The 258,549-nt window shown below is 34.6% G+C and overlaps 11 protein-coding genes and 3 long non-coding RNA genes across 29 annotated transcripts; 7 read left to right on the plus strand and 7 right to left on the minus strand.

The window, feature by feature from the left end:
- Window positions 1–11,190: 11,190 nt before the first annotated feature.
- LOC119070014 lies at window positions 11,191–34,866 on the minus strand. Its single transcript, XR_005086446.1, has 3 exons — window positions 34,754–34,866; window positions 23,108–23,118; window positions 11,191–11,202 (listed from the first exon to the last, which is right to left on the minus strand). It is a non-coding gene; the product is annotated as an uncharacterized LOC119070014 (long non-coding RNA).
- Window positions 25,618–32,879, plus strand: LOC119070013 (LIM domain only protein 3-like). The gene is made up of 3 exons (XM_037174292.1): window positions 25,618–26,248; window positions 26,349–26,474; window positions 32,049–32,879. The coding sequence occupies exons 1-3, from the start codon at window positions 26,034–26,036 to the stop codon at window positions 32,341–32,343; spliced, it is 636 nt and encodes a 211-aa protein (XP_037030187.1). The 5' UTR covers window positions 25,618–26,033; the 3' UTR covers window positions 32,344–32,879.
- A 7,578-nt stretch (window positions 34,867–42,444) lies between the features above and the next one.
- LOC119070016 (bile salt-activated lipase-like) lies at window positions 42,445–46,667 on the minus strand. The gene is made up of 2 exons (XM_037174296.1): window positions 46,119–46,667; window positions 42,445–42,781 (listed from the first exon to the last, which is right to left on the minus strand). Exons 1-2 carry the CDS (start codon window positions 46,623–46,625, stop codon window positions 42,536–42,538), a joined length of 753 nt encoding a protein of 250 aa, XP_037030191.1. The 5' UTR covers window positions 46,626–46,667; the 3' UTR covers window positions 42,445–42,535.
- A 2,682-nt stretch (window positions 46,668–49,349) lies between these two features.
- On the minus strand, window positions 49,350–50,081 carry LOC119070019 (guanine nucleotide-binding protein G(s) subunit alpha isoforms XLas-like). Its single transcript, XM_037174300.1, has one exon. The coding sequence runs from the start codon at window positions 50,079–50,081 to the stop codon at window positions 49,350–49,352; it is 732 nt and encodes a 243-aa protein (XP_037030195.1).
- Window positions 50,082–51,890: 1,809 nt separating this feature from the next.
- Window positions 51,891–53,361, minus strand: LOC119070020. The gene is made up of 3 exons (XM_037174301.1): window positions 53,102–53,361; window positions 52,490–52,912; window positions 51,891–52,428 (listed from the first exon to the last, which is right to left on the minus strand). The coding sequence occupies exons 1-3, from the start codon at window positions 53,359–53,361 to the stop codon at window positions 51,891–51,893; spliced, it is 1,221 nt and encodes a 406-aa protein (XP_037030196.1).
- A 2,134-nt stretch (window positions 53,362–55,495) lies between these two features.
- On the plus strand, window positions 55,496–55,882 carry LOC119070033. The gene is made up of 2 exons (XR_005086449.1): window positions 55,496–55,579; window positions 55,760–55,882. It is a non-coding gene; the product is annotated as an uncharacterized LOC119070033 (long non-coding RNA).
- Window positions 55,883–63,167: 7,285 nt separating this feature from the next.
- On the minus strand, window positions 63,168–67,192 carry LOC119070015. 3 transcript variants are annotated; one of them, XM_037174295.1, is made up of 5 exons: window positions 66,392–67,192; window positions 66,292–66,333; window positions 65,778–65,780; window positions 63,741–65,410; window positions 63,168–63,431 (listed from the first exon to the last, which is right to left on the minus strand). In XM_037174295.1, exons 1-5 carry the CDS (start codon window positions 67,076–67,078, stop codon window positions 63,344–63,346), a joined length of 2,490 nt encoding a protein of 829 aa, XP_037030190.1. In that variant the 5' UTR covers window positions 67,079–67,192; the 3' UTR covers window positions 63,168–63,343. The 3 variants fall into 3 exon arrangements, with proteins under 3 accessions (XP_037030190.1, XP_037030188.1, XP_037030189.1); XM_037174293.1 differs by having other exon boundaries at window positions 63,168–65,410; window positions 66,392–67,191; XM_037174294.1 differs by lacking the exon at window positions 65,778–65,780 and having other exon boundaries at window positions 63,168–65,410; window positions 66,392–67,191.
- Window positions 67,193–68,840: 1,648 nt separating this feature from the next.
- Window positions 68,841–70,102, plus strand: LOC119070017 (DNA excision repair protein ERCC-1). The gene is made up of 3 exons (XM_037174298.1): window positions 68,841–69,356; window positions 69,501–69,674; window positions 69,736–70,102. Exons 1-3 carry the CDS (start codon window positions 68,943–68,945, stop codon window positions 69,922–69,924), a joined length of 777 nt encoding a protein of 258 aa, XP_037030193.1. The 5' UTR covers window positions 68,841–68,942; the 3' UTR covers window positions 69,925–70,102.
- Window positions 70,103–96,730: 26,628 nt separating this feature from the next.
- LOC119069991 lies at window positions 96,731–175,531 on the plus strand. 5 transcript variants are annotated; one of them, XM_037174232.1, is made up of 8 exons: window positions 96,731–97,166; window positions 117,496–117,696; window positions 147,561–147,653; window positions 159,926–160,219; window positions 166,633–166,761; window positions 170,401–170,706; window positions 170,769–174,349; window positions 174,422–175,531. In XM_037174232.1, exons 2-8 carry the CDS (start codon window positions 117,532–117,534, stop codon window positions 174,978–174,980), a joined length of 5,127 nt encoding a protein of 1,708 aa, XP_037030127.1. In that variant the 5' UTR covers window positions 96,731–97,166; window positions 117,496–117,531; the 3' UTR covers window positions 174,981–175,531. The 5 variants fall into 5 exon arrangements, with proteins under 5 accessions (XP_037030127.1, XP_037030126.1, XP_037030130.1 ...); XM_037174231.1 differs by having other exon boundaries at window positions 96,732–97,166; window positions 170,769–175,531; XM_037174235.1 differs by lacking the exons at window positions 96,731–97,166; window positions 117,496–117,696 and adding an exon at window positions 141,483–142,713 and having other exon boundaries at window positions 170,769–175,531.
- A 2,625-nt stretch (window positions 175,532–178,156) lies between these two features.
- LOC119069994 (2-haloalkanoic acid dehalogenase-like) lies at window positions 178,157–179,210 on the plus strand. Of its 2 annotated transcripts, none has more exons than XM_037174239.1 (2): window positions 178,157–178,359; window positions 178,458–179,210. In XM_037174239.1, the coding sequence occupies exons 1-2, from the start codon at window positions 178,307–178,309 to the stop codon at window positions 179,164–179,166; spliced, it is 762 nt and encodes a 253-aa protein (XP_037030134.1). In that variant the 5' UTR covers window positions 178,157–178,306; the 3' UTR covers window positions 179,167–179,210. The 2 variants fall into 2 exon arrangements, with proteins under 2 accessions (XP_037030134.1, XP_037030133.1); XM_037174238.1 differs by having other exon boundaries at window positions 178,162–178,393.
- Window positions 179,211–179,346: 136 nt separating this feature from the next.
- Window positions 179,347–180,722, minus strand: LOC119069992. Its single transcript, XM_037174236.1, has 2 exons — window positions 179,546–180,722; window positions 179,347–179,481 (listed from the first exon to the last, which is right to left on the minus strand). Exons 1-2 carry the CDS (start codon window positions 180,590–180,592, stop codon window positions 179,404–179,406), a joined length of 1,125 nt encoding a protein of 374 aa, XP_037030131.1. The 5' UTR covers window positions 180,593–180,722; the 3' UTR covers window positions 179,347–179,403.
- Window positions 180,723–183,391: 2,669 nt separating this feature from the next.
- LOC119069993 (40S ribosomal protein SA) lies at window positions 183,392–184,966 on the plus strand. Its single transcript, XM_037174237.1, has 3 exons — window positions 183,392–183,479; window positions 183,837–184,088; window positions 184,296–184,966. The coding sequence occupies exons 2-3, from the start codon at window positions 183,870–183,872 to the stop codon at window positions 184,914–184,916; spliced, it is 840 nt and encodes a 279-aa protein (XP_037030132.1). The 5' UTR covers window positions 183,392–183,479; window positions 183,837–183,869; the 3' UTR covers window positions 184,917–184,966.
- An 8,581-nt stretch (window positions 184,967–193,547) lies between these two features.
- Window positions 193,548–203,260, plus strand: LOC119069996 (serine protease persephone-like). Of its 9 annotated transcripts, XM_037174245.1 has the most exons (15): window positions 193,549–193,764; window positions 196,014–196,325; window positions 200,499–200,629; window positions 200,692–200,792; window positions 200,925–201,020; window positions 201,081–201,186; window positions 201,256–201,647; window positions 201,744–201,862; window positions 201,930–202,021; window positions 202,084–202,161; window positions 202,222–202,290; window positions 202,352–202,405; window positions 202,473–202,656; window positions 202,715–202,894; window positions 202,960–203,260. In XM_037174245.1, exons 2-15 carry the CDS (start codon window positions 196,199–196,201, stop codon window positions 203,112–203,114), a joined length of 1,884 nt encoding a protein of 627 aa, XP_037030140.1. In that variant the 5' UTR covers window positions 193,549–193,764; window positions 196,014–196,198; the 3' UTR covers window positions 203,115–203,260. The 9 variants fall into 9 exon arrangements, with proteins under 9 accessions (XP_037030136.1, XP_037030139.1, XP_037030137.1 ...); XM_037174241.1 differs by having other exon boundaries at window positions 193,548–193,858; window positions 201,081–201,647; XM_037174244.1 differs by having other exon boundaries at window positions 193,548–193,852; window positions 201,081–201,647.
- Window positions 194,701–198,194, minus strand: LOC119069997. Its single transcript, XR_005086443.1, has 3 exons — window positions 198,073–198,194; window positions 197,904–197,908; window positions 194,701–194,716 (listed from the first exon to the last, which is right to left on the minus strand). It is a non-coding gene; the product is annotated as an uncharacterized LOC119069997 (long non-coding RNA).
- Window positions 203,261–258,549: the final 55,289 nt, after the last annotated feature.

The following is a 258,549-nucleotide window of genomic DNA, read 5'->3' on the forward strand; positions in this document are numbered from 1 at the left end:
ATTTATACCAACTTCAAGTTGCGGAATTTGTCTTAATGTCAAAACGATCACATAATGGCTAGCGTTATTCAGGATCTACGGATAATAACCGAAAATTTTACAATGACCGGTGAAGAGACTATAATGTCATATACCAATGACCAGCTGTACGAGATTTATTATAAAATGAAAAATAGATTCGCGGGTTAGTGGCAAGTATTTCTTTTTAAGAAAAATGTTATTCGCTCGCGTACTCGTATTTCGTAGGACGATCGCTTACGCAAAGATTCATTGGAGAAGTCGGAAGTATGGAAACCAAATTATTGCATAGTTTCGTATCGAGAAACAGTATAACTAATCCTGAGTTCCGAGCAAAACTTATCCGTCTATTGTAGGTGGTGAATGTGAGTAATATTGCTGAGGAAATGACAAAAAAAAATCTGGAATGAATTCCCCGCCAGTATATTTACAAGAAGTGGAAGTCCAAATCAGCTGCGGGTACCACTGGTACCAGCATCTGTTATTCACATTAACAGCAGCTAGGCTGTACAAAGCCTGACATCGGATTTAGCTCTGGCTAATTCTAAAATACAATTGATGCGTGAGCAGATTGAGAAAAACGAGGTCGAGGTCAGTCTCGAAAAAAATACAAAAAGAACAATCGGACCAAAAATTGCACATTCAACAAGTCGAGCTCAACGTATCTAAAATGGATCTGGTCAATACTCAAAAGGAATTAGCTAAATCAAAGGACGAATAAAAATTGTAGCACGACATTTTGGTCATGAAGACAAAGACTGCCGACAAAGGCACGCAAACCGATATTAACATTCGGCCAGCACCGATCGGGAAGATCGTATTTTCATTTTTGTAAACCAATTGGATCTGCGTGTTGTGGTGAAATTTCGTTGATTTTTTTTTTTTGATATCTCATAAGGTAAGCGTAAAATATTTCTTTATAGTTCGTAGTTATTCGGATCATGTTCCATTGTTTAAAAATTTTAATTTGCTGTGTAGTTGAAGAATTGCTGTGGTGGAGGGTTTTTTTATAACGTTTTGAAAATAAAATTTATCGATTTTTGAGTAATTCTTGGTTGTTAGTCTTGGTGGAATCAGGAAGAGCTCAGTTCACGATGATAGGACCATCTCAGTTCACTATTCTCTAATTCAAACCGGAAAGTTAGTACCTGAACCTCTGAACCTTGGACGAATTATATAAATAATTCGTCTAAGACCTGAACAATATTGTGGTATGAGATCTATCAAAAGCGAAAATACTGGACATGGCGTTAAAATACTTCTGGGTAGGGCAGAGGGCTAATTTTCGAAAAAAAACCTCTGCCCAGTATAGGTTACGAGCATTTTTGACAAAGAACTTTTATACCAGATTCCCTCAAAACGTGAGCTGAGCTTACACGATTACTGGTCAAGAATCGCTAAACAAAAATTGTCGGCTGTTCGAATTTACCGTTATCGCTATTCAAATTCAATATACACAGAGTCATGTACGTATACAAGACTAGCATTGCACATCTGAAGTTCATAATCGTTTAAGACTTCTCAATGAAAACAACATAACGGCAAACGTCTCAATGCGGTTTCATTTTCAGCAAATGGACTGTAATAATATGAATACTCGCGTACGTTCCTTGAGCGAAGAAGAAGAAGAAAACAAGAATAGACCGGCTATAAGCCTAGTAAGGTCTTTTTTCTTTCTCTCAATTTTCTCAATTCTGGAGCTACCAACTACCAAATAAGTGAGTTGTAAATAGGCAAGCAGGAAGAATAGTTTCATCAGTCGATATTTAGCTGTTGAACAGTAAACATCTCCACCAACATTCTATCAGTTTCGTAGTGAACTACTAATTTAGTATTCAACTACCAATTTGGTATTAAACTACCAATTTGGTATTAAACTACCAGTTTGGTAGTCAACTACCAAATTATTGAATTATAAATAGGCAGGCGGGCTAAATAATTTCATCAGTCGGTGTGCAGCTCCAAACAGTTAACAACACTACCACCTCTCTATCAGCATGGTAGTCAACTACCAGTTTGGAAGTCAACTACCAAAAATTCAAGCTCTAAATAGGCAAGCAGGCAGAATAATTTCGTCAGTCAGTGCGCAGTTCTCGAATAGTAAACATCTCTGCCGAAAATTACGGATGGTAGTCAATTATAATATTGGTAGTTAGCTCTTAGCTACCTAATTTTCGGATTGCAATGCCAACTATGAGCGATAGGTTATCAGTTAACAAATAATTATTATTAGCCTGGTGTTGATTTGCTCATAGTAGCATTGCAATTTTGAATCAAGGCTGTTGTCGTCTCATTTTTGATTTGTGACACAGTGGACGGACAGATGAAGTGTCCACAATAGGGTTTTTTTAAAGAAAAAAGACCTAAAAATCACATTACTGACCAAAGGCATTTGACTTAGTTGATATTATCAGTGTGTTTTTTGTATTGAGTCAAAAGCACTAATATTTGAAACGACACTGCGAACAATAGTGAGTTACACAAAGAAGCTATATAGAAGATGGGTTGTCTATATAACTTCTTTGGAGTTACATATCGTTGAACATATATCGTAATGTTTCTATCATTAGATGATGTTCGAAAAATCTGCGGATTTCACTCTTAATTTCGGTTTTTTATTAATTACTTCTACCTAACTCATCTACGGTATAAATTTAACTTTTTCCTAAGCCCACAATTAACGATATTTTAGCAGACGCGAACTCTTTTTTTTTAATTTAATTGAAACTCTACCAGAAGCTGTATAACTTATTCATCTGCTTGCCTTAATATTACTTGAAGAAAAAAAAATCCGAAATTAATTTCAATTCACCAAATGTACCGATAAAACGCATAAACTAAAACCATTTTTAATTAAATTATTGACGACGACAACCCAGGTATATATTTTCTATTTAACTTTTCTCCGAAGAAAGGAACACTTGACGTCGTTGTCTTTGCCAGCTAGCATTTTCGACAATGAAAATTGATTAATTCATTATCAATATCTAATCCCCTTTTCTTTCGAAAACGAATATGTGTTCCATTTCCCAGCGATTCAAGGTAAGTAAACTCTTGGAATAAAACTTTTCGATTACTTTAAGTGACAAGTCATGTTTGTTTTAATTATTTATGATCCCCAAAGTTAAGAACGTCTTGTGACATATTAAGTCAAATTTTGTATTTTATATGTAGTAGATAGATACAGATAGAGAGCGAGAGGATGGATATTATATTAAGATATATCTTACACTTAACTTGTATCTAATTTATACCCACTACCTTTATCACGAAAATTGAATGCTAAGTGTGAGTAGAAGATATTAATAGTGAATGACATGCAGTGTTTTGTTGAATAAAAGTTTGCCAGGTTTTCGGAGCAAACTTTGAGATTTTCTGTTTGAATTTGTAATTTAATTCTTGGTTTTGACTTAAGTGTATTGCAAATATTAATGTCGCATAAGTGAATCGAATAGACTATGCCTTTTAATACCACCGAAAATATATATTACCAGTCTGTCTTTACACACCTTGTGCAGCTGAACGGTAGAAGCGGATAAAACTTAAACCGAATATTTAACATATTATAAATAGCTTTTGTGAAAAAAATGTCCTACTTGGATTATAGTTGTTGCCTGTGATGGGACTACTCGCACCCATGGATGATAATGAAAATTTCCGCAAATGTCATCACTGAATTATGTCGCGACGCGGCGGTGTAAAAGGATTACCTTTATTTGTTGGTTCGAAGTGGTTCTACAGGTTTTGATAGGAACTTGTGTTTGTCTTGTGATAATCGATTCATTTATCCCAATATTGTTCGAGTTCTAATGAACCTCTAAGTCTACATGGACTGTTCAAAAATGTCGTCACATGGTTTGGGGAAAGGGTACACTTACAGATTTGGACTAATTAAACCCTTTTTTTGTGAAGAAGGAACATCTAAAAAAACCGAAAAATAGTGAGACGTTATTTGTTCAACCCCATACCCATACAATTTTCAGAGAATTTGTCAGTCTGATTAAATTTCACATTTTTAAAATTGTATCAGAAAATCGTAGCTACAAGGTCGTGCAGTCCGTATGGGTTTCCTTAGACACTTCCACGGAAAGGTTTAACTTTTCCCCACAAAGGTTGTTTAGTAAGGCAAACACTATGTCACACTTATAAGCGTTCATTTTGTCGCTCTCGAAGCAATCCAACCGATTCGACACCTTCGGCGCGTAACGTATAATTTGTGTCCGTACCAATATTTCCATATTCACATGAAAAACTGCTCCATACTAATTAAAATATTGTTTAACATGAGCCGAAAAAAAACGACGATGAACAAAAAAAATGCCACCAAAGTCACAACCCTTAAATACATACGTTCCATAAAAATGTAAATTTATAAATACCCAAGGTGGTCAAAAACAAATTATCCATTCACATTTTACCAGAGTCATGGCTGTGTACTATGTGTATAAATATTAATCCATGAATTTTATATGAAAATTTTATAAAATAACGAGGTTTTCCACAAAGAAAATTAAATTATAAGCTTAACGCTCTCTCTTTTAATTAATATCATCGTAAATCGTTTAACCGAATTACCTCTGGTCATTTTAATTTTTGCATTGGGTTACACGGATGATCATTTATTACATATATATCTACACAAACAGTGTCTCTAATATGTAACTGGATACATTGTATACATATATAGTATAGGTATGCATGCATCCTACGACCGTTACGTGTTTCTACTCGTACAAATATTGCTATATAATGTGGTGAAGCCAATGTAAAATTTTGGTAAACTTGTATTTAATGAATTTATTGATTTTCGGTATAAGAGGAAGATTATGCCAATTCGTTATGATGCAATTCATGGGAAATGGGCTCTCTGCAGAACGAATGAGATGTCGTTGTGTGGCATGTGTTAATATTAGTACAAAATTGGCTTAATTAATGTTCGACATTAGCATTATACTGGAGCAGAATAAGGAGTTGGAGTTTCTCGCAATTATTTTACTCAGATTGTGATTGTCACAATGGGAACGCAGATACTAATTCTTAATGTCCTTACGAAGGATAGTGTGCAACAGAGGTCGACAATGTCTCGATTTGACAGTATTTTTTAAGCGGGTCGTTCCTGCATTTGAGATACATGTGCTAACTACAAACATGTCAGCATGTTATGATTAAATTCTGTTACTACTTTTGCTTTCAGATAGCATTCGATTCGAAAATCAACTCATACATTACAACTCATGAAGTAATGTATGAGTTTCTATATAAGATCACATTAGCCAGAGCGCATCGTTCATTTTGTTATCATTATCGACGAACACTCTTACCGATTAGTTGTATCTTGAGTTTCAAGCAATGTTTCTCCACAATCCAGAATTCCTACTAAGTTTTACAGATTAAATTCTGGAATACGTGAAGACAGCAACCATTAGTAAAAGAATGCGATTGACCAACAAAATTCGATTTCAATTACACCTCTTGTAGGGTTCTTGAATTTTGTTTAGAAATATTTTCTGAATCGGTTTTCTTCATCGATTCATTATTTCAATCAGGGTCTTTCAATTCTGTGTAAATTTCAGTTTCCCTTCTGCAACAATTAAAAATTTCAATTGATACCAGTAAATAATTCACCTTAACGATTCTTACAACGCAACATGGAATACAATTTTTTTTTTAACGAACGTACACACATTACTGAAGTTACAGCATAGAGTGAGTACAATATTGTACGTATACTAACGTTCCAAATGTATTAATAATAATGGAAACATAAGGTTTTCCAACTTCCCTCAAATTTATTAGTTTATAACTTCCTAAATCACAAACCAAGACATAAAAAGGCTTAGTTTATGAACATAAAAATAATAAATGGCACAGTCGTTTGTCATGTTAACAGCTGTATTGGATGCAATTTGTTTATTAAGTAAATATAAATGTGAAATTGTGAATTATTCGTACATATACGTAACGCAAGGTGGGTGAGAGATGTTTTCAAAACAACACCAACAACAACAACAACAACAAAAAAACGAGAAAAAACACTCTGCAAATCTGTTAATTTTAACGACCAGCCGGGCGAGCATGTGAAAATGTTGGCTTTTAGTGTTTGATGGTCATTTTTTATGCGAAAATTATTGTATGTCGGAGCATTTGTGAACACCATGTGAGGTAAGTTGCACATGCTATAAAAATCGCATGTGTTAAACACACACAAAAACTTACGACACCTTCAACAAGTTTAAGTGTTAGCTAAATATCCTTTAGCGTCAATTCCATACAACGACGATGACATATTCTGTAATATCAGACGAAATGACGACTGCTGATCATCCTTAAATTTCTTCAAAGTATACCACGAAAAAAATGGCGAGAAAGGTGATTGCATATTTTTTACAAAACGTTCCACTTCTCCATCTGCGCCCACAATAATTGCATGAAAGTCACACGTAGCATCATATTTTCATTTATCTTCCCCTATCTTTTTATGTTAATGCAATCAGATGGACGCAAAACATTTTTTTTTTGTTCCTCTTACTGTATCCACTAACCCGAAACTGTGAACACTATCAAATCAGATCAATCACCAAAAACCCGTAATAAAATTTTATCAACTACGAACTTCACAATAAACCATTATGAACATCTTTTGGCAACCGAAATATATTAAGCAAGATTCCGTTCAAGATGTTTTAACATGAAGGGGAGAAAATTCATCCACACACCAGAACACACAGTCGATCGGTATGTACATGTATATTGTATATGTAGACACCGACTTGGTTAACGGAGAGAAAATGTTTTTATTTCCAAACAAAAATAACCGCATCATAAGCTTTATGTTGACTAAGATTTTGGGTTATTTCGATGTTTTTGTAACGATACGCAAACATCTCGTTAGAGTTTTATGGGAGACATAATACATAAAGTAACTCCAGTTTTCCGAACGTAATCTTTTTATTAAAAAGAACAAAACAGCTCATTTTACGGTCGTTATAGCGGTTGTTGTGATAATCTTTTAGTGATGCGTACTTAATGAAACATCATGGTCTAAATGAGCGTGCAGGGTGCAGGGAGTGAAAGTGTAATTCCAATACGAATTTCTCCATCGTGATTCGATAGAATTTTTTTTTCGGACACTTCAACACAAAGAGACGTTTGAAGTTTGATAGAATTCGGTAATGTTGTGACTAGGTCAAACATGTACAGCGGAACAGTACGAAAATTATTCGAAGAATTCGAGCTTTGCATTGACTTGCGAGCAGTGCCTGTTTTCAAAAATTAATATTTTTGAAAATTCGTGAAAATCTATGAAATGTGAGGGAAAGTTTAATATTTCATTTAGAAGTAGCCACTAAAACCGATTTCTAACATTGACCTTGAGTAAGTTGAGTACAGAAATAATATTTTACTTTACTAGTGAGGTAATGTGGCCTTTCCCTCACTAGTGAAGACCCTTTCCCTCGCTCGTAAAGTAAAACGCCATACTTTACACGTGAAATAATTTGATATCTCGTATCACGACGAGTAAAAGAATCCGAGGGCTTCATCTGGATACGGGATATAAAATTACATCACTAGTATAGTAATGTACTATTATTCAAAAACTTGAGGTAAAGTTTCGGCTCCGTGAAGTAAAATTAACTTTACCTCACGTTCTTGAATAGAAAGTCTATTTCACATCTTACAATAAAGAAGTGTAGGAAAGTTACACCCCTCAACTTGCCTTAAGTGTTTCTCATATAGGTCCATTTTTGAATTAATGAACAACATTATTCCGCATTAAAATTTTGTTTGCACAATCAGAGCTAGCCGTCTAATCTATAAGGACATAACCAATTCATGCATAAATAATTCAATGCTTTTAACTGACTAACGAACTAATTGACTTGACTATTTTATTCAAAATATAAACTTTAAGTCATCCAAAGATTTTCGTAAAGTTTATTTTCTCTACCGTCTATGTCGATTTATACACGTATATACATACGGGGTGTAATGTAAATGGTAGTTTGTGTCTCAAAGATTTTGTCAATTTAATCTTTCTTTAAGAGGATTTGGTTTAGATTTCATTTAAAAGGTAAATATGGCTTAGTCGACACTTTCGAAGGAAACAGAAAACTTACAGAAGGGGTTGGATGTGTGAAATTAAACTACAGAAATTCATTCGTTTTCTAAGATTGGAATTTGCTTCTGTGTTTGATATAATATACTCCTCATTACTGACTAGATACAACCGACACATCAAAGTAGATTGTCATTGTTGAAAATCCCTTAAAAATCATGGAAAAACGAGGAAATTTTTGCATTACATTGTGTCAGACTATAGTAGGAAGATTCACTAGCCGACAATCGTAAGCTAATTTTACTCAGTTCCACTGACTCAACCTCATTAAAACATATATGTAGCCAGATCAATTCAGAAGATCAATTTTCTTTGGATTTGGAAGAGTTTTATCCACATTTATATTTGTGTGGCAATAGTGTATGAGTACAACAATTAGAAATACTACTTTGAATAGCAATCGCAAATATTTCATGGTCCATATCAGTTTATTATACCAAGTCACAAGTCATTAGCGGCTTCAATATTTACAATAACCAGAAAAGATTTCAGCTTTTTTTTACATATTTTCTATATAAACGAACGGAAGCATATTCATATCACAGTCATTCGATAGGAAATTAACTGTTGGCTTTTAAACACGTCGTACATTAAATCGCATATAAATGTGAAAGTGAAAATGAAATTTTGCACGAGTAAATAGCAAAATGAAAAGGTGAAAGCATTAAAGCAAGGAAGTCATAAAAAATGCGATATAAAGTAAAATTTAATAGTCGAAGTGTTATCAATTTTTATAATATAAACGATGATGTTTCGTTGTGTTGTACTTGTAGGCATACACCGTACCACGTTTTAAAGGTTACGTTTTTCAGGAAAGTTTATTTTCCCGATGGTTTTTCTGTGTCTGTTTTTTGTGCTTTAATTTCGATTGAATTTTGTGAAGAACTTTTGTATTTTACAATGATTTATTCATTCCAATTACCTGGTGAATGATTAGTGCTTTAGGTTGGTTTTTTTATTAAGTAAAGGCAGGAAATCACAAGAACCGACAATGTCAATACCATTCGGGTGTAATGAACAGATAGTATTGCATTAAAACTGTCGGGCCTTATAATTCTGTTATTAGTTGCAACTTAATTTAAGCCGAATATTAAAAAATGTAAAAACGTTGCAGACGCCTTAAGAGTGATATCGCCAAAACTTGAACCAATTTGAAAACAAGGGTTCGGCGATCCGGGCGAGCTATAGCGCGTTGGATTCGTCTTTCAATTCTAGACAATACGTATCTTTTCCTTTTTGCTATTAATTGTGTACTTTTGGTGTAAATTGGTAAAATGCAGGCACATGTCATAGGGTAGGGAAAACACTTTTTTAGTATTAACTCGAGGTAGACGATTTTTTAAAAGTTGAAATGTTGTGCGAATGTGCGCCTCTAAAAGACCTATCATTAGAGTATAGGCACGAGTCGGTGCCACTGTACGTTCGGGAGTAAACAATGAAAGTATGGTCGATTTTCGCACAGTACTGCTGGCCTGCAACAGAACATTTCCGTGAAACCGACTATGGGGTGTTGTAGCTGGACACACTCACTATCATCCCACGTAAACTAAACCTCAGAAAAATTGTGTTGCATTCCAGGAAGTTGCACGAAGTAAAGAGTTGCCCAAACTTAACCAATTTTTTCATAGTTTCGAGTTCAACGAACGGCGTTAAAGTCTGATTGTGATCAAAAATTATCCTTAAGTTATGCTATTTGCATTTAGTGATCATATCATGAGGCCAGGAACGAACAATGCCATTATTCTTTGTCTATACATACCAGAGTGGTTTTTTTTCGTATGTCTGAAAATTTCAATTTCAAACCGCCTCAAAATATGGTATTAATTAGCTGATTCCAAAAATATGTTTTTTCTAATTTTTGGAATCATTTTAGTGATCCGGAAAAATCGTCAAAGTTTGTATGGAAATATATGAAATTGAAATTTTCAGACATACGAAAAAAAACATTTCAACTTTTAAAAAATCGTCTACCTCGAGTTAATACTAAAAAAGTGTTTTCCCTACCCTATGACATGTGCCTGCATTTTACCAATTTACACCAAAAGTACACAATTAATAGCAAAAAGGAAAAGATACGTATTGTCTAGAATTGAAAGACGAATCCAACGCGCTATAGCTCGCCCGGATCGCCGAACCTAAGTATTGATTTTCCCCAAAATTGGTTCAAGTTTTGGCGATATCACTCTTAAAGTACAAAGTTCAAACGAATTTTTATTGACCCAGAATCAGTTTCAAAGGAAGCCTTACCTATAAAGGATGCCTACGGAAGAGTAGAAAGTCCTTGCAGCTTTTAAACTGTCGCTGAAGTTAATTCATCATTCAAGGTCAAAAAATAATAGAAAGTGCAAATCTAATGCCATCGACAACAACGCGTCGTTGCAACGACAAGAATAAACCATGAGATCAGTGTAGGGTTATGTTATATAGCAAACATGTATGAAGATTAAGATGAAGTAACAGATTCAACTCAAAAAAACGTAATGTAAAATTGATTTTGCTTGTCGTAGGCGAAACTTTACATCAAGTGTTGAGGAAATACTGTTATGTGAGTTGGGACCAATGGTTAAAATTCTTTTTGTCGTTGTCGATATTAGATGACAATACCAAACGAAACAACTGCGACAAGTCTTAAAAAACTTGAAATAATTCCTCTACCAAAAATCACCGACCATAGATATTATGAACCTTATTCAACACGAACCGCTGCTATCACAACATTTCATATGCATTTGCCAACATAATAATAACTCGTGTGAGATACATATAATAAACGAATATAAAGCTAAAGCACTGACTGGCGACGGCGGTTTAAATCTAATAGACATAAAACACAAAATAAACTTCACCTTCAAACAAAAACTCCATTAAATAAAGTTATCAAAAATTATATTATTACAACAACGTCTCACTCTCGTTGTGTTTAACACTTTGAATGATAAATAATAATAATATAAAATATTGTATACACCATGCTACTTTCTCTGATTGTTCAGAAAGCTTATCTTTCGGTGTGAATTATCTTAATTACCTCAATTAAGCGAAATCCCTTTTACAAAAACACACAATTTCTATTGCGGCTTTTGTTATGCGCGCCAACGTTATATTTGATGCAAGGCACTAGGTATATCGCATTGTTCAGCACTGTATCTATAATAGCTGAGGGAAACGAAGATAATGGAAGAAGAAACATAAAAATCCTTGTTTTGTGTAATTTGAGAAGTTTTTTTTTTGTTTCAAGTAATTAAGCTTTTTTTTAAAGTCAAGTAACTGGTATCAGCAGGTTGTAAAGAATCGATTTTCTTTTTTATTGCAAGTGATATCAGTTGTGGAAGGATTTAAGGCGGCTAATAATTAATGTCGCTGCATGTTGCAGATTCGATGATGCTGCAAACTCGGTGTCCGTGGAGTTAATTCTATTTTGTAAAATTAATCAAAACGGTAATCGTACAAAATCCGGAGAGTTAAAATCCGGAATTACAAAATCCAGACAAAAAAATCCGGAAACCTCAAAATCCGGAAGCCTCATAATCTGGAAACTTCAAAATCAGGAAGCTTCAAAATCCTGATCGATGTTAAACTTTACGGATTTCGTCCGGATTTTTTCCGGATAACTTTGACGAAGATGTTAGCTTGGCGAAGATGTTGGAACTTTGTAAAATTCTGAAAACTGCTATTAGTGATAGTATTAAAACTGCAGTGTCACATAATTGGCACAGTGGCAGTGTAAATTCAAAAGTCGTCGGAGGCAAATAATACACACTTTCCATAGGTTTGTTCCATCCTATAGTATAGTAAAAAAAGAGTTTTAAAAAGACGAAAACGAACGAGAGTCAAACGTAAATGCGAGGTTGTGTTGTTTCTCTGTGGATGACGATTGACATTTTCAACGACCTTGTTCCTATTGTTGCAATTATTGCAATTTTTTAGAATCACATTTGTCAATGTACATAGGGATTTAATTCGGTGTATACTCTAGACTTACGGATACCATTCAACAATCTTTTACAGAACTTTCACTCTTCCATCTTCACGTAGAGATCATTTTGATAGTATAACTGTTGAGCAAAGAGAGAGCTATTTCGACCTCGGAAATTTTGCGAAAAAGTTCTAAAAAATGGCGTCCAAAACTGTAAATCCTCATCCACCTGAGTAGGACCCGTCATTTCTAGATATTTCTTTGATAAAAATTATAGATTGTTTTTGCTGAGATATGGTTTTCGCTGCAGGAAAAGAAAACGTAATGAAACGTGAAATGCTGTCAAAAGTTGACAGAAGGGATAAGCAAAATAAATACAGAAAAGACATAAAATATGGACGCTACCAACTGTAATTGACACAGTTGCATTGACAATTAAATATTGTAATTTCAAGTGTGAAAATATAAAAGGTTGCTTCTGGTTATTCTTGAAATATATTCTTTAATTGCTAGGTTTGGTTTAGTAGTTAATGGATGAAATCAGCGCCGCAGGCCCTGAAATAAATGGAAAAATAAAAAAGCGGGGTCGAGGGGCGGCAGCCCCGCTGAGGGGGGTCAAGGGGGGAGAATCCCCCTTGAAGGTTCAATGACACTTTGTCCGGGTGTTTTTGATGTGTCTGAAAAGTTAGCTTAGTACAGATTTTTTATGATGAATTAGGTACAACTTTTATACTTGTCACAACTATATGGACTTATTGTATTTCTATAAAGAAAAGAGTTGTACCTTCTAGATACAGCTTTTTCCTTCCATCCTGATTGTTGTACCTAGTTGGTACAGCTTTTATTTCTCTAAAGAAAGGAGTTGTACCACACGGTACAGCTTTTTCCTTCCATCTTGATTGTTGTCTAGTCGTTACAGTTGCCATTTCTTTTAAGAAAGGAGTATTACCTACTCGGTACAGCTTTTTCCTTCCATCCCGATCTTTGTACCGAGTCGGTGCAGGCACATGTGCTTTTGCACCAAATTTAACCTGGATTTTGTAATTCGGTATTTTGAAGCATCTAGATTTTGAGGTTTCCGGATGCTGAGGCTTCCGGATTCTGAGGCTTCCGGATTTTGAAGCCTTCGGATTTTTTTGTCTGGATTTTGTAATTCCGGATTTTAGTTCTCCGGATTTTGTAGGGGAGCCATTGTGCGTCGTACGCAAAAGTTTTATCAACAAAAAATTGACTCACAAAATTTGTGAAAGAAAATTTTACAACAAGAAATTTGCGTCACAAGTGGCAGTTGATTCGGTTTTCTTTCGTTTAAATTCTTTTAATACATTTTTCAACCATTTTCATAACAATACGTTCCTCAACATCAATAACTAACAAACTAACGTAGGCGATTTGCGTTATCTAAAAAAACGACATTTTGCTTATTTTCATACCAACATCAGAAGTTCAATATCTCGGCCAATTTTGAAGCTGCAGTAACGTGTGATAGCTCGTTGAACTCGAATGGACTCCTAGATTCCAGATATTGTAGTTTCAGGGTCATTGGAGTTAAGGGAAAGAAGTCAAAAAGTTGCTGTAAATATGCTCCGCCGTCCTCAAAAATTTTTTGTTAAAACATTTTTGGTAGTGGACTTGCGTCACGCCCGCTTACTAACGTGCGGGCATGATAGAATTGATGAAAAATTGTGACTAATTTGCATATCTATTTTCGATTGACGTTTAAAACGCCACTTTGACAGGTGGAATAGACCGCCTTTCAAATTCCAACAATGGTCACAACTGAAAAATTTCGCAACATTCTGGTCCAAGGTTTCGATAAAAGAAGACTTACGCAATCATAACGCTACCGTGTAAAAGAGTATACCTTTAATTTTACCCAAAGGCATTACATCGACATACTTATAACCTACAAATAAGAGACATACAAGTATCTTCAACATAGTGTCATTTCCATCCAAAAAATCGTATTATTTAAATATTTGTAACAGCCTAGAGATGCTATCATTTAAATTAGAATATTTTGTCGCTTTGCGGCTGTGCCATGTTGAATATCAAATTTTACGTGTAATTGACAAACACTTGGCGTTTGGCAACAATAATATACAGAGGAGAAAGCACATAAGAATACATTATTAGATCGGTGGGGGTGGCGGTGGTAGGACGAGCAGAAAATGTTATTTTTGAACACTTAATAATGTGAAAAGGGACGCTATCGTTGATGATTTCAGGAGACATTTAACATTTCACAATTTCACTTTTTTGCGGGTTGTTGTTTGAAAGGAAATTCAAAATATTACTAAGGATTTATTGCTTGGAAAAAGTTCTCTTATTTTTACAACAGATAAGAAATTGGTAATATTTCAACAACCAAACAGATTCCTCATCATGTATATACCAAAGAATGAAAGAAAAAAGACGAAAAAAAAACCGATGATATAAAAGGAAAGAATATAATATCGTTTAATATGATGATTGATTGCCATGCATTCAAATATCTCTTTTTGTATATCAAAATGGGAACAATTCAATTCACCACACCACATGAAATCCTATAATTTTTATTTATTTCCATTTTTATTCTATTTTCATCTCTATGCCGATTTTTCCCGTATAAATGCCTATATTTCGTACTGGCATTTTTATGGTACAAAAAAAAGCTTTTCTTATGGTGATGTTTTAACATAGATAGCATATCTATGTGCTCAAAAGGGATTTGAAAAGCCGACAAACTATTTATTATGTGACCAGAGGGTGTTAGAATTGATATAAATTGTTAATGGAATATAACATAAACGTAAATGAATTTCATTGCGTTTTTCTTCTCTCGCATCGGACTACATAAGGTTGGTTTTTTACAAAAAGAGCGAGCGGTGTAAACCGAAATTTCTCGTATAGGTGTATCGAATTTCGCATTTCTGCTGAACCAACTGAAATATCCTTGAAAGCGTTACAAATGTTCTCCGCTAGGACCTTTAGACATCTGTATAAGTCTGTCGACGGCGATCTACGAAATGGATTCGCCTTAGAGATTTTTTTTATTTCCTAAAATATTTTAAGGAGGTCGTATAAAGTCGTATACTCAGTGTTTTTGTATGAGAGGACCAACTGAGGGAAAGACCTGATATAAACTTAGAATCAAATTTGTTTGACTACATACACTAATACAAACAAAATGGTATTATATCCAGCTGCTGACAACTGTTAGCTACCTACAATTCTAAGGCGAAATAAGTCAACCGAGGATGGACATTGAGTTGTCAGTTAGAAGATTCGAATATAAGCTGCCACCCAAATAATGTAATCATTTATCAGATTTGTTCACAATAATAACAAACAACATCAGGTCATTTCCGTCTGCGATAGTATCTACGATCGACCATCGTCGTTCTTCCTTCATAACTATCCATTTTTTCAACCCGTGTTATACAATTTCTATTTACAACTAACCTATAGCTGTGAATCATCGTAAATTTTATTGGCAAAAGGTTTCTTTAAAAAGCTAGCCGTCAGAACAGTCGGAGCGTTTGCTGTGACTGAGCCCTGTACGAACCCGAACATCTATTGCGTACGTGACCCTAGTTCGTCGGTCGCCCTACTCTTACCGTAAGCCTACTGCGCCCGTAAACATCGTTAAAGTAAAATTCTTATGAAATGTGTACGTCTTAAAAATGGCGCGTAGCGAGGCGCATAGCGCAATTACGAAGACCCGTACGATGTTCCTTTCAAATGTTACACAAATTTCAAACTGACATAAAATTTTATCGAGTACATAGAAATTGCCGGAGGCAGTACAGACAGCACCGTGCTATGTCAAATGTAATAAATTCCTATTCAAACAGCTACATACCGCTATATTAACTTATATTTGACTATAAATAAACAATTTGCTGTTGAATATGCTCAAAACAGCTGTATATACCGTTATATAGCTCAATGTAGCTGTATATATTTATACAAATATGGGATGCTTAAAACACCCCAAACACATAACCAATCACTTCCACTTTGCAGGACCTTTCTATGTACCAATTTAACAAAGTTACATCACTTTTACTAAAATCCAAGATGGCGGCCGGTGGTTATTTTGTTTATCTCCTGCAAGCTGATATTTCATACATTACGCGTTTCTGCATATAAACACAAACACATACATAACCACAGCCTATACGATTGGATAATTCACACATAACCCACCTAGGGTAAATTTACTTTCCATCTATATATTTGAAAAAAAAAAAAATCGCCGAACGGCGGAAGCGTACACGGGACCAGCAACATATCAACCAAACACGTTGACCACTACGCCAACAAATCACATAACGCGATGCAATTGGTGTCGGTAGTGGTTCGTTAGTCACTTCTACATCGATCAAATAATCAGAGTAGTAGGAATGATGTGATTTGAACGAAATGTTGAGGTGGATAGTATATGTGTGTGAGTAAGTAAATAAAGGATTCTCTGTATGAAGTTTTTTTTGTTGTGAATGCGTTTTAAAACAACATGCTTAATTAATTAATTTTAAATCCAAATTTTTGTGGTTATTTCGCTAATGTATGAAATATCAGCTTGCAGGAGATAAAACATTGTTCTACCTTGGTGTATATTTCTCGAATCTCTTCTTATGTACAATTGTATATACACTCGCTGGCGCTCGTTATATACAATTGTACATACGAAGTTATTCTCGAAATATACACCAAGGTAGAAAATGTACTATAGGAGGTGGAAAGTACAACGGCCACTTAACATTCGTCAATACCTTTCAATTAAAAAACGAGCCATCAGAACAGTCGGAGCGTTTGCTGCGACTGAGCCCCGTACAAACCCGTATATCTATTGCGTACGTGACCCTAGTGCGTCTGTCACCCTACTTTGACCGTAAGCCTATTGCGCCGGTTAATGTAGTTAAAGTAAAATTATTATGTAATGTGTACATCTTATAAATAAATGATGGAATTTGTTTATGTACTGTCCGTTTGACAAGAGGATCGCCACGGTTCAGCAGGGGGTTTTGAACATTTGTTTTTTACACGTTGGCACACGTGCTCTTGTCAGATTCAAGATTCTTTTTACGAAGGTTACGCTGATTATACTTTGTGAAAAAGGCCAATACCTTGCAAATATGTCACATCTTGGACAGAATTTGACACTGCAATATCTGCAACATGAAAAAACTAAATGTTCGAAACCCCCTGAAACCCCGTCACGGTTGGTTTGAAACGAGATTAAATAGGGACCGCCGACCACCAATAATTTTTTTTCATATTTATAATGAGTGATGGACAAGAACATCACACAGGAAAAAATTAGCCCGAACCCCTGAGCCCTTTCTGAGAACCAGTGGATGCGCTACCACGAGCAGTCAGACACAGCCTGATCACAAATTTTAATGGGGATCGGTAGAGGGAAAAATTCTAAGATATACTGTGTAAAAATTATTGCTTTCGGTCATTTGCTCTCGGAGCAATAACTGTTGAAAGTCAAAATTTCACCATTTTCGAAGAGTAATATACCCCTGACAAAGTGACCGACCCAGCCAGTTAAGATTGATTCTAGACGCGGTTAGTAAGCTCTTTCGAATGACGAAAAAAAAATTTGAAAAAGTTCTTTTATGGTACATTTTTAGAGAAGTTACTTTTTCCGCTACCCATTAAAATTTGTGATCAGGCTGTGTCTGACTGCTCGTGGTAGCGCATCCACTGGTTCTCAGAAACGGCTCAGGGGTTCGGGCTAATTTTTTCCTGTGTGATGTTCTTGTCCATCACTCATTATAAATATGAAAAAAAATTATTGGTGGTCGGCGGTCCCTATTTAATCTCGTTTCAAACCAACCGTGCCGTGCTTCCACCTACGTAATATACACAAACTAGGTGAGCCAATCTTAATTTATTGCGCATAGCGCAATTACGAAGCCCCGTACGACGTTCCTTTCAAATGAAACAAAAATTTCAAATCGCCCTAAAAATTTTATTTTTTTGAAGGGCCTAGTATCGGCCTCAGTCCGAGGACCCAAATTTAAAATTTTTTTCAACTACATTCTATTCGGCCTTTGATTACCTTCCAAATGAAACAAAAATTACGAAAAACGGATGAAATTTGCTCGAGTTATATGTAAAATACACATAGGGCCCTAGTAGTGGCCTTAGTCCAGGGACCCAAATTTAATTTTTTTTCAACAACATTCTATTCGGCCTTTGATTACCTTCCAAGTGAAACAAAAATTACGAAAAACGGATGAAATTTACTCGAGTTATATGTGAAATACACATAGGGCCCTAGTAGCGGCCTTAGGCCGAGGACCTAATTTTTTTTTTTTCAACAACATTCTATTCGGCCTTCGATTACCTTCCAAATCAAACAAAAATTACGAAAAACGAATGAAACTTACTCGAGTTCTATGTAAAATACACATAGGGCCCTAGTAGAATTTCACTTCTAAGGCCCTAACTCACGGTCCACTCACCCGATTTTTTTTCCTGGGATGGTATTGACAATACCTATCATTTGCCGTGTCATTTACATTTCCATCGTTTATTTTGCCATAAATATCACCAAAAGACCTTAAATCACTTAGGGGGCCCTAACTCACGAAGGGCAGACCCGAATATGCCCATCTTCGAACTTAGCCTCACTATTTCGACTATCTTTCAGGAAAAAAAAAATTTTGAAATTGGATTTGATTTACTCAAGATATCGACGTGACGGACAGACGGACAGACAAAATTTTTATTGCAGATTCGTCATCTATGAACATAGGCAAACACTTTGCCCTTACCGTCTGCTTCGAATTCCATCAATTACACACGGCATCGTAATCCTATAAGCCCCTTTGTACTTCGTACGGGGCTAAAAATTATGAAATTCTGTCAAATTTTACTCGAGATATTGACAAAAAAACACCACCTTCACTGTACGGCCGAGTAGCCACATATAAGCTCTCTCCAAGAGACCTAGCTCATGCTCCGGTGAACAGAATTTCATAAACTTTTTTTCCCCTCATTGGACCGGTCAATACCTATCTAATAAAGCAAAATCCATCTAAATACGTTAAAATTTGGCCAACCTACAAGCAAAAACGGCTTGCCGCCCTGTACCTAGTTCACACCAAGAGGTCTAACTCACGAGTCGGTCATCCAATTTCCATAAACTTTTTTTCGTCGATCGGTATTGTAAATACCCTTCATTTGACGTATCACTTACAAGTGTAGCCTTTAAATGGCCAGAGATATCTTATGGGGCCCCAGCTCGGGAGGAGTCGACCCAAAATCGCTCATCTTCGAAATTAGCCTCACTATTTTGACTATCTTTCAGGGAGATTTCTTTTTTTGAAATCGGATTTGATTTACTTAAGATATCGACGTGACGGACATACAGACAGACAAAATGTTTATTGCGGATTCGTCATCTGTGAACATAGGCAAATACTTTGTCCTTGCCGTCTGCTTCGAATTCCATCAATTACACACGGCATTGTAATCCTATAAGCCCCTTCGTACTTCGTACGGGGCAAAAAATCATCTGCTGCTGTTCACAGGATAGCCACAAAGCAGAATTTCTAAGATTTTTAGTCGAATTTCAGTATATTTTTATGGGATTTTCAAACGATTTTTATTGAGTGGCTAAGACTTCATTCGCTCCTCGCAGGTAACAAAACTACATTAGAAATTAGAAGAGAAAGAAATATTCATTCTGAAATTCAAGGTCACATTACCCTGTCAGGCCAGCTATCGTGTCTCAAGCTAGAGACATCAATATATTCCCACTAATAATCTAGTCAGAATGATATAACATTTTCGCTGCACGAAATGTGAAAAAGTTTTTATCGTCAGCGCAAACTTGTAGCAACAGTCGCGACACATTGTAACCTGATAATGACATCAAACAACAACTTAAAACATAAGTTAAAACACCCTTGCACATTATAGCTGTGTCAATTCACTTCATACCATCCCATTATTGAATTGTACGTTGTATACTTAGTTGTCTCATTTTCCTTTCGCTTATTTATAATTTCAGTTAACCTGTCAAAAAATAGACTTTGTCTCTATATAGACAAACGCTTACACGCTCCACTATATGATAAATGTCTCGCTTTTATTCATGTTTACAAATGAAATATGTAATGTAGAAATAGAGAATATTATTTTCCAGAGATTAGCATCGTGATATGAATATGAAAATAATATCCAAACATACAATGTGTGGTTGAAGTAAAAGATGAGTTATAGGGAGGGTCGATATATTATATGTATGTAATGTGTTTCGTCTTTGGGTTTTTTTTACAGTCGAATGGATGATATATTATCCTTTTGTGGTTGATTTGATTAACTGATTTCATTGATATGATTCCTTCTCTCTGTTCTCTCTGCAACAATACAACAACAACGTTAATAACAAATATCGACGAGCGCGTGCTTGAGATCTCGTGATTTAAAATGAAAGATGTTGAAAAATTGATTAAGAGGCCAATTGAAAAAGTCATTTTCGGGTAATAAAAGTTGAAATCCGCACCAACAAGCAATATGATACGAATTGAATAATAATCTGACTTGATTCGAAAAAGAAAAGTGAAGTCGGGTGTTTCCCGAAGGACTTTTTACCATTTTTCAAATAATTAAAAGCTTAATAAATTAAAGGTTCATATTGAGACGACGAGAGTGTCACAACACTTTCATGTATTTGCTCTATTTTTTCTGTACATTTATCTGTCAATTTAGACTCGTTTAATACCTATGCTCCTTTACTGGAGTCGTTTAGTCGTCAGCAGACTCTATACCGTTCTTTAGTTTTGATACAGAACAGACTCATATAAATTTACCGAAACTTCACGAAATTAAAATTGGTGAAACTTAGCGAGGTTAGAGAAACTATTTTTAGAAGAGACTCGGGCCGAATCCTATAAATTATTTCTAGATCCACTTTGGACGGTAAAAAATAACGTATGATTATACTACTTGCGTCTTCTAATGCAATGATCACAAAAGAATTTAAAAAAAGAAAAGATTATTCGTGTGCATCCACAGTTTGCGTCATCAGACAAAACTAATAGTCATCTGTATAAATATTTTCCATTAAACGAAAGTCGTCCCATTTAATATACCAAAAATATTTCATGGTGAGAGTCTGTCCCTCGAGAACAATAAATACTGAAAAACTCGTAGCAAACGGAAGGGAAACGGAAATGTTCAAACAAACTTGGACAGCTTGTAATTTTTTATTGATAAAAGTTAGATTGTTTCACTGTTTCTATCTACATCAAAATGTATACATTTCCTCTTTCGCAAATACTTTTTTTCCGTCTCATCTTGTTTGACTTTTCGTTGGAGAAGATTTGATTTTTGGTATTTAACAGAAAAAAAAGAACACAACACGATAATGGCCATGGGGCAATGTTTGTGGTGCAATTAAATTAAAATGAGAATATCATATCTGATCGGGCAGCAAATTTTAAATTGTTATGTCGCTGATACGTGTGCATAAATAACGAGTTCCATGTAATTAATTTTCTCACGGGCTGTTACGACAATAAAGCTACACCACAATAAAGCAAGTATGATGTATGCAATTCCATGCTTTTATTAAATGCAATGAAAATTATCATAAAATTTAATGTTCAACAGCCCAGTATCAATAATTACATTAATTTTATTTGAATAAAAAATAAAAACGAACCATAAATGGGCAACCAATGACCACACAACACATTATCATAATAAACATTTTAATTTCATGCACCCCCAGATAGTCATAATTTTGAGATAATAGTCACAGTAAAATCGATTTAAAAATTAATTATCGACAACATTTTACCAAATTATTATTTGAATTAATATCGAATTCGAAAATCATCATTTTTCAGTAATTTAATGTCCAATTATTTATGAAGTGGAATACAATTGCTTTTTTTTTGCTGATTAAATGCCGGGATTATCGTTGCCTTTTTCTTCAAATTTACTAAGGAATAAATATCGATGAAATTAATTGCTTGTCGATGAAAAGCCAATCTTCATTTACATCAGGTGAGATAAGATATAGAATAGAACCTTGTCATCTTTCTACTGTTTCTGAGGAAATTCCGGCTATAGAAAATCTTTTAGAAACGGCAATCATTAAATCTGTTACTTCATTTGTTTACAATGAAAGAGGCAGATCTAATTAACAAGGGGATTGTTTTGTTACTAGGCGTAGAGGTAATGCGAAATTTCGAAGTCGAATGCGGTAACCCCCCAAAGTCACTTTCGAGACGAACAAGTGGAACATATAAAGTACAAAAATCTATGTTTGGGGACATTTCGAAACCCTCATAGAACTGAAAATATTTTTGTCGTGAGTAGCTTTCAAAGGACACCGATCGTGAAAAATTTGGGAATGGTGAGAGGCGCAACTCCTTAATGACAACATGTGTTCTACGAAAATCTGTCACTTTTATTTACTTATTGTAATGAATCGAAATCCCCCAAGCTGGATTCTTTTGAAAAACAGCCTACGAAAATCGGTCGCATTAATTTGTTAGGCTTTTTTGGTACGTGCTGGTACGGAGTTTGCTGCGACTGAGCCCCGTACGAACCCGTATATCTACTTTGACCGTAAGCCTATTGCGCCCGTTAACGTAGTTAAAGTAAAATTATTATGAAATGTGTACAACACAAATTCAGAGTGCCTAGTAGCGGCCTCAACCTAAGGATCCAGATTTAAAATTTTGTCAACAACATTCTATTCGGCCTTCGATTACCTTACAAATAAAACAAAAATTAGCAAAATCGGATGAAATTTACTCGAGCGGCCTCAGTCCAAGGACCCAAATTTAAAATATTCTTTGTTCGATTACCTTCCAAATGAAACAAAAAGTATCAGCCTTTGAGCATATTAATGAAATGTAATAATTTACCTATTCTGTTGTCAAAACCCTTTTTTTTGTACATTTGACATCATCGACACAAAAACGCATCTCGGCTCGACTCTACATACCAAAGCTTTCCAACGAACCCATGGTCGATTATGTTCCTCAACTGGTGTGGCTGTAATTTTTGTAAAAAAAAACTTTTTTTTCCTTGACTGCATTTCAATCTCTGACAAATTTTCAGTTAATTAGACAATACATTAGAGTTACTTACGTTGGTTACGTACACTACGATTTTCGATTAGTGAAAAACAGTCGAAATATATGCATAAAACGTTCGAAATTTTAAGTCCTAGTGTACGTAACTAACGTGGATACATCGAGGAACTCTTTATTTTAGTTGACTTCACTTTAAATAACAATTTTTTTGAAAATAAATATTGAATAGCCTCAAAAAAAGTCCAAAAATGCTTCATATCCCACTTTTATATAGAAAATAGTTCAAATAGATCGAAATTTGGGTTCCAAACATCGAAAAATTCTTTATTTTAGTTGATCTCACTCTTATCAACAATAAGTAATGAAGAGCCGCACAAAAAACCTCATAAAAGCGAAAAACAAACGAAATGCAGGCATAAAATTTCATCGACTTGGGGTGGACTTCCACTAATGTCGCTCCAACCCTTTGCAGTGAAACTTATCCAAGTTTTTTTTTACGATGACTTTTCTGTTTATTCATTTTTATAAACCTAAATTTCTATCAGAATATGAAACAAATTCCACCCATGGAGTGGCTTCTATTCTTAACAAAAATTACCCTAATCTATTTATCCAGAACCATGGAAACTGGCCTGATTCAGGAGAAACGGGAGAAAGATAACTTAGCTTAGCGAATTTAAACTAAATTAATCTCACACAAACACAAATGAAAAATTATAGAATATAATAGATGTCATCTAAGGATGTTTTTGCATGGTACTACAGAGGCTAGGCTCTCTCATCATACATGCCATGTCTCGAACTTGTGTCACTACAGCCGCTCAAAAAACCACTTCGGAAAACCACCTATTTTTTCATCTAAAGTCATTAATATCACCGTCAGGTGAACATGGACCTGGTGGTAAGTATATTCAAATTTTGCGTCTCTTCAAGGCCTTCAAACGTAGCTAAAAAGGATTTACCCGAAATTGTTTCACTCGAGTAAAAAAAAACGATTTGGGCTTCTTTTGGTAGACCCTTACTTCACTACCTCAATTGTCGACAACAAAATAAATTTCACCAAACGTAGTACTACGCTTTACTCGCATCAGTTCAACGAATCGAATGAGCTATAACTCAATAATATCCGTGACCCCTTGTCCCAAGGTTGTTCGAAGATTTGGCGATATCACTCTTAATTGATCGAATAAATTCAATTATTTGTTTGTATACATCTGGCGTTCGTTTTAATTTTTGAGCTGCGACAAGTCACAAGAATACAAAGGGGACGTCCATAAAGGACGTCCGCGCCTATGGGGGGAGGGGGTGTTTCAGAAAAGCGGACAAAGTGTGACCAAATTACCCGGGGGGGAGGGGGTAAAATCAAATTAGGACGTCCACTTATTACATATTGAATTTTTTTATTCATTTTCATGTATAGACTGAAATTAAAAATTGCCTAATTCAAGGCATTTTTAGAAAACATTCTCAGAATTTAATCCGCGTTAAACATTCGAAAATGCGTCGTTGATTTTATTAAAAAATTAAATTCTGCGTAACAACCGATCATAGATTTATATCCAAAAGTTGTACGTACGGCCAGTTGAATTTACCCGTAAAATCTCAAAAATTTGTGATGAGATCGAAAATTGTGTGATTTTTGCGATGGCAGCATCCAAAAATACTGTTTTGAAATATTAGGTTACATTTTCTTTGCATATATGGTGTGACGGGCATGCTTGTGCTTTATAAGAGTCTTCCGGAATGCATACGCGTACAGAAACTCGTCCTACAATTGAATGATTCGAGGATTTATAATTTTTGACTTTTATGAATAAATTCAATTTTTTAATAAATTTTTGTTGAAAAGTGGACGTCCACTTGGGGGGGAGGGGGTGTGTAAAAGCGGACAAAGTGTGACAGGGGGGAGGGGGGGTGTCGAAAAAACCACCAAAATCGCGGACGTCCTTTATGGACGTTCCCATACATCTGATTTAGGGTAGGTGAATCGAAGTTTTCCTCCTTCTTGTACATTTGTAAGATGAAATAAAATTTTGCAAAAAAAAACTAGGACGATAACTCCCCGATTTTATGAATATAAATTTTATATTTTTCCGAGTGTGTAGTAAATAGTTAAACGTAGTAAAAAAAGTGAACCTGTGAGTTCCTCCCATCTTCTACTTAATGGGTTATAACCATTTTAATCTTCCGACAAAGAGACAAAATTTTATAAACAAAAAGATAAAAAATGAACATTTTTTTTATCAGATTGCTCCACCCAGCTTGCTCCACAAGTAAACTGTAATCATTCGTGTCGCATTTATGTCGTGTGTCCTCACTCACTATCCATACTGATAACACACCAGAATATTTCTTTTTACAAAAAAAAAGAGCTCTCTCAATTTTCTCCGGATTCCACAGATACAATATCCAATGTTCCGCGACGGCGCATGTCCTTTCCGACACACTCATTTCATTATCATTTTATTTTCATCATTTTGTCTAACATCACACAAGCTTCCTGAATTTTCACCACAAAACAGTCATCTCTGTACGTTACCCCAATCGGTAACACGAACAAAGGGAACTATATAATTTTCACCGACCGAATAATATTCGAAAGCATTTCACCGTTTCTGTTTCGTTGTTTTGTGTGATTTAAATTTCGAGGTTTTTGCGGGTTTCCTTCCTTTTACGAATCGTAAATTTTATGTCAACAATTTTATGGGCTATTTGTAACTCGTATATATTTGCCATAAACACGTTAAAGGAAGGTTGCTTTTAAGTGAGCGTGAATAAATATCAACATCGAACGTGTGATTTGATAAACAGTTTGTTTTTCTTTTTATTAATTGAATTGTTAATAATAATCGTTGGACCATTTATATATATTATTACAATTAAGAGACCATTTAATTAGCCACCACTAATACACCCCATCGAAATGAATGTGATTAAGTCTGAACTATCCGATGAGAAGCCTCATTTTTGTGCAAAGTGTGATAAACAAATATGTGACCGGTATTTCTTGAAAGCGTTAAATCTGTTCTGGCATGAAGACTGTTTGAAATGCGGTTGTTGTGATTGTCGTTTGGTTGATGTAGGCTCATCACTGTATACGAGAGAAAATTTTTTATTATGCAAGAGTGACTACATGAGGTGATTATTAACCATATACTGTCTGGCTAGAAAGTCAATAAATAATTTATGAATAAAAATCCATTTTCCCTTTATTTTTACTTATTTACCACTCATTTAGGCTGTACGGCAACACCGGTCTATGTTCGGCTTGTAATAAGTTAATTCCAGCTTTTGAAATGGTTATGCGAGCGAAACGAAACGTTTATCATCTGGAGTGTTTTGCATGTCAACAGTGTTCACACAGGTACGTTCTGAGTTTTGATTTGGTAAGGATGATAGGGTGGTTTATACATTTATTATTTATGTGTATAGGCAAGCTCCGCTCACGATAACGTGTGGTTTATTATTTGTAAGCGCAACAGGACGATTTAAATTTGTAATTGAATTTCTGGTGTTGACTTTTGCAATTGATGGCTCCGCAATCCTTTGCCTTAAAATTTTCGCTGAAAATATTAATCTTTTTATTGAAGGTCTTCAGAAACTGAAATTATTGAAGAAGGCCCTTTTTCCCTTCTTTTAATTTCTTTATTTGTTGACCTGTCGTCTGGTAACAAGGCAAGCATAACGCTAGTATAAATATTGGGCATGTTGTTTGGTACTTCCCTTGATCTACAACATTTTGAATAGATTGATGATATAGTACATTTCTTGTCAATCAACAGGACATATGATGGAAATGATACTTTGTGAATTTTACCGAGGTCAGTAAATACACCGTAGCAATCTCCATCACTAGTCCCATTGTCATTTGTCATTTTTGAGGGGTTTTGAGATTCCAGCACTTGTGTAGAATAATTACTAGGGTGGATCCATTTTACTACTTTAAAAGTGACATCATCTCACAAACTGTTACAAAACTATATTTCTACATTTTACTAGAGACAGACACGCATGTCGTCGAAAATTCAAAATGGTTATTAACAAAGAGGACTTTTAGCTCCACGAAAGAGCGCGGCGAAAGTATAGATTTTTCGCCCCGCTGAAGAACATAAATCAACTTTCGCTAATCTCAGCATGAACATTTTTTCGCCTGACTCCTCTAGGAGGTGCCTGAAGGCAAAAAGTTTCTTTTTTTTTGATTATGCACGCAACCTTTGCCTTCGACTCGGGTCGCAACACTGCGTACTTCGCCAAAAAAATCGCTTTCCTTTATATAACTATTTACAGCTGTTTGCCGGGAAGGTTATATTCTGTTTGACTAATAACAAAAATACAATCCACCAGATGCTACCAACACAACGCTAATTTCTTAATTTATTTTTATACTCTTCAAACGTACAATTCTATTATGAATGCATGTGGTGTATCTTTGATAAAGGGAAGTGCGACTAGTACATTATATCTTTCACTAAGTTTAGATGGTTTGTCGGAGTAGCAGCACCCTTCAAAGTTCATGATAATCCAAAAAGTCGTTTAAACCGCTGCAAAAGTAGTTAGATTAGCCTCAGCTTTTTGAATTTATATTTTCAAGTTGTTAATGCTCAAAACAAACGAGACATTGAAAACGTGTTTTGGTCCTAGTTTTCATTGACAGATGCAGCAGTCGCGATTTTGAATAGAAAAAGTTCTAACTTCATTTGACAGTTTCGAAAATTTCGTCATGAAAAATAGGACCAAAACACGTTTTCAATGCCTCGTTTGTTTTGAGCATAAAAGATTTACCTTGAATTTGAGCGAAGTCCATTGTCTCCGTGGAAGACACTGTCTATTTTCATACTCTAAAATTGTCTTCATTGTCTGATTTCTAGAAAATAACTCTTGATGGTAGATAGAGTCCATATCTGCTGTCTTTGATTAAGTTTCATTCATTTTTTTTTCTTCAACCAGGCGGCAGTGTTATTATCTGATCTCTTACATCTTTTGATCTACGGAGTCTCAGGAGACTGTGGCAAAATCCTTTACGGCATTTGTACGGCATCTCTAAGATTTTAAGCTCTGGAAAAAAAATTCAAAATAAAGAATATTTTTGAAAAGAGCAAGATAAAAGCGGTGGAGTTTTCTTATTATGTGAATATATTACTAACTTTGATGTTGATATAACTACAGCCGCACTTTCCATACAAGATGACCAAAAATTTACATGCAAGAATAAATTGTCCTGAAATTTCGACGACATGAGTATCGGTGACTTCCTGAAGAAACGGTGATTTCCTGAAGAAACGACGAGAAGAAACGGTGACTTCCTGAAGAAACGACGAGAAGTAACGGCCACTAAAGTCGCCGTTTCTTCTCGTCGTTTCTCCAGGAAGTCACCGTTTCTTCAGAAAGTCACCGTTTCTTCAGGAAGTCACCGTTTCTTCTGGAAGTCGTTGTTTCTTCTCGTCGTTTCTTCAGAAAATCTGGAGAGGCGTCAGTACATGTCGCCGTTTGTTCAGAAAGTCGCTGTTTCTTCGAAACCTGAAGAAACGACGAGAAGAAACAACGACTTCCAGAAGAAACAGTGAGATGAAACAACCTCTGATTGCAACCAACTAAAGCAAATAAAATAAACAGTTTCATATTTTAATTTAAATGAATTAAATCTACGTATAGAGGCTTATTTTTGAGTTGAGCTGAAATTTCGATTTCGATTCCTAATTTTCTTCTCGCCGTAAAGGCGTTTTGTTGGTTCTTATAGAATACATCCTTTTACGAATTGTAACGTAAAGGAGTTTGGTTCGTCCTTACAGAATGCATCTTTTTACGAAATGAATTTTCATTTTACATAAAAAGCGTTTTAACACGCCGAGCGATCCGGCCCATTGCCCCGGAGCGAAGCGGAGGGCCGCAATGCGAGCCGGGGCGCCGGAACGGTGTCGGTAACTTGGGAGTTAATTTTTTTTTTCTCGCATCGTCTAATAATTAGCCGCATAAAAAGCGTTTTTAACACGCCGAGCGATCCGGCCCATTGCCCCTGAGCGAAGCGGAGGGCCGCAATGCGAGCCGGGCGCCGGAACGGTGTCGGTAACTTAGGAGTTAATTTGTTTTCTCTCGCATCGTCTAATAATTAGCCGCATAAAAAGCGTTTTAACACGCCGAGCGATCCGGCCCATTGCCCCGGAGCGAAGCGGAGGGCCGCAATGCGAGCCGGGCGCCGGAACGGTGTCGGTAACTTAGGAGTTAATTTGTTTTCTCTCGCATCGTCTAATAATTAGCCGCATAAAAAGCGTTTTAACACGCCGAGCGATCCGGCCCATTGCCCCGGAGCGAAGCGGAGGGCCGCAATGCGAGCCGGGCGCCGGAACGGTGTCGGTAACTTGGGAGTTAATTTTTTTTCTCTCGCATCGTCTAATAATTAGCCGCATAAAAAGCGTTTTAACACGCCGAGCGATCCGGCCCATTGCCCCTGAGCGAAGCGGAGGGCCGCAATGCGAGCCGGGCGCCGGAACGGTGTCGGTAACTTAGGAGTTAATTTGTTTTCTCTCGCATCGTCTAATAATTAGCCGCATAAAAGCGTTTTAACACGCCGAGCGATCCGGCCATTGCCCCGGAGCGAAGCGGAGGGCCGCAATGCGAGCCGGGCGCCGGAACGGTGTCGGTAACTTAGGAGTTAATTTGTTTTCTCTCGCATCGTCTAATAATTAGCCGCATAAAAAGCGTTTTAACACGCCGAGCGATCCGGCCCATTGCCCCGGAGCGAAGCGGAGGGCCGCAATGCGAGCCGGGCGCCGGAACGGTGTCGGTAACTTGGGAGTTATTTTTTTTTCTCTCGCATCGTCTAATAATTAGCCGCATAAAAAGCGTTTTAACACGCCGAGCGATCCGGCCCATTGCCCCGGAGCGAAGCGGAGGGCCGCAATGCGAGCCGGGCGCCGGAACGGTGTCGGTAACTTGGGAGTTAATTTTTTTTCTCTCGCATCGTCTAATAATTAGCCGCATAAAAAGCGTTTTAACACGCCGAGCGATCCGGCCCATTGCCCCGGAGCGAAGCGGAGGGCCGCAATGCGAGCCGGGCGCCGGAACGGTGTCGGTAACTTGGGAGTTAATTTTTTTTCTCGCATCGTCTAATAATTAGCCGCATAAAAAGCGTTTTAACACGCCGAGCGATCCGGCCCATTGCCCCTGAGCGAAGCGGAGGGCCGCAATGCGAGCCGGGCGCCGGAACGGTGTCGGTAACTTAGGAGTTAATTTGTTTTCTCTCGCATCGTCTAATAATTAGCCGCATAAAAAGCGTTTTAACACGCCGAGCGATCCGGCCCATTGCCCCGGAGCGAAGCGGAGGGCCGCAATGCGAGCCGGGCGCCGGAACGGTGTCGGTAACTTAGGAGTTAATTTGTTTTCTCTCGCATCGTCTAATAATTAGCCGCATAAAAAGCGTTTTAACACGCCGAGCGATCCGGCCCATTGCCCCGGAGCGAAGCGGAGGGCCGCAATGCGAGCCGGGCGCCGGAACGGTGTCGGTAACTTGGGAGTTTATTTTTTTTTCTCTCGCATCGTCTAATAATTAGCCGCATAAAAAGCGTTTTAACACGCCGAGCGATCCGGCCCATTGCCCCGGAGCGAAGCGGAGGGCCGCAATGCGAGCCGGGCGCCGGAACGGTGTCGGTAACTTGGGAGTTAATTTTTTTTCTCTCGCATCGTCTAATAATTAGCCGCATAAAAAGCGTTTTAACACGCCGAGCGATCCGGCCATTGCCCCGGAGCGAAGCGGAGGGCCGCAATGCGAGCCGGGCGCCGGAACGGTGTCGGTAACTTGGGAGTTAATTTGTTTTCTCTCGCATCGTCTAATAATTAGCCGCATAAAAAGCGTTTTAACACGCCGAGCGATCCGGCCCATTTCCCCGGAGCGAAGCGGAGGGCCGCAATGCGAGCCGGGCGCCGGAACGGTGTCGGTAACTTAGGAGTTAATTTTTTTTCTCTCGCATCGTCTAATAATTAGCCGCATAAAAAGCGTTTTAACACGCCGAGCCGGGCGCCGGCCAAAGTACCTGACAACTGGTTTTTGATACATTTTGTAAAAGGATGAGTTCCATATGGTTGAATAAATCGCGTTTTCGATGTATTTCGTAAAAGGGTAAATTGCCTATGGTTAGCAAATTTCTTTTAGTCACATAAGGATAAAATACAGCTATTTGTTCAGCCATAGGGAATTCATCCTTTTACGAAATGTATCAAAAAGCAGTTGTCAGGTAATTTGTCTGTAACTTCAGTATACATGCTGAATTTATGGACAACTTTCTTGCCAAACTTTCGCCTGGCTCCACTTCAGCAGCTCGTCGATTTGTGTGGCCTGTGTTATAGGGAAATGTTCTAATTGTTTTTTTGTGGTTCTTCGGTCTCACTTCTTCAGAAAGTCACAGTTTTTTAGAATGTCACCACTTCTTCGAAATCGTTCACTTCCTGAAGAAACGACAAGAAGAAACTGCGACTTCCTGAAGAAACGATGAAAAGAAACGGTGAGTTCCTGAAAAAACGACAAGAAACTTCCGTCTCCGTTTCTTCAGGAACTTGTCATTTCTAATAAATTCACCGTTTCTTCCCGTCGTTTCTTCAGGAAGTCATCGTTTCTACAGAAAGTCGCCACTTTTTACCAAAAACGGCGACATCCTGAAGAAACTGTGACTTCCTGAAGAAACGACGAGAAGAAACGACGACTTCCTGAAGAAACGGTGACTTCCTGAAGAAACAGTGACTTCCTGAAGAAACGGCGACTACTCGCCGTTTCTTCATGAAGTCGCCGATACTCATGTCGTCGAAATTTCAGGACAATCAAGAATAACGCCAAATTCTAACTAGTGTAGTTCTAGTAATTAGTACAATAACAAAATTCAAAAATTCTCATTGCGTCCTACAATACATTCCAAAATGTACGAATAAAAATTTCTTCCCTCCCTAATAGATTTTGCGTTGGCGACCGATTCTATCTGTGTGAAAATAAGATTCTCTGCGAAAATGACTACGAAGAACGACTACAGTATTTCGCTGCAACCAATACCAATCAATCGACCAACAATGCCAGCAACAACGAAACGAAAAACAAATTCAATGACTGTTCACCTACTACCAATTTAAATAATTTAAAATCATTGAACGATGGCAACAGCAAAAATGCAAGAGAATTCAATGGATTCGGCAAGGAGTTTACTGGCTTCGCAATCCGACGACAAGCGGAAGTTCCAATCATTGTTAGATAATTTAAAAGTTAATGTGAAACATATTTTTCTATGTAGATCAAATTAACGCAAATTTAGGGCATAATTATTGGCATCTTTTTCATTTATATATATTTTGTTTACATTCTACTGTTGGTTTTGTTACGGTTGTATCGCTTTGACGGCATTTACGTAGGTATTCTTTTATCAAAATCATTTCTGAACAAATAAATAATCTTTGATAAAAATTAAACCGATAATTGTATCCATTGGAAGCATTTGCTAAGTGACAAACATTGGAGAATCAGAGTCCATTGTTTATCCACTGTTCTACAGCCTTGAACGTCCTTTTTGACATATTTAACATTCTTCTCTGCTTCATATACATACCTCTATCTTATACCGAATTTTACAAAACATCTTCGAACATTTTGGGGTGGCATATTATATACATATATACCCTATATAGCGTCGCTCTTGTGTTGTGCTATGTTAACAACGTACAAAATATCCAAAACTCCGTAAGATGAAAATTTGTATAATCATAATTGCTGGGGAGCGTTTAATGTTAAAAAGGGTAGACATGCTTATCGACATTGCATAATATTATTATAATGGGGGAGTTTTTGGAACGGAAATACCATCGAATAACAACAGTCTGTCTTGTTTGGTAATAACACATCGTTTTCGTAAACCTTAAATGTCTCAATATAACGTGTCATGGAACATAAATGTGAAGATAATTAAGGAAAATAAAGTGAGAATTTATTTGGTGTGTTGGAACATGGTGTATAGTGTAAGGCTAAGGACATATCATTTAGTTGTGGTATAATCGGTCGACTAGTTGATTTTTTTTCTTGAAAATATGGACAGCTAAATATGGAAAGCTAATCAGAAAAAATAAAACATACAAACTGTGCCTACCACAGAGAACAGGAGTATGCTCAAGTTAAGTAAGATCAATATTGAAAACTGTAAGCTAAATACAGACTGAAAGATATTTAAATCTTCGTTTAAATGCGTTTAATGTGCTTGTAAATAACTGATGGAACTCAAAGCAGAGCGTATTATTATGTGCCAGAGTAAAACAAAGGGTTGTTAAGAGCCTATAGATAACAATAGAAAATGTCTGCCTTACGCTCAGAGATGGGCACATTTAAGGCATTACTGAGCTTACGACGCTTAGAGTTTTTTTTGACGTATGAACTCTACCTACTCTCTGACTTAAAGTAAGACAGATAGTGAAATGTATAGATGACAACATAGGGCCTTGATATTCTAAGCATTAGCGGCTAATGCTAATTAGCTCTTTTAAAATATACATTATTTAGTTGCTCATGGAATCACAGTAAACTATTCGTTTCTCTTGTAGTGAGAAAATGCTCTGGAAAATGACCTGGAAAATGCTCTGATATATTCTGTAACATTTTGAATCTAGAACAAACGTTAATGTCCCCAATTGATGAACATCTCCAGTACAGACACGTTCAATCTATCTATTACTTTTATCTTTCATAACAGGTTCATTTCAAGAATGTAAAATCTTTTACTTCATTTGCGTCAACGTACATTTTGCATGAGGAAGTACTGGTTGCAGTGGAATTTTCAGTTCTTTCTCTTCTCACTAAATGATTAAACTTTCAACATTATTTCAGTATTGAGTGAAAGGTATGATCACGATTAAATTACCAACCTTTTAAAGTTGCTGCATTCAGTATAGACAGGAAATACTCGAGTAGTAACCATGTTTTTGTGAATCAATTCTCAAAAGATAAAGCCTGTCGAGCCGGACTGAGTGCTAAATAAAAAAATGCAAAATTTTAAACTAGAATGTGAGTCATTTTCGTATTACACGCTACAAATGCAGTGCCAAAACAATACTATCTCGGGTATCAATTGAGATAAATCAACCGCAATAAAATCGATGGTAAACGGTTCGAATGCTGTAAAACTTTTATGTGTTTCTGATATCTCTCCCATATCTGAATAATAAAACTGATGACTTTTCAACTTTAGTGCCATATCTGAACATCATGGAGCATAACAAAACAAACGATAAATGACAAATTTTTCCCTTCAAAATAAAAGAAAACAAATAAAATCTATTTTATAGCGTGTGGTAACCGCATCACCAAACCCTTAATGGTGTATATTTTGTCCCAAATAGAATTTCTCAAAAACAATTTTTTTCCTCCTTTTTTTTTAAAGGAAAAACTTCTTTTTCGAACTCTGATTTGTAAGGAGCTGAGAAAAACATAATATTCGATCAAAAGTAACGATTGTTTTTTTACAATCAATTGAGTTTAAACACAGAGAAAAATAATTGATTTAAGCTATTCAGCGAAATATATATTTCCTGTTTTGGTACGAAAAATACTATTTTTTGACAAGCAGTACAACAAAAATAAAGATAGATTTTGAGATAAAATGTGTATAGTATAATAGAAATCACCGAATCACCTAGCAGGGTAGTAGAAGTTTTACCACGTCAAACAGAGTAGTTTTTTGATACCAATAATACCATTAGCAGCCTTAATGGTAATCTTGCAATGACATTATGAAAAAGTTCTTCTTCGCCTAACTGTATCAGTTCCGTAGTTTGTCTAAGTCTTCGTCACGCAATTTATCTACGGCTTCTCCACAAAGTTGAGCACACAAAACCATTTTCCTATCTCCAACTCTTGTACATGCAGGCGTGAAATAAATTGCACTTTACATCACTGTTTGTGCAACCCTTCTGCAACAATCTATCGAAATGCGACATACCGACAATTAAATTTTTTGTAATTTTTCGCGACTACAATATGACGTCGATAAGAGAGATTTTCTCAAACAGTTTTCGCCTATGTCTAAACCTAGGATAACATCAGTTATTTCAGCGTTCGTTTGTAAATCGAAAACGGAATTTTGAAAACCGGCACATTTTCGGTTTTGTGGCTTCTTGAGAATTTTGCATGTATTTTTATATGGAGAAATCGAATACTCAAGTCAAACACAAAAACAGAAAATGTGTCGGTTTTCAAAATTCCGTGTGTGTCAAACAAGTTGTTTTTTGTGGAACCCTTAGAACTTAGTGCTACAAAAATCGACTTTGTGCAACACTGTTCACAATATACTATTATCGTGTACACATCATTTGAAACTATCAAACAAATCGTTCCCCTATGTATGTGATCACGTTTTTACCTATAAAATATAAATAATAAAGCAGGTAGTACGCGTAAGACTCGATACCCTACCAATCTACGATTTTGTGGTTTTTTGACCTCGTCTTTGCCTTGGATCAATAATACCTCTGTCGTCGGTGAGAGGTCAAGTTGCAAGTTTGATTTATCTTCTCTACCGTCAAAGAAAGGAAACAGCAAAAAAAACTATCGCAAACCGCACAATTCAATTTCGTACTTTTCTGTGTGCACAAATGTGATACTGAAATTCTTATAAGTATTTTCAACAAGCCCATTCAACTATCTCCTCTGCATTATTCTAAAACCCATTCGTATTCTGTTAGATTGGTTATAAATTTCATGGCCGGTTTGCATTGGGATTTTGGAGTTAAAATATGGACATTAAATCTGAAATAGTACATTGTGTGTTGTTGTACGGTTGAGAGTGTATGGGGCCATTTAAAACGGTCAGTAAATAATGATAGTAATTAGTGAAATAAATTGGTCCTCACTTTTGCATGCAACCAGGGCACTCTGGAAAACGAGTTTCGAAACGATTTTCGTTAATCGTAGTTTGTTGTTTGATTTTGATAAGGACTAATTACTGCAATCTGTTAGGATTGGAATTTAGGGAATGGAACAGTGTAACGCAATACGTATTTCGTTCGCCCCATTTATATTGTGGAGCAATAAATAAATCGGTGTTTTCATATTCGAACTCAAGTAAATCAAATATGTCGATTTTTTATTTAATTCGCCTGTAGCAATTTACTCCAAACAGATATACGCGGCAGCAAAATATTTTATAAAAGTGATAGCACGTTAAATTTTGCCTTAAAAAAAACTGACCTGCACGGATGGATGCAAACAAAGCACCTAGCAGGGTAATAGAGGTTTTTACACGTCAAATAGAGTAGTTTTTTGATACCAATAATACCATTAGCAGCCTTAATGGTAATTTTGCAATGAAAAAAAGGTATGGAAAGATTCGCATACTTCGATTAAAGTACTACTTTATTTTTTTTTCTATTACCCTGCTAGGTGCTTTGATGCAAATCAATACAATTTTTCATTTGTTTTGCTCTTTACCAGTCTAATATGTACAATTTTTATCCGTCTCTCAGTTTTAGCTACTCAATCACATTGGGGTAAAAATCACTGAGAGTAATGTTAAGAATGTCATCGGTGTTCGGCCGCGGCAAACAATAAGCGACTCGTTTTTTGTCAGCTACACTATTGGTTGACTCATAGACACTATCTCATATTTAATTAATATTAAAACATCAACCAAAATTTAAATTATTTTCTGTTTTATTTTAACCAAAAAAACAAATAAATTACTTCTGTATTACAACAACAACATAAAATTAGTTTAACGAATTCTAAGCGGCAGGAACTGGCACTTCCTCAACTTCAGGAATTGGAGCTTCACTGGCGTCAGGAATCGGTGCGTCACCAGTATCCGGAATCGGTGCGTCACCAGTATCTGTTATCGGTGCGTCACCAGTGTCTGGTATCGGTGCGTCACCAGTGTCTGGTATCGGTGCGTCACCAGTATCTGGTATCGGTGCGTCACCAGTGTCAGGAATTGGAGCGCCACCAATGTCAGGAATTGGAGCTTTGCCGAGGAGTAATTTTAATAATGCATTCAATAATCCTTTTGGGACTGGAATATCATCAATAGCTGGAACGGCGTCAGTTTCTGGAATGGCGTCAGTTGCTGGAACAGCGTCAGTTGCTGGAACAGCGTCAGCTGCTGGAACAGCGTCAGCTGCTGGAACAGCGTCAGCTGCTGGAACAGCGTCAGCTGCTGGAACAGCGTCAGCTGCTGGAACAGCGTCAGCTGCTGGAACAGCGTCAGTTGCTGGAACGGCATCAGTTGCTGGAATGGCGTCAGTCGCTGGTGGATCCACACTCAAAACTGCGTCGAGAGCAGCGACACAGAAAAATAGACAGATGAGAAACTTCATTTTTTCGGTTTTTGGTAAGCGATTCTTTTTAGTTTGAAAATAAATTGGATTGTGATACATTCAGTTGTTAATCCACGGCTTTTATACCGGTAATATTACCATTACAAATAAACGAATAAGAATTGAAATATTATTTTGCTTTTTTCACTGAAGCAGCAACTGAATAAATATTTTGAAACCCAATTTTGGAATTGAAATATTTTAATGAATTAGTTATCAAACTAACAGACAAAACTGATTCATGAAAATATTTTGATTTTGATGACACAAAAACAAGAAACATTTCCATCATCTGTTCATTAATTCAATCTTACGTAAGCGTAATGAACCAGATGGTTAACTCAACAGAAATTTTGTCATTTATAAATGAACAATCATTGTTACTGTATAATGAAGGAATGTGACTGAAGGGAGATTTGTGACAAGTTGTTATGATATAGGAAAAATCCAGCTAATATTTATATTATTACCTGGACTGTAAGTCATGGATCTTACACCAGCAAATCTCTAATCTTTCCAAAAAGTTTCTAACGATAGTACCTTACATCCGTGGTTGCATTGTTTTATTTTGACGAGTGGGACGATTTTTAGACCCGTACGAAGTACTGGGGTCTTATAGGTTTACGCATACGTTTGTAACACGTCGAATTGGACTCCCTGAGTAAGGGGAAACCTATTGTGGTTGTCTAGAGATGCCAAATCCGCGAAAAAAAAATGTCCGTCTGTCCGTCTGTCCGTCTGTCTGTCTGCACGATAACTTGAGTAAAACGCATCCGATTTTGAAAATTCTTTTTTTTCCCGTTTGGTAATGTCAAAAGACAGGCTAAGTTCGAAGATGAGTGATTTTGGATCGACCCCTCCCGAGCTGTGGCCCAATAAGTGCTTTACGGTTTTTCAAAGATATCTCCGGACATTTAAACGTTAAACTTGTAAGTGATACGTCAAATAAAAGGTATTTACAATACCGATCGACAAAAAAAAAGTTTATGGAAATCGGATGACCGAGTCGTGAGTTAGACCCCTTGGTGTGGAACAGGCACAGGGCGGCAAGCAGTTTTTGCTTGTAGGTCGGCCACATTTGAACATATTTCGTTCGTTTTAGCTTTATTAGATAGGTATTGACCGTACCAATCAGGGAAAAAAAAGTTTATGAAATTATGTTCTCCAGAGCGTGAGCTAGGTCTCTTGGAGTGAGCTCTTATCTGGCTACTCGGCCGTACAGTGAACGTGAAGTATTTTGTCAATATCTCGAGTAAATTTTGACCGAATTTCATGAATTTTTTTTTGTTTGAAAGGTATTAACGAATGTAAAGCGTCGGTACTATTTCCGGTCTCCTAACAAAATGGCTGCCGGCGGCCATATTGGATTTTATTAAAAGTGATATAAAGTGGGAAAAATGATGCTTAGAGAGTTTCTGTTAACATGGAAATAATGTGTTAAGTGTGAGGGGTTTCAGGAATTCCATATATGGACATCTATATATACCTATATACAGCTATATTGAGCTATATACAGGCATATAGAGCTATATAATAGCATATTCCTCTGTGAAATGTTTATTTATAGTGAAATATAGTTAAATATAGCGGTATATAGCTGTTTAAATAGGAATTTATGAAATTTGTCTTCGTACGGGGCTGTCTATATTGCCTCCGGCAATTTAGTTGTATATGATAACAAGGCAAAGAGTGGATAATGTAAGTGATTTTAAAGGGAGAATAGTTTTTCAGCAGAGGAGAAAATGAAGTAAGAGAAATGAAGAGTTTCACATTAAAGGCTTTTGATACGAATAGGTGTTTCGTACGGGTCGGCGTTAGCTATGTTTTTTATATACATATTTATTTTATTCACTCAAGTTTATTTATCAGTTTTCACAAATAATTCAGCTTACAATAAATGCAATAAATTTACAGCCATTTGGGCTTTTTCAAATTTAAACATGGGATTTCAATATAATTTGCTTATGGGCTTGACAGTTCGGAAAAGTGAGTTTAATTTTTTTAATAAATTGAATTTCAATATGGTAAACCCTTTTAGATTGAAAAAAGACGTGAGAAACAATCAATATTATAGTTTTTTTAATGCCAAAACTTTACTTAACCTAAGGAGACAACTAAAGCTGTTGTTATCAAATCACAATTGAGTCAGAAAAAGGCTCGTTTTCTTTGTTTTTTTTTTGTTTTTTTTTTTTTTTTTTTAATATCATTATTAGCATCAGATAATATTTTAGTATGTGAATGAGTCTATAATGACAATAGTTTGGAATCGAGACCCCTCAACAACGAGTGCGGGGCTTTGTAACAACAATTGACAATGACATATGAAAAGTTACAAAATTTACAAATAACAGAGTTATCATGTAAATAGGTCTTGCGAAGCGCTCCTACAGATAAGCCGTGAAGGTGCACGTTAAGCCTCGGGACTTTCGTAACTTCGCGCAATTTCTCAGTAGAGATGAATTTGTAATTCTCTCTTGACCTTCTAAAATTTATTGCCATACGGAGACATTTATTTTCAAAAAGTTTCAACCTCTTAACCAAGTACCACATCGTTTCTGAACATTTTGGTATCTGGTCTAATTTGTTTCAATCTATTCATGAAAATCCAAACTACTTATTTCCAATTTCAGCCAAGGATCCTTGAGATTACTTCGAAAGTATGCCCTTCTCAACCGCTTCTTCTTGGCAATGCAATCCCTCAGGTATGGTCAAAAATGATTCACATTGGTGAAGCATTTCTTATAGGAATAGATTCCTCCATTCCCAAACTAATCACTCTCGTCAAATGTTCAACACAAGAATCTTCGTCATTGGCATCATTGAGTGGTCCCATACGCACCCACGACCTCTTTAAATCTATCCCAATTCGCGCTCTTGAACATGAAATGCCGAACTGGGACCAATGATCCTACAAACTTTTAACTTATTTGGTTACGTTTTTGTTACAATTATAAAAATCTATTGAGAAAATATCAGTCACCCAAAAGGTGCATTAGACAAAAAAAAATAGTTGAAGATATGAAAATTTGTGTCCACACATCAAATAATTTAACTTGGTGCTAAATCGCTTAGTTCTCTTCTTTCAATCAATTGTATTCAATTTGACCATAATTAGTGATCTTTAATTAGTAATCATCCGTCCATAATTCCTTTCGCCTTCTCGCACGTCCGTCGCCATGTAAATAAATAACTAACACACTAACGCTAAATTAAGTTGGAAAGCCGTCCTTAGGCTAAACACTTGCTGCAAGTGAAATATTATTATTATATTCGTAATTTGTAATTTTTTTAATAATAAAGTTCGTTAAGTTAAGTTAAGTCATCCGTCCACAATATTTAAATGATTAAAAGTTATTTGTAAACTAAATTTTGGTAAAATAAAATGTAAAGAAAAAAAAAAGAATAAATAATTTTCATAATTTATAAAATTGTCCTTTCCTCCCGGACCTACTCTTACTTCACGTATTGTTAGTTAAAAATGTTATTTTAGAACAAAAGAAATGGTTAAGTTTAAAGATTTCATACATATTGTTTTCTAATGGATTTTTAATTTAACCAAAAATTTGTCCCTTCTAAGTACATTCGACAAAGTATTTTTTTCCTCAAATTATTCATTTCAGACGCAGAATGCGTCACCACAAGAGATATCAGTTACTTTGTAAGTTAAAACACAAAGAGGTGCGTCACCCTGATTTTATATAATATTGACAATTATGACGATTTTTTTTATGTGATAAATATTTCATTAAAAATATTGTCCACAGTTGAGCGCACTTGGAAACTGCCCCCAAGGCCCTGCCTGTGCCCTCTTTTCTTCCCGTAGGAATCGGCGAGGATGAGTTGGGTCCGAAATGTGTCAATTTTAAGGAGAGTTTGCTTATAACTGATACACATACACAATGATCCCGTAAAAACGGTTTCTCATCGCCTTACAAGAAGTTAGGTTAATTGATCACCTATCACATGATCGCTAATCCGAAAGAAATTCAAAACTAATGCGAACTATGTACTACAACGTATACCGGCGGCAATGAGTGGTAAAACAAGACACATTCGCCACACATGTGTGTGCTATGCAAATGGATCAAGTAAAGACACCTATCTTACCAGTGGAGAGTTCACATTAGATTCGAATTTCTTTGCAAAGTTAGCTGTTACACACTTTCCTATGGCGTCGCATCCATACCAAACATAATGTGGCAATTTCAAGGAGAGTTTGCTAATAACGGATACACAATGACCTCGTATAAACGGTTTCTCATCGCCTTACAAGGAGTTAGGTTAATTGATCACCTATCACATGATCGCTAATCCGAAAGAAATTCAAAACTAATGCGAACTATGTACTACAACGTATACCGGCGGCAATGAGTGGTAAAACAAGACACATTCGCCACACATGTGTGTGATATGCAAATGGATCAAGTAAAGACATCTATCTTACCAGTGGAGAGTTCACATTAGATTCGAATTTCTTTGCAAAGTTAGCTGTTACACACTTTCCTATGGCGTCGCATCCATACCAAACATAATGTGGCAATTTCAAGGAGAGTTTGCTAATAACGGATACACAATGACCTCGTATAAACGGTTTCTCATCGCCTTACAAGGAGTTAGGTTAATTGTTTGTGTGCCACACATAGTGTGGCGCGGCGTGTGAACATAAATATCATCATTTGACCAAACCTTAAACCACCAATTCTTTGAATCTCAACATCGTTCCCAACTATCCAACCCTAATCGAAATTTCCCGTGAAGGCGAGGCGTGGCTGGGTTTTAAGATTTAAGAGTCAATTCGCCAAAACTTCGAACAGTTGGGATTCAAGCTGACGGCGATCCAATCGAGCAATGGCTCAAAGGAATCGTCGTTCAATTCTGAGAATATCGTGGAACAACTTTGTTCCCGAAAAAATTTTCTTGGGCTGTCATATGGCCCTTAAGATTTTTAGCGTGTGTTCTGAGGGCTAATGGGAAGGGGATATTAATTTTAAAACATCAACCAAAATTTGAATTATTTTTTGTTTTATTTTAACGAAGAAGACGAATAAATTACTTATAATCTGCATTACTACGACAAACATAAAGTTAGTCTAACTAATTTTAAGCTGCAGGAACTGGCGTCTCATCAACCTCAGGAATTGGAACTTCACTGGCGTCAGGAATTGGTGCGTCACCAGTATCTGGAATCGGTGCGTCACCAGTATCTGGAATCGGTGCGTCACCAGCATCTGGAATCGGTGCGTCACCAGTATCCGCAATTGGAGCGTTACCAATGTCAGGAATCGGAGCGTCACCAATGTCAGGAATTGGAGCGTCACCAATGTCAGGAATTGGAGCGTCACCAATGTCAGGAATTTGAGCGTCACCAATATCAGGAATTAGAGCTTTGCCAAAGAGTGCTGTTAATAATGCATTCAATAATCCTTTTGGAACTGGAATGTCGTCAGTTGCTGGAATATCATCAATAGCTGGAACGGCGTCAGTTGCTGGAATAGCGTCAGTTGATGGTGCAGCGTCAGTTGCTGGTACAGCATCGGTTTTTGGTACTGCATTAGTTGCTGGTAGAGCATCGGTTGCTGGTGCAGCGTCAGTTGCTGGTGCAGCGTCAGTTGCTGGTGCAACGTCAGTTGCCGGTGGATCCACACTCAAAACTGCATCGAAAGCGGCGACACAGAAAAACAGACAAATAAGAAACTTCATATTTGGTTTCGGATTTTGGTAAGCGATTCTTTTTAGTTTGAAACGATATTGGATTGTGATACATTCCACTGCCTTTCTGCGGCTTTTATACCTTTAACATTACCATCAGAAGTAAACGAAAAAGAATTGAAAAATTTGCTTGCTTTTTTCACTTAATAGAAGCGACAACTGAATAAATATTTTGGAATTGAAATATTTTAATTAGTTATCAAACTGGCAAAACTGATTCATGAAAATATTTTGATTTTCATGACACGAAAACAAGAAATATTTCCATCATCTGTTTATTAGTTCAATTAACATACTATTAAGCGTCGAAGGAAAAATTCTACGTCATTATTCATGTGAAATTGTGGAATAAAAGCAAAGAAAATGAACCAGACGGTTTATTTAATAGCAAAATTTTATTGAAAAAAAGATGACATTTTAATGTGAGTCATTTTTCTGTAATTTATGAAAATGCATAGTTTATCAGTCGAGAAGAGTTATTCCGCAACGCATCACATATTTCTTTCGATAATGCATGTAACGAAGTAGAAAAAGATTCTAATTATGCTACATTTTTATGAACTTTTGAGCATTCATTCCTAAATTCTTCGCTCTCTAAAGAGCCAATTTAAAAAAAATGGTAAACATGATTCAACCGGCTTAGTATCTAAAAAACGAAATAGCAAATTGTATGAGTTCGAAACTATTGATATGCTGACCTTCTACGCAAGCATTTGTGAATTCAATCTATTGTTTTAAAAAAATTGCAAGCGACAAACCTCTCAGTTTAATTCCTAAAGTTGGTTTATACACTACTACCACAAAAGCTACATTCATTACAACAAGTGCCAGTACCTTCATCATTTTGATGTAAGCATGTAAAGGAAAATGTTTTTTTACAGTGTTTTACATTTGTATGATACACTGTCCAGTTTCAGCACTCTATTTAGAGTACCACTCATGCTTGAAGTGTGCTGTATTGTCTTAAAGCCTAACTTCATTTTCCCGTAGTATTTCACAAAAACGAAAATTTCCTTAAATTAATATAAATATTTTCTTGCTCCATTTTTTCTTTTTGTTTTAATATGTTTACGGTTATGATTCAGTAGTCCTTTTAATGATCGTTATATTATTCACTAGTTCTCTGAGCTTAGCACATTTATAGAATTGGAGTTGCGTTAGTTGTCGTTGTTGTTTTTCTTAAAATAATTGTATGATCTCACTCAACAACCAACAACAAAAACCAAACGCATGAAAAATCCTTCATTTTGCACTAGACAAGCAACAGGTGACTAAAACAATTTACGGTAAAAACCAACCGGTAAAAGTGTAAAACGTCAGTGCCAACAAAACGACCGAAAGTTTTGTCATCCGTTGTACCCATTGAATCGTCGCCATCATCATCCATGTACCGATGAAGTATAAGGACATTGATAAAAGTTTCACATCCGTTGTCGATGTAGTTGATTTTACGCTATTTTCCGCTGTCGAAGTCAAATCACCAATGCTCAGCGGCCACCCAACGAAGCAGACGACCAAAGCTGTTGCTTCAAATTTAAATAGTCTTTGCTGTTTGCCGTGATACACTCTAACGTCACGTATACCTATGACCAGTGCTAAGACAATGTTGGTACCAGTCGGCGTAAAGAACTCGAATAAAAGTGGCAGTTTTGCTGGTATGTCGTCAACATCGGCAAATGTAAAGAAAAGATCGTCGAAGACGATCGAAGTTTTCCAATGACAGTTTACTGAAACTGCTGAAACATGGAAAGAAAATGTTGAACCAATTTACTGTTAAAAAAGAAGAAAGTCGTACATCAATTTGAAAAGTCGGAAGTATCCGCTTCGAATCGAATATTTTAAAAACAGGTATGGCACAGATGATTTGCAAATTTTCAGATGAAATGTGTATTGCCTGTGAAGAATATTTTATCTTAAAGACTACCCATTTAAATTAGAAAATGTTTTGTATTTATGCTATTTGGAGTATAGTTCCTAAAATTCCAGATGCATTTCCTCTTTGAATTGTCAAACTCATTTTGCTTACAAGAAATGATTTTGCGTATTTATTTCTGTTTTTAGAATGTCAAACTAGTCCTAATCTTGTTGTGATTTCAATTCGATGCAAAATTGAAATCGTTATTTGTTTAACGAGTGAAGAAAAGTTGGAAATTGCAAGTCGAGGTTGTTCTTTGTAGCGCAGCGAAGGCCACAAATCATTCGAAGAAAACGCAATTTCCATTTTTTTACGATATAAGCACAAAGTTTTTCACAACAAAGGCTTCCGCAGTTTCAGCCTAGGGTAGAAAATAACTATTTATTCCCCTGCATTGCGAAAAATATTATTTCTTTTTTAAATATTTGAATTTGCCATATTGCTGTCATGCTCATGAGTTTTTGAGTTTGATTACTTAGTTTTACCGTTTTACAGACAAAAAATGTTAGTCTCATCCTCGGCTGATCACTATGTACCGTCTTCATTTTACCTACTAACCTTTCGAGTTAGTTTTTTGTTAGCTGCACTTTTGATTAGGGACTCTTTTTTACATTAGATCTGATTTTAATATTTTTATTTACTACGCTACATACAGCTTCTTTTCGATCACAGTTACTTCTTATTTCTTACATAATATTCAATATATTGAAACTTTGGTACACTCGACACGTAAAAAATAGACTTGTAGAGTGTATTCTAAGGGCTTAAAACCAAATCGAGAACCAAAATTTGAATTAATTTTTTTTTGTTTTATTTTAACCAAAAAACGAATAAATTACTTCTAATCTGCATTACAACGATAACATAAAATTTATTTAACAAATTCTAAGCGGCAGGAACTGGCGCCTCATCAATCTCAGGAATTGCAGCTCCACTGGCGTCAGGAATTGGTGCGTCACCAGTGTCTGGAATCGGTGCGTCACCAGTATCTGGAATCGGTGCGTCACCAGTATCTGGAATCGGTGCGTCACCAGTATCTGGAATCGGTGCGTCACTAATGTCAGGAATTGGAGCATCACCTACATCAGGAATTGGAGCTTTGCCGAGAAGTAGTTTTAATAATGCATTCAATAATCCTTTTGGGACTGGAATAGCGTCAGTTGCTGGAATAGCGTCAGTTGTTGGAATAGCGTCAGTTGCTTGAATAGCATCAGTTGCTGGAATAGCGTCAGTTGCTGGAATAGCGTCAGTTGCTGGAATAGCGTCAGTTGATGGTACAGCGTCAGTTGATGGTACAGCGTCAGTTGATGGTACAGCGTCAGTTGATGGTACAGCGTCAGTTGAAGGTACAGCGTCAGTTGATGGTACAGCGTCAGTTGATGGTACAGCGTCAGTTGCTGGGACAGCGTCAGTTGCTGGTACGGCATCGGTTGCCGGTGGATCCACACTCAATACTGCATCGAAAGCGGCGACAAAGAAAAACAGACAAATGATAAACTTCATTTTTGTTTCGGATATTGGTAAGCGATTCTTTTTAGTTTGAAACGAAATTGGATTGTGATACATTCAACTGCCGTTCTACGGCTTTTATACCTTTAACAGTACCATTAAATTTGCTTGCTTTTTTCACTTAATAGAAGCGACAACTGAATAAATATTTTGGAATTGAAATATTTTAATTAGTTATCAAACTGGCAAAACTGATTCATGAAAATATTTTGATTTTCATGACACGAAAACAAGAAATATTTCCATCATCTGTTTATTAGTTCAATTAACATACTATTAAGCGTCGAAGGAAAAATTCTACGTCATTATTCATGTGAAATTGTGGAATAAAAGCAAAGAAAATGAACCAGACGGTTTATTTAATAGCAAAATTTTATTGAAAAAAAGATGACATTTTAATGTGAGTCATTTTTCTGTAATTTATGAAAATGCATAGTTTATCAGTCGAGAAGAGTTATTCCGCAACGCATCACATATTTCTTTCGATAATGCATGTAACGAAGTAGAAAAAGATTCTAATTATGCTACATTTTTATGAACTTTTGAGCATTCATTCCTAAATTCTTCGCTCTCTAAAGAGCCAATTTAAAAAAAATGGTAAACATGATTCAACCGGCTTAGTATCTAAAAAACGAAATAGCAAATTGTATGAGTTCGAAACTATTGATATGCTGACCTTCTACGCAAGCATTTGTGAATTCAATCTATTGTTTTAAAAAAATTGCAAGCGACAAACCTCTCAGTTTAATTCCTAAAGTTGGTTTATACACTACTACCACAAAAGCTACATTCATTACAACAAGTGCCAGTACCTTCATCATTTTGATGTAAGCATGTAAATGAAAATGTTTTTTACAGTGTTTTACATTTGTATGATACACTGTCCAGTTTCAGCACTCTATTTAGAGTACCACTCATGCTTGAAGTGTGCTGTATTGTCTTAAAGCCTAACTTCATTTTCCCGTAGTATTTCACAAAAACGAAAATTTCCTTAAATTAATATAAATATTTTCTTGCTCCATTTTTTCTTTTTGTTTTAATATGTTTACGGTTATGATTCAGTAGTCCTTTTAATGATCGTTATATTATTCACTAGTTCTCTGAGCTTAGCACATTTATAGAATTGGAGTTGCGTTAGTTGTCGTTGTTGTTTTTCTTAAAATAATTGTATGATCTCACTCAACAACCAACAACAAAAACCAAACGCATGAAAAATCCTTCATTTTGCACTAGACAAGCAACAGGTGACTAAAACAATTTACGGTAAAAACCAACCGGTAAAAGGGTAAAACGTCAGTGCCAACAAAACGACCGAAAGTTTTGTCATCCGTTGTACCCATTGAATCGTCGCCATCATCATCCATGTACCAATGAAGTATAAGGACATTGATAAAAGTTTCACATCCGTTGTCGATGTAGTTGATTTTACGCTATTTTCCGCTGTCGAAGTCAAATCACCAATGCTCAGCGGCCACCCAACGAAGCAGACGACCAAAGCTGTTGCTTCAAATTTAAATAGTCTTTGCTGTTTGCCGTGATACACTCTAACGTCACGTATACCTATGACCAGTGCTAAGACAATGTTGGTACCAGTCGGCGTAAAGAACTCGAATAAAAGTGGCAGTTTTGCTGGTATGTCGTCAACATCGGCAAATGTAAAGAAAACATCGTCGAAGACGATCGAAGTTTTCCAATGACAGTTTACTGAAACTGCTGAAACATGGAAAGAAAATGTTGAACCAATTTACTGTTAAAAAAGAAGAAAGTCGTACATCAATTTGAAAAGTCGGAAGTATCCGCTTCGAATCGAATATTTTAAAAACAGGTATGGCACAGATGATTTACAAATTTTCAGATGAAATGTGTATTGCCTGTGAAGAATATTTTATCTTAAAGACTACCCATTTAAATTAGAAAATGTTTTGTATTTATGCTATTTGGGGTATAGTTCCTAAAATTCCAGATGCATTTCCTCTTTGAATTGTCAAACTCATTTTGCTTACAAGAAATGATTTTGCGTATTTATTTCTGTTTTTAGAATGTCAAACTAGTCCTAATCTTGTTGTGATTTCAATTCGATGCAAAATTGAAATCGTTATTTGTTTAACGAGTGAAGAAAAGTTGGAAATTGCAAGTCGAGGTTGTTCTTTGTAGCGCAGCAAAGGCCACAAATCATTCGAAGAAAACGCAATTTCCATTTTTTTACGATATAAGCACAAAGTTTTTCACAACAAAGGCTTCCGCAGTTTCAGCCTAGGGTAGAAAATAACTATTTATTCCCCTGCATTGCGAAAAATATTATTTCTTTTTTAAATATTTGAATTTTCCATATTGCTGTCATGCTCATGAGTTTTTGAGTTTGATTACTTAGTTTTACCGTTTTACAGACAAAAAATGTTAGTCTCATCCTCGGCTGATCACTATGTACCGTCTTCATTTTACCTACTAACCTTTCGAGTTAGTTTTTTGTTAGCTGCACTTTTGATTAGGGACTCTTTTTTACATTAGATCTGATTTTAATATTTTTATTTACTACGCTACATACAGCTTCTTTTCGATCACAGTTACTTCTTATTTCTTCAATAATATGCAATATATTGAAACTTTGTTACACTCGACACGTAAAAAAGAGACTTGTAGAGTGTATTCTAAGGGCTTAAAACCAAATAGAGAACCAAAATTTGAATTATTTTGTTGTTGTTTTATTTTAACCAAAAAACGAATAAATTACTTCTAATCTGTCTGCATTACAACGATAACATCAAATTTATTTAACAAATTCTAAGCGGCAGGAACTGGCGCCTCATCAATCGCAGGAATTGCAGCTCCACTGGCGTCAGGAATTGGTGCGTCACCAGTGTCTGGAATCGGTGCGTCACCAGTATCTGGAATCGGTGCGTCACTAATGTCAGGAATTGGAGCATCACCTACATCAGGAATTGGAGCTTTGCCGAGGAGTAGTTTTAATAATGCATTCAATAATCCTTTTGGGACTGGAATAGCGTCAGTTGCTGGAATAGCGTCAGTTGCTGGAATAGCGTCAGTTGCTGGAATAGCGTCAGTTGCTGGAATAGCGTCAGTTGCTGGAATAGCGTCAGTTGCTGGAATAGCGTCAGTTGCTGGAATAGCGTCAGTTGCTGGAATAGCGTCAGTTGCTGGAATAGCGTCAGTTGCTGGAATAGCGTCAGTTGCTGGAATAGCGTCAGTTGCTGGAATAGCGTCAGTTGCTGGAATAGCGTCAGTTGCTGGAATAGCGTCAGTTGATGGTACAGCGTCAGTTGATGGTACAGCGTCAGTTGATGGTACAGCGTCAGTTGATGGTACAGCGTCAGTTGATGGTACAGCGTCAGTTGATGGTACAGCGTCAGTTGATGGTACAGCGTCAGTTGATGGTACAGCGTCAGTTGATTGTACAGCGTCAGTTGCTGGGACGGCATCGGTTGCCGGTGGATCCACACTCAATACTGCATCGAGAGCGGCGACAAAGAAAAACAGACAAATGATAAATTTCATTTTTGTTTCGGATATTGGTGAGCGATTCTTTTTTGTTTGAAACGAAATTGGATTGTGATACATTTAACTGCTGTTCTACGGCTTTTATACCTTTAACAGTAGCATTACAAGTAAAAGAAAAAGAATTGAAAATTTTGTTTGCTTTTTTCACTTAATAGAAGCGACAACTGAATAAATATTTTGGAATTGAAATGTTTTAATAGTTATCAAACTGGCAAAACTGATTCATGAAAATATTTTGATTTTGATGACAAAAAAACAAGAAATATTTCCATCATCTGTTTATTAGTTCAATTAACATACTGTAAGCGTCGAAGGAAAAATTCTACGTCATTATTCATGTAAAATTGTGGAATAATAAGCAGTGAAATGAACCAGACGGTTTATTTAATAGCAAAATTTTATTGAAAAAAAGATGAAATTTTAATGTGAGTCATTTTTCTGTAATTTATGAAAATGCATAGTTTATCAGTCGAGAAGAGTTATTCCGCAACGCATCACATATTTCTTTCGATAATGCATGTAACGAAGTAGAAGAAAATTCTAATTATGCTACAATTTTATGAACCTTTGAGCATTCATTCCTAAATGCTTCGCTCTCCAAAGAGCCAATTTAAAAAAAATGGTAAACATGATTCAACCTGAGTTCGAAACTATTGATATGCCGACCTTCTACGCAAGCATTTGTGAATTCAATCTATTGTTTTAAAAAAATTGTCAGCGACAAACCTCTTAGTTTAATTCCTAAAGTTGGTTTATACACTACTATCACAAAAGCTACATTCATTACAACAAGTGCCAGTAACTTCATCATTTTGATGTAAGCATGTATATGAAAATGTTTTTTTTACAGTGTTTTAAATTTGTATGATACACTGTCCAGTTTCAGCACTCTATTTAGAGTACCACTCATGCTTGAAGTGTGCTGTCTTGTCTATAGATAGATAGATTTTATTTCACCTCCAAAAACTGGCTGAATAAATTTACATTTTTAAATTACAACAATTTTACAACTTACATACTAACGTCAATCTGTAAAACACTCTTAAACTTACTAAACAACAACATCACATTTAGCATCACCGTTAGTCATTCATTTTAAGTACTTCCATAATTTTCCTTCTGAACACAACTCTACTACCACTGCTTTGCACGACATTTTTAAATTCATTAACGAGCCTAACTAATCGCGCCACGGGCTGTTCGTACAAATAGTTAGAGTTGTACCGCGGTTCCTTCAACAACTTTAAGGTCGAACTACGGAAGTCATACTCACTGTCATTGCGAAGAAACTTCGACGAAATCAAACTGTCCACAACATCACCTTTGAAAATATCATACGCCATCATCGAATCTGTAAGAATTTGCATTCCGTCGACTATTTAAGTAAGTAAATAACAAACTGTTTTTGTATAGATTCGATGTCGTCCCTATATACGTCCGATGATGGATTCCATATTGTTGATGCAAACTCCAATCTGGATCTAACGTAAGCCTTGTACAGTATTTGTTGCGGCAACCAACAATTTGACGACATTTTCAAGTTGTTAGCTCGATGTAAAGTCCTAGATGAAACCATCTGTTCATCCAAGGTCGCTAATTTCCTCTTTTCTTCTTTTCTCTCAAGAACATGATCACCTATTGTATATTCTGTTTCGATGAATGAAGCATTGTCCCGATAGATGCTGAATACGTAACATTAATTGATTGAAATATAACCGATTTTCGTCACACCATTTTCTTACGTTGATGTCTTGAATAATTGCCGCCAATTTGACATCATCAGCAAATAGCGATGTTTTCACATGTTTAACGACCTTGATATTCGATGAATACGGTGAAGGCCAATAGACCAAGTGAACTTTTCGGTGGCACTCCAGATGGTGACTCGAAGATTCTAGACTTTTCTATCTCAATTTGTACGTAATTTGTCCTTCCAACTAAATATTGCCAAATCCATCTCGTTGTTTTTTTGCCAACACCAAATGAAGCGAACTTGATTATCAATTTCCGTATCCAGACCTTGTCAAATGCTGCCTTAAAGTCACCATAAAATAAGTCCACTTGACAACGTCGCTCGATTGCATCATACGCCAGTACTGACAAATTCAATAAATTTGTTACAATAAATCTTTTGTAACGAAAACCATGCTGCACATCTGATAGTCGCGGTTGAACCACTAGTCCAGTTTTGCACTTGACGGCCATTTCTTGCACTTTCATTGCTATCGGTTGAATCGCCACGACTCTATAATTTTTAACTTCCGCCCTATCACCTTTCCTCTTGGTACCGGTATACAATTCTCGATATCTTAATTGCAGCCGGTATTTTGCCCTCGTGGAACGTCTTTTGATATAATAACCAAATAGGCCATACGAACGCAGTTGAACACTTTTTCACTACCAACGGTTTAATTTCATCTGGCCCAGCTCCACTGCTCAACTTCAACGATTTTATTGCATTCTCTACATCAAACAAATATACTTCAATATCAACCGAATCGCTTGAAGCTACAAAAGCGTCGTCGAATTCCCAAGGTTCTTCATCATTGACATAAATAGATTCGAAATACTCCGCAAACAAATCCACAATTTCGTTCGTCGTTCTACCCACTCTGTCACCATAACTCATCTGATTCGGATATGCGTCGATGCCTCCATTGATTCTGGCAAATTTCCAAAATGCGGCTGGATCATTCTTGATGTTTTCCTGAATTCTGATGAGGTGGTCGTGCTGCAATCGATCGTTTAGTTTATTGAAATCCTTAAGCGCTATTTCATACTCCAAGGTCAATGCACCATTACATTTACGTTTGAACAATTTGTCGCGCCTATGTTTCAAATGTTGAAGTTCGGATGTCCACCATTTCGGTTAGTTACTGTATTTTTTCACTCTAATCGTTGGTACTTTCTGGTCAATAACGTGTTTCACTGTTCGGGCGAAAAATGCATACGCTGAATCGAGATCTCGCCAACTAAATTCATGCTAAAAATTTATAGCTTCCAGTTGTGCACTCAACCGATCATAATGTCCATTATTGTAGCAGTAAATCGTTTTCACCTCCACATTACACGAATAGTCAACATTGATTTCGTACGGCTTGTGACTCGGATCCTGCTGTTCTTTCTCAATGATCGTATTTCTGTCCTCGCAAATACTGAAATCATTCGGCTCGTTCACAAACACCAAATCTAAAACATTCGACGACCTGTTGCTTATGTTTGAAATTTGTGATAGTGTCATGCTCATCATTTTGTCCAGAAATTCCAATGCACTCATTTGATACCTGGACCTATTGTTGCTGTTTGTGTCATGGGATGTATTCGGAAAATGCGGCAGATACACATTTTCGTATTCGTCGTCAGCCGTTCAGTTCAATTGATGTCATATATATTGAAATCATCAAGAACAACTATCTTGTGAGATCGATACTTTTCCACAATTATTTTGACTCGCTGATAATTCCTTGTTGCTGTTTCGCTGTTGAATACACTCATATAACAGAGGTAGATGACCAATGGCTGCGGTTTGATACACACTTCAACATCCAAATATTCACTCATTGTATCGATGTCTGCAGTACAAAAGGTGATCGGCTTGCTTTTCAGAGTGAGATGTACCGAAATTGCTACTCCTCCGGCACGCCTTGCAACTTGTAGTTTACGGTCACGTCGATATACTTCAAACGTGCTGGGGAAATATACGCTACTGGAGATTCCGTTGTCAAAGATAGTCTCCGTAAAATAGAGAAACTTGTACGGCGACAATTCAATCTTCATGCAAAAGTTTCGCTTATTCGCTATGCTACGAACATTGTTATAGAAAATCGGAAGCTTTGATACGTGGCACGGTTGGTCAGTTGAATTTCCAGATTTCGGCACTTGTGATTGAGTTGAGAAAAATGCTGTGATGAGCGGCTGACTCCTTGAATTACGACCATTGCATACGTTTTTAGAACAGGGAATTTAGGCTATTTTGTGTAGTGTCTGACTAAAACAATTTACGGTAAAAACCAACCGGAAAAAGGGTAAAAGGTTTGTGTGATGTATTGACATCAACGTCAGTGCCAACAAAACGACCGAAAGTTTTGTCATCCGTTGTACTTATTGAATCGTCGCCATTATCATCCATGTACCGAAGAAGTATAAGGACATTGATAAAAGTTTCACATCCGTTGTCGATGTAGTTGATTTGACGCTATTTTCCGCTGTCGAAGTCAAATCACCAATGCTCAGCGGCCACCCAACGAAGCAGACGACCAAAGCTGTTGCTTCAAAATTAAATAGTCTTTGCTGTTTGCTGTGACACACTACACCTATGACCAGTGCTAGTGCAATGTTGGTACCAGTCGGCGTACAGAACTCGAATAAAAGTGGCAGTTTTGCTGGTATGTCGTCGACATCGTCAAATGTAAAGTAAACGTCGTCATCAAGACGGTCGAAGTTTTCTGCAGAGACATGGAAAGAAAATTTTGAACCAATTTGAGGTTAAAAAAGAATACATCAATTTGAAAAATCGGAAGTATCCGTCTCGAATTGAATATTTTAAAAAGAGGTATGGAGAAATAGTTATTTGTTCAACGAGGGAAGAAACGTTGAAAATTGCAAGTCGATGTTGTTCTTTAGCGAAGGCCACAAATCACCTGAAGAAAAAGCAATTTCCTTTTTTTACGACATATGCACAAAGTTTTTCACAACAAAGGCTTCCGCAGTTTAAGCCTAGGGTAGAAAATGACTATTTATTCTCCTGCATTGCGAAAAATATTATTTCTTTTTTATAAATAAGGTTGAAAAATGTTACTCTCATCCTCGGCTGATCACTGTGTACTGACTTCATTTTACCTACTAATATATTGACCTATCGAGTTAATTTTACAGATTTTTGTTAGCTGCTCTTTTGATTAGGGACTCTTTTTTACATAGGATTGATTTTGATATTTTTATTTACTACATCTTTTCGATCACAGTAAGTTCTTATTTCTTCAATAATATGCAATATATTGAAACTTTGTTACACTCGACAGGCATACATGTAAAAAATAGACTTGTAGAGTGTATTCTAAGGGCTTAAAACCAAATCGAGAACCAAAATTTGAATTAACTATTTTTGTTTTATTTTAACCAAAAAACGAATAAATTACTTCTAATCTGCATTACAACGATAACATCAAATTTATTTAACAAATTCTAAGCGGCAGGAACTGGCGCCTCATCAATCGCAGGAATTGCAGCTCCACTGGCGTCAGGAATTGGTGCGTCACCAGTATCCGGAATCAGTGCGTCACCAGTATCTGGAATCGGTGCGTCACTAATGTCAGGAATTGGAGCATCACCTACATCAGGAATTGGAGCGTCATCAATATCAGGAATTGGAGCTTTGCCGAGGAGTAGTTTTAATAGTGCGTTCAATAATCCTTTTGGGACTGGAATAGCGTCAGTTGCTGAAATAGCGTCAGTTGCTGGAATAGCGTCAGTTGCTGGAATAGCGTCAGTTGCTGGTACAGCGTCAGTTGCGGGTACAGCATCAGTTGCGGGTACAGCATCAGTTGCGGGTACAGCATCAGTTGCGGGTACAGCATCAGTTGCGGGTACAGCATCAGTTGCGGGTACAGCATCAGTTGCGGGTACAGCATCAGTTGCGGGTACAGCATCAGTTGCGGGTACAGCATCAGTTGCAGGTACAGCATCAGTTGCCGGTGGATCCACACTCAAAACTGCATTGAAAGTAGCGACACAGAAAAACAGACAAATGAGAAACTTCATTTTTGTTTCGGATTTTGGTAAGCGACTCTTTTTTATTTGAAACGAAATTGGATTGTGATAGATTCAACTGCTGTTATACAGCTTTTATACCTTTAGCAGTACTATTACAAGTAAACGAAAAAGAATTGAAAAATTTGTTTGCTTTGTTTGTTTTGACAACTGAATAAATATTTTGAATTCCAATATTGAAATTGAAATGTTTAAATTTGTTATCAGTTTTGTGATTCATGAAAACATTTTGATTTTGAGGACAGGAAAACAAGAAACATTTCCATCATCTGTTTATTAAATCAATTTTACTTAAGCGAAAAAGAAAAGTTTTAAGACAATATTTTTGTAGAATTATGGAAGAATTGTGTAATGAGATAAAAATAAAAATAATCTGGCTTCGCTTGCTCCTCCGTTTTCTTTTTCTTCACTCGTATCTTTATCAAACAAACTTAGTCTGCATTCTCAAAAATTTGAAGGACTTTTCTCGAGAGGTCAATAGTTTCAAAGCAAAACAAATCGTAAGGAACTATTAATTAAAGTTCTAGATTTGACCTGTTTCAAATTTGAATAGTTGTCGACTGAAAGAAATAGCTGAGAGTACGAATGGCGAACATCAAATTTTGAAATGCTACCGAATCACAATAAATAGCTGTATTTATCTTGATCCTTCTTCATTTCATGAGCGTTACACACCACAGCAACTTCGTTTAAAATTCCATGAAATTCGGTTCCACCTGAATCAGGTGACCTGATCCGAAATTGGATCTCAAAATATTGATTCAGCTACCACTTCTATGAACATATCAAGCGGGAAGCCTTATAGGAGCTGCATCGACACCATACTTTAACCTATCCTTCATGATTACGAAACTTGTCGGAAAAAATGCAACATTTAAATCAAAACATCAATACGTTATCACCCCTTCAACATATCGTTCGTTACACTGGAGTATTAGATCAATTTAAATTCTCAACACGAAAATAAATCCAAATCCTATCAATGTTCTTTTTGTGCATGTAACCAGCCTCTCTGACACAATAACAGCAATTTCTCTTTTTTTATTTTTCCTTGATATTATACGCCAAGTGGCAAACGATTTGCAAAGCTATTTTAAAGTTTTATGTTTATTTATTGGATTGGGACGCGTATATGTGTTTTTTCTTCCTTCCTGAACCGGGTTGCTGATATAACATGCGTCTGGTAGCATTCATTCATTCCGCGCACATATCATGAAAACCGCAAGTGCTCTTTGTAAGGTGTAATGTTTTGGTGGTGAAGAGAAAAAGAATATGAAGAACAATTGGATGTTTTATTAAGTTTATGAATATCGCATTCAACAACTACGTTTACTGAATTTTGATTTGTCTTTCATTCTATGCGGAGCGGTTTCGTTCTATCAATTGTTGTACTAGTAAGTAATTCTACATTAAAATGGTTTTCGAATCCGAACCAGAAGTCGTTTTTATCTAAAGAGAAGAAAATTTTCCAGATTCTTAATTTACAGCAACTGTACCGGTTAGATTGAGTATTTTAATAATTTCGCAGATAGACAAAAACTTTCTGTCATTTTTGTGTCAGTTGAGCAAAAAACTTGGTATACGTTTACATGCTGCCGGTTTCATGTGCGGATTAATCGAATGTAAATCCTCGAATATCTCCAGAATACTCACATTTTGTTTATGCGGTCTTACTACTACCACAAGCGCACGTGGCACGTGACGACTATTTACATCTCTTTCCTCACATTTTTCTGCATATCTTGCATCACTTTCGCGTGCGTGACATATCTTATGAACGATCACGTATAGTCATACAATCTAGTACTACTTTCGTTTAAGGAACAAACGGACTATTGTTTGTTTTTAAGGGTATTCGATTGGTTGGGGCAACTATATCAAACATACAATTTTTCCATCTTCAAATCGACAATTCGTGATGGGTAAATGCAGTCAAATGGTGTATGGTGTATTATACTCGCGTCCTTAAAGTAAATCAAATAATCGAATTTTCAAACCGTTTGGTTGGAGCGAAACGAGTTGCACATAAATCAAATATGAAAATTTTGTTTGGAGGTGTTCTAAAATAATGGTAGAACATTCAAATTGACACAATAAACTCTCAGCTCCTATTCCGAATGAGAAATGATGGTTAAAACAGCCGTTGTGTTGCTGTTTCACCAGTTGTTATTTCGACACCAAATTCTGTGTAGATGTGTTAACCATCGACAAAAGAGCAAATTATTTTTGTTCTAATAATTTGGTGCAGCATAGATGAGAGCAGGTCGTTTTGTACACATTATTTTCTATCGAACATTTTGCCAAATTAATCTACTAAACAGTCTCCAAAACCAACCGTTTTTGAGTGGGAGCATATGATATGATATGACATTTAAAGGAACAATGTATGTACGAGATTTGTATGAGAGTGTCGGTTCAACTGACCACAGAAAATTTACGGCAATTAGCAGCAGCAGATGGTTATGACAGGATGGGTTATGGAACATGTTCTGCAACTGAACATTAAACCATTTTATGTATGATATGGTTTGGCTTACGATGATATTGTTAAGTAATTTTACAAATTGGCTGGGCGATTATAATATAATTAGTTTTCTCTCTTGGCAAAACCAGATTTATGAAATTTAACAGACAAAATTCAAATTTAATCCAAATTTAAGAGGCGCGCAATTGTGTTGTTGTATATTACTCGGATATAAATGCCCAAAATGGTTTATAATTAAGTTAATCGCTTTCTATTTGTTTTTCTCGTACACCGTTTATATTACGGCAAGGAAGGAAAATCTCTAACAGTCGGTTTGCATTCGCGACTTGTTCACCCTTCGCGTTCGAAAGCGTATTATATGTCTCAGGACTATTTACATTTTACATTTTAAATGGCAGAGCACGAGTTTTTACCACTCTGTTTCACATTTTCTGTATTATACTTTGTTGCGGTGAGAGAAAAAATGGGGGAAGGTTAGTGAGTGGATGGTTTACTTCCAGCAAATATAGATGAACAGCATTGGAAAGTATGAAAATTTATCAAATATTTAAATAAGCCTGTAACGTAATCTCCGGTACAAGTCTCAGTAAGAGATTTAAAAAAGAATTTTCTGTGCAAATAATTTTAAATTTGTATTTTCACAGCGGAAAACAATGTTTTGATGTGTGTTTTATTATCTGTTTGGTGATAAGATGTTTATTCGATAATTGGGTGCGGGATTTCTGCTTTGCTAATGTAGACAGTAGACGATTTGCTAAAATATTCGTACGACACATCGGAGAAGGTCTAAGTCACTAGTCAGAAAGTCATTATTATTTGTAGCTAAAGTGGCGCACAATCACTTTTGGCCAAGAAGTACATTTTTCAGCAAAAGTTTCGCTTTCCATGGCAAGTATGGCAAGTATACAATCAGCCGGTGAAATGAATTTCTGACACGATGTGGAGAAATGTATGAGAGTTGCATTTCATCGACTGGTTGTGTACTTGACTTTAGACGAGAGCTTATTTGTCATTTCGAGCAAATGCGTAATGTCTTGGGGACAACTAAAGATACACCGTTGGATTTGCATAAATCAGGAATATATCGAATTCAATGTTCCCATTGTGTTAAATTGCAAAGTGGAAAAATAAAACGGCGGTGGGCCGACATATCTTCGTTGCAAATCATGAAGTACACATGAACTAAAACTGATCCAACCTATCAGACAGCAATGGAAAATCGAATATTTTGAGGCGATTCACATACATAAGCACAAGCACGAAAACCTTCTGAATGTTGATAATGGAAACATTGTTTCACCTTTACTTGAACTTTTTGTTATAGAGTAGATGAAGACATAATTGATTTGACTGACGACACATATGATTTGAGTACAGATGACGAGTTCTATGAATGTGAATGATTTGATTTTGTTCAATTTCAATTTTTTTTATTTAGTCGATAATGAGCCTTATTGGTACAATTTAAAAGAAAAATAAGCGTGTTTTTTAATCGGCTCATCCAAAATTCGTTTTTGTTTTCTTTGTAAGTGTTTGTAAATTGTACCGTGTTCTGCGTCCTCATTTTACGTGATTAAACTCAAGTAGTCGCTATGCGTAAAGTCAATGAAATCATTTTAGATGATTGTTGATCATGACAAAGCTAGGATAGCTGTGTCCAGTGATCTGCTTAACACCCTCATACAGAACCTTCGTAGATATGCTAAGCACTTGCATCCGTTCTGCGTTCTGCTACACACCTCTCGCATGTATATAAATGTAAACACCCGAAATCAAATTCACCTCACCATCTTTTCGCAAATAGATTTATTAACTGTCGAGTAAACATTATCTTACCCATATACCCAGACATCAAAACACGATATAAAACACATTTGAGAATCATTCACCAAAAATAATACAAAAACCGAAAGGAAAGCTCGAAATAAAATCTAATTTACTATAAAAACTCATTCAAGGTAATGATGTGGCTTTTTCCGGTTCATTGTAATGTGCTTATTACCTCGGTTTTTCTTTTCTTTTATTTTTCCACCGACACTAACGACCCTTTCGGGATAATATCTTGACGATGTTAATTCCATCTGATATGCTACTTGGGAAACATTTGATTGTGTATTTTTGTGCGTATGTAAGCATGGAATGAATATAATGTAAGTTGGTAACTGCTACGCTTGGTGCTCTAGACATTCCGTAGGTAAAATAGATGCTATTACAACATGTTGAACAAGCAGTCGTATATATATAAATACGTTCAGTTCATATATGTTTTTATGCGAGTACTATGTGCCCAAATAATATTTGGGATAATCCAAAATGCTATAAAATGTTGTCCTCTTATAATCCTCTCATTTCTAAGTATTTAATCAAATTTTATTATCTTTTGCTGTCACATCCGTCTATGATTTATAGTTGCTCCATTTGTACAATTGAATTTGTTTGGATAATTTTGCAAACAAGAAATTTTAGTTGAATCAATTGAAAACTGGAAACCGACAACCACATTGAACCGATGCATGTTTCCATAAGATAAAACGTTTCAATTATACTTTAGTGGTGCGCTCGTACCGCACATATTTAATTTTCCCAAACATTTGCTCATTGAATTAAATGATGGTAATTAGTTTAATAGAAAACTATACGACGAGCTTTTGTTGGAATTCTCTCTCTTCACAGAATTATGGTTTTATGACTTAAAAATAATCGAATTCGAACAGTTCTCGCTTGCATGGAAATTTGATTGGACAAATAATCTCTACTTTAACATAGAATTTCTGAAACTGATTTAGTCAATTTGTTTTTGCGATAACACTCAGTCAGTATGCAGTCTGGCGGCTCAATACGGTTTGGGAAAAAATTGATGCTGAATCAATCCACTAGTTTAGTGGTATGGTATATCGCGCTGCATAAAAAAGCCGTCGAATCCGATATTTTGAACTTTTGTATGGGAATCGGCATTCAAACGTTAATATCTCGGATGTTTTTAAAGCCTGATTTTGCTAGGATTGCATCTTTTAATGAGTTTTATAGATTGGAATTATAGATTAGAATTTTGAGTAATAACTTTCTTCTAAGTATTTCACCCAAATCGATAAAACTCAATAAAAGATGCAAGCCTAGCAAATTCTGGCTCTTGTTCTTTAAAGACAACGGAGATTCTACATTCAAACACAGAAAAGTAAAGATTAACATTAACAAACGCCCATGTCACGGAACCTGTTGAATTTTTGAAGCTGTTGAGGATGGTCTTCGCCTAAAGTCCAGACAAAGTCGCCAAAGTAAGTTGGCTTTAGTGACCCTTATATGACACACGACAGTGTCAAAAGTTCGAAAATCATAGTCTCTAATCTACTGTCTTTTGAGACGTAAGTTACCACGTTGTTCGAACTCCTTAGACGTCTTAACCCCTTGTCTGTTACTATCGACGCTGTTTCATTATCTATCAGAGTTAATTTTAATCTCTGAGCTAACACACACGTTAGAATGCATGAGTACGATGGCTTGAAAGGTGTGGTAATCGACATGTGCGCCATCTGAAAATAGCCGAAGGTGGCTAACAAAAAAAAAACATTCGGTTTAATTCGTAAAGTTTTCCACATACGATTTTTAAACACATTGACGCTGACGCTGGCCTGTAAATATGTTGGCACTCAAACCTGTAATCGATTTTGAATCATGGTTTATCAACATTATTCAGTGGTGCAAATTTCTTTTATTCGAAGAACTATTTTTATTAATTGAACTGTTGAGAGCCTTAACTTTTTAGCTTTTCCTACGTCGTTGATAGACAATCATTTATAGTACCGTTACAGTGTAACTAAAATGGATCCCACCAAAATCAAGTTTTATTTATTTATTTATTCATTCATTCCAAACGTCGCGCCTTCGGCTTAGGATCACAATCAGCAACTCGTCAAAATAAACATCTGGACATAGATGCTTTATATTTATAAGACATGTGTGATGATATCTATTAGTCCATTCATTTCACATTGTGCATTTGTTCAGTTGTCGACTATAATAGTTCACAGCATCTTCTTGCGAAAGAAAGAATTTTTTATTATATCGTTAAATATTCCAATTAGTCTCAATTGTAAGAACATTTCACCAATTACAACATTAAAAATCGAGTTTAACACTGACGCAATGTTAAGCTTAAATTTTTCATTTCAACGGTGAGTTAGAGTCAAACGTAGCAAATAAAATCAAGAAATACGAACACACTAGCACCATCTATGGGGAAGAGAATACGAAAGTTGTTTTGGAAAACGAAAAGCTTTCTCTTGGCACACCCAACATTTGAACCGTCTAGTTGTGTAGAAGAACCTTTCGAACTTAAAGGATTGACTATTCACTAAACCTTATCGTTCTTGTCGTTCAACTGTTAGAGGAATGTCATTGAATGGCAGGGTTTCATTTACGTGGTAGGTGATAGAATGCACTATGCAAAAAATATTTAGGACACGGCTTAATGCCTGTGTATGTTGAAATGGTAACTCATCACATATTTCGCAGCGGATTTGTACCTTTGTTTGAATGATTACGTATCATCTGTTATCGACAGCGACGACAAACGTTAGCAATGGACTGAGGTGATCCTTATGCGAATCTAATGAAGTAAAATGATTTTATATGAATCTCTCTATTCTCGTCTTTCTCTTTCTATAAATGTCTTAATGGAATAGAATTATACGATGCGACGTTTACGAACGAGTTTCAACATGCAAATCGAACATGGGTGCCATCTACTTTCATTTTCATGATAGAACTTATTTCTCGAAATGACGAAGGATGTCGTTCATTCGTTGAAATTTAAATGAAACTTTCGTACGTAAATTAACATAATTTATTCTTTTCTCTTTCTTAAAACTATGTTTAAACCTCTGTACTTGCAAGGTGATATTTATTTTATCCAGAACATTCGTTCAACGCTTTCTACTGCCATCAAGGGGTATAAGCGTAATACTTTACTTTGAGAATGTTGTTGGCTCTTTCTTCTCACTCCAATCTAATTGCCTGCAACAACTTGTTGTGCGCCTTCGATCGATGGTTGGGTCGAAGAATCTATAGTGTAGTTCGTTGTTGTTCGATGAGCACATTCAATTGGCATATTTGCTGGAACTTGTGCTGGTCCAGAGAGATTGTTTGATGCCTCAGTCGAGTCACTTGTGACCGTTTCATGAGCACCTTCAACACAAATATTGACCGGAACTTGAGCCGGTCCATCACTGCTGTTCGATGCTGCAGTCGAGTCACTTGTGACAGTTTGATGAGCACTTTCAATCGGTATATTCACCGGTACTTGAGCTGGTCCATAGATTTTGTTCGATGCTTCAGTCGAGTCACTTGTGGCCGTTTGATGAGTACCTTCAATCGGTATATTCACCGGAACTTGAGCTGGTCCATCACTGCTGTTCAATGCTTCAGTCGAGTCACTTGTGACCGCTTGATGAGCACCTTCAATCGGAATATTCGCCGGAACTTGAGCTGGTCCATCACTGCTGTTCGATGCTTCAGTCGAGTCACTTGTGACAGTTTGATGAGCACTTTCAATCGGCATATTCACCGGTACTTGAGCTGGTCCATAGATTTTGTTCGATGCTTCAGTCGAGTCACTTGTGGCCGTTTGATGAGTACCTTCAATCGGTATATTCACCGGAACTTGAGCTGGTCCATCACTGCTGTTCAATGCTTCAGTCGAGTCACTTGTGACCGCTTGATGAGCACCTTCAATCGGAATATTCGCCGGAACTTGAGCTGGTCCATCACTGCTGTTCGATGCTTCAGTCGAGTCACTTGTGGCCGTTTGATGAGCACCTTCATTCGGCATATTCGCCGGAACTTGAGCTGGTCCATCACTGCTGTTCGATGCTTCCGTCGGGCCATTTGTGGAAAAATTTGTTTTCAGCGACTTCTTGTATTCTGCTATGAGCGCAGGATAGTTGTCGTGTTGGTATGATGAAAATATGTAGTTGAAATGCAGTGTGATTGTGGCAATGAATGCCTTGTTTATGACATCCCCATCAATATTCTTCAAAGTCTTCAACAATCGTTTTATTTCAGCCAGATGCTTTGGTCCATCTCGAAGGCCAGCTTGTCCCATCAAAATAATGTTCAAGTCTTTTCGTGAACGATTGGCTTGCTTCATTGAGATCTTCGTTTGTTTGTTTTCGTTGGTCGTAATATCAACGAATAGAGCTTCAGCATTGCCCAGATAAGTTTGCAGCAAATCCAAGTTATGTTCGATCTTTTTGATCAGTCTGTCTTTAGATCGTGGCAAGTTCGGATCGAATCTATTGAATGCTAGAGATTGCAGATCGGAGCCATTACTAGCAGATGCCGACAATTCGATGCCATTATTTACAACTTCATTATCGATAAACATGGCTAAATCATCTCGGAATCTAGTCCGTTGAAGTTTGGTGCCCCGAATATGCAATGTGATGTTTTGCGACCAAGTCAGGTTCATTTTAATACCATAAGTACCGTAAACGTTATTTAAAAAGTTGAAACCCTTTAAAGTTGATGTTAACGGTCGGCATCTGTCTTTTGTTAATGAAATTGATTCCCAGTGGATATTATCACGTGTGCGAGGAGATCGTTGAATTTCCGATGCTCCAGAATATTTGTTCATTCGAGTGGCATTGTTGCTATTGGTGTTACTTGGGCTCAGATGCAATACGTTTTGGGAACTACTTCTTTTGTCCTCACTAGAATATCGCGAACGATATCCTTTTGAGGTTTTTCCATTTTCCACAGTGTCTCGCTGGTGAATGGGGGAGCGTGAGCGAAAACGGGAGCGACGTGAGTTATCAGAAGTATGAAAATGGTCGTCGACTGATGAGCGAGACGATCGCTGATTCTCCGATAATTGAGAATGTTTGCTCTTTTGACTGGCAGCGTTGTTATCTTCGTCTGTCCACGCATTGGTCTTTGATTTAGCTGAAGACGACATCTGGCTAGAGTGAGAATCTTCCTCACATGTCTTTGCGTGTAGATGCGTCGAAGTAGAGCTAGTGTTTCCTGGATACACTAGAGATGAGTGATTGCGGGAGTGATGAGAATTTTCGTAAGTCTGCAAATTAAAAGAAAAAAAACTTGTCGTTAGAGCATTTCATTATCTAGTAAAAATTATTTCAATTGACTGGTGACAAGATCTGTTTGTAAGGAAAAATTCTGATCTGATTCAAAATTGAACTTTTCGTCACGTAAGTTTTAGCCTAAAGACAAACAGTCGAGAAAAGTTGTTCAAGGACGTGTGCAAAACTCTTTCTACTTTTTTGTTTGAAGAGGCAGCGGGACATAGCCGAGAAGTATCGCCAGATTTAATTTTTTTGGCGATTCTTCACACTTTAGTCAAAAAAAGAAAAAGAAAAATCGCCAGAATGTCAGGCACGCCAAGAAAAAGGGGAAAAATACGTTTTTGATTGCTTGAAAAAGACATCCTACAGTTTGACTATGGGGTCGAACAAAATGCATTTACGCTGTGCGCAATTTTAAAAATGAACACTATCAGTAAACTTGACTAGTATTTTGGTAACAGACACATTAGAGGCTTGTAGACGTATTAGGGTTCCAGGCGTATTACGGCTACGGACGTATTATGGTTACGGACGAAATATGATTACGGGTCGTACGGGGCTAAGTCGCAGCAAACGCTCCGACTGTTCTGATGCCTTGTTTTTTACAATTTTTTTTGTCAAATATTGAGAACTGGCTGCACATCCATTTGATTAGGTTATTCACTGAAGTCGCAATTTTCATTTTGTAAATTGAAAGGCATTCCTCTGGATTGTACCAGAAATACGGGGCTGGGAAAGTGTAATAATTAAAATCTAATATCTCTGACAGCGCCCTCATCTCGAATTTTTTAAATTTTTTGATTGAATTGCTGCCCTTACAAAATTGGCGAGTACCCCTAGATCACTCAACGATTAATCTTCTTGTAATACTTACAAAACGACTACGACGACGGCTACGAGTACCTTGCTGGTTTCTCTGAAAACAGAAAGAATTAACCGATCGAATTAAGTCAAGCCGTCCATCTCACACTTACCTCTGAATTAAACGAATCTGATTTTGGATTGATTGATTTCGCGGATATTCGACGATCATCATATTTTTTCTTAGGATTGTCTCTCAAAGCAGTGGCATCATAGAATCGATCGCACGATTTCAATCTAATTTTCTTGCTATGATTCTCGCCGTCGATACGTTCAGACGAAATCGACATTGAACGTTTTTTGATTGCAAGACGAGTATCATCTTTCGGCTCAGATTGTGAAGTAGCAGTCCCATCACCAGACGAAGTGGCACTATTGACCGGCGATGTACCAGTTGAGCGAAGTGGAGCAGCATGAGATTTCAGAAGATCTTGATTAAGCGATTCAACAGTACGAACACGCAAAGAGCATGACGTCGAAGTAGCCATGTTAATAAAGTCCTGTAGCAAAGTAGACGCGTTCACCGAATCTTGAAGAGAACAACTTCCAAGGTTACCCACATCGTTGTCGATCTTAATTTCAATGACTTTCGGATCAGTTGCATTACTTTCCATTTCTACCACTTCGGCATGACTACAATCCAGTGTGTTTTCGTCATAACTACAGGTAAGATCAATGACGACTGGCTTTTCAACCCACATTTGAATCTCATCATCACTATCTGATATCAAAAGTTCTTCCTTTTTCTCCTGACAAATCGTGGGCATTTCATCATCCATCGGTTTCAAATTGCTCTCCATCGTTTTTTTGTTAAAGAAAAAAACGTATACAATAACTCAAATGAACATTTAGACAAAAAAAATCGAATGAAGGAACGCTCAGGGTTGTCGTTGAATGAAGAATATCCATAATAATTCTACTATTAACTCTCAATCGTTCATTATGTTAGGAGGTTTACAACTCGATTTGATCAAGTTTAAATAAATATTTTTACGTGTTTCATTTTCATTTACATTGCCTAATCACGTAAAGCATTGTACTTACGAGGTTCCAAGTTGTTATTTGACAAGTAAGGTAACACCCCTCTTATCAAATAAACAACTTGGAACATCGGAAGTAATATACTATTACATGCTTATGCACGGTAAAGTGCACTTTACATCACTGTTTGCGACAGGGACAATGCACTTACCGTTCACAAACATGTAAAATGTGTTACGTCACTGCTTGTAAATGCTTGTTTAGGCAAGTGTGAGGTTTGCGGAACGAGCCGAAGGCGAGTGGAGTAATGACACGTATTTACTAACAGTGACGTAACATACTATGATCGTATCCAACGGGTGTCACTTAAAATTTTACTGTACAGTGAACGAATATATTTTACACATTCTACACATTCACTTGGTTTACTATATCAGCTGTTTTTCTATGGTTATAACAATCTGTGGGTTATATGGTTATAACAATGGCAAAACTGCTGAAAGTGATGAAACGTGTGAACGTGAAGAATGTGTAAAATATCAATTCGTTCGCTCTTGGCTTAGAACTTTCTTATTAAATTTACTCAATTCAATTCATGCAGACAGATAGTACAGAGCCTAGATATGTTAGACCTAGACATACCAGGATAGATCAATATATATCTCACAATTTGAAAACTGCCGGTTTTTTTTTGAATTACAGGATAATGGTGTTAAGTGTCGAGATAGAGGCGCCATGAAACCTTTGTTACATTGGGAAAGCACTGTTGTGTGGACTAGACTACACTTGCTCATTGTATTTGGAATCTGCTGAAGATTATCTTCAGCTTGCAGAGGAAAATGAGCGGAGAAGACATAACCATTTTGTGATAGTTGAAGAGGGGCTTTTTCTTCACTTCAGTTTCTTTTGATACTTTTAGAGAATCAATGGATTCCGATTCGAAAAAATAATCAGTAAATACCCATCAAAAAACAATTCATGATAAAAGAGCGTAAGTTTTTTTACAAAGGAAAGTCAGCAAGGTAACGCTGAGGCTGTAAACGTAATTTCAGTGGCATGTAATTTTTTAAAATTTATTTGTTGAAAAGCCAATAACTTTCACGCTACGCAAGGTGAGCTTGAAAATAAGAAGAATATAATATATTCAAATGTAAGATTAAATTAACCGAAAACATATTTTCTGGAATACCCAGCATTGTAAACGCCAATTTATTATATTTAACGAATATCGAATACCACTGTGCCATCTGGCAGTGAACGATATAAATCCAGATTACGTAAGCATTATACGTACATACCATACGTACAAACAAAAATTCATATTTTTATCTGAACAGAAGACCACGGCCTATTATAAAAGACCATACCTAAGCGGTCTAAGTGGGATAAACAAAATAAATCCGACTTGACAGAAGGAAAATTTCAAAAATTCACTAAGGTCGAATCGTTGAATTAAATGCAACATTCATCCATTAGCAAAATGATTGCGTTATATAGTCAGTTCCTGTTAACAGAAACCTTGCAATAACGTGTCCTTTGTACAAAACACAAATGCACACCGAAGCTCTGATAGCCCCCAATTATTTAGATGATTGAATATGTCACCGATAACCAAAACAAAAACAAAATTATTTCATTTCGTTGGATAACATCCTAAATAAATGGAAGTGTAACGATCAAAAAATGGATTCATTCCCGAACGATTCCTTCGACGAGGCATTGCAAGATTTCGACATTCCATCTGAAGCAAAAATTGCAAAATTGTCTCAAACATCTAAAACGAACGAGCAATCAACCGCCAGCACCACCGGATCCGTGACCAGTGAATCACCAAGCAAAAAGAAAGTAGTCAGCACAGCTAGCCATGCCATCTTAGTGAATCCGAAGCAAAGAGGTAATCCTCTCCTGAAATCGATTACAAATGCGGTCTGGGAATTTGAAGACATCGTGCCGGATTATGTGGTCGGTAGAACAGCATGCATTTTGTTTCTTTCGCTGAAATATCATAATTTGAATCCGGATTACATTCACAATCGACTGAAGTCGCTGGGAAAAATGTTTGAATTGAGAGTACTTCTCGTCCAAGTCGATACCAAGGTAATAGCGAATTGTTCATTTCATTTCATTTCATTTATTTCATCTTAAAAAAAGTTCTGTTTACATGACCTGCGTAACTCTAGTTCGTTTCTTATGTTTCCTACTCAACAACTATCTCAAGGATTCGGTTACTTAAAATTTTAGGATCCTCACAATGCACTTAAACATTTGACAAGAATATGCTTTCTGGCTGACCTGACCCTGATGCTAGCTTGGAACGCCGAAGAGGCAGGGAAAATGGTTGAAACTTATAAACTGTTCGAAAATCGGCCACCCGATTTGATTATGGAACGAACGGAACAATATCCACACCAAAAGGTAGGCTATACACGATTCGTTGTGTGACGGTAAATTGAATTCAAAGAAATTTATCGAACAGCTTGTTGGCGCATTGAGCAACATCAAACCGGTGAATAAGAGCGACGCAATGACATTATTGCAGACATACGGGAGTTTAGCGAATTTAATAAACAGCTCCGAAGATCGCTTGTCGCAATGTTCGGGTTTGGGACCACGAAAGGCGAAAAAGCTGTACGCAGCCTTCAACGAACCGTTTTTGAAGAAATGAGTTAGATGTTTAAAACGTTAATGGATGTGAATGAGTTTTCGATTTTTTTTTTTTGTTAATTTCGTCCGGTGATCTCATCGATCTCAGCGAATATCGGAAAAATATATTTGTTAAGGCCTTGAGTAGTTTAAGTGGAATAATTCATTGTGAATGGAATTGTTGAGTAAATATTTTCTGCTAAGCAAATAAATTTAAGCGAATAACTGAGCGACTCATTTATTCAATTATACAATCATGGAGGCAACATCAATCTATAAGAGGTCTACAACAGTGGACTATCGGGATTATTATCGACGTATTCTAAAAGCGAGAATTCCATTAGTTTTTCAGGAGTAAAATTCTTGAATAATTATGAAATTTTAGCTATATTTCGAAAGACAAAAGGGTTAGTTTGGTTTTTTTTAATAAGTTATTTATTATCATTCTAATTATAGTAATTGCGGTGTAGTTATTGCGGAATACAATATAGGAATAAGTTACTGTTTTAAGTTTGACTTTTAGGATTGTATTATATTATACTTTGATTATATTCTTTCGTCCGTTTGTCTTGTCGTTTAAATTTGTGTTAGTTTTGATCTTAAGAGTCAATTCGCCAAAACTTCGAACAACTTAAAAACAAGCCATCAGCGATTTTCGGCGGGTACACAGTAATCGATTCAGGTGATCCTCCTGAGTCATTTGCAACAAAAAAAATCCTCGAAATAATTATGTTTTCACGCCAGAAATCATGAAAAAATGTACTGCGCGAGGGTGACCAAAATAGTTTTTGTTGCATATCACCAAGAATACGTAACGCATTTATCTGAAATTATGGTCATTGGTAGATGTGTTGACGCCGCATAAGCTGGCCTTTAAAACATTTCGAAATTTTTCGTGTATGTGGTGCAGTAGCTATTTTAGGGGAAAAAATTCCAACTTTTGCAGAGTGTTTTCAAAAAGTTACAACGATAGACTTCGAAGATATGGGTGTCGTTGGGTAGGTAGTGACCTCTACTATCCATGACACCATGAACCTACCGCGGCACGACTTTCGTTGAGCTTCAATTTTGATTGAAGTATACTAACACAAAAATTCTCTATAATTCCACTTTTCTTCGCGTCTATTTCAATTTTTCTGACTTATGTGACAATTTTAAATCAGGGCTGCAGTTACTGGCACCTTACGCTTCGGGAAATTTCGTTTAGGGCCTATAAAATTTGAAACAAAACCAACTGATTCAATTGTGTCATATGTTCCTCCACTGTATCAAGTGTTTACTAGCATATTAGAATCATATTTTGTACTTTAGCCACTTACCGGAAGGATTTGGAAAATTTTCACAAATGTACGAATACGAGAAATTCGACATATTTCCAAATCCTTCCGGTAAGTGGCTAAAGTACAAAATATGATTCTAATATGCTAGTAAACACTTGATACAGTGCCGCACTGGCCATACTAGGAAGTCTGGAGATACCCGAGGAACATATGACACAATTGAATCAGTTGGTTTTGTTTCAAATTTTATAGGCCCTAAACGAAATTTCCCGAAGCGTAAGGTGCCAGTAACTGCAGCCCTGATTTAAAATTGTCACATACGTCAGAAAAATTGAAATAGACGCGAAGAAAAGTGGAATTATAGAGAATTTTTGTGTTAGTATACTTCAATCAAAATTGAAGCTCAACGAAAGTCGTGCCGCGGTAGGTTCATGGTGTCATGGATAGTAGAGGTCACTACCTACCCAATGACACCCATATCTTCGAAGTCTATCGTTGTAACTTTTTGAAAACACTCTGCAAAAGTTGGAATTTTTTTCCCCTAAAATAGCTACTGCACCACATACACGAAAAATTTCGAAATGTTTTAAAGGCCAGCTTATGCGGCGTCAACACCTCTACCAATGACCATAATTTCAGATAAATGCGTTACGTATTCTAGGTGATATGCAACAAAAACTATTTTGGTCACCCTCGCGCAGTACATTTTTTCATGATTTCTGGCGTGAAAACATAATTATTTCGAGGATTTTTTTTTGTTGCAAATGACTCAGGAGGATCACCTGAATCGATTACTGTGTACCCGCCGAAAATCGCTGATGGCTTGTTTTCATGTTTCATACAACTTGGTTGAAGTTTTGGCGAATTGACTCTTAATTTTTGTATTATTTTTTAATGGTTAGTGTCAGATTGCTTTTTGTCGATAACAGATGACAGCCGTCTGTAACTTTTGTCAAACATAAGTCATTCGATCGATTCGATTCGAGAGAAAAACTTGCTCCGAATCATCAATAGAGCAGGTTTATCATGGATTAGGAAGCAGAAAACAATCTTCCTTACGAACTGTTCTCAGTTCTTTTGTTGGTTTGTAAACGTCCAAAAGGCACGACCTAATATTGATAACACATTTTCGTTAAGAGGTTCCGAGCGTACGCTGAAATTGTAGCATACATTTCTGCGTTTCGAAATTTTTGATCGTTGATATCTTTTTACGAGAGCCCCTTTTAAAAAATATACGACCACATTTTCGAGTAAAAATATGTCAGCTTTGAATAAAAAATAAAATTGTCTGTGAAAGTTTCATGTGCGTTGAGAAAACTGTACCGATGCCCCAAATTTGCATCAAAGGTACACTTTTCTCAAAGCACATGGAACTTTCACAGACAATTTTATTTTTTATTCAAAGCTGACATATTTTTACTCGAAAATGTGGTCGTACATTTTTTAAAAGGGGCTCTCGTAAAAAGATATCAACGATCAAAAATTTCGAAATGCAGAAATGTAGGCTACAATTTCAGCCTACGCTCGGAAGCTCTTAAAAATGCTTCGATTCATAAGAACAAAGCCGAACTTACACCATGCAGAACGTAAAGTAAATATAGTTTTGAGTTGTTTTTTGTGGTTGGTTTTGTGGTATGATAAGCATAAATTGATATATACTTCTTTCCCTAGTTCTGGAAATAAAAATCGGCTTATAAAATGTTGTATGGCAACGCGATAAAAGAAATTTTTGTTTGGACTGTCCAAGACAACACTATTCTATTAAATTATTATTAGTAAGACACCGATTTGCTTCTTTTTGCATTATCGTTCCTAAGAATAAAGAATAAAAACAGTAAAAAACTTACACGAGAAATGTGAGTACTATAACTGTTGAAGTGTATAGAAGTAATACCAGTTTGAGTTTCACTTCCAATTTTCAGCAAACACGAAATATTTTTGTTCTAAAAATTTCGGGTCAATATAGAATTCACGATGAAACAACCCTCATTTTTTGTTGTTCTTATGATCGGTAAGTTATGAAGAAAATAGTATTTTGTGCATCCGACAATTGAAATACGACCTATTTTGCCATGATTTTTCATTAAGAAATGTCAGTTTTTCCCGAACAAAATCTATTTATTTATTCAAAGCGAAAAAAAAGACTGCTCGCATACGGCGCAGTCAATAAAAAAACGATCTTTTCAATCAACAAATATTACAATAAATAAAAATCATCCGCTCTATTACTTCCTAAAGTTCCAAGAATACATGCCGCATTGCCTCTTTGTATAGCAATAGAAATTTTCTGCAACAGATAATCTTTGGAACGTGGCTCCCCTGATGCTCTCTTCATCAACGATCCCAACTTGTCAATAAATTTCCTTGTTTCTGGACCCATGCAACCTAATGATTCAAAGGCAAGGGGGGTAAATAAATAGTTTTCTTTAAGACGTATATAATGATTATGCTTAAATCTCTCCGCTTTATCTGCAATAGACCCTGCTTTCTTAGAGGATTCACTGATGTATGAAGGAGCCAAAGTATCACGTATTGTTACATCCCATAAAAGTGATTTTCCATGACTCCACGGAACTACTGTCATACCATCAGGTCTTTTACCGTCGTCTCTAGAAATACCAGGTGGTTGCAAAATATTGGGAAATCCTGCAGAGGAAAATGCATGACCAAAAACATTATTGACAGAATCGTGTTTAGCAATAATCCCTATCTTTAATTTGCACGATAAACCATGCAAACCGTCCTTCTTAACCACAGCACCACAATTACACTTGTACTCTTCACACAACTGGGATCCTAAACGAAGACCAACAGCAATTCTCGCTGCATTGTTATCTAATAGTAAACCTAGTTGACTCGATGGGACAACCTGCAGCCACTTTGAAGATTCTTTTGTAGATGACGCAAGTAGTCTAGCACGAGTAACAGGTTCACTAGAATCTAACATCTCGCTAAAACTGCTCCTAATCACCGGCAGGTCCCAGTTTCGTTGCACCTTTCTCATTTCATCATTATCTGGAATAAAATCGTTAGGAATGGTATCTACTATGCTTGAAATGTCATCATCAATTATTCGCAAATTAAATTTACTCAAAATTTCATTCGACAAATCAGATGATGAATACACAGATGACAGATAGGCAGGCATTGCCAAGTCTTCAACTTTCCGAATCCCCAATCCACCAAAAACTATATATCGTGCGGGAAAAAACTTCATTTCTTTACGATTTATAGTGCGAGAAAAGAATTACATGAATTTTTCTATGACTATACGATTGATTAAATTTAATATGGTGAATGTGAAGTGTGTATGTTTTCAAGTAAATTGATGTGTTTTGTCTATTTCAGTTGTCCGATGCACAAAACGTTCGTACCAAGACAGGAAATGACGATTTTTTCAGCACACGTCCTAATTTTCCGTACTCGCTTCGCTGGTGCTGAAAAAATCGTCATTTACTGTCTTGGTACGAAAAATGCTATTTCCTAACTTTTTGTATGCATTTATTAAAAATGATTTTCTAACATTCTAGGAATATTTCCATGTTACGTTGCAATCGATGATCCAACATCACCGGGAAATCTGTACTATCATGCAGCAGTGCTTCAATCGATGTGTGAATTTGCTGAAAACTGTAGAAATCAAAATACAGTGGTGAAAATGGGTGTACAAAAAGCCTGGTTTGGCGCAAATAACATACTTACTATCGAATATAACAACACAAGAGCTATATATTGGTAGTGATGTTAAATAATCGATTAATTAAACATTGAAAGACGAGAATTAAAAAAAATATATAAAACCAAACAGCAGAAATATTTGAGCTCATAAAAACTTTTTAGCTCTGTAGTCTGCACTCTGGATAAATATGATGAAATACGTAACCCGTTTCATTGACTATCTATCACTGATATAGTTTATTACCATAGGAATTCATAGGAATGAAAACAATGCAACATGGATCATCTTCCAAATAAATCCAAATAAAATTGGACATGAGCGATTACGCTTGACGAGCGATGAAAAAACGTATTTCGAGTAAATTAGAAAATCCTTCCAAAGAAACCGTTTCTCCTACTTCCCAGATGCTCAAGTTTCATTTATATTTCAAATTTTAAACTGAAAAAACTTAACTGCTGGGTACCAATGTTGACTTGTGGGCACCGAATAGGGTACCCAGAGTATGTACGGAAATGTATCTGACAATTAATTAAATAGAAAGAATAATAGTTCTTAGCCCCGCATGGAATATCAGCGACCAATATTTTTATCATGCCGCTTACAACACTTAGCATTCTGAGCCAGTGCCGCCTTTTCCATATGGGCAAAATGGGCAAATGATGGCGCCAAAGAAGAAAATTGCAATGAAAATCGTTTGGATGAACCTGAACCATTAGAATGATTTTAGTACATTTTTACAAATTTTCAACGCACTTCAAGCATGATTGGTGCTCTAAATAGAGTACTGAAACTGGACAGTGTATCGAACAAATTTTGGCACTGTTAAAAAACCTGGAAGCCTTGGTTCAATAATGATGTGCGGCGTGCTTTATTGGAAAGAGATATTGCTGAGTTTGAGTATCGTAGGGGGCGAGCTACCTTGGTTCACTATCGTCGGCTACGAAATCGTGCCACTAATCTCATTAAGCGAGTCAAATTTGATTTTTTGAGTCCTAAGCTGGACGCTAAGCTCGGTTCGAAAGCGCTATGGCGTAACCTTCGCGAAATTGGAGCAGTTTCTTCGCGTGATGTTAAGCCGACCTTCACTGCTGGTGATTTTAATGCCTACTTGACCTCGTCAGTTGACAGTGATTCTGCTGCTAGTGCCACTGATTTCCGTGCTAGCAATTTCGTCTCCGGTTCTACTTTTAGCTTCACGAACGTTACTAGCTTAGATGTCGTGAGGGCAGTTAAGTCGATACGGTCGAATTCTTTGGGCTTAGACAACGTTCCTTTGGTGTTTGTTAGGATGACTTTGCCCTTTTTTTTGCCCGTCTTGACTCACATTGTTAACCACTGCTTTACGTCGTCGAGTGTTCCGCGGGCGTGGAAGTTATCGAAGGTTATACCTGTTCACAAGAAGTGTAGAAATCGTGGCCTTGAAGATTTTCGTCCAATCAGCATTTTGCCTTGTCTCTCCAAGGTTTTCGAGATACTGGCTAAGGAACAGATCACTTCTTATCTGGAAATGAAACGTTTGCAGGATGATTACCAATCCGGCTTTCGAACATTCCATAGTACGAACGCTGCCTTACTGCGTGTTTCAGATGAGATTAGAAAGTCGTTTGAGAAGAAACTCTTGACCTTTATGGTTTTGCTTGATTTCTCCAAGGCGTTTGATACGCTGAATCACGGTAAGCTTCTGTATAAGCTGGCGTCTAACTTCGGTTTTTCGACATCTGCCGTTGCTCTTATCCGTGACTATTTGTCCGAGCGTTTCCAGAGTGTGTGTATTGATGGTCATTTTTCGGATTTTAGCGAGATCAGGGTCGGTGTTCCTCAAGGATCCGTCCTGGGCCACTGTGTTGTTCTCGATGTACATAAATGATTTGCCTGGTTGTCTTAAGGCTTCCTTGCACCACATGTTTGCAGATGATGTGCAGCTCTTTCATTCGTGTGCTGCAGAGAGGATTAACGAGGGTGTATTTAAGATAAACCAGGATTTGTGCGCTGTTAGTCGTTGGGCTAAGGTAAATGGTCTTAAGCTGAATCCGAAGAAATCTCAAGCCATCGTTTTCTCTGAGTCGAGTGGACGATTTCTCTCGTCTGAGGTTCTTCCGTGGATTCTGCTAAACGGTGTAGTTGTTCCGTATGTCGAGAAAGTGCAGAATCTTGGGCTGTTGATGGACAAGAAGTTAACATTCGCGGATCAGGTCAGCGATATATGCTCGAAAGTTTTCGGAAGGCTTCGGAGTCTTTGGCAGAGCAGCCATCTTTTCTCGATTAAGACTCGTATTCTCTTGGTGAAGTCTCTGATCTTGCCAGCCTTCACTTATGGTGAATCTGTTTATTCTACCAACCTGTCTGCCTCGGCTGTTCGATCGCTTGAGAGAGCGTTCTCTGCTTGCGTGCGGTTTGTCTATCGGTTGAGACGTTATGACAGTGCTAGCGGATACGGTAATCAGATTCTTGGGTGTCCGCTAATGACGTATCTCAGGGTAAGGCGCTGTGCTGTTATATACAATTTGACCAGGAGGCGTGAACCTGGTTTTCTTTTCGAGAGACTAAGTGCTGGCAACTCTGTTCGCAGTCGTAGTTTTGTCTTGCCTAGACATTCGTCGGTTCAGTATAATCGCTCATTTTTCGTTCGGACCGTGGCCGACTATAACTCAATACCGGTTCGCATTAGAGAACTTCCTTCGGTGTCAAGGTTTAAAGATGCCAGTGTGATGTTTTTCCAGTCGTTGTAGTCTCGTTTGGGCCCTGTTTCGTGTGCTGCCACCCACGTGCTTGGCGTTTTCTGTAACTTTTTGTGTTTTTTCCTTTTTTCGGTTCTGTCCTATTTTTAGCTTAGCGGGTGTGTGATGTGATCGACCGGTGCACGGTGATGTGAGTAAGTCATAATTTATCTTAAGTTCTTCCTTTCTTAGTTCTATATTGCTCTGCGTGCAGTTTTTCTTTTTTTTATGTCATCTTTCAAACTAATGTGAAGGTTTTTAGTATTTGTTTATTTATTTTAATTATTTTTTTTTTGTTTTCGTTTTCTGTTGCGGGCTGACTTTTGTGAGTTATGTTTCGCTATGAACATTAATATAAGGTGTTTCCTTTTGTTCAGTTGAGTCAATAAATTTGAATTTGAATTAAAAATTAAATGTTCATACAAAATAATACTATATTTGGTTAAATTGAGGGAAAATGAGCAAAATCGGTAAATATCTACAAAAGTATATCAACCCTGTCGTAGAATGATTGATATAACCATTTTTACAATGCAATAATCACGGACTTACTATAATTTGTGGTTAAAGCTTCACTGATAAAATAGTATTTTTCGTAGCTCGATTCCAGAACTCGCCTCCGGCTCATGCTGGAAACCTCTCGATCACTAAAAATCCTCTTAGCATGCGTTAGGAAAAATACTATTTTTATATTACCTTACTTCTCGAGAATCTGATATTTTCTTTTGAGAGAGATGCAATAGGTTTGTAGTGTAAGGTCTAGAGTCAAAGTTTAAGCTCTGTTTTTCAAAATGCTGGGTACATACTTGTACATATGACCTTAGACTAAATAGTGATACTATTTAGTCAACGTGTTTATGAACCTGTCTTTGATGTTAATACAAGAGTAATGCATTCAGTAATCCCATTCCGAATAACCATTCAACATCTTACATCATACGTATGATTGGATCTTTTGCTGTTAGAAAATCGGAATTTTTGTTTTATATGAAACCGATTTTCTTGTCTCTTATTTAATGAAATTCAATTTATTTTGCAACATGCACTCAAAAACGTTTATTACAAAAAGTGGTATATCGATCTGTTCATGCCTCTCTGACAGCCAACAATCTTGCATTATAAATGCGACAGGTGCAGTGAATAGAATATTTTTGAATGCAAGTGCTTTGGTCGTTTTTTTTGTAATTTATTTCCAATTGATCATGTATTATTCGTACACTTTTCTTAGATGCCAGTCAACCATCGGAGAAACAAAAAAATTAAATTATTTATTTGCGACGATCAATCGAATGTGTTGTATAATGTAATATAACTACAAAAAAATCTATCCAATTGATTTCTTGAAATCGGCACGCGGCCTGCGTATGCCACTAATAAATTCACAAATAAATAAATTAATAAAACCAACTGGCTGTCCTCACTCTCGTACTCATTTACAACATAAAAACCTCTATCTATGACGCCAGCGATGGGTTTGTTAAAAGGTTTGAGTAAGTCAAATGTTCTGAGAACAAAACAAAAAAACAACATCAATCACTTAACGCTTTTTTATATGTATAACCGTTAAGAAATTATGGATTGTCATCATCCTTTTAGCTATTCAATATTGAATTCATCAAGCGATACATGTCCGCTTTTATTTAAGTGTAGAATGGATATATGTATGCCCGCTTTATGATGCTTTTAAAACTAATAGACGTAATTTAGACAATCAGACTCAGAGCTAGAATTTTGACGATGAGTGAGCATACCTTATTTCTTTGCCCAAGGCCCGAAACTGTAGAATGATTTTGCCCATCACCGATGTGCATTATTTTAAATGCCCTCAAGAAAAATCACAATCTTGGAAAAGCCCGAACCCGAACCTTTGACCCACAAGTTTATAATGCCAAATTCGGTATCGACAATTGTGCTGAATTTTTCGTTGTAATCAGATACCCAGCACAGGCTAAATAATGGAAAATGCAGCATAATTGTCTCTCCCATAAACCAAGACTATTTATACTTGCCCGTTCACAAGACATTTTGTCAGTTATTTAACTTTGCTGCTCGTCAGATGTTTGGTTTGCAAGGACAAATATTTTCAGCCTCTCCAATGCTCGCCAATGGGCAGAAGGGTTGATGCAGATTTTCTTTGAAAAAGAAGTAATGCAGAAAATTTATGTTTTTTAATGGGAATCTCTCTCAATTGCTTGATTAGAGGAAGCCTTTTCACAATCAATCACACTAAAAAAGTTAATCGAACTGAACATGGCACTCTGTCTCTTAACAATCTGTTCGAATACGGTAAATAATTTATTTCCTGAGCAAACACGACATAGCTACTGATGGCTTTAAATTAATAAGTTTAAAAATCGTCTCTTCTCATATATTTTAATTGAAGGGCTTGTGCTCTGTTGGAAGAACATATACTATTCTTTCATCCGTAATAAATTGTCGTTTTAATCATTGGGTCATATACGGCGCATGACGTAGTAAAATCCAGATTGCACAAAGTATATTTTAAATACACGTGCCTAATAAGAATTATTAGTTGGAAACACGCAATGTTTGTCTCTCATTTATTTCTGCAGATGTCTTTACTTGGGTAATAACAATTTATTCTGTCTGTCTATAATTTACACTGTAAAAAATGTGCTATTATCTTACGTCTCAACTTTTGTGTCTTTATTCCTCAATTAATCTGAACATTGCCGACTTTACCCAATGCATAACGATCTGATTGAAAATAAATCTATGAATTATGGCTGGCTTTTCCTTGGTGAATTTTTTTTTTCATTGAACATTAAAACGTAGTACTACAATCAATTTTGTTCAATACGTTTATGACACAAATGGCCGTCCAGAAAACCATTTATTAATAATAATAAATTGGTTTTGTCCATTAATTTCTGTTTCTTTTTTTGTGGGCAAAATAAACTGCATTTTGAGACGCAATTTGAAATGGCGTTTGTGTTACGATTTTTCGTTTTAGTTATACATGAAAATCACGGTCTCCAATCAAGATTTAATCGTTATTATTACGTATATTATAACACAGTCAATTTATCCACGGGTCTTGATGCATATAACATCGAACTGTATTTACTATTATAATGTTTACAAATCTGCGGACTGTAATGGATTGTTTAAAGTACCAGTTTGCGATGTGTAAATAGCCCTTTATAGTTTATCCCACAAACACCTCAAAACAGGAAAAGGTGACGCTAGGCTAGTAAAAATTAGACTTCCAAAACATTTGATATCAGTTTTGGTGACGCATTCTGCGCCTCAACGTAATCAATTTTCACCAAGAAAATTTTAACAAGAAAATATGTCGACTAGAAGTTTACCGATGAGATTTTACAACGAAAGTTTTACAAAAAAATGCGTCACAAAGTGGCAGATGATTATTGTCGTATGAGGGGTTTCCTCAGCATCTGCCACTTGTGACGCATTTTTTTTGTAAAACTTTCGTTGTAAAATCTCATCGGTAAACTTCTAGTCGACATATTTTCTTGTTAAAATTTTCTTGGTGGAAATTGATTACGTTGAGGCGCAGAATGCGTCACCAAAACTGATATAAAATGTTTCGGAAGTCTAATTTTTACTAGCCTAGCGTCACCTTTTCCTATTTTGAGGTTTTAGTGTGATATCAGTTGTTTTGGAAGTTTTGGGTAATGCTTAGAGTTAAGCAAGCTCTATAAGTGACACTTTATCCCAAGTCTACATACCGTACAGTTACAGTGGGCACTTTTTTAGTTAAGAACATTTTGAGACATTTTCGAGTCTTAACATTCATCGATGTTCCCAGTCAGTTAAGTTGTTTCCACTTATGATATTTTGCGCCAAGTTATCATACACTGGGAATCACTTAATGCACTGGACGAACTCATTGTACATTAAAAACTCTGATAAATGATCTAAAATTGTGTTTTCTTATGGTAAACATGCCATATAGCCGAAAATATCTCAAAAATGCGAAATTACAAGATGGCCGCCGTGATCTTGAAATAACGAAAAAAGTTTTCCGCCAACGAAACTGTACAAGCGACACTTTATCTCAACTCTCTACATGGCGTATAGCCGGAAATATCTCAAAAATACGAAATTTCAAGATGGCCGCCATTTTCTTGAAATGTTGAAAAACGTTTTCCGTCAAGGAAACTATATGATTAGCAATTTACGTCAACTATGTTTGTGCCGTGCCGTATAGGCCTAAATTAAATTAATACAAAAAATTAATACAATTTCCAAGATGGTGTATGTCCGCCAATTTGTTGGACATTTTAACCCTTAAAACACACATTCCCCATTGAAACCAACACATCAAATATAAAATTCCAAAATGTTCCAAAAATTTTGTGAAGAAACAAATTTTTCAATCTCATAATCTTCGCGCACATTTTATTTTCATGCTTCGGGGCAATTTTTCGAATTTTCTCGGGTTTCCGGCCCTCTGCATGAAAACTTACATGTGCACCTGTTTGGGACGGTTGATTTAAGGCACTTTCGCTTGTAAGCCTCACTTCGTTCGGCCTACAATCCGCGAAATTGCCTAAAATCAATCGTCCAAAACAGGTACACAAATAACCAATGAAGCATGGCAACACTGATCTACTACATACATCTGCTTCGAATTCCACATGTTACAAACGGCATGGTGTTCTTACAAGCCCCCATAACTTCGTACGGGGCTAAAAAATTTAGAAGAAGACCGACCCCATGAGATTTGCAATTTATTAGGTCATGTGAGTTGACCAATACATACATAAAATATATCAAACAGCGCTAGCAATAAAATTAGTGAGCAAAATTATAGAGGTAGGCTGCATGAAATGTTCTCCAATTGTAGAGTCCCATTAAAAGTATGTGTAGAAAACTGTAGAATACGTCAAGAGCCTCAGTTCATTTAATTTTATCGGTAGAAAAGTGTCGAGCTGCCCCTAAACGCTTTACATATTACATTAAAATGCTCTTGATACATAAATAACTGTTATTATTTAACTACAGATATAATTTTAAATGGTCATTATTTTCAACCGCTTGCGTTTGATTACCAAGATGCTGTGCAACAGCTAAAATCAATACCCCAGAGAGATAAAATTTCAAAATTTTACCTACACTTTATGTGGAGTTCACCATAAAGCATTAAAAGACCGTATAACATGCAACAAGAGGTTTGGTGCTGGTTTTAGTTTTTTGTTGTTATTTTCAGTTCTGCTGTTTTTTAAAACTGGAGTATACACAGTGAAGTGACTATCTGATTGGCTACTCGTGCGAGCACCATTTGTGTGTTTCATTTCATGAAAAAGTAAATGTACACGTAATAAAAGCTGATCTATATAATGTTCGCGATATAAGTATTCGAAAAAAAAGTCCAATAGACCAAGAGTCCGTGACGTTTCAGTTACACAGCGGTACACAACTTTAAGGTTGTCGTACTATCAGGATAAGACATTGTAATGTTGCACGTTTTGTTTCTCCTTGCTGCTTATGTCAATAATTGAAAGTTGAATTGGAGCTGGTGGTTTAACAGGATATTATTGAAATTGATGAGACAGGAGTATCAAAAGCTGATTGAAGAACAACTCCTGGCAAGTTTTGTGAAAATTGTTGTGAATCGAAAAATTGAATAATTTTCAGACTAATTTGTTCTGGCGCGACATTCTCCCAAATGTCAGTTATATGTTATATGACCTTAGGTAGGCTTTAGTTACATTTGACAATACATTCATGTTGGTTGGACAGGCGGTTTTGTAGATATTAATATCGAATTGAAAAATCGAACAATTTATGTGAATACTAACCAAAGCATCATCTACCATCATCTGTGTCTCGTTGAAGGAGTGAATAGGTTGCGTTGCTCTCGTTCAATAAATAAATTTCGTTGTATACACTCTGTTGTATTAGATATACACAGGATTGTCTCTTTTTTTTGTTTGTTATAAGACTTGCCACAGTTCGAAGCAATGAACTGAAAATTGAAATTGATTTTAACTCAGAAAATTACGAACAGTCATGTACAATGATTAGTGAAGTGTTCGTAATATAAAGCGAGTTGGCAATTTCGATGATATTTGTCAGGCGATGTTTATTCTAGAGGAAACAATGAGAAATCAAGACTACAATTTTGGTTTGCTCGAGGCTTACAATGTTAGACCTCCACCGAGCTATACAATTGCATTCCGTATGAATAGATGCAAATTCATCTTTATGTTCACTTAGCACACAAAGCAACTATTAGATGATTGTGATTGGACAGAGTTGCCGTTTGTTACAATTCAATCGCATTACATACATAGAAAGACATCAATTTAAACGAACCTTTTGATTTCAAAGAAGTATTCTCTTTTAACGGTAACCTGAACCGATAATTGTCCTCGAAGGTACGAGATTATTTTGGCGGTTTTTAGGAATTAAAAATAGTTCCAGTTCGAATTTCAGCAAGGCGGGACTGATTTGACGTATACTAGAACCGTCTCAGATATGCGTTTTTACAGGAAATTAGTTGATTAAAATTGCAATATGAAAATACGTGTGTACATGGTAAGACTGCACATATTAAGCCTTTATTAAAGTCTACATTTTAAGATGTTCGAAGCTATCCAGTTAATCAGAGAAAAACGGTCAATTTGGATCCAGTTATTACACACCCAATAATCGAGAATAACATAAAATATGGATCGGAACCAATTTTGTTTGCATGTAGGTACCCAGCAAACAAAAATAAAACATTAACTCACACCTTCTATCGAACGAATTGACTACTTATTACTTCTCTCGTTTCATACAAAGTTTATAAGCTTCGATCGATCGATTAAATTAACCAAAAAGTTAAACGACGTCAATATCTTTATCTAAATTACAGACATTATCGTAAACGTCTCTACGAAATAGTCAAATCGAACCATATGTTATACCATATTTGGTGAGTTCCGATTTTTTTTTTCATCTTCATTTTGTCGAAAATGTCATACGCACAAATTATACTAAAAAATCGAAAATTAAATTCTAGAAGTGGTATTGGTAATTACCCATTCATTTAAAGTTAAATTTGTTTGTAATAAATTTTAAAGGTAATTCTTTGTCACCATTTAAAAGATTTTTTTGATTTTCAATGTAAAAAAAATTAATGGAGTAGGCAGTCCAGCCGATACCTACGTGGTCCATTTCTTTTTTGGTAGGTATGTACATACTCAACCTCGAACACAACTTATTATATGTAAAATGTAAAAGATGAAAGGGAAATAAAATGATTATGACTGAGTCATGTGAGTAGCGCTGCTACATATCATCTTCACCCTATTTTACCTTTGTAGTTACCGTCTGCCGTCATCTGTTACCGCAAAGAAGACCTCTGCCTCGTTTTCTCTCAATTAGTACTGATTCAGTACTACTGAACTAACTTTAAACAATATACGTAACACATTTAATCATATTTCCCAAATTCTGGGATGTCAATGCCGGTTATGAAAGATTCCAGACATAGTTTTTGTTCACTACATTTTGTCTCATGTAAGGCAAATGGTATTGATTGATTCGATTGCTTATTCTCTTTTGCTCTCTGCACTTACCATGTTGATCTAAGGTTTCAACACAAAATCTAATTATATCTAATCGACTAAAAGTAGAAGCACCCAGAAACTGTTGGGGTCAATTTTATCGATGTCAGCTAATTCGAAGGAAAGGCAAAAAAAATCAGTGTCGCACATCTCTGACATTTTAAATGTCCGGTCAATCGTCTTTTAACATGCGCTACGCATACAAATGTTAAATGTATATTATGTGCTTTGTAAAAGACAAACAATTCGCAAATATGAAAGCTTTACAATTCTATTTTGAAGAAATATGTGAAAATCTTTTAAAAAGCAAATATCAATTTAAAAATAAGCGAACAATGTGGAGCCTTATAAAAAAAGTAATATTTTTTGTCTTTTGCCTTTCGTTATTTGCATAATTAAATAAATATAATTTTGAGGTGTATACAATACATTTGCCGTCACTTATCTTTTTGAAAAAAAGCACGTTTGACCGGTTTAATATGTATTCATTCGCCGTTTGCTTTTTTGAGTGGAAAAAAACATTTTCGTAAAACTGAGTTTACGTGCGGCTTGTTTCTTTGCTAGTTCATTTGTTTTGCTCAAATGACAAACTTGAATATAACGTTCGCAAAATAAATATTATACAGCTTGGACGCACACCTCATCTATAATTCATTCTGATACCCCTTCAGTTTATTTCAATCGTTTCTATTTGAGAAAACTTTATTTCTTTAAAAGCAGAGAGTATAATGATTTGTGTAGATATAATAATACCATAGGAGTACATAAACCGTATACCATGTTCATACAAGAGGTGCATCTATAGATATATAGATACAATATACGTCTTTATCGTTTAGTTATAAATTTGTGCGTTGAATAATATTTCTTTTGTGGTGTGCTTACAATATTTATATTAAGTACATACATGCAATATAAAGACAACAAAATATAGCACTTTGAGCACGTTTTTCGCAGATTAAGTGTTTATTTTCTTACGAATAATATAACTAAATCAACATCAAGGATACATATAACAGCATTACGACGCAGTACAGTGCTCATATCTTCTTTTTTATATATATTATTGAGAGGGCATGAAACTTATGGACACTTACAGCTTTTGTAAATTAAGAACTCCTTAAGAACGTAACATTTAGAATTATATAAAATGTTGTTTTTAATTGGGCTGTGAAGGAGGTTTTTATTTTCGGTTCAGTACAATTAATTTAGGTGTTTTGTGTAACAAAGAGAATGTAATTTGAGGCCGAATTGACATTTGAAAAATTCGAGATAAATCTAATTTTTTATGTCACCCTCCTGTTAATGTTTAATGACAATTGTTTAATCTACTACGTCAGTTCTTCGAATAAATTTCTTAAGTTCTATACAAAATCTTTTACTTCCATAGTTTTGATATAATTGCCTATAAAAATGGTATTAACAGAACATCCACTCTCTTCTGTAGTCGCACAGATGTGTGTTTATATTTTATATTATATTGCAGTTGATCGACGTTTAGGACCACGGCAGAGTAAAATAAACCAGGTAGGAGCGGAGTTTATTTGCATACAGTGTAAGGGACCTATTATTTGACTTTTCAAAACTGAGCCGCTCCTGACTGACTGGTTTATTTTACTCTGCCGTTTAGGACTTGTTCTACGGAAAACTTTCGATGCAACGATTGCGAATCATTCCTTTTCATTCCGAGTTACAAATATTGAGTAGTGTTGAATTTTCGCGAACTACGATTCGTTAAGTCAATGGTCTCGTCAAGAGCTACAAGTTCTCGAATGTGTTAGAGTGCTTAGAATACTAAAAATATCCAGAATCCACGATTGTGAAAATTAGGAATCAAAGATAGTTGCCAATCTCTTGGAGTTAATACACTCCGAGTGCTTTAGTATAACAACACTAATATAATATTGTACAACATTCCTTTCTTCCTGAGTAATGAAATGAAAGGCAAGTAGTACCGCTACGTTTTCATATACCATTGTGAATTGTGATTGGTAATTCAAATTTTATCTGCATACTTATTTGTAGATCATCGAAAGCTACATGCATCCATCAGAATTACACGATTATTGTATGCATTTTATTTAGGTTGATCAGACAGTCTGTTATGTCAGTGTAATTTAATTTATGAAAAATCGTTTTTAATATGAGGTGTGTGACGCGTAAAATGATTTATTTTCACGGTAAAAGTTTGAGGGTTGGGTTGAACAATACAGTTATTGCAATATAATTTCAACGAAATTCCATTCCAAATTTGTTGAGCATTTGGTCCTTATAAAATATAGATAATGCTGTATGCCGTAAAGAATCTCGTTTTCGTTTTTTTTTTTAATAATTAGGCTGTAGGTTCGTCGGAACGTGCTAATGTTAGCGCTCATAACCAAAACCAATTTAAAATGTATGAATTGTTGATCAAAATGTTTTCGCATTTAGTATCGCCTGTAAATGAATACACATTTTCTGCTTTACATTCCAAATTCGTTTTTTTTTTTGAATAATTTTCTGAAGCTCAAATTTGTCCACTCTATAAAACAACACTCTGTTAAATTGCTAGAACGCCCCGAAAAATAAACAATTCAAACATTTTAATTTGATTTCTTATTTATCCGAACGTAAAGTGGTTCCTTTGTGATGAGATTTACCTGGCCCATTTCATAAATACAAATGGAATATCTGGTAGAACTTAATCGTAAAATTTAATAGCTTCTCGTCATATTCAAATCAAAGCACTTAATTGCCGTTTATAATATTTTGTTTTTGTGTCGCATATGACTAAAATTTACATTTGAGTTTGCGCTGGATAACAACGAAGAATTCGGATGTCTTAATGAAACATAAAATCAATGTTTTCTCTCTCTCTCTCTCTGAGAGAAACTCATCGAATATCACTTGAAGTGACTTTGAAATTAAGAATCGCTTTAGTGACCTCTTACATCCCCCTAGGTAAGTACAGGCTACGACGGTATCTCAGTATAGATTCGTCTTTCTGCTGATTGGATTATTTTTCTGCACTACCCACATGAATAAACTTTGAAGTTTAAGATTAAAGTAATGGTGATTTATCTGGTTTCACCTGCACTTATTCAATGAGTCTCACCTACCGTTTAATCTAACTAATTCTCAATTGAACTATATGACCGTGCGGGTATTACTGCTGATGATACAAGCAACCTTATTTATGTAACAAATTATTAAAATATTTAAGAGGAAAAATTTATCAACATTTTCAAACTTGTGCCTTACAATATCACAGAGTTAATATTTTAAATTTGATTTTCTTTCAGACAGAATTGGACTATTTTGTTATTGATATTGAAAATTGTAATTGGATTGTTTATGTTGTTAATAACGTCGAACAATGTTTTGTACCATGATTGATACAGATAGGAGGAGAATGCTGAAGTAAATTACACTAAATGCTGATCGATGATAAGATACTCTTTTCAAATTAAAATTCCTTTATACGCTTCAGTATTAGAAAATTATAATCATTTTTACATCTTATTCTGTTTCTTATTATAACTTCAGATTCAAATTGATCTGCAATAGGTCGATTAGAGTAAATAAATGGAACGTTTGATGCTTTGAATGTTGTTCGCTTCATAAGATTAATGATTGCGCGATGGATCGAGTGGCGCGTCGTATTTGTTTTACATTGCATTTTAATATACCTAATAATCTGTTATTCCTTCAGATAGTTTACAAACATATTAATATGTTCAATAAAAATATCTCGACATTATGACTATTTATTGCCTACGCGCGTTGATTTCCCCTCAATAATATAATTATTCTAGGAAGCGAATCACTACTTTCTCGGTTGGGAAGGTTCGAAGAAATCGTGCATTTCATATCAATTGGACAAAAACGAAAAATAAGTTTTGGTTGATCCAAGGCGAAGCCGAGATTTTTTAAATACACATAAGAAGCCATTTCCATAATTTGTTTCTCATATTTCCCCTCGAATGGAGATATTCTGCTTGATCGTGCAAGCGAAAGCAACCAAGTACAGAAATGATCATTTGTTATTACAAAGTTGTTAAATGTATGACTTAAATCTCTGGACATAATCTGGATTTGCTGAAGAGGGTCTCAGTTAAAAAGGACCTGGGAATAATTCTGGACGATAAGCTGTCGTTTTGTGATCATGTTGACGATATAACCAGAAAAGCGTACAGAATGTTGGGTTTTATTTTTCGTTGTGGAAAATACTTTTCAAGTCAATCCAGTATCCGTTTGCTATACTCATCACTAGTAAGAAATCGTCTTGAATACTGTTCATCCGTATGGAATCCGTGTTACGCAAATGCCATCGAACAAATTGAGAGGGTGCAAAAGAAGTTCACCAGAATGTTCTATTACAAGTTTAGAATCGCTGATCCGCGCCCCCCGTATGGTGAACGTCTACAACATTTAAAACTACATTCTCTGGAAACCCGACGGCTTGAAAGTGACGAGATAATCCTATTTAAACTGATCCACAACTACATCGACTCTTCACTCGGTCAAAAAATTGCATTTCATCAACCAACAAGGGCTACCAGACAAACCTCAACCTTTTACCTACCAGCGATGACCACAAACTACCAGGAAAATTCTTCAATCTATAGGTTGCAGCGAAATCATGACTCACATTTTCATAGCTTAGATATTAGAAGGACAAACGTAAGTTTGAACACGTTTAAAAGGCTGGTGAGAAAAACGTTCACTTGGTGAAAGATACCGTAGGGTACGGACCCCAGTATTCGGCATAGTTTAGAATATCGGCCATCTATTGTTTAGAACAATGAAACCCAATGAAACCCATTGTTGTGGCCGATATTCTAAACTATGCCGAATACTGGGGTCCGTACCCTATAAGGTCTTCTATTTTTGTATTTCTTTCTTTTTTCTAATTGTTAAGATTTGTAGGGTACGGACCCCAGTATTCGGCATAGTTTAGAATATCGGCCATCTATTGTTTAGAACAATGAAACCCAATGAAACCCATTGTTGTGGCCGATATTCTAAACTATGCCGAATACTGGGGTCCGTACCCTATAAGACTGATTTATTATTGGGCTTCGGCCTGTTAATTGGTCTATAAACGATGAAAAATAAAAAATAATAACAGTGTCGTCACAAAATGCAGCGAACACGATACAGCAAATGGCACAGATAAATAATGACCGACACATTCGTCCGGTTATTGCGTATTACTCGTTTTGCAAACAAATGTCTTATATTTCGGTCCGTATTGTAAGATAACCCCTTAAATGAGCTTAATCACAGGTTCTCTGTCTCCAACTTCACAATTTCATTCTCATTCCAAAGGTCCTACTGCTTCAACTATTATAAATTTATTTGTTAAAAAAAATCCTAAATTCTTCCGTAAATAATTCCGATCAACTTCAGTATTCGATTTGGTTGTTTGTCTTTTTTGAAGAATTTGCGCTGAACCTTCAATAAGTATTACTATTAAGAAGAATAAGTGTTGTTGCCTTTCTGTTAGTGACTTTCCTTTTGATTTTTGGTTTAATTTCGTTACTTGAACTTTTGGTTTGTGACTGTTGTGAAGCTGTGCATCCTTGGCCTGGTTGTGAATTGAAGTGCGACTTGGATATTTGATTTTAATGTCCTAAAATTGCATGAAAGCTGTTCGTTTGCAAGATTATTCTTTTTCAAATCTAAAGTCACGCCGCCTAAAGTCATTTGGTACATTGTCTACCTGTCAACATATGACAACGTATCATAATATCTTGACCAGACTTTCTGGGGCCACAACGACTTTTTGTAGACACTCATTACGTGTTGAAGGTGAACTCTGAAGTTCGGTGAAAGTCTGTGTATGGGCATCCCACAGCTTCGGATTTGAACTTCAGAGTGAATGAGTGTCCTGCAATTTGTCTCCCCGGTTAGAATTCTACCATCAAGCCGCCCGTTTACTATTAGCGGTTGTTATGGCCACACGTAGATCAGCAATTGGACTGAGGGAACGATCTAAACCATTACACATCAAAGACACATCCAGTAAATCAAAACCAACGATTACTAAGAAATCGGTTGATCCAACTGTTAAAAATTCGAGGATTTCGACTGGATCGACGAGTGGCACAACTGGCAGAACTTCTACCCCGACTACATTCACTGCGACACCCCCATCACACCAATCACTGGTTGATAAAGTAAATTCCATCGACTTGCGCATCAAGACTTTCGAGGAGAATTCATCACATGAACTGAGACTAAGTGCGATTGAATCAAAGTTCGAGAAGCTGAAGCTTGAAAACTCAAATTTACAGCAAACGATCTCGCTGCTGAAATCTGACATCGAATCAGTTCAATTTGTGTTGGCGCAGCTCTGTAGTCTTGAATCTGATCTGGACGAGTCGAATAGAACCATCAACAGCCTGACTACTGAGAACGAATCACTAAAGTCCACTGTAGCTGAATTAAAATCAGAAACAGCAAGCTTGAATTCTGCAGTCAATCAGTTATCTGAGCGAGTGATACAGACTGTTAACGCCTCCGTTTCAACTGAGCCAGGTGTTTCTCACGAGCAAGAGGAAATCAACTCGAATTTTGTGGTGAGAGGTGTGAATTTACCAGAAAATTCCTGTGAAGTTGATCTGTCGGACGTATACTCACGCATCAGAGGCCATCTTGGTATCAGCGACGTTGCAGAATTTGACCCAGTTAGTGTAAAACTGCTATCATCCTCTAATAATAAGTCTGCAACGATACAAGTTCGCCTACAGTCATCGACTGCCAAGAAACATTTCTTGCAAATCAAACGCACCAAGAAGAACATTTCACCAGCAGACATTGGACTAAGCAATCAGCAGCGTGATTTATTGCTTATAACTGAACAGCTTACAAGACCAAATCAAGAGTTATTATACAGAGCAAGATCGCTGCGTGGATCTGGCGGTTACAAATTCGTTTGGTCAAGCAACGGGCAAATTTTAGCTAGAAAAACACAGAACTGTCGAGTCATTAGAATTATCGACGAGCAACACGTCAACCAACTGAGAAATAATTTACAATCATTGCCTGCAGCATCAAATAATGGATCACATTACTCCACACACTCTGTCTGCAATGATGAACGTAACTCACAAACTTGATGGCACAATTTTTGCGACTGCACCTGACGACTTCAATACGATGCATTGGAATATTAACCGACTGACCAATAAGTTATATCATGTTGAGCTTTACATTGCCAGCTTCCCTGGAACGCTACATTTTATTGCAATAACCGAGAGCTGGTTAACACCGGACAATCTATCAATGTTTAATCTTCCCAACTACTCATCGTATCATCTCGTTCGTCACGGCTGTGAAGGTGGTGGTATTACGATTTTCATTCACAAAAGCATTGCCCAGAATCCACCGAAATTGATTTCCGAGATAACTACACCCGACCTGAATCATTTTATGGTAATCGAAATTCCTTCAGTACGTGCCACTGTTGCTATTGTTTACAGGAGACCCATTAACAATGGAATCGAAAAGTTCTTGGAAGAATTGGATCTCTATTGTCTTGGTATTCCGCGTTGTCTGATCATGGGTGATTTCAATATGAACCAACTGAACTGCAGTTTAAACGACAAGTTATTGAGTGTTTTGGAGTTGAATGGTTGCGGACTATTGAACGAAATTAGCAATTTAGCTGTCACAAGAATCAAGAGCCGCACCATACTGGACCTGGCTGCAACAAATATCCTTACCGCACGCTGTAAAATGTCCATAATCCACTGCCCAGCATCCGATCACGGTATTATTTTCGTGTCTATTGGTCTTAATTTGAAAATTGAACGGACTCGCGTCGCTAAAACGAGACTCAACTTACCTAATGCCGTCTTGAAGGTTGAACATCTATGTGATAACAATACCATCGTCGATGCCAACGAACTAAATTTGGCGCTAGAAAACATAGTTCGCGAATCTACAACTACGATTCACATAAAATCTGATCACAGAATTGTTAAGCCATACATTGACCGTGAGCTAATCCTTGCTATCAGGGAACGTGATTTTCTACGGACATTGATGATTCACCATCCTGACAACGTTACAATTTCCAACAAGCACGCCGCTCTCAATAATTACATCAAGCATGAACGGCTTAAACGCAAAACCTCGTATGAATGCGGTAGAATCGAAGACGCTATTGGTGATGACAAAAAAGTATGGCGAATATACAAGGAAGTCCTATTCAACCAACACAACAAAGTCGACTCGAAGATCACGATCAACGGAAATGCCATCTCTGATTCGGTGAGTGATTGTAACTTAATTAACGAACGCTTCTGTACTGCAGGTGATAAATTGGCTACTTCGATCATTGCGGTACATGGGTACGTGACTGACGACATCAACGATCTGTATAATGAACATGCCGGCAACAATTTCTCTTTTGAGAATGTGACTGCTGACGATGCAGTGGCAGCCGTAAACGCATTGCCCAATAAGAAATCGACCGGTTCGGACAAAGTTCCAATTCAATTATTGAAGGCCACTGTCAACAAAATCGCTCCGATAATTGCTTTGTGTTTCAACCTGATGATTTCCACTGCCATTTTTCCACATGAGCTGCTCAAAGGAAAGTTGAAACTAATTCATAAATCAGGCAGTCTGGATCTCGATAACTTCAGGGGACTTACTCTGCTTCCTGCACTATCAAAGGTGTTTGAGTATCTGCTCTCCAATCAACTGACGCGATACCTTCAGCAAATCAACTTGTTCAGCGGATTACAATTCGGATTTCTAAAGAAATCCAGCTGCCTTGGAGCCGCCCTTCAATTGGTCGCGCTGGTCAAATCCAATTACAGAAGGAAGTATGTTGCTTGCTTATTTGTCGATTTAAAGAAGGCTTTCGATACGGTCGATCCGGTGCGATTAACATGCAAATTGAAACGTCTTGGTCTATCCGACAATGCCTCCATGCTTATGCTCAGCTATTTGCAAAATCGACAAACGGCAACTACCATTGGAAATAATTCGAGCGGTTTCAAAAGGATCTCAGTGGGTGTCGCTCAAGGCTCAATAATGGGCCCGCTGCACTTCATCACTTATATCAACGACCTGCTGCAACTTGACTTCATGGGCCGATTACTCCTATACGCTGACGATGCAGTTTTAACATTTGTGGCTGACTCAGCCGATGAATTACAACATCAAATGCAACGTGACATTAACATCTTGCATAAATGGCTCTGTCGCAATGTTCTTACTCTCAATGCGAAGAAGACGTGCTACATGACTTTTGGGAAAGCTCGCTCAATTACCGATTTGAATTTGACTGCTGATGGTGAAAGCATTGAAAGAGTAAAGTCATTCAAATATCTCGGTCTCGTTTTGGATGAGAGCCTGAACTTCATCAAACATGTTGATCACGTAAAAAAATTGGTTCGTCCTTTCATCTCTCTGATGTGGCGTAGTGGTCGGTTCATCCCAGCACATAAGCGTAAACAAATCTATATGGCCTATGTCCATTGCCATCTGAACTACATGCTGCCTATATACAGCGACTGTCCAGCGTACAAAATGAACGAGTTACAGATTATACAGAACAAATGCCTCAAAGCGATGTATCGTCTGCCAAGGGAAGCGCACACCACCTACCTATACAGCAGCCGACTGTTACCTATTTCGAAGATGGGTTTCGTTGAGAGAGTAGTAAACATGCACCGGATGGTGAATTCGATGACTTAACATAAGTTTAGCTTCGTTACTAACTTCGCAGTTCACGGGCGTCCGACTAGAAACGGTGATCTTATCCACGTTATATCTCGTAACGCCAATGATAATGACGTTTGTGCGATGACTTCTGTGATTAAAGAATATAATGATCTGCCTGTTGACTTGAAGAGGATAGAGTGTCTGAAAACTTTTAAGAGGAATGTTGAACTAGCTGTGATGACCTGTGATGACTATCATGTGATTTCTCCGTTTTTGTTTGTGAACTAGTTTGTATGGATTTTATCCTTAATTAACCTTGACCCAATTTCTTTCTTTGATCTTAAGTTTGTTCCAGTTCTGCTTGTTATTACTTTTAGACAAAATTCTTGTTGTTTCTATTTTAGTCCACTTGTAAAATATTAGACGCCAGCAAATAGTGTTCCACACGTGTCAAACACTCGGAATGATAATAAAGTTATTATTTAAAAAAAAAACTCTCTACACTCTGGTAAATCTATTTACAGACTTGATTTTAATTTAAAAGAAAAAATTGGTCCATTGATCATGATAAGCCTACGAGAAAAAATTTAAACCTTTTTTCAATTGTAAATTCTGTTTCCTCATCGTTCAGTCCATTTATATTATCGCCTTTTCTACGTTTGCTCCCCTAGAAGCTGTTCAATCATAAATTGAAAAGAAATAGAGTTCAAGTTCAGGAACAATAAAATGTTGCATTACCAATCTCATCTAAATTCTATTATATAAACACCCACCATAATAATCTTACCAATCTTGTTGTAAACAGTGTTGTGCGCGGCACATCACATCAAAGTTAGCCGTTTAAGTGTATTTGAGAAACAGGATCGTCGAAAAGACTAACTGATGATGAGTATACACTAAAGCTATATCAACAACCATATACATACATACCATCTATATAACGTATAGAGCCGCGTCTATAACAAAACTACCTACGAAAGCTATTCAACCTGAATGTAAAAATGCATTATGCTGTTGAATGCATTTCATTATGTCAGTAATAATACCCGCAACTAACTACATATAATAGGAGAATGATGTTTAGAAACTATAAGAAGAAATTCATATTTTAGTACATTCTGTCACAAAATTACTGCTGTTACTGCGTTTATTTTCATGTGAACCAACTTCATATGGTGACATTTGTTTATATACTTTGGCAAAGATTGAAATACTATGCAAAAAATGTGGCGCCTCTACACAAGGTTCCGAAAGAACAGGTTAAGACACTTACGAAGGCAGATGAAACACAAATCTTGACAATTTAGACATGCGTATTGTTCGAAAAGTCAACTTAAAAACAATTTTTTTTTGTTAAGTTGAAATCGTCATATAAAATTTTCCACACCTAGTTGGCGCTACAGGAAAATTTTGATTTCACCGACTTCGTGATCAACTCGAAAGTGTCTTAACCTGTTCTTTCAGAACCTTGCCTCTACAGGCCAACCCACTTGTCTCATAGGTTCACAACAAAAGAGTGCACAGGCATTAGTAATTTTATTACTAAATTCTAGTACATTCTACCTTTAATTTCCAAACAACACTCTCCTATTTTACAATGACAATTGTACAAGTGCATCTACAAACTTACCAAAACCTTGTATTTTAACCTTTAGTTATTAAAAAAACCATTGAGTTCTTGAAGACCAGCCTGTTGCTTTGCTCTTGTGTGCCCACTGTGTATATTCTTTTTGTGCAGAGTGGAAGATTCAGTGTAAACAATATTATACCAACGCGTGCATGTGTATGTGTATAAATAAATAATCAAAGTTGTGTTACAAGGCTTGCTGTAAATCTTATAAGCAGACACACTACCACGGTAAAAGAAGTGAATATTATAATTTAAAATCGGAAAAAATCCGAACGTCTTTTTTTTGAAAGCCGATTCTTCTGTATATATCGTAGTAATCGTGAAACGCATGCGCGGGCTTCGTATGGCTGAAATGCAACGTAAGATTTCAGGTTTAGTTCTTCGATTAACGTATGAATACGTGTTTTTAGAAAGCGGCAAAAATTATTATTGTGTGTAAGACGCGAAGACAAAATATTTACGTTTTTCTTAGTGGCTTGTGACAATTTTTAATGCAATCAATTGGTGAAAATTTCGTGCAGTTCAGTTGATTTTATGTTAATAATTTGAACGGATTTTCGTGGAAAAATGTGCCATTGACGTTTCATATTGTTGTGTTTTCCTTTAAGATATCTGACAAACGAAGTGTATTGTTGTGATCAGTTCAACAGTGTTGTGTTTTGTACCCAAATGGATTATTGAGAAACGGATAACCAACCACCTGTTTAGAATATCGTCCGACAAAAAAGGATTTAAGTACAAGCAAATTGAGGTAAGTTGTTGTTGTTCTATTTTGTTGTGTCTGTCGATTGAGTCATAAAAGACTAACAAGTGAATTCGTCCGTACCTTGACCCAATTGAGATACATTGGAATTGTCGTCTAATAAGAAAACTTGAACTTGATAAACAATGCTAATAGAATTTCGTATTCGAATTCCTAATTGGAACCTGTTACCAAATACCGGATTGATCTAAATGTAAATTGAATTCTGTAGACGTTTTCAGTGTCGGTCTTATCTTTAAAGTTAGATTGTCCGTATCAGCCATGAATACATTGGTAATACCAATTTGGTATGTTCGTAGTTTAACGCTCACTGTAAAGACCAGAGCAGTAAAAGCTGATGGGCTCTAGGACAGAATAACTGCGGAAAAATAACCCAGACATTTTCTCGCGTTACTGCTAACAGATGCAATACAACCGCCATACATAGATTATCCCATCAGTTTCATAGATCTATTTGTTCCTAAGGCGATCAGTCAAGGAAATTGTGTGTATATGTGAGTCTCACATTGTGAGAACCTGAACAAGTTCCATTGAGACGATTTTCATTCTGTTTACTCTCTAATGGTAAGGACCCTGGGACCCAAAATTCATGTCACTTCACCCCCCCGAGTATAGGTGAAAGCTCAAAGAAACCTTAATCGGTTGACAATCTCTGTTACAATCTCTTCAAATAACGAAGTGTAATTTTGACCAATGTTGATATAAATTTTTCTTGTTTTTCTTCCAATTTTTACAGACTGCTGGATGTAGGCTACCCCTAACTCTTTCCATTTTCCTATCTGATGCTAAAATCTGTTGTCATGATCATCCTGCGATTAACATTATTGGTCCATCGTTCAGGTGGCTCATCCTCTGACGTTCACTACAAAATGCAAAATTGCTTCTGTCCAACAGTCATCCCATACACTACACTATCTCATTTTTTGCAGACCAAAGTTGTGTTATCACCTATGGATCGTTGAGCCTCTAAAACTTTTTTTTTAACATAAGCACTCTACGCTTACGTCGCCTCTATTATTCGAATATCGCACATGAAGAAACTGTAAATGAAAGTAATAAATTCGTTCATGAAAACAGATTCTTTCCAGCTACAATCAAGCATGTTAATAAATAATTTGGCGTTTAGCCAAATAGTACTGCAACTTTAAATATATATGTCTGCATCTGTACAAAATAATTACATCCAGTGAACTGAATTCTCGCTATATAAACTTATAGTTGATAATATAATGAAAATTTCCAATCATTTCCGCATAGAATTTATTATTATATATACAGTTACTACCACACGTTTTCAAGTCATTGGATAAATAAACGTTTTGGTGCAACACAAAATAAATGTTATTTTATGCTAATAATGCCGACGATTTTACAGTATATATATACATTGTGTGTAGTATTATTGTATTAAATTTACTAAAATAACACGAAGCGAATCGAGACTGAGCAGCTCTACACATTATACACATTCGATATGAGTGAGATATACCAAACGCCGATTGTTAATTGAAAATCGACAATTAATTTTCTTTAGCTAAACCATTCTAAGATATTTAAGTTTTTCTTAGACTGTTCTGATGTATGCTAGACCTAAATCGTTTACAAAAAACCCTCAGACCTCTTTCAGATTAATGAACTTTCCCTTCGTACTTTTTATTTTGAATCCTTTCTGTGAGTGTGTCATCGGAATAATATAGTAAGATGGATAGACTATAAAGGCGATCATCGACATGGTCGGCATTTTACTCATGTCATTGTGATATAACTTTGAAGTACTACTGGCGCGGATAGCTAAAATCTCTTCTCTCAAAACAGACGTTCATTTCCAGTCCCAAAATAATTGCTTGGCGAGAATAACAAAGTTGAAAAATTGGCCCAATAAGTCTGAAGAATCTAAATTTAGTGACATCTTTCCTACAGATCTGTTCAAATGTCTCTTATGACAACCCCCAAACAAAATTAAAATGTTTTTGGACACCAACCATACCGACCTTTAACTGAGTTTGTTACCGACATGGTCATATCTTTTAAAAATAAACGAGTCACCGCAATCGCAATGGTCGACACTATAAACATTTTGTTGATTGTCGAAATAACACTTACATTAACAGGTCATTGTAGCTATCTGGTGTAGGCGTCACATTTTATATATGCGTGTGTCCAAGGACTTATGTTATATCCAAAAACTGATTCATATGTGAGGTACCAGCTTCATGACCTCTTTGGAACAGAAATTCTTCTGCGTACTCATTTTACAATTGAACATTTGATTGATTACTTTCTGTATGAAAGTCGACGAAAATAAGTTTCTGATTGTCGTTAATTGTCGTTTCAAACCGTCGAGTCAATGAGCATTTTTCTAATTATTGATTGACCACAGATAGGGTTCTGTTTAATAAAGTTAAAAATAGAAGAAAGAAAAAAACAAACAAGAAAAATGATCAGTGTCCACTCCATAATTATATTAATGCTCGTACCGCTTTCTTATTGTTCTTAAGCTCTTGTCCACCGATCGTGAAATTGAAAAAAAATGGTTAATTAACAACTGATTCTGCCCACTTAGATTGTAGATATTAATGTTATGTGTAGGAATAGATTTTATGTGGTGCGTGGCAACAATTAAAATCGAAAGACATAAGTCAGAAGAAATAGACCCATTCACGTCAATGTGCGGCCATTGTTTTTGTCTATTATTTCGTTAATAAGTTCCGATTGATTGTAGGCAAGTATGAGATAATCAAAAGTCTAAAGTCGGAATTCATCATCTTAAAAGTGAAATGAGGCAATTATTTAAAAGACGAAACTGAGTTCGTATTTTACGATAAGTACACATTTGGTGCGTTCTAGGCCGTGATCTTGTAATATTGATTGTAACATAAACGTTTATTTACTAATCTTGTAACAATATGAAACCATGAACTTTCGCCACAGTTCAGTCGCCTACATTTTTTATTTTTGTTTAAAAAACCACCGGTCAATGGACAATCAACCTAGAATTGATTTGAAATTTCTCTTAGTATGGCAAACTTATGACGAAAATTTCTTTCATAATTCTTTAATTTTACGCGAAAATGTTCATTTCAGCCGCCAGTTTCTCACGTTTGGTGTTGTATAAGCTTCTGGAATATTAAAATAAATTTTTATCGTCCAAGACTACAATGATGAATGAGCCTCTTCTGCGCTCATATATACGAAGATTGATATATGTGAACTCATTTATTATTTATAATTAGCAACTTTTTTTTCCGTTCAACTGAACAGTTACAGTTCAAAGTTTCATACACAGAATCGTTTTTTGCACACACGAAAAAACCAACCATAATTTTACCAATCAGCATAATCTTTATGCCAAACACTTCTGTGGCGTTCTTTTTTTTGTGAAAATAATGAGTCACCTAGACAGAATTCAAATTCAAAATTAATAAAAGGTGAAATAAATGGCTGTATAATGTCGCTTTTAAACGTAACGTAGAGATAGTGTTATAAATGATTTGACGAGCTGAAGAATGCGACAGTAACAACATATAAATACTTAGTTGTATACATGCAAACAAATATTGAAAAAAATCTTTTCAGTTTTTTATTTGAAAGAAATTTTTTTTCGTATCGGACTACACATATGAACTTACACAAGTTGAAAAGGAAGGTACCTATAAAAATGCTGATATCCTCCACATTCATTCATTGTCAAAAAAATTATGTTTTTTTTACATTTAGATATGACCTCAATACATCTACTGTAAGTGGTAGTTCAGAATTTTTATTATTATTCACGCATGTTACCTGCTGTGATTTGCGTGTAATTCTTCACAACTAAACGAATAAAATAACTCATTATTGACACAAAGGTCAGATAATTTTGTTGGAAGAACAACAACTGACTAAAACATACCTAAAATGTTTTTTTTTTTTAAACATTTTTTGATTACTTCGGATGGATTGAAATTTTAAAGAAATTAATTTAAACGATTGGTAGCACAATATTATACACCTTAAAAAGATGTATTAACTCAGTGGCAAATCATGTGTCAGCAAATAGTTTTGCTTTGTATTACAAACATTACAAACTTTCATAAAGTTTCGATACATACATCACTGTCCAATATGTAATTGTTTTTTTTTTCGAATATCTCGAGAAAATTAGGTGTGCATTTCGATAGTTTTGTACTCTAAGTAGTCAATCTCATAGTCTTTGGACGATGTATTATCATATGGTTCCATCCTCTTATTGCTCGAAGTAAGTAGTTGTTCCAAACAACTTACAACTTCTCCTTTCAAACAACATGACCATGCCTTTGTTCGTTCAGTTCAAAGTTCATGGACAATTTTTTTCTTCGTCAACTCCTCAGATATCTATCCACTCGTTTTATCGTTATAACATTTTGTTAATGTGTGCAGCATATTTTTATGAGTAACATTTAAACAAAAACATAAAAAACCATTTATCATCAAATATTTCCAAAACCTTAATTCCAAAATATTTTCGAAAGGCAAAGGCTAACACACATGTAAAAAAAATAAACAACAAAATTCGAACCACTTCAAAATCAACAAACATAATCGCACTCATAAAAATTACTATGTCTGCCAGTCACCAGTATTTTTATGTTTAAAAAAAAATTGAAATTGGATATGTTTTTGCATTTTTATCTTCTCGGATTTTTTTTCCTTTCTGTTCTCGTTTAATATTATAGCTGTTAGATGTGTATACGCACTGGATGCTCTAGAATTGATCCGAAATATTTGAATAGTTGTACATGAGCAACGAAAGAAACGATGACGAATATCAGATCGAAAATTGTGACAATGGATCAATCTCTCGGACTTTTAGGTTTTTTTTTTGCGCCCATGAACTGTCGTAAATAGTAGAAACGACATGAACGTAATCTGTCTAAATATTCAATTCGGCCGGTTCGAAATATTTGTTAAAGCCTTTTAGGTGCTTAGATCTTAATAAGGGATAAAAAGATGAAAAGTAGAGTTTTCTTGTGAGTTCTGTTGATCTGAGTTGCTGATGTGAACAAATACACGAAAACTCTTCTTTTCATCTTTTTATCCCTAGTTATGTAATTGATTTTTCATACCTAGGACCCGAAAAGTGCGACTTCGTCGCACTTTTTCTCCGTCCAATATGAAAAATACTATTCGTACCACGGACTAAAAGTCTTATTTAGCGTATTCGATTCCAGACCTCGCCTTCGGCTCTGTCTGGAAACTTCTCACACGCTAAAAAAGACTTTTAGTCCTAGGTACTTTTCATCTTTTTATCCTTAGTCATGTAAAATACTATTAGATGCTGAAGGCGTCATAAGTAGTGCTTGAAACATGAAAAGTACAGTGTTCGACACATGCAGCATGTAAATGACTATTAGATCAAACGAAAATCGTTGTAAAAAAATCTAAGAGTCTCTCCTTCGCCTCGGGCATCAAGTGGACAAATATGTTGTTTCTAGTTTGTTGATTGAATTATTTGAATCTTTTCGATTCAATTAATTTACCCAATGGAAAATGTGACAATAATATTGTTCACGAGAATAATGCAAATTTTAAATAAATGCGTTTTCAACTAACAACTCATTAGAACCGAAGCAAGCAGGTCGCAGGTGATGGAATTTTAGTGTTATAATTGAATTATTACTGGTGGCAAACTTTCGAACGCTTCGTCCGAATGGAAATTACTTCTAATTTACATTCACCATTATCGCTTTTAATCTTTCTAAATACCAAAATAATGGCATGCATAAAACGCAAAAGTAGCCATCACTTTGATGAAGTTAAACACACATTAATTGTTGAAAATATATCGTTTCTTTCGTAAGTGCGTGGTCATTAGTCAAATATACAGAAAATTATGTGTAACGACCTTACGAGATATCCCCATCAGATAAGCCAAACGAAGTATTACAATTTTCATCGTGACTATTTCGATCGTATATCACTAATATTACATTATATTACCTGCTACACCTTCCATCAATAATATCATCATCATCATTGCAACACATGCATAAAGAGTGGAAGAAGAAGAAGAAGAAGAAAATATAATAATAAAGAAATTCCAATGCATCCATAAAATATATTATACGTATAATGAAATGACCATTTTAATATGCCTCAAGTTCAAATTATCACTTTTATTAATTCAATCGAACATTGAGTGTATTAACTGAATGGTGAAAAAACGAAACACTAAAATGAATTATAAGGAGTATGTGATATTAATTGTAAATTAGATCTTTTTGTAAACCGCCATTAATTACACTAATATCCCAAGTAAAAATTATATGTTACATTGATCAGTGCACACATAAAATGTATATACTCAAATATAATAACGTAGAGACATCAATTTGGAATAATACTTATTTTTCGGTTCGGTTTGAAGATTCCTAATAAATGAATTTGTTGCATTCATATGCTACACTCAAATTCAATTACAAAACATGAATACAATTTCTGTGCCTACCTGCATTCATTATATGAACAGAATTTATTTAATATATTTATTGGATTGGTGGGTTACAAACACGGATTTTTTTTAGTAAAACCAAAATTAATAATTGTAGAAATGGAGAAATACATTGTTGAACAAGTGGCTTGAAAATAAAATAATTCGTCGGATTTTACTTTCCATACATAACAATTAAGATAAATGTCGTAAACTTCTGTCAACATTTTTATTTCATTGTCGGACACACGGTTTTTTGTTGTTGTTGTTAAATAATTGAATTGTTTAAAAATAAAGAGTAAGTGGGCTCATTGTGGAGAAGTGAAGTAGGAAAAAAATGTTTGTTTGTTAAGCGATGTCTAAAATTGCCATAGGTTATGTAAACATTTCAAAGACACGGGGGACAGAGATTACTTATCGAAATGAGTTCACCTTTTTTACGAGGCAAAATCAATTTAGTGGATATTTTTTCACAGTGGCAGAGTAGGCGCTTATGCAATTTCTAATCTTCTAAAATATAATCCGTTTTAATCGAAACAATATTTTAAAAATAACCAGGGAATTTCAGTTGTTAAAAGTAATGAGCTTTCTTTGCGATTACTACAACGAATATAGGTGATCAGACTAAAAAGAGATTTTCAAAAAAAACTTTATTGCAAATCATTCTATATAACCAATGAACCATACATAAGAAACGATAAAAAAAAATTAAAAGGAAAAGCAACAACTATTGAAGTAAATGAACTTCGTCCAGCTTGGTACTCTTAGGGATGCTAGAAATGACACACATAGCATTGCCGCGCTGAATGGATAAAGAAAACCTCTGAAACAGATAATGCCTAGCCTTAGGTTCTCCCGTCTTTCGGATCAAGTTCGCACCAATTTTGTTCAGAAGGGTCACAGCTTCTTCGGACCACGGGCCCAATGACTCTACTGCCACCGCGACGAAGTGATAGCTGGTCTTTAATTTTGAGTATTTTGAATGTTTTCGAGCCGAAGCTTTTACCGACGCCATGCCCGGACGTTTTGTCCCAATCATGTTGAAAGGTGCCAGAGAATCTACACAGGTCACATCCCAAACAAGCGCTCTTCCTCTCTCCCACGCTGTATACCATCCGGCCGTTTATTTCCGTCATCGCGGAAAAGAGATTCAAATCGGTCTACTTTTTCGTAATGTTCATGTGACGTTCATCTAGGCATCTAGACTGGCCATAAAGGATGATGGTCCCGATGGTCCGTTTGCTTTTTTATATGCAGCCCGTACCGGCAGAAATATTTTGACTGACGCTTCAGAGATTGACAATTGGCCGTCAGGTAGCCAATTTGGCACTACGTATCATCCCTCATTAATACACTTATTTGCGTAGCCAGCATCGATATAATATACTGTAGATAATGAGACAAGAAGAACGAAATTTCGGAAATATAGCACACATACAAGTGCAAAAAATACGAATCACAACCCAAAACGAAGCGAGAAATGCAGAGTTTCAATTATTTTCAAATATTTATTTGTATGAGATTATTTCGCGCGCTTTCTTAAAACTTAAGTTACGTTACACATACATCCATGTGATCTTTCCACATAAAGTTGCTTTGACATTACTTATCTACCCTATATTATATCGATGGTAGCCACTAGCCAGTTAGAGTGTGTGTGAAATTTTTATAGAGCATGTGTGATGTTACAGCAGGAGTTATTTTGTGGCATGTGTTCGATACTCTCTTCGTACCATCGTATTTAATTTAACATGCAGTCGGCAATTTCACCTGTTATTCACAAAAGACATTTGTGGTCCATTGGTTGTTCTGACTATTTGGGTAGTTATATATATTCACCGTACCTCGAATTTCATCTCATCAAAAGTTTGCGAGTGCGTGAGTACTAAAATGATTGACTTTGTTAAAATGGTTACGTGTAATATGAGTAAAGTATTATAAAGCATACGTTAAGCATTCATTAAAATTGCTTGCCGTGGCTAATTATCATAATTTCTAAATCTTAATTAGATTCAACGCCATAAAGATATCGTTATGGACTTTAAAATGTTTTCTAATCTTTCGTCCGAAAAGAACATTTTTCCGATATGACCATTTAGTCGCATTGAAACATGCAGTTTTTTTACGTATATGTAATTTAACCGCGTCGTTCCAATTAGTATATGCAATGCATGTAAGCGTAACAAGGTACCGTATATTGATATTCGGGAAAATTTACCTTGCAGGTATTGGTTATGTGATTTTCTTTCTAAAAAAATCTTCTGTATAAATCCGACCGATTAATAAAGATTGGTAGACATTTTTTTTAATAAACTTGGTACCAGTTCAACTTGTAAATATCATCCGGAATAACATACAAAATGTGACAACATAAGCGTACATACAGTACACATATACGTACAAAAATATATGTGGCTTGGCAAAACCACGGCTGTAAAAAATCTATAACAAAAAATTAATCTGGAGCATGTTTCTCAGTCGACTGTTTTTTTTTTCTTATTTGAAATTCCTGATATTCATTAAATAGGTACACCTAAATGAAGTAGATTATTATTGATTTCGTAAAATACAATCAATATAAATGCAATGATCGCTGAAGTCTTACACACAAATGTGGTTTCAAAATGCATTTATAATTCAGATATTGATATATATTTGTTGCTTCACCATTGGAAGTGGTATAACGATTAATAATCAATATTTATTTATATATGTATCTGATCTGGCTGTAAGGTATGGACTGTAATTGAGGTTGAATGAAATTAAAGATGACATGTAATGAAGGAAACGAGGAAGTCGTCGCTTTCTTTGTGGATGTGTGAACTGATTGAAAAGAAATATTATTGACGCACCTTGATTCGTGTTAAAGTATGGGCTAATACGGTCAATTAGCGTTCGTTTAGAATTTGGGATTGAGGAGTAACATTGAAGATCGTTTTCTCCGCGTGATGTTTTACGAAGACGACTAATTTTATTAAACATCAATCGTCTGTACCCACATCGTTAGACTCAAACTTAGGTTTATATCTTTTTCACAACTCACTGACGAAACGTACAGTAAGGATGCTAACTTTTTAAACGACTTTGTTGTGAAATGGTATATGAAACTGGTGATACTGGTGATATTAGGAACTAGATGCGGAGATTACGGTGAAAAAGCATTCATCACCGAGTTGATTACAGCGTTTTTCTCAAACATGGCGACGAAAGTTTTACTTTTCGTCATTGCGTTGAGCAAATTACTATTGCGTAACCGGGTTATACATGTTTTTTTAGGCACTCGAAGCCGTAGGCCGATCAGAGATCACATTAATACCAATATGCTAGACAAATACATATTTTTCAGTGAATTGACTAGTGTAGTTACTATGCTAACATAACCATAGCCTGCAAAGATTATTTTACTGACTTACTGCTATAATTTGTTTACGTATTTGTCTAGACGATTGATCTTAGGCAATTTTGGATCGTTGGATGGGCTAAGTTTTAACTTTTCTTCGAACGTAAGAAACGAAAATATTCTTAGATTTAAATAATTCAAAACCATCCAATTTCCGTCGTCACTGCTTGCTTTCGGCACGAGCAGCAAACTTTGTCCACGGTTCAATTTGTTGTGATCCAAATATATTACTTAACATACATAGGCACTCGACGAAGTTATGTCATTTTATTTGATCGCTTCATTGAAAGAAACCGACATTGTTGTGTATCATGATAGTCTAGTCTTTGAGAAGCATCTCCATTCCTTTTTGTTAATCACGTTTCATTCTGTAATCGTGATTATAAAATAAAATATTTCAATGATTCACTTCTTGAAAATCATGCGTTTCATCGAGAAAAAACCACAATTCAATTTTCGATAGACAAATGAGAGAAGAAGAAATATCGAATTCGATTGTCCAATCAAAAATATAAATCCGATTTCCATTTGAATGAAATTATCAAATAAAAAGTGGTATCGGATCGCATCACTTCTCTACATATACAAGTCAAATCGAATGATTTTTAATCTGCATCATTCTAATTAAACTTTAAAATATCAATTAACATATAAAATGTATACACTCCGGCAGTCTCTAGCACACATTTAAATGTTTCTGTTTATGCAGGTATGCATAAATTTTTTGAAAAATATTTCTGATTTCAATAAATATCTTCTCATCATCAATAATCAATGAGTTGGGATCGTGGTGTTTCTTTTTTTAAATATTATTTCTCGAAAGATACATGTGTGGTTTATACATTGACATACTTCGATCTCTCTTGACTTGATACAAGTTATTTTTTTGCCGTTTTATGGTTTGATGCTTTCACATGCACAGAATTTACATAAAGATTATTAAAATTACTTGATTTAATCGTGAAAATTTAAATATCTGCTGGAATTGAAATTTTAACCTGTTTGTTTGATACATAGAATTGTAAAGTTTGCGTTAAGCATTCACTCAGAATATTTGCGTCCTTTCCGAGATGACAGCCTATCTTCATCTTCAATTCTTCATTATTTTCGTATATTTCTGCAAATCAGAATTTTGCTGTGTCTAACGTAGGTCGTAACGTCGTTTTCGATTTTTCAAAGTTTTTCAATTCCCGGTATCGTTGAATTTAATTGGACTCACATCCTTATTTAGGACCGACACAAATTTTATTTACGTAAAACATTTCGTCTGATTCCTCAAGATTTTCGGCGATTTGTGACGTACCTGTATTTTAATATATGATTTGATCTTTATAGGAGATGAGGATCGTTGCTTATTTCTTGACTTTCCAAAACTTCAATGAATCGCATAATATTCGGGTGAATTCGAGGGCATAGCGTTTACAATTTTCCATTTGTCTTCAAATAATAATAGATTACATTGGATTAGCAAATAGTGGCAGCATGTATACCTCATAGATCGACTTATAAATGTCATACTGAGCAATAGAACGTTTATTGATGGCTAGAGATAGTACTTATAGTACACTATATTTCACATCGATTCTATGGTCAGAAACACTAAAGTACACAGACCCGTTGAACAATACTTTCTGATTATCTTCGAATACTGTTGTGTCAATACGATATCGACCGGCTGGCATCATATCAAGATAGGCAAATTCATCAATGGATACGTTATCCGCTTTCGCATAAATGTAACTATCGTACGGACATGTATGGTTAAAGTTAGTATATTTAGTGAATTTGCTGAAAAACCATTGAATAGCGGGAATTCGTTTTTCTTTTACCACCAGTAAATCACAAATATCCATATTGATGTCTCCACCCATTCGTTGATATGTGTTGTATTTGTAGTAGAATCTTGAACGGGTCTTTATGGATGATATTGGTTTGGTTAAGTGTCCATATACGTCGATTTTTAAATGGTTGCGATCTATGTACTTCACTAGGCATAGATGTTTGTCAATTTTAGTGCCAGGCTGAGTTTTGCAGATGACTTTTTCAAATGAAACTTTGTTATTCTAAAAAAAAAATCTCGTCAAGTAAAGAAGTAACAATGTCAATGTCTCTTACTAAAACAGGACGTAGATTGCCAAAATCAAAATTCATGTCAGACTTTGCAAAAATCGAAAACAAAATTATGGTCGTTATAGCCTTCATTTAAAGGAAGTTTCTTTCACTACTCAAATGTGACAACTGAATCCTTGATCGTAACTTCATTCCGTTTTATTCAGTCGATTTCTTTGTTCTGATGTGTTTTCCTAATAGTTTTAGCTAAAAGTTCATGACTTCATCATTATTTCGTAGCGGTTCAATTACAGAATTATGATTGTATGGATGACTGAATATGTCTTTTTAATTCCATATTAATTGTGGTATATTCATATTCATAAATGCTTATTTATTGTAAATAGTGGGCAATTCCAAATAATAGGGACTACGTCCGGCACATACGCTATATCGGTCACACGCCGAAAATTGTGTTGATAAATCAACACAAAAATGTCGTAGGTAAGTAAATTTGAAAATAAATTCGATTTTGCCAACAAAATAAAAACCACTCGTTAGTACTTTTTATCAATTTATCATGTATTTACCGTAGAAATCATAACAGATGACGTCGCGATAGCTAGGCGAACGAAGCGAATCTATCATCATTTCTCTGATATTTACCTGAGCTGAGCACTATGTCAGTCATAAATGTTAACTAATTTTAATAATTACAAGATAAATAAAGAAGTTACCTCAGTAATTAACTCGTCCAATTTCCACTACTACCAGTGAGCTACCAGTGTTAGAGTTCAAAGCTAGACCACAGACAGATTTGAGATGATTGTCAGAGTTGTAAACAAAACAAAGCTGATTGATTCAGTCCAAGGTATTTGAAGTAGAGTGTAGATTTTGCGCACGGCTTACCGGTGGAAGCATTGCTGGGAGGACCGATATTCGACTCCAAAAGAGAGGTGGTGAATAATATTTTCTCCTATTACCTTCAAACACGTTGTTTCGACTCGATAACCACCATAGTAATTCACGTGGTAATGCATATGGCTACAAAACAATTTTGACGAAATTGACAAATTTTCCTTCAAACAATAAAACTATCAGATCGATAAAAAAAAGTTTACTTTTAAATTCACACAAGAGTTTGATTACACAAAAATTGCTCAGAGTTTGAGTGTTTTAACATCGGTTCTGTGATCAGAAATGCTAAAGTAAACATGGTAGGAGAATAATATGTTCTCATTGTCTTCAAACACTGTAATATCAAAGCGATATTGACCTGACGGCATCAAGTCTGGGTAATTAAATTCGTCAATGGATACATTGTCCGCTTTGAAATACATGTAGCCAACGTATGGACATTTATGGTTGAGATTTGAAAATTTAGAAATTCTGGCGAAAACCCAGTCCATTATAGGAGTTCGATCTCCTTTTGCCAGCAAATCACAAACATAAACGTTCAAATCTCCGCCGACTTGTTGGTAGGTGTTGTATTTGTAGTAAAACTTTGTACGGCTTCTTATGTACGAAATTGGTTTGGTTAAGTTTCCCGACACATCAATTTTCAAATGGTTTCGGTCGATGTATTTCACTAGGCATTTATATTTTTTGTCAAATTTACTTCCGGGATGATATTTACAGATGAATTTTTCAATTGTAACTTTGTTCCTCTGCAAACAAAATTTTGATGCCAAAATAAGTGAAAACAATAGTTATTTGTTGAACGAGGGAAGAAAAGTTGGAAATTCTTCTTCCGAGAAAATGCAATTTCCAACTTTCTTTCCCGAGTTAAACATAATGTTTTTAGCAACAAAGGCTTCCGAAAGTTTCAGCAGTTTACATAACAAGGGGAAAGTGATGCATGCAACCCTTGCCTTCGAGTTACGTACAAAACCATTCATGCCGAGGTTGGTGAAAGTTTATTTATATTTTTAGCGGGTCCGTAGTAGCTATATTCGTTCAAAGGCATGAAAATGTTTGAACTGATCTTTTTACCTCGACAGGGCGTAGGTGGTCAAATTCAAAGTTAATCACGAATTTTGCCAAAACGCATATCAAAACGATTTTCGTCAGAAGTCTCATTTGTTAAGAGAAAAAGTGACTTTATCCATCGAGTAAAATACGTAACTAAACTGAAAACATAACCATCCATCACTTGAAAATCGTACCATGCAGATAATTATTTTCGAACAAATTGCAGTGAAATGTTTTAGATAATAACGGCCGTCATTATATTTTGTAGCAGCGTAATTTCAAAACTGCTATTTTTCATGGATGATATTTTAAATGTTTCACGTGTTTCTATATTTAATTTATTGTTTGTCGAGGCACTTCTTAGTCCCCATACGAAGTCCTGGGGGCTAATAAGTTTGATGCTTCATTTGTAATTGATGGAATTTTTATCAGAGATTAAGAGAAAAGCGTGTTCTACTTGGCAACTAATAAGCTGTTCAATAAAAAAAGAGACCAACTCAATATGTAAAGACTTCATTATTTCAATAGTACGGAGATAGTAGATTACAGCAGAGACCATGTAAATGGTCGATTAGATAAGAAGCGCAAAGTTTGTGGGTCAGAGCGAGGCGAGTACTGAAGGTATTTATATATTTTCCCTCTAAGAATGTAATGTTCTGTCAATTTTTTGAAGGCAGAAAAATCTCTATGCAAGAGCTTTTTCGAGATCAGTTCGTTTTTAATCCACAAGTTTAAAAATTAATGAGTAAAAAATTTGGGGGAGGACACAAGAAGACGCGCAGTTTCTAAAGACTTTTTTCATCTTCGTCTTATTAGTAAGTAAAGAATTTTTTCAGATATCTTCATTACTTCTTTGGCATTATATTTAAACATAGCTAACGCCGACCCGTACGAAACACCTATTCGTATCAAAAGCCTTTAATGTGAAACTCTTCATTTCTCTTACTTCATTTTCTTCTCTGCTGAAAAACTTTTCTCCCTTTAAAATCACTTACATTATCCACTCTTTGCCTTGTTATCATATACAACTAAATTGCCGGAGGCAATATAGACAGCCCCGTACATTTCATAAATTCCTATTTAAACAGCTATATACCGCTATATTTAACTATATTTCACTATAAATAAACATTTCACAGATAAATATATGCTATTATATAGCTCTATATGCCTGTATATAGCTCAATATAGCTGTATATATGTATATATAGATGTCCGTATATGGAATCCCTGAAACCCCACACACATAACAAATTATTTCCATGTTAACAGAAACTCTCTAAGTATCATTTTTCCCAAGATATTTCTATTTTACTAAAATCCAATATGGCCGCCGGCAGCCATTTTGTTAGGAGACCGGAAATAGTACCGACGCTTTACATTCGTTAATACCTTTCAAACAAAAAAAAAATCATGAAATTCGGTCAAAATTTACTCGAGATATTGTCAAAATACACCACGTTCACTGTACTTCCGAGTAGCCAGATAAGAGCTCACTCCAAGAGACCTAGCTCACGCTCCGGAGAACATAATTTCATAAATTTTTTTTTCCCTGATTGGGAATACCTACCTATGTCAATACCTATCTAATAAAGCTAAAACAGACGAAATATGTTCAAATGTGGCCGACCTACAAGCAAAAACTGCTTGCCGCCCTGTGCCTGTTCCACACCAAGGGGTCTAACTCACGAGTCGGTCATCCGATTTCCATAAACTTTTTTTTTGTCGATCGGTATTGTAAATACCTTTTATTTGACGTATCACTTACAAGTTTAACGTTTAAATGTCCGGAGATATCTTCGAAAAACCGTAAAGCACTTATTGGGCCACAGCTCGGGAGGGGTCGATCCAAAATCACTCATCTTCGAACTTAGCCTGTCTTTTGACATTACCAAACGGAAAAAAAAAGAATTTTCAAAATCGGATGCGTTTTACTCAAGTTATCGTGCAGACAGACGGACAGACGGACAGACGGACATTTTTTTTTTCGCGGATTTGGCATCTCTAGACAACCACAATAGGTTTCCCCTTACTCAGGGAGTCCAATTCGACGTGTTACAAACGTATGCGTAAACCCATAAGACCCCAGTACTTCGTACGGGTCTAAAAATCATTGTGTACAATCGTCTACAGCACGGTAAACATCATTAGCGCTGTCTACTAGATAGGAAGAAAAAGAAAATTAAAAAATCCATCGTGTATATGTTCAATCATATGAATATGCCGCTTTTTGTTTAGCAGCTAAGAACGAACGAAATAGAGTTTTGAAACATACTCTTAGAACAACATTTTTGTAATGACCTATCAGGTGACTTGCGATTCAAAGCGTTACAAAGAACGAAAAGAAGAACAAAAAAAAACGAATTTCTATGATTAATGATTTTTGACTCGATGCATCTGAAAGATTTAGTTAAGATAATGTGTAGAGAACACATTTCTTAATCTACTCGGACGAATATATTCATAAAATAATTAACTTTCAACATTATTTTGATAACACTGCCTACATAATACTGTAATAGGTTTCATTATTCTTAGTTAATTTCCTCGTTATTTCCACGATTTTTGGTCGACACTTGATCAAAGTCAAGTACTTTACTACGAGCAAACTACTCAGACTTACTTTGATTGATGTTGCACACCCCAGGCAAGTCTGCTAGACTTCAACCAGTTTGTTTCCATGATACAGGGCAGGGTTTAATTGTGTTCCACACTTAGAAAAAGGGAGGGAGGTTTTTAATACAAATGTTTCGAGTGTTCGACCCCCGGTATGTAAAGGACGATCAATTAAGCGAAAATGCCTAAAATCAATTGTCGAAGACATATACGTTATTAACTATTGATAAATGGTACATTACTCATTTCTCCCCAATTTCGTTTGCATTTTTGTATCGACAACAATTAATGGAATAAGGTTCTTTAAAAGTACAACGACCTGTACACCAATTAGCCGCTGACTCCTCGTCTACATTCATAATTTGGTTATAATTACAATCCAAAAATAAATATTCTTGTTTCTACAATGAAAATTCAGCTTAAACCAATTAAATTTGGAGAACAGAGAACACCCACTTGTTCTGTAAATTATTAAAAATCTATAATAGACGGTGGTTCTGGTAGTGATATTTTAAAAAAATGAAAAGAAATGAATTCGAATGCGCCCTAGTGATCAACATATAGTGTGGATGAAGTCAATTATATTCAATTACATTTACCAAATACCATCCGAAATATCTATTTGTAATTATTTTTCTATTATGATCACAGAAGAAAATACATATCCTTCTACAAAATATCAAGTTTCTTTTTATTGATCAGTTGGATCGAACGTGATAAGAATCATAATATGGATTGAATAAAGATCTATCCATAAATCACCCATATAAAGAGAATATGTTTCCTATATGCGTAAAACATCTTCTTAGGCCGATGGAAGATTAATTTCTGTAAGTTGATTCAATGATTTTTATCGTATAAGGAATCGACATTACGAGTCTGATTCTGTTTTTAGATAAATAAATATAGTTATGATAAATAACGTTACTTATGGGGTCATGTGGAGGAACGTTTCTCTCTTTTTTTTGTAATCGTTTCAAAAAACGTTTTCTAAAACAATAAGTAGCCAATTGCGAATTTAGAAAGACATAAGTGACTTGGCAATCTTCTGAGCATACGTAATCAGACCATGATGTTTTTATTATATTCTGTGGACGAAAGAATAAACGAAGTCTGAATGTATAACGAAGGTTTTTTAATACAATTATAGATATCAGTGATCGTTGAATTCAGCCAGAAGGCAACAAATTGTTATGTATAATTGTCTCGTTTTATATAGATATAGATATTGCGTCCTAGATATATCATTTTGTGATAACTTTCGAGTAGTTTAGGTTTAGTCGCGGTTCAAAATAAACCAAAATACTACGATAGGTTGTTACGCGTTCGATATAAAGCAGACACAAATATTTTTGATTAGGTTGGGTGGTAATCTTCCCTCGTTTGGTTTTTTACGTCAAACTTTCACAATTGTTGAGAACCAGAAACAATTTTACTTTTAAGTGAGGGGCAAATATTCATAGACTGACAAAGGAAGTCAAAAAAAATCCTTAGAAAATCTTCAAGAAAATCAAAATAAGAGGAGAAAATACTTCAAAACTAAAAAAAAATCTGTTGAAAATCCATCCAAAATCAGCAAAACATCTTTGAAAAACGACAGAAAATCCTTGAAAATCCTCAGAGGATTGTCCTTTTGCAAATACTTTGTCAACGAAATTTACAAAATTCTGTCCCTCGCCTTTAATCGTGTGAAATTTTGAATCGAAATTCTACTAGTCCAATCTGCCTTTTCAATTGTTTTTCAATCTTTTCTATTGCTTTCATAAAAACGACTTTTGTTTTTGAATGCAATAAAAAATGGTTTGAATATCTGTCGTGCGTGACAGGTCCAGTTTTCGAATTATCCACCTGGCCTCAACGGCTTCCTCGACACTTTTCGTTTGAATGTATCGCTTTGACACCAATTTGGATTTTATAAGATATGTGAAGGCCGAGATTAATACAATTATACTCGGGCTATCATGTTTGGGACACCCTTTTAGCACTTAAAAACAAAACTCGTAAAACAATTGTGTTTCAATTTACGAAATCGAACAATGTTACATCAATATCCATCCGCGAGTGACGATAAAACGTGGCTTCTGAGACTATCATACAATCTCTTCCCAAATTATCAGATGCCTGTCTTCATCAAGCTTATATCATCTCTAATTATTGGAGAAAAAAAATCATTTTTCGATCGTACATTACTCTCGTAATTTGCATTACTTCCAGCGACCCACAGTTAAAATATATTGCGATCAATAAATCGCAGTATTAAGAATTCTCAAGAGCAATTGAACAATAAATAAAAATCAATTGATTTACGTACATTTTATAGACTTTTCCACAAGAGTCAAGTCTACATAATTTCAGATAAATATGCGTGTTCCATATGGCTATTAAACTTTTAAGTTCAACAACAACAAATACTGTCTATTGTAATTCTGTAAATTCATTCCATGTTACATATATTATTATTGTAATCATTCTTCTACCTTGATTTTTATTTAAAAAAAAAAAAATCCGTCACATCACACGAATACTAAATTGCGCGCTATATAAGTTCTTTTATACGTTGATAAATGCCTAAATATTAACTTAAACATCATCCAATATTGTACATGCCTTAAACACAACACGCTATATGATGAAGAATTTTTAACAATTGAAATAATGTAGGTGTGGAGGTGATAGTTTTTTATTTATATTTTTTATTTTAATGACAACAAATGTACTGTGTTTTATTGTACTTTTATGGCACACATATATTTGTTTCAATAAATGATAATGAAAAAAAGAACTTATGTTTGAATAAGAAATAACTTATGCTCAATAGACTTATTGAATAGTTAATTAGCCCGCTAAACGATTACTGGAATATACATATATTTCGCAGCTGGGTATATTACGGACGCTTCGGTTGTTGTTGTTTTTTTTTTCACTACACGTTTGATTTGTATAATATCGCCTCAAATATTACGGAAAAATTTCATAGAAATCATTTTAATGCATTGGAATTTGCGATGGTACGGACGCACCTTTGTTGAGAGCGTATGTATAACTACATGATTTTCTGATTGTAATAATAATATTCGTGAATTATTATTCCGACGACAATGACAATTATTTATTCAGTATAATATGAAATGAGTACATGATGCGCCTTTTCACATAAGTGTAAATTGTCCCGTCATTATACTAAACGTTTTAGTATGCGTCTTTGATTAAAACTATCATTCTTTTTTTTTATTTGCTTAAGTTTAAGAAATGTAATCAATACAAATGCCTAATGGTCAATGGAAAAAAACCTAAGTGTAATTAGCTTCAAAAAGTCAGAAACTTATTTGATCCCTAGGTCCCTATGATCCCCATGATCAATGTATTATTGTGGATGCTCAGCTCATATATTTTCCCATGTTTAAGAGACCGTTGCTGGTTGCGGGACTTATATGTTAGAGAATTTTTCAGAATTAAAATTAGCCCCGTCTGATTGACCATAATGGATTTTCCTTTGATGATACATTCGCCTACAGCTAATCCCTTTGGCGAAAGGCATCTACGTTTATAATTGCAGAATGGGTTTGAGAAGACCGATCCAGTGGTTTCTCCCTTGGACTGAAGTATCAGCCTCGCTATTAGACATCAGACAGTTTGGGCAAATGACGTATAATTTATAAGTCAACTTGTAAGTCACATCTTCCTACAACAAGTTCTGGAAGGTTACTTATAATTTCCCACTTATAGGTTGACTTATAAATTATATGTCATTTGCGAAAATTGTCTATTAAAATCATTAACATTAAGTTCGTTGCGACAGCCAAAATCATAAGATTTTCTTTTTCAATTTTCAGAAATGGACAAAAGCTAAAACATATCATAAAACCAACATGCCTGTGCAAATTGGCACAGCGATAATAAGTGGTGGGATGGGTTACAATCGATTGCAAGTGCAAAGTCCGATCCTATCGCCGGGTACACCGGTTGCATCGACAACGAAAGGTCTGCTAAATGGACCTGGACAAAATAATTGTTTTCTCAACTGTGCTGTTCAGGTAAGTTCTATAAACAAAAATAATTTCTTTACGTTGTGTTCAACTGACGTATCTATTTAGTATTTCGTTGATAAATAACACAGCAGCATGTCTGAACCACCGAAAATATTCTGTCGATTTGAATTATAAACGAAAATTTGACTGATATTTGTGTGTTGTGGATATATGTGGAAGCGGAATAGGTGAACTGCTATTATTCAAATAACAAATCTAAATCACGTCCGAAACGAAACCATAATCACAACTAAGACCATAAATTATTTCCAATTTATTAACAATTTAATTAAAATTCTGAGAAACAACAGCCAGTAACGCCATTACGAAAATGAGCTCTTCCAGATGTACGAATGCGACCATTAATATCTGTAATCTTGATTGCTACTTGTGTTGTTCTTTTTTTATTCTATTGGTACAACAAACGCGAGAGTTGAACGTGTTATATATTTTTGGTTGGTTTGCTTTACCGATAAATTGTTTTAAATAACTTACTGAAAATGTAATACCCGCACGCTTTAAAAGGATTTTTCGTTCTATGTTTTATGATCACAACGAAAATTCAGTGTCTTAGTGAAATGATGAGGGATACAATCTATTCATATACACTACCCATAACCCATGTGGTGATATTTTAGGTAAAACATCCGTTAAATGTGATCAAACTTTACAAACGTTTTTACAAATGTATGACAATTCCTCACTATTTTAACGCAATGCCGCAAAGCAAATATAATTAAAAATTTGAAGTCCATGTTCAACCTTTTAATAGATCTATTGACTTTTTTTTGCTACAGCAGTGGTTTTTTAAATGTGAACTGATGTTATCCCTGCCTCACGTTCGTTGGGTATACTTAAAATCTATCTAAAGTAAAAAAAATGGAAGAAAATCAAATTATTTTCGGCTGCATTTATTGGTCGGATTTATTCGGTGTAAAAAAATGAACATTAATGCGCTGAGCATGATGATTAATTATTAAACGCTTTCAGATGAGGAACTGGTCAGTTTGCGCAATACTGCGCCCTGTGACCACACGCGTTTTTTTTGAATTATACATGAGAATTTATATAAACATTTTAAACGAAAAGGTTCATTTGTTGTTGTTGTTGTTGCTGATCTTATCATTATTTGTTGAATCTTTGGGACATTGTCATACTGGGGTCATAAATAATTGCTGGACATGAGACATAACTCTGATTTTTCCTAGAATGCATTTCGATGCAAGTATACGTCAATAATCTGTCGACACAATTTTGTTTTGTAATTGGCAAATTTATAAGTCAATATTCTTGCACTTACCCTTTGCCTAACTGCCATAATATTGCTCCCTACTGCTTTGCTAGTGAAAACGAATGAATTTGTTGGCGCTGTTCCTTCCTCCTATTTTACGGTAATGGTGAAAACGGGTTATACACACGCAAAAGACTGTTTGTAATTGTAAATATAAACCGTTTATAAAAGCATCAAAACGTCCACCGGTTTATCAGAACACTGTGCTTCTTCATTCTGCGCGAAAAAGTCATCTAGTTCTGAGCATAAAGTGAGTGTGTATTAAGAACAATTTACGCTAAATTTAAATCAAGAATTGCAATTCATTTGACTAAATATTTCTGAAGAAATTTAACTAAATTTTGCATCTGAATGGAAATCAATGAGATTTTTATTTCACAAAGATTAATCGGCACAGTTGCTACGTCTTCTTGAAATTAAATTTAAATTTAGTGGATGATTTGAAATTAAACTCTGAGTAGCGTTCAACCCTGATATCGACCTATTTCCAATGACTTTTTATGAAATCGTTTTCTTGAATTTTCACATATTTTTCTAGATTTTCTCATATTTTCTCAAAAATTTCTTTCACGAAATTTGGAAAAATGTAAGAAAATTCAATAAAATTTTGGAAATGGTTCCCAAAATTAGTCGCTGTTTATTTCATATAATTGAAATGATATTGTAGGAAAAAATGGCAACCAAAAGTGTGTCTCTACTGATAATGATAACGCTGATGACAACAGGTATCGAATCAAGGAGACCATCACTTTTTGAAAACAAAGGCTGTCTCAAAGGCTATTGTTGGGTATGGTGTCACGCATTCGGAAGTTTGGGTGAACAGTGGTGCTACTCAACCGAATTATTTCCGCAAAGTTATCAATATGTAGAATGCGAGACTGATTCCGAGTGTGAACTCGATTGGTATTGTGCTGGACCATGTTGGTGATCAACCAACGGTAAATGAAATAACGCTCTATAGAATATGATCAATTTTAATTGACCGATTCAAATGTTGACTGATTAAAAGTATTAAGTCGAGACTGTATCACAATAAAGCAAACAATATTAACAAAAAAAAAAGAAATGTTTTCTTTGATAACGACTCCATTTATTATAAAACCTGCCAAAAATTCAATACCAACACTGCGTACAGAACATTTGGGTCATTCTAAAAAAAATCGCTCCAAAATGTTTAAGACTTGGAAGCACTTAATTGACTGGGAACTTTGATGACTTGTAAAACTATGATAAATCTAAAATTGGGCTTTTTAAAGGTGAATATCTCTAATATTATAATGAATTTTAAATAAGTGACGAAACGGTATCCTTAAGCATTTACAAATGTCGGTCAAATTATCTGAATGGCTAAAAATTACAGCAATGCGATGTATAGTTGCATGCAGTAAAATGAATATTCATTTATTGATGAATAGTGCAGGGTCCAATTCACAATGTCAATACAATTTTTTCATGTTAATGTGAGCTGTACCAACTGTACCAACAACACATTGTTCAGGCAACGTGAAATTATGCATCAATCATATTAACATCATTAAAACATTGTTGCTGCAAATTGATATAAAATCGTTGCCATGCACAAGGACATCACTGATTTAAACAAATAACTTTGTGTTGATAAAGTTGTTTACGTTATTTGCATGGAATGTGTGTTAACCTTCGTGTATTTATTGGAAACGTGTAACTAAACTACTAATAAAGTAACACAGAAATATTTGACATTTAAATCATATCATAGAACCGTGTTTAAATCGGGTGTGATGATAACATACATTTTTATTAATTTTTTTTTATTGAATTTGTTTAGAGAAAATAATTAAAAAATATTTTTACTGCTTCTCATATACAGCCAAAGTCGATTAATAATTTAATCATACAGATATGTATTGTGGTACACTACCAAAGCGGCAATTACCACCGGATTTATACTTGCAAAAAATATATTAAGATATACGAAAAGTTACTGCAGCTGTCTGAAATAAAGCACGCTTTTGTAATACGAATATGCTCGATATGAATTTTCCGTCTTATGTAAATAATAATTTTAATTCAAATTTTACATGCCATTATTACATTTAATAACCATTCGCTCTAATTTCTTTCGAACAACCATTGATTTTCAATACGTATTTACTTTACACTGGCTTTAGTACACAACATTCATTCAGCGTATAATATTAATTGAATTATCGGAACAATAACTTTTTTTGTGTGTACGAACAATGTGTACACAGAGAAACGTGCTGTGTATACCGGTACTCACTATTAATATGAAGAAATAAATTTTTGAAAAATGAAAAAAAAAATTGTTCGTGCACCACGTTTTAAATTTAAATTTAAAGCCAAAAGCTGATTTGCCTGTAGATGCAGTGTGCGGAGGTTAATGCTAATTTTATTCGTTTCCCGTGTCTCTTACATTATTAATTGTTATTAATTAAGAGAAATTGATTGCAGAACTATTTGACATGCTTCTGCACTGAAAACCGCTCATTTTATCAATCAAGCATTTTTTTCGGTGCCCAGCATGTAAAATATTGTAATTGTACGTAACTCGGACGAAAAATGAAAAGACTCGTTTTCGTGTGTTTATTGACCTCGGATTCTCAACAAACGTCACGCGAAAAATCTACTTTTCAACTCTTCCGTCCTTCTGACGTAAATATCTATGGCTTTACTGCAAAAATTAAAGAGCAATAATTAATGGATCCAATCAAAATGCTTAATCATTTTACCATTTAAACTTATAGTGACAGCCATTTACAATTGTAAGAATCTTTCAGTAGCAAATTTCTTTCATTTGAATTTAATTATTAATTACAAATCGGTCAAATGACGGCGACACGTTCGTTGTTGGTCATAAATTGACTTTTTTATTATTTGTACCTAAGCCTTACTGCGGTATCATAAAACTTGAAAATATAATCTTATGGGCCATTAATATTAAGTTAAATGTTGAAATAGAATTTTTAATTTGAATTTACAAAATTAACGGAAATTATTTTCGTTTATCTTTAATCTAACGTTGATACTCTGTCCTCGATAATGTCACCCATGAAAGTGAACGTAGACTTGATGTCTCTTGCAAGCGTTTATAATATAATGATATCAACTAATTAAAGATTTTTAATATTTTTGACCGAAAAAAAGTGTAGTAGAAAAGGTATGTTCTCACGATATGCATGCATAGGCTTATATACACATTCACGGATTCGAGGAGACTCATTCTATGTCTTTTTCTCTCCTTTTTTTTAATTTCTCACAGACAATCTTTTGTCTATTCTGAAGTAATTATAGTTTTCGTTGAAATACTTTAAAATTATCGCATGTTTAGGAGATGTGGAAAAAAAATATTGTTATGCTGACTGACCTATAGTTTATCTTATAGACACCGTTGTCGGTCCTAATGCAGTTGTATGTTGTTCCAAAGTCAAGACACTTGGAATTTGAAGTGTTTGATGATACTGAGATACAATGAACGAATTAATTGAAGTTTTTCTTAAATGAAAAACCAAATGATGCCGCATTCTCTTAATGCTTGAATGATACCATGAACCGAACGAATTTCATGCAAACTAATTACGATGGCATTTTACGACTGCTCCATTATCTTATAACATTGTCATCGTAACGAATTTATGTGAAGATAATTTTTAAATATTTAGAGTATGGCTGAGCACGACGACGACGGATCTAAGCATAAAAGTGAAACTTTAAAAATTTTTGTTTTTGTTTAGTTATCTGTCTATGATTCCTCTGCGTAGTTAAAATGCTTACGCATCATTTCAGCAATGTCAAAATCCTATATAAGTGTTAAGACAAAGTCGTTACATTCCGGTAACTTTTAACAAGTCTCGAGTATCAGTGAAACATAAATGCATGCTTGAAGAGTTTCTTTTTCTGCGTTGCACACGGTGTAGCGTTAAATAGTTTATTTTTTTCTTTCTTTAAACGAAAAAAAAACATTGTTGATTGCATTTTGCATGAGAAACAAATGAATTTACATGCACTTGATCGTTGATCGTGAATACAATAAAAGAAAAATAAATAGAGTAGATCATGACCAAGAAAAAACGAACTGTTCCACCAATCGTATATTCGTGTCATCAAGTTATTAAACCTTCTGAGGCTGGGTATACCGTCTTGAACGAAATTCTCAGAAATGCAGTTAATTATTATTGGCATATGTAATTGTAATAATTGAATGCAAGGACAGGTGAACGCATTGTCAAACCTGCCAAAACGATTCGTTGTTTTTATTTATTCTGAAACTCATTTGTACATACCCCAATCAGGTAATTCAGGATTGATGAACTAATTCATCCGTTCAATTTTGTATGTCACTGCATTCAACAAGAGATTCCACGGTTGACTGATTAAAAAATTAATTTATTTTTGTGGTACCTACGAAAGCAGGGTGTCGCTTTAAATGACCAAACGATAATTTGATTTGGTTGAAAAGAATTTTTCTTGCAGTTGTACAGAAAAGTAAGACATTAAATGTGGTTAATATCCGTGGCTAAGTTTTTAATTGTTTTCCATGACACGATTATATTTTTTCAGAAATGGGTCATAAATGGGTTTCATTCTTTGGAATTTTTAAATTTATGTTTGGTATATGTACGTACGCATTATACATAGTTGGTTTCATTTAGGATTTACATTTAATATCTTAAGCCCCTTACTGTATACGACGTTTACGTTTTAAAACATTTAATACATAATGTTATTAGCAGTTCAAAAAATAAATAATTAAAATAGAACCAGAGTTCTCCGTCACGACATTTCGTGATGTACCAGAAGTCTCACCCACAAAAAAAAAACATTTTCGTTAATGGTTAAATAAATTTGAGAAACAAAAACTTCATTGTTCGAAAGCTATATGAGAACTGTTGTTGATCACTAATATAACAAAAATTGGTTGAACTTAAGTGAGTTAAGGTCATGTTGAAAAGTGAGGTTTCCTTGTTACCATCATCGTTTAACTATTAGTCTTATTCCTATGTCATTTAATAAAAAAAAATGGTTTGTAGAAATTGTTCAATGTTTGAATATTATAAGAATCTTATTTTCAAGTTGAGTTTTAGATTCATTCGTCATTGATATTTTACAGTAAACCTACATATATATATGTTCCAACATTTCACTATACCTGTTTTACAACCGTTCAATACTCAATAGCGTAGAGAATCACACGCTCTCGGTTATAGTTTGGCAACGACGTAATCAGTTAATTGACTTCTTCGATCTACTGTCGACTAACTCAAACCAATCATTAGTGAACGTGGGAGGAAAACCGAGAGCAGTTGATTGTAAAACAGTTGTATTTTACACATTTCAAAAACGTCAAGCTTGTGGGATTAAATCTGCTACTTCTTTTGCTTAAAATATCGTAGTTGGAAAATCTATTACTTCTTTATTTTATCAAACGAAGCGAGAAATAGTGTTGCTGCTAGATATTGGACGCTATTTAACTTTTATTCATCTATTGATCGTTATTCATACAGTGCACTCCACTCAAAAATCCAGAAATTCTCATTAATAAAATAAAAGAAATAAAAAAGTTTTCTGTAATTGGTTAGGTGTGGTATATAACCATAAAACCCGGAAAAGACAATTTAAAGAATGTGTTTATGAAAAATGGGTTACCACAGAAATGTTATTTCTTTCATTAAATTTCACGGCCAGGTTTCGACCATCCTATAATATCAACGAACGGATTTTTTTTTAGTTTTAAAATATTATCAAATGATATCGTGTCCAACAGAACCATTTTCTTTCTATAATTTTATGTAATAATTTTGTGAACGTAATTGATGCTTTAAATTAACCATAAATAACACAAATATTTCTAGTTGTAGCTGTTGTTGTTGAACAACGACCATTTAAAGCGTGAAAAATTATTATTTTTTATTGTTTTTAGTGAACAATTTAAATTCAATTTTCAAGATTTTTTTTATTATTCTTTCATTCTTGTTAATCGACTAACTATCGCAGCGGGATGATGTAAGGTGTTCTGTTGATGCGTTTCGAAGACGATCTCATTCTATGTAATATTCGTTTCAGAATTTCTTTTTTTTATATTTAATGATAATTGGATGGAAGTCGAAATGGAACACATATTCGTGCTTACTATATCCAGCATGCACCATAAATTATTGCAGTTGAGTCTAAATGAAAGTCAATTATGTTGATTGTTCCATTTTAGGTAATATTACAATATCTCGCGGATATAAAGTTTGAAACAGATTTTTTTTTTCATCTAAATTAATTTTAAATGCTTCTAATCGCTTCGCTCCTATGTAAATACTATACAGCCGAGAACGTGCATCATTATCTTGAACTGTAGAAAATTTGTAATATATTCCCTTCGACTTTTTAACATATAAAAGCCAAAACGAACAGGCAGTGCATAAAAATCTTACTTGATCCACCTGCTCTATAATGTTTCGCATTCAATTTCATATCAGAGATGAACATCTGCACACGTTTTTGATTCGAATTTATCTTATTTTCATTACAACTTTTACGTTACCTTTTTTTATATTATGTTTATACTCGTCTCCACTTTGCTAATAAACAAAAAAAATCGTATTAAATGGCGGTTATAACATATATACGTATAGATATAATTTAGCCGAACACGAGTCACTGTGTATATTACGAAACGCTTTATATAATATATTATACATGTCCGTCGATGGTTTTGTTATCATCTGCTGCATTTTTTGTTATAATCATCAATACTCTTGTCGAATCGACTACTACAAAAAACAATAAAAAATAAAAATACAAAAAACTTACAGAAAACAGGTGCGGCAATTCTGATAAGTACAGGAAAAGTGTGTACAGTCAGAATGCGATTAGAAAAAAATCGTTTTATTATATTTCCAATATTATGGGATGATATTAAATTATTAAAGAGGATTAGACATTTGTATTCAATGGTATTTTTTGAGTTAAATTCTATTAATGACAAAGGGCTATAAAATGTGACGATATTATCATTAGGCTCGTCTCTTTGAATTCATGATGACAGAAATATAATTTTTTATTTAAATAAATATTTTAAGATCACAATATATACGAACGTCTGAATAAGTGCATCAACAACAGAAGACATTGTGAACAGCTCTCGCTTGAAGCTCGGAATATAATTTTTTGTTCTTGATCACAATGAGATGCTAGACTTATATATATTACCTGAAGTCCATTTAATGTGAAACCATGAAATTGATGGAATTATTTATTATCCACGAAAGATAATGCATTTATGGATCAGAAACTAGAGAGTCTATTTATATAGGGAAAACATTCAGATCAAAGGCAGAACTCATGGAATTTTGTTATTGAAAGAAAAAAATCACACCTTTGTTTAATTTTCAAATCGAGCGATGTTCGTTCATATCCATGAATCATTCCGAAGTCGAGTTACAATTTGAAAATTTTTCGTTCTTTTTTTTTTCGTTCGCATTAAATTATTATTTTCCTTACAAATTTCGTTTTTGAAATAATTTACGACATTAATTTGATCGTTTAACATTCATTGTCTTGATAAAATTTCGATCACAAATGGAGCTTGTTATGATTTATGAGCATGAAAATAGATTTTTCTTGGAAAAAAACATTCTTCAAACAGTTCCCTTGAATTATACCACGAAATTACTTGAGGCGGTCCCCTGTAAAAACATTCCATCAAAGACAAAGATTTTGTAAATAATAATTGAAATGCCGTAAAAGTATGGACATTAGTTCAACTGATCGTACAATATAAGTGGTACATATTCGTAGACTGATAACTTTTTAAGTTATTTGTGCTCAACGGGCGAACCTGAATTCGATTTGCATTTCTTCCGAATATCAATGACAATAAAAATTCCTCACATAACAGATTTCCGCGATTTTTAAAAAATTATCGGAAAAACTCCATCAGCGGTGTAGTCGGCGGAAATGGTGTACCTTCAAAGGTTGTACAACGTACAATCTAACGCCCAGATTGGCATAATTAACACAATGTTAAGGGCAAATTGAATTATCATTGTTCACTCGCACCGAAGAGTTCTTTTTTTCTCATTTTGGTATGTGTAGACTCTTGGCGTAATAACTCAAAACGGAAAAGGAAAGCGAAACCAACAACTTGTTGGTAATCAATAATAATTGTTATGTATGGGGGCACTCATCACACCATTTCTATATTTTATCCTCGATTTTATGATACAGAATCTCTACTTGCCGTAGCAAGATCATGATTCTCAGTCAATGAAACCGTATGTTGAGCCAGCATGAAGGTTTTGTATTTTGCATCACCATTTGTGCTGGAATTTATGAAGAAGAAAAAAATATTTGCAAACGTTCAATAATTTAATGGCTATAGGTAGTCCTGCTTGGAGGCTTGTTGCTCATGTTGAATTTAATATTTATTCGTTACGCAAAATGTTTTCGAAACTCGTAAAGTTCATTAATTTAATTCAAATATTTGATTGTAATAATGGTAATGAATGAAAACAAAAAATATTTCGATTACACTAACATTGCTGTATGAATGGAGAAACTGAATATTTCGTTTCATAAACAATGTTTCGCGAATACGTGCTATGACTTATGTATATTAGGTCAACATTATAAAAATAATTTCTTTATTGATGTCATAGTCGCAGGGGTATTCGTTTAATCAAACACCGATTACCGACACGCATTTTTTATGCATACCTTCTAGATGTGGCCTGAGATACTATTAAGCTGTATCAAGTTGATAATATCAACATAATTTCGATTTATGAATGAAAATCGTTGCTGTTGAAAGTGTATCAATACAAAGATGAAGGAAATTGTTTCGTAATTAATGCAAATTTCTATGTAACATTCCACGTAGTATACGACCGATTCACTATCGATATTAATCTATTATGCATTGAAATAATTATACCAATTATTATTTATCCATCGTGGAAAGGATGTTGGCACGATGCTCGAACTGGAAATACAAATTAAATAGCTTTTTCCCTCGGTATGCTTCCGATCATTTGTTGTGTTGATTGTTTGTAAAGAGAAAAATTGAATAATAAAAATTTGCCAGTTTAATTACTTTTCGAAATGATTGCAAGAAAAAAAAGAAAACTCCATTTTGCTTTGTGTGGACGTATTATACATACTGTAAGCTGTATAAGCTGCGATTATTCAACTATTTTAATAATGAGAAATTTCATTAAACAATAAGCATAAATTTTAATTGGTACTTATTTCCGATGATATGCTATACCTCTTTATCGTCGATTTTAATTTCAGATTGCTGAACAAAAAGAGAAGTTCATTTGAGATTGTCAATTCATTTTGTGTTTGTCGAATTTGTGTAAATTTTAGGTAAATTATCTGACTAAATTACACAGGTAATTTGCTTATTAAATTCGTTGACGGAATTTTCCATCCTGGTCCATGCTAACAGTGTGACTCGACCGTTGCTCGCTCATGCTATAAAATTTCCATTTTTAGCCAGTGTTGTTACGAGCTTGCATGTTGTTTCCGCATGAAATCATCCATTTTGAAAAAATCAATTATATTTTGATGCTGTTTTAGAAAATGTAAAAGGAAACTGTGGACTGTCTATCCTAGAAAGGTTCTTAAGGAGACAAAACGATAAAGTGAGTAGTATAGAGTAGATTACAAGACATGTAATTTGAAGCTGCTGTAATCTGTGGGGCGTTCAATACAAAACTCTAGTTGATTTTTAACAATTGAGTTACAAACAATTTTTTTTTTATCATATGCCAAAAAAGTTAAAACTTTTTTTATAAATCATTTTGAAAGTCACTAAAAACACGAAAATTCGAATAGAAATACAGTATGTCATCAAAAATTTTTGTATTTCGATTCGAATTTTCGTGTTTTCAGTGACTTTCAAAATGATTTATAAAAAAAGTTTTAAAGGCCTCATCAAAGGTATTGTAATTTCTCAAGATTGGCCAACTAATATTTTATACCACATAAGCGAAAACGAGACAACAACATAGACCTGAAGTGTAATTTTTGAATTAAACTTCTAGCGAAGTAATTTTGACATCCGAACACCGCGCGTATGTGATAAATGACGCAAACAATCCACGTAGTGGTACATAATGCTTCACAAAAAAGCGGTCGAATCCGATATTTTGAATTTTTATATGGAAATTGACATTCAAACGTTGATATCTCCGGTTTTTGAAGAATAAAAGTCAGATTTTGCTAGGATTGCATCTTTTATTGGGATTTATCGATTGGCATTCCCATTCGTGTAAAATACTTAGAAGAAAACTTTTACCGAACATTTTACACAAGTGAGTATGCCAATCGATAAAACTCAATAGCAAAATCTGGCTCTTATTCTTTAAAAGAGTTTTAAGTTTTGCTTGAACATTAAAAGTAATTTTATTTCATCAAGTTCAAATCAAAAAGAAAAATTCAAGTGGTCATCCCAGGCAAAAAAATCCCTTAGGCATAATTTCCTTGATCTGTGGCGACAATGAAGCATTTTTAATCAATAGCGCACCAACACTGGCGTATACGGACCTTTAACCATAGCAAATTCACTGAGTGTTCTGGTGCTGATATCGAAAAAACTAATTCACCGTCTGTATAAGCGTGACTCCTTCAACCTTTTTCGGCTTAGTCCATTTGCAATTTTTTTTTTAAATTTATATTCTCAATTTAATATAAAAAAAACGAAAGTATTTTGAGTGAATGCAATGGGTTATGAATTTCATCTGAACTTAAAGCAAATATTATAATCTTTATTCTGTTGTAAGTTAAAACGACGTTTAAAATAACAAATGAAAAAAAAATAAAAAGATCAAAGTTACTCAACGGTGAGAAATTGAAAATTATATCAAAAAAGCGTTGCTATACCAACATGTATTGTCAGACGCTTCTTTTTATTAAATAAAATTGGTAATACCATTAGCCAGCAGACATACCGTGACTATTTTGTTATATTTATATGTGGGTTTTACTCAAAACTTTTCAGAGACGCTTCTTCCATCCGATATTATGAATTTGAATTTCATAAAAGGACCGCTCAACTGAATCGATTATCCACCAAAAATTACGAATATAATGAAAACGAATGTAAACAATGAAAACATTTTAAATTCAAGAAACAAATAACGAATTTTCTGGAACGAATTGGTATAAGAAAACATTTTCGGATTTTTTTTTAAAGTGATTTTATAAGTGCACACTACATGACGGTACAAAGCATACATTAGAATGTGAAACTCATCTACACGCGGATTATCATCTTAAAATTTAATTCATTAAAATGACATGTTAGTTGTACATGGGATGTGTACGCTTACATCGCATTTTTAATTCACAAACGAATTAACATAATTGAATAATTTTCACTTAAGGAAGACAAAGTCAATGTTTAATTAAATGGATTGTCTTTGCCGTGGCATAAATATATTTAGGTGTGTCAATTTATCATGATGTCTAGCCAGGACTGAGGCTTATGATGTTATACAAACCGTTTACAAACAAAATTAGAAACATTGGATTAAAAATAAATTGTTGTAATGCTGGTGGTAACATATAAAACTAGCCCTCAAGTCATTTAAGACTTCGTACAGCTAATTGCTTCGCTAAAAAATCGGCATCGGAAGGAATGTTTATTCGTCGAAACAGATGTATTGTACAATGAACTTGACGGCCCGATAAGATTCAGTGACTCAGTGTACTAGCATAACAAATTGTTAAAATGATTCTGTTGTTTCAATTGAAACGGTCAAACATTTCGCACCCCTAATTTTATAAGGTCGTAAGAGCGAAGTATGAAACAAGACTAATGTTAATCATATCTATCTACAAGTACCAAAAACGGTGGTCACTTAAATTCAAAATCGCATTTTAAATGAACATAATGTAAGATTTCTACAACGAATCCTTTTTTTTATTAGGTTCAATTAAAACTTGTACATGAAACGCAGATTTTTCCATTTAATTATGTACATTGTATACATCCATATCCAACTCTCATTAATAAATGTATAGGCTTTGCTACAGTCAGTACCCCAAAACGACTCTAATTCCCATGACGATGAATTACAAGTTTTTAAGACCGAACCAAAAATTAAAATGCACAGATCCGATAGAAAAACAGACTATGAGAACCTCTTGACTTAAATAATGTTAAAGGCGCACCATACGGGAGTACACTCCAACAGTGAAGTCCATTGTTATGAAAAGTAGAGTTTATGAAGAAGAAGAAGAAGAAGAAAAATAATTTAAATATAAATTTCTTATTATTTTTTTTTTCTTCATTTCGTACGTTGTATAATTAATTTATTTACTTTGGTGCATAAATAAAATGGGTTGCACGAGTACATACATCTGTATATCAAAATTCATATTTACATATACAAAGTGTATGAGCTGTGTGCAGTGGTAATAACTTAAAGATCCTATGTATATTTATTTACAATTTTTTTTCTTCATTATTATATTTTGAATTCGTGGAAATTATTTTTATAGTAAACAATCACGCAATTTTTGAATTATTATGTGATTACATGGGATGAGTTATTTATTGCTTGGATAAAGGAGTGCATTAAACATAACATTTATTTCCAGTCATTCAAATCTTTGATGGAATTATTCTTCAGTTTTAGCGTTCTTAACAAGACTTAATTTCAATTACACGACTTGTTGATTTTAATTTATAATTAAAATGTAACTTTTGCTTTTCGTACGGATTTCCCATGGAAATACTTAGGTTTTTTTTCGACTTTTTTCTATTTGTTTGTCCGTGTAGATGATTTAATTTGATCGTTTACAATTACTTTTTAATTATTGTTCATTTTATTACTTATTTATAGTTAAACAAACATTGAACATAACATAGTTTTATAGAAATTGAAATCATAGGAGAAGTGAATTGAGCTACAGATATTTTATGCAAGTTTCACTCGAATCGACAGTGGAGTTTAATTCTTGTGAAGCAAAGTTAAAGGATTTAAACACAGGTAGTGCATAAATTGCAGATAATACTTCTCGGTGAATAATGAATGAAGTTCCATTATTTCTTACGGTGTTGTAAATATCGGAATGTGGTGAATTTGGAAACTGATATAGAAATCGTCAGAGTGCTTTTAGAAAGCACTCGAAAGTAGGGTTTATTTTTGTTATGCTCTAGGTTTGCATAACTTTAAACAAAATGTACGAGAATGTAGATTACAATTGATTTAAAATATATCAAAGAATGAGTCTGCATCCGTTAAGGGTGACAAAAAATTAGACCTTTTAATAAGGAAATGCTAGTGCGCACGGAGTCAAAAATCGACCGTACACCACTTGCAAAATTTATGAATCGCTGCTAAAGGAAATGAAATTTTAGCACAAGTTCTTAGAATTAAACTGATCTCATCATAAGAATACAATTTTGGTGTGTTTCGTTTGTTTCTTTCGTTTAAATTGTTCTACACCACATAGACGTAGCGTTTGTCTTTATGTTTCTTCAATTCCACACGTACGTGTGAAACGACACTCTTTACGCTTCTTTTGTTGACCACATGTAGAACGATGTGGAACAATTAAAACTGTAGGATACTAACCAATTGCAAACTTAAATTGAGTTGAGTTCAACTGGAAGAAACTAGAAGATTTGTGAAGTTCACAATTTGTGCTATTTCTACATTTCTAGGACTCTAGGAAAAAATCATGACTGGAGAGATTTTCTTCTTTTTACTTTCGGTATCTCTTTAGATTGACCATCTGGTGGAAGCCCTTGCCAATCAATTTTAATTTTTTTATTGAAGTAAATTTGACTTTAGATTTGTGATACCGATGTCCATTGAATTGATAGATAACATCTGTGCAGTTTAAGCAACTTATATATGAGCAAAACCCTTTATAAAAATTATTTATTCTCTCACAGACCCGACAGGAGTTCATTACTCATATTTCTATCGTCGATGTCGGTAACATATAAAATTGCCGCCTTATCAATGTATTTAATCCGCATGCGATGAACGACCGTAATTAAAAAAAATTTTAAAGCGTGACGACGCGACTCTGGCTATTAAAAACGTTACATGCTTCCTTACAGTGAACGACATCTCAAATGTCTCACTATCAAATTTTTCTGAGAATTTTATTGTGTCATTGCAAATTCACAATGACATTCTCTGAAAAAAATGACAGTGAGAAATTTGAGAAATAAATTTGATAAAAAGAATAAGAAATGTGCAGCTTTTTATTTTGACCAATAGGTTCTGGCTCTGTTGTATAATAATCTTTGTAAATTTATCATGAGTTTTATCATGTCCCTGACTGTTGTCATATTTTTTCCCAGATTTTCACAATCCCATCAATCTGACCATCAATATACTTTGTGGTTTTGTTGTCTTAATACATTGTTTCACATGAAATGTAATATTGAAATGAGTAAAAAGCATTTCAGTGTGGTGCATAGAAAAACGTACACCACTAAATTAAAGTTGGACTTTTTTTCAACTGAATTTCTTGTGGCAATGATTTTTATAGTGCAACACGTACCACAATACGAAATTAACTTGCAAAAACGCATTAACACAGCCCCAGTCATATAATTAATTTAATAGCCGGAAAACCATTGGTACAACTATCTCTATACACACAACATTTAATATTGAAAATGGTATTCAATGGATTTGCTTTTGATGCGGTTATTTCCATACTCGTTTTTTACTTTAGGCATCGGTCGTCGCACTTTATGCGACAGGCAAAATAACACACTTGAATTATGTGTACACATTGCACATTCAATTATTACCGACCGCATTATGAATGAATTAAACTCATTCACAGATTTATACACTTTCTATCAATTCAAAAAAAAAAATGAACCCAACGGCTATACGCACGTTTGAATACAGTGGACAATTACTCCAATCACAGTGTTTTGTCGGTCTTTCCTCTATAGTCTATAGCTTTATCGGGGGTTGCTCTTACAGTTTGAAAATCTGGATTGCAATGTCTTCAATGAAGATATGACAGCATTGGCAATATTATGTGTGGTCGGATGGTCGTTTAATTTTCGTTTTTGCAAGAAACTCTGTCTTTTATATGCATAGCATATAGAATTGTAGATGGTACCTGGTAAATATTTGATTTGAAGCAATCATTTTGATGTTCGGTATCCATAACTAATTGTCATTCGAAATTAAGCCTTCACACGTACAGCGAATGTATACAATAAATAAAAAAAAAATCCGAAGATAATTTATGCATTTTTTACGACTCCTAATGAAATGTCGAGTGAAATATTTATGAATTTCAATTTTATTATGTTTGTGATCAACCAAATCCTATTGGTATTCAAGCATTCAAGTTATCAGCAAAAATTTATCAAAATAAAATTCCAAACAAACAATTTGTATGATAATAACACACGTAACCATTATAACCATATCGTTAATATGTAAGAAGTCAGTTGTGAGATATTTTTTATTTTAAAGTAAAGGGGGACCATAATTCAAATTTTATATTTCAATTTTTTAAGAATGTTTAGCGTAATAGACTCTGATTGATGGTGGTACTTCGTTAAAATTTATCCAAACTTTTCCAATTCCAAGGGCAAGCTACTCAATTTTTGTCATAGCCAAAAATGGACATATAAGCAGAGAAAATACCAACTAAAAATGGGTTTCATCTAGAGTGATCTTAGTGCTTCAAATGGCATAGTGGAAGTAATACCTACTAATTCCCAATAATTAATTAATTATTCCCAATTCCCAATATACTTTCCAACTTGAACTTGGAATCGGGTTGCTTCCAGCTGTTGTAAATCAGCGGAATTCTCGCGTCAAAAATCTGATAATTTATATGAATATAAAAAAAAACTTACAAATAAATATCCGGTAGGCTGTTATTCGCGATTTTTGCGTTCAACAGATGACACTACTTTGTATTTTGGAAAAATTTGAATATCGGACAAAAGTGTGCCACACGTTGCAAATCGCCAAAACATAATACTAAATCCAAATTGCCGAATTTTTGACCACCATGCTCCCATCTATGTTCAAAATTTTAGAATCCAAGTTATGTTGGGAATTGATGCATCTACCCAGTCATGCCCAAATGACTTTAGGATCATTAGTTGTGACGGTATTGTGGTTTCCTTTTCTATTCTTTTTTAAGGTTAGCCCACCATTAAAGGTACATATCTAGGTGGGGCCTATTGAAAATGCATCCTAATCAACTATTTATAAAACTAATGATGCCAGTCGACCCAATGTATTTACTCTGCATATATAAATTAGAAACATTGTAAAGCGGAATGAATAAAAACCGATCGCATTTAAATCTGATCTGATTTCCATAATTGGACAATGAATTCCCATTAATTTAGTACCTGTTTTAATTTATGCGTATAAAAGTCCACTATATTACGGGATGGACTCTATATTCATACAGATTCACAAAAGGTAATTGATACATAATTTGTTTTTATGGATGCTATTAAAAAAAAACGAGCGGGAAGGATTCCAATCGAATATTATTTTATTACAAAAATGAGAACGTGTTTCGGAACCGGTTACTTCCTGAAGTATTTACAACGACCGAACACATTTATATATGTATACGATCCAATTGTTCGTGGACAAAATTCTGTTTTATTTTTACGTTAACAACCTTAAGTGTAATAATAAAAAAAAAAAAAAACATCAAATCGGATTCCAAAGACAACACGAGCGAATATATTCAGTGTTTTGAATTTGTTTTAAATATTTGGTCCCCTCTTTTCGGGTCGACTTTCTTTTCTTCTTCAAGATTTAAACTGGTGTTTTTGTAAGATGTTGTTCAATAATTTTGATTTAAAAGGCCCGAATTCAATATTTTGACCAGTTTAGTTAAGCCTAATAACTACTGTCTGCAGAGATATGCGTACATGATAAACGATGTCGTTTGCGTCGAATCCGCTTAAAGATTAAGGGAATTACAAACTTAAAGGTGATTTTTCGCTCATATTTTTTATCGTTTTTTTGTTTAATATTTTGATCATCATTGGCATCCAAATTACAACTAACATCTTGAAATTGTTCGAATTAATTGATGCTTAACTTTTAAGGAACGGCGAGCGTACCTTTACATTACATTAATCATTAAATCTGTTCCTTCTTATGTTAAACACTAACGTTTTGCTCAGATAGGTTCTAAAACACTATCCCGCTGGTAACTACGCTCTAAGCTAGTGATCGCAGGACACGCAGAAATGCACTGGACAGAGTTCGTGTAATTCCAGGGGCGAACAACATAAAGCTTTTATACTCACCAACCCGCAATAGCAAGCGTTATAATGCTAAAAAAAAAACAAATCAAACCACAACGAAAACATAACTGTGTCGTTCTTAAAATCTATCACTTCATTAGTTTTAACATTCCATTTTTTGTCGATAACAAATGACTAGAATTGACACAAATTCGCATCCATCGATAAAACTGAACAGTGATACTCGCTAATATCTATTCAAATGCACAATTGTTTAACAAAAAATGGTTAAGTTATTCTCTGCTAAAAAAAATGAAACGATGTTTTAAGTACGTTGATTGACATTACCATTGAAATTCCTCCGATATGTATAACTCTCTTTTTTTGTTAATCCATTCAGTTGTCAGATTGAGACCATTTTTTTGTTATTGTTTTCGATTTTTTTTTTTTGGTTTTGTTCATGTTCTTGTCGTCTTGTGATTTTTTTTTTTAAATACAAATGAATCTTAACGAAACACATAATATTCCGATACTGGGGGCACACACCTTAGTTTGTGTACAATTAATTTATATTATTGAAATTGAATCGTAAAGAATAGATCTTTAAATCATTGAAAAATGGTCCAATTATTTAAACTCGTGCGCTGCGAAAAAATTGTATGGACAACAAAGGCAGAGACAGTTTATAGTTGGAAAATGTTGAGAGGAGAGAGAAAAAAAAATTGGCATTGAATTTAATCTAATTAAAGATGACATTTTTGACGTGGTACAATCTGTTTTGTGTATTGTATTCATTATGCTAACAACATTATTGAATTGAAGAAAATTATTCGGTCTGTCGAAAAAAAGAAAAAAGCAACATTACAACGAATTGCGTATTACTATTACACGCACGTAATTAATGGGATTTAAAACAGATTCTTTTTTTTTTGTTAATGAAACGATGATTGTTCAGATTATAATTGTAAATTAGAGGCAGGTCATAAAGACAATGCATAAAGATAAAGATATATTTCTTTCCAATTAATTGTCTTAAAGTAACCAGATTTTAGGCAAAACTCTTAGTTAAGTATTAGCTAAGAGCGATTCATTAAGACCGACTGTTGTAGATTCGAATACTTCAAAATTAACTTGACGCAGGGCAGGATTTGTATTTGCACTGGGGCAATGATCCTTCGTTAAAAAAATAACAAGATTTTTACAGTCATTTTAAAAAATGTTTATTGTCCTACTTTTTCAGCGCCCTGGCCCCTTTTTTCCTTTTCCATAGGCTAATTCATCCCTGACATTACAAACGTGTCTTTCTTTTTACTCAGTCGTGTGGTTTCACAAAAGCTAATTATTGAGACTGATTTTTGGGTTTCGTATTGCTGTGGTTACAAATTTTTCCATAAGATCAGAAACATGGGCTTGAAGACTAGATGTACTGTACTTAGATTCACCCGTTTCTCTAAAAATTCTACATGTTTATGTAAGTGTGCAAAAATTGACAATTTTAACTAAACTCTAGAAAAATAATTAACTTTTGCTGCGTGTTGTTTGTTACATTAATTTTATTCTTTCTATATGTAGTTCATCACATTTCTTCCATTACACGCGTATAATAACGTGCATGTGAAATGATTCTTTTTATGTTTCCTTTTTTATGTGGCACGATGTGGAACAAATCAGACTACAAAACGTTCAGATCACCCCATGAACAGTTGATTTGAGTTTAGTTTATTGGCACTTCCGATACACTGTAGATGGCGTCAATTTTCTATGAAAAGACAAAGGTCAGGAGATTTCATCTCATTTTTCTCTCTAATTTTTTCAAATATATTTTTGATCTTTGATCTTTGTAAATGAGATTTTTATAAAAAAGTGACGCCTCGACAGTGCAGCTCAAATGCCAGTAAATATTAATTGTTTTTAATGTTGTTAACTAAAGTTCTGCAGAAATGACAGATGTACGAATGTTTACGAAAACATTTCAGGCATTCAACATTTTATTCGTATATCTCTGTAAGATTCCCTGCGTTTAGATCTGGGAACTGAACCATTTGTTTTAAAGGGAAGAAATGTAATACAAGTTGTTGTGTGATTACTTGAGGGGTTTCTAAGATAATTCGAGTGATCCACAATCCTGAGTGTATTGAAAATTCTTGGTTTAATTAATCGAAAGTTAAAAAAGGAAAACCTCAGAGGAATTCCAATCAACGAATTATTTTTTTTAGAGACCAGCTACGAAAAAGGTCTACGTTTTTTTGACTAAAACTAATAGCTGAGCTGGTTTAATTTTTTAAGAATTAGTAGGATTAGAATCTCTGATTTAAAAAAAAACGGTTTAACAAAACAGAAGCACGTTAAGACCTCAATATCACATAAGATGATGTAATAAAGCGAACCAGAACTCATCTACGGATCAAAGGATTAGAATATAAGTACATAAATGGGGTAAGGGTTAAACCAATAAAAAAATTATGTTTCGACCAAAAAAAAGCATTAAAAATTATCCATCAAGTGTAAAAGTTGGTAAATATATTTGTAACCCAAAACTTTTCCCGAAATAAAAAAAAAGTTATCCGATTTAATCTTCTAACACGAAAACAGAATGTTTAAAAGTTTTATACAAAAACACAATCTCCGATAACAGATTGACCATACAAAAAGAAATAAAAAATGTTTAGAAGGGAGGAAAAAATTGAAATAATTAAAATTCCTTTGCATTTTGGGATTAGAAACCTTTTTTTTTCGAGTGTATAAACGCAACAATACGCACCAAACCAGCATACCTAGCAATCATAACACGCATAAAATGTCTCTTAACAAATAAAATTCCTCGTGGTTGGGTCATATATGGAGATATAAGATTACGCTGCTTTACTATAATGCTGCATGCATCTTACAAACACTTTTTGTTGTTGTTGTTGTCTTCGTTGTTGTTGCATTTATACGACGACATAGCGTTAGCATACATAGCTTCGTATCATGTATATGTATATTGTAAGATATACGTATATCTGTCCTAACCAATGGTATTATACACAGCAATATAAAATCGTATAGCCTTTCCTTCAAAACATTAATTTATTTTGAGGTCCAAACACCACTATACACCTCGGATGCTGTTGTTTTCCTATTCATTTTGACCATTTGGCCAGAGTGTGTTGTGCTTGTATAAAAGGTGAATATTTTACGATGAACTCTTTTAACAACAAGACTGTTTTTGGACGTAAAAGAATTATATAAAAGTTTTCTTGAAAACCGGTTTCTCCTCTACATAATGTTTTGAAGGCTTTTTTATTATTACTTATCCATACTATACGACGATGTTTATTCTTACACAGCATTTATGATATGTTTTGTAAATAATTTTTTTTTCTTTAAAATTGTTGAAAAATGAGTTTTAATTATGATCTCTAGCATCGTTATTGATTGTAATTTCTAATTAATTAATAATTTTTTTACATACGAAAAATACAAAACTTATTCAAAAGGGATTTTCTATGTTAATTTTGATTAGTATTCTGAATAACATTTGGGAGTATATACAATGTGGCTTCGATCGAAAAAATACTGAAAGAAAAAACCGATTTCGTTGTGACCGAAAAGGGTCAAGCAATTAACATTTTTCAGAGATTTTTTTTAGCGCTTCAGTGGTTAGGTATTTTGATTACTAATGGTTTGAAATTTATGACCTTTACCTGAATGATCTTAGCACCAGAAGAATGTGTTCATCAATTACAGGAACACAAGGTCCTAGAATGTTGGTGGAAATTACAGGTTGCACATCCTCGTTAGAAAGCTAAGAATTGAATTAATTCTTCATCAATTTTGTTAGGGTAAGTGCATCGTGCGATTGCAATCAACATAGGACATGTTATATGACTTCTTTGGAATAAGTGCTCATGAAGTAATTCTATTTACCTAAACGCTTCCCTAGGAAGGTAAATAGGGTATTATTTCATCTGTCAAAATTTGCTTTGCTATGCTTTGTTGAATAACATTGTATAGCTATATAGCTCGGTAGCGCAATCTATCACCATTGTAACAATTTTTAATCATTATTCTCAGAGATTCACAATCTATATTATTATTAGAGGAATCATCACAATGTGAGTAAAAGACATTTCCACGTCATGCAACAATATTTACGTCAAAATCCGAAAAACTAAATGATATTTAATGAAAGGTCTACTTTTCAAAAAATTATTGACAAATTGCGAAACATCAATCAATTGTAGCGCCTAAATTTACGATATCTTCAAATCTTTTACTTATAAAAAACAAATTAAAAATCGATAGATACTTTCCCAATTCCAATGGCAGTCTTCAATCATCGGAATGAAGATGTTGCTAATTATTATTGGGCAATGCTTAAAGCATACACCCAAAAAATCAATGTCTCTCGCCCCATTAATATGTATGTTTAACATATTGTGCAACAAAATTTGCTATTCGGCGCTTTAACTCTTAGCATAACTATCGATGTCCATTTAAATTTAGTGGAAATTACTCAGAAAAAAATGTGATCAAAAGTAAGCTAAACACAACAACCTAAATACATTTCGAGCATTTCCGAGACCACGAAACAATGACTCGTAGTAATACTATAGTGATGTCAATAATACATATAAATACATGGTAAAATCGTACTACGGAGTATCAACACAATGTAATGCTATAGCCTCAACATAATCGTAAAAACAAAATAGAAACTTACAATATATCGCTACTCACACTCGCTTAAGATCTTAAAAAATTTAAAAGTCGCGCCATTGTTTTTCAATACCATTATTTGTGAATATATGAGATTGAAAGCATATAAAATTTGTTATAATGGTAATGGTGATATTCCTCAGAGAGGCCTCCAGCACGTTTTAAACCCAAAAAAATGCTTTTATAAAAAACAACAATTTTCTTTCTCAAGTTTTGTTTTTTAAATTGCGAGTACAGAATTACACCTCTAACATAATCCAAAATTCTCTCTTCTCATTTTTATGGAATCGATGAAGAATTTTTTAAAAATCAAAATATTTTTAAAAAAAAAAGAGGCTAACTCAATTCCATTGAAATAAGTGCTTGAAAGAGAGACACACTCAACGAGGTCTTTTCACGTATCACATCCATATTCTTCGTCTTTTCGTTTTACCTTTTATTTCTCTTTTTCGTTTTATATAAAAAAAAGATTGTTAATACCATCAACCTCCCAAGAAACCAAGAAACAAAATGGCTGCTCTCTGTCGTGCTTCTTACTCTGGCGATCACCGTCTAATACCTCTTACCTGTACTCAACTACGTATACCACCTTAGTTACGAAGTCAACAACTCGAAACGTAGACACTTTGTGCAAGTTAAGAGCGATTTTTTGTGAATATCTTAAGTAATTGGATCAAATCTAACTAAATCATTTCATTAAACTGAAGATTTATGTTGTTTGAAGTGAATTTTACCGGAAATGTGAAAAAAATTGCTGAATTTGGATTAACCGTCGACGATATTAGCCAATATCGAACAGCAATAATTCTGTGACCGCGTCATTTTTCTTAAAGTGAATGGATATTTCTTATACAGACGCTGTGTGTATGGTGATCCGAAACACATTTCGAAGCGAATTTGGATTTATTTTTCTTTATTTCTGATATATTCTGTTCGATATAAAAATCAGAATATTTTTATTGTTCCAAAATGTTTGTTGTTCATCAAATATTTATTCATAAATCAGAACAAGTGCAATGGTTAAATAATGATAAAGTTCTCATATGTGCAACAGTAAACAATTACGGTCACCATCCGTGACGTTGTCGTCGTCGCTTCCTGTAATTAGTCTGGCTATTGACTCCTTGTTAACCGTGTGTTGGATCATCAAATTAAAATAATACAAAAAAATTATTAAAATAAAAAGAAAATTTAATAAACAAAATACGGAAAAGAAACAATATTGAAACAAGTGACTAAACAAGTGCGTTTTGGAACCCCTCGTAAAATAAACGTTTTTTTTCGCTTCTTCTTTCGTCTTCATATATTGTTGACGCAACGAAATAGAATATTTTTTTTTAGAAAATGTTTTCAAACACCTTTTGAAACGAGGACTATATTCTTTTGGACATATATTTTACACGGCAGGTGGTTAAATATTTATTCAATTCATTCTACAAAGGGGATTTTTGATATAAATTTTAAATAAAAAAAAGTTTTAAGTTAAATATTGAACATGTGTAGTAAAGGTAGCATCAAACAAGTGACTTATGCAGAGCAGGTAGATATTGTGATCATCGAAGTGTATCAAACATAATCATTGTTTTTGAAAGAAAATAAAGTTTTTTTCTGGTTCTTCTTCAGTTGGTGCATTTGAAACCAATAGAAAAAAAAACTAATTTTTTAATCCGACAAAAAGATGATGAGGTTTTTGTTATAAGTGACTGTGAATACACACAAAATAGAAAGAAAATTTTTTTGCTAATATTTTGCAAATGAAACAATGGATTACATAATGCAGAACAAAAACATTGGTGCATTTTTTCAGACCTGCAAGGTATACTATTTACTAATTTATTTTTCGTTCAATTGATAACTTTTCTGTAATTTTTTCTCAAAAAAAAAAAATTGAATGGAAAACATTATGTTGCTCAAAAATATGTTTCATTACGAAATGTCGAAAACGAAATATCAAAATCTGCAGCTGTACGTACGTATAATAGACACAGTCGCACACACCATTTAAAAAAGTCCACTCAAATCATAATCGTGATCTACTAAAAATTAAATCTAAAGATCTCATATATAAACTGGTTCAGTTTCGAAAGAGATAGTTGATCAATGATCATGAATTATATAACAACTGAACTTATCCAATGAATCATAGGAGACTTTATTAGACGTATTTAAACCGAACCATATGCTATGATCTATGGACAAGAAACATTATTTGCTTTAACTTCAAGCACATGTGTACACATTTGTACAATTCTCACATATTGAATTACAATTCGCATAAATTTCAAAAGTATTATTGTGCTAACGATCGCTAATTTCATTTTAATATTTTGATGTTGTTATTATCTCCTGTAAATATCAAATTAAATTTGAACTTTGTTTTTTATTGTTGTCGTTGTTGTTGTGATTCGGTAAAAGCTATATTTCACACGAGATCTAATATTTCTAATTCACGAGTCGAAAGATACGTTGCATGCACAAGATTTGTTTTTGTGTTCTGTGGTAATGAACTATACGCCTTTGTTGGGAATAACAAAGACAAATGAAATTATTAAGAGTCAAACTCACACAGACTGATGCAAAAAGCCAATGATCGTTTTCGGTCACATTATGGACAATTCATTACATCCCGAATGAACGATTCCCTTTCGATTCTTACATTCTTTGGATACACGAAAAAGTGGAATGGACCACGGCCCAATTGAATATGTTTCATAAATATTTTATTCATATTGGACTTGGATAGGCGTCTTGTTGGGACTGAGTGACTTCAATTAACGTATAGGAAAACTACTGAGCTGTGATACATCTATTTGTAAATATGATACAATACTGGGGCATGACAAACGTAGACGTACCTATTTGAATCACTAATTCAATTAGCCGAAGCTTATTTTTGTCGCTTCTGTAGATCAGATGAGAGATGGTTGATGGATTTGTAAGAACTTTTTTTTTTTGATAAAATGATGGTTTTCACGACCCTTCGAGTTGGTATATCCATAGGTTACATTGGATGTTTCAGAAGTAATGAAGTACGTAGCAACATCAAATACTGGTTTACTATCAGATCCTTGCAAAGGTTGATTCCACCATAGGAAAATGAAATTAATTATCATTTTCGCAGAGGACAAATTCGTTTGTAATGGTCAACTTTCGCATGCATGATAGATAGTAAAATTAGTTACTGGATCGCTAACAGTTAAAGTTGAAACAATTCTCGAATTTAAATCCAAAATGTGAAGTTATTAGAAAATATTTTATGTCGTACCTACTTTATCAAAACATTGGTTATTGGTTCTGTATCGTCTTAAATAATCTTCTAGTCAGAACGAAACAAAGTCAAATTGGATCTTATTAAAAGTTACGATTCATCTTGTTCAAGGAAGATTGAAGCCTACTTGTAACCATACCGATAGACGAAACTAGCTAGTTAATGTTAACGCTTTCTTACAATCTCTGTAACTCGTTTACATTACTACTTTATAAACAACACAATGTTTACACAGAAAGATATGGAAAAAAGCGCCAAAGCGACTGTCTATCGTAAAGAATATAATATTCTAAGAAATCTGAAAACATGGAAAAAGAAACACATTTTTTGTACCAAAGTTTATTGTAAAAGGCGCGAAACAAAGCAGCATAAGGAATATATAGAAAAATCGTTCATGTTTGTTTGATAACATTTCCAGAACAATAATAAAAACGACGATATTATCAAACAAACCACATTTACGTTTACGTTTTACGAATGTAAATAAGTTTCCATACAAAAACGGGTTTTCGTTTTTCGGATCGTGATGTATCAACTATATTATCCTACCAAATATTATAACCACACAATGTAGGTTCTGTCTTATGCCCTTATATATATATAAAGAAGAAGAAAAAAAACTTTAAAAACGGGCGCGCACATCTTCTTCAATACTCTTCTTAATGTTGTTCCATTATAAACCCAAGCTGAACTCGTACAACTGTTTATACAAGATATTATACCTACACTAAAGCATAGAATATAATGTACACACAGGTAACATCAGCGTTACTTACCGGCCATCTTTGTTTTTTGTATCCATTCTTCTCGACTTCTTCTTATACATAAAATTTAAGCATATAAAATACACGCTGACGTTGAAATTCAAATAAGAAAAAGATGCAACAGCCAAATGCACAACTAGTACACGAACCTACGATATACACGGCTTATATATATATGTATATTACAGATTTGTGTTTTCAGTTTCTACTTCTACTTTTCTTCATTGGCGTATTCTGAAGTTAAATGGATTTCTTAACGTGTTTTCTTCAGCGTTTCTTTTTTGTTTTGCTTTTTTTTGTTTAATTATGTCCATGTATAGTTCCGTATACCTTCGATAGTAATACCTTGTATGCACTTAAAATTTAGTTGAAAGATTAACTCTTTTTTTCGGATCTTATCGAAAGATCGCGTTGGTGGTTCACGCGTCAATTAATGTTATATCGCTCCGGTAAATGTGTATACGCAATGCATATGGAGAGAAGTTTGACCGCGTGGTTGTATATTTAAAACGCACGAAAAAAAGTCTAAATTAGTCAATAACTTATTAACTAACATAGTTTTTATGAACGTTTGATTGGAAATACGTAAAAAAAAATTGGAAAAATTTTTATATGAGATTTTGACCTTATTTGATCTGTTTAATTGCTTTGGATGGGCGTGATATGATAGTTTCTACTTTTTAAATGTGGGATCGATACAGAAAATACGAAACGTTTTTTTTTATTATTATTTTCATTCAGACTGTTGGACTGTAATTTCGAAGAATGTATTGCTGTCCATTTGAAGAATTTTTTTTTCTTCTTTAATTAAAACCAAAATACATTTCGATTGCCGTAGAACATTTCGTTAGTATTCGATTACCGGATAAAGTATCAAATTCTTACCGAGTTGTAGGCGAAGCTAATCTCTAAATCAATGCTTTACGGTAATAAATGATTAATGAAACATTAAAAAACGTAACATCGATGCTCATTTTGATTCGTTTGCGCTCGTGCCATTGAAAAAAGCCGGGTCCAATAAAATACATTGAGTGACCATCATCATTCCATAAAGCCGAACAACCACTATAATGGAAATATAGAATTTCCATAACTTGAATTTGTAATTACAAAGACGAGTTATTTATGGACTCGTCTTTCGATCTAAATATGAATTTGATATTGTTCCTTTGTTCTCTCGAATAATATTCCTTTAATGTCGAAATCTGTGAATGTTGGTTGGTATATATAACAAATCAATTTATGAACGAAATCTGAAACTTACACCAACCTATTCGGACCAGCCCACATCACGACTTTGGAATTACTTACGTTTTTCAGTCAAATTACGAAGAGGAAAAAAAACATAATTCCGTGTACCTAATAATTACAAAAGTTTTATTCGATTACAAAAACTGACAATTATAAATTAATTAATCTGTAGCGCCTCGTTTTCTTTTGCCGTTTTAAAATAATTTCGTTTCATTTTTTGTTGCTCCGCAAAAACATGATTGTATATTCTCAAATGCACACAATTCATAATGCTAACAAAGAAATTGAATTCACCATGATCAGATAATTCGTGCACAAGCCGTAAGAAAAATTGCTCAGATTTCCCTCCATAGTTTTATTGTATTGTTTCTTATACTAAAATTATGAGTCATCTCTTAAAGCGTTCATGATGTCAACGGAAATCTTGGCAGAGATGAGAGCTGTGAACAAAAATGTTCGAGCCGGCTCGATGGAAAAATTTGTTAGCCATTCATTGGTTTAGGAATTCTGCCTTCGTGATTTTCCTGGTAGAGTCTCAAAGTTTTAGAGTTTCCTGGTAGATCAATCCTAAGAGTAATTATAATTTGTCTAAGTGCTAATCCTACACAATCAAGCCGACTTTCAAAACACACACTGTCTGGCGGAACGATTTTATCTGTGCTATCAGCACTATCAGTTTAGAAGTATCAACAGTAGAATCATATTATATTGCTATTAAAGTGAGAGTAAAAACTGAATTGCTGTAATAAATCTGTCGTCATGTAACTGTCCATAATAAAATGACGATTTATTGGCATAACTGTGGGTTAATTCAAATTTGATTATCCCGTGTCTTGAAAACTTGAGAGTCTGTCTTTAGAAATAGAGTTTCGTTTGTGTGTCGTCCTAGCAATTTTTTTTTAAAATAAATTTAAATAATTCACTCACTCAAAAATTATAATAATTGGGTCTTAGAACCGTCAGTTCGGCAAACAATGGCTGGAAAAGATCTCATATTCTCAATGTTGTGTAAGTACTTTTGTTAGCGATATCACGATGTGATGATATGTATCATTATAATGGGTTGCTTTAAAGTGTTCAAAACTCGGTTTCATGATAGAAAATCTAGGAACTTAAAATGTATAATTTCTAACAATTTTTTTATTGTTGTTGTTTGAGTAAAATGTGACGTATAGTGGGGCACATAATCATAGGTTTGCCATTTGAATATTATAAAAAAGTGGATCTTCTCAGAATTAAAATGCTGTGTGTTTTGGTACAAATCTTTGTATACATAACGACCATATCTATAACACCGATCGTACATATATATAATTTCGTAACCTTTGATTTTATTACATTTTTTCTAATTCTTTTTCTTTCCTCAATGTTTAATTGTAGGTATTGTGGCATCTGGATGCATTCAGACGATCGTTCAGGCAGCTCAGTAATCATGTTTGTGGCGGACAAGATTGTATATTTTGCGCATTAAAGGTAAGAAAAAAAATTGATTATTACAATTAAGCTTAATTTTTCTCGTTAAAAAACAAATTCTCGACAATCCAAATATTACAAAAAAAAAACGTTCGGTAAGGTCAACACTTAAATTTATTGCTTCCATTCATTGAATCATCTCAATCAATATGCTCGTAATTATCTTTACTATTTTATCGATATTTTGGTCAGGGTCGACAAATGAGTGTCTTAAAGAAGAATCATGTAACTCATCAGTAATAAAATTACAAAATTTGTTAATTCTACCTCCATATTATTCAGCAATTTCATTTAATTAGATTGCATACATTCAGGCGATTTTTTATTTACAAATATATTGTCGTTGACTGTAGTGTATAACGTTTCTCACTGGTAGACTAAACTGGTAAGAAAGTGATCGTAATAATACTCGCCATGTTTATGCTTTAACGTACGATAAATTGGTTTTGAATTATATGTCGTAGATTTTTGAAGAGCGGAATTATCGCACTTTTGATCGACTTGCGGATTGAAAATATGAAGTTTATAAATGAAAATCCATCTAACGTTTATAAAATCACCAATGTTCGAAAACATCATTGCTATGAGAAAACTGAGCAGTTTATGAAAGTTTCGTTAAACTGCTGACTTTTCTCACCACTGGTCAAACGGCCACAACCAAATCTAATTTTTATTTAAAACTAACACATTTGTGGTCGTTATTGCGGTCGTACATTTTTCAAAAAGGATCAAAAGATATCATCAAAATTAAAATAGAGACACGCAAACGTAGGCGACAATTTTAACTTAGCACCGATGCCTCTTAATCTGAATTAAAGACAGCCCTATGAACCCGGGAAGTCAGGGAACAGTTGTTTTTGCCGTTTCTAACAAATAATTCGACCATCACAAAAGGTATTAATAACAAAGGCACTTGCAACATAGAATCTCACAAAAGTACGGGTGCATCAAAATACTACTGCTTTTCAAAATAACGAGAATAAAAATAATAAAAATTGATATTCGATGAGAAACTTTTGCTGTCATAAAATTTAATTTTGTGTGGGAAACATATTCACTAGTTCGCTTATTTTACCTGACGTATAACATAATAATGCTTTGCTTATGTATACCATTGAGCTGCCATAGAAAAGAGAAAAGGAAAAAGAAAATATTACCTTTTGGGTCACTTGAGAGACTCGTACCGTTCAAAGTGACATCATTATTTCTTTAACTACAAATTTAGTCAAACAATTTTTCAACATGACTTCACTAATTTCCTAGGCTAAATATTAAAATTGTTGGCCTGATCTCAAACAGTAGATGTCTGACCTCCTCTTTATACCAAAATTATTTATGTAACAATCCTATTAGACCTTGAAAATTTTGTACGAGTCTAAAACCCACCTTTATTTTCCATGCACTTTGTTATCCTTGAGTCTTATGTTTAGTGATGCGTAAGTTTAGAAAAATAGATGGCAATAAAAAAATGGTTGCACGTGTTAAAGAATAAGGATTAGCCTCCCATTGAAGAACAAATTTTTTTTTGAAACATAAAAAATGATAAATTGCTTTCTCGATCAACCGTGTTATTGAATTTATTTAACGCAGTGGAAAGGTACACTTGCTCGAAAATCAAAAGAAAGAAAAAAAAAGTTCTCACGTTTCTTTCACCATAAACCTGGAGTGAGTATGTGACTTTCCTACAATAATTCGAATAACTAAATTGCATTTTAAATTTGCAAACATTTGCTGGTATTTAAATTTTATTATTTACCAAAAACGAATATCTCTTCCACAAAAAAAAAACAAATAAACATAACACAGTTCAACGAGCAATTCGAAGCATTATAATGTACGTTCAACGCTAGATTTCTGGTGATCTTTCTCAATACATTTTTGTTTCATAAAAGTTATGTGCGGTTGGCATATTTCACAACCGCAAATCTTTCGAATCTTCGTCGAGATGATCAAAGCGAAAAATATGAAACGAAGATGTGTACATTTGAGCTGACGGTTTAGTCACGTTCTCCACATATATCTGGGTAATAAAATAACGAATTTTATTTTGTGTAAAAAGTTGATTCGTAATCAAGTACATGATTATTTACAGTCGATATGCGATTGGTATTAAAAGATCACAAATAAATTACCATAATGCATGGCGGAGACGCGGAGTAAATATGGTTGATTGTGATTTCGTAGGTGCTTATCATATGAGTGTTTTTTGTTGCAATATTTTCTACTTAGCGTAATGGATAAATCTGGAAATAAAATTCCAACCAGGTAGCCTGTTTCGAAGTAAATATTGATGTAGACTGTAGACAACAGAGACAGACAGAAAGAATATTGCAGGGTGCAATAAAAGTCAAACTTTTAACGTTCACTATCAACGGAAAAGACTTTTTCTTCGTTAAATGTTTTTTGAACTATCCCTCTAATTGATGATAATAATAAAAACAAAAATGGCTTGTCCTACCCAATTTCACTCGAAAGATAACAGCAAAATATTTGAAAGATTTACCTATCCGTTTTTAACGTTTAAAATGTTAAATTATATTCAAATAGAACCGTAGTCATTAAGTGTACAAACAGACATTTTACCTTTACAACTTTGTAACCCATTTCCTAATTGATATTTCCGGTAGATTTTTCTTAGATACAATACGCTGAAGTTTCAATTTTTTTAAAACAAAATTTAAATGAAAGATCAACAAAAGGGGCCTATCTAGTTAGGAAGTATTTATTGAACTAAAATCTTTGGAATGGAAATGGAATAAACAAAATTTACCGAGAAAAAAAAATTGTTACACAAAACTGTTGTTGTAATGTCCACGTGTGGATTTGGTGGAGTGTGGCGTTTCTATTTTATATATATTCAATGATCAAAATAATTACTCAAATATTTGAGACGAAAATGCAAATAAAACCTCTGAAAGAAATGGGTCTCTGTTAAAACGTTGTAATTCGATAGTGTTACCTTATCTGGTTTAAGTGATGGATATGAAGCAGATAAAAGGCCATCAAATATTTAGACCGAATTATGTTGTGTCGTTTTTTTTGTTAAAAGTTTAGACGAAGAAAAAGAAACATCCGAAAAGTCAATTTACATATTGCTTTCAACTTGTTACACTAACGTTTTTCTTTAAAGGTTTTGGGTCTGATTTTGTTGTTGTTGAAACATTGTAAATAGAAAGAGCAACGAAATAGAATAGAGTGACACGACACGTTTAAAATAAATTTAATTTACCACATCAAACATAGATTGTGTTAATTTTTATCATATATTCAAAATGTAATCATAAAACGTGGGATATGTTTACCATAACCGATCTGTATGTGTGTAGAGTGGTTGTAACTTTCTGTTTAGTTTTTAACAACAGATAATATAACATTTATACTCGCGCCTTCAAACTTATCGTACAAAGCGTTTTATTAGCGTTAGTTTTCGTACAACTTTATGTATGCATGCCATATACAATTCTACAATTTAAAACCTGGCGTCAATGATATTACTTCTTTCAACTGAAACTTTATTTAACCATTTTTTATTCCTATCTGTACAACAAGCCTCTCATATGACTTTTTACATGCGCTAGTTTATTCTACTTTGTCTTTGTCTTATTCAACATTTATTTTAAAATTATATTTCAGTTCTTATCCCATATACCAAATTAATCTTTTCTCTTTTTTTGTGTGTGCACATTTTATCTTATGCAAAATAAGCATAATATTGAGCTGAGATACATAGACAGATAATAATTGCCATGTTGTACAATTTTCAGGCAATGAGCAATGTAATAGTATAATAATAATGTTGCTTTATAATCTCGCATTTTATTAAATGAATTTTCAATTGCTACTACATTCGTATATGCATTACATCTTAAGTTATTCAACGATAAATTAGTGAAGTTTGTGCACAGAGTAAAGAAAGAAAAAAAAACCGTTTGTTTCACTTTTGTTCTGTCGCTCTTGTTTGTCGGGTTCGGCTGGGTTATAGTAATTTTAAGATTATAAATCTTTTCCAACAAAAACAGTTGCGCGAAAATCAAACTCCCACCCTTTTTTTCGTTTTTTTTTTGCCACAGCTTTGAATGAAAGAAAAAATTTTGTATGTCACACTTACCATCGATGAGAGATTGCTGCACATTGTTTGCTAATACTTATGCGCAGATACCAGCTGCAGATCTGAGCTGCTGTGACCAATCCTTTGATGACCATCTGAATTTGATCTCTTGAGATGTAGGTCGATTGACCTTTTTCTTCGAATGCAACCGTCGAATTAATTCATGTAATCCGTGAATTGAATTGTGGTGAACGCAATAAATTGTCATTTTGGCTAGCGCATTTATGGGATAATAATTCAACTACTTCTTAACTACGTATTGTCAATGAATGTAAAGTACCACGTATGGTCTAATGTCACTACAATGGACGTAACTATTTTGAAAACGGACTCAAACTCATTCATTTTCATATTATTTTGACGTAAATAATGAATGCGTTCGAGATAAATCGACGGATTTTGATGAATCGACCATACCTCGTACTTTACTTCATTGAGAAAGGTTACACTAAATTTAGTGAAACATGTCTCAATATTAGACCCTGTTTTGTATGCATTAAGAATTGTTCCGAGAAAACTTTGCTCTCCTAACGAACGCAGAAAATGAAAACTAAAAAGAAGTGATCTGATAGGCTGAACTCAATCCTTTCTTCTACATATCAAACGCTAAAAACTCCTTCGCAATATGATAGACAATAGGCAAATAGTACTGTCGATTCCTACAGGTACGCGTACATGGATACAAGTTCCCAAGAATATGTTGTGGCACAAAACATTTGTTCAATTCCATATAATTCTTATGTCTACCCATTATACAATGCGAGTTAAACATTTTCTACCTGAGCCCATTTCGATTTTCTAAGAATTTCGTCTTCATGACGCAGACCAAAAAAATGCACCTTCGACCATTATTCAATTTAAAAAAAAAGGTAAAAATGCATCGTCGTTCGTCGACATTGAAATGTTTCCAGTTAGTCGTAAAAAAAACTGAAATTGAGATAAAATTTGTTGCATTAACTCAGTGAGTACACGAAGTCATGAATGAATGTAAATTAGCGCACATAGTAATAGCGTAACCACCACGAATTATAATTGAACAGACGTAATTTAAAGTAACGCCTCTGCAATAACGACAATTCATGGATATCCAACTATTATGAAGCACATAACCAGAAGAATTGATGATGTTCTACCGTAGTTTCAGTTTTGTTTATGACAAATTTACTGTCAACAAAACCAATTTTGCAATACAATGAATGTCTCTACGGTACACGTGAATTTTTTCTTCTTCGTTCTTCGATGCTTGGTCTATCGCACAAAAATCGTTTAATATTTAACATATTGAAATAGCAACGAACTGGGTTCATATATATCCACTCTGATTTATTGTATCCACGTCGTAGGCAAAATAAATATAAATTTTAATTTAGATTGTTTCTCGTTCATAGATACGAGCGTAGATATATACATAAGATAATTAAAGTTTCGTAAGGTAGACAATGTTTTACTGTCGACATATCTGGGACAGTTTATGTTTCCATAATTTAATTAAATTATTTTTTTTTCCTTCCTTCATATTGCATTGCAACCATATCGACAAAAATTACTTACGAAAAATATTGATAATATTTTCCATGAAGTTCATTTTTTTTCTTTTCGTGTTCTTCTTGGTGGTGTACAAAATGCAGCATAGGTATCTTAAAATGATATTTTATGATTGTAAACAACAAATGGTATACGTACACTTTAGCTCAATATGTACGTACCTGTTGAGAACACAAGCAATTACAAGAAAAGAAACAACGAAAAATCGAGCGTCTGAGCAACATACACACATTACATTATATCCACACACAACACACTCCAAAGCTCAGAGTTTCTCGTGTGTTTCATTTTTGTTCTTCGTCTTCTCGTTACCAACAAACAAAATGATCGTTTCCATACAATATCGTTACCTGTTCCATGTATCGTACTATACCCAACCTACCTGTATTTTTCGTCGTTGATTGTATTGCGTATGAATACGAACCATTTACACAGTCTCATGTTCTGCGAAAACAGCTTTTTCTGAATTGTTGACGGATACATTCGTTTAGTGTTAACTGTTGAGTCGATGTGGTTGCGCGCGGTTTTTCTAGAAATGTGTTTCTGTAATTAAATTAGAAGTAGTGTTATGTGTACGGTGTCGTGATTAACGCAACGAATTTATTTTGCACACCAAAAAAAAATTCATTTGCAAACGGACTGTAATTTTATTCTAATCGAACATCGTCAATACCGCCGTGGTCAATACGTTAAGAGCATATAAGTGCATTTGGCGGCTGTGTTGGATTTACCGCGGCATACATTGGATTTATTCGGATTACAGTGAATATATGGAGAAAATGTATTAAAGCGCAACAAGTCTAAGATAATTAGTCTCAGGTTCGATTGAGGCGCAAATTTTTTTCTACTGTTGAACGTTTTGGCTATTTGTCTTTTATGAATTTTGTTATTGTTGTTTGCTTAAATGTTATCCACTTCGCTTCCGTATATAGGATGATTTATACGAAAAAGATGGATATTAATATGCAAATTATATTTCTTACATCATTTACACTGTCTATACACTCCACGTTATGGGATATTCAGATATTCACGGTTTTGTTCGCATCTATCGCGCACAAACTGATCAATTCAAAATGTTCGTTTGGTCTTCAATGGAAATTAAGTTGTAGGTTTGGTGTACAGGTTGTTAAAAAAAACTCGGTGTATATTGTTTACAATATAAATAGGTAAATGACACAATAAATGCAAACAAGACAATAAACAAGACAAAATTAAAGTCGAATATGAATAAAAATTAAAAAAAATAGTTGTTTAGAAGACCATGGCACATTCAACTAATTCTTAGAAGAAATTTTGTTGCATGAAATGGAAGGCTTGTGTGGCTATTGCGCAAAACATAGTTTGAAGAATTGGCAGTGGTTATAACGTCGTTTTTATTCTCATAAAAGCTAATTATGAATATACTAATCGTTGTTGGTGTTGATGATGTTAGGATGGTTTTCTATCGTGTGTATACTCTGTTCATATTAACAAGGAGATGAGAATTTATAAGACATCAGTAATCATTATTGTCATGTGGGTTAACAGATTACTAGCCGCTTTAAGCTATACGCAACAATAAAATTCAATAAAAATTGTTTCTCTCAAAGCATTCATTGAATTCAGGGTACATTTCATTGTTTATTTAAATTTTTATTTTTTGAGATGAGTCAAATGACTGTATGATTGTTAATTCTATTAGTCCTACGGTATTTATTTAACTCCAACTACATTTTGAATAGAATCGCATAAAATTATAGAAGACGTTCACTGTCTCTGCTTATTTTCATGATTTCGGATTTGCAGTTTCAACAATTCTCGAATTGCAAAAAATATTCTTATTCTTTATGGAAATGGCTTATTTATTCGAAACATGGTCTACCATAAAAAAATCAACTCAATCACGACATCATGCTATATAAACTTATAAGTGCTGCTAATATAATTCGTCTTCATGTATCCATAAATTAGATCAAATTTCCCACAATGTAAACCTAGACAGTGACTGCTTGGCATAGTGGATACCCAAGTCTTCTTTTCTTTTCTTTTTTTCTTAATATTTTTGTAGGAAAATTATATCGCTGGGTGTTTTTTTATTCATTCTGTTCTCGTCTATTTATTAATTCATTCATTCTTATTCTTAATCAACTTGTACATTTAGATCACATCTTTTTTTTTCGTTTCAAAACATACACAGATGTGATCATGTGTATTTCTTTAAATTTTCTTGTTCTCACGGATTCACACCTCAGTAATCCTTCGTTTTAGCATGTTACGATAGGTAATATGTTTTATTTTCTTAATCTTATGCATAAAACATTAGTCATTTTTATGGATTGAAAAGTTCATTGATATAAAAAAATGAATTTTTGTTAAATTGCCTGCGTTCCCTTCACATCGAAACGGGGGTGGTTGATTATTTATTGTTTTACGATACTTTTCGGGCTATTTCGAATTATATAACTTTTTAACCAAGATGTTAAGGTCAATTTAACATTAACCAAAACACCACTCCCACAGAACCAAAATGTTTTTTTGGAATTTGTTGCTTATCAAGCTGTAAATTCTACTGCTTTTTTAAACAAAAATTGAATTACGAGTAATGACAAAATGACTTTGACAATGATTGTTAAATCGATTGACATTGAAGGAAGGAGGAAGGAAAGAGTCATTAATAGTATAATATTTAGGTGGAGAGAGAGAGAGGAAGACAGAAAGAATAAACGACCAACGATTTTACATATAGCAAAAACATCATCTGACTTTTATTGAAATTATTCCATCATTAGATTTCATCGAAGAAACGAAAAGCGATTAGCAGAGTATGTGTAGCTTGGAATAATTGATATGTAGGTACCGAATAGTCTTCCCCGTGGCAACAAGCAACGGTACATTGTATGATCAAAACATAATTATGTGAGCTGATGCGATTTTTTTCCTGCACTTACTTTACCGTCCGGTATGTAGAAACCGAATTGATACACTGTTTAAGTTGTGAAATAAGTTCTTTTGTCTCTAAGCTTTGAAGGCAATTACGTCCACGGATTGGTTCGCCAAAATTAGGCAAGCCAGTGGTGTAGAGGATAGGAAATATGTTGCGTGAGGAGAAAGAGAGCGCCAAAAGACCATTACATTGAGTCGATGTTTCACGACTCCTTAACATTTTTACAACATGCGTATAATTTTTATAATCATTAAATCTGTTACTTCGTTTGTTTAATCGCCAGCAAATTGTTTGTTTGTTTTGACATATAATTTGCTGCATAAGATAGTATGAGCTGTTGAGTATGAGCATCGTTGTCGATAACAGATGGTTGGCCGTTTTCTAAAATGTTGATACCAATGTATATGCTTTTCTGGCAATGAGAACGATTTGAATAACAACGACGAACAAGAGATATAGAGAAAGATGCAATTAAAAATTACGAAGAAAATGTACAATTTTGTCGTGTGTCTAACGACTCTAGTTTAACAATATTATGTGGCAATATCTTTTCAAATTATGAACAAAATTGTTGGTCTTAGAGACACATGAAAACTGTTAAAATTAAACATGTTTTTCGTTATAAATCGAACAATGAACCGAGTCTATGAGCGGTGTGTGTGTACAATTACTACGTAGATTTCGGTAACCTGTACTCATTTAATACCTGGTTTTAAGTTTGAATAGGCTTATTTCGTCGACGATTCTGTTTAGTTTATCATCTGTCCAATCTACCCCGATTTCCTAATCCATGTTAAATTGCCAATAAGAACTCATTCGTATACCTTTTAATTACTTGAACAGAGTTGAACACGTACTGCATTTACTGTGTATTATAATATGCGTTTGAAATCGTGGGCAAACGCAAATTACATCACCATCAATTCGAAATGGTATTTTATAATTAAAATAATTAAATCTAATCAAATGCAGTAATTTTATAATTTATCGGACATTTCAAAAATTTCCTTTATTAACAATGCTGATCCGAAAGGAATTTTTCTCTTTACGCTTTACATTTTATCATCGAAAGAAAAACCACTCCGTTAGTCGACTATTTCGAATTCTGTGCTGATATAAATGCAGGGCGCTCAAACTATGTGCACATTTTATGTGGAAACATTAAAGTTACATTAATTGCTGATCGTACAGATCAACTTTTAATGCAAAAGATATTTTTCGAGTATTTATGGTTCACATTGAACGTATATATGTATCTCGTTGATGCATTATATTCTATGCAATGGGTGGTGCATTAACTCGTTTCTGCTTCAATTGAATGATCATTACATATATTATACGCGACACATCTAATTCAGATCGCGAGTGGTTTTTTAAGCATGTAAAAGTAAATATTTCGTTGTGTTGTTTACCATTCACTTTTAAATCTGATTTCAGTTTATATTTTCTCGCTCGCTACAATCTTGTTTTTACGTTTTGCTTGTTTTTGCATAGTTCTTCTTTTGATAAAAAAAATGGGCGCAACTTGAAGCTATAATTAACAATAAACGCATTAGGAGCTTACGCATAAGTTTCACTCTGTTTGCGATTCAAAGTTTATAATGATACTTCGAAACGAGCTGCTGCACAATCGGATGGGAAAAAAATTATTTCTTGACCAGTCGAAAATTCGTTCATCTGCAAAAATATGTTTTTTGTTGTGCGGTTGTGCCTTGTTATATATACGTAATTTGAACATAATCCATAATTGACTACTCATTTCTGTTCGGAACGTTAAATTTGATATACATTTAAAAACTCCTCTCAAAACACTTTTTGTGTTAGCAAAAGAGCTTTACGTGATTAACATTCAAACATTTGTTTTCAGTTTCTTTTTACTGCCTTTTTTATCGCTCAAATTTTTTTTCGAAAAAAAGTATAAATTGGCCATGCGTGATGTTATGGCTGCACTCCATTTATTTTATCGTTCTTATGGATTTGGGGCTATTCAAAAATTCGTCTCTTACTTCTGCACTATGTGTAAACAAAAATGTTTTTTTCGAGACAGCAATTTAGATTTTCTTGAGCATGATTTTATTAACGATCGTGGTAATAGGATCTCAGTAAACATTTTTTTTTATTGTTAATAATAATCGATGGATTTTATTTAAATCATCCAATTTTACTAATAATATTTCTACGAAACAATAGTGTTATAAGTCCTATGACTCATGGCTATGAAGACGTCCAATAAATTAAATAAAAAGAAAATGTAACATAACCAACCACTATACCATTTTAAACATTTAAAACATTTTTATGTTTCATGTGGTTTTCTTCTTACCTTGATACCGATGGGAATTTCTTATAATTTCACTGAAACAAAATAAAAGAACCGAACAGCGAATTGAATGAGTCACCATAAAAGAAACTGAAGACAATGTAACCACACAAGCGATATACATAATTTTTCAACCGGAAATGTTTAAGAAGTTTTGCAGACATTTTTATTTCCATTTTATAAAATGTTGTATGTAGTAAGTTCGGCTTTGTATTATTTTAAATTTATTTCATTTTATCAGAACGCTCTACTCTACACATGTACATCAATTTCTAGCACATCAATTGTATAATGTAATGCAGTAGCCGTAATACATAAAACGTTTTTCTTTTCTTTTCTCTCCATCTCTCTTTAAAATGCTGGTTTTGTCATTTAATTTTGGTGGTTGAAATTGAATTAATTATATTGTTCGCGTACATGCATTTCCTTCACATCTCGTTGTCTTGAAGCATTTCACGTTTTTTTTATGATATTGGTGATAAGACCGGTACAACAAAAAAGCACCATGTCGAATGTATATATTATACCGGAGCAGGTGTCGAAAAATAAATAAATTTATTCGGGTTCTTTAAAGGCAACATATGGCGATGATTACATCGATTATTACAGAATATAACACAGAGTCATATAATTGGTTAATAAACAATCGCTTTTAGATGCTTACATGACCATGTGGTGGCTAGATTCGTATGTTTATATGGTTCATGAAATTCATTTTGCACACACGCGAAACGTTTGATTTCACTTCATAATAGTTTTGCCCATCGAGCAATGTTTTTCAGTTACGCTAACCGACACCGGTATGTGGTGCCACATTATTATATTTGATAGGCCAATTATTGATTACACATAATAATTTTCAAACAGCGGAAAATAAAAATTTTGTAATTGCCAAATAGCCAAAACGAACAATTTTTGTTGCGTTCCAATCGTCAACGTTATAACACTGAAGAAAATGATAATTTAATTCGGTTAAAATTTAGCACAACAATGCAGCAAAGTATCACGAAACAGTAAAATACCAAACCATTAAAAAAAACGATGCGAACAAAAATTAATTAAAATTTTCTAACAAAGACAAAACGACGAAACAAAAAAATGATTAAATTTCGATTTCAACGCAAAGACAAAGAAAATGTTAAAAGTGAAACTAATAAAGTATCGACAAAGAAAGAGTTGACTAGCAACAAAAAAGATGGGAAGCCACCGAAAGGTGTGAAAAAGGAATATTTGGATTGTGTTCGAGCGGTTGTTGTAAGTTTATTTTATTTAAACAAAAAAAATCAAAAATTTAAATGAAGTCTCTTGAGTCTCAATGATTCAACTCTGTAATCGTCAAAATTGCCTAAACCGCATTTCCATCTCTTTCACAGGAATTATTTCAACAATTACAAACGAGCTCAGAGCCAGCACTATGTCCAGAACCGCTTCGGCGAGCTCTGGCCAGTGGTCCACTAGCCGGACGTCGATTTCCACTCGGCTGTCTGGGTGATGCAGCCGAATGCTTTGAACTTTTGCTGCACCGTGTCCACTCGCACCTATCATCCGAAGAAAGTGATTCATGCGAAACGTCACAGTGTGTGGCTCATCGACGTTTTGCAATGCGTGTCGTCGAGCAAAGTGTATGTGAATGTGGTGCCAATTCGGAGCAGCTGCCATTTACGCAGGTTTGTTTTATTGGTTAATTCAATAATTTAACGTGATGATTTGTTGATGGTGTGGTCATGCATCACACGACCATAATGATGTTGCATCACTTATAAGAAAATTATCAATGATTTCGACCGAATTCAGGGTTTGATACTGGTTTTACCTTCTTTCCTTCTTTGTGTAATATATTCTACATCTGCCCGAAGACAATGAACAATGGCTGGTAACATTTGAATTTCTTGTTTTGATATTCGAAAGCATCTGATTGTTCTCTCGACAGCCGATACCATGAAGTATTATAAAATCACTACCTGACCGTAAAACGCTAGGTCTTCCTTCTTCTTTGATGAGTCTAAATAGACACGATTCATTAGGAAATGATTTTAAAAAAATTACATTTCTGATTAAGCACACTCAATGAAGAAATTAATTATGAAAAGAGCGTCTCATATATTAGATAAAGTGCTTCCATCACGCTAGCATAGAGCGAAGTCAGATTTTTTTTGTTCCTTCTTTCACAATGATATATTAGACACAAATATTACACGCATTTGCTGACATAATAGTGATTTATTTGTATTTGATCTAAACTCATTTTAACACGTACGAGGGAATCACGTATATTGCAACGAAGTAAGTGAACTCATAAATACGTTCGTACGTAATAGCTTCATTCATGATCTTTTTATTTTCTATATAAAAAAAAGAAGAAAATTCTTTTTACACAACATCTCTATATAAAATGCCACAAACACCAACTTCACGTCCTCTCTTTTGATTTAATAAAATATGTGCTATGGCTGTTTTATTAAATCGTTAGATTTACCAACGTGCACTGGTACAGAACAGGAAACGTTTAAAATACTTTCAACGCGTTAATGATATTATGGATAGGTTTTGCAAAGCGTCTAAGACGAGTGTATCACTTATAATCATCGATAATTACAAGATTTAGTATACACATCCACCATTATGCTGAGAGCAAATTGTTATGTCAGCAAAGTTGTAACCAGCAACTAGAAAAGAAGAAAAAGAAGCAGGAAAAAATAGCGAAAATAATTAATAATTATCCAATGACTTCATGACATTTGATAGATGGAAATCTGTTACAATCTAACAGTAATAAGGAAAATATTTACTTATTTAATGAAGAAAGATGAAAAAAATTAAAAATAAATAAACAAACAGCGTAACAAGACGAACGTTTGACACTCATTCATTCTTTGCGACGCGACGTAACGATTTTTTTTTGTTATTGTAACTTTCATATAATTCGCCACAAGAAATGAATTTAAATACGAAAAGTATAACTCAAATGACAAAATAAGTTAAGTAATTCCTTTGATATCCGCTTTCGTGATTTCGAGTGAATTATGATCCGATGTGGTTTTTTTTCTTCTCTGCAGATTTTTTTCTTCTTCATCATCGTCATTTGTCTTTACTCGAAAAATTATCATTAATTTAAGTGATTTATCGTAACTTCTGTGCTTGTAATGTTCAAAATGTAAAATGCCATCACGACACGAATTGAATAAATGGTTAATCATTTTGAAATGCATTCGTAAACTTTTGTAACATTTAAATGCGCATTTTGTTCATCGCTAAGTTGTTTTGTTTATTCAAAAGTAGTCGACTGCATTCCATGGATGCGGCATTCTTTAAATCTATCTATTTCGTCTATTTGCTGAATAAACTTCACCACAGAGAGTCTGCGAATGTATTTTGTTAGAAGCATAAGTTATTATCGGCCTCTGAATTGAAATATAAATCTTGAGAGGTCTTAGCCGTTTCATCAGCTCCCAATTTTATAGAGTAGTTAGGACTCATAACGTATAACCGTCATATTAACTATGATTAAATAATAAAACTTAATCGACATCACTGGTCCAGAGTAGATCATAAACAATTTTTATTTACCTACTTACGGGATGAATCTCTACATGTACACATGCTGCCCATCATGAATATTTACCGTCAGATGAACGTTTGTCCATATGTCAACGTAATAATTATTTATGACGAAGATTTGGTCGAAAAATCATTTTTATAAGAAGCTCGTTTTCCCTTTAATCTTCTCGCCTCATAATTCAACAATTTATGGCTTAATGTATGACAACGAAAAATATTTAGTCATGAACGTAAAAAAAACGTTTTAAGAAAAATGAAGTAAGAGAGAGAAAAAAAACGTTTACACATTTATCATAATCCTTTAATGCAGCACTCACATAAATGGAAATAATCGGAAATGATGAACAATGTTGATTTATGAACGTTATTATCCATCAAATGCAAATCCAATTGGATATATTGATGCTCGGGGGCATTAGGTGAACACCTTTTTTTCTTGAATACTATTCCCATAATCAGAACCTGAATTTCCCAACAATGTAAGATGAACACCGATGCACACAGAAAAGATTGAGTTAAACCGAATATTCGGTAATTGTGGTACGAAGCTTTCAGTGTACAAGAACTCTTCGTACTATAATTATGCAAGTTTGCAGAAATTGCTCATCGAAATGTATTACTAATAACGAAATCATCGGTAAGCGGTAATATATTGTGGCTTGTTACATGTTACACTCGATATTTAGGTCACACATTTTCCAAAGAACGTTTGAACGTTTACTCACAAAATCTTTGTGTCCACCTTTAATTGCCATATTGACTCTTCAATCTTAAAATAATTTTTCATTTCATTCTTGGTGCTACCGACAGTGCTTCTATAAAAATAGTTGACTGGAACTTATTACAATTAGTAGATTCTAGGTAAAATACGAGATAAAAACTTGAATTATTACATTCCCTTCGTAGCTATAACAAAATTATCTTAAGTATTCCACCCGACTTTTATGTGCTTAAGCCACACAGTAACGATAATGATAATCCTAAATTGTAGCCGTTCATCTACCCGTATAAAATCCATAAAATAAACAATCTCCACACACATAGGATCGCTTCATTCGACACGATTATTTCGACGATTAAATCGACAAACATTTTTATATTGACCTCAATCCGAAGCTAATAACTTTTGGGATTGAGGCGTACGAGGTGTATATAATAAATTAGATAATTCCAATTAAAATTCCTTTTCCAATTGAACAATAAGCACAATAAGTAAACATCTTGTTATGTTACACATAATGTGTGCATTGCATATAATAAAAATACTCATCATACATGCACTGGCCGTGTGTGTATGTTTAGTGTTCACCTCTGGCAAATTCAGTAAGAAATATATTGTTGATGTACACGATCATTGAAAATGTTGAATCAAATAACCTGTCGTTTTGTTGTAAACAATTTGTTTAATGAGTTCGCGTTAGCGCAATGGTCTGTACAAATTAATAAATGTTTTTTTTTGTTTCTACGAAGTTTAATTAAATCTTTTTCTATAAAGTGCGTACAACCGTTTGATCGATTCAGAAACGATGTAGTTCAAGGTATTTGATGGCTGAAAGTTTGGAAAACTTACCGAAAATATTCCTTCACTTCATAGTTGAACATTTTACCAAAACTAATTACATATTGGTATATGGATAAATATTTAAAGACCAGCAACACTCGGTCTTCATCTGCCTCTTTATTATGAAGACATTCAAGTTTTTTTCTTTCTTTATTCAACTTGTTTGAAATATCAAACTCTTCAATAAAAATGATCCATCAGATTTGATTAAATTTCTCATTTTTCATTAAAATATTTAAACAAAATATTATGTTTATACATGCAGGCAGGTTCCTGTAATATACATACACACAAGCGAGTAAAGTTCATCTAATGTTTATAATTTGAATAATTTTTGACATGACTGGAATGTATCAATATAATAAATACGAGATGCCTTTAACTAACTCGAAAATTACATAATTTATCACTGATTATCCGTATGATGGGTTTCAATAAGTTTGTTTACATTGCAAGTATTCAAAATTAATTTAATTTGATTGTCTGTTACAAAATTGATTCGATGTGGTGCTTATGGGTATTATTCTAATTGTACGAGATTTATGGATGCTCATTATGATTGTTTGTGGAGAAAAGTAAATATTTAATGATAAAAAAACTGTTTTTCTCTATCATTTTCTACGTTGCGCTATTGTTAGATGGAGATAAAGGCGAAAAATAAATGACAAGTTAAAGGTTTAGATTATTCATTTTCTCTATCTATTTAAGTTCTTAAACTTTTTAATTTTATCATAAACAAAGTTCATCGCCTCACACATTTCAATATACAAGCGAACCGAAATTTTGTTCGTAACATTCACGAAAATTTTAATAAGCGCGCGTTTTTGATATCATCGTAAAATTAGAATTAAAATTTTTGACTCCAAACAGACAGAAAATTACGTTGACGGCAAAATGAGTCTCCGAAGAAAGAAAGAAAAAAAGGTTCGTCACATTGTTGATATCTTTCGTTTTTGTGGTTATTATATGATTTTTATGAAGATTATCTCGAAGATGAAAGATCGTACTGTTATGTCGTTTAGGAGAGGTTATTGTCGTCCATTGTTTACGTTTGTTTTTATTTGATGAAAAGATTATACGGAAAACAAATTTTTGAAAGATGAAAAAAACGAAACAATAACGAAAATAGAAAACGTAATTTGTTTGCTTCAATGTTTGTGATTCCGGGAGTGCTTTGTCAACAACTTTTTTTTCACAATTCAGATAAAATGGAAAAGACAAACAGACAAACTGTTAATTTGAATTGATTATAGGAAATGTAAAATTTCAAAAATATGAAGGACAAAATTGTTGTTGCTGCGATTGTATATAGTGTGACCCTTTAAATTAATAGAAGTTTTTATATTACGAGGCCCCTGACTCTGCATGGACTTCGGAACCTGGCCAATGTGAACTTCAACGTAGAAACTTCAGTCTAATGGCTTCATCAATAATTCATAAAAATATTTCCCTTCCAGTATCCTCTTTTGAAACTCTACAATTTTACGAATTCTAATATTTTACCGGCCATGTTTCGTTGTAAATTCCATTCCGGATATTTAGTTACCATAAATGTACGCTCGAATTGATCAGACCAATTTCACTCCTACACGTCAAGAGGTCAGTCTCTCAGATCGGCTGAGGTCAGTCCCTAATTGGAACGATTCTTTGTGTTAGTTTCCGAACAATATAATTAAGTAATTAATGTTTATCCAAGCATCATACAGTAAATTCTGTCCATTACACAATACATTGTGTCCATATGTAACAACAAAATAAAAATTAAAAACAAAAAATTATATTTTCCTTCAACTGTGAATTGGAACTAATAGATTTGTGATCTAGAAACGACCACACACATAACCACCATACACACAGTGTTTCTATGGCTTTATGCTCTGATCTAAGAACAGTTTTCACACAACAAAAGAAACAATAATACAATTTTCAAAGGTTAAAGACATTCTAATTCTGTTAGAATGGCAAGCCATGTAAATGGCCAGTAATAAAGCATTAAATCAAAACTACTTTATGTGCCAAACAATGTGTAATGTTAACGCGCTGTTCAGTTGATCGAAATTTAATTGTAAAGCGCTTATTCGTTTACAATTGTTATTATTTGCTATTTCATTTCGTTTTATTTCAATGACTCATTACACGATTCTTATTTCTTGAATGGTTCCACCCAAAGTCAGACGGAGAAAAAAAATATTTTTTTTCTGTTCGTTTAATTATGACGAAAATTTTTTAATTCTATTGTTTTCGAATTTGAAACAATTTAAATAATTAAAATAATTAAATCTTGAGCGAATAATTAAAATTTTCGGCAGGCGAAATGTGCACATGTATAGAAAACAACGAGAAGTTGTTGCATTGGCTAAGACTGTGACCATCACACAATTGCAGATGTTGCCAAATTAAAGACATTTTATGATTGACTTACAACATTAACATACGATGAAAGAGCATCAGAGCTCATTTTACGAATAGCAAGCGCATCACGGCATATACAAAATCGAAAATCTTTTACTTCATTGTTTTTAACATGCATTGGTAATCACAGATTGTTGTGGTTTTTTCGTCCACTCTAGCAATAAAAAAACTTTATAAAGTGAAACCTATACTGATAGCCGGACATCACGACACAGGGATTTAATTAATTCGTTATTTTTCTGGACAACCAAAATGACCAGAAAAATGTCGAGTAATCTAACGAAAAACCACAACAACCTAAAGCTATTACACAATGGGCTATAACTCAAATTGCTGTCAAATATCGTGAGAAACATATTAAAATTGATAGAATAAATCCAAGCCATAGATATTGTTATACGCACCAAACAAAAAAGGTTGTCATTTAATATCATCATCATCATCTTCTTCGCCTTCTACCATTGGCTGCCTAATTACTACAATTATTTCTCGTTGCTTCTTTTTAATGATATTTCATTAAATAAATTAAATAAATTTTTCACATTTCAGATGGTACATTATGTGTCAGCATCAGCATTAACATCACAAAATATCATCTCAACACAGAACCATCAGCAGCTCACATTTGGTCAATTATTACGAAGCGCCGGTAATATGGGCGACATTAGAGACTGTCCGGTAAGTTTTGATAATATAATTTGATATCTTTTCAATATCATTTCAATAACGTCGAGTGAAAACCATACGCCGCGGACTAATGCAATTTAACAAAAAAAAATAATTAAATTTCAATTAAATTCAAAGGTGTGATCAATGAACTATTACATCATTCTCATTCATTCATATTTTTTTCTATTTGCGGTTTATAAGGTAAATGCATTGCATATACAATATCAAGCTGTATATACATACGCATGAAATTACACAGCAATATCAACCAAGTCTCTTACGGTTAAATTGATATATTCGTTAAGATAGTCTTGTCACACTTTGTGTGATTGATGTTAAACATAATGTTGAACATTTGTACAAGAGGCGTTGTCGTCGTATGGTTCAACCAGAGAATATTAATTTCTTACAATTTTTTTTTTTAATTTTAAATCTCGAAAAATATTACACTTTAATGACCTCTAACCGAAAAAAAAGAAACAAATTTTCTACAACCGTTGTGTTATATTCCAACATTACAATATTTTTGCACACGATTTATTAGCGTAGTTTACATGCCTATATCTACATTATTAAAATGCTGAACAGAAATTCATTTACAAAAAAAAAACCGAATATTACATGGATATAATATCGCAGAGCTTGTGTAATGTGCGTTTTGAATATATTTCTGCTCAATATAATATCTCGAACGCTCAATAACAACTGAAGTGAAAGTTACATAAAATTATAATTGGAATAATAGACACGTATGAACCGAGGGAAACAGCACTGGAAAACATTTTTCAAATTTAATGCGCGGCATTTCCTAATATTAATGTTCCTTTAACCTTTCGTAAAGCGTATCGACTCGATTGAATCTGTTACTTCCTTTGTTCAACTTTTAATTCACCTATCTGTTGAGTTGATGCCAAATCTTTTACTTCTTTAGTTTTGCTATTCGTTTTGCTAAAACAACTGTATGTTGAACTCATCGCTGTTTTTTGTCGGCGTTGTCGATAGCAGACGACCTACGAGTAATTACTAGTCATGTGGGTCTGTGGTATCCCCGCGAAATCTGCACAAGTATTACATCCATTCAATTGAAACATTCCATTTATTTCGTCAAAATTTCGTTTAATATTTCCGAATCGATCAAGCAAATTTTTTTCTCAATATGATCACCGCTTTTCGTATTCGACGTTGATCTGTCGCATATATACAGTGAGAAAACATCGTTATACACTTCTCGTGTACTTTGTGATCGTTTCATCATGGACTGTAACCTAAATTTGGTGTGAGGCTTACAAACCTACTTTTATGCGAATAATTTAATGATAATCGATGATGGCTCTTTTTATGTATATATTCACATACGTATTGAATGTTGTCCATTGAATATGTTGTTGAGATTTATTTCGCTTCATTTATATTGACTTCGAGCATATTTAAATCACCAATCATTGACGTGGTGCGTATATATACAATTTCATTTGCGTCACGTTTAAAAGGCACAATTTTATGTACATATTATTTGCTGTGTAGTCAAAAACTGCAATATAATTTAAAGGTCGAAAAAATTTCTCTTAAAACAGAAACTTTTTTTTTTCGTGCATCGTAAAAAAGACCAGCAGAAAGTTGTTTGGCTAATTATTTATCGGACAATTTTCTTTTTTCGGTGAATCATCTTCGCGGAATTGAATGAAGAATTAAAATAGGAACCACGCGACCTGCTTTACCGTCCAGTAGCTCTTAGTGATATGCACTCTGATATGCGCTTTTTTTGATAATACAAAGGCATTTTGCTAATGCTTTAATATATGACCATCGTCACTGGTTACAAAACTCTAATGAATTTTTATTTTTAAATAAAACGGCGACAATAGCAACGTGTATTCACCTGATTAATAATTTATTCGGTTCCATCAGTGGACACGATTTAACAAATATCATTTGATGATAAAGTTAAAGAAGACTCACGAATTAACTCAGAAATAATATTAGCACAGCAAATATTACCATTTTTATTATATTTTCAAAATTATTCATTCGACTAAGATTTGTATGAATGAAGAATGAAGAAAAAAAAATCATAAATTCTGTGATTTAAACATTTTTTCTTCTTCTCTATAGTCACACACTTAGATTTATGCTAATGAAATATTATTTTTGTGTTGTTATAAAAATTGACCAATGTGTGTTCCATACAATACACGAACGAAAATCAATTCAACACAGAAATTAGCTAAATAAATTTATTAAAATATTCATTGATCATGTCAACCTTGAAGCATATTTTCTGCTAAAATATTTCTTTGGAACAGAATGATAGAGAGGAAAAAATTCAATCAAAAGAATTCAACAAGTAAACCCATTATAATATGTGATATGGAGATTATTTTGACTTTTTCCGTTTGATTGAGATCAAAACCTTCTTGCCAGTATTTATAAACCATTAAACTTGATCCATAGCACGTTAACACGATTTCAAATTTAGAAACAACATGCATGGAAACCGAACACAAGGTTAATTTGATGAATGTGTGTGACTTATTGTAACTTTGAACTATTAATATCAGAAAATTCCTCAAAAAAACAGATTTTATAAGGAAATTCCATAGACCGATAGCCTATGTGGTATTCAGTCCTTGTTTATTTCTTTGCCGTTAGACAAAAAAAATGGTGTCACAATAAAGCCAGTTTTGCCAATTGGAGACTGTAATTTGAAGATAAAGTTTTTATTGGAAGGCCTCTCGTGCCAGGCGAGTCAAATTTTCAACTTGTCTTTCACGAAAGGTCTTTCGATAGAAACGTTATTTCTAAATTTCATTCGCGTGTAATTGACGAGAAACAAATGTTTTTCGTATTACTTCGTAATAGGACTTTTTTTAACAATAAGACAGTGGTCTTATCAAGAAAAGACATGCACTTAGGCTCTCTTCCTGTCATAGAATAAAGTTTCCTTCAACGTTGTTGGTTTTTTCGTACCTGAAAAAATAATCGACTCAAATGTATAATTGTAGGAAACAAGAGTATTTTGAGGTCAAATTATTTAACAAATTTTTGTTTTTACGTTTCACAGGGCTAATAGTTCTATCTTGTAAAATTAGTCTCTTACAGTAGTGAAAGTTAGGAAAGAAATCGGTAACATTGCAGGCTTGTTGTGATAAAAAGCGCAACACAAACTGGTTAAATATATTTTCTTTGATAAGAGGCTAATGTTTGATTGTGTAGGATTAGATTTTACAGTAGAACCTTGATTCAGTGTATAGAACGACAGTAAAATTTCTTGATTGATAGAAGTAAGTAGTGAAAAGAGTTTTTTTTTTCTGGTAATCAGTTAACGAATACGATCCCGCCAACAGGCGGTATCGAACCATTCGTCTATTGACCATAATATTGACACACGAATAAAACAAAATTGAATTAATTTGAATCACAAACCACAGAATTCAATCAATGCATTTACGATTTACATTATGATGAAACTATTCGAACGAAAAACAAGAATAGATTGGAATGTAACTTGTGTACGGGAAAAAATGTAGGTAGTGTACTGTGAATAAAAGACATTAGTCAATAAGCGACGAGAAACACTCAGTAGAATTAATTTTTTTCGAATTGCAAAGGCAAAAAAAATATTTTTTTCTAAATTAAAATTAATTACAGAATGCCTGCGGTGCTAAAATTGGCATATGTCGTGCTTTGCTCAATCGTCCCGATGTGGTGTCCATTGGTATTGTATGGGATTCTGAGCGTCCTGCTGCAGACCAAGTGCATGCAGTACTGAAAGCTATCGGCACATCTTTACGTTTATGTGATGTGTTTCATCACGTCAACGATTCGAGATGGGCTCAATCCGTTGAACACGAATTGGTTGGAATTGTTTCTTACTACGGGAAACATTACACAACGTTTTTCTTTCACACCAAACTGAAGGTTTGGGTGTACTTTGATGATGCCAACGTAAAGGAGGTTTGTTTTTCATTGTTTGCCTTCATTCGATTCAGGAAATTAATTTTTTTTATGTTGATTAGGTTGGCCCTAATTGGGAATCCGTTGTGGACAAGTGCAGCAGAGGACGTTATCAACCATTACTATTGCTGTACGCCACCCCTCAACCGCAAAGCAATCAACAACAACAACCTGCTATTCAATCGGAAATGATAACAAGACGTGCAATCACTCCCAGCCCGGAAAAACCACCAATTGGTTCGACCCGTCGAGCGATAACACCGACACCGAATCGTACACCGTGTGACTATCAAAATCTTAGCGTCATTCAAAACAAAATCTTCCCGAACGATGATATGGACGAATATGTCCGACGAAAGTCACTGACAAATGCCCCCTATCAAAACTTAAATTCTTATCAAGAGAACATCTTCCCCTATCTAAATAATAGTAACAACAATGGTAGCAATAACAATAGCCTGAACGGCGATCCAGCCAAAGATGGATACATAAACCATCAATCACAAATCGCCCGAAAGCAGCCACTAAATTTGCATCGAAGTCTGAGTGCTGAATCGGCAACGGTACATCAGGACGGCCTATCAATTCCTGAACACTTAAATCAACCTCGACGACGTGATTCTGGTAACTGGAGCGGTGATAGAAATAGTGCAAGTTCATCATCGTCGACAACATTGGAGAACCCATATCTTTATCTTGTTGGAAAGCGAAATGGAAGCAGTGGGAGCGGTAGTCATCCGCCGAGCCCGACAAGAAACGGTCACATTTACGATGCCGGCTATGATAGCTATTCACTATCGTCGACCGATTCTTATCCTCCAAAACAGCACAATTCTCAGTTGGCCAAGATACCCGAGTCGGTAGTGGTACTATCCGGTGACTGTGAACGACTGTGCATGGAAGCCGATCAGTTTTTGGAAAAATCCAAGATAACAGAAGACGTACATGATCTTGAAACGGCGCTGGTTCTGTGTAATGCTGCTGCCGGCAAAGCTCGTGCAGCCATGGAAGCTCCGTACAGCAATCCCCACACAATGACATTCGCTAGAATGAAACATAACACATGTGTCATGCGAGCAAGAAGCTTGCATCGTAGAATTTTAGTCGAGAAGGGTGGCGAAATTATCAAGGATCAGCAGTACAATCATTCACGCGAAGGTAGCAACAGTAGTGTGAGACAATTGAGACAAAATCCCATCAACGATAAAAACACAAAATCCAATACGAAATCGATCGAAATCTATGCGACATTGCCGAAGAAAGGAAAGTCGCCGTTGAAATTGATGGAGAGCGAGAGTGTCATCGAGTTTGAAAAACCGAAACCGGAGCGGGAAAGTAGAAGTCTATTCGGAAGAAAAAATAAGGAGGACAAACGAAGCCGAAGCGAAGATCGGAATAAGATTTCGCGAGAATTTTCGATTGCAGAACCGCTACTGGCGAATGCTAAGGACACACTGAAGAAACATAAAGAGGATAAAGAGGAGAAGAAAGACAAAGACAAATCGGGAAAGAAACAACATAAAGTGCGACGAAAACTGTTGATGGGTGGCTTGATGAAACGTAAAAATCGTTCAATGCCTGACCTAACAGAAGCTAATGATGTTGAGCCTCAAAAGGAAGCTATCGTGCAAGTTGCTTCGGTGGATGACAGTTCACTCGGAATAAACAATTCCAATGCTATGAGTGGATATCTAAGCGAAGGTCACTTCGAGTACCAGACAATTTCAAGTACGAATCCAAATTTGGAACGCAGCAAACTCATGCGTAAGAGTTTCCATGGCAGTGGAAGACAATTGACTAATGTTAAGGTAATACCGCCACCGCCACCGATTCGCACGAACAGTACGTTGTCACAGCAACAGCTTCAGATCCATCATCAGAAGCAGATTGAACAAGACAATGTAAAGATTACACCGTTCCACCAAGCAAACGCTTCGGTCATATCGAACATGAGCTCCAATACGAGCATGAGTGAAGATTCTTGTCAAACAATTATAACTTGTGCTGTAGTGCATCAAGAACAGTCACCACTGCGGCCAGCCGATACACAGCAGCTCAAATTCCAACCATATCAACAACAAAACGGTGACTACGACGGAAGTGTCGATGAAGTAGACTGTCACTTCGGATCGAATCTGGAACTTCCACCATATCCCAGCCCACCGGTGTCGGCGATCCATTCAAGACAAGCGAGCGAAGACTTTCCACCTCCACCGCCTAACATGGAAGTTGAATCATTGAACGACAACAACGAAGCTAAAAACATGTCGGAACCGATCGAGGGAACGACTAGTATTCTGGTGCAATTGCAACAACGTCAACAGATTCTCAAAATGAGAATGAACGAACAGAGCAAACAGCAACAGATGCAGAAACAGAATCAACAACAAATCAACGAAATAAAAACCTCGGAGAGTTGGCTAAAAGAAATGCAAACGAAACAGTCGACTTTGAAGAAAAACGAGCAACAAAAAATGAATGCAACCAATGCTTCGATGAACAACAATATCAACAGCGTACGTGACTTAGCATCTCGTTTTGAGCAAATAAAATTGCCCGGAGACGTTCCACCCAATCAACCGCCATTACTGCGATCAGGCTCATCGCAAGAACTGCTGAGCAAACCGCAAATTCGTACTGGTATGAACGGTTTACCGGACTCGCTGTCACGATCGAATTCCACAGATGGATCAATCGATGAAGTTGACTGCGCTCCGATGAGCAACAAAATGAAGCAATCATCCTATTTGACCTTACCAAAGACGAGATTCGATATCAATCAGAGTCAAATAGCAGAGGAAATCCGCGAGGTTGAAATGTTGAACACAATGGTGCAACAGACGCTAAACAATTCGCAGGCGAACAAACAACGAACGAAAAAGAAGAGCGTTTCATTTTGTGATCAAGTGATATTAGTCGCTACCGCAGACAATCAAGAGGACGACGATTTCATCCCGAATCCAATATTGGAGCGAGTGTTGCGAACAGCCAACTACAATGGTGACTGCGATAAATCGTCATTCGTTCAGTCATCGTCGCATCAGCAGAACATAATGAGATTACAAAATGAGCCAGCGATGAGGAATGGTGTCAATGGAACGCAGAATGGTATTCTGAATGCTATGCAAAATGGATCGCAAAACGACACGACCAAGGGTAAAGTCGACCCGCAACGACAAATGGAATTGCAGAAACAAATTATTCAGCAAGACCAACGAGTCGGTTTTGGTTACCCACAAAACGGAAACATGAACGATCAGCAACAGAAGCAAATGATGTATCAGCAAACGAATCCGTCGCCAGTTGGTTTCGGTGAACATATGGCAAGATCACAGCAAGTTTATGTCACAGACTTGTCTAGAATGCAAAGCGTTTCGTCAGATATGCCTATCATGAATGGTCAACAACAGAGACAAGTCATTCCAAACGTTGCTACGACTCTACCCGCACAAATTGGCCAAGATATGCCAAATTATCAAACACACGATATCCGAAGGACAATTTTGAATGAGGCACCCAGGATGCAATTCGATGATACTCAACTGCAGCAATCAAATTACCAACCAGCTCCACAAAACAACGTTCAGTATTATGTTCAGCAGCAAAACCTGCAGCCAATGAATCGAATCATGCCGCAGCAGCAACAACAATCACAACAGTCGGCTCTCCAACCGAATGTCTATCAAAAGCCTCCTCTTCCGATGAATTACATTCCGCAACAACAACAACAACAACAACAACAGCAGCAGCAGCCACCGTATGTAAACGGATACAATAGTCATGATCAGGCGGTGCTGAATAAATTACAACAGCAGAACAGCTTGTACATGTCACCATATCAACGGGTACCGATGCCTCATGGATATCCAACAGATATGAGTAACTTGCCCAATCAACCAGCCAACATCAAACAATCGCCCACATTTCAGTCGCAACAGTCACAATACTTCTCCGCTCCGATAACAAAACCGGCCAATACGAAGAAAGTCAGCTTCGAGCCGGGCACCAAAAGCGGTTCCGACTGTGGACCACTAACGAATCAATCCGCCCATTCGCCCAACAATAATGGTACTGCCGCTATCGATCAACAAATGCTCCAACAGCCGACATTGAATGTGACGGCAATTCCGACAAGGGTGTACAATAACAATGCCATTGTTAAAGCGTCAGCGAAAGCCGTCTGTTGTAACCTTTGCCGTAAGAAGCATGTAATTTCACCAGCCATGTATTGTTCAGACTGTGAATTTTATATGTCACGATTTCAGCCTCGATGAAACCGCCGACAGTTTTTTGATTTAGGGAACTAAGATAATTTATTGTTTTAAGATCGAAAAGCAAAATAATTTCATTTTTGGAGACGAAATTATTCATTTCCGAGCAGATTAAGAAACGGTTTTTGGATTCTAGACAAATTGCAAAATAAATTTATTTTTATTGCAATTTGTGCAGAGGTCCGTACATCGATGACTTTGTGTTGCGTGGAAATGAATAATTTTATTGGTCCGAAAGTTTTATAAATAAATAAAAAGATGAATTTAGACGCAGAAAAAAAACGAAAAATTAATTTGAATTCAAATGGTTGAATTATAAACAAACATAAAGTGCAAATTTTTAGTAAGATCTCTAGGATTACGAAAAGTTTTTAGTGTTTAGACAACGAAACGATTTATATGAAAAATAAATGTTAAAATTTACTCTAAAATAACGGTAAGGTACACACTTAAGCGAATTTTTTTTATAAATATTTTGTCTTACAAAATTCCATTTCTTTTCTATATTTAATCAATTAACCTCTACCGTACACATGCAGACAAAATGCCGAGATTTATCAATAAACAAAAAATAATAATCTTTGTCTGCATGCGAACTGGTTAGTGTGCAAGAATGGTAAGTAAAAAGTATTTAAAATGCATTTCTATCATTAACCGCTTTCTTTATTAAAATGATAAAATAAAAAGAAGAAGAAAAATTGCTGAATTTTGTGATACATTTTTTTAATGCTTGAGGAAATATGTTTTTGATATTTCCGGGTGGTACTGCGGGAATGGGGGGAGAATAAATATTTTTTTTTGACATTTACATGAACAAAACTTACTTTCATTATATTTTTCTAGTATTATGAGTCTTATACAACTACGAATCTCTTGTATAGAATCTATATATAGAACCTATATACTTATATCCCCCTTTTTTATATATATATTGAAGCTATATTATATACATTTTATAATGATTTTTTAAAAAGAGAAAAACAGATGATCTAATAAAAACATTTTTCTTTCATTTCAGTTAAAAAAATTTTGTTTTTTTTTCTTACTCCATTTTTTATCCCTTTTGATATAATCTGATCATTTTCGACGTTACAATAAGTCTCTACGTCACCCAGTGCCTATTATCGAGAATTGCATATTATTTTTCGCAACAAGTGACGCAAAGTAGGACTTTCCTTTGCCTTTATTGCGAAAAACGTTGTATACAACTCGATGATGAATGCTTTTTTAGGCATAGGTAAATAAATAAGATGCCTTTGTGGCATAAAACGTGGTAGGCAACTAGATGCAAAGTATGTGAACTTTGCAGCTCGATTGCATAACAGGTATTTATGTAACTAGTTGCGAAAAGTGGTAGTTTTTGTCACTAGATCGCTTCGCTCGTTTGATAAACACATCGTGTGACAAGAACTACCACTTTCGCAACGTGTTGCATACAACGATTTCTGCAACAAGCTGCGAAAAATGAACTATTGAAGCAGCGCAGTTGTAGAAATAACTATTACACGTTTTATGATACGAAAACACGCCAAATCATGATCATTATTCGTGTAAAATGCTACTTCATGGTTTACCTCGTTTACCTTTAAGTGGTGGAAATATCTATATAGGCGAGTATATAGTCGAGAAAATTTTGGAATCCAATCGAAATCGACTCTATTTATTCCACTCCACATGCATTACCAACGTTACGACATTATAACGTTGAAAATGTAACTTCTTATATTTCTTCCACCGTAAATTGAAATTTTTTCATCTCAGCTGAAACTTTGGGAGCCTTTGTTTGGAAAAACGTTGACCTCGAAATAAAGAGGAAATTTCACTTTCTTAAGTGTCTTGTACCCAAGAAAAAATTTCCAACTTTTTTTCCTCACTCGGTAAGCTAATAAATATAAACATTTCTCTTGTAAACACACGATTTCGAAAATTCTTTTTACATGCTTTTGTTTTCCCAAGGTTCGAAAGTGGCTTATTACACACCTAGGGAAAACAAGAAATTTGGTTTAGGTTTTGAAATCATATGATAGTTATTTTCCTAACACATGCTAAAATGCTTTTTTAGCGAATGAGTGGTTTCCAGCTCTATCCGGAGGCGAGTGCTGGAATCAAATTCACTAAAAAAAGCCTTTTAGCATAAGTTAGGAACAACGTTTTTCCTGAACGACGTGGGAAATAAGCGACAAAGTCGCGATATTTCAACACTAGTTAGGAAGAATCCAAAGTATCGTTTTCGTGTGTTTATTGACAGCGGCCTCGCCTCGGATCAACAAAATTCAGACGAAAACTCTACTTTTCAACTTTTTATAACTTGTTATGTAAATAACTATTTTTGTGATTTGTAGCAGGCGGTGGCCAAATGACCAATTATATTTGAAAATGTATTTCGCACGATTCCCCACCTTCTGAAAATCGTAATTTCTGAACTTCAATGTGTCTCCACCACTTTCCCTTGCATCCATGGATTCGGCTACACCAAACGGTTCGCTTGTCAATTGAAAAAAAAAATTGTGGAACATTGTTCAGTGGTGATTGGTAATATCCAAAAATATCCAAAGTACATACATCCGCATGTTCAATTAATGTACATTGAATTGCACCTTGAAATCGCCGACAATCAGAAATCTTCTGAAAATCGTAGGGAAATCTCCTGAAATTTCAAAGTCGAATTTTAGAGAGTCCTGATTTTTAGTGATTGGCACCGATCATTGGGAAGCCTTCTTTGGTAATTTCAAATTGAGTGACGTGGAGAACACTATCAAAGACTAGGTAAATAAACTAAACGATATTTTAGGGAGTAGACTCTTTGACTAACACCGAGACTAATACATATTTCTTGTATTTTTTAAATCCTTAAAGAAGTGATCACAAAGAAGTAATCACCCGTGTATTTTTTAAGAGATTTCTAAAAGCTTACATGTCCCACATTTTAAATGAAATTTCCCATTCAGACACAATTTCACACAAACCTGTGAAAAGTTGAAATTTTTGAGGAGCGATGATGGTTTTACTTTGTAACGTTAGGTGTACGGTTTTTAAACCACATTAATGTTAGTCAGAGCATGTTTACTTCGAAGGCAACTACACCACATATAACTCCATTGATATTTATTTAAATGACGACCCACTCTACTTTGATAACCAAGTACATGCATTCGTACGAAGCATCTATATAAGTTACAACGTCGAATCGTTTCGCATATAATAGTAAAAAAAACTGTCGCAGTGTTGACTTGATTGCGCTTAATCAGCCAAAATTAGATTAATTTTTTGTTATCATTCGGTCTGACGAAAAGCCAAAAAGTTCAAGTCATAATGTTGAAACGAAATCTATGCAGTGTATTTCGTTCTTCCTCGAAGGCGACAACATTCGTTTGCTTCATCTGTACGTTGTTTTGTTGTCTTCCAGAGAATATGACGTATACAATTCCACTGACAATTTATAAAAAACCGTTGCGTTCTTGAAATTGAATTTAATTTCAGGTGCTCCCAGTATAAGGTCATCTTATTCGATTCATATGGAACACTAATCGACGTTGATGATTTACTGGAAAATACTCAAAATGTAATCAGTTCAACAGACCTTAAACTTCCGACAGAGCTGATAAACTTATGGAGAGCCAAGCAATTAGATTATACATGGTTGAGATCACTAATGAAAAATCCAATGGCTGATTCATATCAAGACTTTTGGGTGGTGACTCGGGACGCATTAAAATTTTCTTTGGCCAAATTGAATATTTCGTCGACACAGTCCCAGCTAGACAATCTGATGAATGGTTGGCTACATCTCCGTCTCTTTCCCGATGTAAAGGAGTCGTTAACGGTACTCAAGAAGAATTACCAACTGGCAATATTGTCGAACGGAACTCCTCACATGTTAAGAGAAGTATCCAAATCGAATGGATTAGGTGATTTCATTAGTCCTGCCAATGAAATTAGCGTTGATGACGTAAAAGTGTTTAAACCACACCCAAGTGTATACGCTTTAGCCGAAAGCAAATTACGTGTTTCCAAGTCCGAAATTCTGTTCGTATCAGGCAATAGCTGGGACGTTATTGGCGCCAAAACTTATGGATTTGAATCGATTTGGATCAATCGAAAAAATGTACCGGAGGATCAGCTGAATACAATGGCTGATATGCAATTTCCGGATTTAATTCAGTTAACGAAACGTTTCGGCTCGTCTTAAGTTTACATCAAGTTTGTGACACAAACAATAAACCAAATTGACTACTCGCCAAAAGGATTTTTTGCCAATTTCGTGTAACAGGTCAGGCCTTAGTATCGGGAATGAGCCATGAGTGTCGATTAACTAGGGTTTGACCACGCTAGTTTAACAGCAGCTGCCCTTAAATAAAAGCATGATTCGTCAAAGATAAATCAAAATTTTATTTAATACAAAAACTTGAAGGATAGTAGTCCCGCATCACTTAAAACTATTTTCAAAATGATGGATTTTTTCCCGAAGTGTACGTTGATCGTTCGACTCGTCATCACCAGGCAACTGTAATTTAGTACCATTTTTCGATCAAAAAAGTTTCTTAATTTAACGCAACGGATGTTCAAACCATATCCGAGTCCGACGTACTCGTTTCAGATCTCTCTTCTGTGCCAGACTGTGCCATTTCCGGATCCGCTTTTTTGGCAACATTAATGTCAGAAGTCTTTAAGCATTCGCTGTTCTTTGATGGGGTCAAAGGAGATTTTGATTTCCTCACATTGTCATTCGGATTCAGCCACTGTCTAGCCTTTTCTCGTTCATTTGGATCAAAAATAATCGTTCGCGAGGATGGTCGCCTATGCTTGAAATTGCCTCGTTGACAGTTAACAAAACTTTCAGCAGGATTTTCGCGTGGTGGCCGAAGCGGCTGCATCAATCGATTGCACAAAATTGGAGATTTTGATTCGAATGGGTTTGGTGGACTGAGAAACTCAACACTAATTTCCGTGGAAGAAGTTGGCTTGGTGGTGGTTTGGTTCGATGAACTCTGAAAATCAACTTCCATTGGTGAACAGTCGTGTTTGCCAACGATTTTATCCTTCACAACGGCCGGCGACATAGAGCGTGATTTTTTCAACGGACTGATAGTGAATGTGGAACCTGCTTCATTTAAACCTCGTTTGTTATCGTATGAAAGTAGTCGGAATGTGCATCGGATGAATAACATTTCGCTTTCTTTGTTGATTTCGTTGTTTTGTGACAGAATTAAGGGTCCGGCCCAATTTCGCAACTTGTCACTTGCCACAAACACAGATTCACTTGCATTAGATGACACTGTAATATCAGTCTGCGATCGCAACGATTTTTTAGTCATATATGCTTGGATGTTCATTTTCAATACAGTCTTTTCGCATGACGTTAACATTAAATACAAGCGGCAGTCGTTACTGGGATTTCCAAAGTCATATTGACCATTTGGATAAAAAATCATTTTCCACTTCGATCGACAACCTTTAAAATCCAGGTCAAAATGGTCTTTCGTTGTAATTGACTCTCCGATTTGTACATAACGTCGGATGTCCTTGTAGTTTGGTATTTTGCAGCGAACCATTGCGTAATCATCGTTTATCTGTATGTCTCCAACTTTAAAACTCTTGTCGTAATTGACAATCATTTTCTTGTTTATTTATTTCGAATTTAACAATTTTTATGCCAGATTCCGATTCCGAGAGGAAAACAAAATACGAAAATTCTTTTGTTTACCAGTGAAAAATATGGTGAGCGCTCGAAAAGAACGGCAGAGCAATGAAAACAGAGAAATGACAATTTTCAGAGATTTTTAAACAGATAGATGCTAAGGTGACGGCTGGCAACTCTCTGCTTTTAAACGTTTAAATAAAAAACCAACTTGTAACCCCTACGGATAATAACTGTTCACGGTGGGTTTGAACGAATATTAAATAAACGTGTAAGTTTCCAACCCGGTTTTTTTCATAAGTGAGTTGGGGGAGGGAAGTGCTATTCAAGTAAACAAGTTTTAGCAAAATCCCCTGAGCTGTTCGTGAGAACCACCACCAGCGTCAGTCAGGGCTTGTGAAACAGTGAGGACTTAAGATTTACATTGGAATTGGTAGAGGGACAAATTCTAAGATTTACAGTGTAAAAATTATGGCTCTCGATAATTTCTTCATTGAGTAATAGTAGCTAAAAGTAAAAATTTCACCATGTTAAAAGACTGATTTCTCATTTACGAAACAACCGAGGAAGCCTGTAATAGTCATCCCAGACTAGTTTTGCAAACCCTTTCGAATAGCAAACAAACTGTTTTTAAATCGAAGTTTTCTGTTACCTTTTCAGAAATTGCACTTTTAGACTACCCTCGGCGAACTTTGGCCGCTTCCATACCTTAATGGTATGAGTATTTCACATCGATGGGGTAGCTCATGTTATAGGCTGGAGTCTCAGCTTTACAACGATATCAAATATGCCATGCTTGATCATGTAGAAGAAATTTTGATGAGAGATTTTTGCATTGAGGTCGTTCTACTTGCAAATCTAGAGCTAACTAAATAAAATTATCTATCTTATGAACAAAAACAAATATTTTAATCAAAAAATGAATTTAAATGATCAATAGACATAAAAAAGACAAAAAGTCTTGAGATATCTGTCTTTCAACATGGTGAAATTTTGACTTTTAGCTACTATTGCTCAATGAAGAAATTATCGATAGCCATAATTTTTACACTGTAAATGTTAGAATTCGTCCCTCTACCAATTCCAATGTAAATCCTCAGTCCTCACTGTTTTACAAGCCCTGGCTGACGCTGTTGTTGGTTCTCAGAAACAGCTCTGGGGATTTTTCTAAAACTTGTTTACTTTTTTTTTTTTTTTTTTGTTGGTTTTGAGACCGTTCTAACAGCCTTTTACAGCCAATAACAAGTTCAGTCTGGACCACCGGCTTTACGTGACTTCCGAACCACGCCTCGAAGTATGTAATTACTCTCTGAGGAAAGTTAGGTGCGAAATTAATATCTCGCCTTAATGTAGGCTAGACATATGTACACAAATTCATCGTATTTGGGTTACGTCATACGATTCATTCAGTGTGTACATCGTTGCAGCCACCAAAAACACCGCAACTACCCAAATTATGAAGCTTGAGTGAACTAAGGACGTTACCAATGCGATATAATCGCTAGAAAAATTCCATGCGGAATTTGTCTGTCACGGGAATCGAACCCGGATCATTTTGGTGGAAGGCTAGTACGTAACCACTGAGCCATCCCGTCACATAACAGCACTTCCCTCTCCCGACTCGCTTATGAAAAAAACAGGGTTGGAAACTTACACGTTTATTTAAAATTCGTTCAAACCCACCGTGTGTTGACATTAAAGCGAGAAGTCCGAAGAACAATTTATTATGACTCGAGTAAGGGGACCTTCATTGCTATGTTTCATTCTCCTATCATAACAGTCTGTATCAACGCAATAAATGATGAAAGTAAGGAAATAGATTTTTGCACAATTATATTATATTTTCAGTAGATTTCTCCATAAAATTACTGATGTAAGCGTTTGTGTACCGAATTTACTTCTATAACATTCCATTTACCAGCAGAGTGAAGTTATTTCACCCAAGGTTGTAGAATTATAGGCAAAATAAAAATGTGCAGGCTATAGACCTTTTAAGTTGAAAAAAAGACTAGGTGGTCTGGAGGTATGAATTGACAGTTGACAGCTGTGATCGGTTCGCTTTTGGTCACTATCGTTCACTTTTCACTTTTATTCAACGAAAGTGAACACAATCAATGAAAAGCGAACCGATTGCAGCTGTCAGATGTTACAGCTGTTACAATATGCCAGATATGTGTGCATAACAATCTTTCGGAATTTTTGCCTTAATTTACTTAATTATAAAAACAGAAATATTTTGAAGATTGACTTTTGATGATGTAAAAATAGTACCATTCTTTGATACTGTACATACTCAAAATTCTAAATAACACCCGTCTTCACCCGTCTGTAGAAACTTCTCGAAAAGTTCTTCCCGCTGATAAAATTTCACGGTAAGTTCTTCCCAGTGGTAGCTATTTCCGATTTCCTGGTGACAGCTATTTTCCGGTTAGTTCTGAATTCTTCCTGCTTATAGATATTTCCCGGTGAGCACTTCCCACTGATAGATATTTCCCGGTGAGGTCTAATTTTTACAGTAAAAGAAAATCGCCTTCGATGAAGGCTAAATTTCCCGGTATCCAATTTTTCGCCCCGACGACTTCCCGGTATCTAGGATACCAGGATACTGCATTATTTCCATGCACGCCCAACAACCTAACTATACATCCATTATTTTCAACTATCTCCCGCACTAATTCAAATTCTTGCCGAGCAAACTGTATGTCACTTTGTAAACCCATTCCGATTTCCAGCAGAAATCTTTTTTTAACGAAACTTTTGACATTTAAATCTTTCGTACAGTTTGAGCGTGTGTGTGATGTCACTTTATTTACGTAAACGTATCAACTCGTCCATTTCAAAATTACCTTCCAGTGGCATCAGACGTAAGTAATTTTAAATTTATGAAAATCAATATCAATTGCATTTATAAATGAATATTTTGTGTATTTTCGTGACAACAATTCACTAGATTATCTATAAAAACTAAAGCCGATGTTTAAAGCGTGACAATAATCTCAATATTTGTCAATTTTTTGACCAATTCGCATGCGGCCACGTGCATCATGTCATTATGACAAATTAGAATTGTTTCGGGATGACCAGACTTTGATCAATATTTCGATGTCATGGTGTAGTGTGGAAATGTACAATTTGTTCCGAAATGCAGCCGGTTTTTTTCCTGATAAAAATTTTCCAGCAAACCAAACGCAGAACATAACCCAACTTTTACCCATTCACAGGTTATTCGTAACTCTAAATAAAAAAACGTTACAATGTCGGGAGGATTGGATACCTTGGCACTTAATGTGTCAGATATAACCAAGATGTTGGCCGCCACCACACATCTGGGATCGGACAAAGTCAATTTCCAAATGGAACAATACGTGTACAAACGACGCCCGGATGGTGTTCATATCATCAATTTGGGACGTACATGGGAGAAATTGTTGCTAGCCGCTCGTGCTATTGCAGCTATTGAACACCCTCAAGATGTAAGTGACGATTTCGTTAATCAATTCGCATCAATTACGAGTGGCTTCATGTTATGATGAAATTCACATTATCATCTTTCGGGGCTGATTGTCTCTGATGCAAACGTTTTAAACTGATTCCATAAGCCACTCGAATTGCAACGGCCTTGTTCGTGTCGACGTCTTATCGTTCTCATTTGACATAACGTAATCATTGGTCGTTTTCAGGTGTTCGTCATCTCATCCCGTTTGTACGGACAACGTGCTGTACTAAAGTTCGCCAGCTACTGTCAGGCTACACCAATTGCTGGTCGTTTCACTCCTGGTGCCTTCACCAATCAAATCCAACAGGCTTTCCGCGAACCGCGTCTATTGGTCGTCACCGATCCGTTGACCGATCACCAACCCATCATCGAGGCTTCGTATGTGAACATCCCAGTCATCGCATTCTGTAACACCGACAGTCCATTGAAATACATCGACATTGCCATTCCATGCAACACCAAGGCCACGCACTCGATCGGTTTGATGTGGTGGTTGTTGTCGCGCGAAGTTTTACGCTTGCGTGGACGCATTTCACGCAAAGACGAATGGAACACAGTCGTCGATTTGTTCTTCTATCGCGATCCCGATGAGACAGAAAAGGAAGAAGCTGCCGCTAAGGAAGCCGTACCAGCTATCAAAGAGGACGCACATGTTCAAGATGTTGCCGAGCCAGAAAACTGGGAAGAAGCTGCACCAGCACACAAGGTTGCATTCGTTCCAGCTGATGACTGGAATGATGACGAACAAACTGCAGCTGTTCCAGCTAAAGCTGCCACCTGGGGTGGCGGCAGCGGTGGTTTTTAAATGTTTGACCATTGTGAGTGGAAAATAAAGTTCACAGTCCACAAGGATAATACTGTGTTGTCTTTCACTGGGTGTGTGTACTCACACCACCTCTATATCCGAAACGTCTCGCTTTGGGCCCTTCGTTTCGGTGAAAGAAGAATTGAATGAAAATTCTACTCACCAAAGAACTCAGCATTTTGAACAAGACGAGACGCAGCATGCAAAGACCGATAATTATGGTAGGTAACGCAGATACAACTGATTGGTGCAAAACCTTGATTTGTTCACCCAAATTTACTGGAATTCGATATGTTATCTGCTCCTGTAACTATCTGCAAACACCATGTTAATTAACAAGAGCCAGCCACTTATCACCATCAATATCCCAGTTCTCACTTTATTTCTGTTCGTTTGTTAGTAATAACCAATGGTACGACAACAGCTGCAAGAAACCGTGTAAACCTTTACCATTGTTAAATGTATTGTTCAGTACAGCTGAATACCGTAGAAACAGCATCCGCTTATATGTCTTCTCTCAGTATGGGCAAATAAATATTGTAACTACTTGCCAAGATGTTCGGTTTTATGCTTCATTTGACTACGTAGACACAGTTTCCAACGATTAAGTGACCCGTCGTTTGTTTCCTTTTAACAGAGCGTTGTTTTCGCTCCTAATTTTTGTAAATATTCGGAACTATCTCTTTGTGTTGATACGAAAAATTACAACTTGAGCGGGCAGGTAAACAAAAATATGAGTAAATTAGATCGAGTGGGACCGTTTATATAAGGGAAAAATTATTATTTTAGATTGATATTTCGCTCATATCGACGGGACGGTAGTATCATCTCATGTACACAGTTTCTAGACACAGACAATGAAAAGTTTTGATGTCAGTTGTCAGCCAAGGAAATTATTTTATGAAAATTGGTCGAATGCATCGGGAGATGGAGCCTCGACCAATTGAATGAAATGTCGTGTTTTGCATATTAGTCGAGTTAATGTAATCCGAGTTTCGGGTTCTAGCTTTATTTCAGAAAGGATGAACTGTACTTTTCAGGCTCGCATGATGGGTCTTCGAAATAGCACTATACATGCACTTTATACGAATAAGGTGGGTTTAAACGGGCTTTAATAACTAGCTCCCACCTTTTGGGCGGGTGAAAGGCCTACTTATTCCAGCTTGAGTCAACAAAAAAATTCTTTGACAACCGTCGAATATAAGAAGGGATGGTAATAAATGAACGTTACCAGTTTTCGGTTGACCGTAGAAAATAACTCAGTTTACAAATATTTTCTCTAAATTGTTACTAATTTCGACTTTATAACGGTTAAGTAGACCGGGAAAAAATATTACCTCGAACTCGAATATAATTTCCCATATAAGAAGTAATGATTTTTGATCCCTTTTTGAGCTCTCAACGTTGTTTAAAATTTTCAGCAAGATTTTCAATCAACCTTAAATCATAAATAAAATATGATTCGTATGAGCTGTCTATTATTCTTTTTGATTGCCTTTTTGTTAAATCAGAGTAGATGCGAAGTATGTTTTGTGAGTGTGGAACGAGAACTCGTTCACAAAATAGAATTGTGCGATAGATGTTCTTCTCTTACTCTTTTGTACAAAAAAGGAAGTCCACCGGTACTTACTATATTCACAAAACCTTCAATCGTGAAAAAATATCACGACTCGTGTGAATTACGGCCCTCGCTTCGCTCTGGCTGCAAATTTCATTTAGGGTGGAAGCTGTAAAATATGTTCTTGATTGTTGGAATAAAGCATTTAAAAACGAGCCATCAGAGCCGCGTACAAACCCGTATATCTATTGCGTACGTGACCCTAGTGCGTCTGTCACCCTACTTTGACCGCAAGCCTTTTCCGCCCGTTAGTGTAGTTAAATTAAAATTAATATGAGATGTGTACATCTTAGAAATTGCGCATAGCAACGTTCCTTTCAAATGAAACAAAAATTTCAAAAAGCCCTAAAACTTAAATTTATTGAGTATAAATACACATAGGGCCCTAGTAGCGGCCTTAGTCCAAGGGCCCAAATTTTTTTTCAACAGCATTCTATTCGGTGTTCGACTACCTTTTAAATGAAACAAAAATTACGAAAAACAGATCAAATTTACTCGACTTATATGCAAAATACACATAGGGCCGAGTACTTTTTTTTTCCTGGATTGGTATTGACAATACCTATCATTTGCCGTGTCATTCACATTTCCATCGTTTATTTTGCCATAAATATCACCAAAAGACCTTAAATCACTTAGGTGGCCCAAACTCACGAAGGGCCGACCCGAATATGCCCATCTTCGAACTTAGCCTCACTATTTCGACTATCTTTCAGGGATTTTTTTTTTTATCGGATTTGATTTACTCAAGATATCGACGTGACAGACAGACGGACGAACAAAATTTTTATTGCGGATTCGTCATCTATGAACAAAGGCAAACACTTTGCCCTTACCGTCTGCTTCGAATTCCATCAATTACACACGTCATCGTAATCCAATAAGCCCTTTGTACTTCGTACGGGGCTAAAAAGATTCAGATATTAGTTGAGAATAGTTCATCTTGCCTCCAAAGAATATCATTTCATACGAGGCATTTTTCTGGTGTAATGCATGGTTGTAAAGGAAATCAGTTAAAAAACCCTTAAAGGGTAAATGTGACGCAAGTCCTTTATCTTACTTACAAAATAACTGATATCGCTGAGGGTGACGCATTGTGCGTCGTACGCAAAAGTTTTATCAACAAAAAATTGACCCAAAAAATTTGTGAAAGAAAATTTTACAAAAAGAAGGTTGCGTCACAAGTGGCAGATGTTGAGGAACCTATTGTTAGGAAAAAAATGGTGAGGTTAAAAAATGTACTGAAAGAATTCAAACGGAAGAAAACCGAATCATCGGCATTATCTGAAAATTCGAGATTTTGCTTATTTTCATACAAACATCAGTATTTCGAAGTCTCGGCCAATTTTGAAGCTACAGTAACGTATGATAGCTCGTTGAGCTCGTATGGATTCCTAGATTCCAGATATCCTAGTTTGGGGGTCGTTGGAGTTAAGGGGGAGATGTCAAAAAGAAACTGTAAATATGCTCCGCCGTCCCCAATTTTTTTTAACATTTTTGGTAGTGGACTTGCGTCACGCCCGCTTACTAACGTGCGGGCATGATACAAAACTATCTACTATCAAATTTGATAGTTGGCCTTGGCGTACGGCTCGTGTAACTGGACCAAAGGTGCTTTGAACTGGATTTTTTTTTGTAAGAAAAGTGCAAGTTTTCTGTTTTTGATCACCTTTCACCAGCCCCCTGGTGAAAATAAAATTCTCAAAGGTTCGAAATACGTAGTCTCATGGTCTCAATTCTATTGTCTTTTGTGACGTGAGACTACGCATTTCGAGCCTTTGAGTACTTTATTTTCACCAGGGCCACACAAGCTTCGAATATATTTTTTTAAATTGGTCTTGGCTTCTAGGATCGACGTCCTTTCGGTGTTAGGGAATATCGCGCCGCGTCATTCACAATAACTCACAAAGTGACATCTTCCTTATACAAAATGTGTCAAAATGTGAATTATTATGAATGACGCGGCGCGAGATTCCTAGCAACCGTCCTTTCTAGGTGGCTGCTAGGAATTTCGCGCCGCGTAATTCACAATAATTGACAAAATGACACATTTTGTATAAGGAAAATGTCAATTTGTGGGTTATTGTGAATGACACAGCGCGAAATTCGGTTTATTTCTTTTTGTACACAAAAATTACGTTCTGTACACAAAACATACATTTTGTACACAAAAAGTCAATTGTGTACACAGAAACCATGATTTTGTACACAAAAATGATTATTTTGTACATAAAAGTGATCATTTTGTACACAAAAGTGATCATTTTGTACACAGTAAGTTCGTTCTGTACACAGTATGTTCGTTCTGTACACAAAGAAGAATCATTTTGTACACAAATTTGATGATTTTGTGAGAGAGAGAAGAATATATTTATTCATCGACGTTATTACAATGTTGGCCTGTGGGAATCGGAATAATGCGAATTCTTATACATGTGCATTTGAATATTAAAAATTTTGAATGAGTAATCTAAATATTGTATTATTGTGTTATTAATTTAAAAAATGTTAGGTAAAAACATTGTACATGAAAAGCAGCGCCGCAGGCCGTGAACTTAAAAAAAAAAAAGAAGCGGGGTCGAGGGGCGGCAGCCCCCGCAGTGGGGGGTCAAGGGGGGTACAGCCCCCCTTGCGGGGTCTAAGGGGCAGAGCCCCTAGCGGGGTTTGGGGCAGAGCCCCATGAACGTACGGCAGCCTGCAGGGCGTAAAGAAAAGCTCGCCGCAGGCGCGGGGGTTTGGGGGCGGAGCCCCCGCACAAAGAAAATACATCATCCTACAGTAAAGAAAGTGTATGAAACAAGATGTAGTCCAATGACAAAAGATTGAATTAAGCAAATATACTTTTGAAAGACTACAGACACAAATTACACGTTCTCTTCTCTAACTGTATTACCTCTTCTTTTTGGTGCCGTTGTTCTGTTAATTATTAACTTCTAGGAATGAAAGTGCTGCTCAATGCAATTTATGTTTATAATAAAAAAATCTCTCAAAATCAAAAAACACAGCCAATTGAGAACTCTCATTGTGATAAAGCTTCTTTGTTTTGTCACACTTGATAACTTATGTGCTGAGATCGCGTAAAGCTAATTCAAAAAATTGCTAGAAGCTTAACAAGATTTTGTGTACGAATAGTGTTTTCTGTGTACGTTGTTACGGTTTCCGTGTACAAAATCAGTTATGTTTGTGTACAAAATATTTTTGTTTGTGTACAAAACAGACCTTTTGTGTACAAAATAATCAATTTTGTGTACAAAATCTTTAATTTTGTGTACAAAATATTTTTTGTGTGTGTACAAAAGGGACGTTTTGTGTACAGAACGTACTTTTTGTGTACAAAATGAAATGAACCGCGAAATTCCTCAACACCCTATATTTACCGATAAATAGGTAGAAATCGATGCACTTTTGCAACGCACTGTAACAGTGCTTTGACTTTTGGTAATGTGATTCAAAATATTTGTGAAAAGAAAACTTCCGTTGTCAAGGACTAGATGAATTCGCGCTTTGAGAAGAATATTTCGACCCTATGGTGAAACCTATGAACGTCAGCAACCTAGATCTAAGACCATATCATTAACAAATCCTCTGCAATGTGTTTCTTTTTTTCTCAAAACGACGCAGATGTATCGAATTCATCGAATGAAACACACAATCTCCATAACACTTTATGCAGCTTTCATTGTTCGGAGCTTTGATTTGCAAAATGATGTGGATGCCACTGTGCCATAATGATGCAATGTGAAATGCGATGAATGGTAAAATATTCGCAAAAAGTTTGACCGACCAGAAAACTTTTATTCAATGCAATATTTAAATTGTCTCTCAGCTTTTCGATGTAACGAAGAACCTCATAACTTTAAATATTAAAAGATTATCGTGTGGTAACTAAATAACTGATTCAGCTGGTTTCAAGGTAAAATTGTAGGTCTGTTTGTGTAACAAATCTAATACCTACTCTCATAAAACCACAATTTATGAATTAAGTGATTATTAAGCGGTTCTGAGTAAACACGAAGAAGCAACTGTGTTTCTATATATAAATAATTTTGGTAAACGATTTAAATATTTTCTAAGAAATTTCGTATATTGTTCATAATATTGTGTTCCACACAGAGATTTATATAAATGATGAATAAAATGAAATTTAAAGAAAAAAAAATCAAATAGAACACTATGACTCAATTTTTTAAATGACCGAAACGACCTTTACGTTTACTCCAAAGTGAATCCCCAGGTTCATTTGATTCAAGCGAACAATTAAAAGCAAAACGAAAAACTCATTCCAATTAATTTCTTTAATGTTGTTCAGACAAATCTTGTGAATTATATCCTCTGCTATCCTCTGCTGTACGATTCAATATATCAATTGCTAAATGTGTGCAGTTTGGTACGGCCAATATGAGTTCTGCATGTATATTAGTTGTTCCAGTCACTAGAGTCAGGTGTAATGAATTTTTTATTTTGGTTCGGTGGGAAAGAATCTTAATTGGTGACGACAGGTTTCAACTGGTGAGACAACATTCAACTGAATTTTACATTCATGTATCAGTATCACTATGTTGTCAACTCAGCAATATTTTCAAATTTTATTCCAGTGGAACTTTTTTAAGTCTAGTTCTCAGCTTTCTTATAGGTTGATATAAATCATTTAAGTTAAATATAACAAGTCGAACAGAATACAACACTTTCTTTCATGACGATTTCTCGATTTTATTAGCTGTCTTCCAAACCTTCTAAATCTCCTATTTTCTACTCTTCTTTTTGTCATCGTTACTAAGGTGTCGGCAAGTTCCAGGCATGTGTAATCTGTAGCTTCGTTTTTATAAAGTGTATTTTGTTTGTTTATAGCTCTTTACTAAGCTCTACTGAGCATGAACACTCAAATGTGAAATGTCTTTGGCCTATATTCTACGCGTGCATTCATACGAAATTGCATGTATAAACAAAATACACCATCACTTCAGGTAACCACAACCGGACAGTGTATCATATAATCGACTTACACTTATAACAAGTATAGACCGGCTATAAGCCTAGTGAGGTTTTTTTTCTTTTTCTCAATTTTTCAATTCTGGAGCTACCAACTACCGAATACGTGAGTTATAAATAGGCAAGCAGGAAGAATGTTTCTTCAGTTGATATCTTCGGCTTTCTATTAGTTTCGTAGTGAACTACAATTTTAGTATTCAACTACCAATTTGGTATTCAACTACCAAATTATCGAATTATAGATAGGCAGGCAGCCTAAATAATTTCATCAGTCGGTGTGCAGTTCTCAAACAGTTAACATCTCTACCACCTCTTTATCAGCATGGTAGAAACTACCAAAAATTCAAGCTTTAAACAAGCAAGCAGGCAGAATAATTTCGCAGTTATCGAATAGTAGACATATCTGCCGGAAATTACGTTTGGTAGTCAGCTGCCAACTAACAAAATTTTCGAATTGCATGCCAACTGTGAGCGATCGGTTATCAGATAACAAATAATTATTATTTGCCTGGTGTTGATTTGCTCACAGTAGCATTGCAATTTTGAATTAAGGCTGTTATGGTCTCATTTTTTATTTGTTACACAGACACATGGACAGACAGACGGACAGATAAAGTGTCCACAATAGGGTTTTTTTTTAAGAAAAAAGACCTAAAAACAAGTTGAAAACAAGGTTGAAAACAACTAAGATACTTTTCATGATTGTCAAGTACTGAACGTACAAATGCTGATGCGTTGATAGACCGATAAACAGTAAAAGATAGAAATAACTAAAATGTATACTAAAACAAATATGAGTAAATGGATGTTCAAACAATGCCCTACAATATAATATAGCGACAAAAATGAAATATTCAGCGGAACTGAGCGAATCATATCATTTAATCGATCTACAGACTGTTTAAAATCGCTCAGTTTCGCTGTATATTTTATTTTTCTCGCTGTATGTGATTGCTTTAATTCCCATTTAACACAATAACAGGGAGTAATTACAAACTAATATTTGTTAGCCTTACGGCAGCCTTACGGCAGCCTTACGGAAACAATTCTAGTGTGTGCTTAAAGTTACCCACAGAAAATATGTATTCTATCTGTACGAAAGAAACGAAAGAAATTCTTCTGTGTTGGGGCTTTGAAGTTAGAGTTACATATAATCATATTGGCACTTGAGATGCACTGTAAAGGTCGCTTTGTTGTAACTAAATTGTATGGAACGCAAAGATCACTTTCTGTCAAAATGAATGGAGAATTTCAACCTCAAGAATGAGAGAGAAAAACGTGGGCTGGCGCTAGAATTGACGATGAAGCGCTACTGCGCAACGCTGCAGTTCTGTTCATACAATTTTGACTTACTATCTAAAAATCAGTGTTACCAACACAGTTTTTTTTTGTCCCACGAATATTCGACTTTGTCGTATATATCACTCTTACATATATGCTGAAACTCTTGTCATTTTTCAGGTGTATACATTGTGAATGACCCCTCATTAGATACTTGTAGTATCAAGTAATTGCTCAACTGGTTTCTTGTCCTGAGGAAGATGGGTTGGACAATGTTTTTATCATCAACTTAAATTCATTCGAGAAGTATTACTAATTTATGTGTGTAGATGGAACGAACAGACACACACATTCACGTCGGCGTTTAAAAATGATAACAATTAATATAATTTGACAAAAACACTATACAGCTCTCTTATTTAAGAGAGGCCACGACCCTTCCTATTAACATAATCACTTTTGATTTCATTGCATGACCCATACATCAACATGTTCAATGTTATGCATGTATATTACTTACATTCAATACTTAAGATTGTGACGTCGAGTACCCATTTCTCAAATAATGTAATTTTAAAATAATTGTGTTTGATATTGAAATTATTATTTGTATCAAGTGAAAAGATTTGTTGACAAAATCGAACAACATTGTGACTAGACTACATACATTCCCTCTGCCTTCGATCGTATTTATCCCCTCTACAAAAAAAATTTATAATAAAATATATCGAAATCCGCAAAGCTTTTTGTGTACAAATTTATATATTTCTCTTCATATCGACGTATTCGGCTTAAAACGAAAACTCTTAAGTTCTTTGCTGTGTTCTGAGAGGAGCTCGTCAACATACGCTTATTGTTCTTTGTCCGATGCGTTAAAGTCGAATTAGAATCACAATAAAATCGACAAGAGTTATAATTTAAGTGCTTTGGGACAGTCAATATAAATAAACAAACAGTGCGGTAAATAAACAAAACAAATAAAAAATCTGAGAGTGCAGTGTGTCAATGCTTATTAATTATATTGTAGATCATTTGAGAGTCCGATCTTGTTAGAGTATAATTTAATCAACTGACTTTTTTGTCACTGTTGTGCCTAATCTTAATTCAGTAAAAGCTGAACATTTAAATAGATCGCTCCACTTAAACTGATAATGTATTTGATGCGAAATATATTAGAAAATAACTCGGATTCGATATACCTCGATATTTTTGTGTATTTTGCACATCGTTAACATTTTACTGATTTTTTTATGTGAAACGAAAAGCTGATAAATTACTCAAGAACCTTAATTGCTTTATTTATTCAGTTATATTTACATGAAATTGGTGATTTTAATGTGATTTTTTTCTTCGTCGTTGTCGTCTTCTGTGGTCGTAGATATTATATTTGACGACACATCAACAAGTTCAATACCGAATGAATAATAAATTTAGTATAAAGTTTCTTGTTGTTATAGATCTTACAATACGTAAACGTTCAAGCCAAACTGGTTTTCATCAAATTTAAATAAATTTTGTCATATCAAATTGCTATATATAAATGTTATACTTATATTGTCTTATCGATAGAAATGTCATGGGTCTAGTGAATATTGTTGTTGCTTTTTTTCTTACTTCCAAAACAAACAACAAGCATTGTCAACTTGTTTTTTTTTTTTGATTTCGTATTGCAAAAGTATGGCCTTACATCACGTGCCCAGCGATGTTTACAAATAGAGTAGAGTTGGTCACCAAATTTTACCCTGAAATATTTTTTCTTACCAAAATACACATCTTCGAACTTATTATTGATCCGAACTATTATCCCAAAACGTACTTGAAATTCAAGCGACTTTTAAAAAAATATTGAATGAATCTTTAAGATGACCCGAGGTGTAGCCGGAAGTGTACCTTTCCTAAGTTTTTTTTTAAACTGTATTGAAATTCCGCCAATAAAAATTGGAAAATAAATGTTTCGACGAAAATCTCTGCGATTTACTTCTGATTTTCCTTTTTATTTTATTCCTATAATCCATTCAGATTTTTGGTAGCTGCGTCGCACAATTTTCTTTGACAATGTGAACCGAGCTATCTTCCCAACTCACCCCTATTTCTCGAATTCTGCTGTGACGTATAAGGCCCAAGCAAGACGAGAAAAGCGGCTTAATATAAAATCAATTAGAACCACTGATGGTGCTATTCTATTTATTTGTACCTTTTTTGATCGAGGCTGGGAGATGCTGGGGGTGATGTGGTCGGAGAGTGCAATGATATTTTTTTGTAGTCGAATGTTTCAATGAAAAATTAGAATTTTTCTCAGGAAATAATTGATAAAAACCTCGAGAAAAGCGAATAAGATCGATCAGATGAAGCCATTTTAATTCATCCTTCTAAACTTTTCTGATTACATTCACAAATTATGTACAAGACATCTCGATACGCTTTAAGGTATGGGAAGGTGGTCTCAAATATGTCATTGTGCGCGATAAGAAAGTTTCAAATATTTACTTTTCTAACAGAAAATCTATTTCAAGAAGCGAATTCTCATTCATAGAAATGACAAAGCGTACATGTTAAATGTATAGTTTAGGAAATATATAAAATCGTTACGTTACATTGCTAATCAGTAACAACAGAATGATATCACATATTTACACTCAATAAAATAAAGCAAACTTATGAGCCGACGTTTACTGTATACATACCTGAATATGAATATGGTAAAAGACTCAATCATGATCTATCTAATAATGAATGGTGACTAATATGTCAACGACAAATTGAATATAATGCATTGCAATTCATGACTTTGTCGTTGTCCGCATTGTGCAGAGTCGAAACCAGTGTCGTCTTTCTAATTGTGGTTGCATTTTTGTGTAATACTGGGATTGATTGCAACTCCATTACGAGCTTCCCAACTCAACTTTTTAATCAGAACCGGTGTGTCCGGTTATTTATCTTTAAGTACCACGGTCTTCCGGCTAGCATCGGAAAACTGATACATTTTCCTGCTGAATTAACTCGATTTAATTGACGATTAACGATTCAGAGTGACAACTCCATTCTTATGTAACGTCTAATTGGCTAATTTGACTCATTTCATTTGCTGCCATACATTAGCGATATCTCAGATCCCTCAGTTGCCCTCAGAAAAAACACTTCCACATATTTTGATTGGCTCACGATTCGAAATAAATTTTTTTTATGGTTTTGCAGTGCATACACAACAGTAACAGCAGCGGTCAAAACAATTGTTGATAAAGTGCTAGGTGATAAATAAGCGCATAAAAGGAACAAAGCACGAAAATGATATAAAACTGTGACGATAGTCGATGGTGAATTTAATAAAAAAAGAAAAAAAAATCTGTTGTGAGAACACATAGCATAATAAAGTCCGACTTAATTACAACCAAAGATGATGGCCTTCAGGAAGATGTTTAACATCCGACCAAACACAGCAGCAGCATCATCATCATCATCCACTCTTGCCATCATTTTCATTTTAAACCACTTCTTCGGATATTGTACACCGCAACTGTATGGTGAGTTGAACATATTGTAAAAATTCAAAATTAACTGGATACGATCCGCGCACGTTTATACAATATATTTATGAATTATTTATCTTATTTTATTTGCATGCGTCATTCATATCGAAATGTTCACGCTCGATCTTAATTTAGTTACACGGCGCCTATTCCCACACACACATTTGTTTCGTTTTTTATTATTATTTTTGTTTGTTTATTCTTCGTTACATCGTAACGTGCGGAAAATTTTCGTCTTTTAGTTGGGCCGCCTGACAAAAGCTTTAATAATTTTCTGCATACAATACTTCTCAAGCTACAACATTCGGTCCCTCTATTCTGCTTAATAAGTTGTTTAACAAGTGTGGAATCTTCCATTGAAAACTGGAAACTGATAAAGCTCTCATCAGGTGAGTCAAATGTTTCAAGGCTTTTCTTCCACCAACGAAAGTTTTTTTCAAAATAGCATAACTTGAATGTAAATTCTAATGAATTTAATTATTTAATTAGAAGGTCCAATGCGGCCATTATATGCATCAGTCGCAAAAATTTCGTAATTTCAATTTTGAAAAGAATTTTTTAAAGTAGAAGAGCGTTTTTGCTATCTTCCCTATCACTTCAATAACTAAATTCTCCGAAATTTCTTGACGAGCCAGAGATGCAACCTATCCAGCCTTTAAGTGCTCACAGTAGATTGAGAACCTGCGTCCTGAGAACTTTACGGAGCTTATTTGTTTCTACCTACCGCACTGCTGTCGTCACTTTCTCGTTCATTGTGATGTCTAAACGCCCACCCCTAGTCGTGTAGCGAAAATTAGAGTGAAGGAATTCTTATTCTTTCATATGCGTTGCATTCAGTTTTACACTTTACGGTCAAGTACCTTACCTATAAGAACAGCGCTGAAAATCGATCAAAAAACTTTTTTTTATTCGTTGTAACACTACTTGTATCTGCGACAAAAACCCAGGTCACACTTTGAATGTCACAATTTAACTAGCATCAAAAGAAAAAAAATCAGGAAAAGCTAATGTAAGCGCCCTTGATTACAAAAACTAATGATACATTTAGAGTCATTCATCCTACAAAGGTTCAAGTGTTATGTTCCATCGAAAGCAAAAATTTGGTTGTTTTGGTTTTCTTGTTTGCAAACAAGCAACAAAAGTCAATGACCCAAAGTTTGTATATTTCCGATATAAGAAACTATTGGAAATGAAAGGCATTACTAAACGAAGGTCATTTGCATTTAATGGACTCTGTTTGATAATCTTTGAATTTTGCGCTGTTTCGTTACGCTCGTATCACTTTCAAGACGATATTTTCATGCCTCGTTTTTTTCAATTTAATTTGATTTGTGTTCTGTCTTAGACGTTAAAATGTCTGGATTGCATTAGTCTTAATAAACAAGAAACAACTGTGACGAATTTATAATGCGCTAAAGAGACTCCATACATAATGGTTCACGAACTTCGATTTAAATTACAAACAACGAATGACCTTGCTGTTCTTGTTCAGTGGAATTTAAATCATTTTACTCGATTACAATACCCCCAACCGTATGTATATGATGCCATCAGCGGAAGAAAATAGAAAACTTAATCTGACCTTAGAACAATCTTACGAAGAAAAATGAATCATTGTTCATTTCCAAAAGTTGGATTATCATCTGTATTAAAACCACAGCAAAGTAAAAGTAACCCTTGTTTGACTACGGACCTGAATTATCTAGTAGCCTTATTTATTTTGCGAATTAAAATTTTCAACTTAGGGGTCATTCAGAAATTACGCTCGCGGTAAATTAGGATTTTTCGATACCCCCTACCCCCTCGCACGCTTTTGTCCGCTTTTTGTAAACCCCTCACCCCACTTGAAAGGGCGCACAAAATGTAAGCCAAAAAATAAATCGATACCAACATCAGTATTTTTCAAGATAGATCAAGTTTATGTCACAGAAAAGCAATGAGAACACAATTTTTGATTGGTACGTAGAGCCAGATGACACTAGCATCAAGTGTTCGTCCAATGTCGCTTATTACGAAAGATGATAAATTGTTTGTTCTAGTCGAAATATTTACTTCAACTTTTAAAATGCTCTTACATCAGGTTCTGCAAGCAATGACAAAGCTTTTTGTGCATCCGACAACTGAAATACGACCTATTTTGCCATGATTTTTTATTAGGAAATGTCAGTTTTTCCCGAACTATATATCGTGCGGGAAAAAACTTCATTTCTTTACGATTTATAGTGCGGGAAAAGAATTACATGAATTTTTCTATGACTATGATTGATTAAATTCAATATGGTGAATGTGAAGTGTGTATGTTTTCAAGTAAATTGATGTGTTTTGTCTATTTCAGTTGTCCGATGCACAAAACGTTGTTCGTACCTCGACAGGAAATGGATTTTTTCAGCACACGTCCTAATTTTCCTTAGGAAAACTTAGGACTGGTGCTGAAAAAATCGTCATTTGTCATTCAAATCAAACGCTCCTGCCTGGTTTATTTTACTCTGACGTGGTTATACACAAAATACCGCGTTGCAATGATTTGTGTTTTAATCGAATCCCAAATTCAAATGCTACGGAAAATTTGGATTCCATTAAATCGCTGGGTATGTTATGTGCATGAAACATTGGAGAGGTAATGCTTCGATTTAAATTTTCAACCAACGAAATCGAAATCGGTTTATAATTTCAAATAATATTTCCGATTGATGGATCTGCTGGCCGCCAAAATTATTTTCCGTTTCAATTTTGACATCCATAAACTTTTGCTTCTGCCTTTTCTGCCATCCATGACCAATACTATCATGAGGAAGTATTTTGCATGTAACTGACTGAAAATCGTCAGATTTTATTGACGCGAAATCGTTGCCATGTTATTTTAGTAGCTTGATGCCATGGGTTTTAATCTGCTAAAACTTGAAAATATTGGTGACCTTAATAATGAATTGTCAATAACCTCAATACGAACAGTACACAATCTACATAAAAAAGTGATTGAGTGAAAAAAGATCGATTTGTTCAGGTAGTACCCTAGGTCGTTCCCATCGATGTAGGGTAGATTGGTACAGACGAAGAACATGTCTGCGGAAAGAATGTAAGAATGTATGTGTAACGTAACTTACGTTCTTAGAAAGCGCGTGGAAGAAAGCCATACAAATATTACAAAATCTTAATGTCCCTTTCCTTTTTGTTTTGTCTTGTGATCAAAATTTTTTATCGTTGTGTGTGTGATATATTTTTGAATTTTCGTTCTTCGTGTATACCAATCTACCCTATATTATATCGATGGTCGTTCCACATCCATTTTGACTTGACAGCTAAGTATTGTAAAAGGATCTCTTTCTAGTTACTTTGTATGGTGCAATCAATTCTGCTTACCATGGCTCAATGTGTCTTAGATATCCTTCGCTCTGACTTACCGAAGAATTAATTTCTCAACTACTCACTAGGATGCTCAAATGACCAAAGATTCGTTCTTTCGATGTCTTTCGATGCTGGCTTCCGATTAGGCGATTAAATCCATCACCATACGACCAAAGATCACGGAATAACAGCTCGGCCCCAATGGATGCGATTAAATGATTTTAGACCACGATTTTGATAATTACAATTGAATGGCATTTATTTATCCGAAACGTTTTAATTTACACCGACTTTAGATGAAATGGCTTTTATGTCAAATTTATGAAAATTATTTTTGGACAATATCGTTCGATATAGTCGTTTGGATAATGTTTATACTCTAGTATTTCGGCGTAAGACCAGTACGAAAAAGTACCGGTCTTTTTATAAGCTGAGAAAATACTTTAACAATCATCACTTCCTTTGCTCGAAGTTTCTTCGTTTTCGAATACTTTGATGATTCCTTGATGCGCCAGCCGGTAGATGTCGGTGTTGATGTAGAGTTTCGATTGAGTTTAATTTGAATTTTCCCTATTTTCTTTAGCTATTTATATAATACACATTTCCATACTTTAAACTACGAATTTATTTGATGCGTTTGTGTTTTATACTAGAGATAAGGAGACGATGTATTCGGCACATTATAGTATATGTAGAGAATGTGTTGCTCTTGTTGAGGCTATTAAATTGATCTTATAATCGATAATGTCCATCTACTGCATATGGATACAAATTCTAAGTCTTTAACTATCAGTATTAACTATTGTTCTTTTACTTTCCCAGAGGGTAGTGAATGTGAATTAAAGGATGGTTCGTTGGCAGTATGTAAATCATTTGTTCTATGCCAATGGGCAATACAAGGATTAAATCAAAGAGTGCTCTCGTACAGTGACATAAATCGTTGTTCTTTCGAGGTAAATCAAAACATTTGATTGAAGTTTGGAGTATTCCATACGTGAATTTTGTACTCTTCTAGGGAGCCAATGAAATAATATGTTGCGCCGATGAGAGACCGACACCGAGGCCGGACAAAAACACTTTTCCAATTGATACCAGCGAGGATGGGATTTATTTTGAGTAAGTTTTTTGAGACTTTCACTTCAGCTTCGTAACTAACACTGTACAGAACTAATGCTAACCCAACCAGATCTAAATTTCTAAGTTGAGAGCTAACGAAAATTAAAAGAAAATATTGTTCTTACGTTTAAGTGATGGGAAACTTTCATTAATCAATTATCATTCACCGCAATCCACCAGTACTGTTCATAACTTGTTTAGTCGTCCAATCAATAACAATATAGAGAAGTTAAGGAATTTATTAACAAATTTTGCATCGGTGTGTGATTTAGAATAATTTCTATTTAGTCCGCTTACAACAACGCATCGGTCGGTAAGAATAAGCACCACGCAACGAGCACAAGTGACTGCGACGACTAAACGAGTTACATCGTCGTCAACACTCCGAATCACTACTACACCTCGGCCGATAATAACTTCAACCACTAAACGGGTAACATCGTCGCCATGGTCTCAAATTACCACCACGTTTCGGCCGCTAATAACTTCAAACACTAAGCGCATCACCGCTACATCAACACAACGACCTCAAACGACCAGATCAGCAATTCAGGTTACAACCGTAGCAACAATTTCTGTTGGTCCATCGTCTCGATCCGTAACGAAGCCAACAATTAACTCCTTTTGGAGCCAATGGTCCCCAACGAATGATGTTGAAATGCTTCCCATTCCTACCACGAAACCAACAGCCGAAAGCTCACAGCTAAACATGGCACCCTGGCTTCAAGACATCTTAAACGAAGCGATTGCCAGCAATAATGTCTCTACAACCACTCCACGCAGATTCGACTCGTTGCGTGAATTCAATTTTGGTGATGGTACTAATAGCATAGATAGTCAAAGTAATGGTGAAAGGTAGTGGTGTCGGTCGTTCGGTTATGTTTAGTATTTTGTGTATAGCTAACTTAGCGGTTCTAAAGAAATCTTTTTCTCCTTTTCTTGAATGTTTAGCAATAATGATTTATCGTTTAGTCGACCAAAAACGACTGAACCAAGTAACGTAACTCCTGGGCCAGGAACAACGCCGTCAAGACCACCAACAAGGCTAGGCCAGAGACGAAGCGAAATTGGTAATAAATTGAAATATTCAGTCGAAAGCTCAGAGCGAATAACTGACGATGTAATCCAACTATTTAGCATGCGAAAATTATACGTCGTTGAGCTCTCCCTTCATAAACCAAAATATTTTGGGTGGTGTACCGACATCACTTGGTGAATTTCCTCACATGGTATGGTAGTTTTGTTCCTCTGTAGAATTCAAAATGATACAGCAACCTCGAATCTCTTTCAGGCCGCGCTGGGATTCCCATCGCAGGAATTTGGCCGTTTCGAATTTGACTTCAATTGTGGAGGCTCCGTAATTTCAGAGGTTTTGAAACGACTTAAGTGACCTATTGACTCTTAACCGTAACACCCTTTACAATTGTAGAATTATATTTTGACAGCAGCGCACTGTGTTACAGACCGCAATTTGCCAACCGTAGTCAAAACCGGAAAGGTAAATTAGTTCTCACAAAACCATAATCTACAGTCTGATCACTGCCCAAATTTTCCTTCAGATTACACTATTGACTAATGATGACGGCGTCCCAGGGGTCACTTCTACCATAGCCGTGAGTATATTTTAAACATTTCTAAATTCATTTGTTCCGTTTCATTGTTGATTGGTTTTTCTATAAGGAAATTATAACACATCCTGACTATCGACCGAGTCGTCGCTACGACGACATAGCATTAATTCGTGTGTCCAGTCCCATTCCTTTCGGCGACAACATTCGACCGGCATGTCTGCGAAGTAACATTTCTGACGTTGAACCAAATGTTCAGCTGATCGTGACGGGGTGGGGCAGAACGTCAATCGAAAGTAAATAATCCATTGTGGAAAAGTCGAACCATGACTCACATTTTTCGTTTTCTTGCAGAAGCGGAACGATCGAATGCTCTTCTCAAAACAAATCTGACAGGAGTTGCACTTGAATCATGCAATGCTTCATTGCTGGGATATAATGCGAATGACAGGAGTTTACGAAACGGCGTGAATCTCGGTCAAATTTGTGCCTACGATCCTGATGCCAGGCAAGATTCATGTGAAGGGGACTCTGGTATAAAATTGATTCAATTGCTGGTTGGGATATTTTGTTTATTAATGTCTTTGTAACCGAATTAGGTGGTCCACTTCAAATCTACAGTCCAAACGGAATGTCTACTATTGTCGGGGTCACCTCATTTGGAATATCGTGTGGATCGGCTTTGCCGAGTGTCTACGCACGCGTTGCATTCTATTTGGACTGGATTGAATCGATTGTTTGGCCGAATAGATAACGAGAATAAAAATCTGATTGCTGCACGCATTTAATGTGATGGAAATGTTTTATTTTTAGTATTTTGATATTAGACTTAATGTGCCAGATATATAATTTTGTATTTTTGATTAAAAAATTCGCAAAGAGAAGATTGTCTTCAACGGATCGAATGAGTTTTGTCTTAAACGATCGATATCCAACTTTTTTTGGAAACAAAACTAAAATTGATTGGTGGTTGTTTAAAAAAAAAAAAAATAATTCGTCACATCAAAAAGTTCTACTCATAGAACTCAATGACATTGTAACCAATACTGCCATACGTTGCAAAACTATAAAATTTGAACAGAATTTCATAAGATTCACAATTTCAGTGAAAGCTTGGAACAAATTCAATTCAGGTCATGAGGGATTCTTTCGAAAATAAGTCTAAAAATGTTTTCGACCCTAAGAAGCCAAGAAAACTTTCACAAAAAATTCCTCGGTGCTTGTGATCAAAAACCGAAAAGATTCACTTTTCTTATGGTGACTTCTATAGGTAAACGAAACGTACACAGAAAGGAAATTGTATGTACGTTCGGTTGATGCAGATGAACCGTTAGAAGTCTGCCGAAATTCCCCCAATTTTGCAACTTCTTGTATAATAGTGTGCATGAATTTTAAACTGAATAAGACCCCAAAAGTACATGCAATTTCATTTCAATGATTTTTTCTAGAGTGGCATATACAAAAGTACACTGAAGAATGCGTCCGATTTCGGTAGGCGTACAGATAAAAATATGGACCTAGATCTAAATATTTTTGGGATTAACAGTACGCTACTGAATCTTTTTTAGAATTAAAATGTAATCCCTTCAGGGATTACTTGAAGTTAACCCTAAATGAGTCATCCCTAGAGGAATTAAATTTTAATCTTTTAGGCACTGACTTCTGACGCTTCTTTATTATGCGTTGAAATGAAAATCTCATTTTACTCCGATCAAAATGTTATTTGTAGTGCAATTAAAAAAAATAGTATTTCATCCCACCCTACTTTTACTTAAGAAAAAATCGGATATGGCGATACTATAGTTTTTTAGTTGTCTGAACGTCTGATATGAGAAGTAGATTTTTAGAATCTGGAATCTGAAATGTTTTTATTAAACAGAAATTATTATTTTTTTATTTACCTGACGAGATTTGAACCCGGGACCTCCTGTACTCCAGTCGACGATGTTACCACTGCTACAATTTGTTCCTTTGTTTTTTTTTTGAACCGTTGTTTCAAAGGAACTAATTCCTCGTGGGATTAAAATGGGGAAATTGTTAAATGGGAAGATTGTCAGTTCAAACTTCTCTATTTTTAGACCCGTACGAAGTACTGGGGTCTTATAGGTTTACGCATACGTTTGTAACACGTCGAATTGGACTCCCTGAGTAAGGGGAAACCGAGGGGTAACCGACTGGCCAAAATGGTGGCAAATCAATTTCTAATTCCTTTCAATTCCGTTTAATTACCTCAATTACCGGACCAACTCGTCTAATTGCCGGATTCGCTCTATTTCCTTTCAATTCCTTTCAATTCCGTTCAATTCCTTTCAATTTCTTTCAATTCCCTTTCAATTCCCTTTCAGTTTCCTTTCAATACCCTTTCAATTTCTAAAGGTACTTTCTGTCAATTCCTTTTAATTGCTCTTAATTCCTTTTATTTCTTTAATTAACGGATTAACACCACTACTTGCCGGATTCGCCCTTCGATTCCTATAATTCCAATCAATTCTTTCAATTCCACGAATTTTCGAAATAATTGCTCGATATTTTCAAATAGATATAAACTTAAAGTCAAAGTTAAACCCTTAAGCATTTTGGAAAAAGAATCGTCAGACTATATCAACAAAAAATTTGGAACAACTATGTTGTCCTACATTTTTGACTCATTTTGTTAGGAACTTTAATTTTTACTCATACTTTTAGAAGAGATTTTTCAATTTCAATTTAGATTGAACCGTCCAATTGACTGCAGTTTTGTTTAAAATGATTTCACATCGCAGATCATTGTTTATTTTAGATAAATAGTATTTTTCGTACCAAGTCAGGAAATGACGAAAAAGTTTTGTGCCGACAACTGAAATACGACATATTTTGCCATGATTTTTCATTAAGAAATGTCAGTTTTTCCCGAACTATATATCGTGCAGGAATAGTTATTAACGTATAAGTTGTGGACGGTATATTTTAGGCAATTTCGCGGATTGTAGCGCGAACGAAGTGAGGGCGACAAGCGAAAGTGCCTAAAATAAACCGTCCACAACAGATGCGTATACAACTTTTCATGCTGAGGGCCTAAGTTACGAGAAAAATTCCGTAATTTATGCTTCAATCTTTCAATCTTGAATTTCTATTTTTGATTTAATGATTTCTTGAAACTGGTAGTATCTTCACAGACCGAATTAAAATCTTTATGCTTAGCCTAGTGTAACGCAAGGCAGAATAAAGCATCGCAAGTCTCATTGAAACATTTTACGACCAAATTAATGTATGTTTCAATTTTCTCACATAACCGTATCTTATTCATAAAACGTGTTCGAACCAAATAAACACAAAAGTGTGATTTCAAGACAATCAAATTCCCAATATTATTGTTTGTCAATTTCCATCTGCATTTTATCCTCTGTTTACATCAATTTATATTCGATTTCTGCTTAGGCAAAAGATAAAAGATTTCTCCAAGATCATTAGTTGATGGCAACGTTCCTAGTACAGACATAGCATTGCCGCGTTGTATATCTAAACTAATTCTTTGTTTAAGATATAATGTTGACCTCTTTTCGTTTGTTGCTGTTGAAATTCTTTTACCCAAATCCTCGATGAATTTTTTTGCGTGTGGACCCCATGGACCCCATTGTTTCGAAACCAACTGGAACGAAAATGTATTGACCGAGTAATGATCGATATAGTGAGATCTTCTTCTCTTCAGCTGTTGATGCGGCCCAACCAACGTTTCGTGACGTGTGTTTAACATATGATTTAGCGACAGTATCTCCACAAGTTGCGTCCCAAAGCAAACATTTACCGGCTGATACCATCCGGACGCTTGCTGTCTTCTCTTACAGTTCCTGGAGGTTCACGAAGTGCAGGTATTCCAGCAGACACCAGGCCTCTACGAATTGTTTCATTGAAAGAATGATGACGACCAGAAGCTTTTAAACAACTTAAACCATGATAACTATATTCGTCCACCGTTTTCCCACACTTGCATAAATGACTGTAACAGATTTTAGCTCCAATTCGTAGTGCGACCGCAACTCTCAGTGAATCATTATCAAGGCATAGACCAAGAGAGGAAGATGGTAGTGCGCCTAACCATAAACGAGCTTTTTGACAGGGCGTCATCTTCGAAAGAATCAATTAAGGTAGGCAACTTTTTTTTCCATAATTGGACATGACCAAGATTTTTGAATACTTCTTTTCACCAATGGAGCTTCGACTGATGATTCTATTTCCCATTCTTCAATTGCATTGTTCAGAAATTCTTCATTTGTTGCTAAGATTTCATTTCGCAAATTCTTGGTTGAATACATGATATAAATGCTGAAGAAGCAATATCACATGCCAATATCAATCCAAGTCCACCTCTGCTAATTGGGAGTGAACTCTGGTTCCATGAATTTTTTGTTCAAGCTAATGGTAATAATATTTTCAACTGAAAGTTTCATCATCTGGTCGAATGCGCTTAAATTCTGTTTAAACAACCAACATGGTGAGCATCTTAAAAGATGCATCATTTTGATGCAATTTTTTCTAAATGCAAAAAGAATTGAATACAGATACGATTCATGGATTACTTCGGGGGAAGAAAAAATTTTGAGATCTCGAAAACAAAAGTAAAATTGACAAATTTATCAACCTCAAAAATATGTTGTCGATTTATATGCATTTTTTATGCATAGCAAAAGAAGACAGGAACAAGCAACGTAATATTTGTCTTACAAGAAAGTTGAACTTTTATGTGAGACAAAATATTACGTTGCTTGATCCTGTCTTCTTTTGCTATGCATAAAAAATGCATGAGAATCGACGACATATTTTTGTGGTCGGCAATTTTGTCAATTTTTATCTATATTTTTGCATGACAAAATTAGGTTTTTTTTTTTCACCGATGTTATTATAAACATAAACATATTTGTATAAAATGATAAACATTTGGTGTGATAAAAAAGTATTTCACCGAATGTTCGTTTTTAAATGCATTTGCGGCATTCGATATAGTTTCTTTTTTTGCTGGGATAGGGTTTTTGCTGCTGGGAGAGAAAACGTACTAAAACGTAAAAAGCTGTCAAAAGATGTGACAGAAGGATTAGCTAAATATACTGAAATCAAACATTTTAGAGATTTACTCACTGTACGAGAATAATTCGAGTTTTATTTTAAAGAAAAAGACGAAGAAAATATTTTTGATTTGAAATCTATGGATTCTTTCTTTAAGTCCACGAAACTTATTAATTTCACAAAAAATAGGAATTTTACCGAATTGCACCTGATCCACACTCTCGTGTCCTTGGTAAATGTTTCACTATCGATCCAACAATAAGAATGGAAGTCGACGCTGATCAGTCTACCGCCGTGGACGTTGAAAGAAGGCAAATATTTAAGCCGTGTTTGCCACATTTTCAATCAAAATATAACGTCGCCATGGAAGGTTTTGGTGCCAGGCAGGGTAAGGGAAAAATAGGTTAAAAAATTCGTTTAATTTAAAATTCAATTATCAGTCTTTGAAACCGTCATTTCGACAATACTAAAGGTTGGTAGCTTAATGTGTAACCAGCTTTTGTATTCATTCATGATTTTGTTCTGAAATACTTACCAATTTTCAAGAACACTGAGTCTTATGGCTACTTTCAATGGAAAGCAGAGTCTTATAACGTCTTTCTATATTGATATGTTTGTCGAGGAAAAAAATCGAGATAGTCCAAAAGGTACGGCTGAGTGGTGTGGCATTATTGCCTGATACAGACCTCGAGTGCCTAACTAACTGTAATGGTATATAAGTGCTATAACTTCGTTCAAACATAATGATAGCATTTGTTGCGGAAGATGATTGGTAGGAACACCAAGATTCTTTATTATTGACTAAATTGATTTATTTTTATATTACTTATTGAAATAAGAATTTCACACACCATCAATTTTCGATATTGAAATGCTATTTGAATCTATGTAAATAATGTCATTATAGCGCTGATCTAAAGCATCAGGCATTTTATTAATAATAATATTTACTATTACGACCATTGATCAATAACATATTGCCATGCGTTGCGTTATAAACATTTACTGAGTATAAAATGATGACTTAACTCGTTCAACGTATAAGCTGGTATACCAACATATTGTATGTATATAGCGTAGAGGTGAATAATTTTCTATTCAAAACTATTTATGAAATGTAATCAAAATTCATTCAACAGTAAAATCGTATTGTCAACGCAAATGGATCGAATCAATGGTCAACAGCGGTATAATTTAAAACGAAAACGAATATGATTTAATTAAACATACAGGACCGAATTACCATTTTCATCGCCCTGTGCTCCGCGCCTACAGTGCCGCTCCAAAAATATTAAAAACGAAATTTAAGTTCTGTAGAGTCATGGAAAATCACGTTTATGGGATGTAACAATACGTGATACTTTGGCTCCTTCATACATCGGTGAATCCTCTAAGAAAGCAGGGTCTATTGCAGATAAAGCGGAGAGATTTAAGCATAGTCATTATATGCGTCTTAAAGAAAACCATTTATTTACCCCCCTTGCTTTCGAATCATTAGGTTGCATGGGACCACAAACAAAGAGATGTATTGACAAGTTGGGATCATTAATGAAGAGAGCATCAGGGGAGCCACGTTCCAAAGATTATCTGTTGCAGAAAATTTCTATTGCTACACAAAGAGGCAATGCGGCATGTATTCTTGGAACTTTAGGAAGTAACAGAGCAGATGATTTTTATTGATTGAAAAGATAGTTTTTTTTAGCGAGCAGTCCTTTTTTCGCTTTGAGTTACAATAAAGTTCAAAAATTCCATAACAAATGTTCTCGGGTGACTCGTGTCAGTTGGAAACAAGATGTCCTGCTAAAAAGTACTTTCGTAGATTTTACATCTTCTTATACTTTAGTAATTCAGTTTTAATACGATGGCATTATGTAAAACAATAAATTAATTTGAAGTATGAACTAAGCTATAACTTAATTCCAATTTGTAAATCAACATTTTATTGATCACTTTCACTGTTTTTGTCTGCCGATGTTGCCGAAGTTAAGTTTCTTATGACTCTTTAGGAATATTTGGATTTTCATGACGCGTCACAAAAACAAACTTGTGAAGTGGTGCGTGAATAAAATATGTATCGACAAGTGATAAAAGTGAAATTAGTAAAAATTTTGTTGAGTTTGTATTGAATCCTTCCATTTTCAATGTAGGTGAGAATGAGTTAAAAAATCTTCTAAGAAATGCAATTGAAATGGTAGGAATTGTGTGAAAATGATGTGGAACAGTAATGTAACTTGATGTAACGTAGTGTAACTTGACTTTTAAGCGGTGTTTTAAAATATTTTCAATGTCCTATTTTCTCAGCGCACTGGGCCACTTTGCCGATTGGGTAATCCCGCACTGCAAACATATTATGTTCACTTAAAAAAGCACCAATCTCAACTCATCTCTTTTTAAAAAAAAAAAATGACCAAACAATATACTGCAAAGCAAAAAATATTTTTTTTAATTAATTCTTTTCTTTTATCCAATCCTATCCCATATATGTATGGAGATGTGTGCACCATACTCAACACAAGGGTTCATTATTATTTATACGAAATGGGATTGATGATTGTTTTCGCCATAAAATGGAAATGATCGAAATTGGTATTAGTTGTTCAACACCAATCCAAATGCAACCATTTAGATTCATAGAATATAATGCACAGGGTTGCAACTTAGAACAATTTTTATTGTCACCGCTTATTATTATTATTTTTTTTTTTATTTTTTTATTTTTTATTTTATTTTATATTACAAGTTTAACATATTTATAAATAGAAAACTTCTTCCAATGGTTTATTCGGGGAAATTGTGCCCATAATACAAGCGGCGTTGTGTCTTTGTATTTCCATTGACATTCTCTGTATTAGAAAGAATTTTGATCTTTTGTCTCCAGTCAACTCTTGTAGTTTATGGCCGATTTTGTCTACGAAATTTAATGCTTCTTCACTCCACGGGCCCATAGTTTCAACAGCGAAGGCTAATAGAATATAATTGTTAGAAGACAAAAGTTCTGAATAATGTTTGTGCTTCTGAGACGCTGCATAATCTGCAAGTTGTCTAGCCTTTGTAGATGTTTTTGATAAATATGAGTCTGCGAAAGTATCGACACAGGTTGCATCCCAAACGAGTGGTTTTCCTTTCAACCATGGAGTCAGTGTAACACCATCCGGTCTTTTTCCGTCATTTCTTGACAAACCCCTTGGTTCTAAGTTAGCGGGAATATGCAATGATGATAATGATCTGTGGATGATATCATTCATTATGATATGCCGTTCATATTTTGCATTTTTGATTTTTGTACCAGCCCTGTTGAATGTCGTTTCAAATGATCGACTCATTTTTTAATTTTCTGGATGTTATGTTTTCGGCAACAACGATTTTCTGTTACAGTAACTTTTACTTGACTTCGGCAATTGCCCAAAACCGATGGTATTTCTAAAGTATTTAACGAACATTTTTATGGTACACCCGTTACCTAACTCGTACGCCTGGCATATTGGATAAATGTCGATAAAAATATTATTTTATAAAATGGACGAAACCGATGTCATGTGAAAATGAAAAAAAAAGAAATAAATTGAATTTTCCTATTTTCTATACAAATAAAAATTCGCTGGGGTGTTTTTCGCTGTTGAACAGAATGCAGAATGTATATTATTATATGCACAAACACCAGATTTTTGCCACGATTTTTTTGTTGTTGTTTTTGTTTTTATTATTTTGATCAACAGCAATTCGGAAAATCCATCGTTTTTTTATTTGCGGAAAACAATGGCAACATTGTTTCGAAAATATATTTGCTGGTTGAGATAATTACGAGATCATAATGTAATAGAGCAGTACACCTACATTGATTGGAAATTGGAACAATCGCTTAAATGCATTTTTGGTTTAATTGAATTTCAAAAAAATAAGCCAAATTATCAATTTCGAAGACTTATACCTATCGAACTGGAAAAATACTTCTCTGTACAGATTCTGGCTAACGAACCACTGAAACGATTTTTTTTACATTGATTGATTGGCATAATCATTTCCTGTTTTAATAATTGTGAATACACTTTCTCACAATTTCAATTTGAAAGTTCAAGAGCTCTATTTGATGATCTGATCGCAAAATTCTCATGTGTCATCGGCCAGAAAGAGCTGAGAGTCAAGCTGAGCCAATGACTTTAACCTTACGTGTATTTGCATAGTGACATTTGTGGACTCTATGCCATGACGTTCCGGAGCAGTTTCCGCCTCGATGAGTTCATCAAATAGAGCTCTTGAAATGAGTGTTTGGTTCCATCACTCGGATGTAGAGAGATATGTGTTGTCAAAGCACCTAGCAGGGTAATAGAGGTTTTACCACGTCAAATAGAGTAGTATTTTCATACCAATATTACCATTAGCAGCCCTAATGGTAATTTTGTAATGACATTATGAAAAAAAGGTGTGGAAATTTTCGCATACTTCGATTAAATTACTACTTTATTTTTTTCTATTACCCTGCTAGGTGCTTTGGTGTTGTTCTTTGCATTAATAGACAAAAATTGAAAGTGAAATTTAAAATGTTTTACAAGGTGGTAAGCAAGAACTAAAAAGTAGTAGTGATGTAAAAATGAGGAATTTGTTAGCATTCTGTTCCAATTTGAAGCTTTATCTCGTGAACCGGTTACAGACAGAGCCTATTTTGAAGAAATATTTTTTTTTACAATTACTTGAAACATCCTTTTTCGAGAATTGCGAGACATTTATTTCTCTAAAACAGGCTCTGTTTTCAAAAGCCTTGAATTATTTTGTTATATCAATTTGAATGCAGTTGAGTAACACATCTTGAGTTATCTGGGACAGATAAGCGTTTGTGCAATTCGAGTTCAACTATTCGAATGAAAAGTATGCAACACAAATGTTTTTGCTGGCACCTATTTCTGCAAAACGATGCGAAATGCTGAACCAATAAAACTGATTTGAAGCACACACAAAAAATCCCATAATCTCATAAATCGGTTATTCGATTCAATAAGATTCATAAACAAACACAGCGAATATGTGTGTTCCAAATAAATTCATTCCAGTGTTCATGTAATAAACAGCCAATTCAAAATATTGGCAAAAGTCTTCAGATGTTGCTCAAGTGTGAAATTGTGTTGCACTCCAAATATCAAATTGAAGGAAGTAATTTAATGCTCTTCATCTGACAGTGATATTTCGCCTCTTTTTCTATTTAGGTTTCGTTGGTGTGTTTTTTTTTCTTTTCTTCTTCTTCCAACTCTTCATATAACGGTAATTCTATTGTGAACCATGTTACAGACCTACAATCGGTTCAGTTCGAAGCACTCTATTTATTTTGAATTTTAATTTCGGCTGGACACCACCTATCGAAAAATTAATTGTCCATTTTTTAGATAATCTAAATTAATTTATTTTGCAGAAAAAATTAATTTAATCCAAGTTAATTTGAGAAAGCCTTATTGAAATTGCGAATATTGGCGAAGGAAAACCATCAAATCGAGGTATGGTATGGTATGGTATGGTATATCATAATTTAAACGCTACACCATACAGTGCTGATATGTAAAATCAACTTAATAAAAACAAAATTCTTTCAAAATGGTACATCGGTATACACCATTTCGATTTTAGAGAGTGTTATTGCCGTTACCACGTTACATTTTTGTCGATTGGTATATAGAATTCGCCATAAACTCGTATACATTTTCATTGTTGTAAATGTTTTCTTTTTTTCCTCTTTCACCACCCCTCGCCACCATGTATATATGTATATATGTTGAAAGGTCGGAATGAAATTCAAAAACGGTTAGGCGGATAAGATATTTCACATCTATATACACAACTCAAAAGGTGAAAATAACACGTTTCACCATCGATGCTTTTGTCGATAATTTGTCTATGTTTTATTGACTCTTTTGTGGGAAAATTCTGTTTGATTTTACGGTTATTTAGACTAACCCGTTGTGATTTGGAAATGCGCCTTTTATTTTGTTTCCTTGTCTCGGTTTATTGAGTGGAAATGTTGATGGTGTTACAATATCCATATATGTACGTATCATCGAACCATACACATATGGCTTGCATGCATATCATATATATATACACATATCTACCCTTAATGTATACGCCATACTCGATGTTTTATTTTATAAGGGATAATTTCGATAAAAACATTTTATTAATAAATCTTCTTTTGGGTATAGGTTTTATTATGTGGGAAACGATTATGGGTTGTTTTGTAAATTTATGGAATTTCTTTTGATCGAAAATAGATGATAGTGGATTATTAGTTTAGAAGGGTGAATGTATAGTGAATTAGAGAATCGGAGTCTTTTAAGATTTGTCATGTGTGGGATGTAAACTAGGAAATTAATGAAATGTTAATAATGCTCTTCTCGATGACAGCCACAGAGGACAAAGTCTTGCTTCAGATAATTTCAATATTTATTCATGTTCTCTGTCTCTGTTTTTTTTTGTGTTTATCAACTCAAAATACCATATTTGAACGTTGCTTATTCGACCCGTGTGTGTATATATTTAGAATAGAACCGGAAAAGTGCTGCTTCATTAGCGTTTTGTGTGATCAAAGTGAAAGACTGTATAATACTTAGAGTGGATCGAAATTTCTCCTTTTAAAATTTAATTACATTTCTTCATCCACAAAATAGGATGCGATCGAAGCTTCTTAGGAAAATAATAGTATTTGTATAAAAAAGCAAGAGTTTAAGCCATATCTTCCTTTTACAAATATGTTAAAGCAACATACCGTTATTTCATGAAATTGGTACTAATTCGATGGCAATATTGGTAAGTTGAATGACTGTTAACGCTTACCCAAAAACTGATAACTTTCGTTAATTGTCATTCAAATTGTAACTAGACTGGATAACGTTTCGTATCTTTTATTTGTAAAGAAAACGTTGATTTTTCATAATACGCCATCTAAGTTTTTTATTTGGAAAAGCAGTGTGACGTGATAAAGTATCTTTAGGCTTGATTTCCACTTACAAGAAAAAACCGCTACGTTTTGCCTCGTGTGAAATCAAGACCTATGTGGTAAATTTTTGGACATAAATGTTATGTTTTTTCTTTAAAATGCCCACTTTCTCTTTGCTTGTAAGGATCCATTCAACCTTTGAAAAACGTAATTCACTCAAAATAATATTTTCTTAAAATGATTGTTGTTTTCATTCTTCCAAAGAGAAAATCATCGAAAATATGGGAGATTCAATACGTACAAATGTCAATAAATGTCAAAGAATTTTTGTTTGTAAACAATGAGAATTGAATCGTGTTAATAGTTATTATTGATATCTACAAAGTAATTGAAATAAAAATGCCGAATATTGAAATTTAGATGACATTTGAATGTCTAATGGCAAGAAAATATGTGGTGGCATGGCCCCCGCTACACCTATTCTCCACTTAAGAGCAATGGATGCTTCGCTGATTTTGTAGCCCACAACTATGCGTTTTTATTGTATTTTTGATAAAATCTTTCTACATGCTACAACCGCAATAAACATCACAACTGTAGCTTTCAATTAAAATGAGATTATGTCAAAAATGTTGCGATGACGCTCCAGCCTATGTAAACGTTAAAATAGTGTTATCCTACATATAGAAGTTTTAAAGATAAATGGAGCGCAAACTTATTGGATTAGGATTTGCAGATTGTATTTTGTTCGTTCATAAATGACGTCCAGTCCATAACACAAGGATAGCTGTTGATACTGAAAAACGTTTTTTGATAAACACTTTCTTGCATTTTGTGAAAGTGATGCAGGTATAGTGCATTTGGAGACTGTTGCTTTGAAAAAATATTTCAAACTTTAGTTCGAAACGGTTTCGAATTTCCGCACAACAATGAGTAAACATTCGTCAGATGTGTTCCGGTTCTAATTCTTATTTTTTGTGTTGTACAGAAAAGGCCGGACATATTTGGTAATATTTTAGTGTTATGCTTCAACAATTCGAATGCATCATGAATCGTGACCTATTGTCACATAATATGATTCGGATTTAAAAGTGGTCATAATGAATTCTTTTAATTAATCAATGACCATTTAAATGAATAAAAATGGTACAAATGATATATTCATAATGAAATACGGTGTCCAACCCTCCCGGCGTTAAATAATTTCGAGTCACGGCGTGTTTAAAAAAAATATTACATGCAAAAGTTAGAACAAGGTGGTAGGTCTATGAGATTTGGATGTTGGCGTAATAATAATTTGTGATCCATTTGGCTCACACCGATGAAAAATATCACCATCTTCAACTAACACATCACCTTACATTTGGAAGAAATTCCAAAACTGCCAATAAAGGATTTGTTCTGAAAAGTCGAAAATTATAGGACATGATAGAAATTCACCGTCTCTGCGTTCAGATGAATTAACTTGATAAACGTTTTGAAATAGACTTTCTACTTAAAGGAGACGAGAAAGTACCCAGTCTCGTTACATTAGACTGTGATCCTGTCTGCGTATCATTTGCTCATAAGGCGACCGTTTGAAACCTATCCGTCTAAGTCTATGACATATTGTGCCGGGAGTATCCTAAATGTTAAAAATTTATAACTAGTTTGCGATCAGATTTTATTTTGCCTGATAGGGAGAAGATTATATTAAGTCGGCCGAAAGCTCGGAACATTAAACACGATAAACAAACCAATTGGAGTTTCATTCATTGCCCTCACCAAGCAACACAACGTTGCAACAATATATTGAGTTAGCGTTTTGAGACGCTCAAGACGCTTCTAAAGAAAAGAGGAAAACCCATATCCAGGATTCTTTGTTTCCAACTCCATTGCCTTGTTTCCTTTATTAGGGAAATTTTCTAGTTTCCAGTAAGAAGTTGTTCAGACGATCTTGGAGTTCATAACACCCAAAGGTGTGAAACCTGAGTCTGATGAAAAGGGAATATGTTATGTACGTCGTTAAGTGTGCAGTGCTTCGTGATTACCCCCACCGCACACCCTAGTTCCAATCTTGTAAGTTTTAGGAGTTCTTCACTCCACATTTTTAACACTTCTGGTCGAAAGAGTCTTGTATGTCTGATTCCGTGATAGGCCGTCCATAAATGGTATGTTGTTCTTGTTGCAATCATTGCACAGCGAGCTTGTTCCTAGCTATCTTAGACAGTCCTATCCTCGGTTTCGGACCTATGAACGAAAAGTGTAGAAGTAAGAATCATTTCTTCTACATCTCAAAAGTCTAGTTTTTTGATTCAGAGTCAACCCTACATCATTAATGGCTTATTAGTTTCATAGAATTCGGTGTTAAGTGTTGCTGCTCTTTGAGACATCAAGCAACAATTCTTTGTTCTTTTTTGTTATTCTTCTGTTTTGAAATATTTTACTTTCGGAAGTTGCATTCCGAGAACTATGTACTAAAAAAGAAATCGCATTCAGAAGAAATTTGGGTGGTGGGAGTGAATTTTTTTTGGAAAATTTAAGAGATGTGATATCGGATGTGGTCGACAGACATGACATGTCGTGATGAATGTGAAGGCAAAAGAAATGAGTCCGACCGCTTCGAAATTATGAAATTATTTGTTTGGATTTTGAAACGTAACAAATAATCAACGAAAAAAAGAATTTTTCAATATAATATCATTTTATGTATATCACTCCACATGTTTAAACCATGTTTAATTGAAGCACTCAAATAGGCCTTGCCCATGTAAATAAACTTTTCAGTTCAATTACGATGGGTTTTGTTGGGTTTTGTTGAGATATACATTTGGTTAATCATTAAACGTTGTGGATACAAAAAAAAAACTACGAGATGCATGGCTGGCTGATCATCGGATATTATAAAATATTTGTCATAATAGATGTAGGAATAATATAATAAAATAATGGTTGTTGTCGTACATGGTTGATTATTCGTATACGTATTTTTGAGTGGGGAAAACTGACATTATTTTAAATAATTTTTTTCAATTTTTTTTTGGTTTGAGTAAGTTAATCACGGCTAGAACTCAGTGAATTTTCAAAAATAAAATTAGTCTGTCGTCCGGCCACGAGGGGCAAGTGTGTGGTTTGTTGGTTGTTGTTGTTGTTTTTTTTTATCGTCATCAAGTTGTTTTAGTTCGTTTGCTTTTGCTTTGTTTTTAAAATGTTTTTTTTTTTAATTTGGAAAAAAGAGTGCTGTTTCGCTACAATGTTTCTATACAAAATTGTGAGTATTTCACGTGATTTAATTTTTGTATACCAGTGTGAATTGCAGTCGAAATGGTAAAACTCTTGTCGGTGTTTTGTGTAATAAATGAAATTACAATGAATTTTCATTCTAAAAATTTTATTTATCATTTAAATAAAGTTCACTTGAGGTATTTTCCGCGCCATCGAACGCAACGTCGTATTGCTAAAATTACTTATTTAGGCTCAAACAATGACAATTTCTCCAATTCGAAAAAAAAATCACAAAATAAATACTCAATCGCTAAATAAATGTAATCTCCAGCAGCAATGATTCTAATCGACAGTTTCCAATCTCTTCATAAATAATAATCTTTTCAATACAAAAAAAAGGGAACTTAACTTAGCTTATAGGTAACACAATCTTAAAAAGAAAGCACAGCCCCATCATACAGCACAAATTTATATAAAGAGGGTTAAAGTTTGTTTGAACGAAATTGCTTTAACAAAATAAAAAAAAGAAAAAAATTTATGAGAAGACAAAAAGTTTACGTTTTTTTTGTATATATAAAAAAATAAATAAATTGAGGGGATGGTATAGCAGCCAGCCAGCATCGCAGCATCATGGTACTCAACTGACAACAGAAATTTAGGGAGCTTTTATATGTGGGGCGTCGAAATTGGCGACGACGTAATAATCTACAGGTTTTTTATTGAGTTTTTTTTCCTTCTATGCTTGTTGTGTATATTGTACATCGTACATGTCTCAGAATCATAATGATAATCATGAAAAGTTTCAACTTTATGATGAATTCTTATTTCTTTTTTCTATATTTTTTTTTCGTATTGTTTGAAAGTGATTTTGAACTTTTCGGATTTTCGGAAGGTTGCCGCGTAACAGTGGAACTTGTCTTTAGTAATATTCCGTTTAAATAGAAAATAAACATTTCGGTTCCGACGTGCTCGTACGTTCGAGTTGAACTGAAGCCACTTAAAATTATAATTCTCAAGTTGCAATCAAAGAAAACTTAATAAATTCTACACTTCAACACACCAACACCATCATCAACCAAGTGAGTATATACAATGAACTTGTTCAAATTTAAGAGTCGAAATAGTTCGAACGCATTCCATGAGCTTGGGGTAACCGATATATCCAATTAGTCTCGTTTGCGAAAATTATCTTTTGTATAATCTAATGAAACTTAGGTTAGCAACAACTGTTCTCTCACATGAAAATTTATTTTCATTTCGTGGAATATCGCTAACTTTAAGCATTTTCGAAACACTTTTATCGAAACAAAAACAAGTCGAATGCAATGAAATTTGATTGAAGTACTTCGCTAACTTTAACTTGTAGTCAAGGCCTTTCAATGTATCTCTGTTAATGCTTTCGTTTTTCTGCATTTTTACACAAAATTTTCTGTTTGGTAGAAATAATGGGGGACGTCAGAAATCTCAACGATAATGCCCACACGAAAAACGCAAGCACAAACGTAAGTTGCGAATACACACGGAAAAGGTCAAACTTTAGAGTTTCCTATACTATGCATATATTTCAAAATGCTGATCTCCGCCTCTCTCAATGTAATTAAAAGGCCAGCTCAGTTCAAATAATAGAAGAATTGACGTAAGTTGAAAGCCTGAAAAGTGTTGAGTCTTGAATTTTGCGATGAGACAGCAAGAAACTTGTCTTATAGTCGATTTCAGAAATGATTTTTTTCTGATCCCAGAATGATAAATTCATGCTGTCAAATGTTTCTTGTTAAAAACACTGATCATTTGACCTTATTTCTCGCTATTTCTAAAAATCAAAAAACCGTGCGAAGAGTGTACGAAGTAAACATTCGTTACTTGAACATTTACTCTTAATATCTGGCTCGACATTCCTTCAATAAATATAATGTTTTCCGTTCACCTTCTAGACCCTTAAATCTATTACTTCTATTGTTTAAGTTTAACTAAGTGAAGTCTTGTACTTGATTAGTTTTAGCAAATATTTTATTAAATAACAGACTACTTGCCTGTGTACGTACATCTCCGGTTCTTGTCGTAACTCTTGATAACAGATTATTAGCCGTTTCTAGATGTTACAACGATGCGCTCATAGCGTTTGAAGTTTCATTTCAGAAAATGTTTAAACTGCATAAACACAAAAAAAAGCTACACAAACATATAACTCTTATAGTTGGATGCGCAAAAAAAAAATATTCTGAAATACGACAGTCGTTACGTTCAGGAATTTTGTTTTCATTTCGACAATAAAAACTCACAGAGAAACTTTCGCTAATTAGAAGAAACTTTTGAGGCATGTGATTAACTTTCGTTTATTACGGAACGGGTGTTTATGAGTAATTATGACAAACCAATTATTGCAACGAAAAAGTATCCCTTAAACAGCGCCCAATAGAAGCGTATCTCACGATTGTTTTTGTTGTTTTTTTACACTGCCTGAAATTTGGTCGTTGTCCACCAGTGGTCTTAGTGTCTCCTAAAAGAAAACAGCCAATTTATTTCGTATTAGATCGCTTCATATTTTGCTTGAGGAAAAAGGAAACGCTCCTCTACGATATGTTGTGTATGTAAGCCTCGCTGTAAGCAGTATTCTCCTGTCTTTTTTCTCTCGTTTTCATTGTATACCAATGTACGTTTCCTTCTTTTGATTTATCAAAGCATTTGATCAAATATTGAATTATAGTCCCTGTATATAAATTTATCCGGCACTTAGTATTGCACAGCATAATAATTATCCTTTTAACATTGGTTGCTCGCAGAGTGTGTGTGTGTGATTGTGTGTGTATGTTTATGATAGAGCTGTTGTAGCACTCGTATAATACATATTATGGCTGGAATCTTGACTGGAATGCATATAATAACTCTAACTATTATAGACTAAACGTTGGATGCTGTACACAAATTACATTTAAACTTGGTAAATGCACATTTATAGATCTTGAGTCATTTAGCCTTTGAACTTTTACCGGAGCAATTAATGTGGCTTCTATCAGATAGATGTCGTGAAAATGTAATTTTAAGTATTGTCTATCAATTTATTAACCCACATAAACTTGTTATGTTTAAACAAGAATGTTTATATGGGGATGGATTGAAGTGCTTCTGCATGCATGTAATATCCTGCGTGTAGCATATATATATTATACAGGACATACATCAACCAACACGATGATAATATAGTTTGGCAAAACGATAGATCCGAGAAGAAAAGGGGTTGTTTAGTTTTGTTGGTTATATAAATAGACAAATTGGACTTTGAAAAGTAGGGTCGTAAGTGCACTCCACTTATTGTTTGCGAAAGTTGTAAACTAATTGATTTAAGATACTGTTGCACTGCTTGACAATGTTATTAGCTACACATAAAACTTAATTGTAAAACGTTTACGTTCAACCGTATTGCCACAATTCGTTTTTTGCTGGAAATCGACTGTATCCTCTGATCTGCGTCGTGAGCGAAAAAATACAAATTTTTCATCATTCGCACTCACAAGCATACACATACACACACACAGCCGTCCTTACTTTTACCTTAAATTCGAGTGTGCAATTTTCAAATAAAATAAAAAAAATTTCATTGTCGCCACCCATTTAGCTATATTTAAAGTAAAAGCATGAACGGTACGTGCTTTTGTTAAAGCGGCAAATGGCGATTATGTGGAAAATGCTCCAAATTATGGATGCAATTAAGGTATAATTGTGCGATGACCATTTAAGACAACATCTGCTCATACATTGAAATGAATTATATACAAAATTACAAGTCTGGCTGATAATTTCGCTTTCCTTCAATAATTGCTAACAAACTTTTTAGTGAGTCGTTGAACTAAAAACGAACTCGGTGTACGTTATACGACCGACGGTTACACTAAAAATGTCATACACATTTTTATATCTGAAAATTTATATAAAATGAAGACTTGGAGAAAAAATATAATATCTGACTTGGATGATGACAATGTATACACACACTCTGCACTGCATGGCACTGTAACTGATGACATTAGCCTCGGTTGTGATATTGTCCTGAATGCATAGCACGAATTTCGTTCTGCAAAATGTAATTGAGCTAAATAACTAATCTTACAGCTAAAAGTGAGATAATTCAATGTAATTCGATAGTCTTGCATCATTCACATGGATGTTACTGCTAATTGCAGGGCTTACTAGAATTTAAGAATATAATTATTCCGAATAATAAGCCCTGTCCAATTGTGTTTAGTACCTTAATGTTCCGAAAAAATCTAAGCTATTAATGACAGCTGCCAAATAGAGTACTTTTTGTATGAAATTTTATCCCCACTCTTTTTACAGTGTAAAATTTTGTATGGAGCACTGTCAAGTTTCAGTACCCTATTTAGAGTACCACTTTTGCTTGAAGTGCGTTGAAGCCACCCATCTGCATAAGCTTATGGCTCAAAGGGCATGCGATGAACGGAAGCCTACTTGAAAATGTTTCACACAAAAAAAAAATTTACCCGAGTCACACATTTGAGGGGCTTTTTTGAGCCAGTACGGCAATGGTTTGAATCTGTCAAAGTCGAAAACAGATGACAGAAAACAGCTGTCTGTAAAGAGTCTTCGAGAAATGTAGTACAATTCGTTTTTTTTTAAATTGCGCTCTTTTATTTTGTTACCGCGCATTCAATTTTTTCAATTGTCCTTTCCATGTACTCGGATTAAACGATTGTTATAATATCCAGCATCAATTCCAATTTCTGGACTTTTTCTTTTTCCATACATTCTCTATCAACGGTGCGATGATCGAATCGTAACAATGTATGTCCTGGACAGCCATATAAAACAAATATTCTCATTCATCATATAAAGCGAAGAACAAAAAAGAAAAGAAAATAAATAATAACTCAAGTTATGATGTGCAATGCTACGTTTATATGTGTATACATTCACTTCAGAGCAGTGTTATCTTTTTGTTTTAAAGATTTTTGCGTTAGACGGACTTATTCCCGCAGTCATAAATCATCAATATCCTGTGTGTGTGTGCGGGGTGTTGAAAGTGTATACACACAACAGCTTATGTTAGGCGTTTGGTCCTTTTCGATGCATATAACACTGCAGATGCTAGAGAGATATATGGACACGAGAAAAGATTAGACGAAGGGGAAGGAAAAAAATATGTATAGCAAGCGAGTGCTGGGCACCAGTAACGTAAAGCCAATCATACGATCCGGAGGAAAGAGGAATGCAATTTTATATTTCATATGATTCGAAAATTTTATTGGTGATTAGAAGAGGAAACACGACCTCAGGCATAACGTATGTTGTTATGGGAACATAGTCACATTTATTGGTTTACTTTATAACGTCGTGATGTCGATGGCATTAACAATTTTCTTTTCCGTATTTCTTTTATGATATTTGAAGATATAAAATTAATTTCAATCTTGGTGGTTTTATTAACCAATTAATTTGCGTCCGGAATACAAATTCCAACGGTGGATGTGTGATGGATGACCCTTATGGTATGTAAATTCTGAAATGGATTTTGTATTTAAGTTGGAAGCCCGAGAAAATGTCCCCAAACCGAAAAACAATTTAGGCGAAAACCTAAAGCATCTCTTAAAATCTTTATTTAAATTAAAATTTCACAGTCGGACATGTTTGGAATCTCTTGCTCGACATTCGCATAGAGATGTGTATCTGAACCCATCGCTTTAACTTAAATTACATGTAGACCCCATCATTATAATGCATTAGAAGTTACAATTCAATTACACATTCACATAAATCCAGCTTTTCATCTCTAAAAACACCCCTATTTGTAGTCATTACACAAATATTATATTGTAATATAGATATGCCATAGAACAGAACGTATGTCGAAATTAGTAAAGGACAGTGCCATCATAATATTTTGAGGTCTGGGCCACGGAGCTGATAAATTTGATTCTATTGTAAAATTCGATTAAGTTTATTGCAGCTCCGACACTACTTTTTCGATCGGGTAAGTTTAACTGACAGTTGTTAAATTTAGCAGCGCTGACAGAAATTAAACTATTGTTTAGTTTATAGATGGGATTAACGAAGAGCTACACGGTTCTATCGATAGACTGAATTTTCATTTTTAACTTATTGAGCAAAACACAGTCTACGGGTTGCAGAAGAGTAAGGGGACTTTACCTTCTGTTACCCTTCATCATAAAAATGATGAAATAAATCCAGATTTATCCCACAAAAAAATTAAATTTTGTAAACAAGGAGTACGTTGTCAGTTGGTTTCTACCCATTTTCTGCTCAAAATAAGTAACGCTACTTTGATTATTACAGCCCGAGCTTTTACTACAGTCCTAGAAATATAACAAGTCACATATTCAACGTCCACAATCCACCTTGTTCCACATTCGATATCCAGGCAAATACATACAAATGTGGATGTGTTGTCTTATTTTTCTCGGACTGTAGAGTAAAAAAACAATACCGTACGCGGTAGATGATTAATAATTCTAATATACAAGTAATTTCCTTATTTCTTTGCCAACAGCAGTCGTATTGCCACGTAGTCGTTGAATCGGTTACTTCTTTCATACAAAGTATCACATAGTGACTTGACTCGTGTTTGCTTAAAAAATCTTTTACTTCATTTGTTTTAACAAATATTTGCTATAAAAGTAACTACTAGAAAGAGATTATGTTAGGTGTGTTCGATAACAGATGACTTGTCATTTTTAAAAGATTTTACAACGTAGATTGTCTCTGAAACTCGAAGTGGCGCTGGAAAAATGAGGCACCGGTAAAGTAGAATAGTGGAGTGTATATCAATTCGTTTATTAAAAATGTTTTAGTTTACATAAAATATATTCACAATCCTTGTGCTATTTTCATCTGAATTATACTCCCTAAAATGCTCCACACTGTATACTTCTACCTTTCAAAAATATTTCCAACCTGATTTCCATCATCCACATATATCATAATTTGTATACATATACATATGGTAGCAACGTGTAACTTCCATACACCACGCTTATTATTTTGTATAAAATATAGTGTATATAGAAAGCAGGCGTAAATAGACAAATTCGTTTATATATATCACAGGAATATATATGCGTTTTATATGGCGAATCATCAAACTTTCAGTTAGTTCATATAAAACTGAAGTGATTTAATACTTGGGAACTTAAGATGTAATCAAGCGTCGAAATCCTCTCAGATTCAAAATTTTGAATGGGAACATTTCGAGTAGAAAATTTTCATCTTATTTCATTGCACATTTTTTGCCGTACATTTTATTATAGATACACACACAAGTTATTGTATCGTATAAATGTACGATATTGTATGAATTTCAATAATGATCAAAGGAAACGTGAATATTTAACATAATTCTGAAGCAGAACACAAATTAGGCGTAAAAAATTGTCGTCGACTTTTTTTTTGTTAGGTATAAGAACATATTCAAGAAAATATCTTTGACTTAGCATTGAATTCTGAAGGAGACTTTTTATATTTAAAAAAAAAACAAGTTCTATGACGGCAGATGTATCAGAATTCAGTGTCAAGTCCACGTATTTGACATTTGCAATATTCCTCTGAGTGCAAAACAGTTATGCACATGAGATAAGTTTACCTTTTATCTAGCACACGATGGTCGACATCGTCAAAAACAATGACTGCATTTAAAACCATAATTTATAAGGACAAACGTCCCATATTTTACGAGCTGAACGATCTCCGCCTTTCTAAATTTAAGATATATTCAAGTGTTTCATTAACACTGCCAGTTCAAGGGGTGTTTATCCGTCAGGAAACAGATGGAAAAATCTGTAGCCGTATTTGATCATACAAAAATATTTAGGCTTTGGCAGAGATTACTTCCTCCTCGATCTTCCCAAAGTATGTAAACACTGAAGGTAATGCAAAACCATAAAAATATACGGGACCGTAGTTTATTAAGGTAAACTCGGTACCGACAGGCTTCATACAACACACTCCAAGCATGAGTGGCACTCTAAAAATGGACAGTATACCAAACAAATTTTGGCGTTGTAATTTTTTTGGTTCATACTTTGGCAGCTGCGTTGCTTTTGAATCAGAGAAAAGTCACCCGAAAGTTGGATCATGATTACTTTCAGTATTTATAAAATTTTCTCCTTCGACCTAGGTCTCTACGACCCAGTTAAAGTTTCGCTGTAGTCCCTCACAATAGTTCTGTAACTTTGTTTCCCTGGTATACCATTCCAAATTCTAATGTGGCCAATAGTGCTATATAGACAGAAGCTTCATTTAATATATCATATGGTTCATGAATTCCTTTAAAATGTCGAATTTGAAACTAATTAATTTTCGCTAAAGACGTTTAGAGTAGATTGTTGCACATTTTCGAAAAATCAACGAAAAAAACTAATTTTCTCTATTCGATTTTCATCTCCAGGAAACAATATTCTCATTAAATTAAATTAAAATTAAAAAATCATTTTCTCTTGTACGTAGTATAATTACCCATATAAATAGCGTGTATGTATCGCTTTTGCGTCATATCAAGTTGATGTTACCATTTTATAGTAAACTAATTTTTAACGAATTTTGCTTTGAAGAACTTATAGATATTATAATATTGTGTGTGTTATCTCTACGAAGCGCTATGGTGTGCTGACACACTTACGGGTAAATACATTTTGCTATTAGACTTTTGTGCTGTCATAAAATATAAAGATGAATTCATCCCGCCTTTTTAAAACATTCAACCATTCAAAATTTAATCAATTTACCGATATGTGCTGTGTAGTACGTACATTAACCATATTATACAACTACAAACAGTTCAATTGATATAAAAGAAGATTGTAGCTTAAACGCGTAAATACTGGGAATTTCCCGTTATGTGATGTTCGTCTATGCAAATTACTTAATCAAAGATATTATCTCACCCAGATATAAATGTAGAAGCACAGTTGTACGCCGTCTAATGATTTACTCTTGTAACAAAGGCTATGTTCTATATAATAACATACATCTAACATCGATATTATATACATAAATTATACAAATGATTTTAACATCTAAAAGACAATTTCGTACACCCTATGAGCCGCTTCATTTACACATTCTAAATTGATTTTGATTATCCGAAATTATACAGTTTAGGCGTGATTAGAAAACTCACAAAAGTCATGGGATAAAAACGGACGATGAAAAAAAGGAAAGACGAAAAAATCTTTGAATATATTTGTCCCAATCATTTATAGATAATCATTAATCGTTCGATACATATAGTGGGTCGCAGGGGTGTAACTTAGAACAATTTTTATTGTCGCTGCCTTAGTACATTTTTGATTTTTGTACCAGAGCCCTGTTGAATGTCGTTCAAAATGAACGATTCGTTTTTTAATTTTCTGAATGTTTTAATTTTCGGGCAACAACGATTTTCTGTTATATTAACTTCTAATTGTCTTCGGGGCAATTGCCTAAAATCGATGGTATTTTACGACAATTTTTATGGTAAAGTGGTACACCCATGGTGTCACCAGTGTCACCATTTCTACTAATACATTGAAATCAAAATTATATCAGGAAAAAAAATAGGAAATGGGAATTACATGGCACAACGATTGTTATTTTCCATCTCATTTGAGAGAAAATCGAGAAAACTTACACAGCGGGTGGTCACTCATTAGGACCAAATTTGAAGCTTACGTCATATAATCAAAGTATATGTATATCAAGTCCTCATGTACATATATAGTCATATATCCAGTGTTCCTTGAGATGTGCCATAAGATTTGAAATGAAAATCTCTGCTGAAGGCAGAATAATGTCGTCTACCTTTTAAGCGAAATTGGTTTCTATTTAGATTCATAAACGAAAAAGATTTCGTTTGCAGTTGACTGTATAATGTTGTACCGAGTAATAAATGTGTGATTTTAGGTTTTCTTGGTCCCGGGCATAATACGGTACTCGGGGGATTATTTTTACTGTTAGTGATTGTTGCTGTTTCAAAATAAATGTTTGCTGCGAACAGGTATAGCATGAGCACATGAAACAATGCGTAATGGAACATTTTCACCGTCCGGAAAGTCTATTTATGTCGGAGTATATTGTGTTTACCATCCTACATGTAAATTACATGAATTCTTATTGTCTTCATTTCTTCGTTTTCGTAAAAAAAGCCGTAGCCATTTCTGAAAGTATTACTGCACTAACGATTAACGCTTTTGAATCTACCTACGCCGCCATTGAGCTTGATGTGCTTTCTACACATCTACAGTTAACCAGATTCTGTTCCAGAACATATGCATTAGAAACAGCAGCAAATCGTTATACCTAGAATCTAGGACCTAGTAATTACCGCTGAACCCCATGAATAGAATATAGTGAAGTTGTTTCGCTCAATGGCCTAAGGACACGCTAGTAATTATTTTAAGTTTGGTTTTACTGAGTGTTTCGAATTGGACTCTTTAAAGAAAATAATTTATTTCCGATTGTGCAGCCTAATTAACCAATTTAAAAAAAATAAATTTTGTCATTTTACAGTGTCGTCTGCACTTAATGCCGAAAACACTGTGTTCAAATTACACTGTCAATTTTGAATTGCTTTAGTGACTGAATATGAATAGCCCACCAGATTATCGAGATTACAAATTCTTGTGACTAAGGACATTTCAAAGAATCAAGGCACATTGTTTATTCTCTCGTTGTTTTCGATAACAGATGACATTACCATACGTAAAAGGTTACTGCAACATATAACTCGCATATAAAATTAGTCTATCGGTATCCTACGTTTTAGCAGAGTCAATCAAGACTTACTGAATACTTTCAACGTTTCATCTCATGTGACAGGTTCACCCGATGTTGTTGGGTTTCGGGTGCAGGTCATGATTTTCGGCTTTCAATCAGAAATCTGTAAAATTAAGTCTGAATTTTATCCTCCCGTGACTCTTAGAAGCACAGTTTTTTGAAAATATATCCATTCGGATAGATATGCAACCCACTACATAGGGGTATGGCATGTATGCTCAGCTCATACGTTACACACATAAGACCAATGTACTTACTTACAATACTTTCTATTAAGTCATTTCTGGAAATCTAACAATTTCAACGTGTTTTCTTTTCAAAATCAGAGCTAAAAGCATTGAATTGGTTACAGAGTGAATTTTCGAACATATTCAAATTCACAAAATGTAGACGCGCTACAACTACATTTATATCCAATATAATATCGTATTTATTCAAGAACACACAAAAAAAAAAACCGAAGAATAATATAATATTTTCCTTCAAATTTGAATAAATACACTGACTTGATGTAACCGAAGTATACTACACACATAAGGCATAAAGTCCTTGTGGTGAGTATGTAACATACAGAATTTTTTTCCTTCATCTCTAAAATCCTAAGAATATAGACTCTGTGACGACTTCATCTTTCGAGTATTTTGAAAGTATAATTGAATATTCAAACATTCATGCGAGACGAAGCAATACGACGGAAAAAAAGAGGGTTTTTTGTGTGTGGATCTTCCTTTTTTTATCGTATGCATGTAATGTGTTGGATTGACATTTTTTCTTCGTATAACGTACCGAAAAAAAACGTTCTAAAAATAGAAAATAAAATGAAAATGGGGTTAAATTTTCCGAATATTTTCTATTCAAAAAGATTTGACGATTTGAATGGGTTATGTTTATGGTTGTGTTAAAGGTGCAAAAATTAGGGTTATGTGGCGTGCTAAAAAATGAACAATTTACATTTTTGCTTCTTTTTTCCTGAGTGTTTTACATAGGGGTGTGTGAGAGTGTATGTACCGTATGTACATACAAGACTTTAATCAGTTTATTTGTTCACACTAATTTGAATATTTTTCTTTTTTAATTTCAACTTTGTGACTGGGCCAAAAACTTTTCACTTCCGGATAAAACAGAATTAATTCGTGTCGTTGGTTAACAGATTGAATAAAGTCCACCAATTCTCTTCATATTTTGTTTGCAAAATTTCGCAATCCGTCTTTGAGTCTCTTTGGAATCAATGAAAGTGGAAGGCTTTAATGTATTCAAAATTTGTAAATATGACGGTCTCGTATAACGATTAAACTGTTAGACGAATGCGATTTTCACTTGCACTTTCACTAACATAAGTTAATGTAAAACTGGAAATTACGAGCAAATTTTCCGAACCAAATCCGTCAGTTGTGTCTCCTAATCAACATCTATTAGACATTTGTATCCAAGATCTCAGTGATAGTCTCATAACTTAGTGGTAACACTTCCTTAATAGACATAACAGTTCACCTTCAAAAATACTATCGCTGGTCAGTTTTAAGTTGCTAAGATGATTGTGTGGCTGACCTTTTTTAAAGACAACACTTTCAGGCTCTTAAGTACCTGTACGTCTAATTATTAATATAAGATTTCACTTGATTTATTATTTATCTTTATCTTAGTTATAAAGACGAAAGTTTTTTTCTCTCAAAGCTTTAGGAATTTTTAGAAGTTTTACGGTTCCATATTTGCGTTCAGTTTCAAAAGCAATTATTGCGGAAAGTAAAATGTAGAATGGGGACGTGAGTAATTCGGTGTTATTTGAACAGAAAAATTTCTTTTGTTTCAATGGAAATTTACTTCTCTTGGAATCAGGAAATGACAATATATTTGTAATCTGAAGCGCATTCTCTTTCTATTCTATTTTTAAAAGACACATCGAGGGAGTGAATCAGAACCATTTGTAGGATTTGGGTGATAGATGATTTTTCGTTCGGAAAAGGATGATTATGAAATAAATGAGCCGTTCCACAACTATGATATAAAAAGCACTAATCTCTTCTGAATAAAATTCCTTTAACGGACAACCGCGATCGAGTTAATTTTCTACTTGTCGGGTAGAGTATTGAGTTTTTGTCTGTTAACTGTTAAAAATAAACATTTATCAAAAGTCAAGTGATTCGTCAAAATAAATGTCAGAAGGGAATCAAGTAACAGGCCTTTCTCCGTGCAGGAGGTACTTTTCAAATGACAACCACGATGTTGCATGCTACAATCTTTTGATAGGATTACATCATACCAACCAAACAATTTTTATTAAATCTCAAAATTTTTATTCAAAAATACTGCATGCCGTAAGAGATTTAGGTTTAAGAAATTCATTACCAAACTGGGATGCACTACACGGTAAAAATGTATGATGAATGTTTAAATGCAAGAGATCATCATCATTTTTTTTTACTAGAGAGAAATAAATCCCGAGATTTGCCGGAGCTTAGTGATAACGGTGGTGGTATGTTCAAAAAAATAAAATAAAAAGATTATTTATCTGGCTGCTAATGCTTCGGGCACTGGTCTCTTCTACGGAAGAATATATTTTTGCAGTTTGTAGCGCTCGTTGAAACAAATTTTTATTTTCTTTTGATGTTGAATAAATTCGTTCAAAGAAATACTCCGTAAACAGATGCAGAAGATATTGTTCAGGACCAAGCAAGACTCTCGGATCGTTTCTATCACAATTTTGAAATGTGTATGGTAAATTAGAAGCGAATCTTCACAACATTTTCCCGATTTTTCGTTGCTTTTTTCCCTTAAACATCGCTATGCCATTATAGAGGAAAAAGAACAAAAAACAAACTAGAAATTGGTATTCATATATACAACTTACCTATTGAAAACAATACCATATTCATTTATGTAGCACATATATTTTACGGAAAATAGGAAGAAGATAAAAAAAAGTAGTACAGGCGATTCTCAGCTAATACAAAAGGGTTGCATAAACAAGTAAGATATCTCCAATCAGAATGTATGGAGGCGCATGCTTGGAGCTCAATGATGCGCATAGAATGAAATTTGAAAATTTCTATTTCGCAACCCCCTTTAACCGCTATTTTTTTCCCATTTCTTGTTACAAGGAGAGATGGTATAATACAATATCAATGCTGCATCATCATCTGTGATCATTACGTATGAAAATAGTGAAAATAACGTCTCTCCCATGTATATTTGGTGTCATATCATGGTTGGAAAGGTAAATACACACCAACACATTGCCGTGGGGAGGGAAAAATAACATTCTACATTGGAGATGGAAAATGCTTTTTCTAGCCACGTTGATGACACAATCGGGTAAGGTATGCTGCAGAACTTGCAACCATCAGTCGGTTAGTTACCGCGGACTGAAACAGTTGTCTGGGAATTTCCATCTCCTGGTAAAATTTTACACAGAAGTGATGTATTCAATTTCCAAACTTTGTTGGTTTTTGAAAATAAAATAATCCAAAATAACATGGAAAAAAAACAAAGTTGTGATTTTGGTGATTAAAATAATTTTTTTTTGCAAAGTTCATTTTGCTGGCCCGTAATACATCTATTTGAATTCATAGAGCCGAGTATAAAACTTTTCGATTTTCATAATAAACGCAAAGTAAGTGAATTTTAATTAACGGTCGTGATTTAAATAAATTCAAAATGTTTCGCTAATTTTTCTGCCGTTGCTGTGTGCCAAAAGGTAAGACATTGTTTTATTATTCGTTTGAAAAGCTAAATAAATTCCTCTCGAGAGGGATTACTTATTTACATATTTAGTTAAGGTCTCATTTTGCTCGTTTTTTATTTTTTTTATTTTTTTTATTTTATTTCTCTTCTCGTTCAATTTCTACGAGCTATACGGTTTTTTGTTAACACTTTAACGATGCATAATTTATTCTGCAGTCTGTGTATGCAAATTTTGTTAAAAATAAAATTTAAAAAAATATAATTTTTCTTACCGAGAGTTGAGTACAATACAATCCCTTTTGTTTAAAATTAATATTGGATTCACTTGACGTTAACCATCTAAAATAAATAAATTATGAAGTAGAACTGAGAAGCATATATCTCAACAATCCTCATTCTCTCTAACGAAACCAGGTCATTGGATTCATTAGCTTGGTCGTGATGTCTGCGACTTTGCAGAAATATTTATTGTGATAAAATTTTTATTACTTTTCGAAGAACTCCCATTAAAAAAAAAAATATCTCGAAATAGACGCCACTATAACTGACACAATAAGTTCCCCTCATAATAAATTTTCAATCGAACTGTCCAATCCTACTCGAAATTTCACTTGTCGACGATATAATTGTAACATATTACTATTCCGTTGAATTTCTTTTGAAATGTTTTTTTCCGATGAATTGTGAAATTCACTAGGAAATAGACTGTCTTATCACGCTCAACGGCAATACAATCAATTTCCACATATTTTCAGTGTCATGAATATACAATTCCTTTGGATGTTCATTGTTGGAAAGTTTTTCAATGCGAACACAGATTCTTTTTTGTTGGTGTTGTTGTTGTTGACTGGGGTATTTTCCAGCTAGCTGGCATGTGTATAGCAGCCGAAGTTTGTTCGATAGAAAGTTGATAAAAAGTGTTGCCATTTAATTTCATTTTAGTCGGATTTTATCATTTGAAATTGTCGATAGGAAAAAAGTACTTTTTGCTGCGTTGATGATATTTGTAGTAGTCGATAAATCCAAGAAAAAAGAAAAAAAAAATGCAGTAGCGTCAATGAAATCCTTTTGAAGACATTCTGTACATTGTAAATAGTTATAATCAATATTTACACTTTTTTACACTCGATGAGCCACTAAATTTATTAAGTCTTCGTCAGTGATGAATCATCACACAATCAAGTCGGTGTGGTGGGGTTTTCGTTTCAAAATCTTTCCAGACAAACTCTGGTAGAATGGAAAAATGCTGAGCTCACAGAAGTAAAATATGCCGATTGAGCAGTCGCTATAATACATGAAGTGTGTATATATAGCAGTCGAACTTAACTCATACTCGCCTGATCCGTGTTATAATCAAATGAATCGATTCAATCGAAATTTAGAAGAAATATTTTTTTTGTATCCTTAAAGGTTGTACCCACTAATTTTGAGAAAACTTGAAGAAACCACTCTAGATTGAATAGAATTTCGAAGGCTGATTTCTAATACAAAAAAAAACTTAAGAGCACGACATACCAAATTCAAATTCAAGCTGGGTTTTCTAGTGGGTGTGTAGATGGTCACAACTGTCTAAAATAAATATTACTTTAACAATAGAGTCCAAAGTTCAAACTGAATCAAGTGGACGTAAAGCGGAAGAAAACACAATGAGTTTCTAGGTCTCGTTGAAGAAAGAACTTAAACCGAATGCTGGTTGTTGTTGGCTTTATTTTTCTCTCGTAAAATTGTTCACAAAGTGAAATGAAAATTATTTTAATTCTCAAAAGGGTTTTTTGGCCAAAATTATTCATTAATTTCGGCGATGATGGCCTACATGTTAACCGAGAGTAGATTTCAATCTAATGTACACTTTCTACACTTTCTACTTACGAAATTATATCAAATTCATAGCTACAGGGAATTAACATTTTACAAGAGACACATATATAGATGGATGTTTTGTGTGTATGCGTGTGTGTATAACACACAAAAGGGTTTTATACATTAAATTCGAATGACATAACAAATATATTACCATAACATGAAACATTGTTGATTCGGTTTTCATAACTCATTCGAGCCAACAACAACAACAACATCGACGACAACACAACCAGCAACAATTGAGAACCACCAGAGCTACAACCATAAAATCCACAATTTAAGAGACAAAATTCTCTTATTATATCCTCCTCCTCCGGTAGAATATTACATTTCCCTTAGCGTTTCCTTTTTCGAAATTTTCGACTTTTATTTTACTCAACAAAATAAAAAGATTTTTATCAATAAATGTCGACTGTATTCGGTTTTTTTCTGCTATTTATGCCACAAATCATATTCCATCATTTTACAAATTTTACCTGTTACAAATTTCTTTGCATGTAATCTCTGTGTTTGATATCTTTTTGCAAACAAAGATAAAATAAACCAACCGCACAAAATTTTACCATAAATTTGTGAGGTCGAAATCAAGCAAAAATAAATGCTACCATGATATGGATTTAGGATTTTCTTTGATACAAAACTTTATTTCGGTGATATTTTTATAATCTCTCGATCCTTTTGTGCTCGACGAAAAGTGGGTCGCTCTCTATTCCCCGTCTCTGCGGTGGTATGTATACATGCTAAGCATTCAATTTTATGTGGAAATTTTAACGACAAATGTTTGAATAATTGAAGAATTCCAGTCAATAAATAAATGTTCTCTGAATCTACATTGGAAGCACTTCAGGTTTTTTTTTATTATTTGTATTTTAATTCTCAAAGAAGAAGTAGCAAAACGAAGTATTCTTAAAGTCGTGTATGTGTGTGTATGCAATGCTGGGTGCTGCTGTGAGTTCGTCGTACAGATATGTACAGATATGTTTGCGAGATTAATGTCTTACCCCAGATATATTTTACAATGTGCTAAAATGTGTCACAATCAAATCGAATGTGATATATAGCAAAGCAATACCCGCATATTGTGCGGCACAAAAAAAATTGTGTCGTTGTTTAGCGAAAGGTGTTTCGTTCGTATATCATACTATATACCAAACATTTTCCTTTCTTTAAACTTAAAGTTTTTCTTCCCATTGTTACGTTTTCGTCTTCTTCTCATTTTTTTTTTTTTGTTAAGAAATGAAATCCATTCAATCTCAATTTTATTTTCTGACAAAGTTTTATGTCTTTAGTACTTTTCTTTCCTTCTTTTTTTTATAAGCATGACAGCGAGCCGGTTAGGATTTTATTTCGGTGTGCAATTCCCCGGCCATTTATATGAATAATTTTTTTTTTGCCTAGTCTTCTTACGCCAACCCTCCGACTTTAGAATCTGAGCAGACTTTTATTAGATTACCAATGTATTTCATCACAATTTCAAAGTCTTTCGGATAAATTTTTTTTCGACATCGCTGTGCTCCATTTCCATTTTTTCTACAGCGAACGACATCTCAAATGTCTCACTGTCATTTTTTTCAGAGAATGTCATTGTGAATTTGCAATGACACAATAAAATTCTCAGAAAAATTTGACAGTGAGACATTTAAGATGTCGTTCACTGTAGGCAAAAAAAATTAAGATTTTTTCCTTCCAATTTCTATATATACAGTTTACCAGCACACTTCTGTGTATTGATAGAGGTAAAGATGGTAGATACAAAAAAAGATGAAAATAAAAATCAGCCACCTTTGGAAGGTGAAGACATCTTTACTTTCGCTTTTATACATATCTGTAGAAAATATAATAAAATATTTTTTGAAAAGGTTTGCGGAAAGAAAATCGAAAAAAAAATCCGTATAACATCATCGTCGTCATGAAGTAAAGGCAGATATCCTTTGTGATTATACACAAAAAACATCAGAGAGCACCAGAAGTTTAAAAAATAATAAATATTTAGGGTGAAAGAATTGGAAAATATTAATTTAGAAAACTTATAAGCGGTTGATGTAATTTAAGAGAAAAAAAAATTGAAAGAAGAATTGGGTCTTTTCAAATTCACTTCCAAGAGATAAATGTTTTTTCTTCTTCTCTTATTTAATGAATGAAGATAAGAACACGGAACACCGCTTTTATTAGTGCGCATATTGTAATTTTTATATTTATTGATCGGATTTTGCACATGATTAGTCTTTCAATACATTTCCAATATTTATCTCGCATAGAATGAATGATGATGGTACAATGGGGCATGTAAAAATTGATTTAAAAAAAAATCAAATGAAAATTGTTTGATCTAAAGCTATATGCTATAAAGACTGACTAAGAAAACTCTTCAACCCTTTTAGACAAGAGTGTCTCAATTATAATCATTAAATGTAATGGGGTGGCTCAGTGGCTATGCACTAACCTTCCACCAAAATTATCCGGGCTCATGTCAGATAATTCAAGCTTCACTCAAGCTTCATGATTTGAGAGTCGCAGTGTCTTGTTTATTGGCTGCAACGATGTAGTACACACACTGAATGACTTGCATGACGTAAACCAAATACCATGGATTTGTAAGCACATAATCTAGTCCAAATTTAGGCGAGATATCAATTCAAAACCCTTTTTTAAATTTTGGTCAGGGAATCTTACTTTCCTCGATTTCTCAGTTAGACCACGACGTGAAACTTCACAATTCATTAAGATAAATTTACTGCCCTAAAGAACAGAACATATCTCACAGCTCTCGCATCGACTCGCATAACAAGTGATAATCATCGTGTGTACAGTAAGCCTGTATTTAATCTCCATTCACCCACATCCATTACTGTCTTTTTTTATATACAATATAGAGACGGTGGTTCATTTCCAGCATGTTATAACTTTCACATCAAAAATACCAACGCCATGCCACAAAAACGAATAATCATATCAACGAATTCCAACTCTGACACACACGTTGCATTCGTATTACTAAAGAAACTGCTCGCATATGTGCACACCTTTCACAATAAATACTCAGTGGATGGACATACACGAATTCCAACCATCCTTCTAGCCGAAATACAAAAAAAAAGGAAAAATAAAATAAAATTAGAGAAAACCGAGCCAAATAACAGTCGTCGAGAAGACAAACCATAGGTGATATTTTGTGGTTTTCATTTGACACGCGAGACATATCCCTCAAACCTGGAATATATACACATCCAGTGTTCTCGTTACTGAATGTCCTTTTGTTTTTATGAAAACTCTCGGTATCAGTTCTGTGTTCCCATAGATGAATAAATATGAGAAATATATTTCAATGTTGTGCAACAACAGGTCGCTCCGGGTTATGACCACAATCCAGCGCGACTAACGTCGCATATGGTTTTCAAAATTTCTGTGTATTATAATATACTACTGATACGATGCCTGTATGAACCGTGCTGTGTGCTTTTGATGGAATTTAAGCTTCGGCTATTATGTTTGAATGAAGATATATTTTGAATGGCATCATGAACCGAAATGAACAGACATTTCGGTTATAATTACATATCAAACTACATCGTAGGTCATAATCATATCATTAGTGTAGTCAGAAAATTATCTGATTTTTTTTTTACATTTTTAGTTTCTATTTACGCCGGCAGAGTGTCGTTTTATTATTTGAAAATAAAAGCAAAATATTTTAATCCTGTCCTTCCTCTTTCCGCTATGGTTGCGCTTCAAAATTTGAATGCCATTACCGGGGGTACACGTTAGACCAATTATCGTTTATTACTTAACGAACTTTATGCTAAAACTATCGAACTAATGTGATTTAGCAGCTAAATGCGCTGCCATATTAATGTAATTATGTTATGCTTCTGCATAGGAAATTAGATTATAAACGAATATATGACACTGGATAATGTGTTAACAGACACTTTTAGGCAAAATCAAAATAAATCGACAATTCATGTCTTCAATGCCAACAATGTCTGTGACTTTCAGTCCTAGAACGAACCGATTGAAGTCTTACAACTGTATGATGGGAACGTAAACTTTCCTGTCTCACAGAAAAGAAAATTTTGTGTATATGTTCGTATACCAACAATGCTATCAATTTTATATTTTAAAAATTGTCTGATTACAAATTCGATTTAGAATTGTCGTATATACCGAGTCGAGTATCGTTTTTTGTTAATATTTATTAAATTCTAACCGTCAAATTTTGGTCTTTCTATATATTTTTTTCGCTCCCTTTTCTTTCTCGATGGGTTTTCATGCATGTCATAATAAAATTGTGAACGACTACACCCTGTCCTATCCTATATATCCTTATCATCGGGATATTGAATTTTCGAGTAGGTACACAAAAGGGATTAAATGGGACATAATAAAATGTTTAAATAAAAAAAAATGTGTGTGTGTGTGTGCGGCTACATGTATACCGGTCGAAACGGTATCCATCGCGTCTTGTGTTACAAAGTTATTACTTCATCTCGAATCTTTCGCTTTATTCATTATTACGGCTAAAGTTGACTATGTTCAGAAATGATTACGGCAGGAAAATTCTTTGTGTGAAATTCCATGTTGTTATTTGAGTTGTTTCTTAAAATTAAACCTTGGGATGGGTGTTGGTTCGAATAAATAATTAACTTGATAGCCTGCACAGCCAATTTATGTCACGAAATCATTTATCACACTCGGGACTATTAAATATATCCACACCATAGTATAGCCGATCTCTGCATGTTTTTGTCGGTTTTGTGTAATAAGGTTGAATTGAAGCTTCGGGATCTTATCCCTTGTTTCATTTGCAGAATAATATAACGTTGGTTTGTGTGGGCTAGTAATTGATATCAATACAAATTTCTCGTAGGAGATAGTCTTAGTAAATGCTCAGCAAAAATGTTTTTTTCTAAGAAATTATTGGCAGTAACCGAGAATTTTCCGGTATACATTTACTCAATGAAGTGTCAGCTGCGATTATTGTATCATTCCCAGTTTTAATTATTGGAATTATTTTCACATAAATAAAATGATTTTCAAGTTTAATGTCTCTGCTAGCGGTAACGTGTTGTTAGTAATAAATTGGTTCTTATTCTATAAACACATATTGGGTGGGTTGCTTCAGTCATTATTTATTCGATAAAGCTGCAAATATAAATCAGATTACATTTTTTTTAGTGGGTGGTAGTAAGAAGAAGGTTTTTTCTTCTTGAAAACGATCACCCACACCAATTTCGAAACAAAAAAAAATATTTTCGTCAAAATAGGACACCGAATGAGAAACGAGGAGGAAGAAAATCAGAAAAATAATATCAACAAAATTCTTAAATTGTTAAAATTATGTTCAATCTTTAGAAAGTCAATATGGGATCTCTTGAAACCCAAAAGAAGGAAGAAGAAAAAAATCAGTCGTACATTACGATTTACGATAAACAAACATTACAAACACATTTTCGTCTGGTAAAACAAATCCCATTTAAATCCCAACTTAAACAAATAAAACTTATCCAAATACCAAAGATTCGGAAGAGGTAGAGCGAGAGAGAGTTTCCTATATTATTTTTTTCATATTCAATTCCTTCTTCACAACAGCTTCCGTATTTATTAGCAAAGTCCTATCAAAACACAATTTTTGGCCCACATTAAATTTCAAGTCTTTATATTCAGACACATAAAATCAAAGTGTACGACAGTAATAGGGGGGGCTTGCGTATGTACATTACATATACCATATATGTGCAAGCGGTGGCATCACATCGAATCAACGAGGAAAAAAATCCATATAATAATTTGAATCCTTTTCTTCGTGTTCAATCTATATCCTTACACAATCTCATAAGCACATCCTCAAATGATTGCTTATGATGATGGAGTAGAGTTGGTTTATACCGACAAGAATTCTTCAATTTTAGCTCCTACACATATATATATATACACCACACACTTGAGTTGGTGATTTTACTGTCTTTTTCACTCATGGTTCAAAGACGAAGATGTTTCCCCTTTAAAGACCAATATATTATATCGGTGGTGTGTTTGGATATATCTATGGATGTGTATACGGATAGAACACATAATGCCCCGGATCGAGCAATATGGTTTGTAATATTTACGGTAAACATTATGGGGACATATTATATGGAACAATTTGTGTTCAGCATCAAATAAGATATGTGGTTTGGGTTATCCTTCTAATAATAACCCATATAAATGTCTCAATGACATACACAGATTTATTTCAATGTATGAAAACGCTTTCAGTACGACAACAAGAGGAAAATGGTTATTGGTTTCCAAGCACATCTATGTACAAAGTGTGGGTAAATCTTAACTTTCATGCCCAGAGACACAGATTTATATTTAAACGTTAATTCAAATCTTTGCATATTATATGTAAATGCTGTGTCGCATTGTACATAACAAAATAACCGACCGCATGGTATAGAATACGGAAAGCAAAAAATTCTTCGTATTACGATCCTGAACTGGATGGGGTAGATCGACCAAATTACGTTGACAAAGTACCGAGGGAATAGAACACCGGCACTTTAAAGTAAGGTCGAGGAAAACAACAGCCAGTTTTCGGCTTATTTAGATTGGGGAAAGTCCAAATCATAATTAGTTTTCAGTCAACATACTTTGTGAGATATTCGAACAATCGAAAATACTGAATCCCATCCGCTACAATTCTTGTGTATTCCGGGTATTACGGAATGAAGCACTGACACTTTTTGATAGTGTTTTGTAGTATCAAACTAGTAACTAGGAAAAAATCCCATTCCCCATTGCAGGAGATAAAAATCCTTTTATGCTTTCCATTATCACAATTAAATCGAAGAAGGACCCATTTCGAACATCAGACCTTTATATAAATAACAATTTCGTTACAACGTACCATAAGTGTAATATTCGTACTAAATTCAGTTGTTGACAACGAAGATGCCACATCCGATTTTATTGGGAACCTCCTGTTCCTGTGTGTAGATAAATATTGCAACGAAAACTCCAATAATTCACAAACATTTACGAAAAACCCAAAAGCAAATAAATATCCATTTTATAAATGGCTTTCGGCGGTTTTCCAACACCAATGAAACAACCTGTGTATATCTTATTTAGCCAGGTCGCTTCTAAATTGTATATGTTTAACGTGTGGTAGATGGTAGAGAGTATTATGTTTCTATCAGACTAAACATACAATACACACAGTTAAAGTTTTCCACACTTATTGGCACCACTTTTAGCTAGGCTATGTGGTGCACAGCACACATTTATCTATACGTTTGTACAATAAAATATACTATGCAGCCACCCACACCGCCCACCGTAGAAGTCATTCATATAATTGCATTTCAGAATCGCTATATGATTATTTATTTTAAAATTTTGCGCAAATGTCTGACTTATTTTGCTTCTTCGTTTTTTTATTATTCTCTTCTTTTGCTTTAAATCAACATCATGGAAAATTAAACTTCACTGAAAATATTTGAAAATATTTTTTAGTGGATGCTTTACCATTATAGGTTTCTATGTACAATACAGAAAAAGAAAAACGAAAAAGGAAAATACAATGTTGTTCACATAATACACAGGGGTATTGCACAACCAAAACACCTGGTGTGCAGACTCATAAAAGACTTAATTGGAATTAAAAGGTAAATAAAGCGTGGTTAAAGGTAAATGTTTGTTGGTCTTTAACAACAGCATAAAAAAGAAGAAGAAAGAAGTTGGCTTCGCTATTGTATACATTGAACGAGTTATAGAAGTAGTGATTTCACTCAGACTGTAGCTAATGTTTGTTTGTTTGTTGGCTTATTTATTTCTTATTCTGTGTTGCACCGTGTCTGTGTATCAAATATTTAAGAATTTTAAGTTGGGGTTTTTAGTGTGTGTATGATTGCAATTTAGTTTTGAAGAAAATTTTATGAGCGAACTCAATTAAAATAAACAAACCCCATTGAATCAATTAAGCAATTTGCTGCGTTACAATCAACATGAGGGTATTCACCTTCCCTTTCTTACAATATTTATCTGGCGAATTCTTCTTTAGTACAGTGGTTACGCTGTTTAAAATGTTACGCCAAATTCTACGACCATTTTGTAATATTAATAATATAATTAGCTTCTAAGCATACCATTCAAGGGTTGATTATTCTCTCGTCTCGTGCTGATGAAAATATTTTATTAACAAAAATGTCTGCAGTGTGTTAACATAAATTACAAAAGATGTGACACATTTTCAAAGAATGTGCACGATATGGTGACAAGTTTCGGCAGCGAACGTAAGCCAGTGTAATTCCTTTCGATGTTTTAATCAAAATTAAAAAAAAACGAGAGAAAGAAACATGACTTTACAAATAATTAGTTTTTGTCTAACATCATTAACATCATATATTGGCAAAAAGTAAAAAATTTGTCTCTATTTGAGCTACTCCGACAATCTTCATATTAATTAGTTCAGCTCATTAAATTGAACTAACATCATTAACACCAATTGTGCTAGTAAATTGATTGTAAATATACTTGCGAATCTGTATCAGTAACTTAAACAAGTTTTTTGAGCATTAAGATTCGGTAACTGTCTTTTGAATTATGAGCGAATTATGTAATTGATAATTTTCACAAGCTGTAAACTACTGTGTCATGATCAACTTTCTAATGGGACAGGCACATTTTTTGCTTTTTTTTCAAAATTAGTCTGAGTAAGCAAAATATTTCATACATCTAGTTACAACTTATTACTTTTAAGGATAGTGCAGGGTCAGCTCAATCGATTATTCAACATCGACCAATGCAAATGTACTAGCCGGTAATTAGGACAGGGTTTCGATAAAGTAAAGCTGTTGGATATTTAACTCGGGATAGAAAGAAAAACGCTTTAAAAGTTTGTTGTCTGGTTTCTTTTAAATGGAAAACTAATTTGTGCAAAAGAATTGTTTTTTCTCTGCCAGTTTCGTGCGTAAAACTTACATTAAACATTTTTCTTAATTTCTCCGACCGAAACCGGCTGATAAATAAAACAAACCTGTTCGCATAGCAGCATCGCACGTAATTAACGTTTTTCAAAATGTTCTCTCCTGCAAGGAAATGCAGATGGTGTCTGACTGCTGGCAAAATATATAAATGCACATGCTATAGCATTCAAATGTAATTTTGCCTTGAATTTATGGCTATTTTATATCTAGAAAATGTTCGTTTCATATAAAAGTAAAATTTGGCTGGAAAAAAATAATGAGTGTTTCGCAGGCAACAGATTGTTTACTTTACGAAAATAAAGTCACTTTTTATTCCTGCATCAAACAAAAAAAAAAACTTCAAGTGATTGTTTGAAGATTAAAAATTAAATTGCTCCGTCAAGAACTCAATCGACAATTGACGTAAATTCCGTTCTACCACAGCAGACATCTTCTTTTCATTTTATTTATTTTTTTTTCGCTTTTTCTTTCACCAGAAAGAAAAGTCTATACGCACGGAATCCTTGCGTTAATACATTCTGTATATACATGTGTACATAGACAGACCAGATATAGCTGTACTAAAAACGAAGAAAATTAAATCCTCGTTCTTTCATATTGCAATTCACAATAACATTAATTTCGCTTTTATTACTCCACTTTAAAAAGATTTTCATTTATCTTTATAAACTCCTTTTTAATATCAAAATTTTATACCCGAAACCAAACTCCCATAAAGCCCTTTTTTTACGACCATTTATCTGTCTGCTAGAATGACAGTATATCTTCTCTCTATATTGGAACACATACGCTTCTACGATGGAATACAACCATATAATGTCTTTGATAAATATTTAATGGTATCATGATGTGCCGGGGTTAGTTTCCTATCAAGTCCTCTAAATGTAATATGCGATGCATCATGCATATAATAACAATTTCCTTTTTACATCGTCATGTGACTCCACACAACGGTGAGGAAGCTCCATTGCACATAAGAAGAGTTGAAGCGGAAAATTTATGTGTATGAAAATCACACTGTCGTCGTTCATACGCAGATGAAGTGTGATAAATGTGGTCTCTTCTATATATGGTGGTTGTATACGTATATACGTATATAAAACAGTCTACTCATCGCAAAACAGACAGAAAGGAATCCGAGTGAATATTTTAAAGAAAAAAAATCACAAAAAATATTCAAGCGTTTTCTCTGTGAAAAATGTTTAAGCGTCCACATATGGCTCGGTTTTTTTTGTCAATGGTATTAAATAAACAAACAAACCCCTTTGACAAAGAGCTTATTGAAAACATAACACGATTTTACGTAGAAAAAACAAAAATCGTTTGAACTGCAATATAAACAAGTTTTTTTTGATGTTTTTTTCGGCCATCGTATTATCCCCAGTGCGATGTCTACTGTTGCCAGACGTTGAGCACAAGAAACAGGTACTATTGCTGGTCGCAGCAGTAAATACATTTCAATGTTTGTTGATTTCCGAAAAAAATTTAAGCTTTCATGTTTGAGAAAAATTCTAAGCAATATCTTGGACAAGTGTTCAACTAACTTTACTTTGACGACCATAAAGTAGTTGATGATGAATACTGCACTGCAGCGGTTATCAATAAGGTTTCAGAGAACTATGTTATCATTTCTAACTAAATAGATCGCTTTGCAACGACAACGTCTGTCGATTTCGTCTGAGAATAAATTTCTGCTCGAACCAGATCTAGCAAATCGAACTCTAAAATTAATTTTCAACCGAAGGAACCACCTTTGTTCAAAAACGTGAAAACGTGTTCTTAAAAAAAAAAACTCCGAAAGTTGAGTACCGATATATTCCACCTTAATCTCAAGTTTGTTCAAACCTGGAAGTATTTCTTACTTACAAAAACGTTAAAAATGTCTTGTCTTGCAGTGAATAGATGCGCTTAGTCTACACACACACCCCATCAAAAATAATCATTTTTCTTTATCAAGAGATTGCTTCACCACACGACGACTTAAAACGGTATATCATGTAATACCTAACATGCAAGCTATTTGTGCGGATACATAAGATCCACATTATTTATTGTCGTGAAATCGTGATTGTGACCGGAATAAAAGCACTGTGAAGAATATAATCGAACGGAAAAAGGGAGAAGAAAGCGTGTAAGAAGCCTACATAGTTCTTTGCTGGACGTTAATAAAACATTTGAAAACTAATCTCAATCCAATCAATTCCACCTCAATTATCAGATAAAATTTTTTTTGAACACCTTCACTACACCGTAAAGCCATCAACTGTGTCACCATCTTTTAGATTGAGATTATCTTTACACCATTCCGATTTAACATTGTACACAATGTGCAAAGAGGAAGAAAAAAAAATCCAAAAGAAATCCATTTCTTCACATCTTTGCACACAGAATGTATACCGAGGACGTAAAATGTATAGGAAAGTGACAATAAAAAAAAAGAGAAGAAAAACGTGAACAGCCAAAAGAGCGCCTATATCTTTCTACATTACATCAGAAGATCAGAAATCCTATTAAAACCCTATTAATACACAAGGATAATTTTAACTGATTTACTTAGGTGTTATATATGTATAGCGATAGAGATGGAGAGAGTGGTAGTCGTACATTATAGAATAAACACATAATTTTTATATCTCAACAAAAATTCATACTTTATATTTTAAGGTGCTGGGGTAAAACTAATTAAAAGTTGCGAGACAATTTCATAAAATACAAAATTTTATTTAAGCTTGAACGTTTATTACATTTCAGCTTAACGCTGCTGGATGGGTGGTTCAGTTCGAGATTGGTGTGGAGGAAAAATATTATTTTTCGGTCTTATTTGTTGTCATACATACATAAAACACAAACATAGGATGAGTCAAGTGTGGATTTTGAAATTTTTGCGTATAAAAGAGAAATGTTTCAATTTCGAATTACCTACTTACAATCTCGCTTACAACATTTTAAATTGAGGGGTTGAATATTTATATAATAATTTCTTCGCGTTTTTTTTCTTCTCATTCTTTCATAAAGATTCTCAAGTATGCATACGACGGAAAAAGTAAGCCAGAGCTTAAAGCACAATTGTAATATGATTTTTTTCGCTTTCTCTCTCTCTCTTTCCCTCTGTCCGTAATTTAATTATGTCCCTAATCTACTTTGGTGTTTGTGTATCAACGAATATAAAAATATTTATGATAAAAATCCCTCCGGTTATTTATGTTAAATTATCAATTAGACAGCTTACTTCGCTTTTGGTTTATGGCTCTAAATAATAAATTATTTAGTTTAAATATTAATGAAAATTCGGTGTGGAGGGATGTATACAATTTGAAGTTTTCCCTTAATTCAATACGAAATGCTACAGAGTGTTTGTTACATCGTTTGTAGCGTTGAGAATTTGAAAATATCGATGAAGGGAAGGTTATTGTGAGTATTCCAGGAGATATCGTATCCATGTGTGTAGGTATATTCTACAACTTTTTACTAATTTTCTCACTCTACAAAATTACAAAAAGAAATGTCCAAAACTCTATAATGACCCATTAAAAAACAGTGAAAGAAAATTGTGAATCTAAGTTTGAAGATTGGTAATGCCTCACAATGACGAGTACGTATTTGATAAAGATATTCGTGAAGGCGAAGACCTTCGCGCAGCTATCTTGTTTCTATTTGATTCAATTTAAATTCCTTTTTACTTTACTTAAGTATTTCACGGTAAATTTCCAGCGTAACTTACCGCTCCTTCTTATTTTCTTTTGATTTAAATCTGATCATTAATTTCAAATAATTTGACATGATATTGTTTTGTATCGTATTATTGATTTAACATCCTACTTGTACGCTCGTAACAGTCTCAAATATTGTTAATACAAGAATATTGATGGTGCTTGGCTGTAGTGGCTGTTGTTGTTTCCTTCCATCAAACCATATTTTGATATTTTGCAAAATTGATTAAATTAAAACTGTCTGAAAGTACTTTCAAAATATAATAAATCGACAATACTTTTCCCAAAGTAAACGTAAAACAATAATAATAAACGAACATACATCGATCTGATTCCATTTTACATTGTCTTTTCATTTTCTCTACATATTATACTCCCCTCGTTCCACAAAAAAAACGCCCCCACTACCTTTACACACAAAATTTTGAAAATTTTCAAAACATCTCGTATACAGTGTATATTGTACACACAAAATTTTGTTTCGTTATGTTCCAGCTTGCATGTTATATACGATCAAATATCCTTTTATTCAACCCAGTTTTATAGATAAACAGGAATTTTCAAGAGCACAAGTAAAATACCTAGCACCATAATATCCAGATATACCTTATACACCACTCCGCACAAACAAGGGAAAATTGTTTTTCGACATAAAACAATACATTTTCCAAACACAATAGTGTTATCTCATGACGGAAACCAAATCGCACGTAAACGACGTCAAGCTTTCGGAAACGTCTCGATGCTTTTCATATGCATACAGCATACACCCTATCTCTCTGTGTATTCATTTTCAATATTAGATCTATTCTCCCAAACGTCATATACACAAGTTCTATCGGTTTTGAGAATTATAATTTAATTAATATTTATATATCACATCACACACATATACACAGTACACACACACACGGAAAGTGCCTTGAATTATAGGTTTTAGAACTTATTGTTGTAGGAAAAACGTTTGGCTGTTTTGTTTAAATGTAAAACCAACTTTATATTTGAACTGTTTTCTAATATGTATTTATGATGAGTGAGCTGATGTAATTGTTTCATTTCAGATGATATTCTAATTTATGATTTTTCTTTCACACAAACAAATGCAAAGTTTACTTGCGTAGTTATTCAAAGGCTTTTGACTTTCTTCTTTACTATTGTATCATAATTAGCACTGAATCAGAAAGACGTCAGTGTTTAGCAAATCGGGATGGTCTGGTCCCGTGTGTTGTGTAAAATGAAAACATGGTTAAGAAGCAGCCCACTGCAAACCAAGTACCGGAATAGATTCTTTTTAAACGTTTATGGAACGTCGGAAAACCGAGACATTCCACCAATACTTAACTTTTATATCAGAAATTCTGACTACTTGTCGAGCAGGTCCCTTACTTAGATTCTGTTACGGTGCTTGGCTTGTAAAGCGGTGTTCATGTGATATGATTTTTAAAGACGGCTGGTCATCTGTTACCGACAACAGCAACATAAATGATTTAATTGACTCTGCCTAGCAGCTGCTCATATTCCAAAATATATGGAAAAATAATGAAGTAAAAGATTTTGAAAATTCTTCAGACAACGTGATACCATTGTCTTATGTAAAACTGAATTGTTTTGAATATTTGAATTGCAAACGTCTTCCGGAAAGACGTGAAAGGTTGCAGATAAAAAAGGAGCTAACGCTCTGCGTTTAGCTGTTTTTATATGTCTTTACCGAATTAATTTTTCTGATGTTAGCGAGAAGTCAACATAATACATTTAATAACTTAAAGACAAAACAACGATGTCCGTCAAGTTGACGGCGTCAACCTCACCAATTGCTTTCCAATAACACTCGTGCAAATTCATCCTTTTCTTAGGAATTTATAAAATGTTTTGCTGAAATGTATAGAAGCCACATCATTGTGCTGAATGCGATAAATATTACCGTTATTGCCGTATCCTTTACGTCTACCCAACCGACTGGTTGCTAATTAATTTCTTTATATTTTGCCGAGAGAAGCCTAAACAAACAGTAACCGGGGGTAAATAATATATTGGGCAAACATCGGTGACCGAGAAACGTATAGTTTGTGCAGGCAAAGAGTTAAAACATGTCTGAGCAATGTTATTTTAGTGACGATCACATATTTTCATCGAAATGGACAGAAAAGCTGGAAAAATCAATTTTTTTTCTAGCCCAGTCGGTCATTTAAAATTTGGTTTAGACGAGGGTTAATAAGGGTCGATAACACTTCTTAAAGAATTTATCACTCATTTCTTTGTTGAAAATAAAAATCAAGCCACGCGTAAATGATTCGAATTGTCCTCCAGGCGGTTTATGTCGCAAAATTCAATCAATATTAGATTGGTATCTCCTTGGAATGCATTCATCATTATTTTTTTTAAACAGAGAAATAGCGGGGCAATTTTACTTCTTTATTTATTTGAATAAAAAGATTCGCTTTGTATCCTTGTCTGTGCACACAGATAACAAGCAAACCATATGTATAGCCATATAAAACATTTAAAGATACTTTGTTAACAATGAACGATCTAACTCTCTCTCCATATATAATGTGTCCAGCTATTCGACCTGAAATGAAATAAATTTCCAGGGAACACAAACGAAAATCATGCATGAATAGTTCGAGCCCATTTATTTTAATAACGTGTACACCAAACAATTGTCAAAAAATAGAAATAAAAAGAACAAATCTTTAAACGTTGATTCAGTGCATGTCAGTGCCGGTATATTATTTTATCCATTTTATATATTACATAGAGTCGATAAATGTAAAGTAATTTTTCGCTGAGATAGTTAGCAGTCACAAAACCGGAACTACGCGTATTGGCTCTGATACTTAACCGGAAATATGATATACATGTGATATATGTGCGAGAGTGTGCACCGTTTTTCATTCAAAAGAGTTTACATGAGCACGCTCGTTAGATTCGTATCTTTTGTATGTAACCGAAAACAAATTTGTTTGAACCGATTTTTTTTAACCAATTTTACATGTCAATTTTACAATTCTGTTTCGTTAAAATAAAAATTATTTCCATGCCCTATACAATGAGAGTTCTAAATGGCATTGCACGTTGATTGTATGTACATATTTTGTGCTCCTCTCGCCGTTTCAATAACAATTTATTTATCAATTCTAGATAAAATAAAAAATTAAAATTGTCTGAACTAACAAAACATTTGATATTCAGTTCAATGAACAAATGGTTCAATTGGTTTCAAATCAATAATTACTGCAAAAGTTTAGATGTTGATGATGCTGATGGATAAATAGGTGCTGTGTGCTATTGATGAAACCGGGAGGATTTTTATACAATTTTTTTTTGTTTCAAATTTTAGTTGGAAGGATTAATTATGAAAATTTCCAAATTAAAATTTTATTACCAACAACATAAAAGTTGATGTTGATTGTTTATTTTTATATTGTGTACGCTCTCTGTAGCTGAAATTTCGAGCTAATTACAAAACAATGTCGCTTAAAACTTTAATGAAGCTATGCGTGCACCGTATGGCATACGGCGTATGCACATTCCACACTGATAAAAATGTGCTTCGCCTATGGATATATGTATCAGTTCAAGGGGCTCCTCCAAAATAGTTCGAATCAACTAACTAACTAACTAACTAATTCTGATACCGTAAATATTTTGGAGTGAACACTCATGTCAAGTTGTCAGATTCAAGCCGTTTGTATAATTAAATTTGATTTGAAGATCACATTCAGCTCTCACAGGGTCACTGTGACAGGGAGTTGGTAGTTGATTTTCCTCCTGTTACTCGGTTGGCGATGCGATTTCCAAATTTTCCGGCACTCTTACGTAATAAATTCGAGACTGACTAACAAAAGTATAGTATAGTAGCTCTTTTGAATTGTTTAGTGCAAACTAGAGTTACGCAGGTCATGTAAACAGAATTTTTTTTTAAGATGAAATAAATAAAATGAAATGAAAAAAAAAAAAAGATGCATCCACTGCTTCGGCTAAAAGTAGTTCAATTTAGGTAATCGAGTAAGAATAGTAATGGATAAGACCGATATTTACCCGTACCCGGTCAGCCGATATAGCAAAAAAAAATTCTTGGAAAATTTCCCAATCCCCTGATAATTACCCTTTTGTGAATAAAATTCTTTTAAATCGAGATTTTGGAGAACAAAAAGATTACGCTGGGAAAATGCTAACTAAAGTCATTAATTACAAAACCATATGCAATGGCCACGATGAGATGTAATTCATCGAATTGATTCATTCTAATAATTATTAACGAAAATCCAGAAATATTTTCTCGATTCAAAGGGAATGATTTTATCTATGGCTTTGATTTCATGGACATAACGTGAAAGTTTTGTCAGTGTATGTACTGTGCACACGATCACAAATTTTTCCATCAAAATCAATTTTCGTTTTTTTATTTTTTATTTAAAATCGGATAAAATGAAATCACATCAATCTGGTAATTGCTGTAAAAAAGACTGTTCATCTGTTCATATATGTTTGGAAATTGCCGAAATTAGTTTTCCGCGAAATGTTTGCGTTGCGGACATAAAACATTTTGCATATTTTTGTAATTGAGCTGATTTTTTTTAAATGTCCAACCTCGTGTTCAACAATTCTTTTGCGAATAATTTTTTTTTGTTATAGACTCAACACATTGGCGTGTGTAGGTGAATACAAATTACCATGATTTATGCAACCTTTGCAGTGAAAATATTTTGTTTTTAATACACCAAATTTCAAATGAGGTACACAGATCACGAGTATAATTTGTCACTCTTTTTTTTATTTATATTATGTCCACAACAATATCAATTGATGTCTATATATAAGGAACGGGAGGTTGGTAAATAAAATTTCAGTGTCCCAGGTGTTGAATTTTTGGGATGTGATTAGAGAACACAGACTGGTTAGTACCGTTCAGAGAAACCATTTTATTGAAATGAAAGCTTTGCTGAATTCAAAGTCTATATTTGGCGATTCGTATTGCATTTTCGGTAATGCCTTTCTACAAAAAAATCCTTTATGAAAAATGTAGGACAGCAGTAACTACCACAACTCATTACTTTCCTCAGAACCTTTCAAACTGCCACAAACAAATTTATTCTTTAGTGAAAGCTAACACATCTGTGGTGGTAATTGTCGTCCTACATTTTTCAAAATCCAGTATTCCAAAAACGCCTTAACAAATGCTTTTCAACAAAGTATCCATTCCACATGTCCACAAGCACACTACGTTCGTTTCCCACTTGTGCATATTCGTGGACGTTATTGCGGTCCTACATTATTGAAACAGGATTCTGGTGAAAATATATCATCAGAAGTAAACTAAGATCCAGTATTTAAAAAAACACCCAAATGTATGCTTTTCACCAAAGCATCGATGTCTCTTAATGCTAATGGAACAAATATGTCGAATATGATCAATTTGCAGACATACGACTTTATAAGCATTACTAACTTTTACCACTTTAGTAATGAAAAATTTGTTTTCAATATCACAACAACTATTGGGAGCACAATTGAAATTCTGTGAAGAGGCATCGATGCTTTGCTGAAAAACATAAATTTGGGCGTTTTTTAAATACTGGATTTTAGTGGTCGCCTTTGCGGTAGTAAATTTTTCAAAAAAGATATCATCAAACATGAAATACAAGACACACAAATGTAGGCTACAATTTTAGCTAAGTACCGATGCCTCTTAATCTGTGTTACTACCCTGATGATTTTCTTGTGAAATCTATGATTCACTTTAACGTCTTTTTAATCACATTTCTAAGAACTTGTACAGTAACAGTCAACATTTACCTTCTTGTTTTACTTCGTTCAGTCATTCGAGTTCATTTTCCAAGTTTCATTTTCGAATTGACTTAAACGTGTTCATAAAAAAGGTGTCGACACATGGTCAAAAACCTGCAAACCAAACACCTGGTACAAGAACTTCTGAACATAAAGTATTTCCATAAACGAATAATGAAATGTTCCAGGAAGAATTTAATGCGAAAACATTAATTCGTGTAATCCCAATAAATAAACGTTATCCCGAAAATTTCCATGGGTAAAGTTTTTAATTGAGTTAAGTAATCCTTTTGTCGGTTTCTTCTAACATTAAAGCTCATATCTATAATACGGTGAACTAAATGTGGACAAAAGATATAATGTAATAACGATAATGGCGAATACATATCCCCAACCGTATCGTATAGCCTCATAATTTCGTAACACAGCAAAAACAAAAACCAAACTGTGATATAAATAAGAAATTATACGAATTTATATGAATTTAGTTGGGCTGGTTGGTTGGTTGGTTGTACGTACACAAAAGTCGGAAGTTAGAAGTAACAAGAGACAATTGTAATACGTTCAGAATGTTGTGTCACCATAAACTTTACTGCAATGCATTGCATAGCTATATGTAGAGAATATAGCTGTTGCTCTGTTTTTTTTTGCGTTCACTCCGAAATCCATTTTCTTCCGTAAGGTGCAATAACAACAATCTGCTATGCATACAGATATTATGTGGGGTATCTTTATCGCTTTATTTACGAAAACACAATGTTGAATATAAAATCTACCCAAATATATACCACCACAACATACCATACCACGTCCCATGGTTATGTATGTTTTTAAGGTGCTATACAACAGTAATGTTTTAATGTTCATTTTTTATGTGCATTTGTTTCGTTGTTAAATTCAACATAAATATTTGATTTCGAACATTTAGTTTATTTTTCCTTAAAACACTTCCCGAATGGACTGCTTTCTCTATGGATTTTGGAAAGTGGGTGGACTGAGCAATCAGACAATAAACTTTGTCATTTGTTTCCTCTATTCAGAACCGTCACACATAGAACCTAGCGCATTTCTTCAACAAGAACTTTTCTCTTTATATGGTTGAATGAGCACAACGTAATCAAGCAAACGTGCTTCTAATAACAGCTGACAAATAGACAACTATTTTGCATGAAGTGCATTGATGAGCATTAATTTGACGAAAATGTAAAAAAAACAACATCGGAATGGCTCAGCCAATGCAGATGTAGATCTTGCTAATTTAGTCAAAATTATGTCCTTATGTGACTTCAATCTCTACAGGTGAGATTTGATTTGTATATGCTGAATGAGGGGGTAGCTCTTGAAATATGAGAGCAAGAAAATGGCTGCATATATAATCTTCACAGTCCATACTGTGGTCAAATACCTGCATGGTGTTCAAGAGTATCACATATACACTACACAACAGGTGCAACTACGGCCTCGTTGCTTAACACCCATTGGCGTCCTTCAGTTCACGTGTGGGTGACACAACTGTAACCTGTAACATTCCATCTATACGATGTACATTGTACGTCCGGAAATTTTTTTGAAAATTACTGTCAACACATTTTATATCGAGAAAAGTTGAAAATGAAAGGATTCTTGAATGAAAATATGTTGCTGGAGGTAATTTTTAACGGTACGCGTACGTGGCGTACGTATACGGTTTCTTCGTTGTCATTTTCCAAATTGTAATGACACATTATATTGGAATCTCGACAGCGAAGCACGTCATGCAGGAGCGATTCACTTCTCGGATGTCAAATAAGGGACCTAACGCACTGTATGAACACGAAATCAAATGAACACAGACCTAATTGATTTAATTTTACTTCGTCAAAAATAAGGCTAGCTCAAATCAAGTGCTCCTGCCTGCATTTACTATGTAGTATACAACTGTAGAATTCCAGACTGTGCCGACCTCTTTAAGTTCGAATGGTGAAAGTCCATTTTTTGTTACTATCATGCTTTGTAGCTTTGTCTCTAATTTGTCTAAACTGTTCACTGCTCCCAGAATCTCGTAGATATTCTAATGTGTCCGTTGCCAATTCGCAACGTTAAAAATATCGAATCTTCTGTCGAACAAAAAAATGTCTAAAATAGCAGGTACTCTAATCACAAGCTTTCATGTAGCTCCTTAGAATTGTATACAAACTGGCGCTACGTGGATCATTTGTTAAAGATTTCATTTTTATAAAAATAAATGAATTGAAATGAACGGTTAATATAGCTTGATCAGTCCGTTTGTCGAAGAGCTATGATAGTTTGCTGTATCTACTGGTAATGCATTGCATTAGCATTAGAACTACATTTCATTTTGAAAGAAAAAAAATCTAATAATTTTAGCAGTAGTGGATTGTGATGGAGTCCCACCAGACCAAAATGATTGCATAAATAAAACCTCAGCGCATAAATGACGATTCATTCAGTTTTAAAAACATTCTGAAAGCGATTTTTAATCGCACAATAAAATACGAACGTGTTTTCATGCCCTTTTTAATTCAGCCCATACATCAATGTACGACGGAATACATAAAATCGAAATTGTATAAAATAATAAAAAAAAATCCTGAAAATCATTCGGCACAAAGCTTTACTATCTGAAAATCTTTAAAATTCAATTTTTCAATTTAAATTCACACCACACACCACCTTTTTTCTGTCGTCCCGACTTTTATATACTTTTCACTCGTCATGAAAATCATCATCCACTATTCCGGTTTTACACTGGTACGGTTGAAAAGGCTCATGTTTTCTGGGTGATTTTCATTTTGGTGCCGTATTATGCTTGTACACACATATATGGTAAGCATGCACATCATAATACATTTTATTATAGCACACTATAAATCTCTCATATGAATGAATGACTGAATGAACATAAATATATTCCAACATATATTTCGTATTAATAATCCTTAAAATAGGAAGAATACACCGCGTTTCAATCTATAATCTACATGCACATATGTGTGCGGCTGAAAGTGTTTTTATTATAAAATTATCTCTCTTTTATACCGTAACATTTATATATGCAATGTATGCAACAGGGGTGTTGTAGTATTAGATGGAAATAGACGGGATATGTACGTATTATATATAAACTGAAATTGGTAGGCAATACTGTGACTCTAATGGCGTTAATATGTACGGCATGAGTTGAAGTCATGTTGTACATAAATATGGAAAATTTGTTCTTTTTTCCATATTTTCCGTTTGACGACACCATACCGTTCAAGTGTACACATTCATTCATTCATACATTTTATTCGTTTTCATTCCGATTTCACACTATGAATCACTCTGCTGATGTGCTACATGCGTGACATTTTAGTTGTATGGAGCCTTGGCGGTGGATATATTGTACTAAGTTTGCATTCACATTCAATTTAGGGAGGGGGAAAAATGGGAATGCCCCACTAACTGGTAGATATATGAACATCAGACCATCAACAATGCAGAAGTGGTTTAAACAAATGAGACCGGCAATGAGAGAAAAATATAAATGTAAAACTTGTTGCATTTAATATGTAAGGTTGTCTTATGAATAATTAATGGGAACAATTGTTGACTTTGTACAGTATGAAGTGGTATTTTTTTACAACTGAACGCTTCCAACTTGTTGACAGGTATTTAACATTCTTCAGAAGTTTTTTTGTTAAAGTTTTCTTTTTGCTCGTTACACTCACTGCTCACTTGTTGGACAATTTGTTTTCGTTCACATTTTAAGTGCATCAGATATGTCCAGAAGAATCTATTATGATTCCATTAAGCATAGAGTGTACCCCTCTTTTATTAGTAAGATATCTGGTCATAAATAGTCTAAATTTTCTGCTGAATCCTTGTATTGCTAATATCTCGTAGCAATAATGGTAATGAAAAATAAATTTTAGACCTTAATGCAAGTCATCTTCAGTGCTCTTAAAGCTCCAAGCTTGAAGGGGAAAACCATATCGTCAAAACATTTTCTTTACTCGATATCAAAGGAAAAACACGTTTCCGTTGAAAAACTATAACATAGTGTCTTACACTGCGTAACGTGTTGTTCCTTTGATATCGATTGATAAAAGAAACAACTTTGCGATGCTTTTAATTAGTTTATACTTTTCCTAAGTTTTTCTTATTACAATTGGCTGCTTCTCGTACTCGTCGTACGGATTCTTTCAAAACAGTCCAACACAACGAGATGACATACCTACCACACAACGTTCATTTCATTATTACATCAACATTCCGCTATCATTCCCGATCATACCAATCCGAGTGATGACTGTAAGTGCAAAATTGAAATTAAAAGAAACTTTCGCAATGTTCTTACTAGTTATACGAAATACTGAATGGATTTATTTTCCGGCAAACTTTTCTTATTTAAACTGAGAAAAAGAAGACGATATGCGAGCAAAATGAATTGTGATTGGGGTAGTCTGTCCCGCTATATGAATAGATGTTTTCGCGAAAATGAAGGAAAAAACGAAAAGAAAACGAGGTATGTGATGTATAGTATATAGATGGGTGTGTGTGTATGGTTGGTGTTGTATTTTTCAAGTTGCTGCAATCGACTATAGTATTCTAAAAATTTGCTTTGAAGATACATCCGAATAACAACTTGACTATATTATTTGCATATTTTGCGCTTGGCTGTTGAACGAAAAGCAACTGGTATCCGAGGAAAGTGAAGTGAATTACTCTGGTATCTTTGTTTCCAACAAACCTGCACAACGAATATACTTATGTTGAAGGTAAATGAGCCATGGAAGGTGAAAACGAGAAGAAAAGAAAAATTAACGAAAAGAAAAACACCGAACGAAACCGGGAAAGAATGGAAGGATAAAGACAAAGAATTACACTGCTGGCAGATAGTAAAAGAGAACGTAAAACATTAATTTACTCGTTCAATTTCAACTACGACACAGATAGTTGATTCTAATGGAGTTTTTTATGCAAATTTAAAATTTAATCCAAAATCGATTGAAGATAAAAAAAAACGTTTACCGTGCATTTAACTTTTTATGCCATGTATGCATCGGGTTTCGCGATAGACGTACTGATTAAATGAAACAAGTTCGTTGTCGACGAAACCTGCACATTACATGGTTGGAACAACAAGATAAAAAAAAATGTTTTTTATAATCAAATTTTTTTTACTTTTTATGGGCGATTTTAAGTTAAACATTTTTTCATTAAAAACTTGGTTTTCGTTTGAAAAAACACCAAGGAGTTTATAAATTGTTCACTAATTTCGAGCTAATGGTGATGTACATTAGACTGGACGAAATTAATTAGAATTATTGCCGGATTTTTAAAACACTACAATAGACAATGGACTAAAAGCAACAGCGCGAGGCTATTAAGAATGAATTAACAAAAAGGTCCTTCCACTTGTTTATTTCAATCACCAAAACATACACACACATTTCCATTCTCTTTGTTCGGGGAACCAAAAAGAGACAATAAAACAAAATTGCTGCAAATTTATTTCGGCTGGCGATGCGTCTTTATACATACAGGACGTTTGGCATCACTAAAAAAACCCCAGCGGAAATGCCTAAGAATAAACTTCTAAAAAGAACCAAAAAAGGAACAAAAAACCAAAAACGAACAGAGAAATCAATTCCCTTCGCTCCCATGGATCACGTTAAGTGAGACAAAATATGCTGTTTCGACCTCAGATATCGATAACGGTCACAGGCTAGCGTGGTCAACATTGAACAAGTAGCACTGATTTCATACAGGTTTGTTCCAAGGCCATACGAAGTGTCAAATTACTGTCAAAATGCATCCCAAGAGACATAATTTCATCAACATTTATATGTAAAATCGAGTTGGTTATGTTGCTGTGGATGAAATCGTTGGCGTTCGTGCACTGATTTCATCTATTCTTATATTAAAAATCAGTTTTTTTTATTGATAATAAAATACAATCAGTGCGATAATAACAACGTTTGAACATTAGGCTCCTTTCCAACACGCTGTGACGTAAGTATTTAGAGAAAGTAAAGTAATTCGAAGGAAACAATGGAGTCTAATTTTAGGAGAATCTAAACTTCAAATTCAATTACATTTCCAATAGTAATAACAAAACGATTTTTTTTACTGAACAAAGTGAAGTACATTTTTGCACATTTAATTGTACCGTATGACGGTTCATTTAAATGTGCAAAACTGTAATGATTTATCTTACTTCCGGCTGAGAATCTTTACCTTACGTTT

Source organism: Bradysia coprophila, assembly GCF_014529535.1.
Source record: "Bradysia coprophila strain Holo2 chromosome X unlocalized genomic scaffold, BU_Bcop_v1 contig_44, whole genome shotgun sequence".
Lineage (NCBI taxonomy): Eukaryota > Metazoa > Arthropoda > Insecta > Diptera > Sciaridae > Bradysia > Bradysia coprophila.

Coding starts and splice junctions, on each gene's coding strand:
- LOC119070013 (XM_037174292.1), top strand. CDS start 26,034: ATGAATGTGATTAAGTCTGAACTATCCGATGAGAAGCCTCATTTTTGT. Junction 26,249..26,348: donor TGCAAGAGTGACTACATGAG/GTGATTATTAAC, acceptor CCACTCATTTAG/GCTGTACGGCAACACCGGTC. Junction 26,475..32,048: donor TGTCAACAGTGTTCACACAG/GTACGTTCTGAG, acceptor CCTCCCTAATAG/ATTTTGCGTTGGCGACCGAT.
- LOC119070016 (XM_037174296.1), bottom strand. CDS start 46,625: ATGTATCACAATCCAATTTCGTTTCAAACTAAAAAGAATCGCTTACCA. Junction 42,782..46,118: donor GTGATGCTCCAATTCCTGAC/ATTAGTGACGCA, acceptor CAAATTCCTGAC/ATTGGTGACGCTCCAATTCC.
- LOC119070019 (XM_037174300.1), bottom strand. CDS start 50,081: ATGAAATTTATCATTTGTCTGTTTTTCTTTGTCGCCGCTCTCGATGCA.
- LOC119070020 (XM_037174301.1), bottom strand. CDS start 53,361: ATGAGTGCATTGGAATTTCTGGACAAAATGATGAGCATGACACTATCA. Junction 52,913..53,101: donor AATAATGGACATTATGATCG/GTTGAGTGCACA, acceptor TTTGAAACATAG/GCGCGACAAATTGTTCAAAC. Junction 52,429..52,489: donor GGGCCAGATGAAATTAAACC/GTTGGTAGTGAA, acceptor TTATATCAAAAG/ACGTTCCACGAGGGCAAAAT.
- LOC119070015 (XM_037174293.1), bottom strand. CDS start 67,078: ATGGAGAGCAATTTGAAACCGATGGATGATGAAATGCCCACGATTTGT. Junction 66,334..66,391: donor CAGATTCGTTTAATTCAGAG/GTAAGTGTGAGA, acceptor TTCTGTTTTCAG/AGAAACCAGCAAGGTACTCG.
- LOC119070017 (XM_037174298.1), top strand. CDS start 68,943: ATGGATTCATTCCCGAACGATTCCTTCGACGAGGCATTGCAAGATTTC. Junction 69,357..69,500: donor TCGTCCAAGTCGATACCAAG/GTAATAGCGAAT, acceptor TTAAAATTTTAG/GATCCTCACAATGCACTTAA. Junction 69,675..69,735: donor AACAATATCCACACCAAAAG/GTAGGCTATACA, acceptor TTTATCGAACAG/CTTGTTGGCGCATTGAGCAA.
- LOC119069991 (XM_037174231.1), top strand. CDS start 117,532: ATGCCTGTGCAAATTGGCACAGCGATAATAAGTGGTGGGATGGGTTAC. Junction 147,654..159,925: donor GTATATTTTGCGCATTAAAG/GTAAGAAAAAAA, acceptor TCTCTTTCACAG/GAATTATTTCAACAATTACA. Junction 166,762..170,400: donor GCGACATTAGAGACTGTCCG/GTAAGTTTTGAT, acceptor AATTAATTACAG/AATGCCTGCGGTGCTAAAAT.
- LOC119069994 (XM_037174238.1), top strand. CDS start 178,290: ATGTTGAAACGAAATCTATGCAGTGTATTTCGTTCTTCCTCGAAGGCG. Junction 178,394..178,457: donor TGTCTTCCAGAGAATATGAC/GTATACAATTCC, acceptor ATTTAATTTCAG/GTGCTCCCAGTATAAGGTCA.
- LOC119069992 (XM_037174236.1), bottom strand. CDS start 180,592: ATGATTGTCAATTACGACAAGAGTTTTAAAGTTGGAGACATACAGATA. Junction 179,482..179,545: donor GTACGTCGGACTCGGATATG/GTTTGAACATCC, acceptor ACTAAATTACAG/TTGCCTGGTGATGACGAGTC.
- LOC119069993 (XM_037174237.1), top strand. CDS start 183,870: ATGTCGGGAGGATTGGATACCTTGGCACTTAATGTGTCAGATATAACC. Junction 184,089..184,295: donor CTATTGAACACCCTCAAGAT/GTAAGTGACGAT, acceptor GGTCGTTTTCAG/GTGTTCGTCATCTCATCCCG.
- LOC119069996 (XM_037174241.1), top strand. CDS start 196,199: ATGATGGCCTTCAGGAAGATGTTTAACATCCGACCAAACACAGCAGCA. Junction 201,863..201,929: donor CCAGAGACGAAGCGAAATTG/GTAATAAATTGA, acceptor CCAACTATTTAG/CATGCGAAAATTATACGTCG. Junction 202,895..202,959: donor TTCATGTGAAGGGGACTCTG/GTATAAAATTGA, acceptor TAACCGAATTAG/GTGGTCCACTTCAAATCTAC.